The 258,912-nt window shown below is 39.6% G+C and overlaps 4 protein-coding genes across 12 annotated transcripts in view; 3 read left to right on the forward strand and 1 right to left on the reverse strand.

Annotated features, from left to right (window-relative positions):
• The first annotated feature begins 5,646 nt into the window (after nt 1–5,646).
• Nucleotides 5,647–11,224, forward strand: LOC142077882 (uncharacterized). The gene is made up of 3 exons (XM_075140170.1): nt 5,647–5,827; nt 8,601–8,663; nt 10,378–11,224. Exons 1-3 carry the CDS (start codon nt 5,662–5,664, stop codon nt 11,181–11,183), a joined length of 1,035 nt encoding a protein of 344 aa, XP_074996271.1. The 5' UTR covers nt 5,647–5,661; the 3' UTR covers nt 11,184–11,224.
• A 1,989-nt stretch (nt 11,225–13,213) lies between these two features.
• On the forward strand, nt 13,214–112,392 carry MIPEP (mitochondrial intermediate peptidase). Of its 8 annotated transcripts, none has more exons than XM_075139919.1 (19): nt 13,214–13,390; nt 16,136–16,309; nt 18,300–18,388; nt 20,391–20,477; nt 21,396–21,459; nt 23,240–23,422; nt 27,476–27,632; nt 28,083–28,131; nt 28,776–28,836; nt 29,506–29,558; nt 45,331–45,484; nt 46,444–46,521; nt 47,526–47,730; nt 51,295–51,404; nt 58,253–58,327; nt 64,048–64,167; nt 80,595–80,716; nt 81,499–81,572; nt 112,285–112,392. In XM_075139919.1, exons 1-19 carry the CDS (start codon nt 13,214–13,216, stop codon nt 112,332–112,334), a joined length of 2,082 nt encoding a protein of 693 aa, XP_074996020.1. In that variant the 3' UTR covers nt 112,335–112,392. The 8 variants fall into 8 exon arrangements, with proteins under 8 accessions (XP_074996020.1, XP_074996016.1, XP_074996018.1 ...); XM_075139915.1 differs by lacking the exon at nt 112,285–112,392 and adding an exon at nt 90,488–90,742; XM_075139917.1 differs by lacking the exon at nt 112,285–112,392 and adding an exon at nt 82,652–82,737.
• Nucleotides 112,393–113,523: 1,131 nt separating this feature from the next.
• TNFRSF19 (TNF receptor superfamily member 19) lies at nt 113,524–174,304 on the reverse strand. Of its 2 annotated transcripts, XM_075139925.1 has the most exons (10): nt 173,648–174,304; nt 166,391–166,479; nt 164,883–164,993; nt 151,828–152,006; nt 148,397–148,482; nt 123,458–123,622; nt 122,055–122,180; nt 121,407–121,509; nt 118,881–119,281; nt 113,524–116,410 (listed from the first exon to the last, which is right to left on the reverse strand). In XM_075139925.1, exons 2-9 carry the CDS (start codon nt 166,454–166,456, stop codon nt 118,888–118,890), a joined length of 1,230 nt encoding a protein of 409 aa, XP_074996026.1. In that variant the 5' UTR covers nt 166,457–166,479; nt 173,648–174,304; the 3' UTR covers nt 113,524–116,410; nt 118,881–118,887. The 2 variants fall into 2 exon arrangements, with proteins under 2 accessions (XP_074996026.1, XP_074996027.1); XM_075139926.1 differs by lacking the exon at nt 173,648–174,304 and having other exon boundaries at nt 166,391–166,596.
• A 63,828-nt stretch (nt 174,305–238,132) lies between these two features.
• Nucleotides 238,133–258,912, forward strand: part of SACS (sacsin molecular chaperone) — a 70,776-nt gene continuing 49,996 nt past the window's right edge. The window contains exons 1-2 of the mRNA XM_075139927.1: nt 238,133–238,348; nt 257,814–258,362. Of these exons, the coding sequence (XP_074996028.1) occupies nt 258,340–258,362 (23 nt within the window). The 5' untranslated portion in view covers nt 238,133–238,348; nt 257,814–258,339. The remainder of the gene's footprint in view (nt 238,349–257,813; nt 258,363–258,912) is intronic.

A 258,912-nucleotide genomic window follows, 5' to 3' on the forward strand; every position in this document is an offset into this window, starting at 1 on the left:
GCTTTGAGGTGAACCAAGAAATAAAGATAAGAGCTTGGACACTGGAAGGAGGGGGAAGATCGGTGCTTGGTAGCAGAGACAAGGATTCGGGCCTTTTTGTGTTACAGTACCAAAGGAGAAATGAAAAAGTCAGCAATGGAAAACTGTACATCATGTAGCCTGTAAGGAAAGCACACAAATATTTACTGTGTTTCTGAATATTTTTCAAAATTCAGTTATTCTAACTAGTTAGAGAACATGTAATTGTGAGAATATGTCAAAACTGTATAAACTGTCAGCACAATATGTTTTTTAGTCTTGGGTCTGTGTTAGGTTTAGTTCACTGCAGTCAGAACTGACTTCTGGTTGTCCAGGTGAGTACCTAGGGCTGAGAAGTCACATACTGCCACTGTTAGGTATTTGGCTCTGGTTTCAAAAAAAAGATATGTGTGTACGTGTGTGAGTGTGTGTGTGTGTTTGTACACATACATATTTACACACACCCACACAGCCACACACCCTTTATAGACTCCATATGGCATCCCCAGATAATGTCTCTGCTGGCACCTACAGCAGGTTGCACCAGACAAGCGATCCACGCCCGTCACAGCCCCCCTCTGTTTATGTTACATCTTACATTTCTGTTGTGCATCTTGGCGGGGGGGGGGGAGAAGGGGGGGATATGACAACACCTGGGCAAGGTTTTACCCAAGTCATTTTCATGTTTTAAGCATTCAGAGTGGGTCACCAGCAATGACGGACAAACCACTCCGCAGACAAGCAAAGGTTGGAAGGTGTCCACATCACTGGAGTCTGGTGTCAGCAAAGTTCAGAAGGGCAAATCTGAGAGGGCAGAGGTTGGCCGAGCAAGGAGTACCACTGCCCTTCAAGAGCTGAGTTTCACTCAAAAGAAAAACACAAGATGATGTAGGATTTATCGACTGCTTCTCCTAGTGATTTTTGGAAAGCTGAAACTGCTTCAGGGGGAAGGAAGAGCTCCAGGTGCTCCTGAGGGACTTTGCTGGCAGAACCAGGCACATGCCAAATTCCTCCTTGTTTCTGGCACATAGGAAATGAGGCAGAAGGCCCACACTGAAGTGAACTGTCTGTAGGCAGATTCGCTAGGCACAGTTAACCTTGGCCTCTACCTATGAGTATACCCCAGACTTTGGAGATGCCGACTCATGAAGGACTGAAAAAGTGTCTAGAAGGCTCTGCTAATAAGGTCGCGTATATCTTCTTTTATTAACCATCCATCTCATGATCATTACGGCCATATTCAGCTCCTAACAAAGGTAATTAGCACAGCAATCAATCTAAAAAACCCCTGCATCTCCTGCCATTCAGATGCAACGTTTTTTAATAGCAAATGATGAACTTTCACTACTGTGTAATTATTTCCAAGACATTATTCTGTGATGAGACAAGGCGGCACACGAGAAAGCAGCTGACGGTAATGTTTGTCTTTAAGGCCATTCCTACAGCAGTTTTCTTGGTTCTCTGCTAAAAAAGCATCAAACTGGACTAACTGCAGAGTCCATCAAGGTAGATGTAACTAATGAATTACATCATTCTCATCTCAGGATTGGGATAGACAGACTGTGACTGCTGTCATTGTAAAATTCACAGCCTCTTTTGGGTCAGTGTAAGGACCCTGCCTCGCGGGAGGCCCTGCCACTGCAGATGCCGTGTCCCCAGGAGCCCCCGGTGCTGTCCCCCCAGAGCCACCAGCTCTCTCAGCACCCTGCAGCCAGGAAGGTTCGTCAATAAATCCAGGTTTTCTGCACGGCAGGACAGATCACTGAGGGCACAGCACTAAGCTGGCAGGGTGGGCTATTTTTTAATGACTAAAACTTTTGAAGTGTGAGAGGAGGCCGAGGCTAAGCAACCTTAGAAAATTTCAGATGGTGCCTAACGGGTAAAAAGAAAAGGATTGTTTGTCATGGCTCTCATTTCTTCTTCTCAATTAGCACAGCAGCGAGGCTAATTTGGCTACAGAAGTTCAGTCAAGTAGAGCAGCTAATTGCTGCACATTGTCCTTCCTTTTCCTCAGAGCACGGTAGAGGCAATGTCCTAGATACAAACCAGGGCACCATAACGCTTGCAATATTTTCTTACTACCACAGGGTGGTGGTGAAGACCTCAGTGAAAACTATTCCTTGCTCAGCTGTGCTGAGGATCCGTTATTTGATACGCAGACCACACATCTCAGATGTTTGCAGAGTGGGAACCCCCTCAGTGTTTTCAGTCACCTGCACCAACAGGGGTGAACTAAGGCCACTTCCTATAACACATTAACTCCTGTTACTATTGGTTTTATCCTTCACTGTTCACGATCAGCATTTAAGGAGTTGACGATATGCTCAGTTGCTTTACTTCCACTAGTCCTTAGACAGCAGCAGTTTCAGTAGTTTCAAGAAGACATAGTTAAGTATCAAGTTATGGCTTCTTCAAATTTAGCTACCAATAATATATAATTTAGTAGCACAATAGCTTTGACTGATGCTTGAATGGCTAGATGGGGAACCTGTTAATTACAAATTAAAAGCTCTCTTTGTCATTCAATTTATTTACATTAATTCAATCTTGTTACTTTTTTTCCATAATCACCTGATTTTTGTAATGCCACACTCACAGCATTGTTATTTTTAATTTCTATAGCCTTTTTGTCCCTAATTCCATTGTAAATTGCTTGATAGAGAAACTAACTTTTTTACATGTTTTTGCAGCACAATAGTGGTATGAGACATGCCTTCCATCCTACAAACCAACCAAGCTGTCAAAGGCTAACATTTGTGTAATGTATTTGTATAATACAACAGGCAAATCAAAGCCTTATTAATCCATTCTAACGATTTTCTTTCACGTAACAGCGGTAAAAGCCAAAGTACAGAGCAGTTCAGCTTAATATTGGAATAAATAGGAAGATTCCAGTTTAAACCTCTGTTTTAATTATTGAACAGCTCTCAAAATTAAATCACTGACCTTTGAGAATTTAGTGACCAAACAAGTGCTTGTCCTCAAGGCACATATGTGAGGCGTGCATTCCTTTACACAAGGCTTTTATACTCTGGTTAAAGATGCCCAAGAACACTGCAAGTACAAAGTGAATGAGGTAAGACCAAAGATCCTATAGATGTGATGATGGTGGTGATGATGATGATGATATTGATGTTGTCAGCTTGTGGAGAGGAGTGCATGTATGGGGACCCAAATGCCTATTCCTTAGGCAAGAAACAGTCCCTTAGACAACTGGGAATGGGGTTTTCTGTCAGTGGACAAGGACTGTCAGACTTCACCATGGGGTGCATCATATCCTAACAGCATCATACCGAGCACTTCTTCCTTTTGCACTCCTCTGGAGTCCTTTGACTACGGCAGCAAATGTTTAATCTATTTTCAACTTTCTTTAGTGCCAAGCAGCAGCAGCAGAGAAAACAGGATTTTGCTGGTGGGTGATCAAACATCTCTCTGTAAACCACTGGCAAAGGCACCATAAATCACATTTCCAATAATTGTTGCAAAATAGGGAACTTTTCTGAAGACAGAGTAACAAGATTAAGGAACGTGTCCCAAAATTAAGATCTTCCTCTATAAATTAAGTTAAAAGAATATTTAGATCGAATGTTGCTAACAGGGTGTAATTATTCTTATTGAGAACATACTAGTCTCTCTCTGCATGGCATTTGTGTGCATTGTTTCTGACTGAGAAATGGTGGTGAAGAGATTAAACAGAAGTAATTTTTTTAGTCAAAGCTAGTTAATACTTCAAAAGGATTACTGATATTAGTATTAAGTTCTCACTAATGAAAGAACCAATTCAAAAGCCAATTATGTAAAATTTACTCATTCTGACTATCAATTTTACCTAAGTACTTAACCTACATAGCCAAAGCTTCTGTGCAATAGACATTTATGAATATTAATTACAAATAAAATGGGCATTCATTTTGTTGCTATTTGATTTTTTTTCCTCAGTCTAATCTCTTCCTATTAATTGCTCTTATGCTCACTTAAACCAGGTGTGTCCAGAATTAAGTATTAATGTATTTCAGTGGGCCTATATTAAAAGACATTATATAGGAGGGACACTCTAATGAAAGGGTAAATATAAAGCTGGACTTTAAGTAGCATAGTTACATGAAGGGGGAGAACCAGACTAAAGACTTGTTTTTGCCAAAAAACTTGATCCCTCACATCTTTGCCCTCATCTCACTCTGCTCTAGCTCTGACCCCCTCTGAGGTCATTCAACTTATTAACCCAGTAGACGACTAACTCCAACGAAAAAAAAGCAAGAGAAAAAGATGATTGCTTTGCGCTGAATTAGGGGGTTGAATCGCCCTAGCTCACCTGCTGTGGCACCAGAGCCACCTCCTGGGAGATGAGAAGTACAACTGTGCAGTCACAAGTAGGTGCATGGAGAAATGTGGGTGGAGAAGTGGGCGTTAAGACCTCTGCTTCTTCTTGGCTATGAGCTGTTTGACTGGCTCCATTATATTATTTTTCCCTTAAGAAGCTGTTAGATAGATACTGGGTTATTAATGGCCAACACTGATAAAAGGTTGGGGATCAGAGAGAAGAAGGGTTTCCTTACAGACTCCAAATGCATAAGGTGCCATTTGGTAGGAAGTCTTTGAAATAGGAAGCTGGAAGATGTTGACAGGCTTCTGCATGGCTCTGAAAGGCAGCAATGGCCATGAAATAGCTCCTCTTTGGGCACTGTTCTGGCTAGAGGAGTTTACAAAGAGATTTCTGAACACGGAGTATGCCTGTATGTTATGTAAGCAAAACTACACTCAGAGAAACAGACGTATGAATCCTTGTGTATGAATGCGGGATCACTGGTCCTACCTGAATCACCCCCCAGGACTTGAAATTTTGACTGTCATTTTGAGCTTAGGACAGCAACAACATTATTATTAGCACACTTGCTTGTAAGCTTGCCAGACATTGGGGTTTCGTGGGTTTGGTTGAAGTGAGACAGGTCACTGGAAGTTCTTTGGCATATAGCTGCTGTAACTGTATATTCCTTGCTGTAATTGCTGGGGTGGGGCGGGGGAGAGATCACTTTTGCCTGAGTTGCCTTTTTATTATGATCTTGAAATAAGTTCAGCCAAATCCATGAAATCTGGGCCTTCTCAATGCACTCATGGTTTAAATAGAACAGTGTGAAACTCTATGGGATACACTGAGCTGTTGTTTCCTTGTTTGCTGGCTAAATCCTGAGGACATCAAGGGTAGCTCTAAACCTCCTCAGAGCTTTTGTGCCTTTCAGCTGCTCACCATCCACCTGCATCAAAATTTCCCTTTGCAGTCGCTTATTTCCACAAGCCATACTGCATAAGAAAATATGAAACAGAACCTGATGCTCCAAATCACAGGGGATTAGGGAATATTTTAAATTGTGTACAGCTGAGTTAATGTTTCAAATGTATAATGACGCTATGGCTGGTATTCCCATTAAATAATTATTTGAAATAGCACTCAGTAGTCTCCAGGATGGTACTTAATGCTATATAGAGACCTATAAATAAAACAAAACAAAACAATAGACACGGTGAAAACCCATTTCCTTTTTTTCCTCCCTCCCTGACCCTGCATCCCCTTCTAAGGTAGACTTAGGCAGATGTACTTTTGCTTTCTTAAATCTTTCAGCCACAGTCATATAACCTATCTAAAGAATGAAAAGCTGGATTATACTGCTGGCTATTGTAGTCAGCACAGCAGAAACACAAAAACAAGACGTCTGTACCCAAGGGTATCCTGGCATCCCTGGCAATCCTGGGCACAATGGCATACCTGGTCGTGATGGACGTGACGGTTCAAAAGGCGACAAGGGAGATACAGGTACTATGTTCAGAATGAATCACTTCATGTATCAAATGCAATGCCATTAGTTCCTGAAGTTGTCTGTAGTCACTCTGCATTAACGGGATTATTCTGCCTAGCCTTCAGAAAACATTTCAGGCATTTGTCATTTACTTGTTTGAAGAAGGAAATATAAAGAAATAATACCTAATAATGAAAGCAAGATAGCTAATGTTATGGAGAGACCAGGTCCATGGGATAAAAACAAAAGAAGACACACTTTACCTTCTATTTTGGGAATATTTTCATGTCTATTTGAAAATTTTAAACCCTGTAAACCTACTCCTACATCTCTAAGATAGCAACTATATTTCTGTAAACACCTTCAAGCCCAGTAAAAAAAAAACCCAACAACTGATACCTTGTTTAGTGTAATAAGAAGTGTGCAGTGGTAAGAAGATTTTCTTATCTAAATTTTACATTTGTAGGACTTGCTTCTGAGTGTGCCTACTTGCTGTAACTCAAGAGCCACTAGAGGGAAGTTCAGGAATGGAGACTATTGAAAAACAGTGTAGGATTCATGTCTGCTCTAACAGGCTATAATAGAGATTTGTGTGTGATACTGAAGACAGAGGTAATCTTCTCAGCACCCTAAAGCTAATAATTCCCATCATAGTACTTTAAGCGTCAGGATAATGATGGGCCTTCCATCCATGCTGGAATATCAAGGCCAGGATTGCACAAGGTGATAAATCTGTGGGCATGTGACATATAACACTTCATGTGAAGTGTCACAACCCCAGAATGCAAAGCACAGGACAAGTGCAAATCTGCTGCTTCAAATTTGTTCACAAAATTTTGGGGGGGAACTTTTTCCCAACAGGCTTTATGTTAGGTCAGCTCTTGTGTGGCATCATGCAGGTAGCATTATGGCTTAATGCATAAACCTGTCACAAACACTGTTATAACTCAGCTGCACAAATCAATCCGGATCAAACTTGTACTTATCAGATAAACCCTTCTACCAAGTGCTGATCTTAAGGATTGTGAATCATAGCTCTTTTCAGTGGAGTATATAATCTAGTACATAAACCAAACTGAGGTCAACAGTCTAAAAGAAATTAACTTAAAATGTGCTAAAGTGTTTTACTACGTCTTTCAAGGTAGTGGAAATGTCTGCCTGTAACAGACCGGGTTGCTAAGCTAATGTATCACCTGCTCCACGAGAGAAGTATATGCTCCGCAGACAGTGTATGCTGCAGAATCAGTGTTGAAGGTGTAGTTTGATGTGCGGTTCTTTGACAGCTATGCTGGCATAGGCAGGTTCCTTTGCCAGATCCTTCTCCTACCACTTGACTCTTCTCTCTTACAGAAGACAACTGTTTGTGTGGCTACACAGTAAACTAGATCAGCTGAAAAATAACCAGCACTTATAATTTGTGCAATGAAGAGTTATTCACTGCTTATGGCCTGCCCTGGACCACTGAAAGACAAGTCTACCCACTTACGTATTTACCTCAGTGATTGCCAAAGAGTTATTTTGAACTCTCTTATTTAATAAAATGATTTAGAGTTCTCTGTCAAGCAACGGCTTACATGCTCCTTCTGCTTTCAGTGCCCTAGCCTGGCTAAAACCAAAACCTTTTAAAATCTAGAAACAAACAAACAAACAAAAATCCATTAGCTTCTTAATAGGCACATACAATTAACTGCCTTCTTTTTCTATATGCAGGGGTCCAGGAAAATCTGAAAAATGGAAAATCTACAGCTTGCTTATTTTCATTTATCTTACAAAGGTCCTCACTTTACTCCAGTGAGTTATCACATGATATCACTGGTTTCTGATAAAGTGCCCAACTTTTTTTCCTAAATTAAGTTACTATGATGACTGTACTGACTATCCTTTGTTTGAACAAATTGGGGTGACTGTACCATTCTTTATATTGTAACTTTATATTGTATATACATACACCTTTGCAGTTAAATACATGAGACTTAGTTTTGCTCCTTACCAAGTCAATGAAATTTCAGTAGATGATGGACTGTGCCCATTGTGCAGAAAACTGCTAAAGAACTGTTCTCCAGTCCATATGGCTGGAGAGCTACTCTTGGAATACGGTTACATCCAAACTTCCAAGTCTTTTTCTTCTGTTGCGTTCCGGATGCAAATCCAGATATTTGATCACACACCTCCTGGTCACCTGTGATGTAACTACAAAAATGACGTCTATAATTGCTCTCTTTAGAGCAGTGGAAAGTCCCTGTCATGCTAGATACAGGGATCGAGAGTGTGAATGCCTTCCTCAGATCTACAGGCAATATTATTCCACTGTAATGTTTCATTACCATTGGCCAAACCCCTGCAGATGTCTCTTCTTGAGAGGGGAGTTTACCATTGTTTCACTACTAGGCTTCCTGTCCCTGCAAAGCTTCTTGCCGAATGTGGCTTCCTCACTCCTTTTCCTGCTGGTATCTTCCATGGATGGAGGCAACAACAGGACAAGAGGTTTTCACATTGGTGGTCCTGACCAGGGTATAGCTCCTCTATGTATCTCAGTAACTCACCTCTTTATGCCAAGGATTCCCTCTGTCTCAAAAAAGCACCGTCCTCAAGCAGAGTTTCTGTGCTCTCTGTCAATCTCTCCGTAAGATAGAAGTACCAGCAGTGGCACCCGCTAAAATTCAGGAATAAGACTACTCTTTACATTACTGTTTAGCCGGGATTGAAGAGGAAGTGTTAGAGAAGGATTCATCCCAAGTTTTCTAGTAATTTAATTGTTTAATGAAAATCTGTTTTTCTCTTCTGTACTAGGCGAAGCAGGACTTCCTGGCAGGCCAGGAAAAGATGGTGCAAATGGAGAGAAAGGCGAACGAGGTCAGAGAACAAGTGTTTCAATTTATTATTTGTCTGTCAACTGCTTCCCTTGTGTTCGTGAGCACTGGATGTGCTATGCATTCCAGCTGTAGCGAAAGTACCATAAAGGTTAAAAAACCTTTTTCCAGAAGTAGTACAGTCTGCAAACATATGCTGACAATACAAGAGGAATTTGCCACCTCCAATTATCCCGCTGCCTCTGATGCCCTACAACTTGTTCACTCAGCCTGTTATCCCACCTTTCCCGTCTCTGATCCTTTCGTTAGCTGCTGAGGAAGACACCGCATCTGTAGCTAACTCAGGAAAGTGAGGCTCCTGTAGCTATGTATACTATTTCAGGGAAAGGGACTTTTAAAAGAAATTGTAGAAGACACAAGTTATCCACCTAAAAATACAGTAGATCCTGTATACTTCACCTATTTAGCCAGCCTATGCATAGGCAGCATGTCTCCTGCGTCAGATGGATGTGCATGTGCAGAGTGACTTGTGCATAAAAGCAGGGAGTCAGCCGTTGTGCAAGTAGCATCACATCATTCTGCACAAATTCAGTGACTCTGAGATGCTGGACTTGTGCATCGTCAGAGTAATTGTACACAGACAATGTATATATCCAAAAGCATGGAAGCCTGCCAAAGACAGGGTACAGGTTCTCCAAAATCCTGAAGTTGACCCTGAGAAACAACATATGGTATACGCATGGCATGGGAGTAATTACAAGCTGCTCTACACCGCTTAGACTTTTCTCCAGTCTATTAGAAATGACCACAGTCCTGGAAGGAGTGTGAGACATGAGGCCACAAATGTTGTTTAAAATTACCAAAGCTACCTTCTTTTCCCGTGTTCTCGTCCTGATGGACCCGCACTGCTTTTCCCAGAGGCTCACCATACAATCTCACCTGTTTTCGGTTCATTGCTGCTGTTAAATACTCTCAACTGTAAATTGTAAAACTGTAAATACAGCATTATTCCTAACATCAGAAGCCAGAGGCTCTTGTGCAGAAATTATCAGCTGCTTTTCCTGATTGATAGAGTACGTGATCATTATGGTATCTTTTGTCTATCAACTGCTAACATGCCCTTCACATCATGAGACCTTTACCTTCAAACCCTTGTGCAGCAATCAGAGGATTTTCAAAAGCTTTGAGCTTCAGTCCCAGAGTGGATGAAGGATAAATGGAGCATGTGGTAGCAAATAACAAGGACAAAAAGCCTTTAGTTGCACTGCAGTAGCAATCTAGGTAACCCAAGCAAAGTTCCATCACATAGAAATTACAGAAACACATGGCAAGCAAGTTCTGGGTGTTGTCCAAATAGAACCTTCCTCTGATTAAATTGTGAACCATCTCCCCCATTTTGTATACCAAAGGCTGAAAACAAGTGTCTGGACAGATGCTGCTTCTGCCTGAGATGATGTGAGCTGTCAGTGCTATCATCAGCCTGTAGACAATTCACACCTTCCTTTCTTTGAGCTTATTCTTGCTGCTCGCAGCCAGGGCACCTGCTTTCTAACACAATAGCAGGTTCTTCTGATGTTATGCTTATCCTGCACTTAGATGTATGAGAAAATGTATGTACAGTGAGCACAGTATGTACAGTGGTGACACATACCTACACAGATGTCTTCGTGCTGAAACTCATGTTGTGCCCCACTAACCCAGTGGAAGATCACAAGAAAGTGTCTTTTTTTTTTTTTTTTTTCCTTTTTTTCATTTAGGAGCCAATGGGACTGTTGAGGAGAAAGGGAACAAAGGAGATAAAGGAGAAAGAGGACGACCTGGGAAACTGGGACCAAAAGGAATTATAGGGTCAGTGGGTTACAAAGGTCAGAAGGGAGAGCTGGGACTGCAAGGACAGAAGGGGCTAAAAGGAGACATCGGGCCCATAGGTCCAAAAGGGACAAAGGGTGAAATTGGCCATCCTGGAAAAGTTGGTTTCCCAGGGCCGATTGGCCCGACTGGTAATCCAGGTCCTAAAGGTAATACTGGAGATCTGGGGCCACAGGGTAATCCAGGAGTTCAGGGGGAAAGAGGCTTGAAGGGAGACAGAGGAGATAAGGGGAACGTAGGTGCCCCAGCAGTCCTGCCAAGGAGTGCTTTCAGTGTTGGCCTTACAATCGCCACCAAATTTCCCACCCCGAATCGCCCGATCAAGTTTGACAAGGTGCTGTACAATAGTCTAAATGACTACAACTCAGTTACTGGCAAATTCACCTGCAAATACCCTGGTGTTTACTATTTCACCTACCACATCACTGTCTACTCAAGGAATGTCCGAGTAGCTTTAGTTAAAAACGGCATCAAGATGCTGCACACGGTGGACAGGTACCAGAGTGGAGAGGACCAGGCATCAGGAGCTGCCATCCTCGAGCTACAGGGAGGAGACGAGGTGTGGCTGCAGGCTCACCAAGGAGAGACTTTCAACGGGCTGTTTGCAGACGCTGATGATGACACCACCTTCTCTGGGTTCCTCCTCTTCAGCACCTCTGACCCGCTGGAGCCACTGCCGTCACCCGCCACGTAACTCCACGTTATCCGTGAATGCTGTATGTCTGTGTCCTTCAGCCCTCCCTAATAAAGTTGTTATCTGCTGGCCAATTTCTACTGGATTCAACAGAAAACAGAAATCATCCAGGGATGTTCGCCGAGGGCTGAAAGGGAGACGTAGGACTGCAGGGCAGGGTTGGGACCAGCTAGGCATCTCCCTAAAAGTTGAGTAAATTTTCTTTTTTTTTACTGAAGTCATCACAGTGGAAAGGTGTAGGTTCACACTACTTGTATCTGTAGGAAACCAGGCCTTGTTACGCACACAACGGCTCATGGCACAACGTACTGTGCTGAAGTTTTCATGACCAGCTGCTAAAACAGAGCTCAAGGCTTCAGAGCCATACTCAGAAGAGTTTGAATTAAATGCCTTCTTGTCCCAGTCACAAGATACCAGGTGTTTATTTATGAAACTGTCCTAATCTACTATTGTCAGCTTTGTTTTTTAAAACTCAAAATAAAAAAAATTCCTAATGTGCAATAAACCGTTTTTATGGCTGCAGTTGCAGGACGGTTGGTTTTGGGAATGGCTTCTGCACAGGAGAGGACAATTCTTAAGAATCTACAGTGCCGGGCCTGACACATCGCTGGTTTGGTGACTTATTGTAGTTATACAGAGGTGCGTACACCAGTTCTGAAGGACAAATGTTTTAAAAGAAAGTGGGACGAAATAAAAGATAGAATTTCAAGTTCTGGAATTACGACATGTGGGTCCCTGTATAAACATTAAGCAGCAGTTACTTCCAAGCCAGTTTATATCTTTCTAGGTGGCATGTGTAGATGGACTTGAAACTTGGTTAGTTTGCATCCAACCATTTCAAAATAATTTTTAAACTTGGAATTAGTGTTGTTTGATACCTGCACAGGGGCTGCTCGCTCTGTGGCACAAGCAAGTTTTGTTGCAGCTGAGCGGATTTTACAGCTTTTAAATATGGTTCTTTGCTCCCTGTGTAGCCGAAGGTCTGAAACAGAGTGAAATGGAGCGATAGAAGGAAGTGCCACGTGGATTCTCTGATGTGGGCAAATACCCAATGCTGGTGCAGAAATACAGCATAATGCTGCTGCACTTCAGAATTAGACGGTGCGAAACAAATTCTCCCAAGTGAAAGATAATCTTTAATCAACACTGAAGCAGACATACTGGAGAACTGATCAAGAGGTATTCCCTGTGCAATAAAACTTTAATTTCTGTGAATTTTCTCAGAATTTTTTTTTTTCTTTTTTCCCTTTTCCCCTGAAACTCAAAAATATAACAAAAGATGCTGGTAAGTCTCACTCCCTCCCCTTAAAAGAGAATAAAGCAGAGATGCCAACTGACACAGGTCAGCATTATGAAATTCAGCGCAAATGCAATGTAGGAGCACGAGGCCTGGCTTCCCGTCACCCCCAACGCTGCAGGGGAGGCAAGGAAACGTGGACACGTCCCCACAGCTGTTGAACCCCGAGTGTGGATCACAGACCCAAAACGAACCCGGCGAGGAAAAGCAGCTGCGCTTCTCGTGTCAGCTGAATTACAGTGGGGGAGGTACCAGGACACTGAGACAGAGGAAAGGGTTATGTGAATTTTCAGTAAGAGATTTTTCCCCGTAAGCCACAGGACGTAAGTTCGTGTCACAGAAGCATCTAAACCAAGAAACGCTTTAAAATGGACACGGGTTTAACTGGAAAACACGTAGGAGAAATTTCAGTCCCTCCCCTCACCGCGGCTCCGGCGCCCGCCAGGACCCCGCAGGTCTGCGGCAGAGCGCGGCCAGCCCGCCGGGTCCCTCCCTTCCCCGTAGCGCCGGGCCGGGCCGCGCCACCGCCGCTCGCAAGGGCGCCTCCGCCCCGGAACGGCCGGGGAGCCGCCAGAGGGCTGAGGGGAGGCGGGGGTCAGGGAGCTCCGCCTCCCTCCGCGCTGTACCCGCCGACGCTCCGCCTCCTCCTCCCCTCGGCCCGGACACGCGGAGGTCGCGGCCGAGCTGGGAGCGCCTGAGCCGCTTGCCGGGGCCCGCTCCGCGCCGCTCCGCCATGCTGGCCGGCTGCCGGCGGGCGCTGCCGGCGGCGCTGGGCCGGGCGCTGCGGGGCCGGGCGGCGGCGGGGCCGGGCCGCCGGGCCGTCAGCACCAGCTGGTGCCCGGTGGGCGCTGCCTTCGATGCGAAGCAGCAGCAGCAGCAGCTGCGCGGCAGCGCGGCGGGCAGGCAGACGGTGAGCGGCGGAAGGGGAAGGGCCTGCGGCGGGCAGGAGGCGGCCCTGGCTGCCGGCAGCCATGCGCTTTGCTTTTCTTGTGGGCAGTTTTTTATTTTAAAACGTTTAAGTAGCGGTGGCGGGAACAGCCGGGCAGTTACCAGAAGGTTGGGCGGTTACATCTTTGTAAGGGTTTGTTTCGGTTCTAATGAACCATTTGGTTCTAATGAACCAAAACATTCTGTGTTCTGGACACACAAGAGTTCGAAAATCAGGGCCTTGTTTATTGAAACATTTGCTTAGAGCCTCAGTAGAGACCATATGTGTATACATATGCATTACCCCTTCTGCTCCCAGCTCTTACCTGGCTGTGTCTTTTTTAATCTGTCAGTGTCATGGCAATGCACTTTGGCAGTGCTTCAAAATCAACGAGACCGCTGACATCCTCTTGCGTGGATATCATTCTTGACGTTCAGTTGCTTGTGCCAAAAAAGCATTGGTTTGCTGGGTTGGTGACACTTGGGCTTTTTCATTTATTTCTTTTTAGGGTGGGTCGGGTACGTTTGTTGATGAGAGTCCTGGGAATCGTAAACAAGTTCCTGGACAGCGCAAGATGTGTACTTTCAATGGCACAGTGCGCGCAGAATACTTAACCTGTAAAATCCAGGTGTTAGTCTGCTGACTTCGCTATTCCTGCCATGGTGCCCAGGCTGGTGAAGCCGTTGAGCTCTGGGACTAAGGGATTCAGTGAGGGCAAATCTGACCTCTGTTATAATCCACCACTGTTTGGGAAACTTTTCTTCTGGCTCTCCTGCCTCTGCAAGCACACTGGTGTAAGTCTTGCTCCAGGAAATAATCCAGTTAAATATTGTGCATTTGCCTGATCTAGGGAATGACTTCTGGATTCGCTTGGCCCATGGAGAGGATGTAGAGTTCTTTGGGAATAGAGATGCATATTTCAGGCTTGCAAAGAGGCTGTGACAGGTAGGGTGTAAATGCTGAGGCCAAGCAAAGAGAATAATGCTGCAGCTCTGCAGCCGTGCCATTAAAGAACATTGAGACCTGCACTAGGCTTCATTTTTTTGTAATTTTTTAATTTTTATGTCAAACTTGGTGTCATATGGAAGAGGAGCTCCATGGCTAATTTATCTTTAAGAGAAGATACGTCCTGTTCACAGAGGACTATCTGTGCAGGAGAGTGAATGGTGACGCAGGGCAGCAGGAAGGCCAGGAGCTCTCTGGGACATTGCAGGACACTGCATCAGCTGGCTGGGAATCTGAGTGAAGGGACAGTCTTGAGTCTGTTATACAGCAAGCATTATTGAAGGGTGGTGTCGTACATGTATCTTTACGTTTGTGTGCATGTATTTATATACACATGTATATATATAAAAATATCTTTTTCAATGTTCATTTCAGTCCAGTTCCTCTTCCCAAATAATAAATTAAAACATGGGAAGTGTGAGGAAAGGGTTTCTCTCTTAGGGTGGTCAGCTTATAGTAAGAGCATTAGGAAAAAAAAAAGGCAGTTTTAGCAACAGCGACAGAAAGAAAATAGGAAAAAGCAACTCTGAATGTCCCAAATACTTACTTTAGGGGATGCTTTTGCTTCAGAATATATACTTTTACAGACAAGCTGTCACATTACAACTTTTTATTTTATTTTAGATAAATACTTGTAAGCTACATGCAAACCTGCAACTGACAGCTATAAAACAAAGGGTTTGCAGAAGGTGCATTGTAAGTCACTGGCCTGCAGATTTTCAAATCCAGATTGCGATTTTTAGATGCTGAGGTTAAATTTGGGAAGGGATAGATGTTATTTGAAATCATGTACCTTGTACTGTTAGATGCTGTAGTTAGGAGGTAAGGAGACACTCATGTTGCAGTTGGGCAGTTGCAAAGGGAGTATATTGTTTGCGGAGATGCTGTTTTATCTTTAATGAAACTTTTTTACTGTTGTAGGTCTGTATCATGGAACTTCTCTAGCAGGTAGTGTTAGCAATTCTGTTTGATCTGCAGTAGGACCTCTTTAACTCTCCTACACAAATGCAGAACGTACCTGCTGTCTGTGTCTACCCTGCCCAAGCCAGTGTGTTCACCGTGCCCTGTTGGACAGGGCCAGGCTTGGTAAGAACTTCAGGAATAAAACTGTTCATACCATAACAGTTTTGGGTTTGAGATCTGGTTCCAGTATTTGGAGCTCATTTAATGAGCCTGAGACAACTGTCCTATTGCCTGCAATCCATTGATACCTAGGGCTGCTGGCCAACTCATTCAGTGTTTTGACACTCCTGCTTAGTCCTCACATTCCTTGGTAAGTCTCTTTTGCTTCAGAGGGATCGTTTTCCCTCATTTCAGAATGTAAATGGACTTCCTATGATTGGTCTGGTGCCCATGCTTTGGAAGCAAGATAAAAAATGCTTTGAGAAAAGGATGGTGTAGGAGGTTATGGGGTGGAAGAGGAGAGTTTGTGAGGATTTGATGTCGAACTCTTAACGTTTGGTGAGAACAATCCTGGCTAAAAGAACCTCAATGAGGTTTTGCTCTGGGAAATGCAGATGTTTTTGTGATACCAGTGTCTTTGATTTTGTGACTATTCTCTCTACAAAGACACTCATGTGGGAACGTTTTAGTGAAGTGCCACAATATGCTAGCTAGGGACATTTTGGTAAAATTTCGTGGTGATAATTCCATCCTAAAACAAAGGGGCAGAAATCGAGGAGGTTAATAAGTGATGTGTTTTCATTGAGTTCTGCATTGCAGGGTCTGTTTGGTGTTCCAGAACTGAGCTGTCCAGAAGGATTTCAACAAGCACAGGACAAAGCATTGCAAGAATCGGAACAGCTAGTCCAGAAGGCATGTTCAACGCCACCTGGCCCGGAGACCGTAATGATCTTTGATCAGCTTTCAGATGGCTTGTGCAGAGTAGCAGACTTAGTGAGTTACTTTTTTTATTATTACTTGAAGCAATTTCTTTTAAACTGACTGACTTAATAAGCTTACACCATGTTGTTCCATTTTATGATTTTCTGCACTGCAGTAAATAACAGATCAGCTCTGTGAAATTTTGTGTTAAGACAGAAAATAAAATTGATTGAAAGTTAATTACAAAGGCTTTTACTGAATGATAGGTAACTACAAATCCTTGTCAAACTGTCCAGTTAATTTTAAGACAGATGTAAAAATAGTATAAAGGCCACAAAAAAAAAACAAAACAGTGCAATCAGAATTGTATTTCTGCTGTAATGTTAATGCATAAGCTTTCCAGCATCATTTACGTTATGGAAATCGGGATTGCTCTCAAAGTTAAAGCTGGTGTTGCAATATACATGTTTTTAAGTTATGAAAGTTTATAGGTGAAGATCCATAAAGAACTTACAGACTAAAAGCAGCAGATGAAACTAAACAATATCACCTTTTATTAACACAAGAAAAAATGCAGGTATTTCCTAGATTACAGTTTCTGTCGTCCACGGAATTAGAGTACTTGGTCTGATATTCTGTATCGCAAAATGCTAAGTTTAACGGAGCACTTTGTATTGGTCTCTGGAAACTGTTTGCCTGAAGTATATCTTTTATCAAAGCATCACTCTTCTTTTGAAGGAAGCAGACCCAACCTTCATACTGAAATCAGTTCTTAATAAATAGGTCACTGAGTTTTTTTACTTTGGTTTTCACATTTGAATTTCTCTGTGTGTTTTCAGTTCTCAAATCTTATTTCTTATTCTTTTCTAGATTCAAGGCATCTTTTGTGCCAGGCACTTTTTCCTTCTGAAAGTACTTACATGCTCTGTCGAGTCACTAATTCTCCTTTTATCTCTTATATTTTATATAGACTATGCCTAATCCCTCTTAATCAATCAATATCTAACTAAAACACTAATGTCAGAATTCAATGGTCATAGTTTTGTATCAGTTTGCCAAGTTAAAATTACCTCCTATGTACAACTTTCAGGTTTATATGTTCAAAAATGCAGAGCTTGCAGAGCTCTGTCTAGAAGCAATTTGGTGATTGTTATCTGTTGGCAGGAATTTTGAGATCTGCCACTCAGCACGTATTCTGTCAATATTAAACAGGATTTTAAACAGGGATTCTAAGAAATAAAAATCTTAACTGTATAACACTTGTAAGGTTGCCTTTTCAATCAAACTGCAATCATACTGTTAAACGAAGTCAAGCTTGTTTCATGTACTTTCTGTAAAATCATGCTGAATGTCTTGGATGTATTCCTAATCCTCAATTAAATATATTTCTAGTCTTTAATGCTTTGTCATTTCAATGCCAGAACCTTCCTGAATTCATGTTGGCAGTCATGGAAGCACCTAGCTGCCCAGCCCCCTTTTAGCATCCTTCTAGTCTTCTGAACTCCTTTTGTTTATTTGGAGACTTACTAAAAATCAGTAAGTCAAATAAAAATCCTGTTCTGAATCCAAAAGAACTTCTGGGTTTTCTCTTTAAACATGTTTCTTCCTTCTAGGTAATGATGTCAAAGCATAACTTGGTGGTCTATACACAAGAGTAAAACGGGTTTGAAAACAAACCCTCTACACATATTTGGTGGTGTGCTTTCTTCTTAACTGTGAATTTTAGTTTTAAAAATCTTTTTTAATAACATTTAAATACATTGGAGTATCTCTATGTTGTAAGGGCTCTAAGATACACACCACTAAACTAAAAATGTTTTTAAGAAATGTATGGATTAAGGATATTTTTTGGAAAGATACATTCACGGTCTGGTTTAATAGTTGTCAGCACAGTTTTCCAATAAGCTTTATTTTTTAGAAAAAAAATGCAAATTCTGCAAATGGATTGCACAAAACTGTAGAAATAAATGTTAATGTAAATGGAACTACTTGAGTGCAACTTTGTTTATAATTCAAGATTTTTTTATTTGTCTTTTTGCCTCACTGTTTTCTTCTATGTCAGGCTGATTTTGTGAGAATTGCCCATCCTGACTTTGCATTCAGAGAGGCTGCTGAAGAAGCTTGCAGGAACATTGGTACCATGGTAGAGAAGTATGTTTTCTTCTCTCTTTTCTTTTCTTTTTTTTTTTTTTTTTTTGCTATTTTGATATGCATCTTTAAAAATTACTGTATGGTCATCTGTGAAAACAGCAATCAACAAAAAAATATGTAGGAAGGTTTTGCATGTGAGAACAAAGTGTCAGTCTTGCTGTTACAAATATTTAAGAATTTAGCTTTGTTACAGTATCTCTTGAAAGGTTATTCTATTTTAGTTTCAATTTATATTCTGAACAGTTTTTAAGTTACCAGCTGACTCCATGTCACTGAAACCCATCAAAGACTCAAAGCTACATTTTTCTAGGACTTGTGACGGTTAACTAGCTGTTGTAAAGCATATGTACAAAATGCTAATCTGTTTTTAAGATTTAAGCTGTTATATTTCACAACACTTTTTCTTATGGTTTGCTGACCCCTTGAATTCCAGCCAGTGAGTGGGATATGTGAAAGAGGAAAGGACAGTCTCCCGTTAAAATGAGTGTTTGAGGATGTGTCTGTCTAGGGCTGTGATACACGCCTGGTCTACCCTGGCATGCTTGTGCTTTATTTAAAACCCCATTTCATAGAACATGTTCTTAGACTTCTGTTCCTGAAGTTTGGCTCTTCTTCGGGTCCTTTTTTTTTTTTTTCTTTTTTTAAAAAAAAAATCTTAAAACCTAAATCCTGAAAGTTACCTCTGTGGTCCTTGACTACATTCAGGAGTAGCCTTCTTAAGTGAAAGCTTTACCAAGCACTACTGCGAAGGTGATCCAAAGTCTGCTGCTTTCCTCAGGATTCCTGGTAACAGTGGAGGCAGTGAAGCCTTTTGTACTCTGAGGAGGACAGCAGTGCATCAGTTTGTTTAGTAAGCCTTGTGACTAACATGGCTGGCTAAAAAGAGAATTCTGAGATTAAATTCACCAGAAACTGTTGCTTTGGTCTTGCTAGCGTTTTTGGGAAACCCTTCACTTGAAACTGGATTTTTCAAGACTTAGATTGAGCACACCACCTATAACAATATGACTTTAATATCTGAATACTACTTCAGAGTAAAATATGTAGAAAGAAGAACGTATTCACAAATTAACCTGAGAGGTTCATAAGCTATTGTAAATGCTCAAAACTAGCTATTGTTGAATGTTCGTTTTCATGGGCAAATGGTATCCCTCAGGAACTACTAACAATACATATCTGCTTTTAACCACTTTTTGACAGAGTGCTGGGCTTCTTATTTAGCACCTTTTGCACAGAGCCTTTTCTGAAGTACAGGCATGATGCAATGTCGTCTTCTTTCTCTGGATTGGGTCTTGGTAATTATTAAGTTCATTTTACAATTGGGGCTGCAGAAGCTTCCTGCACCTCAGCTGATTTAAGAAGTTAGCGCTCAAGACTGTCAGACTGGGGACTGCTGCCCACTGCAGCTATGCTGATGCTGATCTATATGCGTGTGTTTCATTCCCACTGTGATTTCCACCCAATAATCCAGGTCGACATACATGCTTGTAGTTAACATGCCAGCAAATCTGATGGACATAGTATTGTCTGGCCCAGGGACAGTGATGAAATGTTCTGGGGATAGTAAGCTCTTCGTCTATTTCAGTGGCAGCCAGCAGCACATTTATCTGATGGCAAACTTGAGCACAGATTTTCCTTCAATGGAGTCCTTTCAAAGTAAGGATTAGAAAACAGTTCTCCCACCTTTGTGCTCTTGCCGTGATTATCTTTGTGCATAAAACATAAGCTGTCAGCCTTAGACTTGCTCGTATTTGCCACAAAATGCCATCCAGAAGTATTTTCCTACTGGATGCACAAGACCTGTTTCCACGTATCCTTTGTGTACAAATTTTGTAGTTTTTAAGTGTGGTTGTGAACCAGAAAGCATTTTAAAAATGCAGTCCTTGGTTTTTAATGTTGTTTCAGTAAATATGAAGCTCTGCCTTTGAATGAGTAATACCAAGAGACTGAAATATTAGTATTTGTTGCTAATGCATGATTCTTTTATTCTGTATCTTCCCAGATTAAATACAGATGTTGAACTGTGTCAGAGTTTGAGACGTCTGCTAGCTGATGAAATTGTTATGAGTTCCCTAGATCCAGAAACCAGGTACTTATTAATGCTTATGGATTTAGATTTTTGGATAGTATATATCATTCCTTATTGTGCTTGTATTTTGTGTTTTGTTAAATTAATTAATACAACTGGAAAACATACCACATCTCTGTTACCTACTAAATTACCTGCACAGGAGTTAGGAAGTTTGTAGTTGTGTGGTCTTGGAGGATGTCTCTGTGACTGTAGAGCACAAGATATATTTAAGCTGAATAACTGAGATCTGCAAAAACAAAAAAATGAGAACTTAAGATTTTCTTCAATAACACCATTTTGATTAAAATGAGGTGCTGTACTGTGGTGTATATATCAGTGTTTTTAGCAATAGAAGTAGGGAACAGACTATATAACTTGATTTCAGTTTACAGAAGCTTATTTATATCTTTCAAAATCAGATTACCAGTATATTTATTTAACACTTACTTTATGATTACTGTAAAATGTTTTATTAGCTGCTTATTCAGTTATAGTTTTGAAATATTTCTTCACTGACATGGTTAGACAAGCTTAATGTTTGAGTAAGTTCCTTCTTCCTTCTTTCCCCACAATCAAGGATGTTAGATTTGAAGAGGACTTTTTCTGATTTGTTAGAATAAATGAAGTGTCAAATTAAAATGGTAATTTGCACAAATTGGTTAAACATCTAGATTAATGTAGTGGAATTATTTTGAAGGATATTTTCAATGCAGATGACTAAAATAACTACAAAGGAAAAATCCTGTTTCACTGAGTAAACTGTTAAGGACCTAAAACATAAGAAGTCTGTGTCCATAATAACAATACTTATGTAACTGTGGTGTTATTCTCTGTAAAAGACATGAAACCTAAATAACTACTAAAGGCAAAATCTGTTAAGAAATTATGCTTACTATCAAATGAGGCTGTTTTAACGGGGATTTACTGTATTTTTAGGCGAGTGGCAGAACTTTTTATGTTTGATTTTGAAATCAGTGGCATTCATTTGGATGAAGAAAAGGTAATTTTTGGCTACAATATATGAACAGAAATTTGCGTGACTACCAAAGACCAGATAATGGAACATGTGGGACATGAATCACGTGATTCTGGGCCAGTTTGTCCTCCAAGATTCCCATTGTCCTCTGTGGAATTTTGTCTTCTCAGAAGTGATTAATTTTATCTATCTTAAGTCACTTTTAAAGTGTGTTTTTTAATGTTGTTTTAGATATTAGTTGGCTGTTCTTCCCAGTATGGCCCTCATCATTCCTTTGTCTGTTCTGAAGAGTTATAAGCAAGACCTGGGATCCTGCTTTCTTTGGTTGGTGTCTGCATCAGATATTTAAAATAGCTGCTTAGCTGTCTGAACAACCTATTTACAGAGGGGGAAAAGCAGCACCCTGTGCACTGTGATGACAGGTTAATCAAGTAGAGTGTTTTAGAAGGGATCAGATGTGTGTCCAGGCTCTCCTTTGGTGCTCACTCAACCAGAAGTTGTAAATCTTGTTCAAAATTGAATGTCTAGGCATGGTCTGTTTACCTCTCTTGGAGCTTTTACTTGCTTTTGCAGTAGTTAGTGATGGTTTTGCCATCAGCTTTACCATGCTTTGTGGTATGGATGCTCTGTTTGATGTCTCTTCATAGCTCATGTCCCTGTATAAAGTTAATACCCTGGTTATTTGAGTCATCCCTCTTTTACCAGATTTATGTGGTAAAGTTACTCTGAAGATCATGGTTGTGATGGTGTTTTGTGACCTGGAAAATGCTTCTAGAATATGTTTTTACAATTACTTTGTACAAAGAACAACTCTGAAACTTGGACTTTGGGTTTTATTTCTGATTTGACGATTGGTTCTACGGTGCTTCATCCTCTTTCAGTTACAATTTCACTTGCCCCTTATTTTTGCATGTTTTCCTCTTCTTCCCCTGCCTGTTCCACTTTTCTTCTATTGCTTGCTGCTCAGTGTTTCTTTTCAATTCTCATTTCAGACTTTAGAAATCCTTCACTGTCGTAAGTTGAAATTTACTTCTGCTACAAAGAATTTCTTCTTTTTAAAATAAAACTCAAAAGATGTGTTTTAAAGGGTAAGGATGGAATGGGAGGACAGAGATCTGCAGGTTTTGTCATTCTTTGAACCTTACAAGTATGTTGTATCTCTCAACCTTTTCTTTTGAGCTATGAACCCACAGGAATAGAGAGCATACTCTACTAACATGAGCAAGTTCACTGAAGCAAATCTTACAGTAAGGTTAAATGTGTGAAATATGTAGTGATGGTGATAAAACTGTAAATCACAAACTCCTCAGGGAAAGGTTGAAATACCACAAATGCTTTACGGTCTTCAGAAAATAGTGCAATACAAACAGTAACAAGAGAACTGTAATTCTATATCTATTTCAGGATGCTAGTAGGATTTATCCATCTCAGTGATGCTTCTTTTTTTCCTCCTCTGTGTTTTACATAGCAATCATAGTAGGCATAGTTTTATAAATGCTTTCCAAGCAGCTAGCAAAGCTTATGTAAATTCTACTTGAACTCCACCGTACCTTTTCTTACTGCAGAAACATAGGCATTTTCTTTCAAATTTCAGTCCGGTATGAAATTAGAGGTCTGTATGAGCATCTGATCGTGTTGACTTCATCCCTACGTTAGGATTTTGTTGATGCTGTAGGTCTAATCCTAAATGTTGTATTTTCTGCTTCATTTCTGGAAAAGTCCTTTAAGGTTTTAGAAACTTTGAGTTCTGCCTGTACTATGTGTCTGAAGATATTATGTATTTTGTACTTTATTTTTCTTACAGCGTAAAAAGGCAGTCAACCTCAACATCAGAATATTGGATTTATGTAATGAATTTCTGACAGGAACTCACCTTCCCAACAAGATTGACAAACATGTTTTGCCAGAGCATATTCGGTATAATTTTACAGCTGAAGGCAACTACTTACAAGTTGCTGGTCTGCATGCTGATTGTCCTGATGATCTGGTATGTATTCCCCGAGTTTGCTTTGGCGTACTCTGTAACAAAAGAGCATATCAGTTATTTTACTTGTTATTGAGGCAAATGCATATGGTTTATGATTATGATGTTATGACTAACAAGGAAGAACTGTTTTAGAACATAATAATCAATGGCAGCCTTGGCTGTAGCAGTTATGAAATAATGGAGGTGAAGATCCTGAATGGATTGAGGAGAAGAGGGACAGAATACAGACCCTGGATTTAAGGCAAGCAGACTTCAGCTTATTCAGTAAACTGGGGGGTGGGATCCCATGGGGTGCAGCTAAAAAGGGTAAAGGAGCTCAAGAAAACTGGCGGTTCTTTAAAGGTATTATTCTCCAAGTGTGTGAGGATACAAAGATACTCGGTATCAGCGCATCCTGATCCTTAGAAAGCCAAGCAGATGTATCAGGAACCAGGCTTGGCCAGCAGGGAACTCATGACAAAGCTTCATCTCTGAAAGGTAGCAGGCATGAGGGGGAAGCAGGTACAAGATACAAGGGAGGAATTTAGAAATATTGCCTGTACATGTAGGGATGATGTCAGGAAGGCCAAAGCTCAACTGCAGTTAAGAGTTGCAAGGGACATCAAAGGCTACAAGAAAAGCAACTATTGCTGCATTAGTACTAAAAGGCTGGACAAGGAAAAGGTGGGCTCAGTGCCGAGTAAGGTGACTTAGTAGCAGCAGACGCAGATGAGGCTGAGATGCTGATTGCTTTCTTTGCCTCAGTGTTCACCAATGAGTTCTCCCAGCCCACTGTGCTTAGTGAAAGGGTTCAAAGAGAAGAACAACCAGCAGTAGATCAGGATCCAGTTTGGGATTACTTGAGAGAACTCAACCTGTACAAGTCCTTGGGACCAGATGGGCTGCATCCAAGGGTTCAAAGACAACTGGCTATTGTTCTTGAAAGGCTTGCTGTCTTTGGTAGGCTTGTGAAGATTAGGGAAGAACCCCAATGACTGGTGGAAATAATATGTTCCACTCACCTTCAGAAAGGCCGAAAAACCCCAAATTGGGGAACTACAGGCAACTTAGCTTCACTTTGATCTCTAGGAAGGTTATGGAGCAATCCAAGTTAGGAGATTACAGTCTGGATTGGTGGACAATGAGATAGGTAAAAAACGTCATTTCATGATCAGATTCAGAGAGTAGTGATTGAAGTGGTGTACTTGCTGGAAGGCTGGTAATGAAAGAAGTGTTGCAGGCATCTGTCCTGGGACCTCTCCTGTTAAACGTCTTTATCAATGACCTAGAGGAAGTGACAGAGTGCTTGCCTACCAGATTTGCAGGTGATAGCAAATTGGGAGGAACAATCGATACACTGAAGGGCAAGAGTGGCCTAGAAGCTGAGGGAATGGTCCAATGGGAATCTTATATAATTCCAGAAGGACAAATGTGAAGTCCTGCACCTGGAAAAGGAGAATTCCTGGCAATAGTACAGGCTGGGACTGCTTGGCTGGGTCTGGTTTGTGGAAAAGGCCCAGAGGGTTGGTGAGCAGCAAGCTGAGCATGAGCCAGCAGTGACCCTGGCAGCAAAGAAGGCCAACAGCATCCTGGACTGCATGAGCAGGGGCAGAGCCAGAGACTGAGGGAAGAGATTATAGCCCTTTACTTACCACTCTTTAGGAGTGACTTCAGTGGAGGCCACCAAGGTGACCAGGAACTTGGTCACTTGCACTGTGAGGACAGGCTGAGGGATCTGGGCTTGTCAACCTTGTAGCAGAGGTGGCAAGGTGAACTTGTAGCAGAGGTGGGGGGACCCTGACAACAGCCTGCCAGTACATATGAGGATATCGTGGAGAAGATAGAGCCAGGCTCTTCAGAGAGGTGCATGGCAGGAGGACAAGTGGCAACAGGCACAAGTGGAAGTGAGAAGTGCCAATTGGAGAAGTTTTTCCTGATGATGATACCCAAGCAGTGAAGCAGAGAGGTCATGCTGTCTCTCTCATCTGTGCAGGCTTTCAGGACCTGACTGGAAAAAGCTTTGCGCAACTTGGTCTCACCTCATAGCTGACCCTGCTTTGTGTAGGAGGTTGGATTAGAGACCTCTTGAGGTCCCATCCAACCTGAATTATCCTGAATAATCTTATTTTAGTTATTGCTAATGATGCTTTTCTAAAAAGAATTCATTTAGAGTTTGTTTATAAATTGAAAATTAATTTAGACTCTTTGAAATGTGACAGTGGTTCCTGAGTATTTTAGATATGACTCTAGGATCAGGAGTGTATTACAACACTCAAGTGTTCTGTTTTCACTTACTATATAGTTAAATAATCAAAGTGACTTTGAAATCTTGTTTGTCACGAAAACGAGAAAAGCTTACTGTGGTAGAACCCAAGCTGTAATGTTTATTTTCTGTAAGAAATTTAAAATGAACTATATTATGGCAGTGATAGGATGTAAATAAAGGAATAATACTCATTGCATGTTATCTATAAACTCTTGTCCTGAAAATAGTGTGATCTGTAGAATTGCTACTGAAGCTGTGGGTAATACATCAATTAAAGAATGCAGTTCTCCGAGTCAGATCTTTGGAGAAGCTCTTTGGAAATCATATAATTTCGGTTGGAAGGAACCTCTGGAGCTTGTCAGTTTGAGTCTGATCCTATTCAGAGCAGGATCAAGTAGATCAGGTTTCTCAGTGACATGTCCAGTTGAGTTTTGAACACTTTCCAAGGATGGAGATTCCATTACTTCTCTGGGCAGCCTGTTGGACCATCCTCACTGTTATTTTTTTTTTCCTGATATCAAATTGGAATTTTTCATCTTCCAGCTTGTGTCCATTACATCTCCTCCTCTTGCTCTGCACCTCCAAGAGCAGTCTGGCTGCATGTTCTCTACACCTTACTGCTAAGTAGATGAAGATTAAGACCTCCTTTAAGCTTTTTCTTCTTTAGGCTGGACAAACCCAGCTCTCTCAGCCTCCATTCTGTGTCATGTGCTCCAGCCTCCAAATGTCTTGTTGGCCCTACACTGGACCCACTCCAGTATGTCAGTGTCTTTCTTGTCCTGCGGAACCCAAATCTGGACATTGTACTCCAAATGTATCTGGGCAGTACCAAGTAGAGGGAAGCAATCACATCCGTGGACCAGGTGGTTGTACTCGTTCTGATAGAGCTCAGTATGCTGTTGGCCTTTGCTGCAAAGACACACTGCTGAACCATGTTCACGGAAGGGGAATCATCTCACTTTATTTGCCTTTTTAAAAATGAAAGCCTGGTGGCACAGAAGAGGTACGAAATGACTTGTGAATTATTATAGTAATATTTTTTATAAACCCAGGACCTGCATTCTTGTTGGATATATTATCCAAGAAAGAAGCTTATTTCAAATGAAGACAAGCATAAGTTGTTGCTGGATTTCTTAAGCCTTTTCCATATGTACAATATCTTCAATTGGTTTGTGAAACATAAAAAGCATTTTACCGAATTTTCTGAGGCTTGAGGTGATTTTTTTTTTTTGAGAGTTAGGAAAAAACCCAAACAAACCAGAAATAAGAGAAAGACTGATTGTCTGTGGGCAGATGGGCAGACTAATAGCTTGCTACTTCAAAAGAAATAAGGCTTTTCTCTTCCTCTTTTTTCTCTTCCCTGACCCTGTCTCTGGTTCTTATCAGATCCTTCTATAAGCCAGCTTAACAGACGTGCAGAGAACAATTTGGCTTTCTTTTGGGTTTATTTTCAGAAGTTTTAGTGAGTTAAGACAGCCCACAGAGTGGTCTGAGAAGCACAGATGTTGGCAGAAGGAGGGAGGCAATAAGCAGAGAGGGGACTGTTGACAGGAGTAGAGAACAGGACCCTTTTTGGCAGTCTTGATCTGTTAGGTTGTCTCATTGCATTTCCTCATTCCATCTTTAGTGGATAAGAGAGCTGCAATTGTCAGGCAGTCGTAATTACTATTACTAAAAGTCTTTAGGCCTTTTCCCAACAATATCAGTGAAATATATCTGTAATATCAGATCTTCAATTGCATCACTTGTTTCCCTTAAAAATTGCACTGTGGTAATGTGACCTGTTTTTTTTTTTTTTTTTTTATTAGGTGCGAGAAGCTGCTTACAAGATTTTTCTCTACCCAAATGCTGAACAGTTGAGCCGTTTAGAAGAATTGCTTGCTAGCCGAAACAGTCTGGCACAGTTGGTTGGGTACGACACCTTTGCCCACAGGGCTCTTCAGGGAACAATGGCCAAAAATCCAGGTATAAGGCACGTGTGGGAAGGACATGCTGAGAAATCAAATGCACTGTGTTAGGTATGAGGTCAAAAGTTGTTAGTTTCTTTTGCTAACTTTACACTACTTCTTCCAGTGAATTATCTTATTGCAGTTACATTTTGCCGTATGCAATACTCATGCTTTCTCTAAATGGCAATACTCACTGAGTAGGCACCAGTGTTTTTGTTCAGAATCAATGCTCACTCCTTAGATTATGAAGTTGCCATTATCCCAGCGTGTAACAAAGGATGGTACTAAATGTGGTACTGAATTCTCTTGAAATGATGGCACAGTGGTTAACGAAGTGGTTTGTTGTTCTAAAAAGAACTTTGTTGTTCTAAGGGAGCTTGTTTTATTTGGAATGTTTTGATGTAAACTTAACATGTTCTACGGGAAGAAATTACTTAATTTCTTTTTTCCCCCATTTTACTTCTAGAGACAGTAAGACAGTTTCTGGAGAAGCTTTCTGACCAGTTATCCAAAAGGTATGTCTTTTCCACTAAGTTATTTTTCTAACCATACTCTTTATTTTGAGAAGAGAGGGACTTGGGCACTAATAAGTCAATCAGTGCTGCTTATTATATGCTCTGATGAAACAAAAAGCAAGACTTTCTCAAGGTTTTGAGGGGAGCTATCGGCTTAGAATAAATTCTGTGTCTGTGATCAGAGAACACCCAGGGCTGAATGCAACAAGTGATATGCCAAGAAATGCAGGCAACAGCAAACAAGAAGACCAAGTTTAAGAGTTGAAGAAAACCCCTCCTGGTCTTCTCCCCATATGCACAACTATTTTACATCTGTAAGCAAATTCCCCTGTTTGTCCTTCTTGCCTCCCTTAGTTCCACACAGCACAAAACAGTTACATCACTATGTATAAACGGGCTGTATTGTAAGAAAGAAAATGCTTTGGGGGTGTACAACCAGAGTAAGAGGGACTTGATTTGAAGGTACCTGAATGACAGAAGAAGAATGGAAAAGTTCTTTTACCATAGTATGTGGGCCTGCCATTTCATAGAATACTATCAATCTCTGATGATGGGCATTTTCTTAGGATGGTGTGGTATTGTGTACTGTAATCCATTGCTCAAAAATCTTTCATTAACATTTTCATCTTAAAAATATTTTTCAGAACTCAAAAAGATTTTGAAATGATGACAAAGATGAAAATGAAGCTCAATCCTCAGAATTCAGTAAGTTAAATTTTCATGTGTCATTTCTTTTAAAAAATATAGTAGAAGCTAACCTTGTTCTATACAAAAAATAACTCTATTTTAGTGCACAACACGTAGTATAATTAGAAAGAGAATCTTTTTGTCTTCTGGCTTCAAATGCTTTTTGACTGCTTAGTTGCTATTTGTATTAAAACCAAGCATTGAGTGCGAGATAGCTCCTGGTTTATACAAAATGATACTGAGATAACCAAAACATAAAGTGGTGAAAGTGAATATTACTTTGTTTTGAATTAGTTAATAGACTCATTTGAAAAATAAAGGCTGTACTTCAGGTTAGATGCATGTCCGGTTTGCATGCTGTATTGTATGTATCCTAATTCTGTACATAACTAGGTTTATCTTTTTATTTGAATTGAGTATATTTCTTGAAATCTGATATGAAGTCCCATTATATATTTGAGTAAGAAGTACCATCTTCAAGCAAATGTTAAAGAAAAGGTTTAAAGTTATGATACATGATTCTATTTCTGCTATTTCTGATGATATTTTTAGCACTGAATGTTTCCCATTATGTTTTAAAGTTCTGTGACTTGTCGAAACTGCAAAAATATTCAAAGGAAATGAAACTTTTACTTTGGGTTCACTTGTTTTCCACTATTGTAATTATAAGCTGGAATTCTCTTTCAGAAGCTGATGCCATGGGATCACCCTTACTACAGTGGCGTCCTTCGTGCTGAGAGGTAAGCTTCTTATGCTCATGATTGTGATGTAAAAGAATGTCTTTATTTCATTCCTTGCAAGAAAGATAAAGAAAGTCCTCAATGTAAACAGGACTTCCTTCTTTGAAGGTGTACTTCAATATGAAAAAATAAAGAGTATCTGGTGGGGCAGTTGTTTGTAACATTTCTTAGTTACTGCTGGAATGCCTGTAGAAGTTTTTGACTTCTCTGTTGTTTTATGGGGAAGTATTGGCCCTCTTTGAAGATATAAGAGGATGAAATTATTTCAGAACAGCTAGAAAATCCTTATTCTTGTTTTGCTTTTAGGTCTTAGCTGAGCTGCAGTAATATTTAAAAAAAAATTTTGATCACTGAATACACAACTCCTCTTCATATTTTAACTGTATTGTACTTCTTACTGAACGTGCACCTATCATCCCCTTTCACAGACTTGAAATAGCAACTTCGTGAATAGATCTTCACTGTTTATGGATAGAATTCATTCTCATCTTTCCTGCAAAGACTGGGAAATAAATACTCTACGCAGACTTAAATAGTGCACAAGACCTTTGCACATAATGAGATGCCAGCTCTGAAAGATGTGAGCCCTGCATGTTGCCTTTATTAGATCAGCAACGGTGACCTTTTAGGTTTGTGTTGGCAAAAATAATTTAAAGTTGTGCTTCTCTCACAAGAGGGGGAGGAAAAATAGTCCTTCACTGCAGATTTGTAGGTTTTTGTTTTTTAAACAAACTTAGACTGGATGTATCTGATAAAAGTAGTAGTTTACTCTGGATCAGAAAGCTATGGCAGTATAGACATGGCATGGAAGGATGGCCAGCAGTTGGCCAGCTGTTCTGCTGCTTTCTTGTACTTTGTTACAGAGGCAGTAGTTTTATGAGCAGCAGCTCTAATACTGGCCTTGTCTTAAGCTACTGCATGCTCAGATGGGAACTGAGCTACGTTTGTGCAGCAACGTTCATGTCCTGGGTGCGCAGAACTTGCCACGCAGGGGAGGGAGAGGGATGTCCAGCTGCTGGGTCTGCTCCTGGTAGCTGATGCCAGAGCACACAGCACTCCACAGTGTATGCGTGGATTGCTTTTTTGTGGCACGGCCTGGGAGTGGCTGCTTTTGTTTTAAACTGGACAGGTAGCAGACACGCTTCTGTGAAAGTGGGAACGAAGTAGCGCTTATACTGGAGGAGAGTCAAGGTTCATCTAGCTCCAAATCCCATCTTAGCAGTCATCAGTAGCAGTCTGTGGAAGAGCACGGTCATACTTGTTCAAGATACTGTATTGTAGCTTGCAGATCTCATTTACCTTGCCTGTATAGTGTCTTCAAAACAGCAAGAATTACATTCTGATACATAGTGCTTAACATTACTGTCAAATGTTAATGAAATTTATTGTCTCCATATCCTATTTATTTTCTACATTTCCTATAGTGTCTGCTTTCCCTGTTCTCAGAATTAGTGTGTCCCATAAGGGTTTGAGCATTAGGTGTAGAAGGCTCTGTGTTTGTTTCTTTCTCCTCCTGGAGGAGTGTCTTCTGATACTGTCTTACTGTCCTTCTTAGATCATCTCATAAAGCTAACCGTATTGTAATTGAGTTGCTGATGATCACAAATAGATTATTCTGCTCATTTTGGCATTAGGAAGAAAAATATTTCCTTTCCTTGTGGGGCTTTGTAAAAGACCCAGTAAAGTTACTTTACTTTAATAATTGCATGGTAGCTTTATGAAGGGAGAGCTGCAGGTAAAACAGACTAAGACATTGGCACTGTATCTGTGCTATTTTTTATTTATTCAGGCACCAAGTCTGGCAGCTGGGTCGGTGTGAAGAATCTCCTGAACCTATGTAGGGCCCTCCTGATTACGATGCAGGATTGGGGCCCAACTTTTTTCTCCCTCCAGGTTGGGCAGGAGTGTCTTTTTCTGGCAAGTATACAAGCACCTACAAGACAGGAAAGGAAAAGTAGTTTTGCTCTCCATCGTGTGCAGCAGTGTTTCACTAAAAACCAAGGGCTTAGGTCTTTCACTGTCCTGTTTTCTATATAGTGGTCTGTCTTTGGGAAAAGTTTTTGATCTGGCAGTGACTTAACAATGCTTTACATTCATTCTGCCCATATTGTAGGTATTTAACAGGGTACCGGATACTGGGTAATCAGCCCTGAAAAGTAAAACTCGCTTCTCCACTGCATAGTATCAGTACTGTGCTTTATGACTGAAACTAGGCAGGAGTCAGAGAGTATTCATACAACAACCAGAGGACAGAAATATACCTTGTCATGTCTGTGCCCTAAACATGTTCTATTTGCCACTTATTATCTATGTACATGTGAATCCACTATCCTTTATCTTGTATTTGTACTTACCTCTGTTTGACCACATCCTTTCTTGAATGCCCCTTGGATGCTATGGTATGTTCAGTTCAACACTTTTGTAACTGGAAGATGAGAACCATATCTGTCACAAAGCTTCATACTGGCAGAAGTTTGACTTTTGGCTATTTGTTGTTACTCTTTTTCTAACTGAGCCAATTATCTTGTAGTATTAAATTACGTCTGTAAGGAAAAGTGATGTTCTCTTCCTTGGTTTGTTTGGTTTTTTTTTTTCCTGGGAAAATAATTTATACTTTCTGTTTGTTTTGTTTTTGTTTTTTTTTTGTTGTTTTTTTTGTTGTTTTTTTGTTTTTTAATTGTATTGTGTTTCATTTTATTTATTTATAAGAGAAATAAATTATTTAATTTTTACTTCTTGTATCCTATTTTATTTTGCATTTTTGCATCATAGAATGACAGAATATGTTTTCAAACAAGATATATTTACCTGTCATGCATTTCTTCCATTCCTAGTATTCTTTGTTTAGTAGATCAATTACTTTGTTCTTCAAGGGTTTCTCTTTTTTGGAGGAAATTTACTTTTAGCTTTATGTCTTTTACAGAAATGTCATGGTCATATCTGTAATAGTGCTGTGTGCAGAGCTTGGCTTACGTTTTTGTCTGTCGTGTTTTGGGACTCAGTAGTAGTTTGTCTGGTGGATTTCTGTATTGTTAGGAATTTCTGTTTTTTTTCTGCTTAGTAAAATGTTTTTGTTGAAAGGGAAGCAAATGTATGCTTTTTGGTATTTCTTTTGGACTACGATTGCCGTTGTGGCTCCAGCTGATGTACAGAACCATAGTTTCCTAGATATTGTCAGGTACATAAGATGCAGATTATCTTTACAAACCTAGGTATAAACAAGGAGACTACAGGGGTTTAGTTCTTGATTAAGTAACTTAGCACTACGTTCTATTATGTCCCACATGCACCACTAAGGAGTGCAAGAAATATTAGATGGGACAGTATCTGTGTCTGTTAAAAAAGGTTTACTGTTTCCTATTTTGGTCTGTATGACCATATTTGCAAACAGAAATGTTGTGAGCAAACATTAGACAATGTGATCCTGGTGTGATCTTTTACTTCCTCTTTAGTTCTCCAGGTTTTGACCAGCTACATCAATTTGTCTCAAATGACGGTAAAACTCATGGCATATTTTTAATGTGTCTGGTTTATATCTGTATGTTGTATATTTTAAATGTATTTATATATTTTATATTCTAAATATATGTTTATTCTATATTAGAACAGGTTTAAGGAAACAAATCCTTCATTAGATTCCTCATAATTAGTTTTAAGAGCTGGATATTTACTTCTGAAGAATGTAGGATATTCACATGTGTTTGGACTATTGAATTTTAATGACACCTGCTGTCATATCAGGTTGCCTTTATTTTTCACTCTTTGCTTCTACAGTTGTTACTGACCATTTCTGCTGTTTTGTAAGTTTTACAGCAGGAGGAGCTCCAGACTTAATTCACAGAGTACGTTTTTCTTTCTGTAAACTTAGCCATAGTAATTTTGTTTCTGTCAGCTTTCACCAAATCTTTTCCCTAGAAACTTGATCCTACTTCAAAAGTGTAAGTCTCCCATTGATGGTAACGGGATAGTTTACTTTTTTTTTTTTAAAAAAAATTATGCTAAATAGCCTCTCTGGCTTTAAACCCACACTTACAACAGTGTAGTGTTTTTGTAGCTATACTTTACATGGCAGAGAAAATAGATGTCAGTATAAATGTACATTTAAGAGAAACTGGAGACAAAAGTCTGAAATTCATGGTAGTAGTATCTTAAAAGAAGATAGAGTAATTAGGAGAACCTCAAGAATTTTGGCAGGCTAAGGGTAATAAAACAGTGAATGCTAGAACATGCTTCAGCCTATAACAAGTAAGAATATGTCTAATATGTATATTATAAAAATAATACTGTTGAGTTTTAGTGCAGGCAAGTACCATAGTATTAATTAAATCCCATTACTTCTCAGTAAGTGCAGCTGCAGTTATAAATAATTTCCAAGGCCCTGATCTTGTCAAGATGTAGTAGCCTTGCTGACTTCTTCCGGGTCATAGGAAAAAAAACAATGCTGGAAGACACCTTTTGAGGTCAACTATTTGCCTTGAAGGTGGGATTGACTGTGCTTAAGCCACTTCTGCTGGAGGCAACAGAACTGTTCTTGAGAACCGTCAGAGGTGAGCTTAGTGTATTTGGTGTTCACTCCTGTTCCCCTAACCTTTGGTGCTTACCAGGCTGGTCTGACTTCGCTGGCTATAATTCCCTGTTGGGATTTTTGCCAAAATGTCACAGATTTTATTCAACTTGCAACTGGGATGTGTTTGCAGGGTATTGCACTCTGTGCTGGTCTGTCTCTTTGGGACTGTAGAAATAAATAAGACTGGCCTTGGGAGTGAACAAATCAATGCCAAAATAAGCCAGTTTCCTGTTGTGTAGGAAAGAGAAGCCACCACAGCAACTGCAGGCGTTTTGGATCTTGGGGTGACCAGCTGAGCAGAAATTAGGAATAATCATCTCCTTTCTTGTTGGGACTATACATAGGCTGTTGGCTTCAGGGGAGAGTGGGCAGCACTGTTGTTTTTTCAGAGGGGTGGGTTCAATACCGAGGTACCTAAACATAACTGGATGTTTCTCAAGTTGCTAAAAGCTGCAACTAATGTTGAGGTTTGCAAGTTACTTGTAAACAAACTTGTTTATGGCTGCTTTTTGTTAAATTATTTTTAGTTTTAAGAAAGAGTGTTCTCTGTTGGGAACACCATGTGGAAAAATAGCCCAGACCCTTTGTGGAATATGTGAGAAAACTGTCACTCTGTTCAAATTGAAAGCTGAAGTGGAAAAATAATGCAGAATTTAAAAAGAACCAGAAAATCTTTCAACCAAAGTGCTCACAGAGAAGGAAAACTTTCTATAACTATCTGTTTATAAGCAAGGGAAGGCCTGCCTTCTACTAAATCAACTAATGTAGGTGCAAAAAGTCCATTTAACTTACCAGTCACTAAGCTAGTGGACTAAGCCTTTTGGAGGAAAACCTGAAAGTTATTGAAAAGGCTTGCTGTGAAGCAGAATTCAAGTTTCAAGAATTATTTCTTTATTCAAAGCATTGTGGAAGGACAAAGAAATTGTTGTTGATTTGAAAACAAAGTCAAATCTAAAAGTTGCATACAGTGTCGATACTAAACCAGTATTCTGAATTACCCCCTGACCTCCTCCAAAATATTCTATGAAGTACAGTTAACAAAGAAAAAAGGAATGTGAGATACAGGTGCTAGTTTATGATTGATGAGAGTACAAAGGCTTTCTATTATAATAATAATAATAATTATTATTATTAAGAAATCCAGAGTCTTCTATAAATCATGGTGAAGAGTCTCCCTTCAGGTAAAGAATTAAATTTCATAGTCTGGCATGTAATGAAAATTGGAAGGGGTTTTCCTTGTCTTGATCTCTTTAAGTTAACCTGAGGGGTTCATCTCACTTTTATCTTCCACTAACAAGATTTTTTCAAGTTTCTTTGAAAGTTTTGACAGAATCTGTTTTACTAGAGATAGTTAACTTAGTGTTCTATATTTTTGTGGACGTCAATACGATAATAATTTTTCTCAAAAAAAAAAGAAAGTCAGGATATATCAGGGACTACATTTAATAGCCACCAACAAGAATTCTTGCCAAGCAGCTAATTTGCAATTGTTAAGAGTCTGAATGCTCATGTTACGAAGAACAGTGATCCTTACTCAAATATCCCTAATGTCCAAGTTTATAAAAAACGTTCTTAACAGAATAGATGAAAGTCATGCTACACAAAACAGTCTTAGTTTCCTTCCAAATATACAGCTTAAATGAAAGAGATTTTAGAAGTCTGCATTTTATTTAGACTCAGTGAAGTCATACAAGCTTAGAAATAATTATTTATAATCACATACTACATCTTTGTTCTTCACAGGGACACAGCCTTTTTGTTTGAAGCCTGCTGTTCTTGAAGAATAACCAAACCTCATTGTGCCAGTTAACTTCTTTTTAAAATTGGTTTTTAAATTGGTTTGGCTACATTATTTCTTTTAAAAATAGTGCTGGGCTGCATACTGTAAAAGTAAGGTGTCTGGATTTTTTAACATAGTTTATCCTTTAATATAAAGCAGGAATTTACATCAAAGAAACTACTGTTTTCTTTGATATTTCTACTTTCTTTAGGAGGGTACTGAGATTTCTCTTTGTAAAGTTTCTGAGCTCACATTCTGACATAAAGTACATAAGAAAATTTTCATTCTTTCCTGGGCTTTGTTATAAATACAAATGCTTTGGCATTTGAAATCAGATGTTCAGAGTGAATTAGGTTATTGGAATATGTTTTTAAGACAAAATGAAAGCAGAACAAACTTCTTTTGTTCATTTTTTGTGCTTCTCAGTCTTTCACAATTTTGGACATTTAAGCATATGAGTTACGCAATTCTACAGGAACAACAAAGTAATTTAAGGTTCGTTATTACAATAAAAGGGACTACTTTTAATTCTTGATTTTTTTTTTTTAAGTCAAAGTAGCTAACTGAAAGTTGGACACAGAAAAATACTCTTTTCCACTGTAGATGAGTTCATGTATAAATTTGTTGATGCTGTTTCTGATTTGTTCAGAGCGAGATTTATATACTGGTGTCCTTTATTTTTTTACGTAAATGCAATATCATATTTCCTACATCTAAACTAAAAGCAATCTTTTTTTTTTTAATATCTAGTCATGTAAAAATGCCTTCTTGATTTCAGAAGTCATCTTTTAGATTAATAATTGTGTTTTCTGGTGTGTATGTCTGTAATGGATACAAATTTTGGTATTTCCTTTTCCTGCTCTTCCAGAAGTGCATTCAGATCCTTTAAGTTTCACAATAAGGGCTTAAGAAAATTTACGTGCTCAAGTTCGAGGGCAGTTGGGAAAACTTTCTGTAGCACTGCAAGTATCAAAAATCAATCCATACCTGTTTTTTTGACCTCAGATACCCTAGAAGAAAGGTTCTATGGTAAGAAATCTTTTTGACTGGAGTATGTAATTCTCTGCAAAGTTCTGTTGTGTTTCATTAGACCACCATTCTTCCATCTCCTTTGCCTGCATTTTCAAAGGCATCTTCCCATAGAAAAAGCTGCTCATGAGCTCATAGCTGAGCTGAGCTCAAGACTTCTGCTAGTTAGCTCTAGTTGGTATCTTGCTGAGCCTGAGTGGCATTATATTTGTGTGTGCCTTTCTCTGGTGACATAGGCATCCTAGGTGCCTATTTGAAGCACTCTGAATCAACTTGCTGGGGCCCAGAACTCACATTTTAATTGAAAGGGTATCCAGACAGGATGTTTGATTCTTGCCCTGGCTTGCTTAGCTGACCTGAATCCTTTTTCTTCCTTAGGAAGTGGTGTAACCGTGTTTCCATGTGTTTGCCAGCTTTGGAGACAGTTAGTACAATGTTAGTATGCCATGTGCATCATCCTCCCCATTGAATTCTGCCTGTCTGCCTCAGCGTGGGCAGCAAGCAAGCTGCAAATTAACAGCATACAAGAAAACCTGTCTTCAGGCACTGCTCTGCAGTTGTTGTCACCAAATGGAGCTCCAGTTGGTTTCCAACACAGATTTTAGCTGTCTGTCTCCAGAACATTAGCCTTTCTTGCTAGTAGCAGTAGCCCTTAGCAGAAATTTTACTGGTAGCAGAATGTCTGTTAGCGTAGTTCAGTATGGGTTGTAATAATTTCCTTTCTGATTTCTTTTCCCAAAAATACTTGAATGCATTTCCTGTTGGAGATAAAAATTGTAACTTGGCTGAATAAATGTAGAGGCAGCTTGCCAAAGAGTGACCAGAAAGAGTGTGCTCACATTAAAGCAGCTGCTTCTTGCAGTTTTATTTGAATTTTTTACTATTTGTTTTAAATAGAAGGAACAAAGCTAGACAACTATCCAAGCCCACAGTTGACAACAGCTTGAAAATCATGCATGAAGTGATTCTTAGAATGGCTGCTACTTTAACATGTAGTATAATAAAAATAGTTATATGCACAGTAGGGTCATCAACAGTTATTAACATGTAGTTTATGAAAATTGCTTTGCTCTGACCAGTGAGCAGTTCAGGGGCAGGCTAAGCTGTAGTACTTTGGAAACTCTGCTCCGTTTTATATAGAGTCAGTCACTATCAGTTAATTCATTAACTAAAGTTTTTGTCCTTTCGTTCTATCAACAGAGAAGTAATGTGCAGTGGAATGCCTTGTTTTGGTAGGGTTTTGTTGGGAGGCTTTTGTGTGCATTTTCAAATACACTTCATTTCACGTTTGAAAAAAACGATCAAAGAAACACCATACACCTGGGATAGAAGATGGTGAACTTTGAGTTTCCCCTTTAGCTTCAGGAGAAATTAATTTTACAGTCTTGGATCAGCCCTCAAAAAGGCTCTGCATCCTACACAGACAAGCTCTATCTTTGTTACAGGGCAGTTTAAAGTGCTAAAGGAGTGTATTGATAGAAGTCTTCACATTGGAGTTTTATGTGGTCTTTTAGATAAACTGGCCCAGGTCAGAGTGTGTTTTGAAGATACATCCCGAGACCCTTGAACAGCATTAGAAATCTCATTCAAAGGGCTGAGGGAAGAGAAGTTTGGCTTGCTGTCACAATCACAGTCCCCTTTGCTGCCAAGAAGTTGTGCTACAGTGTTTTAGATGAGCATGAATTTGAACACTGAAATACTGTGCCTGGGAAATGATGTATTCTTGCAGTTTCACTAAGGTGATGAAGCTGTGAATAACTGAGGTTGGGTAATCATTTGCTAGCAAACAGATGCTTTTTTCCTGTCATCTGGAAACAATGAAGTTGCTAATGGCTGCTACCGTTTGAGTGCCTGGAATCAAGCAAGAATCTTCAATAAGGGAGCATGTAGTTTGTCTGTAAACTCTTCCAAATATTTTTCCACCCACACCCTCCAGCCACACTTCAGTTTTACAGATCTAGTAGAGATTGTAGGATTTCCTGTTCTGCTCATTGAGTATTCTTTTTTTGGGAAAGATTCAAGTCTTTTAAATTAATTTCTTCCCTTTTCCCCATTGTCCTCTAATCTTATCTAGCATTACACCTTTCATTCTGCAGTGAGTAGCATTAAATCTTGAAGGTGGGGGCTCAGAAAAGAGTCAGTCATATGCTTGCTCTTGCTACTGAAAGGCAAGATCATCTATTAATAATAATTCCAGGAACTGAGTTTTTGGTTATAGGACATCAGCTTCAGATAGCTGAGGTTTTGGCTAATTTCTATTCCTAAATAAGCCCAAAGAGAATGTTTTCCTGGAATCAGTGCAAATTTGGGGTTAGGCTTTCTTCAATGATAGTTGGTCTTGATTTGTTAAAAGAGAGTTCATGTATGAGGTAGGACCAAATTCAAAACTTTTGAATTAAATCTGTGTTTTGGTGTCTGGAATGATCACTGCTTAGTGGGTATAGACTGGTATTAGAGAAAGATTTTTGAAGATGTACTATCCACTTCCTGGAGCAGTAGCTTTTTTTCAGTACCCAATACTCATTTTGAAGTGTGTTATTGATTAGTATCATCTGATTGTGAAAATTGCTTTATATTATCGTATTTTAACCACTTGCGTCATAACTCCTATGACATTGCAGTGGCTAGCAAACCAACCAATCAACTATGGATGCCAGATAACTTAAGGTATAATAATCACCACTGATTGCTATCAGGATTGTACAAAAGTAATTTAAATATCAGTCTTCTGTCATAAGACACTAGTGCTATTTGAGGATTTTTCAGTATCTTCGTCTTTGATCTTTGTTTGTACACTGGTGTAGTAGGTGAGGCAGACATGGAGAAATAAGTGAGATCAGAACTAGAAACATTTTTTTTTGGTGTTCTGTATAAAAAATGTTGTTTTTCAAAACATTTTTGTGATTTGTTGGCAAGAGGAATATTAACACTCATCTTTCATTAAATGTGGGAGAGGTTTGATCCTGACAATGTTCTACCAGAAGTGACTGACATTAACTTTGTGTAGTTATTATTAAAGTGGTTGTTTAATCAGGACCTCATTGTACTCAAAATGTCAAGGTTGTGACATCTTCAAACGTTAGCCAGGGTAGGGGACTAGTTCCCCTGGGAGTCTGCCTTAAGCCAGAGTATAGTCTATTACTGCTGTTTTCATGTGTGGGTGGATAAGTATCGTGCTTTTCCAAAAGGCAAAACTATTACAGACTGATTTTTTTCCCCCACTTTGAATAGTGACAGTGTATTACAAAATACCTATCAGAAAGCCTTCTCCCCATCATCCCCATCATTGGGTAAGTTCATGGGGACAATGCACATGTTCAAGGAGTGCTGAGAATGAGGAAGAAATAGGCACTTATCTTCTCCCTGTAATATATTCATGTTATCTCTTCTATCCATGAAGAAATATCACTGCTTTCTCCTGCTAGTATGTATCTGTGTTTTTGACAGAAATGAAATGAAACATAAAGTAGTTTCAGAGTTCTTCCCCTCCGCCCCCCCAGCAAACACGTTAATCCAGTATTTCAACTGAGTGTGGTAATCCTTTGCAGTTAGCATGAAACGTTGTCTTCCTCTGATAAAGCTGGAATCTATCTCATATTGCAGCTGTGTGATCTTAGTCATAGGCTCCATACGACGTCTCCGCAGAATCACAGAATAGTTGAGGTTGGAAGGGGACCTCTGGAGGTCATCTGGTCCAACCCCCTGCTCAAGCAGGGCCACCTAGAGCCAGTTGCCCAGGACCATGTCCAGATTGCTTTTGAGCATCTCCAAGGATGGAGACTCCACAGCCTCCCTGGGCAGCCTGTGCCAGTGCTCAGTCACCCTCACAGGGAAAAAGTGTTTCCTGATGTTCAGAGGGAACCTCCTGTGTTTCAGTCTGTGCCCATTGCCTCTGGTCCTGTCACTGGGCACCACTGACAAAAGCCTGGCTCCGTCTTCTTGGCACCCTTCTTCCAGGTATTTATAAGATTAATAGGATTAATCCAGGATTAATATGATCCCCCTGAGCCGTCTCTTCTCTAGGCTGAACAGTCCTAGCTCTCTCAGCCTTTCATCACAGGAGAGATGCTCCAGTCCCTCAATCATCTTGGTGGCCCTTTGTTGGATTCTCCCCAGTATGTCCATGTCTCTTTTGTACTGAGGAGCCCAGCACTGGACACAGCACTCCAGGTGTGTCCTCACCAGTGCTGAGTGGAGGGGAAGGATCACCTCCCTCAGCCTGCTGGCAATACTTTGCCTAATGCAGCCCAGGATGCCATTTGCCTTCTTTGCAGCAAGGGCCCACTGCTGGCTCATGTTCAACCTGGTGTCCACCAGGACCCCCAGGTCCTTTTCTGCAAAGCTGCTTTCTTGCTGGGTGGCCCCCAGCATATACTGGTGCCTGGGGTTGTTCCTCCCCAGATGCAGGACTTTGCACTTTTCATTGAACTTCATAAGGTTCCTGCCAGCCCATTTCTCCAGCCTGTCGAGGTCCCTCTGGATGGCAGCACCGCCCCTATCAGGTACTCCTCCCAGTTCGGTGTCATCTGCAAACTTGCTGAGGGTAGACTCTGCCCCATCATCCAGGTCATTAATGAAGATGTTAAACAGGACCGGACCCAGTATTGACTGCTGGAGTACTCTGCTTGTCACTGGCCTCCAAATAGACTTTGTGGCACTGATCACCTCCCGCTGGGCCCGGCCACTCAGCCAGTTTTCAATCCACCTCCCTGTCTGCTAATCCAGCCCCATACATCGACAGCTTCTCTGTGAGGATCTTACAGGAGACAATGTCAAAGGCGTTACTGAAGTCCAGGTAGGTGATGTGCACTGCTCTCCCCTCATCTACCAGGCCAGTTGTTCCATCATAGAAGTTTATCAAGTTGGTCAAGCATGACTTGCCCTTGGTGAATCCATGCTGACTACTTTTGATGACTTTCTTTTCTTTCATGTGCTTGGAAGTGGTTTCCAGGATTAGCTGGTCCATCAGAAAAAAATTTCTGCTCCTCAGAAGATTTTGAGCAGTCTGGTGTCTCTTGATATCACACTTCTTTTGATTTTTCTTGCTTCCTGTGTAAACGTGGCTTAATTTCATGAAGTGTCTCGAGGGTGCTGTTCTTGACTTTCTTACCATTTTCATATTCTTTTTTCCTGCAGCTGAACTCACTGGTAGGAGTTACATGTTTTAATTTCCTGCAGCTGTGAAAATCTGATGGTTTGCTATGACTGTGAGCTGTTGGTGGAGTTAAATTTTGATTTACTAAAGTGTGTCTTGGTAGTATTGTATCATATGGGTTCTTTCTCGAAATATCTTGTACAGTCAGCTCTCTTCTCCCAGTTGACAGGGAGGAAATGGCAGGGAAACCCTGGATGATATTGGATGTCTGGGGGGAGGAGTGTGTGAAGGTACTAGATGGGCTTTGCGCATGGTCAGCATAGGTTTGGCAGGGCTGATTGAAATGAGCTCTGCAAACAGCCCTGCAAAGAGCCCTCATGCAACCTCTGTATGAAACCACTTGAGCGTGTCTGTCTTACTCCCCTGGTTCTGAGATAGTGTTGTAGGTGGGCTTTGTGCTGCACCTGGATTAATAAACCTTTCTGGAACCTAAACCAAGGTAAATTGGAGTGGCTCTGCAGAAACCAGCGTGGGATGAGCAGGATTGGGGCAGAGCCAGAACTAATAAATGCTGCTCATCTGAATTGGCTCTGAGGAGATCTGGCTCTAGGTTACTACTCAACTCAAGGCTGAATTAGGACATGTATACGTGATGTATAACTTTGGTTTTTTCTTCATGTAATTTTTTAGCTATACAAAAAAAGTATCGTTACCTACTATTTCATCCTTAATTTATTTTAAAATAAATGTTATAATTTTAAAAATAAGGATAATCATCTTTCCCAGCTTGGAGGGGCGTATGTGCAGAAATCCTGCTTCACATTATAGTAAACTATTGAGACACTTTTATAGTGAGCTTTTCATTTATGGTCAGTCTTTAGTTAAAGCAGCAATTGTTTGAATTACAAATGGAAAACTCAGCTTAGTATTCATAGTAGTATGTAGGATGATGGTATAAGATTTTGAAGTGATGTGACAAAAAACAGTCCTAAACTATTATGGAGGTCATTATGACTCACTGCTAAAAGGTGTTATTTTTCCTTTTAATAAAAGGATCATTTTAACAGGTCTTGTAGTCTGTATGCAGGGAAAGCTTCAGAGCAGGATCAGGAGGACTGAAACACTTAGTGGTGGATTTAAGTTTTCAGGTAACAGTCTGAGCAGAAGGTGATCACAGGGTGATAATATACAAGTCTGGAGACATCTGAGATTCACCTACTACAGCTTTCCAAAAAGTGCCACTGTTGAAGGAGCTGCAGTTCTCAGGAATTACTGACATAAAAATCTCAGGTTATTCAACACATACATTGTAATTCTGTACTTCTGGGGGCTCCGGGTGTAAAGCAGGAGCTTTTTCATACTCAAATTTCTGTGGTTTATTACATGGAAATAAAGTCATCTTTTCTGCTTTATTTTAGAGACTTGCTTCCAGTCTTTTTATCTAACTTGATCTAAAGTGATTTATGTCATGCTTATTTTTGTTCTTTTGATCTAAAGACTCTTTGAGTAAAAAGGAAAATGTGTGTACTGCAGCATGCAGAGTGTGAATTTAAGAGTTGCTACACATCTGGAAGAAGTTGTGTCAGTATGGTAGAGGCAAAATCTGCTTTATTTTCTATGTTTTACTATAATTAAAAATAGAATGGAATACATTGGCTTTAGCTTCTTGCATTTGTAGTGTGAAAATAAGCAAAATCCTGTAACTGAGAATACCTCTATTTTTGACAGATGTTGCTATGGTAGTTGCGAAATGCTGCTAGAGTATGTGATAAGGGTAACACAGGATACTAGAAAAATAAAACAAAATACGGTGACATATTCAAGAACGAGTGCCGTGGTTTAGACAAGTAACAGCACCCTGCTGTGCATCACAGTGCAGTAAAGCTGGGTAGTGAATTGTAGCTGCAGTTGTAAGCAGCATATTGGCAAACGCAGTGTCCCCAGTGGACTTTGTTTTTTAGGTCTTTTCTTTTGTGTGTGGGAGTGGGAAGGAAGGAAGGGTAGGTAAGTGGATAGGGATTAGCTGACTCTTTCACAGCTGGTTTCTAACTAAGCCTTTTGATCATAGGCCTTAAAATAGCATGGTTCTCATCTTCGGTGTTCAGCTATTGTAGTCTAGCTGATGCATGTTTAAATTTCAGTGACTAGTTACCATTTCATTAAGACGCAAAAGCACAAGGGCATGAAAGAAAAAAGAAGATGGAAGGGACTGTGATTCTCTAGAGTTAACAGTCTTTACTCTGAGACCCCAGAAAATGCTATAAATAACTTAACACTTGGACTTTGTAGGTGAAATGAGGGAGCAAGAATATTTTTGCCATTTGGGGTGCACGCACAACTGCAAGGAAATTCCAGTTCTGATTTTGCTGTTGTCTCCAAAGAGTTGCGTGGCCCTGAGCAGCTTGTGGAAGGTGTAAGTTTGCAAAGGATTTGTTTGCTTGATACACTTGTAGTTTGTTTACTTTTTAGGGTCAGAGTCTCAGGAAGTTTGAGCCCAAGTATAGGTTGCATACATCTCTGAACTACTTTTATAATTGCTTTTTGTTCATTCTCAGTTTATGCGTGTGCAGATGCATGGTGTCTTCCTCCCCATGTGTGTCTTCTGTGCGACAGTGTTTTGAACATATTTAGTTGTTTGATATTAGGCTCAGGAAGCTTGGCCATGCTTGAACTCCACGTCACATACTAAAATCTTGATGTGGCTCAAAGCTATAGGATACTTTCTACATGGTTCAGAGAGTCCCCAGAGCTTGAGGTGTGATTCATGCATGGGAGGTGATTGTGTCTCCTTGGTGTTTCTGTTGCTCCAGCGAAAGACAAGACTGCAGAGTCAGCAGTGCTTACTGGTTGGTTTCCTGCCCTAGCTAAGGATTTGGCTTACACCACAGCCAAAGCCAGCTCCATTTTCTGATCAGTCACACGATGCAGCCTTGGCATGGGAATGGCACTTGAGTGCCGGTGGTCTCTTGTGGATCAAAAGCCACAGCCTGGCCACCCATGGTGTTGCCATGGTCTGTTTCAGCTCATGTTCACCACATCTCTGAAAATCATAGTCACCATCTGCTGAATTTGGTATCCAAATTTGAATTTGGTATCCAAGAAAGGTTAAGTTACTGTGAAACACTGTGCCATAACTAGTCTGTGACTTAGTTTCACTATTTGAAAAATAAAGCCAAACATGCTCAATAAGGGCCTTGAGGCTTATCTGGTGTATTTTGTCACATCCTGTGACTTGGAGGTAAAGACTGTAGTTTATGTAGCTCAACTAACTGACTGGTTTGGGATTTTTGTATTTCCTTAGGTACAACATTGATACTGGCTTATACTGTCCATTTTTCTCTCTTGGAGCGTGCATGGAAGGTTTGAATTCTTTGTTCAATCAGCTCCTTGGAATCTCACTTTATGCTGAACAGACACAGAGAGGAGAGGTTTGGTCTGAAGATGTTCGAAAGTTGGTAAGTATTTTTGTTCACAGCATCTGAAACAACAAAGGAAGTTAGACGAGATGGTCTGTTCCTCTGAGCCATGAATCAGATTTTGTTTTTAAATTACTTGGGTACCTATCAAAAGCACACACTAGTTGTCTAATTTTAGTTGAAGTTAGACCTCAAGGGCTTTATACTCTCTCTGAGTGCCTTTTGTATGCTTGATATTTTACGGCCTTTATAATATGTCTCTCTGTGATGGGTGCCTGAATCAGAAGCAGTTTCTCTGTTCGGAGATTATTGTTGTACCTTTCAATCCGTCCGTCTGAATGAGCCCTGCTAGTTTTTTTAGTTTCAATTTGTAGATGACTGTAGATGACTAGAATGCTGTAGGTGCATATTCTAGCAGTCATGTGTCTTTGCCTCATTTTTTTGTTCTGTACGTCATCTTTACCTTGAGATTGTTTTTTACGTCTCTATTTTTCTGCCCTGTTTTTAGGGGAGGGTGGAAATAAAAACTTGAGCAATAATTTACTCGTCAGGTTCCCAGGTTCTTCTGTTGTCTTCCCTCCATGTATTCACTGCCAGATCTTCTTCACTGCTCTTCCACCTCCAGCAAGAGCTGCTGTTCTTTATATCCTGTCGGTCAATTTATAATTACTCCTTACTCTTTCTGTTTTTATTTCCATGGTAAATCAGCTTCTGTTACTGTCTCAGAAGTCATTTAGGGGCTACAGACAGTGTTACTTTTAATAATCTGTGACTAATTAGTTTTGAGTGAAATCCAGAAATGGCTGTAGTTTGACGGACAAGTTGTGAATCTTGTATATATTTTTTTTCCGACTAAAATTGCCCACAGATTTTACATTAATTTTTGCCAGTTTATTTGTCATTTATTCATTATAAATCTTTGGATTAGAATACTATGTCTTCAGTTTACATGTCTTATCAGTGCTTTCACTATGGAAATGATACATTTTTTTCTTCAGGCTGTTGTTCATGAAACTGAAGGTTTGCTAGGATACATCTATTGTGACTTCTTTCAGCGACCTGATAAACCACATCAGGTAACATTTATGATCTGATTCCAGTGTGGGTTTTATTTGAGCAGGGATTGTAGTGTTAGGGCCATTTGCATTCAATATAAGTTTTACCGTAAATGTAAATGTTGAAACAGGGAAAGTCTATAACTTTGAATGTAGTTTTAGGTAAAATATTTTTGTGAGTAACCTTTCATTTAAAAAATGCCACCTGATAGGCTGAACTCGGACTCTTTGTTCTACAGAATGATAGGCACTATGAAATGTCGTAGAACTCTGTTCAGAGAAGTGGTAGATTTTTAAACACCTGTTTTCTGGCCTACTATTTAAAAGTAAAAACAATCTGAAATTTTAATACTCTGTAAAGGTGAAAGCTCATAACGACAACTAGTTTTTATTCAAAATTCTAATTAAAACTGTGGATGGTTCCAACTGCTGCGGATCACTCACTCATGCTGCCTAGTGCCAGTATATTAATTATAGGATGCAGTACAATAGACACTTCACTCTGTAGAAGCATCTGCAAATTACCACCTTTAGTGAGGTGGTAAGTGGTAAGACAAATCTACATTAGTTTAACGTATTACTCGTTTTGCTATTATTTCACAATATACTAGGAGGGCTGTGCAGTATATTTTATAAAGAAGTTAGTGCTGAAGAATGAGGACAGAACTTAATCTTTAAATTATGGATTTGGCACATCAGTAAATTTCTTTGAGCTAGTGATATTTTTTAGAAAAATTGAGAGGTTTTGATAATTCTAAAACAAAAAATTATTTTCTAAAAGCAACGCAGTCTTTTCTGTATGGAAAAGGTAGTTTCCTTATGAATATGAGCAAATAATAAAGGTGGAGAAACAGTGTGCTGCTATTGAACAACACTGTTATGATCATTGAATTCAACTTGTGTAACTGAGTATATGTTTAGGTTTGATTTAATAGTTTAAGTTTAATTTAATAATTTCATCATTGTTTTAAGATAATTGATATAATGACATTGGCTGTCCATATGTTTGCTTTTATCTTGAAAAGGATTGTCACTTCACAGTTCGTGGAGGCAGGCTAAGGGAAAATGGAGAGTACCAGCTGCCTGTAGTTGTTCTTATGCTTAGCCTGCCCCATTCAACAAGGGGCGCACCAACGCTACTAAGTCCTGGCATGATGGAGAATCTCTTCCATGAAATGGGACATGCTATGCATTCTATGCTGGGAAGAACTCGGTACCAACATGTCACTGGTAAGAAAGTTAGAATAGTGATTGTTTTGTTTTAGTTAAATGTTTAATTTCTAGAAAAAGGGAGTAGATTAAAAAAAAAAGGAAAGAAAAAAAAAAAACAAAACCAGAGAAAAAAGAGGATGAACCAGAAATGGTTGAATCATGTTGATACTTCTACATCTTTGATGACTTGAAAATACAATATCAGATCCCCAAATATTATCTAAAACCCAACCAAACAACACTTGAATATTCTTCTTCTCCTAAGAAGAATTAGGCATTTGTATCTCTTCCTTCTGTATTGCCAATCTTTGTTATAGTGATGGTATGCACTCTTGCAAGTTTGCCTTATGTGGAGTTTATAATAATGGAATAGTTGGAGGATTGAAAATAAATTGAGCTAAACTTTTACCTGGTGTAAAAGCACAATGAATCCTGGGTTGGAAATGATTTAGGAAATTGAATTAAGGAAAACTAGTATATTAGTTCTTGCAAAGAGCAATATGGAAAATCGGTAGAGCCAGGCCTTTTCTAGTTGATTCTGATGAAAGCAAAGTTGATAAATTAAAAAAAAGGTATTGTATTTGGAAGCATGATTAACTGGCAGGCCTTTTTATCATACGTAAATGAACATGAATGAATATGCAATCACAGCGTAGTGGATGCACAGAAAAGGAATATTGCCTTTTTTCATTTAGTCCCTCTTCTTGGCAATGGGTGTATTGGCTGACAGCTTGCAGGCTGCTGTGGCCTGCAGTTGTGGCAAATGGGCCAAAGACATGTTCTGGCTAAAGCTGCTTGGTACGCTACTTTTCTTATCTGCAGACAGCTTGGTATATCCTCTTCTATAATAGTGTGCTGGAAATCCCATTTGCAGTAGACATTTAATTATTAAAAAAAAAACACCACAACCAAATAGATGAAATTGTAGCTCCCATGTCTGAAGGATTTTTTTTATGTTTTACCATTTTTGTGTTATGCTAATGATACAAAGGGGAGTCCGTGGTAGAGTTATGTGCTATCAACAGATACTTTGCAACCAGTGACAAAATATTCTTTCTTAAGTCTTCCACTTAAATTTAAATACACTGAGCTGTTTGTAAGTGTGTCACTACTGCACATTGTTAAAACAATTGAGCACTGTATATGCTCTTTCAGTGTCATCTCTGTATACTCCTTGGGACGGCTCTTCTTGACCTCCAGGGGTATTTACATGCCCAAAGTAACTGCTTTGGTGGGGTTCTCCTGTTGTGGTGGTGAATTGTATTCGTCTACATGTCGGAAAGTCTTGAAGGGGCACGAAATAGCTAATTTTGAGGCTCAAACTTTCCATGAGCCCCTGTGTATGGTTTCAGCATTGCCTTAGCTCCAGGCAGTCCCGCATCCCAGGGGATTTCACTCCAGATCTAGTGTTGCAAAGGCAGAGTTGGAGGTCAGTCGTGTTGTTTCTGCAGAGAACCTTTTTTTTAGTGTTTGGAATGTGTGACAATCAAATGGCTCGTCCCAGGGATATCTGTTAGGGGCCATCTGCTCTCATGAGACACTAGGGTGCTAAAGTGCAGAAACAGGATGACTACAGGCTATTGTGAGAACAAAAAATTTGACATTCTAATTGAGATGCACGGAGTATTTGACATCTTTCCTACTCTTCCCCACCCCCTTTTCTGATTAACATTCCTAAATATTCAGGAAACCATTCTGCTGCTAATGGGCCCCAAACTTGGATAATACTGTATGTTTTTGACTTAAGATGTGCTTCATTTTAAGTTAATCTTCATTTTACTATATTACTATTGATTGTTTAATGCATATGTATGTGTATAAGATTTTTTTAAAACCTAGCTTGTATTCCATTTTAGTTTATCATGCAGTAGAGAATACCTAGATTTGTTTTACAGGAGGACTAACTTATTCCAGATAACTGCCCAACCTTTTACCTTCCTGACTTTCAGATAATGTAATTTATCAGAAGTCCCTTTAATGGATATTAAAAGAATTCTATCACTTTATTAAGGAGCACTGAGAAAGCATAAATGGCTAGGGGAACATCAGTGTAGTTCTGCAGGCATTTGTCTTGAGACCTGCCTTGTTTTAGGCTTTTTAAAAACGATTTTCAAACAACGACAAAAAAAAAAGACTCTACTGATGAAATGTGATGGCACAAAAGAAGGATTTGGGGTATTGCATAAGAACTGAATGACTGGATACTGCAGTGTTAGAAGTAAAATGCAATTGAGAACTACACAGTGCAGATCGTGCATTTAAAGAGTACAAAGAGAATTTATGCTGTCAACTGGATATTTCAACAGTGGTAGAAGAACAGAAGAACAGAGGTTTTATGTGTTAATGCATTAGCAAATAGCTAATATGTCTGAAAGGGGCAAATGTGATCTGAAACATTCGAGGTTTCGAATGCAGAGGTGTATCTAACAGCAATAAGTATTAGAATGATTAAGAAAGGTACTGCTGAAACCTCATGCAATGCTTGGGCATGGTTTTGTGTCTGGTCTGAAGGTGAATTCAAACTGAAACAGGTGCAGAGAAGAGCTAAAATGGGTAGTCTTTTAGACTTTATCTTGCCTTTGGATAACGATGGCTGAGAGAACATAGTTTCTCTCAATTTAGGAGGTAAAAAACAGTGTGATAAACGCTGTTTATACTAAAGAGCAGTATTGGTCTGAAAACATTAAGTATAAACAGATTATGAATTCAGATTAAAAATTACAGAAAGATTTGTAAAGATCAAAGGAGTGATTTTAAAAAATAGTCTTCAAGAAAGAATAGTAGAAGCAAAAACCGTACTTACATTTAAGACTAGTTTTGAATGTTGACATTGTCTTTAGCAGACAGGGATAGAGGTGATGACCCAGTGGGTCCGTCATTAAAGCAACAATTTTGTACATCTCTAATTTGAATATAGAGATTAGAAATGCAGTTTTGATTTGGTGATGTGTTACACTTCTTAGTAACTTCCATTGTGTAAGGTGCTGATAAAGATTAGAGTAAATAAGGTTTTTGGGAAAGTGCTTTTTGAAAGTACTACCTGCAAAGGTATTACCTCATTGCACTTACTTAGAACATTTCTTCAATCTGCAAGTGTTCCTTGGATGAATGACTTGGTATTATAAAGCGAGGTTAATATAAAGCGTAAGTAAGCTCAGCAAACAGATGGAAGCTAAAAATTGTAACTGTGAATGGGATTAAGGCAGAGTTTTATTTACATTGTAGTTTGATTTAGGTTTAGGACACTTAAATAGATTTGGTGTTTCATGTAGGGCCAGTTTGGCTGCAGCCTGGTTTAGTTTAAAAAGGGTGTGATCCAGAGCTTTATAAGGTGCCTCACCCAGCTGTTCAAATATTTTGTTTTACTTTGTGATTTATAGTAAAATGTGTAGGATTATAATGAAGCTTTTCTGGCAATATGTACAATAATGCTATGGAAATAAAATACTGACTTAATAAACGAAAGAACATTAAAGTTCAGCAAAAGTCCAAACTGAAAGTTGCAAAACCTTTTGGGAAGAGTTAACTATTTGTGTTAATGAAAATAGCAAATGCTAATGTGTACAATTATTCTACCTCTAGGAACCAGATGTCCTACTGATTTTGCTGAAGTTCCCTCAATTCTGATGGAGTACTTTGCAAATGACTATCGAGTGGTTAACCAGTTTGCAAGGCATTACAAAACGGGACAGGTAGGGAAAATAGTGTGTAAAATATTGAAAATAGGAATAAATATATTCAGGAAAAGAATCACATTTTCATATGTTATTTGTTAATAATGTTTAAAGTAGAAATAAACGATGGATAGAAATTATTTTAATATTATAATTTTAATTATTCAGAAAAAGTGTTAATATTCTCATTGCAGAAAAGAGAAATGTAATCTGTAAAAGAATACCAGATCCTTCTATCCAAGGTTCCAATTACATATTTAAAACTTTCAACCTTTTTTTCCTACAAGGATTGTGTAGTTTCTATACTACAAACTTAGTGTAGTAGGTGAACAACTTCTGTGTGAATCAAGTTATGTGGAATATTTAAATTTAATTACAGATGGGTTTTGGCAAAAATAGTCATTCATCATCGAACTGTCTAAAGTCTGTCTTAAAATAAAGCTCAGGTACCAAATCATGGAAATAAATGAAAATTATTTAGCACAGTGTAGGGTAGCGATTGAAATATTTTGTGATGAAAAGTGTACTGCTTTATTTAGAATTAGTTTAAGATTAGGATTAGTTAGATTCTGGCCGTCATAAATCTCTGCATTAAAACTCTGATCCTTTTTTACATAAAGTTGTTCTATGCCAGTCTAATGCAAGGATCTACTTTCTATGGGAAATTTAGAAACCAGTGCTCTTAGGAACAAGGTGACTTTCAGTGGTTGCTTTAATGCATGGCAGCATAACATGGTTTATATTTGTACAGCCATTTCAAAAATACAAACCAGTAAACAATAACCAAAGATCTTTTTCCAGTGCTTTTGATTGAGGCAAGTCTCAGTGTACTCTGATGTAATGGTTGAAGAATAGACTACCCATCAATGCAAAACCAAGAAAGCCTCTTAGATTGTGTAATGTTACACTTTATTGAAGGTTTTTATCCAATACTAAGCATTCTGTATATTTCAGTATTATGAAGGTGGAATTATGTTTGCCTCCACTGTAACAGTTAGAAAAATAGGTTGCCTAACTTCTAATTTAGTAGTTACTATCTGAGAAATTCGCTCTGTAAATCTGTTTGGTGTTTTGGTGTTTTTTTTGGTGTTTTTTTTGGTTTTTTTTGGTTTTGTTTTTTTTTTTACAATTCTGCAGAGCACTAAGAAGGTCTCCTTGAAACCTGGGAGTTAAAAGTACTCAGTTCACAAATGTTCATGATTTGTACATTTGAATCCACATACCGAAATACTGCTTTCTAGTGTCTCTATGAAGTTCATGTAGTGTTTAAACATTGTGGAGTTAATCTGATTGCGTATAAGTTCAGAGAATAAGCTTGACTAAAACATCTGAAAGAGATTTGTGGAACATTATTTATGGCTCTGTATTTTCAAAATGGCTTAACAAATCTAAACCATGCTTAGTTGCAGTGCAAAAGCTAAGAACCAGGGGCTGTGTCCCATTTGGCATTTCCAAAAACTTATTCTGTTTATTGGTGGTGAAATCTTGCCCTTTCAGAGAGCAATTGAGAGTGGCTTAATGTAGAAGTTCAGTCTGGAAGGGGACAAGAATGGATTATGCTGGAAGATGAGAAAAAGAGCCTGAAACTGTTGTGTGGCTCTTGAGGGTTTTAGACTGCTTCCTTTTAATTGCTTTTTTGAAAATGTAGAATGTATTTTTAAGCCAATATTCAACATATATAAATCTGCTTTTGCTTATTTTGGTTCATCTAAGCAAGTTTTAAGAATCTGATGTCAGATTTCTGTATCTGTCATTTAAATACAAATAGATTGAAGTAATCTTTTCTGTTCTTGAAATTCAGTGATTGTTTCAGGAATTACTTTTATCTCTTGTGTATATGTTACAAAGTACTTTGAATGGAAAATCCCAGCTCTCTTACATTTACAACTTCACAAAAATCCTTTTGGGGCTTACATTTTCTGTCTTTGTTCCCTGACTAATCTTTTGGTGTGCAAATGGAAATTTGAATCAACATTTTCTTCTCCAGTTTTTTAGTTATTTGAAAGAAAAATGAGTCTACTTTACCCCCTTTTCAAGGGGAGGTAAGGAAGGTAGATGAAACAGTTAAGATGTGAAAATTGTAAAACCATTTCATCCACATGTTGTTCCATAGGAGAACTTCCATTAAGTTTCTTTTTATAAATAAAGGCACTGAGCTTTTCTGTACAAGAAGAATCTTTCCTGCAACAACCACACTAACATAGCTCTGCTAGGTGTTGAGAGAAGGAGGGTTTTCTACTGACCTAGTTTGTTGAGGATGCAGTGCAGATAATTTGAAAAAGCATTTTTGCATTGCTGCATCTATGCTATAGTTTTTGCATGTAAGTATTAGGTGGCGTCTTTTAATACTCATCCTGAACATAACTATGTCAGAAAAACTTCGTAGTGTAGTCTGAGCTTCTGATTGCCTTTGCCATAAACGCCAGTTGTAGAAGGATTGGTCCTGAGCTGCAGTCCTCGCTGAGGATCAGTGCTTATGCTTATGGGAAGAGGAGGGGAAGGAGGTGGTGTTTTGATTATTAAAACATACAAACTGTTGAAAACTCTTTTTTAGTAGCACTGCAGAAAAAAGATTTTGTGGGCAGGCTTTCAAAGATGAGAATGCATTATGCATGTAGATGTGGATCATGAGGATCTGGTCCAAAGTATCTTGAAGGTTACAGAAAGCCTGTCGTTGCTTTCCGTGCATTTTGGATGGTTCTGCTGTTGAGTACTGAGGAGCAAAAATCTTGCAAGCTCTTCTGGCAAAAGAAGCAAGTCTTGTGAATTTAGTTCAAAAAGCTGGCCAGCACAAAAATATTTGTTCCAAGAAAGTAGCAAGCCTAGTTTTCCTTTCATCTTAAAGATAACTCAAAACAGAAAATCCTTGAGGAAAAATAAAGGAATAGAGAGGACTGTGTTAATTAGTTACTCAAGTTGAATTAGTCAGGTAAGCTCATGAATTCAGGCTGTACCAAAATGAGGTCGTAACAGTGCTTAAGCAGACAATCTGGTGCATACGTACCATTCTGTATCACTATGTGTGTTTGTTTAGTTTCATATGTTAAGTGCACAGATATGTGGTAGGTCTGTCAAGCTAAATAATTTTAAGCTTGTGTGTCTTTTGGAGGTTCTCTTGAACAAAAGCCAGTATTTCAGCTGTTCAAATTTGAACTGACTTCATTTTTCACAGAGATGGAATTACAAAGGCAGTATTGTATTAGCATGATTACAAGAATAAGCCCACAGATAGTAAACAGTCGTAATGTGTCGTTGTTACTACACAGCAGTAAGGAGTTAAGTGTGCTTTGGGACACAGGGTAGTCTGTTCTTTTAGCCACCATGGCAAACATGCTGAAAAATTCATGCCAAGATCTTAAAGTTACTTAATATAGAAGGATGGAAAAGTGGAATCCGAAGTAAAGCATGTAGTGTTTAAATTTAAAAAATGGAATGGTTATTCAATTAAAATAGTTTTAGCCAAAGATCTGTGCAGTTTTTCTTTTAGAATGAGGATGACAGTTTGATTCTGGTTTTACCAGAGAGCTCATCTTTCAGGATAAGTAAAATAATCCTGCTGATGCATTTTTTTAATTCACTCAGCTGCTTATTAAGGGGCTGTAAGTAATGGAGCAAGGAGAAATAGTTTCTATTCCCTGAAACAGTACATCTTCCTCAGTACATTCAAGACCTCAGCATGTCTGTATGCGTGACATTCACAGAAACAAACTTTGGAGAGGAGTGGTGATCTTTTAAAAACCCTCTGGAGTCTAATTTTAGTTCCCTGAAATGTTAAATTTTAAAATCCCAAAGGTGCTTTGGGAAAAATAAGTGATCTCCTTTTTATCATTCTTTCAATTTAATCTAATTTTGGCAATGTTTTTCTGGTGCCAAATTCACATGGCTTTTGAATTATGATCACAAAACAATCTTTGAGCCGGATCAGTAGCACTGATGGATTTAAACAAAAGAACATTTATGTCTTTCTCCTGTGCCTTTTTGTCAATAGGTATTGTCAAGGAGTGATTTGTAATTTCCTGTTGATTTTAATCTGCTCAAACAGTAAAGCTTGATTTTCAGAGCAGGGTAGATCTACATTGTTTGTTTGATATTCATACAAAAAGATAAGATTTTCTTGGAGGCTCTTGGTATTACCTACATTTTACTTGGTCTCTAGAAGGTGGTGCTAAGCAAGGGATTTTAGTACATTATTAATGATCATTCTGTGTCTCCCCTCAGGAGTTCGATTTAGAATAGGATAGATGCTTGTAGCAGAACGTAAGGAAGAAACGGGTGAATGCAGAGGCTGCCTTTTCAGTGGTCTTCTCCGGCTTGAGGTCAGCTATTTGCAGTACTGTCAAAAGAAGGCAAGACTGTCTTGGGTGGAGAGTCTGTAAGAAACGCTTAGCTCTGAACTGAGAATTAGACCTGCTTCAGTTGTTTCTTGAGCAGGGCTGGATGTGACCAACTCTCCCAGGGAGTGTACAAAGTCTGTCCACATCGCCAAACCTTGCTGCTCTGTGCCCCAGTGAACTGCAAACTTGGATTTCCCAATTCAGTTGAGGATCTGTGGGACTGTGGTTTACCAAAATACCAATTAGAAAAGTCTTAGTGCCTTTTGTTCTATTTATTTTGTGTACCAGCTGAAAGCCTGTGCACTTAACTTCCTCTTACCATCATTTAATATAGCTGAAATATAAAATTGAAAATCCATTATGTTGAAAGAGTTGGTTTGACCTTACTGGTAGGAGTGCTCTTGGCTTTAACACTCTTAAATTATAACTGTGTAAAATATACGTGTTTGCTGTTGCCACGCTTTTGAATGTTCAGCTTTTTTAACACTGACAAATTACAATTTAAGAATTCCCATCCAGTTTTCTCATACTTTACTGTATCCAAAATACAGGTGCCGCTAGAATAAATCAGTTTTGTTTAATTCCATATTGCACTACTTCACTAGGAAATGAAAGCCTCCAAAAAGCTGCCAAAACTTGCTGGCAGGTTTGGTGCTTAATAACAAAACCTGTTCAAAATTCTGTAGGTTTCCTTACACAAGGGTTTGTTGCATGACAACTGAAACCGTGTTATTGCAAATCCACATGTGCTTTAGTTCCAGGATGAAAAGTCAGTGAAGTGCATGCCTCAGTCTGTGTAAGAGGATGAGACAAGAGATGTTCATAGAACCAGGAGAAAAATTGTCCAACCAAAATACTTTTTACCATTTGTAATTTTTTTCTGCTTTGCTTCTTGCTTTAATAACTTTTCTACATAATTAAATAGTATTTTGAACAATACTAAATCCAGTATGGAACCTCAAGGTAGTCAGCCATCTTTATTACTATGGATAACTGCCCATTTACTCTTGCTCTAGTAGTCCAAAATCATCATGTAATTTGAAACAGAATTTTTGTATTTGGGAAGGATAAATACTGGCCTAACAAGGATGTACTGTAGGACAGACTTCATGTTCATTGGTTCATTTTTCTGTGTTGAAATTTAACAGCTGTGCACATTTATGACAGGGAAAATAGTGGGTGTTGTTCTATCCCATTCTTGACCCAGCTAACATTTGTCTTGGAGAAGAAGTTACAAGCCTTGGCAAGCTATTGCATAAAACAGATATGCAAGTTGAGGGTTTTTCTTATCTGCTTTAACTTCCAGATTCCACGGAGTTAATTGATAACATTTTCCTCACTTATGTGTAACTTCTCTGGAGTTGCGTTTTTATTCTGTGAACATTAACATTGTTTGAATTGAAGTCTTATCATTTGCACAGAATCTAAACATACGGCTCTGCCATCAGGATATGTAGACTCTCATGTATTATTTCTTAAACACTTCAACACACTGCAAAAGTGTAGGTATGCTTCTAGAGTTCAGTGTAATACCAAACATCTGTATTACATTGTACAACTTGTAGTAACTTTCTTAATATTTTAGCAAGAACCCAGTTATTTTACCCGTATTTAATATGTTTGGTTAATAAAACTGCTAGCAAAAAAAAAAAGAATATGCTTACTAGGAAAAACATCTATTGAAAAGCTTCAGGAAGCAGCAGCAGAAGTGTAAGGTCAAGCATTCATAATCAGATATTCTTAAAAATCTTTAAGCATTAAAAAGTCTTTCAATATATTTGTAGATGTCTGGATAGAAAGTCAAAAAGAGTTTGCTTAATGACTTGAAAAATGTCCCTGACTTTCAGCCTGTGGTGGCATGGATAAATTCATTGCCATAGATGTGGAATGAATTCAGCTTTGTTAAAAATTTCAAAGGGTAGCTATTTACTGTTCAGTATGACCAAATATTTTTATGTGGGTTAGGGCAGAAGGCCTGATGCTGTCCCAGTTGAAGTTACGAAAACCCTGCCATCACAATAGGACTTATGTGGGCCTCTGTGTAAATCGAAGTGAACTATGCTCAAAGACCAACAGGAGAATCTATTATAGTATCTGCTTTTGAAGATTAGTCAGGATGACCTGGGAGGACTTTAACTATCCCATCTGTTCTTTATCTCTAAAGATAGTCATAATATTTTTAATAAGCATTTAAGGGAACATAGGTTCAATTTATAGAAAAACAAACACTGAGACACAGTGATTTCTTGACTGCTCTGTAAATTATTGCCGATATCTTAGTAGCCCATTTAAGGCTTTGTTTAGCGAATGATATTTCCTTCCTCAATGCAAAGCACTTCAAATATGTTTTATTACCACCAGGAGTTTTTTTGGTTTTTTTTTTGGTTTTTTTTTTGTTTGGTTGGTTGGGGTTTTTTTTTATTTGTTTGGTTGGGGTTTTTTTTGCATCTTCAGCCTTTTCTAGTAGTAAGCATACCATTTACAAATACACAACAATTCTAAACATGTTCTGACTTTTTTATTTTATTCAAGCCACTACCAAAAAACATGGTGTCGAGATTATGTGAGTCCAAAAAGGTGTGTGCTGCAGCTGATATGCAACTGCAGGTATGTTCTTTGCATTCTAGTCTCTATTGTCTCTCCAGCACTTTCAGAACATACTTTAATTCTTAGAATTTTACCAGATTTTTATTTTAATGTAGACACATTATCTAACTATGCAAATTAGTGAAAATTAATTCCTTTTGATAATTAATTTTCATGTTTGTTTTTGTGAACGTCTTCTGTGCTGTCTGCTTAAAACTAAATGTCTGAATCTGTAGGGAAATACCGTGAAAACCACAACTTTTGAAAATGGTTGGATTGTCAGAATTCCCAAATGTGGTTTAAGATTGAGTTCTTAAATTAACGGAATCATTTAAGAAGAACTTGCAGTAGAGGAAGTATTGTGTACCTTTGGATCATTAAAGTGTAGCAGGACTGAGAGATACAGGCCACAATCAAACCAGCTTGTTTATTTACTAGAATGTGATTTGAACTCCTTGTCTTCTGCAGCTCCAGTATGAAAGTGGCAACTTGTGACTGCCATCAAAATTGCTGGCTGAGCTATAAGGCTGTAAGACTTCTCTCTCACAGTGTTAGGAGTAGTAATTAAATTCATAAACCTTTATTTTCTGTGGGTGGATATGATTGATCAGTCATTCCCATAAACGATCAGTTTTGCTTTTCTTCAAAGGAAGTAAAGGAAATTAGGGTTCTATTTAAAATGGGTATTTAGGTTTTTTCAGTCCTGCAGCAGCAGTTCTGAGATGTGAACAGTAGCATTAGCATCCAGCCAAGTTTTTTTACCATGAGAGTTTGGCTGCATTTAGTATGCTACAAGCTTCTGCTGTGTGATTTTTGTGATTTCTTATTCCTCTTTGTTTTGCCTTAAGCCAGAAGCATATAATTTTTCATTTTACAGTTGACCTAGTGTTTAGGTGAGATAACTCTGCTAGTACCTTGATAAAGAGTAGTCATTGTTTCTGAAATGTGGAAAGAAACAAATTTAAAGATCAGATCTTTGTAATTCTTCATTTTGAAAAGTGCCCAAATGATTGCGACCCTGGCTGCAAACATGAGTTGCGCTGGTTAACTGAAGTTGATTTAAAAGAAAAACTTAGTTAAATATTTACGGTTTGCTCTGTGCAATTATTTATAGTGATTTAAAACTAATCAGAATACTGGAGTGTGGACCTGTAAATGTATACGTGACAGTTACACTAATCAAAACCAGACTTAACACTGTTTTCACTGTATACGTATATTTTTCATTGGTTAAACTTAACAGATTTTTTGAATTATGCTTTCAGTGCAGCGCTGGCTGTCAGTCGCCAGTGTTGGCTGTGCAGGTGTGAACAAGGAAGGTGCTACCTGTGGCTATACCTCTGTGACATGAAAATAATTGTAGGTCTGATTTTGAAATACACACTCCTGGCTCTGAAAGGTTCTCATATAGAGATAGCTGAGAATCCAGAAAGAATGTGGGCAAGAATATAGGAGGTTTTTTGGGAAAAAAAAATTCTGGATTGAAATAAAATTTATACTGAGAATGCTTAGTGGTGGACCTCTATTCATGCAGTCCACCAACACAGAATAATTTGCCAATGTACAGACTAGTAACCACCAAAGCAATGATCAAGTGCTTTCACATGTACCCATTCTTTTCTGGTGTGTCCATAACAGCTATATATAGATCTGACAGATTTCCTTTCAACTTTTAATATATATTTGCTATAATCTTGTCAAGGTTTGAGACCAAATTGACAGTGTGGGGGCTAAATGAGCTTGGATACCAAGAACACTTTAAGTCACGGATATATTAACAAGTGACATGGCCTCCCTGTCCTGTGGCGGGGGAGATGGCATGCTCCAGAAGTGAGTCAAGGAGTGGTCATTGTATTGGTCCCATGGGGTGGGCTGTGCAATCCCCCCTGCTGCTGTTGGCCCTCAGCTGCTCCTGGGGTCTCTGTAGGGTCTGTCCGGGAGTGACTCCAGACCCCGTAGCTTTAGTACTGGGGGGAGAACACCCACTTCTGGTGGGCTCAAATTCCTGTGGCACCTAATGATTGACTGGAGCTGGCAATGATGCAGTGATTAAGCAGGCTGCTTGCCCTCAAATTACTCTTGTGTAACTAATGTTCAACCAGGCTCAACCCACATGATGCCACACTGAATAGTATTATTCATTTCCTACTTTCAGCACCATGTTTTTGGAGATTCCAAATGTAATAACCACAGAAGTATGCACTCATTTCAAAGAGACAGACTGGCAGAGCCATTTTGTTTATTAATTCAGAAAAAACGTCCCAGAGAAGTTGACTGCACGGCAAATATAAAGTTCATACATTCCTTTGTAGAAGTGTGTATTGTTACTCACGCAGATTTAAAAGTATAATAAGTCATTGAAGAAGAACATTTATTTCAATCTGCGGATGCCAAAGTATATATGTACTACTAATATATATACCTGAAAAAACTGTGAATGATGACTCTTAATACCTTCCCTTCAGACTTTGCAAAGAGTATATTCTATACTGACGACTAGATGCTATGTAAGCCATATTTGACCTTTAAAAGAAAGAAAAGTGCTTACAAATTTTCCAGCAGTGGGGAAAACGGCTAAAGGTTCTTTTGTGGTCTGTTCAGAAAATAAGTCTATTGGCATGTGAAAATAAGAAACGTTGCTGGTTTTTCATCATAACTATAATACCTCTGCATTTTCTTCCAGCTCATGTAATCAGTTATTCAAGAGGAAAGATAGGAGAATCCATGCATCTTCTCATAAGGTTTTTGCCATGCAGATTGAGTCCCAGGGTCTTTCAGTCAGTAGTAACTTCACTGGAAAATGCATAACTGTTTACCTATTAATGCTATTAAACAGACAAGGAGCTAGAAAGAACTGGAATCAAGTGAAACTGATAAATACCAATGTCAGTGCAAACAAAGAGGCAGTGATAGATAACTATTTGATGGCCTTTTTATATTTTTAGATTTTTATATTTTTAGATCTTTATATTTTTAGATCTTCTTAGAAATGTGTTTTAGTGAAATTAGAAATCATCTTCTAGCTACTGCTTAATATGAAGTGTTAGCATGCTCCTCAGCAGTATCACCTAAAATCCTGTGGTCCTGGGATGTGTCTCCTTTTCCCATTTCAAAGGCCTGTGTAAACACACAGAACTGTGGTTTGTAGATGGGAATGCTTGTGGCTATAAAGTTCATCCAAGTTTATTTTCAGGGATGGATTTTTTTTTTTTTAACTATGTTGTCCAGGTGGCCTGGCTCATCGCTTTCTTCCCACGCTTCACATGTGCCAGGATCGGGGGAAAGCTTGTAGCTGGCTTCAGTGACTCATTTCCCTATCACCATGTTGTTCTTCAGGCAGTCCATTTCACTGGCCTTCAGCTGACATTTCCTCACTGCGTAGCTGTGAGTTGAGCTTTTGATCCAGCTCCCTGACCACAAACTACTTGACTCCAAATTTTACTTTAGAGAAGGTCTACTGCAGTACAGTCTGCTCGATCTTGTGAGGAACACTGAAGAGCAACTACAAACAGGTCCTAACAAAGCTGGGAGATGGAAAAAAGAGAATCAAGGCTGGGCTGAAGCAGGATGCTAAAGTCTATTGTCAGATGCTGAAGCTCCTCATGTTTGGTTTGGGTTTTTTGGAGAGGAGAGGGAAGTCAGTGTGAAATGACTCCTGCAGAGTCACAAAGGCCTAGGGTGACAGGAGAAGGTGAGTTTTCTAGAACTGTTACATCAGGTAATTTTCAGATCTGTTCATGGTACTTACTGTTGGTCATATTCTCAGCCACCCTTGCTACTGTAAATGCTGTAGCTTTTGTTAAACTTTGTTAAAAAATGAACAAGGGTTCTAGAGACCAGCTCTGAGGATGAAAAGTACAAGCAAAGGCATTGCGAAGCCTCTTTCTCTTCTAAGATAAGAGTAAAAAATATTGTAGTTTTATAATCTAGTATAGGTTTTTCTTCAGATTTTTCATGTTTTTCATGTTATCAATATAATGATGGAAAATTTAAAATACCCCCTGCAAAGTTTGGTTTTAAAAAATAAAGTACTCATTATTGTTGCCATTTGGTGCAGTGTCTTCGTGGAATTATCCTCTCAACAGATATTTGCTGCCTGCTCTGGGTTTGTAGATGGGCGATGTTAAGTGCTTGCATCTCTTGTTCTATATTGCTATCTGGGACACAAAACTTGCAATGTCTGATTGTGCAAGTTTAGGTCTTATTGACCTCTTATCTCCTCATTAGCTGTATAGGAAGCAAGCTCAGGAGTAGCTCCTGCAAGTCATGGCTTTTTCACCCCTCTGTTAATAACCCTCAGTTTTTCTTGAAAAAAATCAATTTTCACATTTGTCATTTGTCAACAAACACTGTCAAAGGATTTATCAAGATTCTGTCTGTTAGAAGACAGCTTATTCAAACAGAAGGAATATGGTCCTTTAGAAACAGTCACAATTTTGGTGAAAGTACGTGTTGTATCTAGCCCAAATAAAATAAATGGTGAATTCTGATAAATTATTGAAGAGGTCAGAATGGTTTTGTACCCAAATTTCATAATAAAAAATATTTTCACAGATTGAGGGGGTTGTGTTATTCAGATTGCATAAAACATCCACTGTCTGTGGATGGAGAATGCCTCCAAACAGCCTTTTCTCCATAAAATATCTGCATTTCGTGGTTATAATTCCTAAACCAGTGTGTTTATCTCATTGGGAATGGTTTGCAGTGTCTCTGGGAGTGTGATTGGGCCTGAATCTCTAGCCAAATCATTTGCTTCGTTCCTTGCACAGAAGCTTTTTGAGGCTCCCTACCATCAATTTTCCTATGAAATGTGCCTACCACAGGATGGCCTGACCTGAACTCTTTGACTTAAATATCTGGATCCACCAAACTTCTTAAAAATATCTTGTGTTGCACAGCAGTGGGTGTCCTCTTCTTCTGTCTTTCCTGCACTTCCACAGAATATGAAATCTTTATATTAAAAAAAAAAAAATGCTGCAATGTTTTTTCAGTGATGGCACACACTGAGCCTTGGCACTGTCTTCTATCCATGCCTATTTCATGTTTGCTGTTAAAGTGCCGGATACTCTGCTTTGCTGTCTTTGCTTGAAAAGTCTTTTTATTGGTGCTGCTTTCCTGATTTCCACACACCTCAGTAATTTAGTCATGCAGCTGTGTTCTGCTGTAGTTCACATGCTTCTGCACAAAAATTGCCATGAACCAGCTCTTACCTCTGGCAAAGTACCCCCCTGGTGCAGTGTGATCTCAGGCTAAACTTACACTGCAGCAATTTATTGTTCTGATTGTGAGAGCTAAAATAAAGGAATCATCTGCCTTAGTACTACACTGTTCGAGTGCTCTAGCAGAAACTCAGGGGTATCAGCAGCTGCGTCCTCTCAAATAACTTTAAATCTCTTTATTAAATCTGTTTAAAAATACTCTTTTTGAAAAGGGGAATCGCTGGAGGGCTTTAGGGACAGGTCTTAATTTTATTTACAAATGCAGGCAATTTAATACTGCCAGTGTTCTCAGTGACCTAAACACGGATTTATGATAGGTCAATGATGGTGGTGGCTGGTGTACTCCAAAAACCTGTTTCTCTCCTTGTATGTTATACTAAAAATAGAAGATTTACAAAACCGTATATATTTAAACTCTTCCTTCTCCCTATTCTCCCTCTCCCATTCTTTTCTATTTGTCTTTTTTGATTGTCAAATACCAATGCCATGTGCCAAAGACAAACATGTATTTTATCTCTTCAGGTATTTTATGCTGCCTTGGACCAAATCTACCATGGGAAACATCCTCTAAAAAAGTCAACCACAGAAATTTTAAAGGAAACACAGGAGAAAGTTTATGGATTGCCATATGTACCTAATACAGTGAGTAGAAACATACTGACTGTATAAGCTACACCTTTTCTTTGATAGCATATGAATACCCCTACCTCTCCCTGCCCCTTGCCCTGCACTCTCACATGTTTACTGTTGTTTTGTTATATTGAGAGAGTTTTCTTTCTTTCAGCCACTTTATCCAGCAAGTAGGGTGTTGGAAATGTTCAGCTGAAAATCAAAATATAATTAATGTACTCGTTTTTGTACAGGTGTAGTCTTGTCATGCTGAACTTGATTACTTTTTCTTTTATTTTCTTATTAAGGAAGGCACTGGAAACAATTCATTGGAAAGAGGGTTTATTCTAGCTTTGCAAAAGACTGTTTGTAAAAGGCAACAAAATACTGTGCTGCATGTTGGTGTTTGTATACTGTCAGAGTCAGCCTGTGAGAGCAAGTCAGTGTGAAGTAGGACTTGGAAGTGAGTTTTTCTCACTGTACTGCTGTGACCTTTGGCATGTCACTTATCCTTTCATGTGGTATATGAAAGTATTAAAGCCTTGAGTTCCACTGAGCTGTGTAATTTTTATCTTCGTCATGACTAATTGTGCATTTGTTCTGTACTTCATGTGACATCCAAAGTTTGCATAGATGATAGTCACGGGATTTCCTGGGCTGTGTGGAGCTGAATTCCCAGCCAGACCGTGGCCCAAATCACTGTTTGACACTTTGGTCAGAATACCCAGATCCTTTCTCTGCTTTCTGCTTCTCAGGAAATGTACTTTTCTCCTTAGCAAAAATGTGACTTTCATTCTCTGAGAAGGGTGTTAGGAGATCCATGTTTCAGCCCTTTCCTCATCAAAACTGTGCTGCCTCTGCTGGCCTGGCAAAGCCAGAGAAGTGGAAGTCAAATGTCTTCAGAGTACGATGTCTGCCTTCTTAGCGTTTTTGTAAGTGTTGTTTTACACCATTCCTCTGCAGGTGTTAGTTATCCAGTGAACGGAACAGTTCCCTGCTTTGAAAGTTAGCCTGCATTTTTTGTTCCATTTAAAATATTTTTTATTTAGCTGTTACCTTCAAAAGAGCGTAACGTCTTGTAATGAGCATAGCCTCAATATGAAGAGGGACAGCAAGTTTTGGCCTGGAACTTTATCCCAGCAAAATATACTGTGAACTTTTGAATTGTCAGAAGGTCTATGTTGTTTACATTTATTGAATGTAGAATTAGTGTGTCTAATCAAGAACTGTAATACAATTTAAATTTCAGTAAAACTTAGTGAATAATTACATTAGAAGAACGTTAGCACTCTGTAGAGTAATTAATGTCTGTAATTTGGCTTGCTGTCCTTTGCTGCTCTTTCTTCTGAACTTAAGATATGTTTTCAGTTTAATTTGTAGTCCAGATAAAAAAATAAATGTTTTGAAAGTAAAAGCGTTTTTTTTTAAGTGAAGAGAGTCTATTCCTTCCTTTAATTTAATTTCAGAGCTAGACTTTGAAATATAGTAAGAGAGACCAGCTTTTATTTTCATCTGTCATTTGGCTAGGTACATATATGGCTGGCAGAGAAAACAAAGTATTTGGAGTATTTGAATTTTAGCTGCTCTGTATAGGTTTAGATTCAATTATGAATTTCTAAGTTAATGGTGTTGGGTAAAAGTAATTCTTCCTTAGTGCAGATCTTAACTGCATTAATGTGATTTTCTGTAGTAGCATTGTTTGCAGGGCTGCACAAGCATCCATTATTATCTCCTCCTGATAAACCTTAATTCCCTCTTACTGTTCTTGACAGACAAGTAAACTTAGTAAATATTCTCTGAATGTACTTGGGCTTCAATCTCATTTTCTGTGCAGACTCATTTTCTGAAGTAGAGCTGCAGTATGTATCCTCAGCAGATTAATTTCTGTCTTTCTGAGGCACAGCTCAGATAATAGGACAATTTGTATGCATCTTTTTGTTATAGTACTTTCAAAATGAGGCACATAAACTACACCTAATAAGTAAATGCTGCTGTACCTCTGTGGTGATACCTATTTTAAGGTAAACCAAAGCATCATCCTTAGCAAATGTCGTGTCTTATGTGCCAACAGTAGGAGGGATAGTGGGAAGAAAATCTGTCGAAGTCTGTATTTGCCATTCAAATAGGTTTTACAGGCATTGGTATTTACATTGGCTGTGTTGACACAGACGGTCGCAGAAGCTAGTGTCACATGCAAGGCAGAAAGGAAGAATGGAGCAGACTGTAGACAGACAGAAGCACAGAGAAACAGCACTCCACGAGACTCTGTTGTCCTGAAGAATGCAAATCTCAATTTCTGGCTGGCCATTGCCTATCTGTTCAAAAATTCACAGGGTTTGCTGCTGGCTCCTGGAGGATGAACTTCTACTGGGATTTCTTTATTACTGAATCCAGAAGCTGATGACTGCCAGGCAGGGGGCAAGGAAATGTATCTGCCTGTTTGTGTAGTGTCTGGCGGTTTTGTTGCCAGAGGAGATTTGTCTTACTGAGTTTGGAAAATTAATAGAAATTTTGCGCAGGCTGGATTCTTGAGTCCTTGTGATGCCTTTAAAAAGCAACTAGTCTTGCTTTTGACTCTTCTAAGAAAGCAAGATAAACCAAATAATAATGACCACACATTTTCCTGGCATTTCATCCTCAATGTACTTGGTGTCAAAATCTGTGCACTGTTGGGAATTCAGTACTCTACTTTTGCTCTAAACTTTTCTTCAAATCATAACTTATTTCTCATCTCTTGTGAAGCCAGTTTCCATTTACTATGGCCTGCCTTGCAATTGATAACACTGTCTGCTTTTAGAGTATCTCCCCTGGTCTCTTCTACCTTTGTCTCCAGGATGCCCAGAGAGACTTTTTAAAACGTATCAGGTGGCCCTTTGATCAGCCTGAGACACAATCAAAGTTTCTCCCCATGATCTGTTGCTTAGTCCCCTCCCTGTCCCCCACGTTCAAACTTGAAAACGACTTTCCTTTGAGACAGTCATCAAAACTTAACGATATGCCATAGTTAGTCCTGCGCCAAGCATAATAATTCCTATCTCCTGCTGTGGGTTTTGGTTCAGTATCGTAACAAAAAATGAGACACAGGGTAAACAGGCTCTGCAGTGATAGTGGAGATTGCAGCCTCCTGCAGTTACAGGAAAGAGCTCCCAATAATGAAGTGGTTTTACAGTAAAGACCAGCTGCCCAAATCATCATACCTGGATTTTCTTTGTGAAATATTGAATTAGTTTGAATTATTGATTCTTATTTTCAAAAAGTTATTACGGACTTACATATTAATTGTCTGTCCATCATAGTAACCTTTCTTCATTGTAGTCTGGAAGTGGTGGGAGATGCTGGTTTGACTTGTGACTGTGAGGAAAAATGGCACAGTGAATCTGAGTTCTTTTTCAGATCACTGCCAAATAGTCCCTTTTGCATTTTTTTAAAAATTATGTGGCCTTCTAGTAAGCTTTTCTTCCAGAAACAGAAGAATTTCTTGTGTGGTACTTGAATACAAAGTGCAATGTTGAAATTAACCCACACACATCATTATAATTACATTTGATAGGAGGGAACATGTTGGTATGTAAGGAGCCTTTTGATATTTTTTGGAACACTAAATAATTTGCTGTATACCTTTTTGCTCTAGCGTGTTAAGTACATATTAGTTCAGAAGGACCACCTCTACTGGTGGCCTAAAATTTACATCAGGTTACAGGTTTAATTATGCTTATATACTTTTTTCCAGAGTACAGGTTTCTTTGGCAGCATGAGAACTTCTTAATGGCCTATGGTTGCTAATGACTGGAGAGACCAAAACACCTGTGAGACCAAATATGTTAGCAGCCAAGTTTGCCAACAGAAGACAAGGCAGGTATTGTTATAGATACCCTAGAGGGAAGAAGTGTATGAAAAATGGTGTATCACCAATGTGGTTGTTAGTCTGTCTTCTTCCTGCAGCTGGGGGGACTCTGCCCAGACAGGGATCCAGACCTTGGAAGGCTCCACCTAGGTCCTTGTCTTAACTTGCTGGGATTGTGTCTGTCATGTTCCTGACAAAGGAAATCAATGGATGAGATGCAACCTAACATTTGGAGTGCTTGTTCAGGGAGGCTGTCAGGCACTAGAGGAAGACGTGGCTTGCCATGGGTGCTGAGAACACAAGGATTTCATACAAAGACGTATAAAGGCATCTGGCTGGTTGGTCAGCTGAAGAGGAGTTGGCGTCACTAGACAGAAAGAACTAGCTTCTCTGCAGAGACACATTGTCACCAGGTGCCCAAGCGCCCTTTTTATTTTGTTGAAGAACACCTGAGAGGAAAAGAGCAGCTGTATGCCTCTTTTTCCTTCTTTTCTTAGGAGTTTGAAGGTGACCTGACCTCATGCTTAGTTGTGTTAGGTAAGCCAGAGGCCAAAAATGGAGACAATGGGGTTTCTGAAATTCTGTATCACAGTCTTGTACCAGTCATGATCGCTGTCAGTAGTGGTGCCGCAGTGAAGAGGGGGCAGGCCTATTCCTCTGCCTGCTGAGGGCTGGCTGGCAGTTTGAGTGAAGTATCTCGTTATTGAATCTGCCATCTGTGGTGTTGTGGCATCTGTTGTCTTAGGATTTCTTGTTAGGTCTTTGGAGTGACTACTAACGTGTAATTATGACTCTGGTCCTGTATAACATTTCATGTGAATATCAGTAACACCATATAAAAAGAATAAATAGTCAAACTGGGCAAGCGATGAGGCAGCTGTCTTAAAATAAATAAGTGATAACCCTTAACCTCTGAAGGTAAAAGTGGTTTTGAATTCTGAAAACTTTACTCAAGTGGTGAACATAGATCTTGAAATTATTTGTAAGGAAGGCTAAGTGGCTGCCTATTGAATTTTAAACTGTGATTTCACTTCATATTTATTTTATTTAAAATCATCCCAAATTTGTCTTAGATTTATTAAGTTTAACGTAACCTTAGAACCTAAGCAAAACTGAAAGCTAGGTTAAAGGAAATGAAAAAGAACAGCAAAAAGGTAGAAATTGGTGCTGTTGGCAAAGAGCCAAATAACCAAATACTGAGTTGAGGATGAGGGAGTAAAATTTATGTTGCTAATCAATAAGGTGCTGAAAAGAACTGAGTGGGAGAAAAAGCCTGTACACTTGAATATCTGAGAAAAGAAGGTTATTAGAAAAGTAGAAGCCATATAAAAGTGTGAAAAACAGAAGACAGGATAAGCTCTTGAGCCAAAAGTAAAATTGTGGAAGTTTCAAGCAGCTTAAAAACCAAAAACATCAATAATGATTAAAAACAATGCATCAGAAAGAGGAAGGCTGCCAGATATTTGCTGGAACTGGAAAATAGCTAAGTATGATGATTCAAAAGACATTATGGTAGTTATCAGAGAGACTGAACCAAAGCCACTGAACCAAAGCCATGAACTATGCTGATGCAAAAAAGATTTGCTGAGAAGGGACCAAGCCCTTTAGAGACTTTATTCTATCATAAAAAATAGAAATCGTGATAGGACTAGAGATAATTACTAAAAGAATACAAGAATTCAGAACAAAAAAGGCTAGAAATGCTGATTGCAAAATGCAAGTAGTGAAGGTAATAAAGTTCCATAACTACTGAAGAAATAAGAGGAGAGTGGGGGAGAGAACGATAACAAATGTCAGAGAAAGCAGAAATATTCCATACCTCTGCCTCAGTGTTTTTTAAAGAATAAGTGAATTTTCATGAGGTAGGTAAAATGCATATAATTTTTGAGACGGATAGAAACACAACTGAAATTAAGAATGAAAGAGAGAGAATAATTGGATTAAATATAGTCAGGTTGTCAGAATATTTAAGTTTGTCAAAGCAGTCACTGACCTGGAGGAATTATCACTCACAAACTCATGAAAAAGTGGTAGTGCTATTATGATAGGAGGAGAACTTGGGAACTGTGGACTAATCATTCAGACTTTGTCACTCAGGAAGTAGTAGAACCAATTATTAAGCAGCTCATAAGTACCTTGAGAACAATCAAGTGAGCAAAATAACCAAGACTTTGTTAAGAACCTTCTGTGATGGAAGAATCCACTTTTCTTCTTAAGAAATTGATTGACTTTGGGAATAGGAAGGAAGTGGTTGATAGCATAACTCTAGACTTAGCAAGCTTTCTGACACTTGCACATTATAATTCTACAAGCAAACTGTGGAGTTATGGCTGAGGCAACATGTAGAAAACATGCTGACAGAGCAGGTGAAAGCTTAGTTTCAAACTGGGACATTTTAAGTGGAAGTCACCAGGGGTCTGTCCAGGAATTACTGCAGTTCTGTGTTTTTGTTAATTTGGATGAGAATTTATTCATAATATTTATAGAAACTCCTTCAGTTGACAAAGATTACAGAAATAACGAAAAGTAGAATTTAAATGATCCAGAGAATTTGGAGCCAAAGTAGTTGGATTACTGTGGCGTAAGTCAAGCAAGTGGGGTAGAAAACCAGCTTGTCTGAACAGGGAACTCCTCGTGGAGCTCGGGAGGAAAAAGAAACTGTATGATCTCTGGAAGCAAGGTCAGGCTTCGCAGGAAGAGTACAGAGCTGTTGCTCGTTTATGCAGGGAGAAGACACGAAAGGCCAAAGCTCAGTTAGAGTTGAAATTGGCCAGTGTTTTTTCAGATAACAGATGTTAATAGCAAGAGGAGGTCTAAAGAAAACATTGGACCAATACTTGTTGACGGTGGTCATCTGACTAATAGGGATGAAGAAAAAGCAGAGGCACTCAATGCGGTTTTTTGCCTCAGTCTTTAATAATACTGATAGACCTTGGGCTGCCCGGTCCCCTGAGTCAGAGGACCATGAGTGTGGGAACAGTGACTTTCCAGTTGTGGACACTGAAATTGTAAGGGACCAGCTGTATCAGCTGAATGTTCACAAGTCCATGGGGATTCATCCTGATGGGATTCATCCCAGAGTTCTGAAGGAGCTAGTGGATGTTATGGCAGGCCCTCTGTCTATCATCTGCCAAAGGTCTTGGGAGTCTGAGGAGGTCCCTGCTGACTGGGAGCTAGTCAATATTATTCCAATTTACAAGGAGGACGTAAGGGAAGACCCAGGAAACTACAGACCTGTTAGTGCAACCTCCGTTCCTGGAAAAATTACGGAGAAGATTATACTGGGTACTATTGAAGGGTATTTAAAGAATGATGCAATCATCAGGCACAGTCAACATGGGTTCACAGGAAGGGTGGGTTAAACATGGGTTAAACAGGAAGGTCCTGTTTAACTTATTTGATATTCCTCTATGATGAGGTCACCCACCTAGTGGGTGAAGGGAGGGCGGTGGATGTAGTTTTTCTGGATTTTAGTAAGGCTTTCGATACTGTCCCTCACAGCATCTTTCTGGAAAGTTGTCCAGCTGTGGGATGAGCAGGTTCACAGTGCACTGGGTGAAGAACTGGCTGAAGGGCGGGGCTCAGAGGGTTGTAGTGAATGGGGCTACATCAGGCTGGCGAGTGGTCACCAGCAGTGTTCCTCAGGGTTCAAATCTAGGGCCAGTCCTGTTCAATATATTTATCAACGATCTGGATGCACCATTGAATGCACATTAGCAAGTCGAAGCCTGTCAGTGTTTAAGAGGCATGTGGACAATGCCCTTAACAACATGCTTTAACTTTCAGTCAGCCCTGAAGCAGTCAGGCAGTTGGACTAGATGGTCGTTGTAGGTCCCTTCCAACTGAAATATTCTATTCTATTCTAGTTTGCATTAGGAAAGTAATTAAATACGTAAGTATTTAAAGAACAATAAATGCCAAAAGAGCGTGCTTTTATTCATGGGATGCTGTTAAAGAAAATCATATCTGTTGTAAATCACAGAGACATAAATTCATAGTAAAGGCAGAGAGCCTTCATAGAAGACTGCTTTTCCACTTTTTCTCTCTCTTCAGTTACTTGAAGAGGCACTGATGTTGCTCATATTCCACTTTTTGGAGTGTTTTGAAGAGAGATGAAGTCATATGTCATTACTCAACTTCTTGAAGTTTGTGTAACCCCTTCAAAGTAATTTTTTACCTTGCCATGTTGGAAACATGTTGTTTACACAAAGTGCAAATCCCTGGATTAGTTTTCATATGAGCCTTCTTAAAAGTATACTATAAAACCAAGTTGAAGAGTCTGGGTCTGAGGAAAAGATTAATAATAGAGTGCACAATGAACCCTGGGGAAGTGATAGTTCTATAAATAATTAATAGCTAAAAGCCATTTCAAAAAGATTGGTGCCCTGCTGAGGTCAGTATTAAAGTAGATGCTGGGACTTTCAAAAGCTCTTAAAGTCACCCTTCAAGGTTTGTTTAGGTTTCTGTCTTTCTGGAGTTGAGTTCATTTTATGATAAAGAAAATGCTGATAGCAAATACTGTGAAGATTTGTTTTCCGGTGATAATATGACACTATTCACTGGGCAACTATCTGCAGCAGTAGAGTGTTTACAGATAGCATAAGATATGAAGCACTTTTAAGGAAATTCTTTTTGCAAGTGTTAGCCCCGTGAAACTCAAACATACTTTAGCGATAGTATTTACCATGTAGTAGAGCATTTTAAGGAACAGTGCAGGAAGTAGTTGCATACATCTCTTGGTAACATTTTGAAATAGCTGTATGTGCTTTAGATGTATCTTATATATGTATATAAACACAGATTGCTTTGTTTAGCTTTATATAATTCTGTTCTCACAGCTCACATGTCTTTTCCCCCCGCCCAGGATTGCAGTACCGGAGCTATATAGATATAGACAGTGATAGATATAACTGAATATATCATTGCCATAAACACAGGCTAAAGGGCCTGAAATGAAATGCTCTTCAAATGTAGTGGGAGATTGTCCTTTCTATGAAAAACTTGCAGTCAAAACAGAAAAGAACAAGAGAGAGGAAATATTATCACCCTCGCTTAACAGGAGGTGGCAGTTAGTCTGAGAGGAGGAAAGAAGTAGTTTCTTCAAGTTCATACTGCGGTTTGTGGCAGATTCATGATTAGAATCATGACCCCCTGAATTCCTGTCTGGAGTGGCTCTGGCAAAAAATAGTAAATGAGCATTACTGTAAAATAGTAGCTGTTACATCTTCCAGTGTAGATACAGAAAATTTACATGATCAAGTTGTACTGGCAAATATATTTTGCAGTTACAACGTTGCTTAAGGTATTTCTTGTTTTTTGTAAGAGCTTATCTTAAGCAGCATTCATGATGTTTGTTTTAAAAGAATAGGTCAATACTTAAAATTAGGTTTAACTGGCAAAGTAGAATAAAAACCTTGGGCTTCAGTGTGAATCTGTACCTAAAAGAAACCGTGATGATCTGATTCTAGTTATCTCGGGCTTAGGAACCTTTAAAGCTTAGGCAGTAATAGAAATTACTAATTGGTAATAGGATGGTGTATGTGTGTTGCATGTGTATGCATATGTGTGTAGAGTTATGTGTTACAACATGAAGGACTTGTTTGGAAATTGTCTGATTGTGTATTTCTTATATTTTACTTAAAAAGACTAGTTATAATGTTTACAAGTAACACTGTCTCTCAACTTGCCCAAATAAGGTCAATCAAAGGACATAATATAGAATCAATTTTCATATCTCTGTGTCTTTTAATCTGAATTTTAAGGACTGTGGAGCAATGCAGATCATACATACAGCTTTCTGATGTTGGTATTTTTTATCATCTCCCATGTCCCCCTTCCCCCAGTCCCTTTGGGGACAGGAGAGAAGAGGGTGAAGAGTAAATAGTTTTAAATGATTTTGCTATAAGCAGCTTAAATGCATTAATAGTTTATAAACAAAAATAAAATATTTTTCTTTAATTTAAGCAATTCAAAGACCATATGGTACATATCTAGAATCACCTAAGTGGTTAATTGCATGTTAAATTCCTTTCCTCTTCCCTAGTGTAAACAACTGCAAAAATATTTACGTTCCCTGCCTTGCTAGATTTATTTATCATTTTATAATAAAAACACAGAAGTGTTATAAATTGAAATCTTAATCTTTTGCTTGACTCGCTTTCTAAAATGTCAGCGATGTCTCTGGGTTGGTTTACTTTGTGCGCTCTCCCACTCCTAATACAGAAATGCACGACACTGAAAAACTGAAGAGTATTGATGTTAAGCAAGTTAGGGGCGCAGCACAAGATGTGGTTTCTTGAAATTAGTTTTCTGTTATTCTAAACAAGATTAGAAACTGCAGCAAAGGAAGTGGCTTTAAAGCTCTTTATTGGATTTTTTTATTATTGTGAAATTCCAGAAAGATGATGATGTAATTCTATAAAACTTAGAGGGGCTCAGGCCAAAAAATATAGAAAGTAAGTTGACCGGTCGAGCAAGCCGCTGCATACCTATGGAGAGAGTTGTTTCTGCCAGTCAGTGAGTGCTCTAGCTTTTCCCCTGAGGTAGCTACTGGCACAACAGTTTGCAAACTCTGCACTCCAGAACTCATTAAACTGTTTCTTCAAGTGAGAATGAATTGAGGACGTCTTCAAAGCATGCTGTAAACTTATGTAACAAACTAATACAAGGAGGAAAAAAACTCTGTGATTTGTTTCAGAACAAAAGAGTGAATTTTTTAAGCTGCAAGGTGTATGTGAAAATCCTTTTCTCGTTTCGTAAAGTAAATGAGTAGTTTAAACAGAAAAGTGGGAGAATAAATTCTGCTCTGTGACAATTTGGCCTCCCCAAAATAAGCACATCCAGCGGCACATTCCATCTGTACATGATGACTGGATGTTGTTGTTGTTCTGTGCTGTGAAATCTCCTGAGTATCTTCCTTGAATTTTGAGAAAAGTGATCTTGAACTTCCATCTGGGACAGAATATGGGTGTGAAGAGCATGAAAATGCAAAGTGGAGTCAAAGGGAAAAAGTGAGACCAGATCTCCTGGTCATCTGATAATACAGTTTTTTCTTTTGCTAAAAGCACTTTTTCCCTCTGATATTTTAAAATGATGCCCTGTGCAGCTAGTACATCAGAATGGGAAACTTGCTAAGCTAAATGTAGAGCATCCCTCCCATCTGCACCGCACAGTAAATTTACCATTTTTCTGTGCTGAAAAGTGGCCTCATAGTTCTTGACCTGTAACTTGCAGCTCTTTACGTCGCACCTCCAGCCTCTGCTGTATAAGTGGCTGACACAGTGCCAAGAAAACATTGCCTGTGCTAACTTTCAGTGTGCTTGTTTGCATGCCACTGGAGTCCCACTAGCCCTGATAAACCTTGGTCTCAGCAGAGGGAAGTAGCCTGTACTGATTTCTATGCTAATCACTGATCTCTTCTGGCTCCCCAGTTACCAGAGCCTGGAGCTTCTTCCTGACTCTCGGGAGTTTTCCACCCGTGCTGATAGCTAAATTCAAGGGCATGAGGAGCAATAATATCAAGTTAGTGCCAGACCCAGGGGTTCTCCACCCAGTAGCCCCTGAAGGAGATAAGTTGGCTGCTCCTCTATTGGGTTTCCTGCCAGAGTAAGAATTTAATTAAGAAGGGGGAGGGGGAGGACACTAAATATCATCTTCATCAAATATTGTTCCTCATGGAAACTATTCAACAACTTGCTCATTGATGTAATTACTGTAGCACACATTTTGTAATTAAAAGACTTAAATGATGAAAATACTTCTCTTAATTTAGTGTTGGGTCTTTTCAGGTTCTCACTTGTGTTTTTTTGTCTTAAGATGCAAAGCAAAATGGACTTAAATATTCTTTGAAGTAACTGAAGTCACAGCAGAAACTGTTGGAAGACCGTTTTGAAAAGTCCAAGCACTAGTCAAGAATTTCTGTAGTTTTTTTTTCTTTCCAAAAGATGTAGTAGGATTTTGTAGCACTGACGCAATGTAATTAGTGACAAATTAATTAGCTCCATGGAACAATGATTACCCACACTCAAACAAAAGCTAGGTTAGTATATATTAAGCTACCTGTAGTTTTTTTCTTTCGATTTTATCTTTTTAGAATCACATCTAAATTTTTATATCAGATTATTTTTGTGATAATCATAACAGTTCTAAATTTAGAATTCAAATAATTGAATCCTAAATGAGTTCAGGTAGTCTTCAAAACAGTTTAATTGATCCTACCATATTGTTAAAATGAATGAAGTGGCTTAACTTTTAAATAGAAGATAGAAGTTGTAGTGAATTATTCAAATTTCTCCTACAGCAGTAGTCCTATCCTCTCCAAAGAAAACAGGATAAATACTTCTGTCCTCTGACTACAAAGGAAACCTATGTGACTAGTTTGGGCAAGACACCTAGTTTAAGGTAGCTAAAGTAAAATGAACTGAATCTTACCCTAAGAATGTATCCTACAAGGACTTTTTAAAAAATTCCTGATAAGGTGTGAGAATACAAAAGTATCAGTGAGGTATTTTTGTTTGTTACGGGATGGGATGGAAAACCATTGCACATGGAATTTTGGAAATATTTCAGACAGTTATAAGAGACGATTGATAATGTTGATGGAAAAAAGGCCCCTTTAATAACTGCAGTGGATCAGTCGCACACCTTTATTTCAGTCTGTTGTGTTGGATAAAAAGCAGGCATGAACATGACCTGTGGATGGCATATTATCATAACCCATGGGCTATGCTGTAAAATGCACTGTTTTATAAACTCCTGGAATGGGTTCATGGAACTTTTTGAAGTAGGTGATTACTCAGAGTCTTCATTAACTTTCTAGCTGCTTACCAAAAATACAACATTTAACAAGGTGAGTGCCCTAATTCTACATGTCTAGCCCTTACCCTTTCCAAAAGGGAAATTGATGTCTTTTTTTTTTTTTTTTAAATATAAAGAAAACATTTAGCATTGGAAATAACACAAGAAATCAAGTCTTTTTGCATCTATAGCTAATTTTATTAAAATGGAGTTTTATGTAAAAAGGCAAACCATTTAGTTTTAAATACATTTATAGTGATGTGTTTATTTTTTATTGGTCATAGAACTTTTTAAAGGAGTATTAGCCCATATATTCGTGAGCTTTTTGAATGTTTTATTGCCTAGATCGTAATCTCATCTGTATAAAGTAGGAAGAGTTTTTTTTAATGCAGGCAGGTAGCTCCTTGTGAATTAGGGTAGAGGATGTGTCTTAATGTTTAAATACAGGTAGCAAAGTCAGTTTTGGAAAGTTAATTGTTAGAACAGCATAGAATCAGGAAATGTACTTGTGTAATGTAAAAGGTACTAGATAATGGTGAAATATTGAAGATTGGGAGTTCCTGATCAGAAACTTTGGGTGAGGACTGAGAAAAAAGTGGTGACAGGGAACGATGACATGCTAGAGTTATTCATACTCTAGAGTGGGGAAAATCTGTACTGGTTAAAAAAAAAAAATTAAAATTGAATATAGGCTTCAAACTTCACTAGGGAATAGCAGTGTTTATAATCAGATTTCCTTGACTGCTGTTTGCAATATGAAAACAATCTTGGTTGCAGTATGCCTTTGAGGATGGTAGTCATCTTTTATAACTTGAACTATCTAAAAGTATGTTCCTTCTGTATTTCAATGAAGGAAGAGAGAGTCATCTATACCTTATCTGTCTTAGGCATCTACCTTAAGATGGATTGACTCATCCCCTATTTTTATTTCCTTTTTTGGAGACTGTTCTGTTGCCAGTGGCTTTTTGAATTCTCAACTTCATTGTATTTGAGAGCCTCCCCAAATGCAGGCAGTGAGATGAGCAGTGTCTTTCCTTGGTCTTTCTATATCCTTTCCTTTTCTTTTCTCTTTTGAAAGGAAGCAATGTGAAGTTTCTTGCTTAAGTATGTTAGCAAAGACAAGGTCAAACAAAACGTCTTGTATTTGAACAGAAGGTACTGAGGCCAGTTTTAGGTGCAGACTCTGAAACAAGCTTTTAGTCTTGGACAGGTTGCTGAGGAGATGTTCTTTTCTCCTTGCTTACTTGTGATAGAGAGTTTCAACAAACCTGATGAATGGAATAGTTGATCATCCTGGAAGTGCAGATGAGCTGGTTTAGGTGCAGACCATTAAATGCAAGAGCATTTGATGTGAACAATGTAATCTGAGCTGTTGAGGAAGACATACTGTCCTAGTTACAGCTTATATGATGCATTAAAATAATTCATTTCTGATGGGAGAGGTGGAAATATTCTTCCCTATGTCAAGCTCATAGAAATTATTTTTGTTTGTGGCAGAAAAAGCAACTTGGATTTTTCACTGAAATTATCTATTTGGAAATTATTTAGATTTCTGAGTATGTGAAACCAATTCACCAGTAAAGCTTTCCACATTCCTGAGAGTTGTACTTTCAACTTGAAACTTTTAATCCTAACTTTGAAAACTTACTGTGCAATAAAATAAAAACTGACATGTTTTCCTGCTTAGTCTTCTAAAAATGTAGGCTCTCTGATCTGTTTCAAAATGTGCTTTTAGTTTAGTCATTATGGTTATAATTAAGGGACTAGTTAGAAAAGCTGTAGCTATAAAGTATAAACACGGCAACCACAATGCTTTTCAGAGCAAACTGGAGAATCTGTATCCAAGCTGAATGTTTTTACATACTTCCATTACAGTGAGATACGGTACAGTTGGTGTTTGCATTACAATGAGATACAGTACAGTTGTTGTTTAATTTAAAGAAAGGAAAAAAAAGGTTAATCATTCTTAAGAATTTGCATCATGCATAAAGACTCGCAGGAAAACTGAAGACGGCAGACATTTTTTCATCTCCTCTAACTTTGCTGCTCCTGCTTTAAACTAGGTGTGTAAGCTACTGGTGGAGGCTAGATTGCTCACCCATGGCAAATTCCATCTGTTTTGGATGCCTGTCTTAGGGTGGAGATAACCGTCTTGTTAAAAGTAGCATGTAAATGGCTGAATTACAGCTAACTTTGAGAACTTTATTTGTAGGTGTTGCTCAGAAAAGTGAGCTAACAACTTTGTTTCTGATCAGCTTTTGCTACCTCTTTTAAGGTAAAAAGACTGATTAAAAGCCAAATACTTTCTTTTTCCACCCTCTCAGTTGGTCATTTTTTTTAACATACACATACATCTTTGACTTGGCTAATGGAGAATAAGATGATGATCAGCACTTTCTTGAATAAAGAAACATAGATTATTTCAGCTGTAAAAAAATCAGGAGATTGTTACTTACAGTGTGATAAAGAATCATGGTCAAAAATAAATAGTTCTGGAAAATTGCTAATGCCCCTTCACTTTTCTGTTTGGCTGCCTCAGAATTTCAGCCATTGACTCTAGGATAAGAGCAAGCATCTGACAGCCCATGGATTTAAATTTAAAACGTCTGTTATGCTACTTTATTGTTTATCTTCTAGTTCCTCTTTAAAACTCTGTTTTCTATAGTACCTACAAAAATCTTGACAACATCATATCACAGGAATGTTAAGAGCTTCGACTTTGGATAGGAGGACAAATAAGATATGGGACTTGTCTCCTCTTTGGTGTCCTCAGAGAGCCGAAAGTTTCTCATACATTCATCCATCTTCAGTTCACAAAATATGCTGGGAAACAATGTCTTTTCAGCATGGACCTGCTTGCCTTTCCACATTGTACCAGAAAGGTGATGAAATCTTCGTAATTCAAGAATGGAGATATGGAGACTTTAGACAGAGCCCTGAGAAATGTCATCAAAGTTGGCTCTGCTTTGAGCAAGGGTTGGACCAGATGACCTTTGGAGGTCTCTCCCAATTTAAATGACTCTGTTGCAGTCAGGGAAATAAAAAAAAAGTATTTTTATTTCTGTGAAAGTAAGGCTGATACTTCTGATTTTTGTCTGCTAAGAAAACAGAAGTAAACAGTCAACACCAAACAGCATTAAAAAAGGAATCCACCATCACTGGAATGAGTCATAAAGCCAAGTAACAATATGTAAATTAATAACAATATAATTACGGATGATAATCTGCTATATATATGCATTTAAAAATGTGCAAACAAATCTGTGAACAATGACATTGCATGTGGATGTAATTTGTCTACCTCTGAGATTTTTGGGATATGTGAAACTGTATTTTGTATAGTATTAAATGCAAGTCCCTATTATAATTTTGTTTGTGGAAAAAGTTTATAGATTGAACTTTTCCAAGTGTGACACTGCACTTATCCACATGGAAAATGATAAAATGTGGTGTTACTTGTGATAAGGTAATTGTCATTTTCTTTCAAGAGCAGTGGAACAACACAGCTATTATCAAATATGAATACATTTTTTTACTGCTTGGTTTTCTCTCCTTCTGACCCTAGTTATGTATAATTTCAATTATGATGATAAGAATATCGGATATACAGTATTTAGGTTGAAATGCTTCTTATAATAAAGGATGTGTTCATTCTAGGATTTCTGGTGGTAGTTGTTTTTTTTCTTTTTTCTTTTTTTTTTTTAACTGTTTGTCATTAATAGTATCAGCTTTCTTCCATCATACTTCAGAAAATGCCGAACAATTTAAAGGATTTAAAAGATGACTTCTGTTCTGTTTTTTGTTTGTTTTCTCCTTACAGGCCTGGCAGCTGCGATTTAGTCATCTTGTGGGCTACGGTGCCAAATATTACTCCTACCTCATGTCTAGGGCTGTTGCCTCCATGGTGTGGAAACAGTGTTTTGCTCAGGACCCGTTTGATAGGTAAAAACAGAGAAAATACTAAGTAGAATGAAGTGTCATGCTACTTGTGTGTGGAAAACATGAATCAAATGGGTCCACGTAGGTTGATGGGCTTTTTTAATGACAGTTAGTTTTTAGCCTTTTTCTTGATTTTTAGGAGGATTACAAAACAGGAAATAACCACAGGTATAAAGTGTACTTTAGGATATGTTCATTGGTGCAAAAAAAATTGTGTCGATGTTTTAAAATACAGGTGTGCTAGTTGGGAGGCACTGAAATCCATATTTAGATATAATTAGAGAGCTTGATTTTCACAGATGACTAATTACTTGTAATTTTCTATTGAAATCAAAGCAACTGCGGGTATTAAACAAGCTTCATGTCACCAACTTCAAAGCTAAGTATAGCTATCCTACTCATTCTGCTTTGTGAAATTAAAAAGTAAATTGTGAGATCACAAATTGTAAGTGTTCTTATACCTTATCTGGATGTTCAGAACATTGTAACAGAGCAACTTTTCCGCTTGGAGCAATGAAGGCTGAAAAGTTGTTCGCAAATTAGCTTCTATAAACACCAACACATATTCATATGTATAAAATTTGTCTTGTTCAGTTACTCATAGTATAATTTTAAATATAATTTGAATTTGAGGAGTCAACATGGAATCAAGGCAGTCATTGTTTCAGGGTGGAAGATTTCATTTGATCTGTGTCTCTGAATTCTGTAGAGGTCCTAGAAGCAAATCTGACTGAAAGCTGAACAGATTGTGTTTGCAGATGGCTCTAACATCTGTGTTTCTCCAGGGCAATGGGTGAGCGTTATCGTAGAGAGATGCTGGCACACGGCGGTGGAAAAGAGCCCATACTTATGGTTCAAGGTAGAAAAAAATTGGAACTGTTTTATTCCCTTGCTCAAGGAAGAAATAACTTGAGCATTGCATTTCCCAATTTGGTCTTTTTAGTCTAATTATGATTTTCATTGGGTTTATGAAAGAAAACTTGTTCATTTATTTAGTTAAGTGGACTGATTGTCGACTTTGTGTCATGGTCAGTAGAGCTCCTTGTGGTTCACAGAATGAAAACCACACATATAGTTGGGGTGAAGTGTTGGAAGGGGTTGTATTACAAGGCTGTCTAAAGAATTCAGAATAAGAGTATCACATACATGAAGGAAAATAGATGACACCATTTTTGGATACAAAAAATGAGTAACTTTTACATACATGGAATTCATAATAGATCTGTTTATTTTATATACGAGTATTTGAACTTGTTTTGCCACGTCATGTTAGCATCATCAAAATAGCTTTCGTTGTATTGGTACTTTGAGTATACATTCTCATGGAACGGAAGTCTGAAAACTGTAATAAAGAAACATGGTTCATTATTCCTTTCAATACCATATTTGCCTTTCGAACCTGGAAAATAACTTTTAAAAATCATTCATAGCAATAGCAAAAATACTGTACTTCATATATTAAAAAAAAATAATGTCAGGAGAATGAAACAAGTTTGAGAAACTGCTGACTTTATCTCAAATCTGTCAATGAGAACAGGATAAAGACTTTCCTCTGCAGAGTTGCAGAGGAACATTCAAACCAAACATTTTTGCGTTAGTGTCGCTGTTCCTGATATGAGGCAGTTGGTAAGTATTCATCTAATAGTGCATTTTTCAGTTCGCTCTGAAATTCTTAATAGTAAGGATGAATATTAATTCATTGGCCTCTGTTCACTCCAGTTTGGTAGACTGGAAGTTGCAGGGCTTTTTTCTACAGATAGGGAAAACAGTGATAATGCATCTGTATTTCATCATGAGATTGGCGCAGTTTCATAACACTTCAGTTCTTTGACCCATCTATTTATATTTGAGGCCATAACCTCTGCTCTCCTTAGACTCATCATATATTAAGCAACTATGTATTCTTAAGAACAGTTTATTTATATTTCTGATTTACAGGGTTACTTTTCATTCAGCATGACTTTGCAAACTTGCCTTTCTTTACTGTCTTGAAGAGTCTGTGTTCGTAACCTCAAAAAACCATAGCCCAAAATCGTGGATCAAGTAGTTGCAAGACAGGAACGTACATCTTTACAAGCAAATCCAATTGTTATGTTACAAGTTATATGGTAGAGAAAGAATGTTTTTAAACACCAGTTACACTTATCATCTTTTCTGTTTCTGGGATGTATTTTTAATTTTACTGAGCATAGAATCTTCCTGGAATGTTCTAGAGGCTATGTTGAAGTTGCTGGCAGTGCGCTCCCTAGAATCAAATATTATTTGAATGAAGTTTGCAAAATTCATCTATGGATGGACTTACATAAAATCTATGGAAGTACAACTGGCTTTCTCCCTTGCATGTGGGAGAACACAGTGGAACATGGTACAATCAGTTTGGGGTTGAGAGTATGCATCAGTTATTTTGGATAAAACTTGCTACTGAAATTAATCTGAAAAAGTGGCATTATAATCCAGGAAATTCCAAGTTTATTTTAAGTTTAAAGGAAATCCAAATGTGATGAAGTCTGGCAAGGTACAGTGAAAGCACACAAACAAGTTTAACTCTTGTAATGCAGTAATTAGATGTTTTAGGCATTTCAATATTCATAGTTCTCATGCTTGTTGTCCTCAATTCATTTAGTGCAGATAGTTCATCAGTAAGTCGTCAGGACCAATGGTGAATGATGAAGAGGCGATAGCTGTGCAGCCTGGGGTTTGAAGAGAGCAAGCTATATTTAAGGAACAGTTGTGCATGCTGCAGGGCAGTGAACTTAACGTTAATGGTAGAACAATGGGATCTTTTATGACGTGACCAAAAAATCTATGTATAAAAGATACACAGTTTGATTTTTAATTTTTTTCTTTAAATCAGTAAATCCATAAACCACTGAACAGAACTGTGTGTCACTTTAAGGTCAGTAACTGTAGTGCACCTGCTGGTGTGTTTGTTCATGTGTAATAGGAGAACCAGACAGCAATAACTCCTCTGTGTCAGCATTAGTATGAGTGATACTGGTGATAAGAGCACAGACTATGATTTACAAAAAATGGCAGAAGTTTTCAAGATGTTTTCACAGAATTACAGAATCATAGAATAGTTGAGGTTGGAAGGGACCTCTGGAGGTCATCTAGTCCAACCCCCTTGCTCAAGCAGGGCCACCTAGAGCCGGGTACCCAGGACCATGTCCAGACAGCTTTTGAATATTTCCAAGGAGTGAGACTCCACAGCCTTCCTGGGCAGCCTGTGCCAGTGCTCAGTCGCCCTCACAGGGAAAAAGTGTTTCCTGATGTTCAGAGGGAACCTCCTGTGTTTCAGTTTGTGCCCATTGCCCCTTGTCCTGTCACTGGGCACCAGTGAGAAGAGCCTGGCTCCGTCCTCTTTGCACCCTTCCTTTATTTATACACTTTGATGAGATCTCCCTGCGCCTTCTCTTCTCTAGGCTGAACAGTCCCAGCTCTCTCAGCCTTTCATCACAGGAGAGATGCTCCAGTCCCTCAATCATCTTGGTGGCCCTTTGTTGGATTCTCCCCAGTATGTCCGTGTCTCTTTTGTACTGAGGAGCCCAGCACTGGACACAGCACTCCAGGTGTGTCCTCACCAGTGCTGAGTGGAGGGGAAGGATCACCTCCCTCAGCCTGCTGGCAATACTTTGCCTAATGCAGCCCAGGATGCCATTTGCCTTCTTTGCAGCAAGGGCCCACTGCTGGCTCATGTTCAACCTGGTGTCCACCAGGACCCCCAGGTCCTTTTCTGCAAAGCTGCTTTCTTGCTGAGTGGCCCCCAGCATATACTGGTGCCTGGGGTTGTTCCTCCCCAGGTGCAGGACTTTGTACTTCTCTTTGTTGAACTCTGCCCCATCATCCAGATCATTAATGAAGATGTTAAACAGGACCGGACCCAGTATAGGCCCCTGGAGTATACCGCTAGTTGGCCTCCAACTAGACTTTGTGGCACTGATCACCTCCCTCTGAGCCCGGCCATTCAGCCTGTTTTTAATCCACCTCCCTTACTACTAATCCAGCCCCATACATCAAGAGCTTCTCTGCGAGGATCTTGTGGGAGACAATGTCAAAGGCCTTACTGAAGTCCAGGTAGACGATATGCACTGCTCTCCCCTCATCTACCAGGCCAGTTGTTTCATCATATGAAGTTATCAAGTTGGTTAAGCATAACTTGCCCTTGGTGAATCCATGCAGATTATTCCTGATGATTTTTTTTATTGTTCATGTGCCTGGAAATGGTTTCCAGGATTAGCTGCTCCACCACCTTCCTAGGGGTTGAGGTGAGACTAACCAACCTATAGTTCCCTGGGTTCTCCGTCTTGCCCTTCTTGAAGATAGGAGTGACATTTGCTTTTCTCCAGTCTTTTGGCACTTCTCCCAGTAGCCATGATTGATCTAAGATTATCGAGAGTCACCTTGCAATGAGATCGGCCAGCTGCCTCAGCAGTCAGCATCCCATCAGAGCCTGTGGGCTTATGTATGTCCAGATTGCTTAAATATTACCTGATCTGATCCTCTTTCACCAAGGGTACATCTTCCTTGCTTCAGGTTATTGCACTGGCTACTTTTATGTTCTGAATTTCACTTTTATACTCTGAATTTCTTTAATATTACTTTAAACAGAAATTTTAGAAGATATTCAAGATAATAAAAATAACCAGAATTCATCAGCAGATTCCTTGCCTGTGCATATTGCGATGTTCATCTGTAGACCATGTAAAACTTAAACAACCATGCTTGAATGACTCCCTGAAAAATGAAATTGAGGTTACTCAGGTCTTTTGACAAGTTAATAATTTGATTGCTTGTTTGGGATTACTTGAGGTTAAATCCTAGAACACACCTGATGGAAAAGCTTATTATATGTTTATACTTAATTGCTCAGTATTTATTACAAAAATTGAGAGTTTAAGGAGAAAAGTAAGAACAGTTACTTGTTCTTTAATTTGTTTAGGTTCAGTCAGCTTCTGACTCCTTTTGCTGCATTTTTTCCTTTCCATTATGGATATTCCAGAATACTTGATTTCCATCTTTTGTTGATTTTCATCAGTTGCAAAACTGCGGTCCCATAGCAGATGACCAAACAGATTCCTGATTAAAGACAGATTCCACCAAACTTAAAAGCTTGTTGATTTTACTCTTCTTCAGGGAAACAGTCCAGATTCTGTGCTCACTAGTGCCGTATTTCAAAAACCTTAAGTTCCGTAGGCTGTTATTTCAGGCATTTTTTTAATATAAAGAAATGCGCTTGTACAAGTCTTACTTCTGGATGCACATATGTAGCCTCACCGTGCTTCCGTATCTCATTGTGAAGTTAGCCATATTAATTGACTGTTTGATAACAGATAAATTCACAAGTGCATTTCATTTATACAGTTTCTTTGTTATTATTTTCTTCTCAGAAGCTATCTATTGTCTTTCTTTTGTGTTTGGATATGACCCTAGCTTTTCATCTTTCTCCCACATGATTCCATAGATGTACTGATTAGGGAAGGTAAAGGATCTGACCTGCCATCCAGTGGAGTTACTGACAAGATTCCTGTTTGGACTAGTCCTTAATTAGAAAACACAATATACTTTTTTTGTTTGGATTTGATTCTCTTGGCATTTGTTTCCATTAAAAAAAAAACCACAAAGAGTTTATGAAACCTTTTTTAACATTTTTCTGAAGTGACTCCTTTTACCCCTTTGATAATCTCCAAAATACAGAAATAGTCACAAATATGGACAGCAGGAGCAATTAAAAAATGAGTGAACAATGCTTTGTCCAAGAGGTTTGCTATTTTTTTTTCTCCTTAGAGAGGAATTACAGTTTGAGAAGAACTTGATTCCTCAGTCATTTTGGGTTGGCCACATGGCTCTGTTGGACCCTCTCCTTTCCAGGACTGCATGGCATTAGGGATTCCAAATTCCTTTGAATATACGTAAGCCAGGTGTCCCTTCCAGGTCCAGTTGTGTGCTGGTTACAGGTCTGAACAAGATTCAGGTGTGCACCATCCCTCCCTCTCTCCCTTGGCACTCCCTGACTGGAAAGAAACCCAGGTGCATAGGCAGAAAGTGAATTGCATGTGGAAAGTACTGGGTTGGATGATCTGGGAACTGAGAGCATGGAGCATACCCTGGAGTGCGCTTCTCCTGCAGTTTTGATGCAGTCGCATCGCCCTTTGGGTCTCTGAAGAAATCCTCATGCAAAATACATGTGAAGTTGTGTTCTTGATTTGTTAATGTTGTATTATATTGCAGACAGAAAGACTAAGTTGTGTGCATACATGGTAATCAAACCAACTGAATCTGTAAATAAACATGCATTTGCTCCAATGCAGTTTGAAAATTTGTTTTTCCATGCCTCAAACTGTGCTTTGTGGAATAATTATGACTTGAAGAGGCTGTAAAAATCTTCAGATAATGATTGTATGTCTTTGTGAAAGTATAAGGAATATGCATAAATCCTAAAAGGTGATGTGAATGGCAACATATGTTAATTCAAACTACACGGACCCAAAATAATTAGTGTTCCAAAGGAGCAGAGGCCAAATTTTGCCACAGGCTTTATTCTTCTCCCAGTTTTCAGTGATTGTAGGTTATAGCTAGCCATCTCTCAAAGGGTGTGGTTAACCACAGTGCTGTAATGTGAAAGAAAACTTCAAAGCAGAGAAGATAAGCTATGCAGTTGCCTTAGGCTTGGGAGAGACTGAGCTGAAATAGGAGTTGGGCTGAACGTATAAAATACACTCCTAGATTTTAAAACTGCAACCATCAGACCTTGTGGACATCTTACTAAATCATTTAGACTGAAGTGCTGAGTACTTACAATATATCAAAGCTGATCTTGCTTTGATATATTTTAATGGAGTTTAAAGGGAGACGTGACCATTCTTAACACATCTGTGTAGAGTAAGAGGTTAAAACACGGACATACCGTCAGTGTCTGTTTCTTTTGGAGTTGTCTAGTCTGAAATCTGTAGTTATTTATTTCATAAGGGCATGATCATTTTACTACAGTAGGAGTTCTTCAGCAATGACCTCAGTTACTCTTCGTCCTTCCCTTGCAAAAGCAAATTCTGCTAGTGTGTGCTTTTGATGTCAGTGATGGGAAAATAGCAATCAAGTAGACCACTAATGCCAGAAATCTGAAATCTGTTTGTATTATCAAGAGTTGGAACTACTGGGTAGGAGGTCGTTTGACATCACTATTGCCAGAACAATTTTGAATTCTCTTACATATTTAAAACAAACCATGTGGAGTCTAAATGAATGCAATTTGTAACAAGTTTTGAGTGAGATTTGGTAAGGCAGTATTCAGCTGCACTAAAATACATCCAAGTGTACTGTAGTTAATTATGGTTCTTTTATTCATTTTGTAATATCCAGGGTTGGAATGTTTTTGTTATGATTTGCCATTTTTATGTAAGAGGGAAATTAAGTCTACTTGAAGATAATCCCAGCATCAGTCTCTTCTGTTCCCCCTAATCATTATACTGTTAGCTTTTCTTCTTTTGCAACATACTGATAATCATAGTTTTAAGAATTGTCCACTGCAGAGTAAATTTTAGTGTGTCAAAAGAATTGGCTAAACATCATCTGGGCTGGCTGTTTTTAATAAAGTCAGTATTGGAAGGGGGTTTTTCTATTTTGGGGCTTGGGGCTTGGTGGTTATGTCTATTATGGCCATCTTTATATACCGTCTTTGCAGCATTACAGTCATCCCACCATACTGATATCTGATAGAAAAGGGCATATTGGCTATAGAAAAATGGTTCTTTCATAGAGCCACATCTTAAAAATTGGAAGGAAGGAATAATTTCACCAACTTGAGATTTTTGTACCTGAGCTAGTTATCCAGGTTTCCTTTCTGGGATACAGGGAAAAGTAGGTTCTTCATAGGCACAACTCATCTCATCATAAAGCAGTCCTCTGAAAAAGGTCAGATGAGTGGCACCCATGAAGGTCTTCCTACTGTTCAGTCTCTAGAAATAGAGCCCAGTTAGTTCAGATGTAAATGTCTGAGGCAAAATGAGGCCAAAAGAAGGCAAAATGAATTGCGTTGTTGGGACTACACTGCTCCAACTGAATTTAAGATGAAGCTCCAGTAGTCATGCATGACAGTACATGTTCCAGTGGGCTGCCATCCATGTCACCTTCTTAAGGCATTCTCTCCACTTCTGAGAAAACTGCAGGAAGATAATATGAGTTTAAACTGGAATTTTTCCAAGGTTGTTAGGGAGCAAATATGCATGTCCCCCAGCCAGCCCACTAAGGAGCCTGAAAGAGGGAGTCTGCAAGAGGCCATGGCTCGCTGGGGAGGTTAGATTAGTAGCTGGTATATCTGGACACATCTTTTTCTCAGCCCAGCATATAGCAAGCCATTTTTCATTGTGAACTAGAAGTAATTCCACAGCAATTTTACTAACATTGGAGTAGATGACAAGTTTACCAAGTATTTGGAAATATTAATTCTGTTCTCTTTCATTTCAAAAATAGCTTGATGCAAACTTCATTTAACAGCATTTCAGTCAACCTATATACAGTACGAGATTTGTTTTCCTTTTAGTACTCAGTATTAATCTACTGGGTTATGGCAGTTTGTGTTGACACTTGCAACATGTGTTTAAATCAGATTGAAATGGGATTCTGTGAGGTCTTAGCAAGAAAATTCTTTTTGGTTGCTCACACAAAATTACCTCGAGCTGGTCTGTTTCCTGGTGGGTTTTGAATCGTTGTGTTATAGTAAAAGATTCCAGTCTTTTAGCAGCATGCAATTATAATTTCCACTGAAAGCAAATATTGTTGAGGATGTGAAAGTATATAAAATTATGTTCAGTAGGTACACCGATCAGAAAGGGTAGAACAAGGTTATATTTACATTGGCAGTTGTCAGAAAGAACAGATTACTTCAAAGAAGTACGAAGATTAAATTTTACATTATTTGGCAGCTATACTGTTTTTCTTTCTGGTACAAGAAAATTTCCATATATAATCTTGAAAATGTTAATAACAGTGAAAAGACCAACATTAATGTAATGTTTAGTACAAAGAAACATCTGAAAATAATTTACAGGGTGTATTCTCATGCTTTCTAAAAACTGGGATTCTGGGGAGGAAGGTGTGAGATTTTTAGTTGGTCTGCTTATAGAATTACCTGACTTGAGCATGATTCTTCATTATGCCAATTTCCCTGTCTGTTATTCTGTAGCCATATGCTACAGCTAACATATGCACTAATTAAAATTCTTAATAAAAGGTAAGTCCTGATACTGTAAAAAAGCAAAACTAAAACTGCAGTGCACTGAAAATGCATTTGTTTGAATATGTTTCATGACTTGTGATATATTTTAGAGGTATTTGTACTTTAACTACTAAATTAAATGCTTTTAAGGTGTGTAACGCTGAGAAAATATGTTGCTTTTTCTCGCTCTGTCATACCCGAGACTCGGCAGATAAGGATTTAGATACCCACTCAATCACTGATTTAATCCAGTCATTTGGAAATGACTGAGTCTATGGTTACATTGCTTTAAAATGAATATAATTCCCTGCTTAAGCAAGATTGTAACGATAAAAATCAGTTCACAGTCTTGAAACTTGTAAATTCTGTGATAACGTGTAACAGGTAGCTTGAAGAAATTAATCCCTATACACTATAACTGCATTTATTTCTTGACAAAGAAACACAATAGCTGTTTCTGTCGTACTGTGACATTAAAAGTTAGTTAGCCATAAGCATTATTATTGACAAAGCTTTCAAAGTCATAGTATTCTTGCTTAGAGTCTGTTGTCTTGGTTTTATAGGTATGCTTCAGAAATCACCTTCAATTGAAGATTTTGTGGATGCCCTTGTTTCAGACTTAGACCAGGACTTTGAAACATTTATCACGGACTCATAAAAATGTTCAACAGAACTGAATTCTTTTATGGAAGATTGCATCCATCTTAATAATTGTGTATAAAATATTGTTGTGACTGGTTTTGCTTCTTGGTGGACACTTGTAACAAGTTTGAATATTCATGTTGGTGGAACAGTAATAAATAATTTCGTTGGTTTCATTTGTGAAGATGATGGCTTTCTGTTGCATAGGAGCTTAAGCATGGAATTTGAGAGAACAAATCCTCTAGCATGTACTGTTAGAAAATTTGATCTTGTAGGAACAGCTGGTTAAATGGGAATTGAACTCATCCTCAGGGTGGGTGGAGTGGTATGAATGGTGTTTTGGTATGTACATTGGATTCAGTATTAGGACATACCTATCAAGTGTCATGAGCCAGAACTGTTTGCATGGGTCTTTCTCACATGCTTATGGATATTCTTTAAACTTGTTTAACCCTATTCCTTACATTGGGGAAAAGCAAATTGTGTTTGCCACTGAGAGGGGAAATTGGAAGGAAAGATGAATTGGAAAACTAGGAACTGTATTTGAGATAGGGAACAAAAAGACAGATGGGAAAAGAAAAACTGTAGTCATACAAGTAGGTGATGGAAGATGTTAAGGTGTGGAGGAAAGAGATATCCTGCAACACAAAAAGAGACAAAGGAGTAAAATAGGTAGCCCACAAATGTTTCCTAGTGGAGGATAACATGGAAAGTAGTCATGCTCTTGTAGCTGTGATGATCCAGTGGGTATATGCTTGGCCACATTTGTAAGTGATAGTAGTATCTTTTGTTATACAAAGCCATTGAGCAGGTCTCCTTCAGATTTGGAACAGAAGTAGCAAACTTTAAAGCTAAATACAAAAGATGGACTGTTCATTGTATCAGGTGCATAAAATGGTTGGGAGGAGGAATGGAATTTACAAGGTGCCATAAAACTGGTATTGCTATTGAATTAGTAGTTTTTATCCAACAGTGTTAGAATTTTAGTTCCTAGGCTTATATTTTGGAGGTCTTTCACTGAGCTTCAGTACTCATGGGTCAGGAATAGAGCAGTTGTTTTCTGAGGAGTATTCTCCCATTAACGGGGCCCTTTTGTGCTTTTATCTGTTATCTGGATGTGTTTGGTTTATTGTGTAGCGGTGGTTTAGTTTTGCCCACGTTACTTTAAGGGCTTTACTGGATGAAGTATATCATGTTTCGGTGAATATGGATTTGCCGGCATTTTGATGATTCCATCACAGAGAACAATTATTGTGGAAATATGTTGACAAACCTTGCTGCTTAGGGACAGCCTGAATCTGTTCCCTGCATGTTTGTTCACATGGTTTCCTTTTAATGATGAGTGGATGAGTGTTGGAGAGCTGTTTAAAGTATAGGAGGGCGGGTTTGGGGGGACAAAAATCATTCAAAACGAAGATGTTTTTCCAGGATAAGCTGCAGCAGTTCAAGGTTGCTTGCATATTATACAGTAGGTGATAAACAAAGGAAACGTTATCAGTGGGTTTTATTTTTCTCTTGAAGTAAATTATGAAATGGTATTTGAGTGACTATTTAAAAAAAAAAAGAAAGTGATGAATTTTTCTCTGGAGTGATTGCCTTGTCTTTTAGAGGTCCTCTGTAGGTTGCTGCAAAAGGTATCATAAATGTCCTGCTCAGCGCAAGTGCAGTGAAAGAAGCAAGAGAAGAAGAGAACCAAGGCTGAGAGATGAGGGCAAATAGCTGGGAGAGAAGCACATGAAGAATAAAGATAAAAAAACTCAACCAGAAAAAGTGAATGTCTGGGAAGGGATAAATAAGAGTAAGAGCTGATTGGATGATTGGGCCTTGTTTTTTTAGCAGAATTTGTGCTATTGGGTATCATTTGGTATTTTACCCTATTTTTTCACTTTTTCTGTTTTTGTATGGTAGGAATTTGTCTTGTATGAATAGCACTGCCATTCTACTAGAACTGGGTTTAGACATTTTTAGATATGAAGTGTTTTGATTAAACAATAGCAGGCATATTTTCAGACATGTACGACAACCAGGCTTCCATGTTGTACGTCTGAATGGCTACATTCTGTATCTGCAGTTGGTCCCTACGAGGAAAGAATGAATGATTTTGCTTAACAAACTAGGTGGGTATTTTGCTGTAAGTTAAGTGATTAAAAAAACCACAAAAATGAAACTAATTTAAGTTTACGTGTGAGTAAAAACAAATTGTGAAGATGGGAAGTTCTCAAAAGGATGCAATAGCTCATGAACATAAATTTAACAACCCCTCCTGGAGTATTTAATGGAAGTATGTTTTAAAGGGAATTCAAGGGTGTTGCTAAGAGAGCCTTGTGTTGTTTGTTGCCTTTTTTTTGTACTGGAGCAAGCTACCAATAATGTTTATCTGGAGTTGGCACATGTTAAAAGATTCATTGTGACAAAAAGAACTTAGCAACAGGAAATCCTAGTGCTGACACGGCCCTGGGAGCACTACAGTAAAGAAAATAAAGCATCATAATTGGCGGAATAAGCAGAGCATTTAAAATCAAGAGATTGCCTCTTGATTTTAATTTGAAAGAAATTCAAGTGATGTTGATTCTAGAGTGTAGATACTTTAATAAAATATGTGTAGTAGTCACTGGTTTATGCCCATGGCTGCTATTACTTCCTTAATTCGCTGTCTCATTTGATCCTTCTGTAAACAACAATCTTTTCCAGTTTTTATCAGAGTGGTGTCAAACAACACCTTCCTAATACTAAAATCAGATATAGACAAAGAAAGGAAGAAAATCTTGTCTTTTGCCAGAGCATAGTGGACTTTAGCTTATTGTCACAGAGTCATAGCTCTTGGGATATTTGAAAAAGATGGGAGCTGGTAGAAAAATAAATAGAACGACAGCTTCAGGTTTTTTGTGAAGAAGCTCTCTTGACTCCACTAATTTTTGTTTTATGAAATAACCTTTGAGGATTGAACAGTAGACATGATTAAGCCTCTTGAGAATGTATTATATCACCACTACGATGCTTACTACAGAAAGGGAAATATTATTCTAAATGATTTTTTTCTCTTTTTGGTAGTTTCTAAAAATGCTTCCAGCTGTTCAAATGTCTGATGCTTTTCCCTTTCTTTTTTTCTTTTTGAGAGACTTTTATTTTCCAGCAAATATGTGTACTTTCAGTAATGTGAGACCTCTCTTGTGACCAGCAGTGTAACTCTTCTTAAATGTAAAAACCACTGTAATCCTTTTCCAGCATTCCATATTTTCCCACTGGGCCTGCTCAACCAGCTATCCAAAAGTTGGTTTTATAATATTGTAACTCAGCGTCATGCTTTTAATCTGAAATTGTACTGTTTTGGGTTTTAGCTGCTATAGAAAATAAGTAGTGAACATCTTCATTACATCCTTACGCAATCCTGAAATAATAACACATAATTAAGATATATCAGAAAAACACACGTGGGTTATGTTTGATAGTTTGAGGTGTCTGCTCTGCTTTTTTTTTCATGTTTGATGTGATTATTTTTCTGATTCACTTAAGACAGACTGAAATATTGCTTAATAATTGCTTCCTGATGACATAAACGCAGCTGGTGCTGCATGGAGTTCTCTAAAGGCCTTACCAACAGAGATAAGAGGACCAGAGGGCGGTAGTTAAGTGAAGAAGGCAGGGAAGAGAAGAAGCAAAATGACCTCTGAGTTAAAAACTTGGGGAGAGTAAAAGAGGGTTTTCTTTCCAAAGCAGTAAGTCTGAAATGGAAATTACAGCACTGTCAGTAACAGAAAAGGCAGAGGTGTTAAAAAATATTTCTGCTTTGTCTTCAGTGGAAAGCCAGATGGAAGAATTCATATCATATGTTGATAAAATACTTTCCTTTCTACAGGTGTTAAATAGCAGCTTGTACAGTGGGTCAGACTTAAATCAGCGTGCAAAAATTAAAATTTAATATATATCAAAGTAATGGAGCTTAGTGTCATAGATGATACTAAGATGGAAATGAAGAGACTAGATCATTGTAACACAGCAATATTGATGGCTCAGAAAACATGCATTTCAGTTTATCAGAAGATTATCTTAATTGTGAAACGGAAGCAGAAATTTGGAAGGTTGAACACTGGTCTGAAAACAAGTGTTTAACAAGAGCCGGTAGCTGAAAGTTTAAATTAGACAAACTTGCCCCTAATTTTTAGTTTATTTTTTTGACAGCAGGGACAACTGAGCACTGGAACACAGGTGAAGGACGGTGCTGGGGTTGACTGATCAGCACTAGAAACCTTCGTCAAAAGTGGACTATTTTCTCAAAAATATGCCCTAGTTCAGATTAATTCAGAGAAGCCCTGTAGCCTTAGTTACGCTAGGGGACAGCCATCTGTTCTGGTCTTATGAGCTATGAATGAAGAAAGTGTCTTTGGAAGGAGGTTTTGCCACGAGGGTAGCAAGTCCACGCTCGCTGGGTAACTGTCCTGCTGCTGGCTTCACGGCTAGGAGGAATTCATGAGTGGAGAGCTGGAAAAGCGGTGTGAGCCAAAGCACCTCCTCTGCTTGCTGGTAAGTGGGAGGCACTGTGCATCTGCTATTTCAGATTGCTTCTGGGCGAACCATTGGAGATTTTCTGTTCCCAGAGCCAGGGTTTTATTTACATGGTGTTGGGAATGAATTCAAGTGAGTGCTTTATCCTGGCAGATTTGCAGTGTACCAAAAGGGGAATATTACATTAAAATTAGAAGACTTAAAGAACTTGAGAACTGAAAATGCATGATTGCAGAAAGCAAGCACATGAATTTCCCTGGGAGAAGGACCGTGGGAGAACAGCTAGTGTGCTCGGGGAGGAGAGAGAAGGAGATAAAAGATAAGGAAGTATAAATCAGCACCAGCAGGACTGCCTGTCGGCCCTTCTGATCTTCCCCAGGCTGAGATTTGTTTACCTTTTAAGTCCGCTGCGGCTGCTCTTCAACAGCTGGCTCTTTAAACGGAGCGCCGCGGCACGCCGGAGCTGTGCAGTTGTAGGAAATCGTTATGGCTTGTTGTTCGGAGGAAGTATCCAAAAAATCTGTTAAAGACAAAATACTTAAACCAGAAGCAAAGTGCCGATAAAGATCTGACAGGATGACTAGTTGGTGCTCTGCTGGCGTGTAGTTTGAAAAATACAGAGGAAAGGGAGTGGGATGCCTCTTGCCAAGCAGTTGCCTATGAGCCTGTAGCCTCCAAGGCAACTTGTGAATGGCTGAAGTTTGCCACTCCGGCTGCCTTCGTGATTGATGAGAAGAAACAGGCGCCTTCAAAATGGGACATATCCTACCTGTCTTAGGATGGGATGAACCAGCTCTTGCACATGCTCCAGTAACTAGAGAGAGAGCACAGATGACTAGAATATAAGTGTCAGGAATCCTGTTTTAAATTCAGAACACCTCAAAGCACCAAACTTACTCTTTTTTCTTTTTTTTTTGACGTTACCGTTTTTCAGTCGTCAAATGCCACCATTGCTTGCTTTTCCTGCCTGTCATATATGACTGAGTTTATACATTAATGATGGTATCATGTAGTACAATATTAAAATAGTTGCAGAAGATGCTTTTAATTAATCTTCAGGACATCTTGGGTTTTATGAAGTGGCTGTTGGCAATTGTCCCTCCGACTCCTTACAGCCCCCTCACTACTCCTTAGACATCTCCAAATGGCTCCCTTCTCCCTCTGCTCTTACAGCTGCAGTGGGGCATGACCCAAGGGGGTAGGAGGAGGCGAGGGGTGATTTGGACTCGGACTCTGACCTGTTGGTTGTGATCAGAGGAAAATCAAAACGGCAGCATGGTAGGTTCTTCCCACCCTGCCCACAGCTGCTACTGGCACGTGCCCATATAGCCTGAAGTGCATCTCATGCTTGAACAGCATTTCTTGCCCGCTTTCCCTGCGCCGCAGGAGATGAGTGTTGGGAGAGCTGGGCCTTGGGGAAATGCTATGAACGTGACCCCCTGAGAAGGCGAAGCATTGCCAAGCCAGGGCAAGTCGGGATGGACGAGCCCCTTTAGGTTGCACGCCATGGGACAGCAGCTCCCAATACGCTACGGACAGCTGGACCTCATGAATAATAGTAATTCATCAGGCAGGTGTTTGAATATTGGCTTGTCCATTAAGCATGGTCAGAAGCCTATGTTTCGCTGATGTTTGGGTTGGGTTGGGCAATCTCATTGAGCTCCTCTAGCATACTCACAACAGGTTAGCAGGGCAGTTGTTAAAAATATAGTCTGTTCATTAATGGTACCCTTCAGAAGTAGTCACAAGGGCTCAGTCATAGCCTACTTTCAGTGTTCAAAATACACATGAAAGAAAAAACGCTTATAAAGTTGGGGTTGCTGGTGTCACGTAGTGCACACTCCTACCAACCCCGCTTTTCTTCCTCATGAAGGTGGAATCAAGTTAACTCACTTTGCAGCCCTCTGTATGGAGACAAATTCTCACCCAGGATAAATTTCCATAGCTCAAATGAAGTTATTAAAGACCTATGTTACTTATACCTGTTGAGCATTTTCCCCAAGGTCATTTGACAGGCATCCCAGCTCCTGGTAGCTGAGCCGCAGCATCTGCTCTCGGCAGCCGTGAGCTTGTGGTTGGCCTAGGAGGAAATTAGTATCTTCAGCTTTGAACAGCTGATAATGCTGGAGTCCAGAAGTGATCGCGTTTCTTCACATGGATTTTAGAAATGAAAAAGGCGGCAAAATTGCCTTGAATGTCTTGGCTTACAATGCTTCTCTTGACACACAGATGTGCTCAGTTGTCTACACTTTAGTTCCCAGAAGAATACAGTTGTAACAAAATCATTTTATAAGAGAGCCCTGGGGGAATACAAGTGATACAGCAACTTTTATAACATACTAGAACTTCTATAAAACTAATTATATGTGTTACCAAAATGATTCATGCTAGCCATAGTAAATCCCATTCATTACAAATGAGAGTTGAAATTACAGTTCACTGTCTCTTAACATTTGTGCAACTAGCATGCACTGTCGCGATGGAGTTGAAAAAGGAATTCCTTAAGAACTGGAGATGGAATCGCATGCTGCAAGAAAGAGGCAATGCTATTAGGGTCTGTAACCCAACTCAGCTGTCAGAGACCAGGTAAGTTCTGATCAGACCTGATTCCTCACCATCCTGGCAAATTTTCTTCTTATTTTCCTGTAAGTTTCATTTGTTGTCTTGCCCTGATGCCTGCCCAACAAACGCGTCCCTCATGCTCTAGAAGTGCCATGGGTCTGTAGGTATGGCTCGTGCTGAAACTGTTTAACATCGAAGGCCTTTTGCAAAACAGTGCTGAATTGCTGGTGGTGTTTTCCTGAAATAGGGATTTAGACTTGTTCTGCTTAATCAAATTAGTTATCTTTGATTCAATCTGGTGTTTAAGCCAAATTCCCAAGACAAGGTGGTTTTAGCGGTTTGTTCAGTTTGTAATCTCTGTTTTCCGAGAAAATCTGCTTTTATTTTTTTCTTTCTTTGGTTTCTGACGGTCTCAAATGTGCATGAAAAACTGATGTAGGCTGGCTGAGTACAGGGAAATAGCTAATTTGACATTCAATTTCTTACTTTGTGAGCAGTTCCACTTCTGGTCTGTCAGAAGTATCTGTTTAGCTGGTCTGTGCCTCGCTGCCTGTACTCCTGGGTGTTCCCCAGGGCTCAGTTGGGGCCAGTTCTGTTCAATATCTTTATCAATGATCTGGACGAGGGGATCGAGTGCTCCCTCAGTAAGTTTGCAGATGACACCAAGTTGGGCGGGAGTGTTGATCTGCTGGAGGGTAGGAAGGCTCTGCAGAGGGACCTGGACAGGCTGGATCGATGGGCTGAGGCCAACTGTATGAGGTTCAACAAGGCCAAGTGCCGGGTCCTGCACTTGGGTCACAACAACCCCAGGCAACGCTACAGGCTTGGGGAAGAGTGGCTGGAAAGCTGCCCGGAGGAAAAGGACCTGGGGGTGCTGGTTGACAGCCGGCTGAACATGAGCCGGCAGTGTGCCCAGGTGGCCAAGAAGGCCAACGGCATCCTGGCCTGCATCAGAAATAGTGTGGCCAGCAGGAGCAGGGAGGTGATCGTGCCCCTGTACTGTGTTCGCACCTCGAATACTGTGTTCAGTTTTGGGCCCCTCACTACAAGAAGGACATGGAGGTGCTGGAGCGTGTCCAGAGGAGGGCAACGAAGCTGGTCAAGGGCCTGGAGCACAAGTCTTATGAGGAGTGGCTGAGGGAATTGGGGTGGTTTAGTCTGGAGAAGAGGAGCCTCAAGGGGAGACCTCATCGCTCTGTACAACTACCTGGAAGGAGGTTGTAGCGAGGTCGGGGTCGGTCTCTTCTGCCAAGTAACAGCGATAGGACGAGAGGAAATGGCCTCAAGATGCACCAAGGGAGGTTTAGATTGGATATTAGGAAAAATCTCTTCACCGAAAGGGTTGTCAGGCATTGGAACAGGCTGCCCAGGGAAGTGGTTGAGTCACCATCCCTGGAGGTATTTAAGAGACGTGTGGATGTGGTGCTTAGGGACATGGTTTAGCGGTAGACTTGGCAGAGTTAGGTTAACGGTTGGACTTGAGTGTTGGTCTTAAGAGTGTTTTCCAACCGAAACAATTCTATGATTCTGTGATTGTATTCTATGTTTGTTTCTCATTCTGTCTTGCATCTCCAGCTTTATCTGTTTCATTTGGTAAAAAAGACATTTCACAAACTAAAATGGTCAGTAAAAGCTAAACTCTTCTTATAATTCATTCTCTGTGTGTTGGGACCCTTTGTGCCAACTGAAAACACTTCAAATCCTGGTCACCTACGTAACAGGTCACTTTGGTGTAACCTGTTTAGAAGTGCAGGACTTGTTTAAATAAACTGGACCCTGGAGCTTTCCTCTTACTTTTTCATTATTCACCTCAGTTTTTAGGCTGGAGAAGTGAGGCTGTGCGCCTTGTATCGATGTCGGGACTGGGGAAGCTGAGTGTCTGAGCTCACGTTATCCTCGGCCAGAGGCCCCTTTGGTGCTCCAGCTCTGGGTAGAAGATCCATCAGTGCTCTCAGTCAACCAAGGGACACATACGTGTATGTTTTATTAGCTTTGGTCCTCTGAAAAAGTGTTTAAGGACCAAAGTTAGCGTGGTGCTTTTGTGATTTCTTGAGTGGCTTTGTTAAAAGTGAGAGCCGCCCAGATAGCTTATTTATTTATCAAGACCTGAAACAACGGTCGCAGTATGTACGTGGAAATGGGACACATATGAAGTTAGAGCTGGTGGTTTGGCTGACATCCCAGAGTTTTAGTCTATCTCCCTCTAAATGTTGGGGCAAATGATAGGGTCAGTGAAAAATTTTGGTTTTCTGCATATTGGAGAAAAGTTCTCATTAGGCCAAATCATCTGAGCCAGCTTTGGGCCCTCCCTTTTACACTGCTGCTGCTTCTCACCACTCTCCTCTGACCTGACAGTTGTATTTTATTGATCTTTTAGGTTAGATTTGAATGTGTTTTCTTTGTTTTCTTTCAGAATCCATTCAGAGAATCTGAGTTTTACCCCAAGGGCAGGAAATCCCCTGGTTAAATTAACCCCATTTACACTGACTTACCCTACAGAGGAATCCCATCAGGATTCAGGGTGCTGCTCTCCAGCCCCACCACCCCATTGGCGAGCCTAAGCTGTGAGAGACAAACTCTGTCTCTGCAGACAACTCATTCTCCCACCTTTTATTTGCTTTTCTCTACTTACACCATAAATCCTGCACCCTCCTATGCATTGCTATTTATGCAAATACTAACACAAAGGTAAGCAAGTGTCCGATAGGGCTGACGTGCATCTGTCTGTAATCTCTCTCTTCGTTAGTACTGCCCTAATGCTGTAAATGCTATTAAAAATATCAAACAAGCAATGTACAGAATATCAAATACATTTTAACAGGTATTCGGACTTCCAGAAATGCTAGGGACATTCGGAAGTACTCCAGAAAACCAGGAGGTTGGTGTCTTAGGTATTGAAATGGGGCTTCAGAGAGCCCCAGCTTTGCACTTGAAAATGTTTGGATTTTAATAATGAGGATCTAGTATTGATATTTGATTGTGAGAATACTGTGGATGCTGTTACATGACAACTATTTGATGTGTATTAAGTTCAGTGCTCAATGAAGCAAGATACAGTCCTATTTTTATGAAAGCGTGTGGGACTATGTGCATTAAAATTTCACTTCAGTGGATGTATGGTTGCATTATCTTTGTGCGTGTATAGAAGCATTTGCAGCCAAAAACTGTGAGGATGGGTGAAATTCGCTGGAATTATTTCCATCTGGATAATGCAAAAGATACTGTAATATCAGTATTTGTACTTCTGTAAAATATGAGGTTTTCTTAAAATTAAATTTTTAATAACTATTTTTGTAAAAGTGATAGATCAGTTGATTCTTCTTTTTTTTTCCTTTTTTTCCCCCTGAAACATATCCTAACTCTTTGTTGGCACTTACCATTGTTTCCAAATTTTCTACTACAGCCAAAGCCCACCTGAAGCTACAGAAAGGGAAACTTAGTGGCATTACGGTGACTGAGCTGCGCCGTATCTACCTGTGCAGGGCTATAGACAGTGGGCTACACCTGCGGGTGGCCTGTTTATATAAGCAGACATTTCCGAGCCCCAGCGGAGAGGCGCGATGGACCAGGTGAAGGTGTGCTGCAAGCCAGACTCGCCCCGCAGGCTGTGCGGACGTCGGTGCGGCTGCCCCGAGCAGCGCCCTGCGGCCTCTTTGGAGCTGCTGCATCCCGCCTGCTGCATCGCTGTGGTGGTTTAACCCCGGCCGGCAGCGAGGCTGCCGCAGCGTTTCTCTAGCGCTCATTCCCGGCCCCGGGAGCTCACTCAAGCAGCTGCTGGAGAATGGGGATAACTGAGCCGCGGGATTTTAACTCACTTGAGGTTTCTTGTTCGTGGAGAGTCATTTATTTGAGCGTGCACCTCGAGAGTCCCTTCTTACCTTACGCTCAGCGTTGCTTGAGTAACTTGGGAGCCTAAAGAGCTGCTAATGCCCGAGTCACTTCTGCAGGTGGGAATTTGAAAACGTTACCCGAGGTGATGAGCTCGAGTATGTCTTTAGAAGTCAAAGTATATAACCACTTGCTCCTTGGGACAGAACCGTTGTAGATACAGCTGCCATCACACCCTCATTATTTTAGCTGCTCCCGTAGCACCTCCCTGTGACTTGTTGACAGTCCCAAGGGATTCCTGAACTCAAAACTTGTCTTGATATTTGCTTGCCCTTCCCACGCTTCGCCTGGCTGTTGTGTACATGTGAATCTCCTAAATATAGAAAAGAATGCAAAGGATAAGGAGTCGCAGACACGCTTTGCAGATGCGCCCTGGGTGAGCAGCTGGGCTGGCTGCAGTACGCTGCAGGATTCACATTAGACCATCCCAGAACAGACTGGGAGTAGGACACGTCCCATCTCTGTTAGACAATGCGCACAGCAGCTGAGTACGAATGTGTCTAGTAGGAGTATTTCTATAGTAGCAACATACTCAGGCAATGAAATGAGGTGGCTGATCCAAGTTTCTCCTTCCTGAATCCCCAAGAAGGCAGCATTCTGCTGCAGACCTACGTCGCTTGCCCACGGGCTGGCTGCCAGCACGCTGCCAACAGGTTGCCGGCACCTGCCAGCGGGATTGAGAAGATGCGGTTTCAGCTGCGGAGGCAGACGACAAATTACTGTCCATAGATGAATCTCTGAGCAATTGAAATGTGAATAACCCAGCTCGCAGTGGAAGGAGGCACTGGATCCGGCAGTGACCACTGTTTGGAAAAGAGTAGGTGTTAATATGCCCAGAGGTCATTTGGGGCAATTAGTAGTCCCGAAACATGCCTGGGCAGGGCATGGGGCAGCTAAACTGGTATTTTCTTCCTGTTCGGGAGTGCTGGAGTGTTTGGCAGCAGCTGTGGCCTCCATGTCTTGCTCCGCTTTCAGGGTCGTCACCAGTGGGGCTGCTGAAATGCCATCCCTCCTGCAGGGTCTGGAAGATGTTCATAAGAAGCTGGACATTGGCATCATGGAGGGGATGAAGACATCAGTAATTGGTGGCTTTTCTAGGAGACGGCTGTACCTGGCAGGTTGGCTTGGCTCGGCCCCTGCGCGGTGGAGGCTGGACCTGCTCTCACTGCTCAGCGGTGCAGCCGTAGCGTTAATGCCCCGAGTGCGTTTACGTCTTTCGTGGCTTTTCCTGTTGGCCTGAGTTTGGTCTGCCTCTTCTCTGTCTCCCAAAACCCACACACAGGTCCCACGGGAGGGATGCTCAGCGCAGGGCCCCCTGACCTGCTGTGTCCTGACCCGCGCCACTGGGTGGTCCCCAAAACAGCCCTTGCCCGATCCCATCTTCAGGGTGTGCACAGATGCTTTTGGTGGTCGCTTTGCTTGTCAATCCAACGTGACAGAAACCCAGGGGATGAAATGGGGAAAGTCAGGTGTGGAAAACCAGCTGCTGGGGAGCCGGAGGGAAAGCGGCTGAGCAGTGCCGAGCCGAAAGCCCTGGGCATGGTGGGGTGAGGGAAGAGGAGAATTAAAACACATGGATGTTTTAGGACCAAATGGGCTAAATTATGGTGAGGGGTTGGCTTTGCAGATGCCAAGTTCAAAAAGTTTCAAGCCGGGAGGCTGTGGATTGGAGTAAGGGCAGAAAAAGGAAAAGGGTGCATGAAATGCTTGTGTCATGACATGGCCTTGAAATGAGAGCTCACAGGTGGGGTGAGTGCTGGAAACAAAACTAAGTACTGAAGGCAGGAGATTTGCAGGAGTTCCCAGAATTAGTAAGGACTTTTGGAAATTACCCTCGCAGGAGGAGAAGAGAGTTACAGTCCTGCGCCACCGCCTCCGGCTGCTGGCAGGTCCCTATCTTTTTATGTTTTAATGTTGCATGTGAAATCAGGACAGTGTCTGACAAAATGTATCCATTTAAGGATAGCTTCTTTCTTCTGGATAAACCACAGTTTAGGTGGCTGAAGAGCCAAAGAACAACTGTCCAGGGTCAGGTAAGATCCATCTAGGAAAGTCCCCATCCCAGCTTTTTCTTTGAATGTGTCACATCACAGCTTCATTACCTTCAAGGTAAATCTGCAAAATGCTTCTGTGAAGCCCCATACAAAGTCCATGTGTATCTTTAATTTATATGGCCATGGCTGGCTGCTGGAAACCTGGGTTAATTCACTAAAAGAGGAGTGTGTCTTTGGGGGGCTTTCCTAGTCTTGAGCTGGTCAAAGGTATAGGGAAGGCATCCAAACATTTCTAGTAGGAGAGAGAATAAATGAAATTGATTTATAAATTTATTATAGGGTCAAATAAAAATGTATCTGGTTAGTACAAAAAAGCATAGTGAAAATGGTGCAAGATTCTGAAGTGAGCATCCTTCTTCAGGGTGACTATGACATACCAAATGATAAATGTTGTTGGCTTGCTCAGCTGGAAGTTTACAGTATTTAAATTATAATTACAGGTCTGAACTGTTTGCTACAGACCGGTGTAGTGGGATCAGCCAGCAAAGGAGTAGGTAATTAAAGGTCCGTTACAGCAAGCTAGTCCCGGTGGAGACGCAGTGGTCATGACGAACACGCTTGCTGTGGGCAGGCACTCCAGTGCCTTTCTGAATTCCGGGGTCGTGAAGTGTGTTCTTATGAGTTGGTTTGAACTAAAATGTGCATGGCACAGCTGTGTTCATTCAAAAAGGAAAAGTGTCTTAAGCTGTAAGGAAGGAATTAAACCTTGCTGAGGCCAGCCAAGAAAATGTTGAGATCTTTTATTTTGACTGGAAACACGTAAATCACCTGCATACCTGAGTCAGACTTACTTAAAAACTGCTTTCAGAAGTGTTTTTACAAAGAGAGCCCGCTGTCGCTCTCCCCACACATTCCTAGCTGGCATGATACACATTTTACTCTTTTCTAAGATCTGTTTACCTTCTTTAGCTGATGTTTGGGCAGTTTTGTACATTCTGCATTGCATCTTGTCCTCTCCTCCCCTTTGCCCTTGCTGACGCTGTTTCACCGTCCCATGGCTTCCACCCCTCGGTGCTGCGCTGAGTTGGCTGCCAGCTCCCAGGCGGCACCAGCCGGGCTTTCCCGGCTCTCTGCTCTGTTGGGAATCCCCACCCCTCGTTCAGATCTGCCTGAGACTTCGCTTTTGCGTAATTAAAGCAGAAGAGTAGCATTGGTGTAACACACTGGTGCCAAGGGACCAAGCCCCCTCCCCAGTATCTGCTTTTCTGCGGCCCTTGGGGGGCTATGCTGGTAGCCTCCCAAATGCAGAGCAGCATCTCCCGCCACAAGCTGCCGGGCTGAGCCGCGGTGCAACTCCCAGTGGGCTAATTCAGCCGGTGAACAAATGCCACGGAGCTGTGTGGGAAAAAGGGGATCAGTTTTGTGACAGCGGAAAGCAGCAGCTTAGCGCTGCGGGGGGCTTCACGGTCCCCCCCGCGCGCTGGTGGTCCCCGCGCCGCCAGCGGGGCTGTGGCACACGTGGTGGGTGGCTGCTGCCTGTTCCGCTGCCCACCCCGTGACGCCCACGTCTCTCTGCAGCCCCCATCAACTGCGGCATGAATCAGCGAGGGGCTGCGTTTTTCTCTAGAGGATGAAATTAAAAATACTGTCTTCCGTCTCCAGCAGTGGATGTACCCCGCGTGCTTCACACGCTGTGTGCCTCGCGAGGTCCGCCATGTACCCGGCAAGGCCATCAGCGCTGACATTGCTGGCAAGGGACGAACACAGAGCAGAGGAGTGTGATTTCCAAGCGGACGCGCTGTGCTAATGGTTGCTTTAAGCCTTTGGCCTTGGGTTTCATGTACAGCGATGCCGGCACACGGCTGCTGTGCCTGTGGGGTAGGAGGTGAGGCTGGATTTTGCACTCAGACCTGCGTGCAGGCAAAAAATGAAGAGAGGACTGAGGCACGTAGATCTGCAGGTCGCACCCAGCTCGCGTGTGAGGCTGCAGAATATTCCTTTCTGTGCAGGGGAGGTTAAAGGGCAGGTAGTACAGTTTCATTTCACAGTTCAGCATATTTTAATTGGCAAATGTGCTCTTCCTCAGCCTTTGATGGTGCCTTGGTTAGAAAAGTGTCCGCTATTCTGGCAATTAGCGCTCCCAGTGCTCACAACTATTAAAAAGGAAAAGGAAGATGACAGATCTCTAGTGCAGTTCCAGGACCGGTTTTAGCAAAAGCCAGACTAGGTTCTGTCCTGCTCTTCTTCCAGCCCTCGCAGGACAGGCGTGCTGTCCAGCACGGACCGCTTGCTGCAGCAGGGTACGGCAAACCTTTTTGTTCTATGGCTCTGCTGAAAGCAAGCAGGTGGCAAATTAGCCTCCAGGTGTTGCACCAAATTCAGGGGTGAGGCTAAGCTCCTATAATTTATATATTTTTCTGGGCTCCTTAAAGTTAAAATCATTCCAGTTATATGAATTTTTACCTACACTTGCTCTATCTGCAGCTTTGCCCGTCCTTTACTCATGTGGTGGGTTGACCCTGGCTGGACGCCAGGTGCCCACCAAGCCGCTCTCTCACTGTCCTCCTCAGCTGGACCGGGGAGAGAAAATATAACGAAAGGCTCGTGGGTCGCGATAAGGACAGGGAGAGATCACTCACCAGTTACCGTCACGGGCAAAACAGACTCGACTTGGGGAAAAATTAATTTAATTTATTACCAATCAAATCAAAGTAAAGTAATGAGAAATAAAAACTAAATCTTAAAAACCCCTTCCCCCATCCCTCCTTTCTTCCCAGGTTCAACTTCACTCCCGATTTTCTCTCCCTCCTGCCCCCGAGCGGCGCAGGGGGACGGGGAATGGGGGTCATGGTCAGTTCATCACACGTTGTCTCTGGCGCTCCTTCCTCCTCAGGGGGAGGACTCCTCACACTCTTCCCCTGCTCCAGCGTGGGATCCCTCCCACGGGACACAGTCCTCCATGAATTTCTCCAACATGAGTCCTTCCCATGGGCTGCAGTTCTTCACAAACTGCTCCAGTGTGGGTCCCTTCCACGGGGTGCAGTCCTTCAGGAACAGACTGCTCCAGCGTGGGTCCCCCATGGGGTCACAAGCCCTGCCAACAAACCTGCTCCAGCATGGGCTCCTCTCTCTGTGGGGCCACAGGTCCTGCCAGGAGCCTGCTCCAGTGTGGGCTTCCCACGGGGTCACAGCCTTCTTCAGGCATCCACCTGCTCCAGCATGGGGTCCTCCACGGGCTGCAGGTGGATATCTGCTCCAGCGTTAACCTCCATGGGCTGAAGGTGGATATCTGCTCCACCGTTAAGCTCCATGGGCTGCAGGGGGACAGCCTGCCTCACCATGGTCTTCACCAGGGATGGCAGGGGAATCTCTGCTCGGGTGCCTGGAGCTCCTCCTCCCCCTCCTTCTTCACTGACCTTGGTGTCTGCAGGGCTGTTTCTCTCACGTATTCTCACTCCTCTCTCCAGCTGCTGTTGCGCAGCAGTTTTTCCCCTTCTTAAATACGTTATCACAGAGGCTCTAACACCGTCACTGATGGGCTCAGCCTTGGCCAGCAGCGGGTCCGTCTTGGAGCCGTCTGGCATTGGCTCTGTCAGACATGGGGGAAGCTTCTAGCAGCTTCTCACAGAAGCCACCCCTGTAGCTCCCCTGCTATCAAAACCTGGCTGCGCAAACCCAATACAACTCATCGCCTCTGAATTTGGCCCTCTCAATCTAAAGGAGAAAATGTGATTTACAAGGCCAGTCCCAGCTTCATACATCATCTTCTCATCGTGGGTCTCCTCCTGGTGCACTCTGTGGCTTTTCCACTGGGCACTGTACTGGCAGGGACTTCTTTAGCCTGGCTTGAACTCAGGGCTCTGCACAGAGCCGTCTCGGCCAGCATCAGTGCCCGCTTCATGGATGTTACAAATCGTGATGGGTCTTCAGCTGGGATCTCCCAACAAAAAGCCATTAGAAGGAAATCCCCATCAAGAGCTTGCAGCACGGTGGTGGCAGCGTTTTCAGCCATTTCTGAATCTGGGTTTTCACAGACTGCAAACTGATGAATTAATTGCAGCCAGCAATATATCCTTCGGCTGCAGGAAGTCCACGAGTAGTGCTAAGAAAAAGGCTCACTCATTGAAACAAGTTTGCAGTTTCCCACTCCATCCCTTAATAAAGAGCCAGAGCCAAACAGACCAAGTGCAAATGCTTCTTTAGAGCCAAATTTCATAATAGAGCAGTACATTGTAACGCAGTTCCTTCCATTCACCCACTTGAAAACTTTGAGCAAGCACCAACAAAATACCTAGCAAAAAAACCCGGGGCCAGGCAGATGTCAATATAATACAATATTGCTTCAGCTGCAGGAACGGATGGAGGAGCCGCTGCGTGCAATGGCCGTGGCATCGCTTTTGCATTCGGCTGGAGGCAGGTGAGGAGCTCCGCGCTGCAGAGGGGCCGGATCGGCTGGAGCCCAGCCCTGATGAGCAGCTGTAGGGGCTCCTGAAAGCCCCTTGTAGGGCCCTATAGTTTTCACCCATAAGCAAATGTAAAGATTGTAACAGCATAATATAAAAAAAGAATTATATCATTTACAGCTGATCTGTTACCCAGCAATAGCTGGCGAGCTTCAAAAGGTGAGGATTTGAGATGGGAGCAGTGGTGCTGTCAGCAAGGCTGTGGGGAGCGGGTGGGTGTACCACCTCCCGGCACCCCCGCCCCGCGCCCGCGGGATCATTGCCTGTTTCAGACCAAATTATATGGGATTCTTCATTCCACCTGTTCTGTTTTGCTGTTCGTAAGTTTTAAAGTGTTTTAAAACATTAGTGTTAAAATTATTTTGACTCTAGTTTTCTGTTGAACCAAATATAAACAAATAACTTATGTGTGATTGGGGCTAATTTATAATTAGCTGTTCTAAGCAGGAGACTAAGTCTAATTGTGTCGTCCTTTCTGCAGTAACTCCTTTGCCACGTTGATGCTGTTTTCCACCAACCTACTCAGCACACAGCAGGGAATGCCCTCGTCTGTCTCCGCTCACAGGTCGGCCCAACCCGCTTTGACTCACCCATTCAGGAAATTAAGTCAAACACCAGGTCAGGAGTGTGTAAAGGAGATCTGATATGAGTGGTTGTTTATTTTGCTATAATATTTTGTGGTAAGATTATCTCAGGGAAGAGAAAATGACTGTTCCAGACAAAAAAAGAAGGCAGGTTTTTGTTTCCAGTCAGTTTAAACCATGATAATTGCCAACTGTCCTGCCTGTAATCTTTTCAATAGATAAATTTTTTGCAGCACTTTAGGGTAAGTCCCGTTATCAGCAATTTTTACATACTGTCGTGATAGTTCTGTCTCACTTGTGGCTGTGACCAGTTCCTTGTCTCTAGTTTTCTTGCGGAAAAATTCTGATCAGGGCATGTGCTTAAAAGTCACTGTTTTAAGCACTCAACCATTATGTTTAGAAGCAGTTGCCCACAGATAGGAGTCCAACCAAATAAATTCCTGGGTAGGCTGGCTTTGAATTTGAGCTCACTGCCTTTCTGAGAGTAAGCTGTACCCAGTGTCGCACAGGCCAGCATTTGCACGCTATGGTTGGGTACCTTTGTTTCCCTTTCCTTCATTTCCGTTGCTTGTATATAAGAAGAGAGCAAAGCCCTAAGGCTTTATATACGTTGTGTTACATCTTCCGGGCTCATGAAATTAAATCTACAATTCTGCTTCCATGTGGCAATGGGGGAGCAGACCAGCTAGTGGAGGCGGGAGAATGGGAAACACGGGCCTGGAAGAAAGAAGGCAAAGAAATACCTGAAAATTGCAGTAGTGATAAATAAGGCAGAACGGTGGGGAAGAGCCATAAAACAGGAGGAGAGGGGGTAGGAGATAGGGACATTCCTTTCCTGATTGGAAAGAGCCTTCAGTGCCAGCCGTGTGTTACTATTTCTGACGCGGGGCAGGGGATGGGGAGGGCAAACCCTTCTGCGTCAAGAACGAGGGGTAAGTGCTGCATGTCTACTTCCCAAAATCAAATTTTTTTGGAGACTAAGAAGATAAAATGCCTGGTATGCTCGAGGGGCAGGGTGATTGTAAAGATCAGAAGAGTTTTCCTTCCTCCTTGTCTTCCTGTGCAGCCCAAGGTTATTTAGCTAAGCTTTTAATACACAAAAGGGAATTTTGCTGAATGACTCTCCAGTATAATTCTTTATGCAGTTTTTTTTCTCCTGTCTCTGTCGTCTTTTTTTTTTTTTTCCCTTTTGTTTGAACTGCCCATAAGCTGTGATTCAGTAACAGATTTTTAAAGAATGCGTTGCTGGTGTGGGTTGGGGTTGCTCTGGTCAAAGAGGTGTTTTGATTTTTTCTGTCCTGCTTCCCGGGCTAGGGGGACAGAGCAGCAGGGAGACACTGCCAACAGCAGGAATCGGCACCCGATTCCTGGGCTGTCTTCTGGGTGGCATTAAGGTAACTGCATTTCTTTTCCATGAGCAAATGAAATCGGAGTCTTATTACGGGCAGCTTGTGAGTAATGCAACTTAAGCAAAATTTGAATGGAGAGAGTCTTTTTTTTTGTCAAAAAATTTAGGTAATTGGGAAAAGAACAGAGATTGTCAGGGATTTAAACCCTCCAGCTCTTGCAGCATGAAGTACAACAAGGCCAAACTGAAAGGAAACTTCGGCTCCCCAGGATGAGGTAAGAATTGCAGGAGCATCCTCAGAGCTGTAGCCCTTTAACTAGATGCAAAGTGTGCAAGCAAACATTAGAACGCAGATCCAAGAAGGCCTTGAGCCCAAAACTTTTAGGCATTTTTGGTTCCCCCCACTCAACTAACAGATTATATTAATTTCTTTTTACTTTTAGCTTTCAGCTACCGCACTTACAACACTGATACATCTGCAGAAGGTGCAATATTGCATCTTTGGGGATTTTTTAGGCTTCCAAGCACATTTACAGCTAACCTCTGCACAGCTGGGAGACTTGCAGAGGGAAATCAGCTGTAACAGGCTGTAGTGCGCGCTGGACGTATCCGCGCTGCACCCTGCTCTCCTCTGGCTTCTGCAGGCGTTGCTGCTTCACCCACCACCCCCAGTCCGCCTATTGCAGAAAGGCAATAAAAAGACTTCTTCTCTAGCAAAAGAAAGCATCTGGCTGTAAATGCAACAAGACCTCCTCGGCGACATGCTGTGTATGAGGAAACATCATCTGGCAGACAGATATTTTCAGGAATCCCTATTACAGCACTTGCCAACACCTTCAGTAAACTCCAGCGCTATCTATTTGTTGTTGAAAGCCACAGGAGATGTAATTTATGGCATTCTTGAGCTCTTCCCTGCAGATCCCATAACCTGTTCCAACTAATGAGAGAGAAGGCTGAACCCACAGGGCTTGCTTCTTTTAACCCATCAATAAAATAGGGATTTTATCATCTAAAGGATGTAGCGTTTCTTCTGCCTGAACCCATCTGTCCTGCTAGTTAAAAATTGAATTCCAATGGTTTAATTTTTTCCAAGCTTTAAATCAGTGTTCTCCCTTAAACTGTTGATTACAGACCAGATTTTGGTATGTTATCTCCTATACTTAGGAGAATTTTTGCATGCTGAATAGCATGTGAATTGTCCATCCACAAACTGAAACTGGGACCTGGGCAGAAGAAATGGAAAACTCCACAAAGACTGAGGTTCAGAGAAAGCACTTCCTAAAAGCTGCCTTCTTTATTGTGTGCTTTTCTACCAATGCTTTAGAAAGATGTCATTTATAACCTTTGGAACAAGCCAAATCTCCCTTTGTCAGGTCAATGAAAAAAAAACATTAAATCCAACTGTGATAAGGAAGGATTTAGAAAATCAAATGATGGGGGAAAAAAAAAATCTCAGTCTTAACTGACCCTGCTGTTGAAGCTGTGGCGCTTGCTAGAAGCCTTAGTGTGCCCTCAAGCAGCCACCCTCTCTGTCAGTACGCTATTAGAAAACATTTCCTCTAATGCCATCAGTCACTGCTGTTGTGGAAACCAGCAGGCTCACGAGCAAATCCACCCACTATTATTTTTATCCTATTGAAAGCCCTACCTTACCGGACTTCATCAAAATTGCTCATGTGCAAGGCGAAGAGCAAGTGGGTTTTACCAACACTCACGCCAAAACTAAATATGGATTAAATTGCACCCTGCCAGCACAATGTGTGCATTGTGTGGCTTTGCTCTGCAGTACCCAACCTCAGCTTGCTCCGTGCCTGATAAAACACTACATGCTCCCTTCAATACCCTTTTCTTAAAAGGGCAAAACAAAGCAGCAGTGTCTGCACTGGAATGTGCTGCAGGTAGCGATCTAAACCTCCATCACTGAAGTCAGCGAGAGGATTAATTTAATGCATGAAGGTCGTTGCTTGGAGGGACTTCAGAGGAATGCAAACCGAAGGCCCTCAAAGAGCCCACAACAAAGGGAAAAGCCATACGATCTCAAACTTATGGTAGGATGAGAAGCGTTGGATTAAGAGCTTGGTCTACCTTGTAGACAGGAAATACTGTTGTACTGAAAAGCAATGCAAGCAGGGAAAAGATTTTGGGGTGCCTTTTTTTTCTGTAGACCTCGTTTAGAAAGATAGTTAGATAGAAAATTGCAGCCTTGCTAATGACAGTTGTATTATATCCAATATGATCAAATGTCTATGCAAGTTTTATGATCACATACATAATTTGTTTTGAATTGTATTTTGTTTCCAGATAAAATAGAGTAAATAATACCTGTTTTTCAATTCCTGTTTTTTTTCTTGATTTTTTTTATTTTTGTTTTTGCAGGGGCATACTATTGCGATCCTAGCAGTGCTAAGACCTGTGACCTTTCTTGACACAAAAAGGGAACTACCAAACATGCCATGTGCTGCCTTGCAGACTTGCAAGCGTTGAAGTGAACTAGAAGGGTGTTTAGGTAGGTTGGGGATGTGGACTGCTGCCATTTTTGACAGCCTCAGCAGAAGACAAGTAGAAGACTACTCAGGAGTGCAGCACATAGGGAGAGGAGTCATACAAGGAGACCTTGCTATTCTGGGAAGGTGTTCCCCGGGTAAGCTCTGAATTAGGTATTTAAAGGACTGGAGGAATAACAGCAATACACAGACAAGAGCTAATGTGAAATTCACTAGAATAAAATAGCGACAGGGACAGAGCAGCTTTCAATTTCTCTTAAACTTTCCCATAAAAACCAATAGTGTTACAAATTCTCCACCACAAACAACCTGGCTTTATGTTACCTACCATCCTTATCTGGATTCAGTTTCCAGTCACTGCTTCTTATGTATTTACATAATATACATTCTTATGTATAAGAAGTCATGTAATTATATGCAATTATCAAATTACTCTTTCTTTGCAGTCCTCTACTCTAGTCATTCAAACCGTGCCATCCCTTTCTTAATCATTTAAATTGTACAGCATCCCATTTGAGTAACATTTTCCCAAATCTTTTTAACATATAAACCTTTTGGACAATGTTTGAAAAATGGTCTAAATGATCACGGGTAATTGGTCTTCTCTATTGGTATTCTCTAATTCCCTCTTTCTTCAACCAAGGTTTGAAACCACTCTTGGCTGCTGCAGTGCAACGTACGCGCAGGCTCTGTTGGTACTAATCAGGGACCATGATCAGGGCATCCTTTTCTGTTTCAAAAATACAGCTACTGTCATTATTTATGTATCATCTGTCTTGTGTGAAACCATCTACTGTGTGGAGTACTTGGTTTCTTTTCAAAGACATTATACAGACAGCTTTTTTCTTCCTTTCTTGAGAAGCAAAATTTTGAAAAGATTTTTAAGCACTACGATTTTAAGGATTGGTGTTAACTTACTGCTTCTTCAAGGTCTTCCAGCTTGAAGAATGATGCTACTGTTAAACAGCAAGCATCTCAAGACAAAGATGTACCAAGTTATACCATAATTTTAATACAATTAAAGAATTATGGAATTCTAAAAATAATAAAAGAATTGATCACTAACTTTGTAGAGAATGCTATTATTAATTTGAGATCAACAAACCAAGATGGGTTCATGTAACATTTTATTCACAAGTAGAAAAAGTATTACAAAACGATTTATACAAGATTTTAATTTACATTCCTTAAAGGTGTATTTAAAACAGCACTGTAAGTCGCTAGACATGATATGTGGGCAGTCTAAATGTGGTGGTAGTGTATGTTTTCTATTGGCATGTACAACATTGCTTGCCACAGGCAATATAAAAAGGACCAATTTGGTTAAATTAAGGAAAAAAGTATATACACAATATACACATATATTTAAAAAGCACCTCGAATACTGTGTTCAGTTTTGGGCCCCTCACTACAAGAAGGACATGGAGGTGCTGGAGCGTGTCCAGAGGAGGGCAACGAAGCTGGTGAAGGGCCTGGAGCACAAGTCTTATGAGGAGCGGCTGAGGGAACTGGGGTTGTTTAGCCTGGAGAAGAGGAGGCTGAGGGGAGACCTCATCACGCTCTACAACTACCTGAAAGGAGGTTGTAACGAGGTGGGTGTTGGTCTCTTCTGCCAAGTAACAAGCGATAGGACAAGAGGAAATGGCCTCAAGTTGCGCCAAGGGAGGTTTAGATTGGACATTAGGAGAAATTTCTTTACTGAAAGAGTGGTCAGGCCTTGGAACAGGCTGCCCAGGAAAGTGGTGGAGTCACCATCCCTGGAGGTATTTAAAAGACGTGTAGATGAGGCCCTTAGGGACATGGTGTAGAGGGCATGGTGGTGTTGGGTTGACGGTTGGACACGATGATCTTAGAGGTCTTTTCCAACCTGTATGATTCTATGATTCTATGATTCTTCATTTTTTCCTCCCAATTTGCTCCCAAGCTATCTGTCACTCATTTAAAGAGATGACTATTTTTCTCTAGAGTTGCCGGACAAAAACAATTATACAAAGTGTAAATTCCAACGGGAAAACATACTTACTGTGGCAGACGCTGGCAAAACTTTTGAACATAGCATTTTAAAGAACTGTTATTAGTGAAAAGTTAAATCTTCGTATGTTCTAAAAATATCTTGCCATATACTGAAATGCACATTGGATTTTTTCTATTTACAAAGTATATACAAAGAAGCACACATCTCTTCATGCACATGTAGTGAAAAATAACGTTTTGTCACTTCTTAAATGTATGAAAGTATCCAAAGAAATTATTCAAAACTACTCTTATTTGACTGTATACTCTAAAGTATTTAGCTGACCAGTTGTACTCCCTGTATAACTGCATATTATTCTGTCAGTGACCAAATGGTGGTATGTACTACTTTAAAAAAAAATCACTTACGTAATTTCTTCACTTACTTTGGTTTGAATTTCATAACTGTTATTCATGATTTCTGCACACATGAATAATCTCACTGGTTTTAGCTGAAGCATCTTACTGCCCTGGCTGCCTATACTGGCTTTAGCTATTCTTGTGCAGGTTCAACCTTCTACTGGGTGCTTCAAAGCAAAATTTTTCCATTATGGAATATGAATACTGTCTCAACATTTCCATTGCCACACAAACCATGTGTGGAAAGTTGAGTAATATTTATTGCAAATTTGCATTTGTTTTGCTGATTGCTTTGCTTTTGTCAAGGCACATCGGGTACTTTAAAGAATAATTGCTAGAGTTCATCACTGACAAGTTTGAGCCTGTTGAATGTAATGAATCAGTAGAGGTTACTGGGATTACTCAGAGAAGTGAAAACTGTTTTAGGGATAAAAATGGCTGCAGAACAAATGGTATTATGGGATGTGGTGCAACAAACTGCAGTTAAAAAAATCTTGAAGAACAGCAATGAGGGCAGAGAGTTGATAATTTACTAGGGGTGCACGCAACTTTGAGGATTCAATTCAGAGGTTTTTTTTTTAAAAAAAGTTATGAATTAATTTTTATATTTTGTGTGGAAAAATTTACACAATACTACAGTGAGAAGGACAGAGTGACATGAATGAAAAGAAAAGGCCTGCTAAATGAACCAATTGGGTCACCGTGAAGGTTGACCCTTAACAATAATGCATTACTAAAAAATATTAGTAATAGTCTCATTGTATGAATACTTTATGGCACACCTGCTATAGTTCGACATTTTGATGTGACAGTTGATTTCAACATTCCAAAATTACATGCTGTAACAACAAGTGCTGTATTCCAATACTGAGACTACCAATTAACACAACATGCCTATTTATACGGCTGACTTTCATTAAACTATATCTAATTTAAAGCTAATCTCCTGCTATATTTAACAAAACAATGCCCTCTTCCACAAATGTAATAATTGGATGGAGGGGACTTAAACCATACATATTGTAACATGCAAATTCTTTAACTCCCCAAACTAGCTTATTGACTATAATGTAATATATAATAAAAGCTTCAGTTTATCAATAGATGATCCTTGCATAAATAGAAATGTTTATTTTTTAAGTCCTTCAACAGCAGGAAACTGATTTAAAATTAGAACCAGCCAAAAAAATCCTAATGTATGCATAAATCTGCGAGCAGAATAACTGGCAATGTCTTGTCCCACGCCTTCTGCCATCTATAGCCATATTTAAGATACCCACCTAAACACACTGAAGTATTTATATTTCTTGCTGTATTTACATATACTTTTAAGCTCACTCATTAGACTTTTTGAGAATCTGAGGGAACAGAAGGTTCTTTTTTTAAAAGAGATGCAAAAGGTCATAAATCCACTTTCAGGGTTCTCCTAGGATGCTCCTCGAAGTTTCATTTTTCAGCTGTTATGGCTGAAATGCAACTGCTCGGAAGGTGTGAAATGATGCCATTTTTTTCCAGCTGATTTTGAAACCATGCAACATTGAAGACCAGACTAAGTTTGATGAAAATCAGCAGAGGAGCGTAAGGGAAGCATTCAGCTTTAGTGCTGAGAGAAACAGCTTGGCTTCCTAAAAGAAAGTGATAGAACAGTGGTTACATAAACTCATAAAAAACCTGTATGTACTTCTATACTTGACTAAACACTAAAAAAATACAGCTATACTTACTGCTTGCTGTAAAAATTCATTTAAATCTGAAGACTGAACCTGTATTAAAACACCCATTAAAAACCTTATATTTATATGCACATAAATAAAAATATGCTATCTTCTGATTTTATTGCATTATTATTTATTCTGCAATATAACAATGAAGTATGGCCCTATGCAAGACTGTAATACATCCTCATGTACTAAAAAGACCATCCTTCCCTCAAAATATTTCAAAAAGACAAGAAAGATGAAGGGCAAATGGAAAAAATGGGGTAGACTGAGATGAAATAATTTTTTGGAGTTGTACAGCTGGTCAGAGTTCAGCCTGAAAATTCATCTCAGGTAAGCCTAGTCCTGGTCCTGTCCCTCAAATGCTACTTAAATTTCTCCACCAAAGATGCATATATAATGATGCACTGTACAGTCTGAATATGGAGAAATTGTAAAAAATGAATCAGTAAAGTCTATTAAAGAAAAAAAACTAAGAAAAACCTAACCATCCCAAACCATCTTGCTTATTCAGAATTACATACAAATCTCAGTAGTGATACATGATAGTACAAAACCAACAAAGAATACAGGATTTTTAAATGTCAGGAAAAAAGTCTACATACACATAGGAATCAGTAAGAAAATTTACAATTTATGTATCACAATAAGTATGGTGAAATGTAAGTTAATTTTTATAGTGGTATTTTGAAATTCTGTGGTTCTTTTAATCTAGAAAAACTCTAAATAAGATTAATCACATACCTCTGAAGTTGATACATGGTTTAGTAGGAAAAAACACACACAGTTTTGATTTTTAAAATCTTGTTAATATGGAAATATATTCCCTTAAAACATCAAGGGAGCATTCAAGTTCCATTGATAACCACTGAAAAACTGGGAACTAGCAGCATCGAGATTTGCAGTCATAGCCATGTCACTGTCCCTTCCTATATACCTAGAACACGACGATCACCTAATGATATTTGGCATATACCAAAATGAAGCTATGACAATTGCTATCTGACACATGGGCAGTTAGTGCCAGACACTGTTACAGACAAAACTATATATTGTAAATAATATATTGAGAAAAATATGCGCGACCTAGATAAGGTTGTTATTTTCAGTGACAGCAGCAGATTTTCAGGGTGATATACGAGTTCCGTTGAAGTTAATGGCAAAAAAAAATTCTTGACTTAGCAGTCTGTTTACCTCCCTTTCCTCCTCTTGAAAACGTCACCTAAAGAATTAAGACTTGATTTACAAAGAATTAACTATTGCACTTACATGTTTTCAGAATATGCATTTTTTTTTTGTTAAATACTAATTACTTTTTACTTCTTATTTAAGAACAATATGAAAGTGGCATGCAAACCAAATGGCAGAGGATCAAAGGAAGGCAGTTTTATTTCTGCAGATGACCCAAAATTTTCATAATTACAGGTAGCGTAATTTTCTTAATTAAGGTTGGTGGATTATTAATATTAGTGGCAACTGCTTCTGTTCCTGCCTCTGTGTACATGCATAGGAGACCATTTCAGCTTTCCAGCCACAGCCTGCATAACCCTTGAGTAACAACCTGTACACATGCCATAATTTGGGATCCTTTCACAGATTAGCTACTTGTTGCTCCAAGTTACTTCTAGTAGTAGAAAATGCCATTTTAAAAATACAGAGCACAGCTAATATTCAAAACGATACAATGATGAAGCAGTAGCAGAGTGACTTTTTGTGATGGTTACATTGTTATGCGGTAGAGACCATCGTTTATCACCTCTTTTCATTTTGACCTCAGACCTGCATTTTTTCTGAGCTTTTATAGATTAAATTATATTTTATGGACAAATGTACGGAATGTTTTATCTGATCACATGGGAATACGAATGGCATTAAAAAGCGTTTGAGATTCTCTCTTCTGTTTCTGCTGCTGCTGTAGTAACTTCACAGAGAAGGCTTTGTAAATATTTTTGGATGAACACTTGCATGTCTTTTATGCTTTGTTTACAATAAGCAAAGACAAGTCCTCAGTTCTTCCCTCATAAACAAGGGCTAGCCTCACATAATAGTTTGGTCATAAGGCCATTAAACTGATTCTTTTTCCCCTGAAATTTAATGAAAAAAAAAACAAAACAAACTGATAAAAGCTGACTGGTATACAGACTTCCCCCTGTATTCTGGAACATATTATCTCAACATTACAGTTTGAGTAATTACACCTTTCAAATTCAGTCAATGATTTAAAAATGTGAAATTGTTGGATCTCTCGTAGAGTTTTAATTTATTTCAGCAATAGCAATGGAGAAACATAACCCTACAGCTTTTTACAATTCTATTTATATCTAGCTCTACGTGCCTTGAGTACTCATTCTCACTCCTTTGTAGTTAAGTTTTTTACCTCTTTATCAGTCTGTAGAGTCACTTGCTGTTCCATTACGCTTTGTCTTTGGCTGGGTTTCAGCAGCCGCTGAGTTCTGAAGTGATGAAACTTCTATGCATGTTTTATGTTTGGAGATTTCAAAGGACTTTGCAATGTTTCCATCAAGAGACTTAGCTGAAATAAGTACTTCACTTAGTTCCTGGTTATTATCCAACTCAACAGTGGCTGCATTTTCAGTCTCAGGGCTGCAGGATTTTGCAGATCCTCCAGCCAGTTCTGAATATGATTCACAGAAAGAAATGCTGTCACAACAAGCTGAGTTTTGCATGAGAGGCCAAGCATCTGAAATGTCTCCACAGGTAGAGTGTGAAAGAGAACCAAGGAAGGTAGGAATCATTTCTCCAACAGAATCAGAAGCCCTGCAAAAGGATAAAAGACACATGGTTTCAAAAGCATTCCAGAAAATATTATCAGTATTGTAATTACTGTCATTAGTAATTAGAGGTATTTCAGGAAGGTTTAACAGGGTTGTATTAAGTCAATACTCTAGAGGCATCTTGTACAAACAAATTCTTTTGAAAAGGAATACAGTTTGTTCCTCGTCTGGAAATGAAGAAAGCTCTGGAGAACACTACTAAAGGTAAAAAAGGATGCCTAGAGCCCTTTGTACTGTGAATTCAGGATTCTAGAAAACATGAACTACAGTTGGGGTTGTTTATAGTCTAAAGAACAGAAACATGATAAAAATTACTACAGTAGTGTTCAGACACAAAGACTTTTGCAAAGAGGAAGGAATTTATTTGTTCTCAATGCATGGGGGGGGTGTGTGTGTTAAGACAAGATATAACAGGCTTAAATTGCAGCAAGAAAGATGTTTGGGAAGACTCTGGAATCTCCAACATACAATCTTCAAAAAAAACCAGGCTAGACAAAAATCTAACGGAAGTAAAATAAGTAAAGTGGGTTCAGACTGGGAGAAGGGAATAGACAACAAGATTGCTTGAAACTATTTCTATGTGTGCGATTTCATACTGAACATGCATTCACTTTATATTTTTCAGTTTGTTCTGTCTAGCCTTCAAAATGTGAAAAGTTTTTTTTCTATTCTCTTTCATGTGGAAAGGACATAATATTAAAGAAGGGCAAGGATTTTTAATTCTCACAAGGATTATTTTTATTTTATGGAAAATGGAAGACAGTGGAAGTAGAAACTCAGTATTATCTATCTCAAGTGTATTTAAAGTGCATGATGATACTGACATGCCTGAGTACACTATACATGCCTATCTCTGTTGAAAGCCCAGTAATGTTTTTTAATATAGTATACCAAAATAAGTATTAACAAATCCCAAAAGTTATACTAATACATTTTATTTCCAAAAACCGTCTACAGATTTATAAAATGGTAAAGGCTGCATTAAGTGTGATATACAGCAATAATTTGCGTGACAAAACTCATCGCACATTAACATTGCCTGTAACAGACTTTAAGTAGCCTTACTCATTTCCAAAACATGATGCTTTAATAGCTTTGATATACACACAAAGCATTTTCATAGATGAGGCCAAAAGTCAGGACATTGCACCACAATTGAAGGAAATACATTATTTTGGCAAAGGAAATTGGAGCAAACTCCATTTCTACTGGAAGGAACCACAGGATCTTTGATGTCCATATAGCATGGATATAACATTTATTTTTAAAGCCTTAACCAAAAGATCCCTCACAAAGTACATAACTCACAATTTGTCAGCCATGGTGGTATAAAAGGATAACTCAAGCTTGCTGGTATTTAAACAAGTTGTTACAGAAAATTTAGGTATTTTGTATCTTGTACTTATGTCACTAAGTCACCTTGCATAAACAATACCTATGAAGAAGCTGCCTCTACATATTTAGTTACATTTGGCCATAAGAACAAAACAGCTGGATACCAATTTAAACCTTATATGGAAAAAGATTCTAGCTAAAAGAAATAAATACATCCTGTGTTAAAATCTGTAACCAGGAAACTCTGAATGACAGCTTAAATTTTATATATTTAGCTCATGGCACTCCTGTATTTATATTCAGCTGATCAGGAGAAAATAATGGTTACAATCTGGTAGAAATTAAAAAATACTAGATATTTCAAATCTCACAGTCATTAAGAGTTTCTAAAAGAAGAAAATCTTCATGACACTTCTAAACTGTACCTTAATCCCCCCAGATTCACAGGTTTATGCAGCACCTTGCTAACCCACAGCAGAACGGGGGTCACCAAAGCCTCTAAGGTACCATAGAGTAAGAGGAAGACTACCTGCTTGTGAGAGAATTAAGTCACTACTTCTTCAGAGAAACTGATATATCAAGTCAGCATTTATTAAGCAATACTTAAAATCGATTTTTCACCATAAACCTGTTTTTGCACAAAATGGGAGGATATGGCTATAGTTCATGAAAACCCCTCATTCCACTTCAAACAGCTATCGTATCTGTATAAATATTAATTTGACTGCGTAAAAATATTTAATGTTTAATAGACATTTACAAAACTAAGTTACCTTTCATTAAGCGTAGTCTGTGAGTGGAAAGCACAACTGTTACTGCTGTGCTCCATGCTACAGGTTTCATCGCAGCACAGTGATGGAATCAAGTGAACTGGTCCTAAGGAATGAAAATTAATATAGTAATGTTAAAAGTGTTAAAGCTCTGTATAAACTTAGTCTCTGTACTCTTTCAAACATATTAGGATGAGATTTTAAGCCTGCGCTCTTGTGTTAAATTATGTATTTGTTAACATCATAAATGCATCTGTTCTGATACAACTTCACAAAATCTCAATGATTTGAATTATTCAGGTTGTTAATGTCCTTTAGCATTCATATCACATTCTTAGATACTGTCTGGTAAATCCTTCACACTAATTTAAGTCTCAAAGCTAGATGCAGTGCTATTTTTATCAGAAAGAAATGAGATAGACATTTAAAGCTTTTTTTTTTTTTTAAGTGAAGGGTCATTGGAATGAAAACAGGAAAAAAAATCGTAACTAAATAGCTACTTAGCAATTCTATCTGCTTATTGAGAAATTAGCCTAGGACAAAGGGTAGTTTGACAATGTTAGCTCTGTAGTTAAAGTTAAATGTCACAACTCAAGTGTTAGATAAATGTTCATCATGCCATAAAGTCACCTTTTAGTAGACCTAACATACCACGTGTCTGTGATGTGCTTCGCTGGCACTGGCAACATGTTCTGTGATCGTATTCATTTAGCCGTGGTCTATCAAAACATGACAATTCAGAGCCATTGTAGTGAATGTCTTGTGATCTCAGAGACCCTTTGGACAAAATGAATAAAAATATATATTAGTAAATGATACCCTTTTTCCTGTTCAGAGCCTCCTATCTTCATAGAACGCTTAAATGTCATACTATACAGTATTTCCATACATTTTCCAACTGAAAGATCCACAATGATCATGTGGTTTCATATAACGCAAACCACAGATTTTGCAACAAACCCTAGAACAGCTGGTTCAACTACAGCCTCTTCTAGGAAGACATCTGCTCTTATTTTAATGATTTGAGAGTATATCTTATTCACTGTTACATTTTCTCAGTGTTTAATGATTCTCAGTGATTCCCATCTGAAATTTTCCACATTCAGCTTTCAGCCACTGGGATTTTGTTTATGTTATCTTAAAGAGCTTTATATTAACAGCAGACTTCCTTTAATCTGTATAATTGTAGGCCAAGGCAAACAAGTTACTAAATTCCACTAACTGAAGTTTGAATTCACTATGTCTGAATTTGGCAAAACTTACATTGTAAAGCATCTTCTCAGTTAGGAACAATTCTTACAATGCCTCTCTCAATCTTTTTATTTTTGCTTATGCTGTAAGCAGTGTTAACCTCAATTCTCCTATATATTATTCGTTTGACATCCAGGGTTCATTAGATGCTATAAACATATTTTAATAAAAGTTTTTTAAAATGATAACTGGGAACTAGAGTGCTTTTAACTTTTCACTTCCTTAATTTAAATTAAGGGGCAGAAAAAAGTTTATTATAAACAAACTGAATTACATTGATGAACTGTTATGGATTTTTTTTTTAAATTTACAAATCTAACTGGCTTAGGCATTTAATTCATCTTGAATATGCCCATAAAACCAAAATTATTAATGACAAATCTGCTATCTACACGGCCACATTCATTATCTGGATGAGCTAATCTGTGTTTCACAATAGCATGTGATGAACAGACCCTCCATGCTGGTATTTCCACATTGACATTGCAACTCCATAATGACGTCCCAGCTTGGATCCTGAATGGTCCAAATATATCTGTGCAGCATCTAACAGAGTATGGCACAGAGTTAATGCAATTGGACTATTTCTGGACATCTGCACAGCATTTTCTCAGTAGAAGCTGGAACACCCAAATTGAGCTGGCAAACTTGTATGGAGTCTTGGGCTTCTGCTAGCTTGTTCATCTCAACGCTAAACTTGCTTGAACGCTGTAGACGTTTCATTTATTTACCTACAGAGAGATCTGCCAAACTAATACCGGTATATAAATATTACAAAGAAACAGTAGTAATTGGAAACTCACAGCTTGGTTTCTTCTCCATAAACTGCCTCTTACAATAGATAACACAAAGAATAAGAAGAGCTAAGAGCACTGTCGTGAGTGCACTGCATATAACAGCTGCTAGAGCAGTGTCTCGAGGACTGGAAGCAGTTGAAGGGATCTTCACAAGATTGACTTTGGTGGTACCTGAAATATAATTAAATAATAATTAAGGCAAACTGTAAACATTTCAGGAATATAGTCACATAAATGAAAGTCTGGGAAATAGAAGAAGTTGTAGCACAGAAAAAAAAGGATGTTTCATCTGCTAATGTATAAACATTATTTGCATATATAAATAGATACGATTATCAGCAACCACATTACAAAAAAAATCTTTTAAAAAATATATTGCAAAATGAGTGGAGATGCACACAAACACATTCTGACTATCCATGAGAATGGAATCAGATCTTCACCATGAAAACAGAGACCTCTCAATTTTTAATGTCAGATGATTTTAATATGGAGAACATTTCCTAGTGTATAGTTGAGAAAGCTATCCACTAGAGGGAGTCACAAATACATGAACTTCCCTTAATAAGGAAACGTTCTGAGAACTGAGACACCCATAGAAGTTTAAATGCTGTCAAAAGTATCATTTTGCTTGGTTGCGTATGTCATGACACCATGGTCATTTCTAGGATCAAACCTAGGATTTCAACTGTGCTAACTTTTTTTATTCAGTGATAGTTTTATAATACACATAATACCTCTAGTAAAAATTCATCAGATTGACTTTATATCCATATTAGTAAAGACTTAAGCAATATTTCTAGCTTTGACAAACATTGTTACTTTTAGGTGGAAAGTGAAAAAGATTTTTGAAGTATCAAAACTTTAACTACAACTATTGAAACTATCTTAAATTACGAATGGTCTTTTAAAATTAAATTCTTTTTTAACAACTTATGAATTTTGATAGCTCATCCATTTCAATCAACTTTGAAGTCGACATCAATTCAATAATATTTTATGAGAAAAAGGAACAAAACATTGAGTATTTCTCTGACAGCAGATTTTTAAAAAACCACAAACCATATTTTATTAACTTATAAAAATAAGTTAAATGTGCCTATTTACCCCACAAAATCTTTGGTTAAAACCTAAAGACTATAATTTCCTAAGAAATGGTCCATGCAGTCATAAGTTTAAATTGGGAGATAAATGTCTGCCAGAGTATATTAAAATCACTAATCAAATTGTACATGCATAGAATTGTTTGGTATCTTAAATGCAATATAAAAATAGCAGAAGAGAACTACGTTACTAGCTTAGTTAGTGAAATCAATGGAATTGTATTACTCAGGAATAATTTTCTGAAATAATTATGGTATTTCCTCTACACACATCAAACGTGGGCACCAAAGCGTTTACAATACCATATTGCTTTGTTATAATGGCCAGATTGCCAAAAAGCTTGGTATTTTGAAAATCAACTTCATTCCATCCAATTCTAAGTCTTCATTTACCACCAAAGAAAATATTAACTTCTGGGAAATAAAGAATCCAAAATTAAAAAAAAGATACCCAACGTTAAATAAAAACAGTTTCTGTGGATTATAGTATCATGTAATTGCTGGTAAGTGGGGGAATATAAAAAAGTGGAGAGGTCAGATCATGTCTATTATTCAGAAGAAAGAATGTTTAGTTGTTAATTTCCTGATTTCACTGTGAAGAGAAACAAGTGTTACTGCATTTACATCCGCTCGAATATTTCTATTTACCTTCGATTTGTACTATTATGTTCCACTGTCACATCGAAAGTGCGAAGAGCAAATTTATAGCAGATCTTTTTTATATCCTTTTAACTTGCCAAATTGGACCTACTGGAGTGGACCTACTGGAGAGAGTCCAAAGAAGGGCCACAAAAATGACTGAGGAACTGGAGCCTCTCTCCTATGACGAAAGGTTGAGAGAACTGGGACTGCTCAGCCTGGAGAAGAGAAGGCTCAAGGGAATCTCATCAATGTGCATAAATCCTTGAAGGGAGGGTGCAAAGTGGACAGAGCCAGGCTCTTTTCAGTGGACCAGAGGCAATCAGCACAAACTGAAGCACAGAAGGTTCCCTTTGAACATCAGGAAACACTTTTTTAACTGTGAGGGTAACCGAGCACTGGCACAGATTGACCAGAGTGGTTGTGGAGTCTCCCTCCTTGGAGATGCTTAGAAGCCATATGGACATGGTCCTGGGCAACCAGCTCTAGGTGACCCTGCTTGAGCAGAGGGGTTGAACCAGATGATCTCCATAGATCCCTTCCTATCTCAATCATTCTGTGATTCTGAGTTATTGAAATACAACAGATCTCAAAACTCAAGTCAATAAAGAGGCTGAAGTCTCCTACATGCACTAGAAGTACATTTTGAAACTCTGTCCTTGTACTGAAATGTTATCATTTTCATAGCAGATGGTCTATCTATTATTTGTGTTCCAGATAACAGAACAAAATTCCAACTCAGGGTCTCAGGTATTTTTCCTCTTAAATAATTATTACCTGTCCTTCTCTTTATGTTCTTCTATAATTCCTATTACTAAGGAAGAGCTAAGTTCTATGAACTCTTTTCCAGATCTTCATTGTTATTTAAAAGAAAAAGCAACCAGTGTCATAATCTTTTTGTCATATCTTGAATGCTCTTGGCAGGAGCATTGCAATCTTCCACAGAGAAAAGTTTTCATTCAGTTTCTAGGATTCTTGCAGCTGTAGTTTTAAGTTTATAGTTTTAACAGACTGCAGAAATTTCTGCATGGTATGTAAAGTTCCAGGATATAATTCTGTGAGCAGCAGTAAAACTATATAAAAAAAAAGCTGCCCATACAGCAACGTGTGCTGGCTTTGGTGTGAATATCAGGGACTGCGCTTTGATATCAGGTTTTCAATTTTAGTCAACTACCTGATCTAGTCTTTAGAAGGTTAAAGACAGCCTGGACAAGTATTTAAAAGCAAGACAATAAAAAACTGATCAGGACGTCTTCAAATATTTTTCATATCAATATACCTACTTGTATCAATGTACCTACCTAAAAGCACTAAACAGTCTTTAGAAATTAGGCCTTCATGATTAGTAGAAAACAGAATTGTTGATTTTGAAAGCAAAAATAGAACAAGAACACTGGAGGTGGAGCTGCTATATTTTTCTCTCTCTTCATTTGCTCACAAAATATATCTATTTGCAAGTATAATTACATGTTACATATTCTGGGAAATTATAAATGATATATATTTCTTTAGTGCTCATCAGCAATATCCAAACTGGAAATACAGTGATTTTATTTTAAATAGGGATGGCAAAAGTTTAAATTTATTTTAGCCATCTAGTTATTTAAGATTTATTTTATTTGGTTGATTTTGTTTTTTTTTTTACTTGAGAAAGCAATTTTCTATTCCTGAGACTGCCTACCACTCATCTTCACCTTCAAAGAACTTCTTGGAATAGCTACTGTGAGCAGTCCATTGTAGTGTAGCTCTAATTATAACGATAGTGATCTTCCCTGCAGAGACCAACATTTCAGAAGTGGATTGCTATTGTAGAAGTGGCCCGTTGGGCATTGCTGAACTCTGCTTTCAGTGTTACTCAGATATGTATGCATTTTCATAAACTCTTTCTTTTTAGGCTCACAGACTTACTGGTCCCATTTCAGTAAAGCAAGGAGGTGCATTTTAAACTTTAAACTTGTGCTTACACGTATTAAATGATTACATGATTAAATTTAAATATGTAATTAAACACTGTGAATTGGACATGATACATTAAGAAAGGAGGGAGGAGGTGCACACTGTTTTATGATTCTGGAAAGCATGTGCGTATTATGCATCACATAAAAAACCCAAAAATATATTTTATTTAAGAAATAGGTTTCCTTTTCTAAGTCTTAGTTCCAACATATTCTGGAAATGTGCTAGCGCTAAAGAAGAATTATCCAAAATACCAAGCTGTCTCCTGCATAATTTTGAGCAGTAAGCCTAAATACATATTTTTCCCTTAATTAACCAATAGTACATCGTAATGTCAGTATATGCAAAGGTGTGGTTCTTAAAAGCAAGTAAATTTTCTGTTAATCCAAGAATGTTAAATAGCAGTAACTCAGCTAATACAGAACATATGAATCCCAGCTGTATCACTGTAACTTCTGCCAATAAACAGAATAGCTGAATTTTCGGCCTATTATACCAAAAAACCAGAGACAGGACAAAATGTAAAAAGACTTCCTTTATCACTTATTTTATGTTTATTTTCTCAGATTTTTTTTCAGAAATCATGATTAGTTATAGTCACTACTGGAATCAGAATGCCTAAAAGAAAGCTTTCTGTGGTAGATTAACAACGTGAAAATAGAACTTGCAACATTTTACGTTTCTTCCATAGATATAATAAATAATAATAATATAATAATATAATAATTACCAAAGTTGAGGAGGATAAAATGTGGAATATTATATTGGGGTTTTCTTTCTTACCATGTCAAGTCAATGCTAACCCAAAGAGGGTTTCCTCAATAAACCAAAGCTAATCAAAACTTCACTTAGATAGCAATAACATGGTAACATTGGACAGAGTGCCATCTTCTACAATCAGGATTTAAAATAAGATACAAAAGTAAATTAAAATGTTGTTAATTCCTGGAATATGGGTATTTCTGGTCAAGAGAGGAGAAAGAAGCATTTGCCTATTATAAAAAGTGTTTGCCCACTACCTTTATGGCCCAAGTCAGTGGTATCAACCTTAATTTGACAAGAATTAAGGGCTCAGACATGCCCTGAAGTTATGATAATTTAACAAGTTACTGCCTGTCAGCTGAATTGCAGTGGCTATCTGTATGTGTGCTCTTGATCCATGGAAAATGCAAGGCAATGTGACCTATCTTGAAACTGCTTCATTTTGAAAAAAGTTTAAGAGATGTTTATGTTCATTTAAAAGTAAAAAGGCAATACCTCTACCTATTCCCCAATAAGCAAAAGAATGTATTATATATAAACATGATGTGTGTATATATAGTTCAGATACTACATGTATTATATATGTGTGTATGTATATAATACATGTGTAATATATACTACTGAGCATTAACATCAATGGAAAGTAAGTTGTCCTGAGTATATTTCTGAGTCTTTACAAAGCAGCAGATTGCCTCCCTTCTCCTAATCTTTCAAGTAGGAGGTAAGAAACTTTATTAAACATTACTGTTGGAGACTGTGGTAAAGACTGGAGAGAGTCTCCCAACATCTGTAAAAGGACAGCCATTTGCGTGCATGGCCTATACCCAAAAGTTCATCATGTCAAACCACATTTTTCAAATGTACTCCAAGTGCTGACTTTAAAGCTTTTAGTTTCCAAGTTAGTGCCCTACAACTTTTTTTTTGTTATTTTTTAAATAAATGTACCAAAAAACCCTAGGGGAGAAAATTACTATTCAAGTATTTATCCATTGTTTGGAAATCCTGAGAAATGTGCTTATAAATTAAAATCTTTGGAATTTGATTTATTCATTTCCAAGACCATTTCTCTTGCACTACATATTTTCACAAACTCCAACTGCTGACAGCCTTTTATGTTTAAAACAGTAGAACAATTACACTGTGTATGTGAATTTAAAATATATATTCTACAGTACTGGATACACACCACTATGTCTGTAAGGCATAGTCAACCTCTGCAACATGTTCTTCTTTTAGTAATTAAGAGATTTAATTCTTGTTACTACCATGGTCATCTAAACTGAACTGATATATGGGCACAAAAGTAACATTGTTTCATACACAAAACTTTCACCTTTGAGAACTATCTAGCCATTTAAAATGCTACTACATGAGAATAAAGCCTTAAATCACTGGTACCCTCAAATAACCTGAAAAAAACCTGAGAGTAAGCAAAAAATCAGAGGAAGTGGGATAAAATCTACATATCCTCCCCCTGCAACATAATATAACTGGTTATTAATGTGAAAAAACAGTACGTCTCTCCTCCATAAATCGGAAATTCTTAGCATGATCTGGTGGCACAGAATATATATTGCTGTTAATGTGACTGTGGTGTTGTCAGCAATTACCTTACTGACTTTTGCTTCTAGCAGCTCGCTTTGCACCTCTGACAGTTGAGGGTGTCTAATATCTATTTTGCAGAAAATACAATTTCTTTCTCAGGTGTTTTCATGTGTTAAATCAGTATCACATAAAGTTTGTGTCAGAACATATGAGATTGCTAGGTACAGCAGAAAACCTATTTCCCTACTTTACTTCTAACCTGTACTTTAAACCAAATTCTTTTCCAGACATGTTTTAGGAACAAGAACACAATATTTTAGGATATTCTCTTGTTCAAATCCAACTATAGAATGCATCCATCCCACCCAGGCTATGATTTTCAACAGAAGGTGAAAGTAGAAAGTATCTGTTTTGTATTCTGTATGTGCAGTCCCATTTCATCTTTAGGACTACCCAGTTATAGAATAAAAACAATCTGGTCCAGTATTTGAGTCAATTAAGTCTGTTTATGACAATTACTGCTTGTATACACACTCTATCACTCTCAGTTCCAAAATGCTTATACAAGGCATTACCCACATAAGCAGAAGAGTTTGTATTGCCTAAATGCACACCATTTTCAAGTGGGTAACTACTGCCATTACCTGTTTTCTAAAAGAGGAGAGGAAGACCATATACTCTTTAGAATCTAATTATATATTCAGTAGTTAAATGACAACGGCATGTATGTAAATATAAGAATAAGCATGTCTGAAGGTTGTTTCTTTAGCCAACAGAGAGTAACCCACTTTCATTAATCAAAAGAGTAATTGAACATTGTGAATCCCCTGCATACAGATCTGTTCTAAAAGGTTCAAACAAGATCCCATAGTTGCTGTGTGATGAGCTTGTAGATTGGTGCATGGATTGGTTTTCAGTATGGATTGAAACATGACAGTGTGGAAAGCTCCATCCTGTAACCATGACCAGACAGGCAGGACTGAGGGCTGGCAGGGTAGCTATGACACTTTACGCCCTCACCTGGGCAGGGAACATACATGCTCTTCCAGCTACGCATTGCTGACACACTATACATATTTCAAATGCAATTGCCATGTACACCCACAATCACTGAAATTAATACAGTACTATATATATATATATTTGTATAAATCCCAGTAAAGCAAGAAGTGAATTGTAAGTCAGTCAGTCATAAAAGAGTTTTCGTCTTCCTCTGATTCAATTAGAAGTAATTTCTAACACTTCACTTTCTAACACAATTATTTCCCTCTTTGTCCTGGTTCAGCTGTGGTAAAAGCCAGGGAGTAGAGCAAAAGCTTGTATGATGAGTGCAAGCCTGTATCCTAAATTTGTTAACACAAACTTTGATAAACATCACTTATAGTCTATGCAGTACATTTTCAAGAGCTATGGTTTTTTCTTGCTTTAAAAATGTTTTGTAAACATTGAAGATAGTAACACTTCTGTCTGCTGACCGGATATGTGTTTTGTCATCAGAATCACAGGGTATGTTGTGATAATTTTCAGTCACAAAGTTTTTATAGCTTTAGACAATAGGGATTGTATACTCAAAGAAAAAATTTATATAAACGAGTTACACATTACAAGACCTAGTACATTTGAATATAAAATTATTCGCAGGATCATTTGCTTACTTTGCTTAAAAAGGAAGTTCTTGAATTGGCCAAATAATCTATCTAGTCCAGAGAGCTAGATGTTCCAGCAGTGATAAAAAAATTCAACAAAATTTTAGTACCCTTCCCTTGTTGCTTCCTGGGCTACAATTAAAATACGAAATAACTGGGTGAGGAAAATGAAATCCTTATGGTTAGAGACATTTCCACTCCTTAAAAATCTCTGTAATGTACTAACATTTTTTGTTACTGAATGTGAAAAAACATAAATGCTAAAGAAATTCTTCCAACTATTAGAAATTCCATGCAGAAAGAGCCTACTTCTAAAATGTGACTAATAAAAAATCAGTATTGGAAGAGATCTGGAAATACATATATGTGTGTGTGCATGTGCGTCTGACACTGGAAGAATTTATTACATTAAATTTTAAAAAGGTTACTTCTGAATTGAGAGAATATATGAGAAGTAAAATACAAAAGTCCCACAATTTTCAGATAAGCTTTTGAATAATCTAAAAATCAATGCACATGTAAAATTGATGCCCCTATATTTTGGTACTCGTTTTGAAGAGTGACAAAGGATTTGATCTTTTGGCACAGGTCTTAAGTATGTAGAAGTTAAGCCCTAAAATCTGTAATTTTTAAATCCAAGGTCTCTCTCCAGGCAACCAGAGGCCTGTATTAGATCACATACTTCCTATACAGTTCAAAGAAAAAGTTAAACATTGAACAGAATCTGAAATATCTGTCACACTGAGTAACACGGTGCCTAAAGTCACCATGCTCGGCCTATAGACATAGAATCCTGGAGAGGGATACCAAACTTTGTTCTTCCCATAAGTTACTCAGAGTGGCAGAGAGGGACTTCCATCTTCTCTTAAAACTCTCCTGAGAACAAAAATCTATGATCTTATTTTAAAATTAAATTGAGAGGGGAGAAATCATGAGCATGGCTTATAATGCCTTTCAGATGCAACTCTTGAAAGCGGTAATGATGGGGTTTCTCCCTTCTGTAAAAGCTTAAGAGCCTTTTGCCCAGAAGCACAAGATGGAGGTTCAATTGCCTCCTGTGCCACCTCCATGGAGACTATTTTAGCCACTAGGCTATAAGCTGAGCTGGGTAAAACCTTATTTCATCTCTCCAGTTGAATTTGCTGAGTTGTAAAGCTTCAGGAGAAGTAGTAAGGACCCCTCTTCGTGTAGCCAACAGAGACGTGAAATATATTTGTGGAATACAACAAAATTAAATAAACCATATTAAGGCTTGTCCACCACTTACTTTTTTCCTGTTTATAATTACGTTAAAATATCACTAACGTAGGTTAAAATCTCCAGGCAAGACAACTACTTCTGAATGTGGGGTGTGTGTTTGTTTTGTGGTGTTGTTGTTTGTTTGGTTGGTTTTTTTGGGGGGTGGGGGGGATGGGAGTAGGGTGGGGTTGTTTTTTTGTTTTTTTAAAAACATAACTGCTAGCCATTTCCATATATTGGGGGGAAAATATATTTATACTATGGAAAACAGAGTGTGTTTATGTAATTAAGACTGTTTCATAATACTTACAACTGGGCTGAATTATGATTCTGAATTAAGGTAGAAGTTAAGAGTTGCATAATCAACCCTACTTTCTAACTTTTTAATGTTCAACTTTGCAACCTCAGCATCTTTTAAAAACGCTTTTTTGGATAAGTACTCTGAAATACATGGGATTAAATATAAATTTTCATAATTTTATAACATATAGCTTTAACACTTTTAGAAGCTGGACATTTATCACCAGCTTACTGTAATACTGCAAATATCAAAGTAAATGTCATGATTTACTGCAAAGAAAGTTACCTACTGTGCAATAGTAAGTACGCACATGAAAACTATAGTACAGATGAGAAAGCTGTAGCTTTGAAGTCAGAAATAATAATAGCTTATAAAAAGCAGTTTTTAATGCACCACTTAAAGCTTTGGGGATAAAGTCAAATCATACAGAACAAAAGATGCTGCGTACAAGATCCTTGCTTTGTTATATTACCTAATCTGAAACAGAACATCTCTCCTCTTTAACAGAAGTCAATAGAAATTAGTCATAGAATACAGAAGACGCTCTGAAAGGTTATCTTTGAAAAGTCAAGCTCTGTTGGTGAGATTCATCTGAGAAACATCTGCTTCTGAGGGAGTCACCTGAACTTTCTCTACACAGCGGTGGTGGGGAGGAGAAAGGCTCTTTTAGGGTGCAATTAATCTGATTTGTTTTAAACAGCTCCCTTGATCGTTTCTCTCCACTGAATACAGACTGAGCCTAAGGTCACCAGCTTATAGATGTAGCCATTAGAGATATCCACAGTCAAGAAGGAGGCATCCTACTCTGGGTTTGTCAAGTAAGGACGCAGGGTTTTGGACGCCTTTGACTATTTTGACTTTCATTTCTCTGTTTCAGTTCATTAACTGTATAACAGACACTATACATTTTACATCACTTCTGTTGTAAAGATAGAAGTCAGTAACAAGTGCAAAATTTGTAACAACTGCTTTACAGTGTCAGAACCACAGAAAAACCCAGCAGTAATTAGTAACTCACATTCTGCATGGAATATAAAATAGTGCGTAGCAAATAAGGCCAGACATAGAATTATAGGTTTTGCCTATCCTGTGCTTTAAATGAACAAAGGCCCAGTGGGAAATAACACATGCAACAATGTAAATAAAACCTGTATCAGAGTGACTTTATACGAAGGAATCTAATTATGGTTGCAGGCCTCAATTCTGGCACATTCTAACTTTGGCAAGTTTTCCTAGAACGCGGGCTTTGGTTTGTACAAAACATTTCATCAAAGAATAAGAAAAGAATTTTTTAAATAATTTTTTTAATTTATGTTTTTATTTATTTAGCAGGAGTGAAAAAATAAAAATAATCTACACTCTAAAAACTCAAGTTTCCTCCTTAAAATTAATTAAAAACGTAAGAGGAAGATCAGGTTTTAGGAAGACAGATACAATCATTCAATGTTGAATTTGCAGTTTTCATCTAACCTGTTATTGGCATCTAAATGAAACTAACTTCAGAAGTCTGAAGGTCTAAAGACGAAGTCAGAGCTACTCACCTTAGGCTCTCTTTCTAAAACAGAGCCAGAAATAGAAATCTCCAGAGAAGTAATTAATCCAAAATGGCTTGAAAGACTGCTTAGTGTTAGTCATTGAAGCTTACCTTATCTGGCTTGCCTGAACTCTTGAGGTACCTAATTCTCTCCAGTGATTATCAGTGGGAGTTTGGGCTGACAACTTCAGTATTAAGCATTAACTTTTATATGCCTAAATTAGGGTGCATTAATTCCATCCTAAATTTCCACATGCAGATATGGTAACTATAAATTACATTCAGTAGCATGCACATACAATTATACCACTGGTCTTAAATGAAACTTTATTAAAACTGGTGGATACAACCCTTTATTTAAGAAAGCTGCAACAGAGCTAATCTTTTTAAGAAACAGTCACAGCCTATACCTCAAAGGCACATGTCACTGCGCAAAATAACACGTGAGATCACTCTATCATCTTTGTAAAAGAGGAGGTTGGCAGCACACTGCTTTAGCACAAGTGAACCAGTAAGAGTGAGAATGTGTGAGGCCTATCACCCAAAAAATTAAAGATGAGCAAAGTAGAGGACAACTGGAAGGATACAAGTGATCAGTAGGGACATTAGGTCTTTCTTTTATTAGGTTGTTTCCAGCTCATGAAGTGTTAGTTTATAATGAATCATTACTGCTAAGGCCCTTAGTGCACAACTCCTGTTTAAGGCTATCGCATCTTATCCTATTTCCAATACATTCCAGTCCTCCAGATAATTCCAGTCCTCTGGAGCGATACTTCAGTGTTCTTTTGCTTTACAATGTTCTTCTTAATAGAGAGTTGGCAATATGGAAAGTTTCAGCCCAGATGGATTCCCTGTCTTTTCTACTGTATTTTTTTTAAACAAGAAATTTAAGAGAAACACAGCCTAAGTATTTTGTAGCCAAGTAACATAGCCAATAGTATCTACCAGCACAAAGTAGAATAAAAAACCCCAACACACTGTTGTGCATTTGTTTAGCAGTATTTTATACTCGCAAGTCAGTCACAACTTGGACTCTCTGTACCCAAAAGCCATAGCAGTCAGCATATTTATACCGTAGGCACCAAAACTCAGTGCTGTTTAAGTGGTGCTAATGCAACCATTCCCAGAATTAGCTGGGTGATTATGAGAGAGAAATTTAAACTAATATTTTCAGTCTGAACATAGCTTAAAAGCATGTTATTAAATTCATATATTTAAAATAGTTTAATGCTTCTGTAATTAGAAAATGTCTAAAAAAAATCTAAAAAAAATTACTGAAAAGCTGTAACTACCACTTACATTTTTTCAGATTGCCCCTAACACAATAAAGTAAAAATTAACTGAAAAAGTGTTTTGCAGCTTTACTGCAATACTGGAATAATTTTGATCAACCTAATGGTCAAGTTAAATAAGAACCTTGCAAACCCACTCCATACAATGAACAGATAATTGCTTATAGCCACTGCAAGATTGGGCTAAAGGGCTAGCCACATTAGTAAGTACACATAAGAAAAAAAACATAGGAAATAGTACTTATTCAGTACAGGTCAACGATTAAGCCCCTTCTCTGTAACTCAGGAATTTCAAGTTCACTTTAATCTAGTGTAATTGAGCTAACCGGCTCTTACATTAAAAAGTAATGATTAAGTTAAATTTCTTGCAGACATTCTGTACCTAAAACAAACATGCAGTATGCCTCTGGCAAAGAAGGATACTAATTATAGGATTGACTCATAAGATGAAAGGTTGCACAAGTTACTACTAGAAACAAAAGTATGGTAAACTGGTTTGAAAAAACATATTGAAATTCTCATACTCCGCAGTTAAAATGAGAATTTCATTTTCTAACTGTACTTAACAGTGTCAAGAAACAAAACTAAACATGCTTGCAAACTGATGAACGAACTAGAAGTGAATGCTGCAATTACAAACTTCATCATTCTATACACTAAGGAATTTTTTAACCTAATAAAGAAGTGAGGTCTCTATAGTGAATTTTTACTACACAAAACCATGCAAAACTATGTATTTTGGTCACTCTCAGCTTTCTTTTGTTATATAAAACATGCTCTTAAAATGGATATTTAAGGATTCATTGCATTGTCTGGCAATGAACCCCTAACTTCACTCTTAATGCAACAATTAATTCCCTGATTTAAAAGGAATCATAAAAGAAACATATCACTAAGGCTCCAGACATCTGTGGGGAAGGATATGCAAATTCAAAAGTAGTTTTGTATTTCAAACTGAAGCTTTCGCTGGGATTAGCAGATAGGGTTGCCAGCTGTGAGTTAGAACAAAGATACGAGATCTGCCCTATACGTTACCGTGTACTGATTTGATATAACTAACCTTCTGAATGCCAGATGGGCACCACTTATGCAAACTCCTATTAACAGCTGCATGAGCTTCTGATGTGAATTCATGAAATAAATGAAATTTGATTCAATTTATTTTAAAATCACAAGTTGACATTTCAATTTTCATTTCAAGCTATACATTTTCCATCATATTGTAGCAAGCAATGAGGAATGTATTTTCGAAGAGATTTACATTGGAATACTGTGTTCTCTCCAAAATACATTAATACATGCTTTAGTCGGTAAAAACGGATTACACATAATTAGTGCAATTTTCATGCTGAAACTAGAAAGCCAATGCCTTTCAGTGCAATTCAGCTTGGTCAAATATCCCCTCAACTTCATACCATCTACTTAAAACTCTACTGGATTATGATCATACATATTTTATACATTAAATTTTCAGAGATTATAAACAAATAGTGTAGAAAAACATTTCTATTCTTAATTTATTCTATGATTTCCATTTGTATGATGGAAGCCATTCACATTACATCTGCTCACTCTGAAAATTATTTAATCTTTATATGGCTAACAGCTTTCTAAGTAGGGACTGCTAATACTAATCTTCTAGATTTTATATTAAAGTAGATGATTTTTTAAAGTTTCAAACTTCTAGTATTCAAATTTTCCTGTCTCTGCCCCATCATGGTCCAGAATTTACCATTTGTTTTACATTATTTTCCTTTCTGTAGGTCTTCTGCTGTTGATGAATGTGGTAGGAGCTTATGCTACAACCTTCTCAGTAAGTGCACTAATGCAGCTTCCTGTTCACTACTAGATCACTCGTTTCCGTAAAATCAGATCACTTGTTTCCATAAAATCAGAAAATTCCTTGTCTGAGGTCTCTGTTACTCTGTCAGCATGGACAGAAATTAGTCATCAGGGTCAAAAGGATTTAAAAGGAATAATAAATGACAACAGTATAGTATATACTGTGTTCACTTAGGAAACCAAACTGAAGAAGACACAATTCTAATCTTGCCATGTATCTTAAGAGGTTTGCAATAACACTTGAATTTACAATTCTGAAATTATTTTTAGCAGCCAAAAATGACAACTGCCACACCTATAGGCCACACTGGCAACATTCAGCATGCTTCAAATATGTAATAGTTAAAAACAATTAAAGACAAATTCTCTGTTCTCAGAAACCTGGCCTTTCCTAGCCTACCAAAGACGAAAAAGGACTTTCCCCCCAAAGAATGCTAAACTGCCAGGAAGGAAAATTCTTTCACAGATCCAGAGAGTGGTATGATATAGGCATTAAAGAAATGATCCGTGTGCTCAATGATAACCACCAAACACTCTGATAGGTGTTCAGTCAACAAACCCAATTCAGTTCAATCTAGATAAATCTAGAACTTAAATGATAGGGATGTAGAATGACAGGAAACATTTGACTGTCAGCAAGAAAGCACTTCCTATCGATAACCTCTTATAGCCTGAGGAAAGTCTCAGTGAGGGTAAATCAGCACAAAGGTGGGACACAAGCCCACCAATTCTGGAAGAGGAAACCTTATAGCAGCGTCCACCTGCGTTACATCACAAGCTTGCACAAAGTAGCAGCAAGAAAGAACTAGAAAGGGTTGTTTAGGTTTGGTATTTTTGTTCTTTTGGAAGAGCTACAGCGTACCTTCATTCGTCAGTTGCAACTGAAGTAGTGATCTTCATGAATCTCTACCATCAAAGAGACAGTAAACTGTGAATCCTTAAAAAGTACAAATGTCTTCATCGTCATGTTAAGATAAAATGAGTATTCTACCTCCTTATTTGTCACTTTCTAGCACCAACAGCATTTTGCATAAAATGTATATATATGACTGCCCTTGAATCAAAGGAAAGAGTATTATTTTCAGACCCACATAAAAACCTAACCTTACTTTTGCTAGGACAAAGTGAGATTACAATATTGTTTATTTACTGAAAGATGGATGGTTTTCACTGTAGGTGTATCAGTTTGGGCTTCCTTCTTCCTCAATCAGACAGATTTCACATACAAAAAGCTCTTCACTGTGGAACTTTCTATCTACATTTTGATCCAGAAAAAAGTTTCAAAATCCATCTCACACAGTCTTAATTATGGCAACATGTGTGATATCAATCTAACAAACCACGTTTTGCCAAAAGAAAAATCACATACTATAATTACCATATGTAATAAAAGGAAAGGTTTAACAATTTCCTTGAAAAATGACACAAAGAAAAGGGGGATTCAAAGTACATCCTTCTGTAGAGCCTCCAGAAAGAAATACTACCAAGAAATATGCATTAAAGCCAAACTTTGTTTGGCTTTGCACTGCTACTGCAAAGTCTATGTTAGTGAACCATTCCTTGATCTTGCATATGCCACGTAAATATTTATTTGTATCTCAAGGACATTTTGAGTTTTTACAGCTGCTCAGAAAATATTTTCATTACAGAAGTACAAATACAATTACAATCAAGGAAAGAAAAAAAGTCAGTATCTTTCTGAATGAAGAGGTATAAAACCTACACCAGTTAATACAGCAGAAATGTCTTTTAATGTTTCTTTTGTGCAGATTCATTCTCTGATGTAGAGGATTACTCATTACAGTGCATGAAGCAGTGCGTTAAACTTTTTCGGTTCAATAAATCATATGTTAGAATGTATTCCTGATGTTCCACTTGAATTTACAATTACCAAGTTTCACCCCATTACTCATAAATCAGTTTCTGGAAAACTGTGGCATGCTTTCTTTCCTCTTGATCATACTTTTTACTGGGGGGGGGGGGGGGGGGGGGGGCCACGGGGCAGGGAGAAAAAGAAAAAAAAAGATCAGAGGTAAACTTTTTGTCTGTTTATGTTTTTCTTCCTTTTTTTTGATACGCATTGATTTTTTCTAAACTTTTCAGAGCCTTCACAGAGCCATATTCAGCTTTTAAAATTTCCATTGGATGATATCAGCAGACCTCCTCTAGGATTTGCTTGTCAGTCTGAACGCATCTAGTAATACAAATATAGCGAGAAGCAAAAGAGAGGACTGCCCATTATTTGAGATTAAAGAGCAGAATAATTGAAATAGAAAGTTTGACCCAGTCACCTGTATTTCACACAGACACGTAAAGCAGGAAGTAGGGAGGAAAGTTTGGTTGATTAGTCAGATAATAATTTAAATGGAAATTCACTAATTTACAGCTTAAGCTTTACTTCAAAAATACAACTCAAATTCTTAACTATTTGAACAAATTTCTATTCAATAAAAGAATAGTCTTATTGGTATACTTTCATCAGCATATCCAAACAGCAAAGATAGGAGATATGCCTGTCCCCTCTTTCTGAAAAGCTATGAGTATTAAATTGGAATTTATTATTTAACCATCACTTGTGGTTGCAGTCAGAATGGGAGAATTATGAACAATGTCATTATCTTAAGAAGATATCTTAGAACAATTGAGCTGTATTCAGACTTATTAATTTGATAAGGCATGAAACTAGGATCACAAATAGGCACAGGCCTGGCAGTGCTAAGCACTCTACCATCTAGGCTGCATACACAATGCTGGGAACCTACGGGTGATGGGGAACCTATTTGCGATGGAAGAGTCAAAGAGTAAGGACAAGAAGCCAACACACAGGTAGTCAACATGACAAGGAAAGAATTCTGGACTCGAAGTTATCAAGAAAAGGACTCCCAGCCAATAACCCAACCTGCACTGCTGAGTTTGGCATCAAAAGACACCATAGAACAGATTGTCCAATGATGGGTGACAGACTGATTAGCTTGTAGATCATGATGGCTTCAGTGCCAGCTGGGCAAATAGCTGCTCAGTGTGGCAAAAGTTTTGGAATGACCACTGAAGAGTACAGAGAACTTCATAAGTGCCTCCTTAAATTCCAATTCCATTACCTCTTGGATCGACTGTGATAGAGAATGGGGTCTGTATTCTCCAATTAGGCACCTATTGAGAGCATCCTGCCCAGTCCATGCATATGTATTTCCTTCCATAGCAGCCAGGGGAAAACAGGTGAACCACAATCCTTTTGGCCTAATCTAAAGCTGCAATGTTTCCAAGCCACCTGGACCCAGAATCAGTGGAATACTCCTGGAGACCATAGTCTATGAAAGGTTGTAGGTCCCTTGGGCTTTTAAGTGTTTGCACAGTTAGGTAGCTGTCAAGCAGGACAGTTGGTGATGCAATTTTGGAGTCAGGAGCCTGGTCCTATTTGGATATTTAAGCCTTAAGTACTTCTAAATACTTGACAAGGCTAATGCTGCCTATATCAAGCATATTTCTAAAGCATTCACTACTAGCCCAGTTCTTTTAGTTTGTAGCTTGAACTGCAAAACTCAGTGAAATAAAATTTCACTGTGCAAAGAAATCTAAGTTAGATTTGAGGTAGCAGGCACAAAATAAGTGACACTGCTTACTGTCATTATAAGAGCTTCAATAAAGATCAGGAAATTTCAAACACATTAGAATTGCTGAAGTTGTTCAGGTTACTATCCTTTTACTATAGACTCAAACGATAAATCTTTCATAACAGAGCAGACATGCTATACTGACTACTTCTGTTCTACAGAAGTTACTAGTAAGTGAATCAATTCATTAGAACAGCCCTCACACCTACAGTTTTGCAGCACTAAGCTATATTACACGTGATTGGAAATCCTTCTGATAAAACAAGTTTTCCTCTGTAAAAAGTAAACTGCATGGAACAAAACATTTACGGATAGTGCAAGAAAGTGGACAAAAGTCGAACAGTTTAGACTGACTGGAACCCTGAGAGCTTTGGCTTCCAAATTTTGATTTCTTTGGTAAAGTGTCTGGCTGGCTACACAGAAATTCTGTTGGGAGCAGCACCTCCTTGCAACGTGATTTCAACATTTTAAAGCTACATTTTCAAGCTATATTTTCTTCTATGGAAAATAATTCTTTTTTTTAACCCACTATGTTTTGGCGCACTCCGCACCTTTTTTTTTTTTCTTCTTTTTTTGTGGAGGAGGAGGAGTAGTAAAGGGGATGGTGGATAGAAATGAGGGAAACACTGCTGACCAGTTCTGTCTACTAACTCTAATACATATTAGTGATAACAAGCTACATAATGAAGTGCTTCTATAGATACTATATATTCTATAGAATATATCTCTATATATCTATATATAGATACTATATATTCTATAGGCACAGAAATGAGAGGTACAGACGGAGTTAGCGAAAGTAAGTTAGGAAATGCGTATGTAAAAAAAGGCTGTTCTCCGAACTAGGCAAGGAGAAAGTTTTAGAACATGATTAAACTATGCAATGAATCTAAATTTCCTCTCCATTAAGTAACGTTTCAGAACTATAACAACTGATTTTAGTGGTAACATCTCTGTTATTAAAAGAAGGAAAAAATCTGCCCCCTCTTTGTTTGCAAGTTTTTGTTTTAGGAGAGCCCTGCATGTAAAGCAAATTCAGAACAGGAAGAGAAAGAGCTGTTTGACTCGAAGTCATACACGAATCTTTCCCCAATGGGTCAGAAGCATCACAATTATCAAGGACAAGGAATTGAAAACATTTAGGTTTTCTAGGTTAACTCTCTTTGATCTATGATGAATGAAAGAAATAAAATTGTAATAAAACTTTGTAAGACATGGATAGCAATTCTCATCTCTCTGAAACACCTAGTCAAATTTGTTTCAGACTTCCTGAAGATAAGTTACTCTACCATCAGGTCACATATGGAAAATATCAGACTGACTGACTACATTTTTACAAAAGTGTACATTTCAGTTACAAAATCATGGAAAGCTAATGTCTCTGTAATAAAACAGTACTGATATTTATAAGCTAGTGATGCTATTAGCTGTACTTAAATTAGCTGTCACTCCTTATGACTTTTGTGAAAGTTTTATACAACATTCCAGCTGCTTTCTATCACAGCGTCCAACATGACAAAGATGATTATGAGAGATGCTGTGAGGTAACCCCAAACCAGAAAAAATACTGAAATAAGATGGACATATATGTTGGAATAGAACCAAATAATTAAGAATGGTTTCGCTTGTTATATATTTTCAGCTGCCAGTTGCCTTATATGCACATAAGCAGCCTACCTTCAAAGGCTGCTTTGCATTACTAATACAAAGTTTACTGTATAAAGCAACCAAATAAAAATTACAGAAAAACTTCATAGCTAGAAAAACATTATCTGGAGTCTGACAGCTTTCAAATCACAAAATTCTGTAAACAGAAAAAAGAAAGCGATACGAGTAAATTAAAATTCCACTATGTTAACAGAGGAACTAATGTGGAATTGAATGTCATCCAAAAATTACTCTCAACTTAAAATGCTATATTTATGTTTAATGAAATAATGTAAAAAACTCCAGCAAAGCTGAGACAGTGGGAATTTTTCTCTTTTACCACTAGCAAAAGTATTTTACAGAATACAGATGTAGCCAGCAAGCCTCCAGCCTCCTCCTTACTTTTAATCATGTATTTTGTCACCCTACAATATCACCCTGCAGACTGTAATTTCTGGCTTTTTATCTTCTTTGTTCTGAAGTATAGTCCTTGTATACCCCACATACCCATTACACTCATATGAAAGTTTACAAAATCACAGATCCTAATCTTGCAAATGTAAATAAGTAGATTTATACCAAATCTAACTTTTCCTATACTAGCTACTTTTAACACCAGGAAGAAGGAAATACCACCACATTTTATCCCTTAAATAGCACCTTTCATTAGTGAAACAACATACCTTGTAGATTTAGAGAGTAAGACTCAGCTGCAGTTTAGGACACTTATATTTAATTCTCAGAAAAACAATTCTATAAACATACAGAAGCGAACTAATTAAAAAAATTCTACAGAAGAAAACTGTAAAGGGAGCTTTGCAATCAATCCTAGTGGAGGTATTCAAAGTGTTGTAGAAGTTCTTTAAAGAAACAAAGTTTAAAGCAGGTAAGATACAGACGCCTCACATGAAAATGTCATGTTTTCACTATGATCTGCTATATGTATTTTGTCTCAACAAGCCATAGTCTTTACTTTTATTCCTCATCTTAGTAAAAACTGTTTATTTTCTAGTTCGAGATATTCTTCATACTTGAAACCACTATCACTGAAATCCGTATCTCAAAGCATGGCTCACGGCAAAAAAAGTAGCAATTTTAGACCTGAGTGCAGGTTTATTTCAAATGCACATGATGTTACCATCAAACTGTAGGTATTTCCACTGCTGTAACTTACTCAACAAAACATTTCTGCTTCATTGAAGCAAAGAATGCGTTTATTTCCTGGAACATGTAGAGGCTAGTTTCCAAGCTCCACATGGAATGGTATCCTACCCCCGACCTGTCCCCCTCCAGCTTCCCATGCTCCTTGCTTTATCTCATGAAGACAATTAGAAGTAGTCCTGGAGAAGGAAGAATGAGTTTGGCTGGATATACTGGATATATTTTTTAAAGATAATATAATAGTGCAGATAATTACAAAAAAAAGGACAAGGCTGTTCCTTTGGTGGTGGTTTGGCTGTAAAATGCTCTTGGTGCCTAGGTGTTTATTTCCTCTCTTCCTTGACTCTCACAATTTATTCCAATTTAACTGTTTGTACAGCCAAATTCCAGACTGAATTTGCACATAACAGGGGAACACCACTGACTGTAGATTAGTCCAGAAAGGAACAGCAATGTGGAAGTGCTAGGAACTATTTTTTTAATACAGCTCAAAAAAGTTCAATGTGACAGGTTCTTCTGCTTAGCAGAAAGCCTGTCGAGAGGCTAAAGGATTCTGGTGACTGATGCTGCTCTGCATTTTGAATTGAACAATACAACAGGAACCTCTTGTAGGGATAGCTGATGTAGCCAAGCTGATAAAATAATCTTATTGCTTTAATTTTAATCTGCCATCTTCTTATGACCAAAAGAAGATAAGGAGTGTGGTTTCTAAGGTTTTTTGTTTATTTGCTAAGACAGACTAGCTGAAAACATAAAGCTTGCTCAAAGAAAGCAATGGGATCTTTGGAAAATCTTCTGCTCCTTACCCCAGGCTTTACCACACCTCTCCTTCACTTGTGCCACCACAAGTGTTCTGGGGTTAACAAACCCATTAGATTTAAAAATAACCTTAAGAAGAGAGTTACTTCAATTCTTTTTATATCATGGATAGATTCACAATCTAGCTTACTGAAGAGTTTCATTAGCAGTTTAAGCATAACCATTGGGGAAGCACAACACTGGCCTGAGCAGACAGGAGAGTGAACCCTGCAAGCCTAAATTGGTGCTGAGAAAAAAGAATCATTAAACCGTACCTACGTCACTGTTTCTCTGCTGAACAGATACCAGTTTGGGACAGTCTATGCTACCTTCCATTTCAGAAATTACATCTTTGATTGATTGGGTTTTCAGTCTAGTTCCCAGTTCAAAGGACTCCTTTTCTGTCATTAAGTTGAAAAAAAAATGTCTTCAGGTGAGAAAAACGTCTTCAGTTTACAAAATGAACATCAATAGTAATTTTAAAAACATGCTTTCATTTCTAATCTAATGTTTAGATGCTGACCCTATATATAGGATTGGTATTTACAGTTTATTTACCTGAACTAAGCAAATTAAAATATAACTATATCATTGTGTATTTAATTTTCTGACATCCTAAAAACACACATAAGTCATTGTGTCCCCTTTAAAGTTTACACAAAGGTGATAGCAGTTCTCCTGGCCTCTAATACTCTCTTTACTTGTTCATTACTGAATCCTTTCAACTTTGCCTCTAGCAATTCACAAACTCATTTTTTCATGAGTAAGTATTTAAACCAGATCTGTTTTAAAATGTCTACAGAAAGAAAGAAGATAAAAGCAAGTATTTAGATTTATAGCTAACCGGGTAATAATCAACTGCTACTAGTGCTGAAAGAACTTCATCCATGTCTCAGCTTTAACATGAACCTTTAGTCCAGGTAGGGGGCTGTGAGCCTTTGTGCCCTTATGGTAATGTTCTTAAGCAAACAAAAGATTGCCACACACCTCACAGGACAATTAATTCATTGAAACAGGACATTTAAACTTTTCCTTTTCACCTGTAATATAAATGAGTTAGCTGCACTAATATTTGACTTTCTGTTTCACAGTGGAAAGAAAGAAGGATAAGAAAGGCAGAGAATTAGAACTTAGTCCTCTGGACCATTGAGAACCTGCCCCATACACTTAATGGTCTGTCTCCATTTAACTTAAAGTAATGCCATCTTAAACATATTAAACATCTTAACTATCAAAATATACTCATTAGGTGGAAAAAGCTTGCTTTCACACACTGTTATTTGTACTTCCATGTAGAATCATGTTTTTGACTTGGTCTTAAAACTGAGATATTTCCACCTATTTGATGTTAAGAAAAACTTAAACAGATTTCAGTTCATTTACCTATTATTGTAGGAATAACTTCCTAGGCTGCTCTGAGGCAGGCATGTACACTCTTCTAAACTGAGACAGCTTATGTTAGAGATCTGAAGAACCAATATACAAATTCCAAACAAAAGCCTTCCGAAAACCACAGTGACATATGGTAATTGTACTTCATGGTAAGGTTTCCGTTCTTTAAGATTTTAATGGTTGGTTAGTATGTAAATAAAGAACATTTGAATGATTTCAAACTTTTTAGTATTGCTTCTGTAAAAGCTGGAAATACTTGCCAATTCTCACAACTTGCCACCAGAAATATGAAAAACAAGCAACTGTTAACAGCTCTGTTATTTAGTCAAAGGCTTTGTCACAGCCATGAGATTAGGGAACAAAGAAGTCTCTAATCTGGATTTACCATTGCAGTTTGTTCCAGAGAAAATGCTCTTCTCCATGAGGTTGTCTGTTGCTCACTTAAAATGAGTAGTAGCTTCCTAACTGTTCAATTTAGGATCCAAGCTTAGGCTCAATTACAAAAGCCAAATCACTGTAAACTAAACAATTTCAGAAGACTTGGTAATCATTCTTTTACCATCTTTCAAAAATCAAAATTTGTGATTTTGGAAGAGATGGAAATACGCATATGAGTCACAAACTACAGTCAAAGTGAAAAGATAAGGACGGTAATTTCTTCTTCTTCCCTCTCTTCGATTGCCCCAGAGAGCAGAATTCATGTTTGAATAGCATGCTTTCTTAGAAAAAGGGAACAAACAAGAAAAGAGGAAAAATTGCATAAAATGAATTCATGAGTGAGATATCCTAGATCAGAATAATACTGTTGCACTTCAGATTTCATTAACTTTCTTTTTTTGTTAAAGATAAAAAGAGAGTAAAAACAAATGAAGGGGAGAATACTTAATTTGATCAATTGGAGGATTAAAATAAATGTACATATGAAATTGCCTGTTTGGGTTCAAACTCTGTCTAGAAATACCTTCTGCAACTCATTGAATTTGAAGTGATTTGCTCCAGTAAGTCAAGATCAGCATTTCATTCTTGGCATCAAAGTCCGTAATGTTTGCTATGAAGAACATACTTTCTCTAAATACTTTTAAGATATTATGTTGTCTACACCATAAAAATAGTTGAAAATTTTTGAATTTACTTTCTAGGCTTACGTTAGACATGGGCAGGAGTTACTGTTGCAAACATTGTAACTTATTTGACTTATTCTTTTTCTAGAAATCTGATTTACTAGTTTTCAATGTTGCAATCTTTAATAAAAATTAAATTATTCTGATTCAGAGGTATATAATTAAATTCTCTCAAACCATAAGAGAAATGCACAGGAAACCACATCTATAGAGACTTTTACTATTAAAGATACTGTCTGAGAATCTGGTTTTGTAAGTTTATTCCCCAAAGGGCACTAAAACTAGAATGGAAACAAAACAAGGAAGTTTGGCTCATTTGAAAAACGACTATCTAAGCAATATATGAAATGCTGAAGAATCCTTATTTCATTAAATTTAATACAATATAAGACTATTTAAAAGTATGATTTTAATGCACAATAGCATATACTTGACTATAATTTAGGACAATTAAAAAAGAAAGAATGTTTATAAGAAACAGTGTGTCCTTATTAAAGTAGCATGAAGCATTTCAGAAATCTGACAATTCATTCTTTCTATAAATTGTTTCTGTTTGGAATAGGGGAAAAAAACTCCCAAAACATAACTTCACAGTTACAGAAATAAAAAAGTAAACCCAAGGTTTTCCACAAGATTATGTTGAATCAATTTTATTTTTCATATTATAAAGCAGACAATAAATGCAACAAGAATAATTCACTCCTTTACTTGAATTAAAAACTTGATGGGATGTAGACCATCAGTAGTCTTGGAAGAAGTAGTAAAAAGGCTTCTGTTGCAGAATAAAGAGGTTCTCTCCTTTTAAAGAGATTCTAATCCTCTCATTGGCCAAAAACAAATACAGAAACTAATTACTCATTTCCTTCTTAATGTATATAGTACTATAAAGTTATTTATTTATATTGTTCTCTCTCACTGTAACCTTAGCACGAAAGTTATTTTTAAAGTTATCAACAAATTACCCCTTTTGGGTGTCAGGAAAGAATTCATACTCACTGAGGCCTACCTGACAGTAGGCAGAGGGTCTAGGAAGGCTGCCTTTCTTTTGGCATTAACAGAAAACAGAAATGAAAATTAATATGACAACATCAGAAGTGGACTCAAGTCTCGCTAATCACGTGGTATGACAGGAATGTTTATCCTCATGTGACTAGTTATATGAGGGAACTTTGCAATAATAGTGCTGGACCTGCTTAAGTGTATTAACAAAACCATTTACTAACAAGAAAATGAGCCTTTAAAAGAATTCTTCATAACTGTAACTGTCTTTTTTTGCCAAGCTTTTAAGTTAAAACAGAAAACATTCTAAAGCAAAAAAATTTAATCCCACTCCAACAGGAGGAAAAGAACACTTACAGTGAGGCTCATAGGGAGGAGGAGGATCACCACAAGGAACACACTCCATGTCTTGAAAGCCTCCAAGCTTAGTCTTCCTATAAAATCTAGAAGTTAAAGGAATGAAAAGACAGTTAATTAAAATCAGTTATTTTTCCTCACAAAATTAATCAGGTGTTTTAACAAAATCCTCTATAACTGCAAACTTTTGTCAATCTGTGTCCCAATGCAAACTATCAGGAAATAGAAGCAAATAAAAGTAAACAAAAGTACATTAGATATTAATTAATAGTACACCAGTAGATGTAAAGTAAATTGAGGAAAAATTCTAAATCTGTTAGTCCAAATGCATAGTCGCTATAATCTTATATTCACATAAGAAATAAACAATTCTGGAGGCTTCACACAGAAATCAATATCCTGTTTTCCACATAGATCACAACATACAAGACAAGTATGATGAACTTACATTATGCAAGCTTATTTACACATTTAAAAAATAAAAGTGAACTGATTAATCTACATAACTATGCTAAAAGAAACAAGGTATTACAAGGTAATTATCACCACTGACAGTATATAATGGACTATACATCAATGCTTTCTAGTTAAAATCCCTAAGATATCCCCTAGCTCAGAGAAGCAAAAATCACTCATAAATTGGTTCGTTTATGGTACTTGTACAGAAGGGCATCCCCCCAAAAAAGTTTTAACATGCTGTGTGACAAAATCTTCAGAAAATAAAATTATTCTGACTGTTTTGTAGAACAGCAAAACAGTAAAAATGGCTTTTTGGAACTATATTTTAACAAACCAACAATCTCTCTCTGATTCTTTGTTCTCCTCCAGGAAGACCTTAAACCAAAATCACAATGTGCATGGACTGTGAATGCAAATTAACGAAGTGACCACATGAGTCCCAATTTACATTATCCAATTCTCCACTTTGTTTTCATATTCTCACTTAAACATATACTTTAAAAATTCTAGATAGCAAGCATTTGAAGGTATGAAAAAATGGGTATTGCAAACAGAAGTCTCAGTCAGATGGTTTAGATAAGTAATAGCAGTGGGAGGCCACAAGCAGTAACAGATGAACAATAAAATAAAAAACTCTAAAGCAAACTAACCAGCCAGCTACTCATTCCTAAAGAAATTAATGCAAAAACATTAAAAGAAAAAAAAAAAGGCTGTCATACCCAAGGAGACATTTTATTTTAAAGACCCTTCAAGAACTTTACTATTGAATTTATGTTTGAAGAACTAACTTACTATAGTGACAGGCAGAAGCCTACATTCCTAAACCAGCGAACAAGAGTAGTACCAAATGAAAAAACAGAACTTCAGTGTGTTATATTTCAAATTTGTATGAGAGTATGACATCCTCTAAAGAACTTATCTACAACAGCTCCCTAATCAAGTAGGTCTGTCTGTCTTTCAACCAGTTATTAGTCACTAAGCTAGAATCAATAGCTGTGTTCTGTTCAAGATGAGTACATGAATTGTTTTCTGTAGTGCTAGTGGCACATTAAATAAAAGGTATTAACTCTAATGATGTTAAATTACTAACACTGCAAATGCCATTAAAGTATGAAGACTGTACCAGCTAAAGCAAACAGCTTTTCAACTGCTCAAGAAACTCATGCTTTAACAATGTGAACAGAAACAGATTCATAGGCTGTAAGACTGAAGGGGCCACTGTGATCATTTACTCTGAAAGAAATGTGTTAATATTTGTTTTTAGCTGACATGCTCACTGTAGCGTTCTGAAGCTGAACAATAGGGAATGGCATGTTGGAAATGCATGCAAAACAGACATAAATATGATTGCCGAGAGGTAAAACATTAGCTAAACCATTTGGTTTGGCCAGCTATATCCTCCATTTGCTTAGGCAGCATCTAAACTGATGGACAGGTATGAGTGGTGGCGTGTTCTACAGTTCTGTTCCCCAAAACGTCCAGACCAGATGATCTGTGACTCCCCTACCCATGACTCCCTCCCTCCTCATGTTTCCAACTTTTCTGCCAGTAAAAGCAGGTTGTGGCAACAGTTCTCATTTTAACACATACTCAACACACGTATCTAGAATACATTCTAGATCAGAATACTAAGAAGCATTTCCAGGTCCCCCACTTTAGATTTACGTTTAATTCATGTTTTATTCTGGCTTGTTTTTTGTTCCTTTCTCATCTTCCAAAATTTATCTTATGTTGTTTATACCACAAGAAGAAAATTTTCTCCCTGCTGACAGCCAAATGAGCCCTACAATACATATATATTAATGTGCAATAAGAGCATAAATCAATCCACTGGCTGCAGGTAGTATCAAAAGTGGTTGTGAGTAACATCTAATGCCTGGGGCTGCACCTTCTTATACCGTGACTTAAACTAACATTAGTTACCAAAGCTTTACTAAGTGTTTTTAAATGAAAAGACCTTGCTTCTGGCTTGAGAAGAATAACTGTAGGAGCTTCAACAGTGTTCTGGTATTTGATAGCTGGTATCATAAAAAAAAGTATACAAAAATAAATAAAATTAAAATGGCTGAGAAATATATAGGAAACAAATGTATGAACTTTTAAGCATCTCTGAAATATATATACCCTGAAAATACAAAGGCTGTTACAACTGCAGATCAGTTCTCATAACCTACTCCTATCAATTAAACTACCAATCCATAATTCAAAATAGCATCAGAAACGCTTTTTAAAAAATTCATGGCAGGTCTTTACAATAGCGGAACTTGGCCACAATGTAAAGAATAGCCTTTTGGAGATCTTAACACTTAATACTACAACAGAGAAGATTAGCAACAGAGATCTGGGATGGCTGGACAACAAACTAAGCACAGCTCTTGATTTATAACAGCAGGTTCAGTAAGTCTCCACACTCTTACAATTTGTTCCAAAACAATTCTTTCAGATCCATTTATGATTCTCAGCCAGGATCATGCTCTATGAATCTACCAACATGATGAAGGAAATTCAGGAGCATAAACCACAACCACTACTTTTGACCTAAAAATACATGTGTATGAGAATTATTAGGCATTGACCTAAGAAGGGGAAAAAAAGCAAGCAAATAATGTGATCAGTCTTCAAGAAGGTTATTGTGTATGTTTCCAAATGTTCAATTCTTTGTAACAATGAAGTAAATTACCAGTAACACTCAATATTTTGAAGTATTTTGCTCAGGCGCTGTATAGACAATACTCTCATAGATCAGGTAGGTAATTATCAAACCATTTTTATAGAAGAGATAATTAAGACTGCAATTCTGAAATTTTGTGCTCAGATCATACAGTAAATTATTGGCAAGGCCAAGATTAGAACCTAGGACCTTCATACATACATAAAGGGTACAAACATTTATCCAGAAAATATGAACAAACAAATGTTAATGCAAATTAATTTTGCATTTGTTCAAGTCTCATCTTCAGAAATGGACTTACCCTGGTAAACAGTCTCCACATAGTGCATTGCTGGTGGCAGAACAGTTGGTCTTCTGAAACCGGTTAACTAATGCACAATCCAGACAAGGCTTGCACTTCTGAAAGCCCCAGTCTTCCTTGAATCTGTTTGGCCTGCATGTCATGCACTGTGCATCCTCCCCATAACCAAAGCCGCATTCCTGTAGGGATTAACAAGCAATAGCAAGCTATTCAGTCACTGAAAGCGTGAACAAGAAGAGAATGCTGGGATAAAATGAAGACCTAGTGTAATTATTACTGAGAGTAGGTCTTTCTAGAGACAAAAGCCATCCTTTCAGCAAGTTCAAATGTGTCTTCTACTGCTAATAATCTCCCTTACTTCTATAAGTAATACTTAGTCATCCACTTTATTCATGAAATCACTGTGTATTTGAATGATAAAGGGCTTCAAGGACTCCCACAGTTTCATTATTACTAGCTTATGGTAGAATTATTGAGCTGTCTGTTTTTTAATTAGGTCAGTCATGTGAAAGTGCAAAAACTGGGACAAGTGAAGTATAAAGGCACTTACTCAGTTACAAAACCAGCAAAGAAGCACTTTGATATTAAGGTTCATAGCTAAGGTGAATAAAGTTAATTGCCAAAGAGAGTGCACTGATCTTCAAAGGCTTAGAATTTCTGTTACCAAATAAAACAGAGCTGGTTAATGACCATCAGCTAGGCATGAAACATTGCTTAGCCACTAAGAATTTCAGAAACTCAATCCGCTCCAGTTCTAACAGTTCTTAAACTGTTGGAAAAGTTTAATAGCTCTGTGGATCACAGGGAGGCATGGTATTTTACTGTACAAGGAGTATCATTATGGTTGCTTATCTATCCCAAATTTAGCTGTTTAAAGAAATTATTTCCATTCATTTGCAAAAGGACACCTAATACAACTGACAGGCTGCAAAGAGAAACACTTCACCCAAAATATGTAATAGTTTAGGGACTGAATTCTATAAACTGATTATTGAGAACTATCAATCCATTTCATTTTTATGTCACTATTTCTCAGATTTATCAAGTTACTAAGAGTTGCTATTCCTTCTTCTCATCTGGATATCCTATTAATTTTTTTGCAGTACTTTGGAGTTAGATTTGATGCATTAGTGACACACCACAAAATGGCAAGAGGAATACAACAAATCGCTGGAAAGGACTTATTGAGAAGGGAGTAGGTGGGAAAGGCACAATGTGAGGACCTCTTTCTCCAGTATGTGGTCCCAGTGGAAGAACAGGGCATCTTCCCAGTGGGAAAACTGCAGGAAATCTTCAACTGGGGCAACTTAAGGGAAGGTTTCCACCAGTTTCCTCCACAACACATGCACGTTCAATGCATATAAGTAACTTTTTCCAAAGTCACCCACCTAAGCAAATGTGCTGCAGTAAAAAGCTTTGAACCTTACAAATGCACTCAGGATTCTTCAAAGTTTTGCACTGAGAAAGCATCTATGGAACAAGCTATGTGATGGAGTTGGCCAACACGCTATGTGATGGAGTTGGCCAATATTTGCAATGATAAAGTAACAACTTCAGATGCATTTTACTGGACATTCTAAGAATTTTCAATTTTCTTTTACGTTAAGAATATCTTTACTGTCCTCTGAAGAACAAGCACTCAAGTACACAGAAAATTAACAATTCTAAGAAAGCAACTACAAATAGACACTAAGAATAGTCTTCTTCCTCTGTCTCTAGACCCAGGAATTTAAAAAGTAATTTTTAATTTTTGTTTTGTTTTGGTTTTTAGCGGAAATGTAGTTTCTTAATATTGACTATTATTCAGATTAAGGAGCAGGCAGACAAATCATTGCAGTTAGTAACACAAAAAAAGCATACTACAGTTTCATACACTGTGCAGCACGCTCTTCCCGTGAGATACTGACACTAATAAAGCTGGTAGACAAAAGGGGATAAAAATATTTCAATTTTTTTTTTTTTAAATTTACTTCAACCATAGAACATTTTCTACCATTTTATTTCAAACCTACCAGTTTCTGCTAGGGATCGATGCCAAAACAATCGAGGTTCTAGGAGTTCTATTTTGTGTCACCTAGAAATATCTTACTGTGTTCAGTTTTACACTCAATTTCATTTATGCAATTGCATAAATGTAGCTTTTGTATACAAAGCTACATGATTACCACCAGGGACTGGAACCAGACTAACTTCTGTTAGGAGATTTTGCTCTTCCTAATTCTAAACAAACTTTTTCACTGAATCTCATTATTCCTTAACACATTCTTCCTAAATACCTATTCTTTACTCTTTCTATTTAGATCACCCAAATAGTAGTGTTATAGGATATATTATATAGCTCAGTCAAACCATGTATATTTGAATCTTTTGATAAATCACTTGGAATCAGTCCCTCCCAAGTCCTAGTAAACTTTCAAATATAAGGCTTAAATTAACTTAATTAGAAGTTTTCCTTTCCAGACTACCTTTGATGTTTCTGATCAAAACCAAGCAAACACCAGGAAATAAAGTTAGAATTAAACACCTTCAACTCACTGGCCCAAACTGCCAAAGCTTGAGTAAGTTGTTTCTAGCTCTATCAGATCTGCTTTGCTATAGTTGGATGTATGGACATATTTTAGTGGTCCCTTGTAACATAAAATGGTTTACTTTAAAACTATAAAAATGGTGGATGCAATATAAAGAAATCTTCTGCCCAAGAAATTTACAGTCTCCAGTCTTTTCAAAGATGGCTTCTAAGGCCTTGCCAGGAATTCTGCAGATATAATCCATAACAACTACAACTTTATGTATGTGCTTTTTATGTTCACGTAATATTTGAGGTAGTTAACTGCCTGGCAGGTGCAAATAAATATTTAAGCTTGTAAACCAGGCAGAACTTCAAACAGATCTGTACTCATAATTAACCACATTCCCAAAACTGAAGGATATGATTTACACAATGGATTCAAACCCTTTAAAATCTTGGACTTTATAATTTAGCAGTCCAGCAAAGATACAAACAATTGACTGTTCATGTTTTATCAGTACATGTGCAATACTGATGTGCACCAGTTTTCTTAGAGCTCTATTTATGAAGTTGTCAAGTTATAAGGCTGATGAGATCTGAATAGTTCCCAACTCCCCTCATCCCTTCTATCCTCCCACTCATATTTTTAAAAGAGGGCTCATCTCCTGTGGCAGTTTACTTCAGGACTGCAGAAAAGAGAAATAAAACTTGTAACCTCAATTTGCTAGATTTCAAAAAACCATTTTTATTTTTGTGCCAGAAAAAAACCCACGAGAGCAAGTAAATATACGCTATATTTATTTCTCCTATTGTAAAGTGTACTGTTAAGAACACTTAGCCCACTCTTCCCTTTCCACTTCCCCTTTTCAATGCTACCATCAATGGTACCAGGTAACATTAGTGAAGTATTTCTCTCTCAAATGATACACAATACAAGCCATGGAAACCCAAACACTAATTTAGAAAACTGCACTAACATTAATTTTTAAAAAAATCCTCAAGATTCAAATGCAATTCTATTTTCTGGATATTTATACAGTTTTCACTATCACAGTATTGTGACATGTCATTACCTTTAATGTATGTATCCCCAGAACAACTTTGTTCAGAAGTGGGTTTCACTAAGGTATCAAGTGAGATGACTGGTCAAGGCCACCTACGAATCTGTAGCAAACTAGTTAACTAAACTCATAACTTAGTTTCAAGCTAAAAATATTAGAATCATTAAGGTTGGAAAAGACCTCTAAGATCATCGAGTCTGATTAAAAGCATACAGTAATACAGACACCTCTTCAAGTACTACCTCGGCAGCGTTAAAATTTCTTTCAGTATATACTACCAAACACTGATTCAGACAGAGTGACCAAAAGTACAGCAGACTATAAAGGGTAATAGAGTTAAGTGGTATGGTTTTTCCCTAAAAGTTGAATGCAACGTAGAAAGTAGATGAACAGTAAATTAGATTTTAAACATTCTTTTAATTAAAATAACCTCTAATTTAATTTAAAAAAAGTGCTTTCGGGCATTATTAAGACCGTAATCTGCAAGTACCTTTTAGAATTTGTTTCTAGTTCCACTGATTATCCACAACCTACATAAGTCCCTAGACAGTACAGCACAGAGAAGTTCCACTTAGGCCATGATGATTACAAGAATATTTGAGTATTCTCAAGAAAAAGCCTTCTAGTCATTAAGACACTTTTAATTGTTGTCAGGTCATATAACAGGTTGCAGCACTACACTGGTGATGGGAAATGAAGTTTTTAGTAATCATAGAATGGTTTGGGTTGGAAGGGACCTTGAAAGGTCATCTAGTCCAACCCCCCTGCAACAAGCAGGGACACCTTCAACTAGATCAGGTTGCTCAGAGCCCCATCTAGCCTGACCTTGAACATTTCCAGGGATGGGGCATCTACCACCTATCTGGGCAACCTGTGCCAGTGTCTCACCACCCTTATCCTAAAAAATTTCTTCCTTATATCTAGTCTAAATCTACTCTCTTTTAGTTTAAAACCATTCCCCCTTGTCCTGTTGCTACAGGCCCTGCTAAAAAGTTTGTCCCCATCTTTCTAATAAGCCCCCTTTAAGTACTGAAAGGCTGCAATAAGGTGTCCCCGAAGCCTTCTCTTCTCCAGGCTGAACAACCCCAACTCTCTCAGCCTTTCTTCATAGGAGAGGCGTTCCATCCCCCTGATCATTTTCGTGGCCCTCCTCTGGACCATCTCCAACAGGTCCATGTCTTTCTTGTGCTGAGGGCTCCAGAGCTGGACGCAGGACTCCAGGTGGGGTCTCACCAGAGCAGAGTAGAGGGGCAGAATCACCTCCCTCGACCTGCTGGCCACCCTTCTTTTGATGCAGCCCAGGACACGGTTGGCCTTCTGGGCTGCGAGCACACATTGCTGGGTCATGTCCAGCTTTTCATCCACCAGTACCCCCAAGTCCTTCTCGGCAGGGCTGCTCTCAACCCCTTCATCCCTCAGCCTGTATTGATACCGGGGGTTGCCCCGACCCAGGTGCAGGACCTTGCACTTGACCTTGTTGAACCTCATGAGGTTCACACAGGCCCACTTCTCGAGCTTGTCCAGGTCCCTCTGGATGGCATCCTGTCCCTCAGGCATGTCAACTGCACCACTCAGCTTGGTGTCGTCTGCAAACTTGCTGAGGGTGCACTCGATCCCACTGTCTATGTCATTGATGAAGATATTAAACAGTACCGGTCCCAATACAGACCCCTGCGGGACACCACTCGTCACTGATCTCCATTGGGACATTGAAACGTTGACCACTACCCTCTGGATGTGTCCAGCCAACCTATTCCTCACCCATTGGACAGTCTAGCCACCAAATCCATACCTCTCCTGCTTAGAGAGAAGGATGTTGTGGGGGACTGTGTCAAAGGCCTTACAGAGGTTCAGACAGATGACGTGTGTAGCTCTTCCCTTGTCTATTGATGTAGTCACTCCATCATAGAAGGCCACTAGGTTGGTCAGGCAAGACCTGCGCTTGGTGAAGCCATCCTGGCTGTCTCGAATCACCTCCCTGTCTTTCATGTGCCCTAGCATAGCTTCCAGGAAGAAGTATACCTTTGAATATATGGCCTTGTTAAATAGCACACAGTTTTAGCTTCCAAAAGTACCTTAGGCTGTGGATCAGCCTCATCTAGAATCCAATAATCAGCCGTATCTATCAGCAGAAGTGTCTGAGCAGGACGGGCTGCAACAGTGTGCTGCAAACATGTCAGATTTAGCTGCTGTGGCAAAGTGCAAAGTTAGTGTCAGAAAAGTTTCATGGCCAGTAAGATTTGACATGCCTACATGCAGCTTCTCCAGCTTCCAGGACACTGACCCAGAAGCACACGTTAGCCTCTCCTGAGCTGAAACAAGTAGCTCTCTTGCTTTGAAAAGTTGCAGAGTGACTGCTAAACATGGTAGCAGCTGCTCTAAGTAACTCCACTAAGACAACATGTAAGACATAGCACACCACCTTTCACCTCTGTATGAGGACTGTTACATTCAGGAGTAGTTTCAAACAGCTTCAAACCTTCCTGTTTAATTCACAATTCCTTTTCTAAGCCAAGATGTAGGTCTCCTCTTCCTTCATCATACACCTGGTGCAAGGAAGCAACCTGTGATACGTAGCCCTGCCTTAGCAACCATCAAGCTGCCTCTGTCCCACAGGCTCTGTGTACAGCAGCAGTCTCTTGGCGACAGTATTTACCATCATGTATTTGGTGGCAATGCTGGCTTAAGGCACTCTCTCCCTTTCATCTCTGCTTTTTCTTCCTTGTCGTACATTGTCCTCAACTGTATTGATACAACTGATTATGAGGCTGAGCTGTAAATCTGACCACGGGACTGATCCAGGTTAAAAGTGATCAGTTCAGTGATCTGTTCCATAGCACACCCTAAAAATCCACTGTGCCAGCATAACTGCATTGTGGAAAGAACTTACTATGGCCAAAAATGTCATTTCAATATTTCTGAACTACAGCCTCAGATGTGATCTGTTGACAAAACAATCTAGAATTGCAGTTAAAGTTCTGAGTTGCAATATAAGCTTGATGACGCTGAGATATGGATTGCTTTTTCATATATAAATAAAAAAAATACATAGAAGCTATAGAGAGTTATGGTTTTTTTTTTTTTAAAATGCAAATTACGGTGACAGTACTGGAAGGACTCTCATTTCTGTACTGGAACATTGTCAGGAAAAGGCTGAAACCAAAACTATCCCAGGTTATTTTTTGTGCATTACCTGTGATTTATGTAAATTTGAATCATATATACGGTTTGATTTATACAAAAACACATTACTGCTAACATAGGACAAAAAAGGCTCTTGCTATCAAGCCACACCAGTGAGTATTCAGGCACTGGCAACCTGAAGCCACTTAAAGAATGAAAGATATTAAACCACTTGCTTAACTACATGATGCTTTGTTTCCTACTACATGAATGAAAAATGAAATAACGCTGAGCCACATGAAGCAAACATTTCCTCTGAATCGATACAATCATTTTAGTCTCCCACCCCAGAAGAAAGCACTGCTAAAAAAAAAAAAAAAACAAACCCAAAAAACCCCAACACAGACAAAAAACACCCCCAAACAAAAACCCCACACACTCAAAAGCAAGCTATTTGAGTGGTTCAAAGGCTTCACAAACATTACCAAGGACATGTTTATGAGAAGAAAAGGCTATATAGTTTGGTTTTTTTTTTAAATTAACAAATAGAAGCAAACAAACAGGAGAAGTTTTCACTCCCTTCCCCATCAACGCTAAATTGTTGATACAATAACAAAGCTGGCTTTCTTATGATGGCAATATGTTAAAAGTACTTTATAAAAAATATAATCAACGTAAGTGATCAATAGATTTTAGTTCTAAGTTAATGCAACATCTGCAGCGCTGCTGTTAGAACAGTTGATAGAGAACCAGAACAGAAAAGTTGAGGGTGGACTATTTTTTCTTATTTTAAGGAAGAAAGAATTACTTTAAAAACATTCTTGAAAAAGAGAGCCCCACTAAACTGCGACAGCAAAAGCTGAAAAGAATAGTCTAGATTTGGAACTAGTTACATGAAATAAGGGTGGGGTTTTTTGTTTTTTTTGTTTTTTTTTGTTTTGTTTCATGCTACAAAGGGTGTCTGAAGTTGCTTATCTATGCAGACAGGAAGCTGAACCCAATAGATTGAGCACTAGTTTGCAACTAAATTTAAACATTCATCATAGAATCATAAAGGTTGGAAAAGACCTCTAAGATCATCGAGTCCAACCGTCAATGCAACACCACCATACCCACTACACCACGTCCCTAAGTGCCTCATCTACACGTCTTTTAAATACTTCCAGGAATGGTGACTCAACCACTTCCCTGGGCAGCCTGTTCCAAGGCCTGACCACTCTTTCAGTAAAGAAATTTCTCCTAATGTCCAATCTAAACCTCCCTTGGCACAACTTGAGGCCATTTCCTCCCATCCTATCGCTAGTTACTTGGGAGAAGAGACCAACTCCTACCTCGCTACAACCTCCTTTCAGGTAGTTGTAGAGCACGATGAGGTCTCCCCTCAGGCCTCCTCTTCTCCAGGCTAAAGAACTCCAGTTCCCTCAGCCGCTCCTCATAAGACTTGTGCTCCAGGCCCTTCACCAGCTTCGTTGCCCTTCTCTGGACACGCTCCAGCACCTCCATGTCCTTCTTGTAGTGAGGGGCCCAAAACTGAACACAGTATTCAAGGTGCGGCCTCACCAGTGCCGAGTACAGGGGCACGATCACCTCCCTGCTCCTGCTGGCCACACTATTTCTGATAACAGCCAGGATGCCGTTGGCCTTCTTGGCCACCTGGGCACACTGCCGGCTCATGTTCAGCCGGCTGTCGACCAACATCCCCAGGTCCTTTTCCGCCAGGCAGCTTTCCAGCCACTCTTCCCCAAGCCTGTAGCATTGCATGAGGTTGTTGTGACCCAAGTGCAGGACCTCGCACTTGGCCTTGTTGAACCTCATACAATTGGCCTCAACCCATCGATCCAGCCTGTCCAGGTCCCTCTGCAGAGCCTTCCTACCCTCGAGCAGATCAACGCTCCTGCCCAACTGGGTGTCATCTGCAAACTTACTGAGGGAGCTCTCAATCCCCTCGTCCAGATCATTGATAAAGATATTGAACAGAACTGGCCCCAACATTGAGCCCTGGGGAACACCACTTGTGACCGGCCGCCAACTGGATTTAACTCCATTCACCACAACTCTTTGGGCCCAGCCATCCAGCCAGTTTTTTACCCAGCGAAGAGTGTACCTGTCTAAGTCATGAGCCGCCAGTTTCTCTAGGAGAATGCCATGGGAGACAGTGAATGATCTTCTCACTGTAAAATTTTTTTTTCTTATATAGAGATAAAACCTCTCTCCTGGTACAACTTGTACCCATTGCCACTTGTCTTGTCCATGTGGCACCTTGTGAAGGGAGAGCCTCCATCCTCTTGTGGACCACAGAGTGGTCTCTGTAGCCTCTGTCTACTCTATTCCACCAAAAACTTCCTGCATTACCATGGGCAAGTTGATTTCTGTGCTAATGTCTCATGTATAAATTAAGAAAAGGCAACAGTATTTCCTTAACCTAGAAAGGTATTACGAAATGCTCTCATAGTATAGCAACAAACGTCATATAAATAACTCAAGTTAATAGCTGTAAAAATAAGTATATACACACACACATATATATACACACACCCACTCTGTACAGGTGGTATTTTGCCCTGCACGTTTACCCATACTGTTAATGCAAGTCTGTGGTATACCTGAGTGTATCTGGCAACATGGGAACAGACTGGACTGTCACACAGGACCTGATTTAATTAGGCTTTAACCATACCTTAAGTCACATGTGCAGCCTGTGTTAAGATTCTTAAGTCTGATCTTCAAGTGTCACAGTGTCTTCCCTTAAGTGTAGGGACAACGAATGACTGTTGACTTAACTGGGTTTTATAACTCCACAATAGAAATCCCATTGAAGTTTAAAAAAACCCCAGATATCACAATTAGGTAACAACACCTTAGTTTTGATTTCTATAACATAATGTACTCAGTTTAACAAAGGCAAAAGGAAGAAAGTACATGCACAAGTGTACTTACACTCTAAACCAGTTGCCAATCAATTCAGTGACAATGTATTTAAATCATAGTACCCATCTGTAACATGGTATTTATCTTAATTTTTATCTTGAGAACTCCAGCTTTCCTTTCATAGTGTTTAGCCTATTAACTGTACTTGACTTTTGAAAGTAACACAGTTCCTATTTTTGTATAGCCAGTAATAACGAGAAAGAAATCTACAGATTTAGATTGTAGCTAAGATGAAGCAGTTTCTCATAAATAAGAATGAAGTGAGGTCTCTACAGTCCTTAACATTGGACTTGTCTGCTTCAGCTTACTCAGCATAGAAGTTCTACCTGAACTGAGTTTTGAGGGAAGGAAATAGGTATGTATGTTTACATCAACCGTTCACACAGTCCACTGCTGCATGACCCAATAGCTGGCCTTTTATATTTAACAATATGGGCTGAGGTTTTTTGTTACTAACATGAAAAAAAAAGAGACCTGTCAGTCAATTGCTTAAAACACTTTGGGGGAGGAACTGAACGAAAAAAATCCCTGGTAACATTGTATTTTACTATATACTTAGACATACTCATAGTCATGCTCACACATCCAGCAGTATATCTTAGTTTTATCCATGAGCACTAAGTATTTGATAGGAAAACAGACACATTATTTGTTATTATGAAACTGTTATTAAACTACAGCATAATTATATCATTGCTTTCTCACACATAAAAAAACCCAAGCAAACAAAACTCCTCCTGTGCTGCAAATTACTTCAAGTATATCATTAAATCCCTTTTCCCTTTGCATTCTGACCTTTGACTTAACACACTTTGTTGCTTCAAGCTCTAGTTCAGCATGACTACTTTCAACTGCATTTCAGTAACAGCCACAGCATCACATCCTTTGCTATGATTCACAGAAAATTGTACCTCTATTTATAAAGGAAATTATGCTTCCACTCACATTTAGGTTTGAGCAAAATCAGTTCAGTTATTTCAGTTCTAATGTAGCAGCAAAAGATAGTATTTGAAAGCCTATTCATGTCTGGGAGAAGTAATTGCTTACACATTGAAATTAATTAAGCATTCATATTTCCGGAAAAACTAATCCTAAGAATCAGGACTATCAGATTGTAAGCAAAAACAGTTAAAGTAAAAACATAACTTGAATAGTGTACTATTGCAAACAATGACCTTCCTATTTTAGTTTAGCATTTCTTTATTCAATTGAAAGCGTAATTACTGAGGGCATTCGTTTTTATGCTTTTGGTTTTTATTCGCCAACTAGGTAAGTATGCTACATCAATGCATATAATACTGTTTTAGTAGGACCACTGTTACAAAGTGCCATATTTACAAGGGCCTTTATAAATTAAAACACCCCCCAGAACCTTTCAGTCCTCAAATTTAAGGCCAATCTGAAAAAAACAAAACATCCAAACAAAACCACATCCATACAGTTAGTCATCTTCAAATCTCTACTTCAACAGCATTGTTTGTATGACTAAACCTTAAATAATACTGCCTAACATAGAAAGCAATCCTCTCTAAAGTGTGAAACTAAGTATTTCTATTAACGCATTGAACATTAGCTACAGAGGGTGGAGAGATAGGGAAAATGTGTCACTCAATTTCAGCAAATCTCTTCAAACCACTCACAAACCACAATACTTAATTTGTGCTTTTTTACAGAGCTGAATATAGTAAGAAATACAAACCCACAAACTGAAAGCTTCTTTTTCCTTGTTGTTTAAACACACATACACACCAGACTTAGTAATGTTTCATGTTAAATTTTTCAAAAATAACATTTCAAATTGCCCCTTGGATCTACATAATATACTTGCCTACAAAAGCAACCCTGAAAATTAAATTTCACTCCTCCAAAATAACACCCTAAATTCTACCTTTATCATCCTTTTTACACTATCAGTAAGAGTACAAAACAGAGTTTGCCCTTCTATATGCAAAGGCACTGGGCAGGGCAGCTACTTCTCTCTTGCTTTATGGCCCCACCTATCAGGTATCAATCAGACTGCACAGTTATGTCTGGGCCACAGTTTTACACTCTTAACAATGGGCAAGATGTAGGTATAGTAGCTGGACACTGAAGAAGGAGTCTTATGCTTATGCATGAGACTTGACAAGTCTGCTCACCCTTCATGATACCAGCTTGAACTCTCACTTTTTTGCCTGACCATCTTCACATGTCTAGCATGACACACCTGCTCCTCCAAAATATCCAGTCTCCTCATGATGCATAACTCATTCTATTATCTCTCTCTCCTCTGGTGATCGAGTTCGTGAATCCCACCATACCCCTCCCTTCCTCCTGTTTCAGCTATATCTTCCTTCATTGTTCTCTGTCCTTGCTTATACACAGCACCTACTTTCTCTGTGCTGAAAGCAACTAAGATACCCCTTATGACTTGCATTCAGACTTGGAATTTTGCTGGAAATTTTGCCAAGTTAACTTTCTAGTTCTACTGAATCCCAGTCCATAACCTCAGTCACCATTTATCTCCATTGATTCATTTCTGCATTCCTAAAAAACCTGCTAATCCCAAAACTTTTATGGGGATTTTCTTTTGGAAAAGATGCAGTTGTTTCAACAGAAAAAACATTTACATAAGACTCACAATAAGAATCTTTCGTTCTCCATGATATTAACAAGGACTTCTTATATGCTTTCTACATATTACCATGTATTTTTCTGGCCTCAACCCTCTCAATTACTTTACACAGCATAAAGATATGGATTATGTTTATAGCAATTTTAAGTTGTAAAACAAAGAAATTGAGCCTCACTTGAATCTAGCTTCCCAACACAAAGTGCTCCAACCACTGAGCTAGTGAAAACAGAACAATGACCTATCTCCCAGCTGTTCTAAGGAAATATCTCAGTTCTCACTTGAATCCTATTCTATATTTATGTGCTTATGCCCTTATTTTTATTATAGACCATTCTGTTAAGACAAGCTGTTGTATAGAAAATATTTAAACATTGTCTATCGTGGCAATTTCACCTAAAATCCAGAACTGAAAGTCGGCATTGTAAAAATCAAGTCCCCCCCATTTCAGTGGTCTGTACCAATCACTAGTTTGAAATTCATTTTTCATACTCTACTCTACACAATGAGGTTATTCAGTCTTAATTCCCTGTAGATTTTTCCCCCTTTGTAGCACTAACTCACCTTTAAAAAAAATCATTTTAATTTGAGAGCGCATGCCCAGATCCTCTAATGGTACTTTATTAATGGCATCATCATTTTCTGAACATTTTATATAGAGAGAACCAGAAAACATGGTACTTGAAAAACTGTAAAAGGTTCAAACACCAAAATCATAAACAAAAAATATTTCCACATAAGTACAGATATCTATTATTTTAACCACAGACATAAATGCACTTATTGGAAACAAAGTAAATTCAAGAAAGCATGATTTGCTTACCTTTGAGAGTTCCATTCCAGGTCCACACTGTTTGCAGAGGATACAATTTCCAGTGTGGTCCCTAAATTCTTGCTCTCTGCAATCTCCAGTCTCACAAATTACCCTACTTAGCTTAAAAAAAGAAAATAAACTCACCAAAATATAATTAATCTGTGATTAACATATAATTTATATAAACTCTAAATCTGAGAAATAAATTCATGATTCTACCTTAAAAATAACTTTCTGCATTACCAAAAACTTTAAATATGGCAATGAAAATTGATCATCTAACTCCAAATATGGATAAGTGGCCTGAATCTTAAAGTTTCTCAGTACTCAGTGACTTGCAATATTTTACAATTTTTAGAAGAGCTGCTTGATATTTGATACTTGTGGAGTGTTAAAACACTTAATTGTTTGAACATAAGTTTAAGTTCCTTACCTTATTCAACATTATGAAAAATACACATGACCATTTACTAAAGCTACAATTTTCATGACAGTAAGCTACATCACATCACATTATATTGCTGTGTTTCATTTATTTGTGGTTTTTTATTTTTCTAATGATGTTATTACAATTGAATAAATAAGCTAAAATCTATTCCTTTAAAAATAAATATTTAGAGATTTTGGAAACTGAAAAAAAAAAAAACCAAACCTGCATGAATATTATTTATTCTAAATTTTACTATCACTTTATGTTTAATGGGCCAAATGAGAGAGCATCCAATTTCTGCCTTCAAAGGCACTTAAGTACATTATCTGACCAAACCAGAAACTAAGATTATGAGAAATACCATAAGCAGTAATATCAGCCATGCAAAGTCTCAGTATAATCACTGGAATCCTACCCACGAACATTAGCAAACCCTGTGAGCTCCCTCAATAGAATTCTAAATTAAATGTCTAGATATAGGCTTCCATCACAGAAAGTGCTCTCCACAATTGCTACTAAATTCTTAGTTTGTGTATTAGTCTTTTCAGAAAGACCAAAGCCTTTCTGATAGCTATGAAGCATTAATTACCCTTAGTTCTAGAGCTTGTCTCTGCAAGCCAGAGTTGAAGCATGCTTAGTAGGCAATGTAATTGTGTGCTATGCTATGTTCTGTGGATAAATTGAATACTCCAAACTCCTAAACTATATATATATATATATATAGCATACTATACCAAGAAATGGCAACTGCAAATTGCCTAGAATTCCTGCCATCTCTCTGAAGTGAAGCGGTATCACCTTCAGAGCACTATATTCACCTATATTTTCTGTCCTAGTCCAGTCCTTCTTCCATGAAGAGGCTCACAAGGTAGAATTTTTAATTGCATGTGAGGAGTAGCAAGAAATTATACAAACCAGTTGACTAAGCTCACTTTAAAATTGATAAAATGCGTATGTAATTGCCTGTGTATATGTGTTTAAGACTTTTAGTGTTAGCAGTAACGTGTAAAACAAAAGACACTATTCCTGTGTCCCAATATAATTTTTCAACATTCATCCTGGGGAAAGAAAAAAAAATTTAATTTACCAAATAAGCTAGTAAAATTACAAGCATCTTCAGTTTATCTTCTCCTTGTAATCCTTTAGCATCCATTTCTTACAATTAAACCTTTCTCCCTATGAAAAAAAAAAAAGAAAAAAAGAAAAAAATCATTATATTTCACAATGTTGCTTAAATTGCAAAAGTCATATGTCCATAGTACTACTTCATGTCATTCAGCATGTCAAAGTATGTATCTGTGAACGCCATTAAAATATTTCAGATGGATTCCTTGAAGCTAAACAACAAACATATGCTTTAAAAATCATGTTCTTTTTTAGAAGACAAGGCAATATACACAAAGTTTCTATAGCCTTAATTCTCAAAAGAAGAAGAGACTGCTATCAGTCTAGATTACAGAACATCAACATTTGTAAATCTAACCACCCTAACTTATCTTTCTTGCTTGTTAGATGCCCAAAACTAAGTACATGATGAACAGACAAAAATCAGTTTCTTCAAATATGCCACATATCAGCCAAGACATAGCTGATCACGAGACTGTTCCTTCTGTGTTGCAATGTGGAGCAGAATGGGTTTGCCTAGTAGCTAAGACAACCTCTTCTACTTCATTCTGCAATGAACTGGAGGCATACACAGGACCTGTTTCTACCACTTCCCTAAGGGATATTAACTCCTTAGGATAGGTTAACATGATTGTTTATGATCTGGTAGGCAAAGACTATTATAGAAGACATTTCAAACAGCATAACCAAATCACATCCTACCTCAGACAATTTTTATCATAATCTCAGAAAAAGAGTCTATAAAGCCTTGCTTAATTATTTTTTAAGAAGTGGTAACAAACAAATGATAAAAAAAAAAATGAAGGGGAACTATTTGAAATGGTCACAGGAAGGAAGTTGTAATTTGGGATTAGGTTTTTTGAATTATTAAGTCAATGAACGGCACCCCAACAATCACCAAGAATATTGTGCCTGGCCAACAGAACATTTTTTCTCCTCTTACTTTCCCTTTGTTTATTTGAGTCTTTGTGTTAATTTCCGGTTTCTTACTTTTTGATTTTGTCAGTTACCTGGAAATGCAAGTCTAACTTTTAGTTCAGAAATCCAAACTATATAGCATCAATAACAAGAAAAGAATATATAAATCCAGCTTACATAACACGCTATTTGAATTTGATCCTAATTTGCATACCTTATATGACAGTAATATAAAGTCATTATTTTTCAGATCTAGCTGAAAGCAATGTTTAAAACATCTCTGGCCTACTTCAGAGCTTAAGGACTGATGTTTAATTACACTGTTTTGAAAGACAAAATAAGTAATTTTTATCATTTAAGAGTAGAAGAGACTGACACATGAAAGGATGGAACCCAAAACATAAGGAAAGTAGTATAGGAAAAGATTAAGAACAGCTGCAAAATGCTTTACAATATGGAATTATAACAAGCATGATACACTTCAAAAAATATACAACCAGAATGAGCATAAACTATAAGTAACACACAAATTCACATTTTACTGCATGAATACCCTAATTAACAAATTCTAATCAATAAGAAGAAAGTAGCAGTATTGATATAATAAGAAGAAAGTGGCACTATTGATATATTTTAAGATAAATTGTATTTTGAAGTGCAAAAAAGAGCTGAAGTCTGCTAGGAAGAACAGAACAGGCAAAGAGGTGTGTCAGGCAGCACTCTACAGGAAAGCCAAGATTACATTTTTATGGTTATTTCTTACTTAGTGATGGTAATGGTCTATGGGCCAATGACAATTATCAAATTATATGCATGTCAACATGGGTAAAAAAGAAGACATACCATCAAGTAATACAAATACAGACAGATACAGTAGGTTGCTTTTGTAAGTCTGAAGAAAAAAAAAAAGCAGAGAAACATGAAATGGGAAATCTCAGAAAGAATTCTGGATGACCCAAATACAAAAATTTGATGCAAAAAGCACTGTAGAACAAATGGAAAAATGGAAAACAAGAGTCAACAAATTTTAAAAGTTAAGTGTACAGGGTTGGCACGAGAAGCTGACAGCGCTAATGCTGCAAAAAAAATTAGGTATACAAGAACAAAAGTATATAAGAACAAAATAATTTCTAAGAATAGCAAAGACCAAACAGGGGACAGAGACAGTAAAAATACTGTTAAGGGAACTCAGAAGTTTCAAGAAACGTTTCTCATCTATGTTTGGAAAGAAACAAGATGGATAAAACCACACATCATATAATGTATCTTCCGGCTCAATAGTAACTGAAGATCTGCTAAGTAAAAACAAAAGACAAATTGTGAGACTTTGCACCTCAGTAACCTTGAAAAAAGTATCAAGAAAGACTTAAGCTTGCTGCTGTTCAATTTTTATACAGTTTGGAATGCTGCAGAAATTCAAGAATGGTAATGTTATTAAAAGATCAAAAAAGAACTAGGAATAGTAATACAATAAACATCTCTACACAATATTACAGAAAAGCAGTCCTGCAAAACAAACTTGACTTCACTTGATTCAGAGAAGACAAAACAATAAAGCTAAAAGTCTAAAAGCTAAATGGTATAAACTGATTAAATATTAATTCAAAGAATGATGCTGAAACGAAAGGGATTTTGGAGAAAAATCCCAATTGACTTCTTGATTTCATAGTATTCAGTGGAAAAAATTAAACACTTTATATGCTTTCTTAATTGCTGTAGGAGGCAAAACTTTACGTAAGGGTGCAAGTGAAATAAAACTGTAAATGTAACTGAGTTGCTTAGAGCTGAATGACAAGTGATTATTCCAAGTCGTATGAATTTATAGTCGTTATATTCCTTAATAATATTATTGTTAAAGAAATAAAACATAGCACAATTCTAATGTAATTATGACCATCTATATAATACTACCAAGATTTTAAAAATAGGGTTCTTTATAAGGTTAAAAGTATGTTTTATTTTAAATTTTAAGATTTACTTTTGCCAAATTTACTTTAGATGTGCCAAATCAAAAAACAAATTATATATTTTTATGTCAAGTTTCATGTAGAATTATCAATAAAAACAATATTGGTGAGCTGTACTAAGCCTAATGATCTAAAACATGCAGCTGTGACATAACCTAAACAGTATGTATTTTTTCTGAGCAGGTCACCTTAAGTATGGAAAAATAAAGAAAATTAATAACAGCCTGATTAACTGGGCAGCAGATTCAGTACTTGCCATATTATTGCAATAAAACTATATTAGCTTTATGTAATGAAGCCACCTACATCCTATATATTTTTTCCAATATGCAATAACCTGAAGATTTAATACTGTAAAAAAGTTAGCATATAAACTATTAAAACCAATATTGAAACAAAGCTAATGATGTATTTTTATGTTTGTAATATTCTGGAATCACAATTGGATTAAAAAACAAATGCCAGTTTTTAATAGAAGGTAGTACAGAATAACAAGCGGTACTAAAAATGTTGCTGATCATGCTGACAGCTCATATTTCAGTTTTGGAGTTGCCATATCTGTTATAAGATGATCCTCTTAGAGCATGTACCTCAAAGACTTTTAGAACATAGAAAGCACATGGAGAAGCATGCTGTACTAAAACACATTTTGTTGACTTAGGTGTGGAAATTTTATTGCACCTGTGAAATATTTTCTATTTAAAAGAGAATCTACTGCCTTTATAACACTCTTGCCAAATCCAACACCTTCAAACATCAGGACTTCCAAAACCCAGAGTAAATTTTCAAAATCAAGTGTTTTAGAACTATCATGGACTTCTCCAACTCATCTACACATTTTACTGAGCTTCAGATTTGTTGACTGATCATATGTGTACGATGGAATCTCATAACTTTAGATCTATGATATAATATGAGATATCTTCTAGATAATTTGTCTTTTATAAGCATCAAATCTTCCAAAATAAGCTTGCAGGTCTATGGGCCTTAAACTTCAGTGCACTTCAGTAGGTTCAGTAGCACCAAAACATGTTCAAATCATTTCAGTAGACGTGTATGAATACCTGTGGTATTGTATCATGCAATCATTGTGCTTATTGTCCCAGTTCCTACCAAAAAAAGTCCAAAGACTATACACTGGCTATAACATATGAGAAAGAAATTAATTGGTGTACAATAAAAAAAACATTGTTAAGAGTACAAAAAAAAATGTTTCTTTTCATGACAACAGTTTGATAAAAATAATGCAAATGGTCAAGGCACATTAATAACTCATGGTATTGAAAGCAAGTCCTGAAGGAGATATAACTGTGCCAGCTGTTTGTTTCCTGTTTCTGCCTCCAGTTTGGTTAAAAGCCCTGCTTAAAAAGCAGACACTGCAGCACTTAATAATAGATTGCCATTGGGCAAATTTGTTCTCTCTTGATATCAAGTGGCACTACACTGATGTCTGTTGGACACAAGCCATTCACCTCATATGCATTCAAGTAAGAAGCAACTGGAAGTTTTTGCCTCTAAAATATGTGCGACCAAATAGAAGTTCAATACATTTAAACATTATTTGTTCTTGTTCAGATACTGGTATTTACAATGTTGAGTTCAGTTATCCTCAATTTTATTAAATGAAAGAAAACAGTTTTCCGGACACAGTTTTTTGAGGTCAGTAAATCATTCCAAATGCATCTTTTTAGGTTAACAGTAATATGCTTGCCCAAAACACTTCGGGAAAAGCAATTATCATTGGTAATGTACTGAACTCAAGATACAGAGCTTCCATTAAGAAATGCAGTTGCATAGTTTTAAGGTTTTGTGGAGCTTACTATGCGTATGTATAAAGAGGGCAATATCAAACAATAAATTAGGAACATGTAATAAATGTATTGTGGAAGTAAGAACTTCCAACCTTCCAGGGTCCTAGAATCTACTGTCCTCCAAAACTTACTTCTACGTTTACTTGCTTGCCCGAGTCATCATTCTATTTCAAAGTCAATCTGTCAGAAAAATACTTCTTCCTCCTCTCCAAAAAAATAAAGTTTCACCATGAAAGACACATCACTTCAAGACTCGAGGCAGCATGATTAAATTATGGCCTACTAGCAGGTTTCTCATACATGTAAGCATCGAAACTTTGAAGTCAACATCATCCATCTTCTAAAGGAAATTTTAGAAGGGGTGAAGAGTCCCGACTTCAAATTCACTTAACTTTCCTAGATCTTATAAGTTTCCCATATTTGATTTGACATTCATACTTGACGACCACTTTTCATGCTCTCTGTAACACTGGCAAAGACTACTCTGAGAAGTTCCGGATAAAAAAAGAGGGAGGAAAATATAATCATCTTATCTTGCCAACAGAGGTCTCTGGTATCCAATGAATAGGATCTCAGCTCCCTTCTAACTACCCTGTTTCCCACCTGCAGCTGTCAACTGCATGCAATAAAATGACACGGAGTGGCAGATGGCTTTAGCAGAGTCAGTGCCCCAGGGGCAAGAAACAAGAGAAGGGAAAGTACTTATGCTGCTGCAATGATAAAGACAAAGGGAACAAGTTAGAGACAAGAACTTCCACTACAGAGCTACACATTGTTATTCTGTCTCATGCTTCTAGAACACCTTCCCTTTACACCCAGCCCACAACCCTTGTACTTTTCCCCTTTGTGAAGTAAACGATGTCTTGTCTGACCACATTTGCTCCAATTGCTCTGAGAAGGACCATGTGCAGGGGGGAGAAAAAAAGTACTGCCAGCTAGGTAGCATTCATCACGTTAAATATCATGTTGAATAAATCCGTATTTTTCAGAAGCTGCCATACATTAAATTGTACAAAATGAGGCAACTATAAATCTATTTCTAGCTTTGTAAAGACAGAGATAGCAGATTAAAGTTGGAACATGGCTGGTGATAGAAAACATTTATATCTATTTTAGGGGCTGAGAGACGAGAGAAAGGAGGTTTACACACAGCCAGGAAATATTTGTGCTCCTTCTGAGTACCATATGCTTTGAGTTATGTTAGCTGAAGTACCTGACTTTACAGGAATAATGGTGATAATAATTTAACACTCCAAAGAAGCATCTTTACACTGTCTTCACTATAATATACAGCATTTACAGAATGCATTATATCCCAGTGTCTCAAAAAGGGTATAATCAGCACAACTTGAGAATGAACTACATAATTCATCCCTGGTTTTGCTACTTACAAATGATGTTCCAAATACATGCTGGTAAAATTATGTAAAACAGTTTATCATCCATGTTCTTCAACATATCCAGACTATCATTAATTAGAAATTATAATAAAATATTGTAACAAAGGTGCAATGTGATGACATTTTTCCTACACTTAAAAAAAAGTTTTTTAGAGGATCAGAACCTGTGATTCACACAAGAACTCCTAATCCCACTGAAGTTGATGAGACTACTCATACAAATAATGATGTGCTTCAACATCAAAACTGTGGTAAAAAATGTTGCTCCTTCCATTTAACACATCTCACTCATCTCAACTTCTAGGAGACACTAGTTTGCCAGATGAAACCTCAGAGTAGAGCTGCATTTGTACATATTTGTACTTAGATATGTGAGTAATACAATGAAATGAGAATGCCAATATTATATTCATATTCCGTTTATACCAAAGTATACTAATAGTTATTTTTCAAAGTAATTTTTAAGAATCATAAATGATAAAGCATTTGGCTGGTTAATACAGTAACTATTGCAATGGTGCAATGCCAATGCGTTACATTTATCCAGCCACCCTTTAGCTGTTTTGGATAGCATGCAATGTCTTAAAAAACACAGACATGAGTTACTTTCATTCTCAGCATTCTCTTTTATTAGTATTGCAACTGCAAGTTGTGGAAACTGAGAAAAAGTAACTTACTGCCTCCTTAACTGACAATTTAAACATCTTATTACAGAACTAATAAAGAAGTTTACTTCTATTTCTAAAAAAAAAAATGCTTTGCTTATATGGTAAAAAGCTTCCAGTTAATACACCTAACTTGTTTTACATGTGATGGTGAAGGTGTGCTTGAAAGACATTAGTTAACAGTAGTTAACAAATCTACCTACAGGTTGAATCCACATTTGCCACTTTTGCTCGTATTAAATGCTACTGGACTCCTTTGTTAATTCCATAAAAGCATTCATTTAAAGTAGCTGTAAGTATAAAGGCGGTAAACAGGTATTGAGTATCAAGATTTTTCATGAATATCAGGGAAAGCTTTCAGTCCAAGGTCAGATTAATGGAGAGAGACATCAGGAAAGGAAGTCAAACAATCAAAGGCTTTTCAACAGAACCATAATTGTGGCTTTTCAACCTCTTACCAGCCGAGAGAAAAAGTTATTAGCTCCTGTTTCTTCAAATCCAGCTCCAAAATTGTTTGACGTGAACAGCAACTTATTTATGCAGTAGACACGAGAAGAGCTTATGAACAAGAAAGCCCGGCTTTCAGGGACTTTTTGTTCGCCGCAGTTCGGAGCCTGGAGGAGTTACTCTAGGGCTGTCGAGATCTGCAAAACCCAGCAACACCAGCTGCGATTCTCCTTCGCTGCGCGGTGCCCTTCATACCCTGGGACGCCCCTTCATACTGTGGGACGCCTCGGGGCAGAGGGGCCGCTTAGAGAGCGCAGAGCTGGAGCCATCTCGGGGAGGAAGAGATCCAGCGAAGCCCTCCCCTCCGCCTCCGCCTCCCCTCCCCTCCTCCCCCGCAGCCTGAGCCTTCCGCGGGGGGTCATTCCCATCATCTCCCCAGCCGACGCAGCGGGCCCTACGCGCAACGCGAAGGCAGAGCGGGCCGGTGCCAGGCGCACGGCGGAGCTGCGGGCGCCCAGCACTCTCGGGTCAGCGCCCAGCCAGGCCGGTGCCCTGGGGCGTGGAGGGGGGAAGCTGCGCGGAACCCCGGTAAGCGGGGACGCCGCTGCTTTCCCCCCGTGGCAGCCCCGCTCCGCGCACCCTGGCCTCAAAGTCTCCCTCCTGCCCGCAGGGGGCGAGGGACGCCCCTCTGAAGGAAGGGGAGGGGAGGGCCAGGCACGCTCCGAGGCTGACGGGATTGGGCCCGCCCGGATCTCCCACGCACCCACCTGCCACGCCGCGGCCTGCTGGCCACCCCGGGCGCTGCGGCGGGGTGCCGGCCGGCCGCCCGCCACCGAGGAGCGCTCGCCCCCGCCCGCTCCCTCCTTCGCCTCCTCTCGCTCCGGCTCGCCCCGTCACCCCGGCAACGCCGCGCCGCGCCGCTCCCCTCCCTCCTTCGCCGCAGGGGCTGGGCTCAGGTGACCGGAGGCAGCCAATCAGCAGCCCCCCGGCCCACGTGCCCCATGGCGAGGAGGCGCGCGCCCGCGGAGGCAGCCGCGGGAGGGAGGGGTCGCGCGGCCGAGGCGGCGGCGGCGGCGGTTGGGCATCGCGCGCGCCCCGCGGTGGGGAGAGGCCGTTAGCGCCCGCCGGCTGAGGGGGCGGGAGGGGCCTTGCTCCCGCCTCCTCTTCTGTGAGGGGCTGCTCGCTTCCCGCTTGGGTCTTTTGTGAGGGGCTGCCCGCTTCCCGCTTAGGTCTCCTCCCTGCCGGGAGATGCGTACGTGGTGGTCAGTGGTGGGGTGTGTCTTGTACTAGTGGTGCTAAGCCAGGGTGAACCACAAATGAGGCGCTAGGGTCCCTTTTATCTTACCAGGATGATAGTGGAGACTTGCTGTGCGCACCTAGGTGGTTCCTTGCGGGCCGCATTTGCCACCCTGTCTCCAGGAGCAGTCTGGGCTTTGGGGGCTGCAGCCTTGGTGTTGCTGATCTCCCTCAGTAGGAGCCCTGGTTTAGAAGTGTTTATGGCTGCCTGTCCCTGGACTGTTGGGCTGTTGTTAAGCGGACTGGGCACACCCCTTTCCCACCATTCAGAAGGTAAGCGTGGAAGGAGTCCTTGTAACTCACCAAAGTCCCTTTTGCCTATCCCACCCAAAGATCACGATGGAGGTCCTCTGACAACGCAAAATCCTCTCCTTTGTGAAGTACTTGAGTAGCTTTTTTTCTTGCTAGCTCAGAATCTGAAATAATTTTCCATTCTGCAGGTAATGTTACCCAGCTATGAGTGTAGTGTCAATACCAAATGTGAGTTCAGAAATCCAGCTCTTCACAGAGAAGAAATTGTTCACAGTCACTAGAAAGGGTGTACTTTACTGCTACTTACTGTGACGTAAATTAAGAGCCTTGCTGGAGTTAGTGATGCTCCAACTTTGGTGAAACCAATCTTGGAGACCTTGGAGAAAGAACTGCTACTGCAGGGATTTCACGTCATTGGTTTTACTTCTAATGAAAAGGTTATTGTTACCACTACAGCCTAGACAATTGTATGGATACACTGGGAACTGAGTTAGCTTCTGAAGAGAATGAACTAGTGGATATAAAGCATTTTCAAATAAACAGAATTTTGGGGGCCTTCTCACAGAGATAGAATTTTGCGGTTTGCCAGCCACGTGGACTTTTATAAAAACAAGTAGTGCTTATTGAAATACAGCAAGATGTCTGCAAAGAGATAAATGATTGCTGCAAAATGAGTTGTTTTCAATTTTAAAAAATTGAACTAATTCAGAATTTACGGGGGGTTTCCTTTAATTATCTTAAAAAGGGCCTGCAAAGAACAGTTTTGCTTCAGGACCCTTGCCAGAAGGAGCTTTGCAAGAGGCTGGAATTTCAGTGAGGAATGGCACGCTACGGCGCAACGGCGGCACATCTGTTGTGAATGGCAGCTGCTGCACAGCACTGAGCATGCTACATCCTCTCACTATTTACAGACAACTGTTTTGGATGTTATCTGTTTTGTGTAGGCACCAGTGAAATGTATTGTGTGAGTTTTTCTCAGTGGAGTCATCGTGTGTTTCGGATACTCATTTTAAAGTAGTATAGTTGGACAAGTATATTGAAACATCCCAGAGTTCTTAAACTGTTCACTAAATGCTGAGGATCACCATATAAAGAAACATTAAGACTTTCTCATCACACAGGGGGTTACTATGCCAATGAATTAAGAGCAACATTGAAACTTAAATGTTTAAGTCCCTGTTGTAGCATGTTAAATATTTCCTCTAAATGTAAAATAGATGAGTTAATTCTATTCATCATCGGAAGATGTTGAAAATTGCAGGGTTTCTTTTGTTTTAAATCATGATGTTTCTTCTAAGGAAACGGAAGAAGTGAACTGTTAGAGCAACTAGGATAGATGCAAGTATAGAGATTCTCACTACAGTAGAGAAGCAGAAAAGAAATATTTGGAAAGTAGTTTCAGCTGACCCCTTTGATAAGACTAAGTTGCGTGGCATATCTGATGTGGAAGCAGAAACTGTACAGCAATAGGAAGTTGTTATCTCCATATCTCAAATGCTAACACAGTTCCCCCAGTCAACTGTGAGATAGATCTACTCTTGTTATGACAGCTGTTGGAAACTGATGTCAGTATAACTGTGCAGTGTCTTTTGATAGTCTTAACTATTACAAACCTTAAAATATGTTTATGATGTTATCTAAGACACACTGTTTGGAAATGCCTCTATTTATAATCAGAAATTGCTCAAGCTATTTTAATAAATAAATGATATACTTGTGAGTTTCCTAGTCAGATTTGCTTGAAAAAGCATTGTGAACTTTTTCTTTCTGAAGACTTAAGCCTGAGGATTAATTAATGTTTATACAGCACTTTGTAAAAGCAAAGTCGCAAGTGCCAAGAATTATTATTATTCAATCTTGAAAAGTCAGATCAATGAAAGACTAAACTGTCAGAGAACTGCTATTTGAAATAACAAAAATGCTGAAAATCCTCTCCCCCCCATACTTAAATATGTCCAACCGTGCTTTCATTTCAGTCTCACGTACAGACAAAGATATTTTTTAGTGTAAATGGGTTAACGCCCATCTGTGTTTAAATATGTGGGAAGATTACCTAAAATCCTAGGGACTTTTTACAAAATGAAAAAAACCTTTTTTTGTGAAATGCATTTTTAGGGCCTAAATATTACAGATATTTATATATGTAAGTCCTACTCATCAGTGTAATCTATCTGATTAACCAGTGTTACTTCTGTGCGCAACTTTACCCACTTGTGTGATGGGTCAGATCCTTACAGCGATAGTTTAATTGTATTAGACTCACATAGCTGTTTTGACTTCTGAGGAAAAAGAATCCTTACATTATTTTTTTAATTTGCTTCTCTTTCTACTTTACAGCACACAGAGGTATGGTTTAGAAACAATTTTCGTCAGAAAATAAATGTACATGTTAGAAAACTTGCAACAAGCAAGAGAAGATTGGAAAGGTAGAGAAGCTCATCAGTGAAGTATAGAATTAATAAATAAAACCATATTTTAGGATTACAGAAACATGTTTTAGTACATCATTGTCATTTAAGGAAAAATACTAAATTTTGCTTTGGCTATGCGTTAAACAATATTCTTCCTTGACAGCTATACGCACATTATTCATGCAGTGCTAATTACTTTCCTTATAATGTAATTGACTTGTTAAGTCAGAATACGAATTAATTGGTGGTATAGAAAACTAAATGATACCAAGTCAGGCCTACTTAATCTGTGTCTGGCATATTATCTCTTGATATTCAGTAAATTTAAAATTTATATATACAAATATACTTTTAATTAGAAGAAACAAAGTTTGCAGACTGACTAATGAAAGCTGACTACATTTATCTGGAAGTGTTGATAGCAATCTTATTCAGATGCAAGCAGGCTGCTAGAATTTGGGTTTGCATGTTACTATAGTGCATGCTGAAATATGAACATCTTGAGGGTCCTATGGACTGATAAAGAATAGTTTTCAAACAATGCTTAACAGCATAACAGTTATGCTGATTTTTAGTTGCAATTTGTTAATAAACAGATGTATTTAACATTTATATACACTTAAATTTAGATTTAAGAATATACATCTGAAGTCAGTATTTCAGAAGAACTCACTATCCACCATTAAGACTAGATTTTCAAAGAGCTCAGTGTCTGGAATGTTGAACTTCTTTGCAAGTCTGGCCCCAATTATGGGTTCTAAGTTCTTCTGAAAATCTAAATTATATTTAAATACCTACAGAAGAAGCTTGAGTCTTATTTTAACAGACTGGCTGCAGCTGCAGGCACAGAACACTCATGGATTTGGCCCAAACTCACCCCAAAATCTGGCCCTTTAAAACTGCAAATGTATAGTGAATAATCCTAAATCTCCTAATGATTGTTCCTTTATAATGAATTTCTGGAGTAGATGTCTTAAATTTTCTTAAACACAGTACATGTTCATAAATATGAATTTGAGGAACAGAATACAAAATACTGTGAATGGAAATTGCTGCACTGAAATAGGAGCAAAACTTCCATGAAGTTCAGCAAAACCAGGTGTTTGCTCTAGATGAGCTTAAGATTTCTTCAATATCTTTATTAAAATGCCTTAAAGGAAACTTCTATCATCAGGTTAAAATGTTACTTTTATTATCAAGATTTCTTTTCATATTGTATAGTTGAACTATCATCTCTTCAATCTTGAAATAAAACCATTTCCCTTTTGTATATAAGGATGTTATGTTTATAAATTTAGTTCTAATAACTTGTGGAAGAGGAGACTTTTTTCATCTCAGGTATGGAACTATTAGGATTAAAAGCGTTGCTTGAAGAAGTCACAGTTTAATAAATGCTCTGAGAGCAAATAAAGTATACACAGTGTGTTGGAAATTTGGTTGGTCTTTTCTTAGGAAATATATATACTCCCCTAAGTCATGTAATACTTGTATTCGAATATAACTTTACAAAACTATAGAGAGTAGGAATGAGCAGTACATACCAAAATCTTGTATACCCCCAAAATACTGAAAAAAAATTAATTTTGCTTCGGTTTTCATTTGTCTATATATTCTAGATAGTCTATTCTCCATATAATTCTGCCTAAGAGTTGCAAATGAAATGCTGCATAAATTATATATAATCTTTCAAACTTCATACACACAATGATGTGTAGTATTACTGTTTATGTGAATTGTATAATTTCTTAAAATCTTGCAACACAAAACTGCAAAAAAATACAAAATCCAGTACCTGTTATCTGATGAAGTTTTCCAGTGCCCAGGCTTTCCGCAGCTTAATTTCACACTGCCAGAGCTTCTGTATTAAATGCTTTTACCTCCTTAAAAAAAAAAAAAAAAAGTATGTCAGCACAAGCCCAGACGAAACTCCAAATCCGGGAAAATAAAATTAACCATGCAGATCAAAGGCAGACGAGCACTGAGACCAAATGCCTGTAATCTGATCAGTGATCAGTTGCCATACATCAAAGGCAGTGCTTTGGAGAGGAAAAAAAGCTCCTTTTCCAGCAGGTAGTTGCACTCTTAAATTCTGCCTTTCAGTACTCTAGTTCTTTTGTTGAAAATCGATCACTAGCTTTTTTCCTCCCTGTTCCTTGCTTGTGCTGGGAGAATGCACACAATGCTGAAATGCTTAGAGTGGAGTGGCTGGATCTGTAGCTTTTGAGTTCCCAAGCTGTGTTGTGGATTGTGTGTTGGAAGCTTTCCCCAGTGCCAGCGGGTTCCGCTTTATCCCTTTCATCTCGCTGAGCTGCAGATCCCATGACATCATTCAATGCTGTGGGACTGGTTAGAGAGCTATAATACAGCCTGTGGGGGAATACAGCTAAAGAGCAACAAGAGTTTGCATGATTTCTCATCAGGTTAGTCCATTGTAACAAACCCAAGGCTCGCTTCAAAGTTTTCGTTACATTAGTTTCCTCCCAAGACAGGAGAATAGTGTAGCCATAAGGTTTTCTTAAAAAGATGCTTTTTAATTTTGTCCGCAACAGGAAGTTACAATTTTCCATAAAGTTCTGGAAGTCAGACATGCAGGTCAGTTTGCTAGGCAGCTGTAATACATGACAGAAAACTACTTTTGTTTGTCTCTTCACTGAGGTTTGGAGAGGAGGAAATGATGTATTTTGTGCACTGGAATTGGTTTTTTGCACTGGCAAAATCAAGTACAATAGAGCATGCTCTTAGTCCCTGATTCATGTCCTCCCTGCTACTTACTGTGTGGCCTTTTGCAAATAATTTTCTTTGAGCCTGATTCATCTGTGGTTCATGATTCCTTTACGTAAATGAGCTGTAAAGCTGCCATAAGCAACTCTCAGAAGCTTTTTAGTGTAAAGGCATTTTTTAGCTGGGGTAGATTCAAAGTGGTCGCCATTGCACTGTCAGTGGAGGGAGGCTTTCAGGGGAGTAAAAGTGTATTGACAGATATTCAACTTGCTGCAGCAGTTCATAGACCCAAGAATTGTTGGAGGGTCCTGCGCAGCCCTGGAGAGCAGGGGAGTTCTCAAGGCTGCTGTGGCTTGCACTGTTTCGGTACGGAGGAAATGCAGAGGAAACCTACAACTGAATTTCATTTTCTCTGCTCTGAGGCAAGGTTAGCTTTTGGCACAGAAATTAATTCAGCCCTCTGTACTTCAGCGGTTAATAAAACATACAAATATCAAGCAGGATGGCTTTTAGGATAATCAGCCATATTGAAGATATCACTGAAGTTCTCATAAACGTATACCCCATACTTTGGGTATACCACATGTGCAGATGAAAGCGATACAAGCATGTCAACTGGTACCCATTGGTAGACTCCTGCAAATATTTGCACACTGAGTAACCGAGAATTCATTTAAAAGGCAAAAGCAAAAAGAGGAAATATGCTAGTCATGGTTGCCTTGAGCATTAAAAACAAAAGTAAACAATCAGCAGATAATAGGTACTGGATAGTCGAGTGCGAGAGCGATAAAGTTAGTGTCTTGTGGAGATTCCTCATTCCGTGCCCCGTTTGCGGGCTGCAGTCTCCTCCCTCTCGCCGCGGGCCCCCTGCCAGCGACGGGCCCTGCTTGCCGACCCTTGCCTTTCGCCGCCGGGGAGCTGTCCGGCCCGCCCTGCGCAGCCGGCCCCGGTCCGCTGCCCACTGCCCTCAGCGCTCCCTCCGCCCCGGCCGCCCGGTGCCGGGCTGCTCGTGAGGTGCTCCTGCTGCTCTCGGTAGATTAGGGAGCCTTCTGCTGGTTGGATGATGCACTGTGGACAGCACCAGGCCAGTGATGAGCGCGGTGCTTCATAGTGGTGGTAATTAACACTTCCAGAAAGCTTTGAGATCCTTATAAGGGGTGCTATATAATGTAATTTTGTTGCTAGTTGGACATAGTTTAAATATTGTTTTGGATCATCTATCCAGGTAGGCCTTTGGGGGATGTTCTGGTAATTGAGATGGAGAGGTGTTGCAGGTACAAAGGAATATCATGCAGGTAACGAATCTGACTTTCAGGAGTACACTGCTGGAAAAATATGTAAACAAACCATAAATTTCTCTTTCTCTAATTTCCACTTCCATCTATTATAAATAAAAGAAAATTATCCAGGCTGCTTACTTCTATTTTAACGTTAATTTGCACTCTTCTGACATACAACTTCCCCCTACTCACTGGAAGATTTTTTGATAACAGTCCATTTGTTGCTTTCATGGTAGGAGTGGAAATGCTTATGCTGAAATAAAATTTACAGGTGAGCTGTACAAAACTGAAATAACCCTTTTCTGTTCATTTCAAAGGTGCCTTTCTTTAAGAACAATACTGTTCACAGAAAGCACCTTTTAGTTCTCTGGATTTTAAGCAAAAGCAAGTCCTGAAGGTGTATTAGAGAGGTCTTTGATCTTTCTTTTGTACATATGAAAAAGAGAAGTAAGGTTAATTATTACCAGTTTAACCTTCTGAAGCTTAAGCATTGCATTTTGCATTTATGATACTATTTTTCACTATGCAGCCTGAAAGCCTGAACAATCTGCTATTTCCTATTCTACAGCTTCCTCAAAATTTGATCAGAAATGTGTAATAATAACCACAGTTGTCTATATAATCCATTATTTTTCCAAAGGTTGATGATAATCTTTTCTCCTTATACAAAATGAGGGTAGTACACATATATTGTGTGTTGTATAAGGCACAGAACAGACTAGTACCAGAGCCAGAAATAGAACCTATGTAACATGACACTTCACTTACACCTTCTGTTCATCAGTTCATGCTTCCTCTTGTAGTCACTAATTTAGCAAAGCATTCAAGCACAAGTGGTCTGATTAAAATCCATTTGATTACTCACTAGATGTTTGATTCTAACCACTGAAATTACTGGGATAGGATCTGACCTGAAATTACTGGAATTGGGTATCCAGCTTATCTTCACTGTTTAGGTATCTAAAAAGCTTTTCTAGAAGTGCTTGTGTTTCCTGTGGGAAACCGGAGAGGGAGGTGTCTCTGAAGTCCTGCAGAGGGAGATGCTGTCTTCCTAATTCATTGCTTAGACTTTTCTGAACTTAGAAAGAATCTTCCTTAAGAAATATTTGGTGGGTTTACCATTCTCTTTTTTACTATGTGAAGACCTCAAGCTCTTAAGGAGGTTGCTTCATTTTTCTCCTAAAGGCTAGGCAAGAATTAGAGAAGGCTTGTAAGTTAGGCAGGTTAGATCCCATTTTAGGAATTTTTAGGGAAACAGAACAAAGCCCAGGGCTGCTCTTCATGCCCAAAGTGCTTCAAAGCCATAAAAGATAGTCAGCTGATAGAAATGAGAACTTTCTGGAGATGTCTCTTAGAAGAAACAATCAAACCTATCAAACAATTGACAGCGGTTATACAAATCCCTGCCCTGTGCTTAACAAGGATCTTCTAGTGTTCATGCTGTGCCTAACATACTTGTATCATATAGATCAAACAATTCACCATGTTGCTTTATAACATGCTATCTGCACCACCTTACTGTACCTCTTGTCACCTTTCCTCTACTTCAGTCCATAGGAGCTCCAAGAGAGGTTCAGAAAAGAAGTCAGGAATCATCATAGGAAATGCAGTGCCATCATTATAGCCCACTCACTGGCCATGCAACCATTGTTTGTGCCAACCACAGCCTTTCTAAGTGTGGCATAGATACTGGATATCCTATTAAAAATGTCACACCAGCAACATCAGTGCAGTTGCAAGTTTTCATCATGCACATCTACTGGGACAGCTGCGTCCTGGTGATCAGCGATGGGCTGCTGATTTATAGAGATGGAATACAATTTTCAGAGCCTTTTCAGCACTGCTCTGAAAGAGTAGCTGTCCGTCTAGGCCCCAGTTGTAGTCAGAAGTACTGATCATCACCCTTCTAAAGCATTAGGGGGATATCGTTCCATGAGACTGGTCAGTCCTATGGTCAGGAGAGATGCTTTAGAATACCCAAATCCATCCTCCTGCATGATCTGCATTGCCATCCCAATAAAAGCTAACACGCTGTTTCTGCCTTATCACATGGGTGTAGTTAGTCCAGGTATTGCTGATACCTACTCCCACTCTCTGCTACAGTGCTTACAATCTCCTTGATAGTCATAAGGTTCATAAGAACTTCAACTACAGCACCTTTAGGCAGAAAAATCAAGACCCTTTGGCATTTCCTGAAAGACTGGCTCACTGTTATCACAGAATATGTCATCAGATTTACCATAATCTGCAACATTCTGCACAGTCATCACAGAGCAACTTGCTCTAGTTAACACTAGCTTTGAGTGTAGCCCCAGCAGTTTTTGACTTTCAGGGAAAAAGCCCTGTCTGCCATTTATTTGTGCTGCAATGGCAGGTCTTTGACCTCATGACCTATGAGGAGAAAAGAGTTTTGGTTTGCTTCTCTTTGGTCCAGAATTTTTATTGCTGTTTGTCTGTGGTTTTTTCCCTGTGGCTCTTCATAGGACCCAGCCTTGACTGGTTCCCTTATAGGTACCCTAAGATCTAAGCAAAATGGAGATTTTTGGTTCTTGGCTCACCAGGTGAATCACTCTAAGGGGAGCCTCAAGGCCATTCCCGCATCTAGATAACGCGGAAGGTCGGGAATTTGGCTTTGAGGTTGTCCTCAAGGATAATGTAGATGCACCCTGTAGGAAGTATTAGTTAATTCACCTGTGATAGGGAGTCAGAAGTTGTGGTTTTATTCCTGGTTCTATCACATGGGTATGACTGGAGGCAAGTTACTTTTTCTCACCAGGTTAGATCCTCAGCTGTATAAGTTATAGCCAAAATGGACTAAAAGGAGCAATGGCAGTTTATGCCATATGGCCATCCGGTCCCCCCCAGTACGTTTTTGTACCTCTTTAAAAATAATGTAAAGATAATTATTTGTAGTACTGTACTTGAAATAATGCAAAACAATTCTGTATGAATTCCAAGCCAAAATAACCTGGTTCTGAAACTTCAAAAGTTTCTGTATTTAAAGTGTTTTTGAAGAATAATAAGAATAATAAGCATCCCTAGGGCACTAGTGCGCTTCTCACTTTACTGTTCACTGAAGTTTCACAGCCCTTAGCTGTCCTCACACACATCAGAGAAGTGAATCAACAGCATAAGAGTTCTGTCTTTGTAATTGTACTTTATTGTTTCATTAAATGAAAATACAAAGTTTCTTCCCTCTTTTACATCAAGTTTTTCACTTGTACTGAAATGGTCCACTGTGATTTTCTACCTGTTAGGGTGGCTGAAGCTCTGCACCAGCATGCAAACTTTAATAACGTAGCATTCTTTCCAGAGGTGCTGGTGGAGTTGTGTCAATGAACTGACTTCCCCCAAGGCTGTTGGAGCTTGATCAGCAATATTGTTCAGGTAGCTAGAACAGGAGATTCGATAGACCCCTGATTTTGTAATCTGTATTTCAGAAACGAATGGATGTTTTTGAGGCACTATATTTTCAGCCCACTTTTAAAAAATTTATGTACATAGTAGCATGCCCTTCTCTTCAGAACACTTTATTATCCAACCTTTACTCTTAACGCATGCTAAGGTCTCAACCAGGTTATACCATGTTTTGCAAAAAACAGTATAAAAAGCGCAACACTCCAAATCCAAATCTAACTGTTCTATAGAAGAGGCAAAAAAAGCAGGCTAAGTGGGAAGAAAGGGAATGGAGAAACAAATCTGATATGTGCAATTAACTGATCAGGAGTAGAGATCATAGCTGGCCACCTGCCTAGTTGTTATCAAAACACATGTTTAGAAGTATTCCCTTAAGGCAACTCCAGCAAAACAATTTCTAAAAGATCATGAAGTTAGTTTCAACTAAAAAGAATGTTCTTATTTTAGACAAAATGATGTTTATAAATACTTACATCTGATCATAGAGAGACTGCAATCACATGACCATACTTCTGTCTTCAAACATTTGCTCAGTTTTGCTCTTTATTTTCACTTTGTAGTTCAGAATTTTCCCCATTTAAATAAAACACCCTCAGTCTATCTCATAGATCTTATACCACCTCTCTCTTCCCCTTCCCTTTTTTCTGTCAATCTTAACCAGAATTGGTCCTCTTTCCCAATCTTTTTTCCCCTGCATGTAATCAAGAGCAAATTAAGAACAAGTTTACTTACTTTTTCTTACCAGTGCTTCATTTTAAATTCTTTTCTAAAATACTATTTTATGCCAGAGCTTTGATTCAGTGGCCTATTTAGTTAAGGTATAAAGTTGTAGAAATGTAGTAGTCAAGATCCTCAGCTAATACTTGTAGTTTCCTGCGAGTTATGTCAGTACAGACCTGCTAACAATACAATTCTGCTTTCCTTATTTGTCATTACTTTGGCATCTGGGAGCTCACTTCAATAGTTCAAATGTAAAATCCCATATTGCCTCTATCCCGTCCTGTACTCCAAAGCACACATACTGCAAACACAAATCCAGGTTTCTGTGCTGAGCAATTTCAGTTCCTTATGGAATGACTGCAAACTGTGGGTACTTATTCCCTCTGCAGTTAAGATCCTAAGAGCCTGACCTTAGTCACTCAAAAGTTGGTAATCATCTTGAAAAGTGCAAAAGGGGTAGAGAGTTGAGGTTTCTTTAACTCCACCCCTATGGCAAAGCGCTTGTATGTCCGTATCTTTAAGCAGGTGACAGTCAATAGGACTTAAGTATATGCATATTTCTGAACTGGGGCCTAGCCTGTGTGTTGTTTTTGGAGATTCAGGCATAAAGAGCCTTTCCTCGGACGATGATACAGTAACTGACTTGTAGAGCAGCATTAGTGTAATTTTTGGATGAGTTTTGCCTCCTAGAGAAAAGTAGGTTATTCGAAGAAATTAAAGACAAGAAGATGTACAGATTGTCACCACTCTTAAATAGGCAGCTTTGATAAATAGCACTATCATTAGGAACACATCTGAACAGAATCAATGTCTCAGAAGAAATAGTAACTAGATCTAATCCCTAAGCAACTGTCTGCATCCCCAGTTGCAATACATCATTTTTTCACATATTCTACTTCGAAAGAGTTGACAGATTTGATTATTTTTCTTTTTTTTTTTTCCCTGGTTATAGATTATAAACTATACTTTCCCTGTATGATGTGATAGCAGCTGCATCCTACTGTCTAGAAGAAATCTCCCATATTAGCTACAGCCATAAAAATGCCAAAAGAATAAAGAAAAAGATAAACAAAAGAGTATAAGTTATAAAAAGGATCAGGCTCAGCTGATACTTGCTGCCATCTTTTTTAAAGCAGATGTTCTTCTTCTGACATTCATCTGTTTTTAGTCTGGAGTTCTGTATCTAGTTTGACACACATTTCCTAGCTCATGATTTGTAAAGCTTTCATATATTTTCCCTAGATACATTGTTGCACTTTTTCTCACCTTAAAACTCTGTATGCTCTTGTAAAAAACAAAAAGCTATGAAAAAATAGTTTAAAACAACCTAAAAACAAGAGACTATAAAGACTAAGTGAAGATGACTCAGGAAAAGCAATCATGGGTTCTAATAATATCTTCAAAGTAATAATATAAGTGATGAGAGGACAGCTTTAAGATTTGGTTGGAAAGGGTTTATGAAGATATAACAGATTTTTTTGATCAGGAAAGTACTGTGACAGCAGTTTATCTTAGGAAAGGTAACAAAAAAAATCATAGTCAAGATTGGTGACTATCACCTAATGCACATTAATTCCTTACTGAAATTCCACAGAAAAATCACTTCTTAGAAACCTGTTTGTTCTGTGGAACATGACCTTGCATGACAAAGTGTTTTATTTCTTGATTTATTTTTGTGTGATGTGCTTGCTCTCTCTCAAAATGTTGAGCTATAGAAATGTGCCTCCATTATTTATATGATGTATTCCAGCTTCTGACCTATTCTATCTACTTTGGTGTTAAACACATACTTTTATCAAGGAATGAACTGAACTTTACAGAATGGCCAAAACCATCGGGAACATGATAATGCCCCTGTTGTTCTGCAACTTAACATCATGCTGTATGAAGCAATTCCTCCTTTTGTTTATTCTGGACCTAGTGACTTGTTTCATTTGATACACACAAGTTCTTGTAATAAAATAAAGAGGGAATATTTATTCCATAACAACATTTGGGATTTTATTTTAAGTTTTCAATAATCTTTGCTTTTGCACTGTAGAAAATACTGTTATGAAGCTACTGTCTCATTTGGCACTTAGTATTGATACCTAGCAATTGAAGGGCTCCATAATCTATGAGACATTGGATCCCTGGTATGTTCCACAAGATCACAGCAAATGCCTGGACTAAGCTTTATGCCCTGTTGGACTCCTGCCCAATTGCATGTTTGTGCAGCAATGTTGATCTGAAAGAAAATCATCTAGAAGCAACAGACATAGTTAAGTGTAAAAAAATGGAGGTATCAAAGGGATCAGATTCAGAGGGATCAGAGTCCTGTGTGGGGAGTGTCAGTAGGTCAAAGATAGCAGCCTGGCAGCCTGCTGCAAAGGCTGGAGATTTTGTAAGCAGGAACTGTGTGGAGATGCAGTCTACAAGAGGCTGCAGAATGGGAATGGATCTTTAGGGTAACGATGGGTTATATACTGAGATCATCATAATATTTCAGTAGCAAGTGTTTTCAGAAATTTTAGGTGCCACTGCTATGACAGTGTAACAGTTTGCAGCAACCACAATACAGATCTTGTGTTCAGCTCCTCCTCGCCCTGCAGCATCCGGCCTTACCTGCCACTGCCTTTCTCCTGCAACCCAGAACAGATGTTACTTGCACAGCCTCCCTTCTCCAGTTAGAAGAAGGAGCAGAAGCTAGAAGCTGTCTGTGTTCTCACGTCCTTTTCTCTGTCCTTTGAAACACCTGCTTCTTCTCAGAGCAGACTGGAGTATTCAGCAGGGAATCTGTATGTCCTAGAAGGGGAGAGGATGACAAAATGAGGTGCTGTTGAACAGGAGAGCCAAAGGAGGTGAACATAGAGGAGATCTTAGTGTTCCGAGAACCAGCCTGCTTTGCAGCATCCACTGTCAGAAGTTATTTTGAAGAAGAGGTCCTGGTTCCTCCATGAGACCAAAGTGACTGCTCTGGAACAGCACTGACCATTTGGGCAAAAGATTTAGTAAGACTGAAACACTTATCACTTCATGGTACTTATTTGGTACCGGTATCACTGAAAGATTCAAAAAGTATCACTCATCACTACACAGGAAAAATGTGTTTGAAGGGATCTCTGAGAATGGTTTGCTCTTATTTCCTACTGATCTTTGCCATATATATTTAAAGTGAAGAAAGCCTGTTATTTCTTCAGCTTCTATATGTCTGTCCCCAATATAGCGTTTGTTCAGATAAGGCAAACTCAATCAGTCAAACCAGCTAAAAGTACCTGCTCTGCACAGCTATGCCGAACTCACGTTCTGGTGAACTGCAGCTACACTGACTTCTGCAACCCCACTTAGGCACCAGGCTTCCTACAGCCATATCTTTTGGTCTGAAATGCCAAACAAATTTGTACCACTATTAAAATTTCTTCACAGAGTCTTATGGAAGAACCTGTTTGACCTTTCCTTTCACATGCTGGAAAGTGTTTGTAACGTGCCACCATCATAAGTTAAATAAAGTACGTAAGACTATGCCCAGTCTTACTTCACTCCATGACCTGAGTTACCACCAGTGCCGAAGAGCAGCACTTTCTTGCAGCGCCTCTTTCAGCAGGAGGCGGAAGGGCGAGAAACGATGGCGAGAGCTTTGGCTTCTCCTCTGGAGGATGCAGTGAGTGGCTGATGGGAGAACATGCAGATTGTGTATGAACTTGGCATTATATCGACACCAGGTGCTGATTTTAATAGCTATGTAATCTCGTCTGCTAAATAGTAATCGGAAGCAGGTTTGCTGATAGCGAGTTGTCAGACTGCATGCAGGCAGCCGTCAGTTCTGTCATGCAGAACAGGGCTGTCAAGCACTACCTGGAGATATTCTGGTTGGAGAAGGAAAATCTGTGTTGCTGGGCATTTGCGAGGCAATTATTCCTGTGATTTATCCAACCTGCTGATGAACAAGCGCCTGACTGGGAGAAGGGAACAGCTAGATCAATAATACATATGTGCTCTTTGTTTCCCTTCTTAGCTCTACAGGGTAAATATATATAAATAATTCAAAAACAAAGAATGGTTATTCTTTCATTTTATACCTCTTCATCAGCCACAGAAAAGAATGAACGAACACTGGTAAGGATGCAATGATAGGACAACTGATATCTCTGAGACTCACGTATCTAAGGGACAAGGGGGGATCTTACTATCTCCAGATGAATGTACAGGACAACTGTTCATTGGGAATTCGGAGAGCCCAACCTATTTTCTAGTGCCCTGCCTCACAATGCTGTATGCTGTACCTGGTGACAGATCTAATTACTCAAAGACTAGTTGCTTGATGGTATTAGAATTTTGGCTGACTGAAAACAAAAAGGTTTTGTTCTGTAAACCCGTCTGAATGGTGATGTGTCCAGTACTATTCACACTATTCACACTGTCGGGAAAGAGCTTTAGCCAGGAGTGGGTTCAAGATAGTACCTGATGACAGGTGTGGCTTCAGGAACCCTCAGGACACCACTGCTACCTGGAGGAGTGGAAGATGCTTTCTGTGAAGAAATAGAGGGGGAGATGGGATGGAGGTATCAAATACTAGTAATCTGAGGCATTTTTATATGATTTCAAATAAACTCTTATTTCCTAGACTCTTTATGTTGATGGGAGTGTGCAGACACAGGCCAAAGGCCATTACATGAGAGTTTAGTTTCATGAAAGCTATTTTTTCCTGATGATAGCCTAATATTATTTTAAGAACGAATGCCAGTGGAAGATGTTAAATCGCTGGAGAAGACCTCTAGCACAGAGGAAGTCAGTGGGCAGAATGGCAGGTGAACACAAATGAACATGTGTTGAAATGTGCAGAAAGATGATGATAACCTGCAATTAAGAGGTATACTGCGACATTTATGAAAACGCACAAAGGTTTACAGGTTAGTGCTACATTTTCATGCAAGATTTGCAGCAGAGCAACCTTGAAAAGTATCTACAAGACCTTGCACAGTGTTACAGTTATTCAAAGAGAGAATTACAAATAGTAAGTGCTGTAATAAAGACCCTGTCTTTTGCAACATAAAATTAAAGATTCTGATGTTTTAAGAGTCCCTCAGGATCCTTAGTGCTGTAAATAGCAGTGTATGTTATTGGTACTGTGATCGGTATTGCAACTTTTTCCACACTGTGTTAAAAGCTTATCGTTTAGGCAACTATGGAAAAGTGACTTAATTTTCAGCAGTTCTGCGCTGTACTAGCATGCCACATAGATTAGCTCTGCACATCTGCTGTTCCTTCAGCCCTGCTAGTCCAGCCCCAGTCAAAGCTCACTGTTGCCTGGCCAAGACCACAGCACGGTTTTGTGGGGGTGCCGGCTCCTTTGCTGGGGAACGGCTTGCCTGCATGTCGTGCTCGGCAGGAAGGTCTTCATCCTTCCATCCCAAGCACAACCTGAAGTCCTGCCCGGCCGTGCTGGTGTTGCCCCTAAGTCGTTGGGTCAGTGAGCGTTGGCTGTCTTTGGTTTGGGCTGTCTGATGGGGCAATGGCCCCCCCTGAGTCAAGGAGCAGGTGCTGCCTTGCATCCTGTAAAAAGGCAATATGCAGCATATTATGTGCTGCTTGGTTCTTTCTGCCTCACACATAGGGAGCAGCGTGTTACACCGCTTTGAATTGGACTGAATCAGTATAAATAATTGTACTATTTACTGAGTCTTTAATTCTTTGAAAATCATGTTGACACTGTAGATGTCTTGCTATTTTGATATTCACAGCTTTGATGTGCCTCTTGCTCAGCATACATGCTTTGAAAATAGAAATGCATGTTGGAATAAGACTGTATAGAAGAAGGAGTGTATAAGCTTAACATCTGGGGAACTGGTAATCTCTCCGGTTTAAAAGGCTTTGATAGCTACCTTTTAATTAAGGATCTGCAAACAGCAATTTTCATCCCTATTTCACAAGAAATATAATTCTGTTCAAAGCTGTCCTTTTATGGCATAATATGATTACCCCAACTACTCTTTACAGCTAGGCTCTTTCTCTTCTTGCTGAAACGATGCAGAACCTTATTTTGAAAGACGAGGTATTGTGGATGTGATTCACATTTACCGTCATTACGTCGTTATGTCTATTTCATCTTCATCTTTTGTGAATAGTATTTTGTACTTCCAATAAGTGATTTAACTTAACCACTGCCTTCCACAGAAGCTCAGAATTAAACACTAAATGTTATTTACTTCCCTTTAATTATAAAAATACATCAGGTTAGTTAATTAAAGATAATGATAATGTTGTTTGATACCTTGTAGGAAGAAGTTTAAATATTCCATGACCAAGGAGCTGTAGAAAGGAGGGTAGCAAAGATAGCGGACGTTTCTTTTTTCCTCTCTCTCCTGGAATGGAGAACAAAGATAATAAACCCCCGGCAAATTTGTAAACCAAACGCAGGAAGATGGTAGCAGCTGTAGATCCACTGTGTGCAAGAGAAGAGTGGGAGCACTGAAAAGCTGAGCTCACGCAGGTTTTGAGGCCCACCTTCAGGAGGTCACCGCTGCCACCTAACTGCTTGTGTCCTCCCAATGGAGTCAGCAGAAAAGGGGCATCAGGGGGTTCCGGCCAGATCTACCTCTTGATTTAAGCGGCACATAAAAATGGGTTTGAAGATGCCGGACTTGGCACAAAAGTGGCTGAGACTTTTTTGTAGTTCCCCTTCGAAGAACTCTTCTTTCAAAGAGGTGGAACAGACAGTTGGAGCTCCTAGTTTCATTAAGCCACCACAGCAATATACTGAAGAAGTGCTTTGTCAGCACTCTTAAGTGGAAAGGGGCACTGCTGAATGACATCTTTGTGTCCTCGTGAATGAAGTCAATATCTACTATGGACAAATCTGTATTTGTGAGGAGGATTGTTAATAAATTGGAGTTTTGTTAAGCTTGAATATCTCTTGAAGAGATTGTTTTATGTCTGATATTCAAGTATAATGAAATTTTCCTGTATCTTTGCTAATTATGTCTTTACAGAAGGGAAGGAATAAAGAGAATGAGGGCCACTATAGTGCTGCTCATTCACAACTAATTATCACTGTATTGAAAAGTCAATATATCCCCCTACCATGTAAGTGAAAAATGTACTTCGCACGTTCCTGTTGTCTCAAACCATAAATGCTCAGCAATGTAGCTAGCTTCTATGTACTTCAGGAGGTTTTAAATTCCAGCTCACAAAACACTGTGCATAGGGATGACTTTCCTTCCCTACCTAGTAAGAGGAGGATAAGCCTGAACTGGCATTTTGAAGTTTGCTGCTATTTCATCTCCTTCCTGCTTCATACGTGTTTGTATTAGTAATATTCTCATGCAGGAGTTAATCCATCTTGATGGAGTTCTTTTTACATTTGAAGTATGCTGACGTATGTAGGAGATAACACAAGAATGAGAGAAAAGAAGGTCTTACACAACTGTAAAGAATGAATGAAAATCAGTCTGTTCTGGCTGTGTGGGTTAAGTATGTCATTTGCTGGACCTGTGGGATATACTGAAGACTGGATAACTTCTGTTGAGTTTGAAAGACTCAATTATTTATTTTGTAAAAATATTGCTTTATGAGACATTGCAGATCTGTAAAAATTCTGTTACAGCACTGTTTTATCTACAGATGTTAGCTATTTTAGAAGGCAATAAAGTTTACAGCTGAGATCACATTTAAACTCATATTTGTAATATCCTCTGCCTTGCTTTTTAAACATTTTTGACAGAGATGTGGCTGGTCCTTTGTGAATGCTTTTAGGTAGGGGAAGTAGGGCCGTTAGTCATAATTACCTACATTCTTTATGTTCCCTGAATACAAGGAACAAAAAAAGTACAATCACACGCTGACTCTAGAGAGATTGGAGAGGGCAAAGGAACTCAAATAACACCTTATCTGAAAAGGTCAGAACCTCTCCCTTGATGTGGGTTTGCCCCAGCAGAATCAGCTAGAAATGCTTTTGGGCATTCCTGTGAGGCTACGCCATAGCTCTGCCATCCTCCATACAGGAAAACTGCACCGTAAGTAATAACAGCCCATGGACAGTCTCTTTACAAAACAAAAGGGTCTTTAGTAATATAACAAGTGAGGTTATGCGTATGTTGCCGTTGGGAGGTGTGATTGCAGTATGTGTGGGCATCCTGAGATAACTTTCATTTGGCTAACAGCAAACTCAGGTGGCCATATCAGTGAGTCTTTAGTGGCACTGGTTTTACACCAGGCTATATGAAGATACATGAGTACTTGGTTTTCTACATTTTGCTGAAGTCAGTGCACCCACACCTTTACTGACGTTGCTCCACAAACTGGAGAAATTAAAGCTATCCAGGCTCTGCTTATGTAGGCTATAATTGCATCTTGCTGCAGTGGAAGCATACCTAACACTGCAAAAAGTAGTGAATTGAAGTTTTAAAAAGGGGAGAAGTAAATAGTCTGCATTCTGTGTGTAGCATAGCCACAAAAACACTTTTTAATGTCTGTGTTGGCCTTAGACAATGCTATTATTCAATGTTATCTGGCAGAGGACTTAAGCACAGCCCCACCTCTTCTATTTCTGGCAACTGCAAAGAACCTTATGTGTATCTCAGTGAATTACTGTAATGGACAGAAATGCCCTGAGAAATGTACAGCCCACAAAGGCTTTCCATATATTTCCAGCTGAACCATTTCCGCTGATAGAGCGGAGACTGCTGCAGGCGTTGCAGAGACCCATTTCCTCTTTATGCCATGTCGAGGGTAGGACCAGCTTTAGTTGCCACAAGGTCTCCTGTGTAAAGTGCCAGTATTTGTATTTAATGCTTGTGGTGTGTCCTCCAAGTAATTACAAATCCCTTTGTAACTGTTAATCACATTTAATGTGTCAAATTGCTGCTGCTGCTGCAGTTTTATTTAACAATGACAGCTATAGTAACTGTAATGGGTTAAGTCTATTTGAAGCCAGTGGCTTGGACATTTCAAAGTATTACATTAACAGTTGAAACAGAATAATTTTCATTGTGCATGCTCCTAGATTATAGCATTGTGACATACCTTGACTTATATTATTTTGTTTTGTTGAAGTTTACATTTACAATGGGCATGAGCAGCTACCACAGCTTAGCTGAGACACAGCAGCTGCTCTCATCTCTCAGCCCCTAGTGTAATGAGATCCTTCTTTCAAATAAGCATAAGAGAAAAATAAACTTGTTTGGGTCAGCTGTCTGAAAGAATACAAAGCATCTTACAGATGTTCCTCGGTATGAAGAACACTGGGGATGTACGGGAGGGTGTACGTTTTGTTGACTGGTACAATAGAACGACCGAAGCAACTCTAAATAAGTAGCAGAAAGCCAGAACAGAATAAAGAACACTGCGGTACAACACTGCAGACAAAGATGTGGTAAAAAGCTTTTGGGCGAAGGGCTAACTGGTGCAGGATTTGCAACTATACTTCCCATTGCTTGAATGATGACACGTCAGGGAACTGAGACCTTGCCCATTTTTTGTATCAATAAAATAACCAGATTACTTAATAAATTCTTTACCTGAAAAAAGTGGGTGATGGTCAAAACTAGCTAGTAGGTACAGCAATATAGAAACATTGTATGTTGATAATAATATGACGTATATTCCTTTTTTGATATCTGGGAGTCATTTTCAGTACAATAGGGAGAAAGGGAACAAAGGAGTCTCCTCATATGATGATGATTTTGTTATTTTTACAAATAGCATAGAAGGTGGGGACATAGTGACTTATCTAAAGGATAATTAATTTAAAAAACTACTTCTTAAAGTTGCCTTACTGTCCTTTTTGTCCTTTTTACTTAAAAAAAAAAAAAAGATCTGATATTTGAAAACTCCATCTGCTTGCAAAAATAAATACAAGTTCTGCAAAGTCTGGACTTGTTTGATTTTGCTGAAGGACTTGTTTTTTCCACATTTCCCAGCAAGTTATACTGTGAACTCTCCCGCTGTACTCACAGTGATAGGACTACTGAGTTTTCTTTGAAGAGTTCCTTTCACTGACTTCTAACTATTCACTGAATGTAATAACTAAATGTGATAACTAAAACAATCCCTCACCCCAAATTCTTCCTTTCTCATTGAAGTGGTCTTCGTATGCCCTGATGAATACAGGGTCCTACTGAGGTGGCACAGCCCCCTGCCCCCTGCCTGACATTAGCTGGTGTCAGATGCTTCAAAAGAAAAGATGAAACGCTGTAACAGCTCACGGTGGGAAAAAACCCAGCACATACAAATCCTCACAAAAATTCCTGAAAGCCACAAGGTGACTTGTGCTTGACATCCTAAGAGTTTTATAATTCATAGATAAAACAGTGAATTCTGTCTAATGTAGAATCTGTAGATATTTTCATTGAATGCAAGGATTATGTCTGGGGGCTTCTTTTGCATAAATGCACTTGCTCAAACAAAAGATACAGTATGTTGTAAATTCTCATTTAATTTTGATCCCTCAGTTTAATTTTTCTTTTTTTCCCCCCACAAAATGTAATAAAAGTAGAAATTCTTAGTTGAATTAAACGCTTTTCTTCGTACATGAGAGCCAGTGAAGGACATAGGCTGAAAACAAAACAAAATGAAGATGCTTATGGTTATTACTCAGGTGACAAAATGTTAACACTGAACAAGTAACACAGATGTTGGAAAATAAAATACATATTATAAGTGTTTTAAATTTAATGACTTAAGACTTTTTAAAATATTTAAGATACAAAAGGTAGAAAACAAGGGATTTTTAATTTTCATTTTTTGTTGGCACATATGCTGGTTGAAGTAAATAGAACTATTCACTTTACTGGAAAGAAACTTTTTATTTACCTGCTTTAAATTGTAGATTTCCTAATGTAAATTTTAACTTCAGAGTATTATGTGCGCAGTGTACTGAAGCACGTTTTCACTTGTTTCCCAGTAAGTAACTGCTCCTCTCAGTAGGAGGGCAAGATAGCAGATACCGTGAGCAGAATTAGAGGACTCTTCAATTAGTATGAACAATCAGGCCCGTTCCCATATTTTAAGTCTTGTACTTCCTGATGGATTTCAAAGTCTATTTTGTTCTGCCCACCCATACTGTAACTTGAGCTCTTACTAGTTAGAATTTCTGAATATTACAATTGATTTGTGTGATTTATGTTCTCTAAGTGCTGCTGTCTGTTAGCTGTCATTTATCTGGCAGGAATCTGTAGCCACCTGTCATGGCGTAAATACAGTTTTCTACAGTATCTTATGATATGTAGCCTTATCTAAGCTGAAGATGTGTCATGGTTCCATGTTTTATCTTTATATTTTAATTTACTATTCCAAGTCTCGTGCCAAAATCATTTCCTGAAACTTGTGTCTATCTTGATGCAGACAATTGTAGTTCTCTCTTTTACATCTAGCCTCCCTCTTTTGCATGCATATATAATTTCGTAGAAGGTGGAAGTGCATATAATCTGATGTAGTTGTTCCACGCATACACCTACCTTTAAGAATATTTTATATGCACACACAGATGCCTTAAGCTCAGAAGTCTTAAGCAGGTTTTTCCGGGTTATCAAAATGCCCTAGGTTTCTCCTTCCCGTGGTAAAACTTACGTGAGATATTCTTGGTTAGGAAACGTGTGTGAAAATCTCTACAAAAGTCTGTGAAGATGAATAATACTTTGTTTGCCCTTCTGTTAGCTCAGAGACTCCCTCTCAAGCTGGGCAGATGTCCCATATCCTCCCTGGTCCATTGGGAGTCCCTACCATTTGTGTTTATTCCGGGGTCCAGCCGAGTGCCGACCCCTGCAGTAAGCGCAGAAGCGTGCCAGCTAGCTCAGGTACTGGAAACAGTCTGAACATGCAGCCTGGTGCAGGGAGCAGGACAAATTAGCCTGGACTGAGCACCGTGCTGTCATCCTATGTTGCTGTCAGGGTGCAAAGAAGTTATCTGCAAGCAAGACGGGTTATCTTTATTTTACACGACAGTCTGCAGCGCCAGCGTACCATATCCACTGAGACACAAGGGCATCCCGGCTCTGTGCAAGGGAGAATGACCTGCAGCTCTACCGCATCTTTTTGGGGATGCATCTTGGCTTGTGGAGAAAGCCCAGAGTGCTCCCTTAGTCCTGACTCTGGCTGTGTCAGCCCTGCCTTCTGCCACCTGCGACATGTTCTCCTGGGGGTGCCTGAGAGAGGGGTTAGTGGCAGAGATGCCCTCAGATGTCTCTTTTCCAGAGGAGGCAGCAGATGCTTTGGGTGTGGAGTGACGAGGGCCACATGTGAGGAGTTCCCTGAAGGCATTGAGGTGGGCCAATAGTTTAAGCATTGTAGGAGATCATATTCTTTTAATGAGATCTTGGCTAGTTTCATATTCATAGTGGTTTCATTTCTCTTGCCCTTTCCCACCCTACCAAGGAGTAGTGATTAAGAACTATTTTTTGGTTGATATTGCTTTTTAATTTTACTGCTTTAAGTGGTGAAACTGGATAAGATACATGAAATGCATTATACTGCTTGCACTTTATGGCTACTCAGCTCTCTAGAGTTGCACTAAAGCTAAAAGGATCAGGACCAAAAATGACATCTGCCCTTTGAAACCAGATTTGTTGAAACACTTCCATATATCTCGTAGCCTGGGGTGAGAAAGCTTGTAGCCTTTCAGCTGTGACTTGCAAGACATTCAGATGCAGTTCTCATGCCAGGACTGTAGCACACGGCTGTCAGCAGTGCTGTCCTGGCACGGGACAGCTGGATAATGTGGCCTCTGGCTGCAGGAGGAGGTGAACACGCAGGAGATGGGGAGACCCAACATCAGCAGGAAGCGTAACAGCAAGCTCTGTGCTCTGCGCTCCTGCAAATTACGGCAGGATAGATGAATTCTCATTGCGCTGTTATCACCTTCATCCTCTGAACTATCCCTGGAGCTTCCCCTGCTCTACAGATCTCAGGGTATGTAGTATATGTCATACGGCCTTTGATCCTGTGAAGATTTTAAATGCTTACAGGAAAAGGATAGCCACCCTGATGGCAAGTCCTTAAAATACTTTTACATCAAGGAATAAAAAGCTATCTCATCGTGTCTTCTTTAAATGCACTACCAACACTTTTTCCTTTTCATCATATTTTAATAACACCATGTTTCACTTTTTTCACTGCTCTAAGTCATCCCCTGTGTAAATGATTTTCATTTGGTCCAGTGGCTGACTGAAATATCAAGTCTGTTCAAAGGAAAATATTCTTGAGACATTCTGTGCCTGCACAGCTTCCTTGAAACTAGCATTTGTAACTCTGGGATGGTAAAATGTCAAAATTTTGCGTGCACAGACGTGCATGCTTGCAGACAAAAATATCATGTGGCAGAATATTACTATCATTTATTTCGCTGCATACTTGTCACATTGTTCTGCTTATATATGTTTATGCCAATTTCAGAAACAAAAAGTTTTGTCCGTTTTTTTTTTTTTTAATTAAACTGCTGAGGAGGCTTAGAAAAACATCAAGAATGAGAGCGGAAATTAATGTTGTGATAGGTGAGCACACTGGGTGTGGGATGCAACCAGTTAACAGAAGACAGCGAAACTATTTCCAAAGTAATAGAAGTGCTGAAAAGTAAAATAATTATTGTAAAACAAGAGCACACATCCCTATTGATATAAAAACAGCAAAGAGAGACAATTTGTTCTTACTGGCATGCAAACAGCAAATAGAACTTCCCAATTAAAAATAAGAGTAATCATTATAATAATGCTTCAAATTGGTGAACCTTTTTAGGTGAGGATTCTCAGATAGTTTTACAAAGGAATAGGTCAGTAGTATTATTGTAAGAACAACAAAGGAGGACAAAACCCCCTCATATCAGAAGTATCCATTCAAAATCTGTTGGCAGATACTAAAACCAAGACCAGATGTGTAAATGTAGAGGAATTGCTATATCCTTGTTGGGGTGGTAATTTATGGAGAGGATTTGTTGTGGAATTCACCCCTTGCTGCAGAATTGTTGCCTCCTTTCTGAGGGTGTGTCCACACTCGTGAAGCTACTGGAATTTATTGAAATAATTATTCCAGAATAATTTGGTAAATTTCCAGAGAAGCTCCCAGCCCTAGTTTTAAAATGTTTCTGGCCCTGATGTTTGAGAAAATATGTGGTTTTATTTGTATGGTTGTATGGAAATAGAGTTGTCTTCCTGAGGTCACAGAGAAAGCCAGAAATAATAATGTTGAGAGATGGGATCTGCCCTGTACCAGGCTTGTTCAAACTTAAAAGGGCAAGTCCACAGCGTAGTAAAGATGAAATGTAGACTGAAGGATGAAATAAAAACAATTCGCTATCAGATAGCACAGAAGCAGCATTAATGAATGTATACTTCATCTTCATATTAAAACAGTAACCTGAATTTTAAGGCTCCATGAAGTTGTAGATTTCTGGCAATTTACACTCATGTACTGTACAATTTGGGGTCCTTCCTGAAAAAAATAATACGCAGCTTTCTGCAGAGCACGTGAAGGCCCCAACAGAAGCAACACATGATGACTTGCATTTCTTGAGGGCTCAGTAGGAAGATTAACTTACTGGGTAGAACTACACATGCTTTCAAACCCAAACTGCTGTAGCTCTGTGTAAGAACCTTATACCCTAGAAACACTCACACGTGGGTAACTCTTGGTAAAGGTGACATACTCATGCAGGGTCAGTTAGGTATGTGGAGAAACATTGGCCAATTCAACAGAACGCCTCAGGGTGTAGAATTTATATTATATTGGCATCACATAGTCTCCAGAAATATTAATAATTTCTCTTCCACTTCAGTGAAGTAAACTGTTTGATTTTAAACATGTGCACATATGGGAAAATTTATAAAGAAAAGCTTAGTGTATTGAGGTGGGCAATAGTGATTTACTAGTAGAATCGATTCTGATCTGTGGGATGGGGAATCTACACTCTGTAAGAAGAATATCCATCTCATCTTTCTCACACCATGTTCTCTTTTATAAACTCTCTCATGTTCGCTCTACTTGCTTCTTTTTTTAAAAATATCAGTCTTAATTTTTATAACACGCTTGATTTGGAATTTTTAATGCTATCTCTAGGTTCATTCTTTTCTCCTTGACCTAAATGGTTTTTTAGGTGGATAAGTAAAATATAATCCATCCCTCAAATACTACGTGTACCATTGTTTTATCTAGTGGTATTTTATTTTATTTTTTAAAAATCAGTGCTGGAATCTCTTAGTGTGTTTGATTTCTTCTATATATCGCGTACATATTGATCTCAAATGTGTCTAACACTGTCATGAAAACCTTTTTGTGGGAAGTTGAAATTAAATTCACATCAAAATATATGAATATGCAAAAAGTGCTTTTTTTCCAAGGGACATTAGCTTGTACATACCTGCAGGAATGCCATTTGCTCTCCTATTGTCAATTGCCTACCTTCAAATAGCTCCTTCGGAACACTGGGGTAATCAGTTCTTGTTGGCAGGATTCATCTCACCTAACTTCAGCGATCCAGAAATTGGAGGCTAAAACAGTTATTTACACTTTCTTAGTAGCCTGAGGAGACAAATAAGGGCTTACAGGGAGGGTTTCATTCTGCCTTCAACAAGACGCCCAAGACAGGTGGGGTGACTCAGCCTCCAGTAGTACTGATCTTTGACCACTGCCTGCATGTGGGGTGTAGGGATGACCCGTGTAGACACCTAAGGCACCAAACTCTCAGATAGCTTTGATTAGGTGAAATGAATCTGTCCTGAGAGTCTACACCAGTCTAACAAGCATTGTGCCTGCAACACCCTCAACAGCATAGGTCTTGGTGCAGAACAGTGGGATCCTGCCTGTTGAAAATTATCTTTTTCATGTTTTCTTTTTTTTTTCCATTTGTTTTCTGCAAATGTATATTGTATGGTTCATGTGTATTTTTTTTTTTCATTTTAATGATGATACCTACCTCAGACACCTTTCACACCTTTGAAAGTACTGGTACTTGAACATAAGTCCTAGATAATCTCAAACCAATCCACTATAAATCAGAAATAGGGAGAAGGGAATCACAGGTCTGAAGGGTATCACCAGGAAAAATACTGACTCTGGAGTAAATTTTCCAAATACTGCTACTCTGCTTACACAGAACCTACCCATAAGCATACAGTACCTATTTAACTATTTAGCTGCTTTTAATAACCTCTTATGACAAATTTGAATGCTTCTGTTCTACTTGTTCTGTTCTAAAGAGCTCAATGAGATCATGGGCCACTATTTGTTTATTTACTTATTCATTTTCAGAGGAGTAGTTCTGATTTGGTTACCCCAATTTCATGAGAATTTAAAAATTCTTATGAAAGAAATACTATTTTTTAAATGACAGCTGCTAAGTAAACTTTTTGGCCTCTATTTGCCAAACTCAGATGTTCTGGTTTGGTGTTGTTTTTTTTTTTAAACCAACAACTTTTGATCATCAGGCAAAACAGCTAGTTTGTACAACAGTGAATTATTTTGTTCACTCATTTTAAATTATTTAAAAACCTGTGAATGAAACAATCCAGTCCTAGTTTTAAGGGACTGACTCAAAGACATTGAAGTCAGAGGTAGTCCTTTTACTGATTTCAGTAGACTTTGTTTGAGGATCTAAGTGATTAGTTTGTCTTAACTTGTCCCTGCCTAAAGTGTTTAAAATTCATGGAAGTAGCAAAAAGTTACTGCCGGGGATATTTATGTTCTTGTTTCTAAATTTAAAATTGCTTTGATGTACAGATATAAAAGAATATGATCTAAAATATTCTACAGAGTACGTTATGAACCAGTGATATTTTTCAGTTCAAAAACCCATCATACACTATTTAAAGACAGTTTTGATATATTTCAAATGTCAAAGTTTTTAGAAGCTCCAAGGAGTTGTAGACAAATGTGATTTTTTTTACACCCCTGATTATCTTAGTAGATGAAGATAAAAGGAGATTAAACACCTGTAATAGACTCAGAAATATCTAAAGCTCACTTCAACTTCTTTTGGAGGAAGGAAGAACATTTAAAGTAAAAAATTATCTTTAAATACTGAAACAATAGTATATTTTTCTATGCTGTTGTTAGGCATATTTGAATATTTAGCATCAAGATGGTCTGTGTGAAAGACAATGTAAAAATTATTCTCAGTGCTCTTATATGAAACTTTTTTCTAATATTGAGATGCCTGGGGAAGAAGTAAATTATGATAAGGGCAGATTGTGAATGCAGGATCGTCTGAATAATTTGGGAAGTTTAATAGAAAGAAATGTTTGGGCACACTGAAATGTCCATATGCTTAAAGGAGTATTCAGGCCATAATTACAGGCAAGGGGCCTGGGAAGGAGAGACTCTGGAGAATGCTTGAGCATCATGACGGGATGCCACGAACATCTCTCCTGGGTGAGTTTGTGTGGATGGGCTCTGTGGGGCCTCTGCGTGTGGATGCAGAAATATTGACCTGAAAACAGCAGGCTGAAGAAAAAAAATTACATGCTCAGAAGTAGCGTGTGAAAGTCTGTCAGGAGCTGACAAGCTCTGGAGACTCCTGGTCCTGGTGAATCCATAAGAACAGATAAACTCAGGCCACCAAGAGCCTGTGCAACGCTATCAGTGCATGCTGACACCTACAAAGGTTGTACAACTTGGACTGTATTGAGGAAGGCGGCGGTTGCTGCATGCAGCCTGACGAAGCACGGGACCACGAGGGACTTGCTGAGCACCCACCTGGAGCCCCCAGAGCCTCAGCACAACCCTCCACTTCTGAGCAAACCACCGGGACTGGCCTCCCACCAGCTGCTCCAGCTGGGCAGTGAGGAGTGATCGCGAACATGTGTCTGAATACTTGAAGGTACCATTATCTGCTATTAGTAATAACAGCTTGATGCTAGCAGTAACAGTTAAATTCATAAATGGTGTCCCGATAGATGTTGGATGTGACGTGTGTCTCCCTGTTTCGGTCCCCTCTGCAGGAAGTTTTCAAGAGGATTATAATCTGAAAACGATGCTTTGGTGAAAAAGACAATTACCATCTTTGGATGCTTGAATAGGGGAATCTAGACTAAAAGTTTAGACTGAAATATTGACTGTGGCTAGAGATGGTCGTGGAACTTAGGGGGAAAAAAAGTGCCAGGGTCTCATGTCTACATGTCAAGAAGGTGAAGGGCTGTAGGAATGACCAGAGTCCTCAAAAACTTGCCTCGGGGTGAGAGAGTCAACAAACGTGTAAGTACCTATATCAAAACCAGAAACTCGCTATGTAAAGGCTTTTTGAACTCTAAAACAAACTAGGCTTTAATAACATCCAGTTGGTGCAAGATGAAGCAGATAAATGTAAACTACAAATAAAGCACACATTTTTAATAGAGATGTTAATTAAACTCTGGAACAGTTTATCACGGGTTGTGGTAGATTTGCCATCACTGGAATAATTTAAATCAAGTTCATATGTGTTTCTAGAGGTCTCCTCCAGTTGAAAGGGGAGTTAATTCAAGGCAGTCCTGTGGCCATTATTATTCAGAGAGTTAGGCTAGATGATCTCAGTAGTTTCTGGCCTGGTTAAATATTAATCTAACAAAAACCACTTTGTCTCTGTAGAATGAGAAGAATTAGCTATAATCAGAAACAAATAATACATCACAAACTATTTCAAACAAAAGGTAGCCTCCGAGAGGGAGCAGGGGCTGGACAGGTGGCTGGGGATCTTGCAAGACAAACAGTTAAAGATGTAAAAGGAACCAGGGACGTAAAATAGCCAATTAAATAGCGTGAAAATGAAAAGCAGTAAAAACATTTATCTTCTGGAAAAAAACCATCATTTTTGACATGCTTATAAGGAACATTTGGAGGGAAGAGGATAAATGTACATACAAGACACACGAACATAGCATGGTCAGAGATTATTTATGATATGTGGCAATGGGGGAAAAATCAGCATATTAATCTCCAAAATTACACTCCCTCTGTCTGAATAAAGTGAAAATTAGTTGCACGAGTGTTGAAACACATAGAGGACAAAATGATAAATATTTCAGTGGCAATGATCTTTTGCTCAGCACAAGTCACTGATGTCTATAAACTACTGCAGATGGTATTTGCAGAAGACTAACTGGTAACAGTAACATGTTTTAAAAAGCTGATAAAATTCCTGAACAGTTCCTTAGCTGGTCAGCATATATAAGACTTTTTAGTGCATAGGTACTTGGTTAGATTGTAAGGTTATGCAACCCTTGAATTATCTTGTGTGCCATCTTTTTATTTTTAAAGATGCATTTTCCTAGGAATATATTTTAATACATTTTCTTGCATCCACCTATATTTATTAGGTGTAAATTGTAATGGCCTTATTCTAATTTAGCAGATTGCTTCCCAGTGATTGCCGTTAACATAACAGTTATCAGTCACAAGGATATACAGAGCTGGCATAGCAGTGAAATAAGGCAGCCTAATCTGTTTTTAAAGTGCTTGTAACCAAAAGGACTGCAAAAATACCCCAAAACAATACTGCAAAGTAGTGCAAAGGATCAAGTTTTCTATACAATTGGTTAATTGAGCTGCTTCAGACCCTGTGCTATATTTGACAGTCATGGAGAGGTGGGATTAGCCCATCTCGCTGGCACCAGGCTTGTGTGCAGGAATCCCTGGTAGTAGCCTGGTCATGGCTCCTTGTTGTCCATCTGACCCCACTTCTTCTGGTGGGGAGGATTCACTTGGGGAAAAAATTTTGAGTCTGTATCCTGGGACATACCTGGACATACCAAGGTAAAATGTGGAAGAGGATATCCTATATTGGAGGTTGCAAAGGGCTCCTCCTCCAACCCAAACTTCTGTGAAAGGAGGTCACAGCAACACAGCTGCGGAGCTTGGAAATTCTCTAAGATAATTGTTGGGTCTTCAAACTAATTTATAGGAAAGTTTTAAATGTAGCACCACTTAGCAACTCTTCAAAGTTGGATTTTAATCCAGCCTCTGGATCAGAGGCACTTCTGCTTTGCAAACGAGAGCAAATTATGTCTCTGCATGACGGGCAGACCGGTAGGTTGCACCCCGCTGTGGCAGGAAACGTAGCCCCAGGAGATGACCAGCCTGCCTGTTAACTGAGGATGAGTAGCTTTTTTTTTGCCATGAGAATCCCATGCAACAACAGGGACTCGAGCTCTGAGAGCGGTCTGCGGCTCCTGCAGCTGTGTCACCTCTGCGGGGAGGTGGCAGCGGGGAGGGTTGTGGCTGGTTGTCACTGCCACTTCCCTCTTTACACCCCAGCCGTGCTCTGCCTCGGGGCACATGCAGTTTCTTTCTCCTAAAGAAATCAGATGGGAGCGTAAGTGATGTAAACCCAAATTAGGGTTAATTCCTTCAGCCTTTGTGTGTTAGCAGGTAGCACGTGGTGCTCAAAAAAGAGCTACCTGGGGACCTCCGTAGCATGAAGAAGTGTGTGCCCCTTGGGGCAGGGTCCCAAGGACACGGGACAGCATGATTGGCACCTGTCCTTGAGGTTTTGCTCTAACTCTGTAAAGTTAGACTTGTTCATATGTGATACTGAGGGTTAATTTGGCCACCAAGAAGCCTGGGATAAAGGGACTGGAGAAGTGGCCGATACCCATTTTCTACACCCATGTCTCCTCTGTACCAAATGTGACTATTGTACAGCCTGCTTTTACAACACTTACACACACACTTGTCATCTCAAGATTGTACTTCAGCAAATGTTATGGACACAACCCACAAAGCCCTGGTTTTTTTATAGTGCCCAGTTGTGCCTGCAGGTAATACCCCAATAATTTATTTTCTCCCAAAGACTGCATTTTTGGACACAGGAGTGCCAGTGACTCCGTGGTCTTCTGGGACAACAGCATAACTAGCAGTGAAACACGTGCAAAATGAGAGCACAGAGCTTTCACTTCATGGCCAGCTGAGGAGAGGAGAATGTATTTGTCCCAAAAGCATAACCTGGGAGGCAAGTAGGGCAAGTGCACAAAAAATCTTGATTCCTTTTAAAAAAGTAGATGAAAATTGACATCTAAAGGGTTAAGTATCATACAACTGATTAACTATTTCACTATTGCAGCTGCTTGTGTAAAAGCTTGTCAGAGAAAATATATGTAATAAATGTTCATTTTAAAACCTGTTTTCTTTATCCTTTGCCTTTGTGCTAGTTTTCAGGGCATAATGAAGATATCCTTTAAAGTCTGAGGTTTTAAAATGAAGTAATTTTAAAAATTATAAACACAAAAAGTCAGGCACTTTAAAACATGTGAAACCAGATGACATTTTTATTTGCATCTCACTCAGTTTTATGGTTTTTCATCAGGTGGGGCTGGGAAAAAAATCCTTAAAGACCTTTTCTGCATTCTGGCAACAAACAAGAAAAAAAGGGACTGCATGGTGGTGGGTGCAGAGGAAAGGAGGGCTGAAAGAAAAAAAGAAAACTGAAAAGCTGGAAGAGGAAAACCTCATTTCAATGTGAACTTTGATTCTGCAAATGTTGACGCAGATGCCAAGTTTCTTATAATTCGGGGCTTCAGGATCGAGTCTTTTATAGATGCATTCCTAAGCTCTTAAGGAGGATTATTTTTTTCCTACCTGGTCTGCAGAGATGAAGTTAACATTCATTATATTTTTCATTATACCTTATATTTTTCTTATTACACTTCACAGAATACTTTATTAATTCCATCTTTCATTTTTTTACGAATTTTTATACATGGTGACAGGACTTGCATCTGCAGTAGTTCACTAAGACATACCACATCTACCTTCTTCAGTCACAGACATTATACAGATCTGATCACTGAATAGCATAATTTAGATAAGTTTTCCAACAGGAAGATGAAATAGTAGGAGAGCTTGATCTAAGAAGAGATAACATTAAGATATGTACAAAAATATAAACAAAATTGTGAGGGAATCTGGGAAATCCAGACTTCAAGTCTTTGTTCCACCATGGTCCAGATGTGGGACTCCTCTGGTGCATGGATGCTATGATATAGTTGCCATCACAGAAACATGGTGGGATGACTCGCACAACTGGAGTGCTGCAATGGATGGCTATAAACTCTTCAGAAGGGATAGGCAAGGAGGGAGAGGTGGTGGGGTAGCCCCGTACATTAGGGAATGTTTTGACTCTCTAGAGCTGAATGATGGTGACGATAGGGTTGAGTGTTTATGGGTAAGAATCAGGGGGAAGGCCAACAAGGGAGATATCATGGTGGGAGTCTGTTATAGACCACCCAACCAGGATGAAGAGGCAGATGAAATATTCTATAAGCAGCTGGGAGAAGTCTCACAATCACTAGCCCTTGTTCTCATGGGGGACTTCAACTTACCAGATGTCTGCTGGAAATACAACACAGCAGAGAGGAAACAGTCTAGGAGGTTCCTGGAGTGTGGGGAAGATAACTTCCTGACACAGCTGGTGAGCGAGCCAACTAGGGAAGGTGCCCCACTGGACCTGTTGTTTGTGAACAGAGAAGGACTTGTGGGTGAAGTGATGGTTGGAGGCTGTCTTGGGCATAGCGATCATGAAATGATAGAGTTTTCGATTCTTGGAGAAGTAAGGTGGGGGGTCAACAGAACTGCCACCTTGGACTTCTGGAGGGCAGCCTTTGGCCTGTTTAGGAGCCTGGTTGACAGAGTCCCTTGGGAGGCAGTCCTGAAGGGCAGAGGAGTCCAGGAAGGCTGGGCATTCTTCAAGAAGGGAAGCAGGCTGTGCCCAAGTGCCGCAAGATGAGCCAGTAGGGAAGACGACGGGCCTGGCTGAACAGAGAGCTTTGGCTGGAACTCAGGAAAAAAAGGAGAGTTTCTGACCTTTGGAAGAAGAGGCAGGCAACTCAGGAGGACTACAAGGATGTTGTGAGGTTATGCAGGGAGAAAATTAGACGGGCCAAAGCCCAACTAGAGCTTAATCTGGCTACTGCTGTAAAAGACAATAAAAAATGTTTCTATAAATACATTAGCAGGAAAAGGAGGGCTAAGAGGAATCTCCATCCTTTATTGGATGTGGGGGGAAACATAGTGACAAGGTATGAGGAAAAGGCTGAGGTACTTAATGCCTTCTTTGCCTCAGTCTTTAGTAAGAAGACCAGTTGTTCTCTGGGTACCCATCTCCCTGAGCTGGAAGACAGGGACGGGGAGTGGAATGAAGCCCCCATAATCCAAGGGGAAGTGGTTAGCGACCTGCTACACCACTGAGACACAGACAAGTCTATGGGGCGAGATGGGATCCAGCCAAGGGTACTGAGGGAGCTGGTGGAAGTGCTCCCCAAGCCGCTTTCCATCATTTATTTATCAGAAGTCCTGGCTAACCGGGGAGGTGCCACTTGACTGGAGGTCAGCAAATGTGATGCCCATCTACAAGAAGGGCTGGAAGGAGGATCTGAAGGCCTGTCAGTCTGACCTTGGTGCCGGGGAAAGGTATGGAGCAGATCATCTTGCGTGCCATCACGCGGCACGTACAGGACAACCACGTGATCAGGCCCAGTTAGCATGGGTTTATGAAAGGCAGGTCCTGCCTGACTAACCTGATCTCCTTCTATGACAAGGTGACCAGCTTAGTGGATGAGGGAAAGGCTGTGGATGTGGTCTACCTAGACTTTAGTAAAGCCTTTGACACTGTTTCCCACAGCATTCTCCTGGAGAAACTGGCTGCTCATGGCTTGGATGGGCGTACTCTTCACTGGGTAAAAAACTGGCTGGATGGCTGAGCCCAAAGAGTTGTGGTGAATGGAGTTAAATCCGGTTGGTGGCCGGTCACAAGTGGTGTTCCCCAGGGCTCAATGTTGGGGCCAGTTCTGTTCAATATCTTTATCAATGATCTGGACGAGGGGATCGAGTGCTCCCTCAGTAAGTTTGCAGATGACACCCAGTTGGGTGGGAGTGTTGATCTGCTCGAGGGTAGGACGGCTCTGCAGAGGGACCTGGACAGGCTGGATCGATGGGCTGAGGCCAATTGTATGAGGTTCAACACGGCCAAGTGCAGGGTCCTGCACTTGGGTCACAACAACCCCATGCAAGGCTGGAAAGCTGCCTGGCGGAAAAGGACCTGGGGGTGCTGGCTGACAGCTGGCTGAACATGAGCCGGCAGTGTGCCCGGGTGGCCAAGAGGGCCAACAGCATCCTGGCCTGGAGTAGGGAGGTGATCGTGCCCCTGTACTCGGCACTGGTAAGGCCGCACCTCGAATACTGTGTTCAGTTTTGGGCCCCTCACTACAAGAAGGACATTGAGGTGCTGGAGCGTGTCCAGAGAAGGGCAACGAAGCCGGTGAAGGGTCTAGAGCACAAGTCTTATGAGGAGTGGCTGAGGGAACTGGGGTTGTTTAGTTGGAGAAGAGGAGCCTCAGGGGAGACCTCATCGCTCTGTACAACTACCTGAAAGGAGGTTGTAGCGAGGTCGGGGTCGGTCTCTTCTCCCAAGTAACCAGCGATAGGATGAGGGGAAATGGCCTCAAGTTGTGCCAAGGGAGGTTTAGACTGGACATTAGGAAAAATTTCTTCACTGAAAAGGTTGTCAAGCCTTGGAACAGGCTGCCCGGGGAAGTGGTTGAGTCACCATCCCTGGAGGTATTTAAAAGACGTGTAGATGTGGTGCTTAGGGACATGGTTTAGTGGTGGACTTGGCAGTGCTAAGTTAATGGTTGGACTTAATAATCTTAAGGGTCTATTCCAACGTAAACAATTCTATGGTTCTATGATTCTATGGAGAAGCCACCTCAGTGGCGTTGTCCCTATGGCTGGAGCAGGTTTTTTCTGCTCCCTACAGAAAGCTCACTGTGAACCAAGAGGGAAGACGGGAGCATATAGAAATGGTCTGTGAAGCCTGGAGAATAGGCTTTGTCAACAAAAGGTGAAAACTGAGTGCTTTATGCACCACAGTCTGCTGCGGATGACCCACTTTCTACAAAAAGGACACTTTGAGGGTTATAAAAATCATAATTGGATTTCCCTTCAGAAACTAGGGAGCGCACGTTCCCTGGGATAAATCTGTGTCAAGACCACAGTAGTTTATTCTTCCCCAGCCTGAGTTTTCTCTAGCTCTCACTGAGTTTGTCTTACAATATTCTGTCTATTACAATAATAGCAGCTGTGAAATTATCAAGAAATCTGTGGCATATTTCTTGGTGCTGTCAATTGTCAGCCTAATTTTGGTTCAAATAATTTATGCATTAATTTTGCACCACCTTCTGGCAAATGAACTTGTTTCCAGATGTCAGAGAAGGTTATTTTGCCCCACTACTTAATGTGTCCCTAAAATGATCAAGATATTTGTCTTTATTGAAACATGTAGCTGCCATTCTGGGAAAATATTCAGCTCCCTGTCACCACCTTGTTAACAAGTTATAAATGGTTTTGAGTGATAGCAGTACATGACAGGTTGGAGAGTGTCATATAACATAGGGAAATAGCCATGTATCTGAGATGGAGATTGAATTCAGCTCTCAGGAATTTTTGCTGCAGTTTCTGTTCCAGTTCAAAAAAGTGAAATAAGAGGCTAAGGGCTAAAATTAGTCTTCATAGTGTTTGTGCTTAGTACTGTTTATATTCTGTGTCCTAAAGCCTGCGAGGTGCTTTGTAGTCAGAACTGCAATATCTCATGTTAGAGCGGTACCCAAGTCCTCAAATGCATAAACTGCAGCTTTATTTTTGTATCCTTTCATCCCACTCTTGACTGGCACCTGGTGGTGCAACCATAAAATGAGTAATATAGGAAAAAAAAAGTGGAGAAAACAAACAAACAAAAAAATGTTTCAGCATATTTTCTAGGTTTGGCTCCCATTGCTTCTTATGAAGCATGCATTGTCTCCATTTTCAATCAGTTTTAAAGCACAGTTTTAAGGTCTGCAACACGGAAATCTTGTGAAGAGATCTGAGCTAGCTTTTTGTAGACATTACATTCAGTTTATGTTTTTTCCTGCCCTAAAAGCAGAGAGACATCCTTTCCTCACTTCACCTCTGCTGACCCATGAGATCGAAATTAGACCTACTTGTGCCAGCATGGGCCAAGTGAGCCCTGGAGGGATTCACCTGAGTGCTCCTACTGCCTTCCCACCTTCGAAATTTCTGGATGAGTGGAGCAGCAGTATTTGATGAAAACTCCTTAACATCCCTCCACCAAATAAAGAGTGGGGAAAGGGCTAAGCCTCTTGCTTTCCAGCCACCCAGTTACGCCCTCGTCATAGCCAGCCCTGCCATTGTAGAGGATCTCACGAGAGATGGTTGTTCTCCAGCAAGGGCGAGCCAGTCTCCAGGCCTCCCTAAGCAGGCTAAATTTAGGCAGAGAATACCAGAGCTGTAACTGGTTCCCCCAAGTCTCCTGCTCTGCTTCACTGATGGTAGGCAAAGCAGCAAGCAAGTCTAGCCCATTCCAGCTTTTAATCCTTTTGCTCAAAAGATGGGATAATCTAATCCAACATTCTCATGAGATTCAAACTACTAATTTTTTTATAAAGGAGCATCCATACACATTTTTGGTACTGGTCACAGGAACACCTCATTTACCAGATGTGCAGTCTGGGGGTGAGGCTTTTCCTGTGAGATGAGTGTGTTCAAATGCCCTCGTATGGCGGAGACTTGGAAGAAGGGTCTCACACCTCTTAAGGAGTGCATCAGTAATTTTATTACATGATACAAAACTGTATGAAATGGACATAATACCAGTATTTACATAGGGCATAAACACATAAATAACACACGTAACAGCTTTGTTTTGCCAAAGTTGTGTATCATTACCTACGGGGTTTTTTTTTGCTGAAGTCATTACTCTGTGGGAGACATGGGTATGGTCTTCAGCAGAGGTGAACGCTTTACTCCAAAATCCTACACTGTTGTGAGATACGGCAATGGGGCGAGGGACATACTTAAATAATACCAGACAGAAAAAAGGAACCAAAAAGCTCTTGTACTTCCTGGAGGAGTGCTCTGGTGCCCTGTTATTGTGCAGAAGGCTTCATTTGGGGTATTTTTGGAGGTTTCACAGTTTTTTTGAGACAGCACATCAAGAGAGATTTAAGGCTGTGCTGGCTGGGTGTAAGTCGCAGCTGGCTGCGAGCAGATCCCGCACGGGGTGCTGCACCCTCAGGCCCCAAGGGAAGACACTGGGATGTTCCCTTCTCTCCGCATTTCCTGCTGATTCATTTGGCTACACAGTCAGTGCGCTGCCATATAAAGATGCCATTTGTATATGCTTCATACTCCACCAGGTAGTGTGGACACTTCAACATCTAGTTTTGGGTTATGAGTTTTGATTTGTGCCCCAGCACCTAAATGTTCGTGTGGCATTGCTCCCCAGCGGTGCACCAAGCATTTCACTCTTCTTCGATGTTTGACATTGATGGGTATTAAAATGACATAGACATGACAGAAGTGCTGAAGATCCTACTGAAGTGTATTATAAACAGTCCTGCATAGCTGACTTAACGTCTTTGCCAATATGACTTTTCAGTTAAGTCAATTATTAATATTGCCTCACGTTACGTTGGGCAAATGTTCTTCTCACAATTGTGGGCTCCTTTTACTTCAAGCGCAGGGGCTGTATATTAATCCCAGTAATAAAACCATAAACTGAGAAGCCTAATACTGTCATTAGAGATATCGTATTTGATTTTAGATTTTATTTTTCAAAGGAACTGTATTTAAAATTTTTAAAGCCTGGGGGCTGAATCACAATATAGACTATCTAGTTTCATACACCAGATAAGTGCTTAGAAAAGATTAAAATCAATTATGCTATTGTAAAGTTTTAAAGTTCAAAGAGTTTGAGATCTGTAAAAAATGTTTAGATGTAATCTTAAGGCAAAGAATTAGGCACTTATGGCTTCATTTGGAAACGTGCTCCACAATCACAAGTTATTTCATTCTCTCTATCAGTCTTAGCTTGGGACCCAGTACTGTAGTGTATTAGCAATGAGAAATTGCCTGACATTAGTGTGTGGGGTTGTCTAAAAGGGATTTGATAAACCTCCTTAGTGCTGAATTGCAGGAACCTCATGGCTGAAGTGGCATTGCAGCAAACACCATTTTTACTTCCATTTAGTAAGCTTAATCCATGTAGAGATTGACATATTATATCATAAAAGCCCCAGATAACTGGGGTTTTATCTTTCAAGCTTCCACTCCTGTGAGCGGTGTTACTGAAGTCCAAGGATCAGCGTGTCATTCCTGCAGTAATATTAGAGGTACAGCACAGACGGTTTAGGAGAGAGAGAAGCCTGCGGTTTAGCATTTGCAGACTTAGACCTTCATGTCTGCTGCTTCAGTCTGCCAGGCAAGCTGCGCAGCTGTGGGGATCCCTGGCTTCACAGAAACACGCACCCCAAAGGTCGTTGCTTTGGGCTGAGCACCGTGCAGCGAGCTAGGCAGTGGAGCTGAGACCTTTCTAGTAAGTCTGTGAGCTCTTTTGAACACCAGATCCTGCAGCCCCTCTTCCTGCAATCTTTTCATCTAGTACAGGATGATATATACAGCTATCTGTGCCAGAACCGAATTTCATCCATAAAGACTAGAGAAAGAAATAATGGTTTGCAGGTTTATATCCATATTCATCATGAGAGAATTTGTTTTAATGAAAAAGAAAAAGGCTAAGGCTTTATCTTAGAGCTAGCTATGTTAAATTCATTGGAAAAATCACTCTGAGAGACTGAGAAGGTATGTATCTACATATATATGGAGAATGGAAAAATACAGACCTTTATGCTGTGTCTATATGGGTAAGCGTGGGCACTTGCGTCTCTGAACTTGCAAGACAAGGGCCAGCTCAGGACTAACATGCATGCAAACATGTTAGTGTAATACAAGCTACTTAATACTGCTTCCCAGCAAAATTTATTACCGTAAACTCAGAGCTCTGTTAATACAGCTTCATGGTTTGCCAGGCGTGGGCAATGGGTACAGCAGATGTGCAACCGTCGGTACCAAAGTACGTAGACATGCTCACAAGCTTCTGTACAGCTGTAAGGAAGAGTGGTGGACTCAGCTTCCTTTTGATTTTTTCATGGCTACATTATTTTATTATTGTTATTTCATCCCTTTTATTATTATATCTCTATTCCTAGACCAGTGTGCATCTCAGAGGATGCTCCCAGCCTTGTGAGTGCCAGGAAGTGTGGTGTTGAGAGGCAGAGAGAGCCTCACGCAGCCAGGCAGCCAGGTCGCCTGGATGGTTTGAGAGAGCTCAGAGGAGAGGTGCCTATGGCTGAGCACAGCGTGTGCTGCAAAGCCCAGCACCCTTTTATCTTTCCTTCCCCAGAACCAGCTGGAGGGAAGCCATAAGGAATAGAGTTTATCCTGGGAATGAAGGCAAAACAACAAAAAAGTACAAATGAAACTTTGTTTTATAACCAATCTTAAAACCTGTTTGTTATAGCAGCCTTCCTCCCAATACTTTTAATGTCCACTCTTCTTTCCCACAGCAGTTGCCTGGTTTCTTATCTTGCTTGTATTCTCTGATTTGGGGCATAAGAAGAGCTCATGCTCTTTTCTTTCTGAGGCTTCCAGTATTAGATGGTAAACTTGTCGGGGCATACTCATACGTTGCTCATTTCATGTGAGTACGGTTTCCTTCTGTGTTTGCAAAGTAGCACTTAAGAGAGTTTATTATTAATAACAGTAAATTATTCTACATTTTCTTATCAGATAATATGAGATCAGGTAGCTGTCAAGACATGTTGTGCAGATATCTACAAAAACAATAATATCTAAAGATCCACAACAAAAAGGAAAAATTTGGAAGGTCTTCAGTCAGCTCTTAGCAGCTGCAAATTTTCCTTTGGATGAAATAATGAACCCATCTAGGGGTCTCTCTGAAAACAGTCTTGCCGAGCTATACTTGTCAGAAGTTGTATTTGGCTTCTCACTTTGATATATTCCCAAAAAAGGAATTGGAACAAGCACCTGGGTAAGTTAGCAAGACATCTAGGTAAGATTAGGGTGTGTAAATAAAAAAAAATAATGTCCTTATATGCAGCTGATTTGCAAAACTAAGGCACTTGAGATGCTGCTGAAGTTGCTTTGGTATTACTTACCTAAATCTCTTGCTCATTATTTATATTCCAATTTTACGCTACATAATATGATGTGCAAGATAAACCTCTAACCTAAAATCAGCCAATGCCCTTAAGGCCATGATACAAGTGCTTCTATTTGTATAGTATTTGATTAACTATTATATTCCTTTTGTTTCATGGTGTAGATTTCTGTAATGAAAATGAGTGGCTGCACTGGCAATTAACAGTACAGAAACTAGTGAGGAAAAAAAGGATTAGTGTAGTTGCAAACACAGTGAAACAGAGGCAAATTATTAGTACAGAATGTTTTATATTTGCCATTTGGATTCCTGTTCCTTTTTGTTTATTTAGGGATATTTTTGTGCATGAACACAATTAATGTTTTCTGCAGAAATGCAACTATTTAAGGAAATACCTATTTAATTGCATAAAGATGGATTTGCCTTTATTATTTTCATTTTTACTTTTGGAGACAATTGTGTCATCTTGTATGACAACGATTTTTTACTGGAAAGTTGTAACCCTTTGTTTAAAAAATCATTACACAGTGATGTAGCAATCATGATATTCTACTTCTCCACTGTTGTTTTAAGAATGTTATTATACATTTGGGCAAAACTGATATTAATTTGGAAGTATTTATATATGTATTTACTTATTTTTGCCAAACTTACTGGTTGAAGGCACATTCATCAGCCAAAAATTAGGGAGTTTAGCATAATGTAGATTCTGTATGGTAGCTGAAGGAAATAACTATGGGCTATTCATATAGTGAAAGATGAAAAATTGCCACACGCCTATGTGCATGTACATGTGTGTGTGCGTGTACATATGTGTGTGGTAACCTGGTACCCACTCTTTGCATCTTCTGTGATAACTATGATATATAGTTACCATAGATAGTATAGTATAACTATGAAATAGTAACTATGAAACTATGATGTAGTTGCCATCACGGAAACATGGTGGGATGACTCGCACAACTGGAGTGCTGCAAGGGAGCAGAATGTCCTGGCTAGGTGGTCTATAACAGACTCCCAGCAGGATATCTGCCTTGTTGGCCTTCCCCCTCATCCTTACCCACAAGCATTCGACCTCGTCATCACTACCATCGAGCTCTAGACAGTCGAAGCATTCCCTAACATACAGGGCTATCCCACCGCCTCTCCTTCCTCGCCTGTCCCTTCTGAAGAGCTTATAGCCATCCATTGCAGCACTCCAATCGTGAGACTCATCCCACCATGTTTCCGTGATGGCGACTAAGTCATAGCTACCCCGCTGCACAATGGCTTCCAGCTCCTCCTGTTTGCCGCCCATGCTGCGTGCATTGGTGTAGATGCGCTTGAGCTGGGCTGCCGATTTCTCCCCCGACATTGGCGTGCGGTCCCTAGGCTCTTCTCTAGTGAGCCAGGTTTTATCCCTTTCCCCCTTTGAACCTAGTTTAAAGCCCTCTCGATGAGCCCTGCCAGCTCATACGCGACAATCCTTTTCCCCCTGTGAGACATCTGAACTCTGTCCGTCGCCAGCAGGCCCGGTGCCGTGTAAACCTCCCCGTGGTCAAAGAAGCCAAAATTCTGCCGATGGCACCAGCCCCTGAGCCACGTGTTGATCCAATGAGTTTTCCTGTTCCCTCCAGTATTCCTCCCCGCCACTAAAGGGATCGAGGAAAACACTACCTGTGCTCCCGATCCTCCCACCAGTCACCCCAGCGCCCTGAAGTCCCTTTTGATCCCTTCGGGACTTCTCTCTGCAACCTCCTCACTGCTAGCCTGTATAACCAGTAGCGGGTAGTAATCGGAGGCCTGCACGAGACCAGGGAGCTTCCTAGTAATGTCCTTCACCCGGGCCCCAGGGAGGCAGCAGACTTCCCTGTGGGATGGGTCTGGAGAAGAGGAGGTTGAGGGGAGACCTCATCGCGCTCTACAACTACCTGAAAGGAGGTTGTAGCAAGGTGGGTGTTGGTCTCTTCTGCCAAGTAACTAGTGACAGGACAAGAGGAAATGGCCTCAAGTTGTGCCAAGGGAGGTTTAGATTGGACATTAGGAGAAATTTCTTTATTGAAAGAGTGGTCAGGCCTTGGAACAGGCTGCCCAGGGAAGTGGTGGAGTCACCATCCCTGGAAGTATTTAAAAGACGTGTAGATGAGGCACTTAGGGACATGGTGTAGTGGGCATGGTGTGTTGGGTTGACGGTTGGACACGATGATCTTAGAGGTCTTTTCCAACTTTAATGATTCTATGATTCTATGATTCTAATGGATGGCTATAAACTCTTCAGAAGGGATAGGCAAGGAGGGAGAGGTGGTGGGGTAGCCCTGTACATTAGGGAATGTTTTGACTCTCTAGAGCTGAATGATGGTGACGATAGGGTTGAGTGTTTATGGGTAAGAATCAGGGGGAAGGCCAACAAGGGAGATATCATGGTGGGAGTCTGTTATAGACCACCCAACCAGGATGAAGAGGCAGATGAAATATTCTATAAGCAGCTGGGAGAAGTCTCACAATCACTAGCCCTTGTTCTCGTGGGGGACTTCAACTTACCAGATGTCTGCTGGAAATACAACACAGCAGAGAGGAAACAGTCTAGGAGGTTCCTGGAGTGTGGGGAAGATAACTTCCTGACACAGCTGGTGAGCGAGCCAACTAGGGAAGGTGCCCCACTGGACCTGTTGTTTGTGAACAGAGAAGGACTTGTGGGTGAAGTGATGGTTGGAGGCTGTCTTGGGCATAGCGATCATGAAATGATAGAGTTTTCGATTCTTGGAGAAGTAAGGTGGGGGGTCAACAGAACTGCCACCTTGGACTTCTGGAGGGCAGCCTTTGGCCTGTTTAGGAGCCTGGTTGACAGAGTCCCTTGGGAGGCAGTCCTGAAGGGCAGAGGAGTCCAGGAAGGCTGGGCATTCTTCAAGAAGGGAAGCAGGCTGTGCCCAAGTGCCGCAAGATGAGCCAGTAGGGAAGACGACGGGCCTGGCTGAACAGAGAGCTTTGGCTGGAACTCAGGAAAAAAAGGAGAGTTTCTGACCTTTGGAAGAAGAGGCAGGCAACTCAGGAGGACTACAAGGATGTTGTGAGGTTATGCAGGGAGAAAATTAGACGGGCCAAAGCCCAACTAGAGCTTAATCTGGCTACTGCTGTAAAAGACAATAAAAAATGTTTCTATAAATACATTAGCAGGAAAAGGAGGGCTAAGAGGAATCTCCATCCTTTATTGGATGTGGGGGGAAACATAGTGACAAGGTATGAGGAAAAGGCTGAGGTACTTAATGCCTTCTTTGCCTCAGTCTTTAGTAAGAAGACCAGTTGTTCTCTGGGTACCCATCTCCCTGAGCTGGAAGACAGGGACGGGGAGTGGAATGAAGCCCCCATAATCCAAGGGGAAGTGGTTAGCGACCTGCTACACCACTGAGACACAGACAAGTCTATGGGGCGAGATGGGATCCAGCCAAGGGTACTGAGGGAGCTGGTGGAAGTGCTCCCCAAGCCGCTTTCCATCATTTATTTATCAGAAGTCCTGGCTAACCGGGGAGGTGCCACTTGACTGGAGGTCAGCAAATGTGATGCCCATCTACAAGAAGGGCTGGAAGGAGGATCTGGGGAACTACAAGGCCTGTCAGTCTGACCTTGGTGCCGGGGAAAGGTATGGAGCAGATCATCTTGCGTGCCATCACGCGGCACGTACAGGACAACCACGTGATCAGGCCCAGTTAGCATGGGTTTATGAAAGGCAGGTCCTGCCTGACTAACCTGATCTCCTTCTATGACAAGGTGACCAGCTTAGTGGATGAGGGAAAGGCTGTGGATGTGGTCTACCTAGACTTTAGTAAAGCCTTTGACACTGTTTCCCACAGCATTCTCCTGGAGAAACTGGCTGCTAATGGTTTGGTACAGGCGTACTCTTCGCTGGGTAAAAAACTGGCTGGATGGCTGAGCCCAAAGAGTTGTGGTGAATGGAGTTAAATCCAGTTGGCGGCCGGTCACAAGTGGTGTTCCCCAGGGCTCAATGTTGGGGCCAGTTCTGTTCAATATCTTTATCAATGATCTGGACGAGGGGATCGAGAGCTCCCTCAGTAAGTTTGCAGATGACACCCAGTTGGGCAGGAGTGTTGATCTGCTCGAGGGTAGGAAGGCTCTGCAGAGGGACCTGGACAGGCTGGATCGATAGGCTGAGGCCAATTGTATGAGGTTCAACAAGGCCAAGTGCGAGGTCCTGCACTTGGGTCACAACAACCTCATGAAATGCTACAGGCTTGGGGAAGAGTGGCTGGAAAGCTGCCTGGCGGAAAAGGACCTGGGGGTGTTGGTCGACAGCCGGCTGAACATGAGCCGGCAGTGTGCCCAGGTGGCCAAGAAGGCCAACGGCATCCTGGCTGTTATCAGAAATAGTGTGGCCAGCAGGACTAGGGAGGTGATCGTGCCCCTGTACTCGGCACTGGTGAGGCCGCACCTCAAATACTGTGTTCAGTTTTGAGCCCCTCACTACAAGAAGGACACTGAGGTGCTGGAGCGTGTCCAGAGAAGGGCAACAAAGCTGGTGAAGGGCCTGGAGCACAAGTCTTATGAGGAGTGGCTGAGGGAACTGGGGTTGTTTAGCCTGGAGAAGAGGAGCCTCAGGGGAGACCTCATCGCTCTGTACAACTACCTGGAAGGAGGTTGTAGCGAGGTCGGGGTCGGTCTCTTCTCCCAAGTAACAGCGATAGGACGAGGGGAAACGGCCTCAAGTTGTGTCAAGGGAGGCTTAGGTTGGACATTAGGAAAAATTTCTTCACTGAAAGGGTTGTCAAGCCTTGGAACAGGCTGCCCAGGGAAGTGGTGGAGTCACCATCCCTGGAGGTATTTAAAAGACATGTGGATGTGGTGCTTAGGGACATGGTTTATGGTGGCCTTGGCAGTGGTTGGACTTAATGATCTTAAAGGTCTTTTCCAACCTAAGCAATTCTATGATTCTATGATTTTTATACGTGCCTCATTGCTTCAGTTGTAATAAAGCCTTTCTGAATGCAGTGCCAAATGGGCTTTATTAGGGTAGCAGATAAGATGTTTCCCAAAGTTAAAGACTCTAATGCTGTATTTCCTATATATTCCAAATCTTCATTTATCATCATGAAAGGAGCTCATGCCCTCTATGCCCTTTACATATGGTAAGTGATCAAGGAGGTCTCATCTGGCCCTGGCCAGGACACAGTTCAGTTCTCATTTGCTTGCCAAGAAATCAAATGACATATGGAGTATATGCTACAAGAGCCACCAAGTCAGAGAATTCGTAGGTAGGAGAGACTTTATACTTTAGATGGCCACAGAGTCATGCTATTTACAGCATTAAAACCCACCGTGTTTTGTTCTTTTTCTTTCTGGCCCAGTAAGTATTAAGCTTTGAAAACTATATTCACATATTAACTGGGAGGCTACCACCAGTTCAAAGAGTCAGGGCTCCTGTATTCAAAAGGGTGCTGAGATGTGTTGTCTAAATGAATAAACATCAGTTCGCATTGTAGAATGGGTGGCAGGCCAAGTTAATCAATAATTTAATTATCAGTGACCCATTTTGCTTACTTCTAGTTGAAAGGGAACTTCTGCATTCTTGCATAAGTTATCATTTATTCATCTCACAAATGGATTCAGATGATGCTTGTCCTGCCTTGAGGATGAGATGGAATGAAAAACAGATGTCCAGATACACGTTCTTTTCCTCATAGCTTGCATTGTATTCATTTACCTAAAATAATTCCTAACTCCAAATTTGCTGCCAAAAGTTTAACTTACCTTCACTTAAGGTGAGTGTGGCCATGGATGCCATCGCTGCTGCAACAGAAAATTACTGTTAGCAACGTTTTTTTAAAGTTGCAAGCCCTTGTGAGAAGGCCAATATTCACATGTTGTAGTTATTATTATTATTCATTTTTATTGGGAAGGCAGCTGGCTGGAGCTCCAGAAATAGAACAGGTTTAAAGTGAAGCAGAAATTTTCATTTGTCTCTAAAAATAGGTCATCTTCCAGTACGGAATTTGAAACCGTCAGGTTTTATGCTTTTGAATTCCCAAAGTTATTCCTGTTGGATTTCTCTGCATACAATTTTAATATGAATCCTTTGAAATTGGATGCTGGCTGAAGTGTTTCTTTGGCTTGAAAGTCTGCATTTCACTTGCAGTTGTTTTAGTTAAAAAAAGAAAAGAAGCTGGATGAGAACAGGTGGTGCAACATACGTTTTTTTATAAGCATTCTGGATTTATGTGGTGTGTGGCACTGTAGTCATCACCACAGTCAGGTGTGTAGCAGAGAAGTATGCATTACATATCCTTGAGAGATTAAACTTCTATTTTATCTGCTCTTTTGATTTCTGACAGTATGATATGCTCTATATAGATGCCCTAACACTTTGCAACAAATTATTGTGCATGCATTAGTTATAACACTGGCTAGAGATCTAAACAGAAGTCAGGATGTTCATGTCTTAATTCTCAACAAGGAGGTCAGGAGACCGCTCTTACTCCAAACTGACAGCAAGCAACATGGACAGCACAATGGTAGCGTTAATACCTCCACTATGCAGATGAGAAACCTATGTGCAGGAAAACGTAAATTATTGTCCCAGAAGTACTAAGCCTATGTCTAGACACCATAACCTGGGAAACATCTGAGTTTCTGACTCAGGATGTGCACAAAGGCCATGTCTGGATCACATTTTGGGGTGAAATCCATGCGCATGCCAGCCATCCCTCCCCAGATCCTTGGCTTCCATAGGAAGGACACCTGGGCATGTGAGCCAGGCTAGAGCTACAGTGAACCCCAAGAGATGCCCAGCCTGGCCGGTCAGGGAGCCGGATGCAGACGATGGAGGACCTTGGCAGTTAGGTGTGCTTCAGGCAGAGCCACAAAAAATAAAAATAAAAAACTCCAACCTTTACAATGCTAACTTCAGTGCTTAGGTGCAAATCTGTCCTCTATGGGCCCAAACATTTAGCAGGATTAAAATGTTCAAATGGTTCTCAGTGCACGGGAACAGTTTTTAAATAGGGTGATGGGGAAATGGTTGGAATAGTTCCACTATTGTCCAGAGCCATTTGCTGGATCCTGGGAACAGCACTTCTGTGCAGCCCCCCTTTTCAATACGCAGAGGCACAGAGTAGATTCATTAGGCATTTTGGAATGTGCGATGTTTATTTTAAAAAATAAAATGTCAACTACATCATGGGTGGGTTACTGATGAACTGCTAAATGTTTTAAAACTTCTTGAGTGTATTAAAGAAGAAAATGAAGGGACTCTTCAAACTGAGAATCCTGCCTGTGAGCAGTGTCTTCCTTCAGTGCTACAATAGCAGTGACCATTTAAGGACATAAGCAAGATAAAGTTTATGAATAGAGGTAATATGGGCTATATTATCCAAATATGGTCTTTATTACCTCTCCCTACAAATACTGTCTTTATGTATTTATTTCTGATCTGTACTGCTTTTAGCATAATGGTCTGTAGCCGTTCCTAAAACTTTTTATGATAACGCTACTGCCTGATGTAGAATATTTTATGAAAAGTCTTGTGAGCATTTGAAGCCAAAGCTGTACTGTTATTTGCACCTCAGACTTCAATATAGCTGTAGGATTTATGCTTACTCAACTAATCACATCTTCAGTGAGCACATTACTTTAATTTAAAAACGCACCTTGAAATGTGTAAATTCACAGATGTTAATGATTACGCACATGTATTCCCTTATTGCTTCAAAGCCAGCAAAGGCCAAATTCTGCTGTAATTTGTACTGCAGTGATGAGATTTAGATTAATATCAATGAAATGAAAAACCACATTCAGGGATTTGTTGCTTTTTGCAGATAATGGGGCATTTCTGGACACGTCTGTTTTGGGGAAGGAAGTCCTACAGTTTAGGTGATAAGGCAGCAGGAAGGTCACTCCCAAATGTAAAGTCAAAGGTGTGCAGAAGGTGAAGAGAGAGGACAGAAGGCACCTTCTGTACCCCATGGCAGCACCTGGGTGTTGGCACCACTGTCTACAGGTTATGGAAGAGAAGGAAAAAAAGAGCAAATAAAGCCGTGGGTGAAAAACACATTGCACCACCAAATGCAGCAGCAGTGGTGATGTTTGCGTACTGCACACGTTCTGCTACTGAGACTTCAGCCATGCCCTCTGTATCTATTTACATCATTTCATGTGTTTCCATGCATGAATTTTTGCTGTTATATACATTCTAAACAATATAGTTTCTATAGTAATTCTATAGTTTCTATAGTAATTCTGGTACCAACCATTTAGGTTAAAATATGAAAAAGCCCCTCTACACAAATATGTGTGATCGTAAATAGTTTAATAACAAATAGAAATGTGTGCCCTATAAGAAAGTTTTCATGCTTTTCTTTCTTCGAAGCTGTTGTAAACATATGGGTTTATTCAAGTTCTTTCTACACGACTGCTAAGATTTTTAGAAAAGGCTAGGCTTCAAAACCCCAATTTGTGGTTGTATTTAAGCCCTCTGTTGCACTTTCCATTCACATTAGAAAGTCCTGCTAGACAGTAGCTATTTTCAAAACTTTAGATTAAATGTTTAAGTACAAAGCAGCCAGACTCAAGGCATCTGCTTCTGAGATTTTTGCTCTAATCTCTGCGATAGCCCTTTTTAAGGGTCAGTTTCTATTTTCTATAAGTGGAATTTAATGTGTGTAGGAATACCGATGCACACAAATATTTTTCCAGTCTCTTTGATATCAAAACAAAAAGCCAGTGCCATGGTTAAAGGCACTACTGCATGGCGTCAAGATGGCACTTCATACAGCTTATATCTTACTGCTGATATGTGACTGAGCTCCAATACAAGTCCATGCAATTGGCGTGCTAGTGCCTTTTGGGAAGGACACTCCTCACCCACTCCTCCGCGGTGACAGTTACGTGACGAACATGACTCCTGGCTCACCGCACGGTAGTTTTGCAGTGATGGCCACAGTCCAAATGCCTGATATACTTAGCATCAGAAAGTAATTCAAATTCTTTTAGTTCATGTCTTTGGTCTGGAAATTTATTCCCCTCTTCAGTCACTCTTTAATGACAGGATAACATTTTTCCCTTCTAATCAGCCACTTACAAGGTTACTTCATTTCCCCCCTAGGTCATCTAATGCTAAAGCATAAGTGGTTATGACTAGCTGCATGCAAATACATGCACTTTGCTTTGTGTATTGCAGTACATCGCTGAGGTATGTTACTGAGGCATCGTACATTCATATTCAGGCTAATTCAGCAGTTTTGCTTGGTAACAACGCTGTATACTTACAGAACATTTTCTATCTGGGAATTAAGCAAGATTTTTAAGCAGCTTAGAAAAAGTAACATTTAAGTCTACTGACTATATTTCGTACAGTGTCCTGATTAGAAGTCACTTACAGAATTTTGGAGGCTGTAAGTAAACAGAGTGTTTTGTCATGACAAGGCACTACGTAAGTTTTATGCACGCTGAAGCTGTTCCCCTGATGCAGCGATGATCTTGAATTACCAGGCTGAAGTTGTTTTGCCATAGTTTGAGACTCAGTTTGATGGGGGAAGAATGCAACAGGAGCCCGGATTCATCACTGCAATTGGTGCAAACAGGCTTTAAGAGGCTTGGGCTACAGAGACTCTCTATGGCTTTGACATCTGCCTAAGTGGACCTCACAGCAGAACTGGGCCCAAAATGACCTGCTTCTCATATTATACAGTATCACTGCAGGCAAAGGAAGCTGAGGAACCAGATTTTCAAACACTACAAAGAGCACACTTATTGTGTGAACACTCTGAGGGTATTGAAGGGGGAGGTCCAATCCTGTACGGCATTTTTACAGGTGCTTAATTTCAAACATGAGAATAACCATACTGATGTCAATGAATCGCTTATGAACTTAAAATTAAACACATGCTTTGTTGGATTAAGGCTAGGGCACAGTCTTTCCAAATTTAGCCCCTGGTTCTTTCTAACTGTACAACTAGGCCAACCTGTTCCTCGCCATTCCCTTCTGCAATGATTAATGTGCACCGAGTTGGTCTTTCACATGACTTTTAAAATTAAAAAAAAAAGATGTGTGACGACTGTTGAGATGCTGCATTGACCAAAACTAACAGAGAGGCTAATATGCTGCCACCTGCACCGTCCTTTCATGTTGATGAATATTGCACAGATATGTGTCGCTTTCACTACTGTGGATCATTACTCATATTAACAATTCAACTGGAGCACACCCATGCCTGAAGTCATCTGGATGTGAACCAAAATGCAGCTCAGAATATGCTTCAGTGAAAGCATATGGCAAGTGCTGCGTGAAAAGAAGGTATAATGCACGTCCGTTTGCTCAGAGCTCCCACTGGCACCTAGAAATTTGCACTTCCATTATAATTTTAAGAGTTGCTTTGGAGGGAAGTGACAGTAATTGGGTTTATTTGAGGCCTCATCAGAGACAGAATATTGTTCTGAATTATTCTAAATATTTGGTCAATGCCATTTTTTCTAGTTCTGGTTTTGTTTTTTTTTTTTTAACATACTCTCTATTAAAAGAACAACATGTATAACTTCAGTCTTTGAAACACAGGGACATATAACTGCAAACATGAGACAATAAAGTAGGAATTTGCAAATACCATTATTTTAAATATCTTCTCATGTAAAGGAACTCCAAACACAATTACACACTAGTGGACAAGCTATGAGGAGACTCCGCTTTCTGCTGGATGTTATCCTGCAGCCTGTTCTTATTCCCAATGGAATTCATTTGGGGAGCTGGAATCAAGTCTCATAGTTAAGTGCTTAATTTTAGACACCCAAGTTTGCCTAAGTGGCTTGCTCAAGATCACACACGTTGCTGTGACTGATGTCTTGCCAGACTCAAGCTGCAGCCCTGCCTCGCCGTGTGCGGTTGCACCGGGGGAAGCCGTGCCCCGGCCGCCGCGCTCCGGGACAGCGCGGCGGTACCCGACTACGGGGCTGGGGGGACCTCTCGTGGTGGAAATCGGGGGAGCAACCCTTGGTCCTGTTCTCCCCGACACGTATGGCAAAGCTCTGCCCACTGGTGAACCCAGTGAAGTGGAAGTGAAAAAGTGAACACAAGTGCGAATTAACAAGAAGAAATTACACAATGCTGTGACTATTAATTGATGTCAGTGCTCGTTTAAACTTGGGTACCCGGCTGTATTTTAATAACATATTGCATGAAAATTTATACTTTTCTGAGTAATTGGTGCCTATATCCATTGCATATATATCATTGTTAGTCCTTTCGGTGACACAGTCCCAACAGAAGAGATTTTCCATCCCAGTTTGAGGGACCTGCTCTTTCATCTTTCCTCAGGCAGTAATGCTGCAATTCTTCATCTCTTCCTGTAATACTAGTTTTGTGGAGTTAAAAAAAAATGTGATTTTATGCTTATATAATTTAATATTTCTTGGTTTCTTCACTGCATTCTGGATTTTTTTTTCCTTCAAAAATACCTAAAATATGAGTTTGAAGAACAACACTTGAAGTACTTAGAATAGGATAGTTCAGTTGGAAGGGACCTACAATGATCATGTAGTCCAACTGCCAACTACTTGACTCTAGTTTTTTAAAAGATTATGAGCAATGCATTTGGTCTGGAAATAAAACTCTTTAGCCATGACCAGAATTATCCTTGAGGCAAACTGAGAACAATATCACACACAAATGTACACTCACATACTACTCATAGAGTTTTTATTATCTTCTAGAATATCTTATGGAAATGTGGGTCTTCAAGGCAGATAGCCCAGACTCCCATTTGAGCTTCCCAACTGAGAGATAAAGGGGCCCTCAGCATTCTTTTTTGACCTGTTTGTTTATGTGAAGGTAAGATAAAGTTTGGGTTTCTTTGGTTTGTTGGGTTTTTTTTTAACCAAGAACTACTCATAAGGAGGGATGAAGAAGCTCCTCCTATCAGCTGCCACAGAAAGCTGTTTCAGCCATCGTGCCGAAGTGCAGCCGCAGTGCTGAGGTTGGCCCACAGGCAGGTACGAGGTACAGCGAGAGGGTGGCTCAGCATGCATGGTGGGAGGGAAGTGGAGCCATTGCTGTGATGTCTGCCCAGAATGTTAATGGACTGGAGGGAGACATTTTCAAGAGGAAGGACATGGAGGATCATGGGATCACAGGACTGCAGGGGGGAATGCAGGAGACCTCTGGTCCACCCTTCTCTCACAGCAGGGTCAGCTCTGAGGTCAGACCAGGCTGACCAGGGCTTCATCCAGTCAGGGAATGAAAACCTCCAAAGGCAGAAAGTGCATTACCTCTCTGGGCAACCTGTGCCTCTGCTTGGGTGTCCTCATGGGGAAAAAAACTTCTATTCGGTTGTTATGTTTAACCCTGACTGGCAACTAAGCACCACATGGTCGCTTGCTCACTCTCCCTCAGTGGAATAGGGGGAAGAATGAATGGTAAAAGTGAGAAAGAAACTTGTGGGTTGAGATAAAAACAGTTTAATAATTAAAAAGAAATTTTAAAAAAAAGTAAGGAAAAAATCCCACCAAAACAACAGAGAGAGGAAAATAAAACCCAAGAAAGGAAACAAGCCATGCAAATTAAAACAATTGCTCACCACCAAGCAACCGATGCCCAGCCAGTCCCTGAGCAGTGGCCCCCCCATCAACCATCCCCAGTTTTATTGCTGAGCATGATGTCATATGGTGTGGAATATCCCTTTGGTCATTTGGGGTCAGCTGTCCCAGCTGTGTCCCCTCCCAACTTCTTGTGCACCCCCAGCCTACTCGCGGGTGGGTGGTGTGAGAAGCAGAAAAGGCCTTGACTCTGTGTGAGCACTGCTCAGCAGTAACTAAAACATCCCTGTGTTATCAACACTGTTCTCAGCACAAATCCAAAACATAGCCCCATACCAGCTACTATGAAGAAAATTAACTCTATCCCAGCCCAAACCAGTACACCAGTATTAACCTCTCTTGTTTCAACTTATACCTGCTGTCTCTCATCTCTCCATCCTGCACTGCTGTGAAGAGCCTGGCTTCTTCTCCTCAATGACCTCCCTGTCAGCACTGGGAGCTGCTGTTAGGTCCCTTGAAGCTACCTCTGCCCAGGCTGAACAAGCCCACTCCTCCAGCCTCTCCTCACAGTGCTCCAGCCCCCACCACCTTGGTGGCCTCTGCTGAACTCGATCCAGTTAGTCAATGTTTCTCCTGTATTTGGGGACCCAAATTTGGATGCAGTAATCTAGACGTGGTCTAATGAGTGCTGAGTAGGAGGGGATAATCACTTCCCTTGGTCTCTGGCTCTGCCCCTGTTCACGCAGTCCAATATGCTGTTGGCCTTCGTTGCTGCCAGGGTCACTGCTGGCTCATACTCAGCTTGCTGCCCACCAGGGCCTTCTCCACACAGCTGTCCCCAGCCAGGCAGAATCAGCCTGTGCTGGTACAAGAGGCTCTTCCTTTCCAGGAGCTGGACTTTGCATTTGTCTTTGAATTTCATAAGGTTGGACCATTCCTCCGGCCTGTCTATGTCCCTCTGAATAGTCTGCTCTCAAGTGTATTCACTAATCCCCCCCAAATGGTGTCATCTGCAAAATTTAATTAGAAATAGATCCATGCATGTAGGCAATGGATACGACTACATGATTTTTTGCAGACCAATATGAGCTCACTCTTTCCCTGCTCCAAGTGTTTATGTGGCATCCAGCCTAAGCTAATATACTTTGCCTCTCAGCAGAGCTTAATAGCTTGGGATCAGGATTGTGCTAATCGCAGCTAAATAGCTTTTGGTTCAGAGCACAGGAAAATTGAGCTGTGTCTGCTCCAACGTCCCGTGTGAGTGTAATACGCAAGTCCACCAAAATGCATGTTCCATTAGCTCTGGTGGAGCTCCTGAATGAGGAGCTGGCAAGCCTCAAAGATGCAGTGTCGTGATAAAGTGGATCCAAACCTAGTGATGGCGAGAAAACTGAAAGCGAGTGTATTAATTAATCTGAAGTCACTTACAAGAATGCTGGAAAGAAATCATTATTTATCACCAGAACTGAGGACCTGTTATCCTAGTTGTCTGATAGAACAGCATCACTATTTGTAATTTCCAGCATGATTTCTGGCATATTGAATAGTATGCCTCCCAGCCACCCAGCAACAACTCCCCTAGCTTTTGGCAGGCTTTGGGTTGTGTGAGTGCTGATGTGCATCGGCAGAGCTATGCACGAAAGAGCTTCCAAGTGTGCTGGCACTGCAGCTGATGGCAGCCTTGCTTCAGGAAGGAATACGCCAAGGAAAGGCACATCAGGTTCCTGATACCAGCCTGCGATAACCTAAACAGATGTTGGAAGTGCAATGCTGGGAGTAGATGTTACTCAGGGCAGAGAGAATCTGAGGTTTACGTGCATTGATATTCCCTGAAGAGACGTCTGTTGGCTTCCAGAGGACTCCAGTTAGACCCAGAAAAGTAGGGTGGCTAACAAAATGCACAGACATGAAGGGAATCTGTATATTTATAGGGATGACCAGGTTAACAATATAACTTCTGCTCACCCTTACCTTGCAACCACGGCAGTTTATAATAAAGAGTGGGTATTATCAAAAAGTCAGTAGCTGATGTTGTAAACAGTCAAAAACCTAAAGCTTTAAAGTTTCATATTCTTATGGAGTAGCTAGAAATGCAGTGCAGTACTGCTAGAGGAGACCTAGAAACAACTCTGGTACAAAGCCATCAGGCAATCACTGCCTGAGAGACACAGGAGTGAGAAGTACCTTTGAAGGAAAGAAAATACCAGAGCACCTATTAGAGTGAATTAGAAGGGTCTGCTAGGCTCCCTTTGGGTCAAATCACAGGCTGTTAGGAAACATCATGAAGCAGCTGTAGAGTGCACCTGAGTACAATGCTACCACTGAGCCTGAGGGCTGTGACAGCATCAGAGGTAGGGGTGCTGCTATGTCATTATTTTATTTATTGCTTTATTTATTGTTTTATTTATTATTCTATTATTTATTTATTTTATTTGAGAATGCCATCTAACATCTAATTGCTTAAGAGAGTCTACACTTCCTGGTAAATAAAAATATTCCTTGACAATGAAAAGGAGACAGAAAGCATCACTATAAGATTATAATGGAAAATTGTTCACTAGTCCCAATCCTCCCATTACGTCTGTGCAAGTTTTGACATGCGTTGCAGCCAGTTCCTGCCCATTTGTGGATATGTGCCTGGGTGGCAGACTGAACGCGGTGTAGATGCAGAGGCACCTGGGGCAGCTCCGTTTTGGGAGCAGCAATACCATGGCCAGGCTGTGCTGGGCCCTGTGACCTCCTGGCAGAGGTCAGCATGACTTCAGGGCTCTCTGTGGCCCATGACCATTGTGTCCATTGACCGTTCCTTTCTGTTTTGCCTCCTATATGTTTGTGTAGCCAGATGATAGGTAGAAGAAGAGAAAAAGCAAGGCCAATTAGCAGCAAAATCCTAAGAGAAATCCTGCTTCGGGCTGAGACATTTCTGCAGATCATGGAGAAATCTGGTCTTCACCCCCTTGGGAATGACCTCCTGAAATGATTGCTTTGGACCCTCTAACCGATTTCAGGGGAAGGGAGAAGAGGAGATGGAGGAGGAAAGGTAGGAGAAGAGCTCCATTTATACTTAACTAGTATGAAACACTAGAGGTCAGAAATGAAAGGCCACTGACTTGTAGGTAGAGCCTAAACACAATAAAACATGAGAGAAGCTAAAAAATGACAGGGAGTAGCTCTTGAGCCAGACAAAAAGCAGATAAGGGAAGATGAACAAGATTTTCCCCATGAGTGAGTTGTCCGATAGCAAGACCAATACACTAGTGCATGACAGAGATGAAATGGGAGGTAAAAGGCAAAGCTGGTTATCAAGAAGGTTGTGAAAACTGATTTAGGAAGGTTGTTTGAGAAGGAAATACTTCTTAACATTATGCTCAAGGATCAATTTCTGCTAAAAAACGTGAAAATGAAATGTGGAATAGCCACATAAAAAAAGGAAAAAAGCATGAAAAAATGAACAGCATTTATGAATGAGAAATTAATACTGTCCAGTAGCTTAAAAATATCTTCTGCTTCCTGGATATCTATGGGTGATGATCAGTCATATTTTTTTTCACCTTTCTTTGATAAACAAATAAAGCAGGTTTAATCTCTTCTTTCAAGGTGAATGTTGTTTTTCTAACTGTATTGCTAAGGCTTCTCTGAATCTGTGCTCTGCATCTTCTCAGCATCCTGCTTAACCAGGATTAAATCAGAATCTCGTAGAATCTTGCAATTAGCTCTCACTCACTAATAATTTCCCATTTTCTGTCTCCTGTAGATCACACTTTCCTTCTTTGTGGCTGTACCACACCAGCAGATAATGGTTATCAACAATCTTTATGGTAATGACTATGATTATAAAATTATTTTATAGATTTTCAAAAGAAACTTATTTATAAATAAAATACATAGTTACATTCTATATATTTATATATAGAATATATACATAACATATAATATATGCATGTTTTATATATTATTTTATTATTATAATAATTAATAATCTTTTCTCTGACTGCAGGATGGAGGCAGGGTGCAGGCTTGTGGACACTGCAGTCTGACTCATGCTACCAGTCTGTCTTCAAAACCCAGTCCAACACCCCTCATTTCACACAGCTGGCTCTTCTGTTCTGTCATGATCCCCGGCGAGCAGGTACAAGAGAAAAAGATGAGAGATCCTGAAATGTTCTCCGTAGCTTTACTTATATCTGTTGAGGTGTCTGGAAATTGTTACATATGGGTCTTTTCATCTTTCTCTTCTGAGCGTATTTCTTCGGCATTTAAATCATGGCAAATAATGTGTTAAACAGTCTGCTCTGACTGTTGAACATAATGGTTAATGCTAGCTCATGCCTATCTTACACTCCGTGTGATATCATGTTTAAGAAGGTATTAGCTACCACTGCTTAGGTGAAACATCTTCTTATGTAGGAAAATATTCTTTCATAGATAAACCAAGACTGGAAGCTCTGAGCTGATTACTGAGGAACAACCTCCAAAAGCGCAAAACTAATTCTACATAGTTTTTCAAACACTTCCCATAAATCTCTTCCATGGTAAACAAAGAAAATAAGCCCATAACAGGAAAAGCTGAATCAGTTATTTGCATCTATGTTCACCACAACAGAGTGCAGGGAAAACTCCATGCTGGCATCCTTCCAGACAGAAACTACACAGAGTGGCTGCCTTGAAATGAAGTATATGTATAACAGTAGATAAAATGAAGAGTAACAAATTAACAGGGCCAGATGTTTCACCTAGACATTTTCAAAAAGAAGTTCATTTAAGAACTCGGGAATGAAATACCTGAACGACTGTCCATGCTTGTAATTTTTGCTTCAAACCCCTTTGGTTCCCACAGGGCTGGAAAGCGACCGATGAGACCATTTTTCAGAGAGGGTTCCAAGAAAGAGCTGAGGAACTACAGACTGGTATGTTCTATATCTGTATAGGACACTTTCACAAGATTTCTGATAAAGAATAAAATTAGAGGACACATGAATAACTATGACATTGGGCAAAAGTCAACATGAATTTTATAAGTGCAAATCATACCTCACATACCTACTTGAATCAGCATATAGGGGTATTGTAAATCCTGTCTACCTAGATTTCCAAAGGCATTTGAGTTCACTGCCAAAGGTTTTTAAGGAATTTTAAGTGGTCACAGGATAAGACCGCATGAATATCTGGATAGTTGGTTAAAAGACAAGAAATAAAAAGTAGCAGTAAATGGTCAATATGCATATATGAATATCTATATTGTACATAGTGTATATACGTATACATGTATATATATGAACGCTATACTATTCCTAAGAAGCAGTATAGATTCAACTCTGAGTTTTACTCTGATGGTCTGAGAGCTACAGCCCGACTACCTGCTGTGACATGGCTTCAGCCTCCTGTATCTGCTTCTACAAAGCTGGTTCTCCACGGTCCCACCTTGCTGGTGAGCCTGAGCTGAGGTCTCTGCCAGTGCATCTTCCACGGCCTTTTTGCCCTTGATGTAGAGCTTTGCCTCGCCGTCAATGTTGCCAGCATTAATCATAGAAAAAGCCCATCTCCTGAATTTGAAGACGGTGTCAAAACCAGCTCTTCACATCAGCTGTTCCCCACCTGCCTCAAGGAAGCAGAGAGGGCTGCAGTGCACTGCAGTAGTCAATACATCTACTGCCCTGGGCAAATGGGGTCAGTCAGGCCGCACAGCTCTGGCTGGGCTGCATGCCACGGACTGACAGAGCTGGCATTTACATTTTAGTTAGAGGGTGAATACATCTCATCATTGTTTTAATTCCCCTGCTTGGAATTCTTACTTGATAATCCAGTCTTTTCATGACTCCTCCTACCCAGACGATATGTTAAATTTTCCATTATCACGGTGGTACAAATGCACCCAAACATATTTTTCTTATGATTCCATGAATATTTGAAATATGCATTGAAATATTTCAATGATGAAAAGTATACTTAATGAAAAAGCAGCATGTCAAGCTAATCTGAGCTTAAATTAAATTCTCAAAGGACTATAAAATTCCACACCATTGGTGATGCTAACACTAATAGCCTGGGCTGGCAACATACTAATCACTCTGGCTGTAGAAGACCAGGCTGGTATTTTAATCACCCAAGCACTAATAGCCTGGCCTTGCTGGCATTATAATTGTTATGGCACTAATAGCCTGGGCAAGATGGTATTTTAATCATCCTGGATCACAGCCTAGAAATGTTAATTTTAACATTTCTGTCTTTTTATCAGGGTTAACAAGAGGTCTACCACAGATATGATCAATTACAAAATGCGGAAATCACTATTTTCACTTAAAAAAGAATCAAACTTGGGAGTCTTGGCACTCACAGTACTGGACACTTTTCAGTTAGATCATCTCTTTCCCATCTTTCTTCTTTTTTTTAAACAACTTTTCCCTGCAGTGCCTTTAAACCACATGTGAGTCACTTGGGACAGCTGGAGTGGGCTGTGCTGACGTGTTTGCTGTTCTAAGTATTACAATGATCTTACAATATCCAACTAATGCAGTCCCAGATATTTAACCTCATACGATAAAAACCCTCTCACTATTGTTGATATTTGAAGAAATTAATTCAGATTGTCAACAATTCGGCTTATCTTTAAATGTCACTAATTAGTTATTTGTTGAACATTCATTGATTTCAAAAAGCACACTTAATCTTTGCTGTTACATAGTGCAGGTCACTAACAGATGGATTTTGCAGGAAGGTTTTATGGCCAAGCTTCATTTTTATCCCCTTTAATTTGAGGTTGGGAATGCCGGGGGCTGGGGAGACGGATTAAACAGGAAATTGCCATTTTTCCTCCAACAGCTGAAGAGTGCGATCTTGCAATGCCTGGAAAAATGTAATCAAATTGTCAGGGAATTAGAGCTCTCTCTACGAAAATTAACTGTGGTTAAGATTTTGAATTTTGTTTTGTATTTCTCATAATGGCTGGGTCACCTCTCCTGAGATTTTCCACAAAGTCAAAGCAGTGAAAGCTCCCTTGTAACTTCTGAACTGGGTCCGTTACCTAAATGCAATACATTGCCATTTGAGGAAGATTTCAGCTCCCCTTATTTTGGTGATGGCTGTGGGCTGCATCTGGATGGTGAAACCATTTGCTCGGCCTGGAGCGCCGCAGTGGGACGGTGTGTGGCGGGGGTGAGTGACAGCACATTTTTGGCTGCCTCCAGCCCGGTGCTGCCCGGTGGGAGCCCAGCTCTCCCACGCTGCCACAGCCACTGCGCTGCATGGCGGCGAGCACCCGAGGGGCGGCAGGGGATGCGGTTTTGTGCCTCTCCCTCCGTGGGCATCGTGCAGAGGCTGCCGACACCAGGAGTGTCGTGTGAGAGGAGGCGTCCCATTTGGGGAGGAGAGAGGTGAAATAAAAGAGGCAGAGAATTAAGAAGAATGGTTCTGGCTGAGGAAGGAGGCAGGTGAACTTTATAAGCTTCAGCCTCATGGGCGACCCGTTTGAGTAGCTGGCTGCACTGTACCCATGTCAGCGCCAATAAAAGTCATACCAAACTCAGCAGCAGCAATTTGCCTTCTAATTTTACTTGATTTTCACAGCTGGGATGGTGAATTCATCAATCAAATACTTATTTTTGCCTTTGTTTTAAAATGTCCCTGGAGGGGAAATTTGCCCTTCACCTGCTTCCTATGCGAGAAGCCCAGCTGCTCTTTCAGGCTCAGTTTCCAGGCACAGGGCTGCCCTCAGCTGACATTCTTCCATAAGAAGATTGCTAATAACGCTAGCAGTTCCCAATCTATTTTTTCACTCTAGGAAGGGAATTTCAAAGGAGGACTCTTCATGCCTGCTGCTTAAAAAGGATTTGAGCACTTTGTGAGAGAATACTTCTAAAGCATTCTCTTTTCAATGTCCTGTCCCCCATTGCCTCCTATCCTTCCGATGCTTCCTGTGTCATTTGTGGCTTTAATCCCAGCCCCCTATATGGATTTTTTTCTGCTTTCAGGGTCTGACATTGATAAGCAGGGCTGATGCCACCCTACCGACCTCTGTGGCCAGCACGGCCCCGGGCGGTTGCAGCCGACACGCGTGCCCTGCTCGGGAAGTGAGGTGTCGTTCTCAGCGTGCCACCGCGTTGGAGCCAATGCTTTCGGCAGCTAAACTTAGGAGCACCACAACAGCTGTGTGAGATCATTGTGCTGCAGGAGCTTATCCAGCGGGGCAATGTTTTGGAGACTGGCACTGCGTGTTTTCCTGGCTAAACGGTCTGCTCTGCCTGGTTACAATGTCCTTTTGTTTACTTGAACTCAGAGAGGATTTCTTACTGTGACCGTGGTGAACTTTGATAAAGCTGAGATGTGATGACCAGAAAAATGTGTTTTCCCTGGTCTCTGTGCTACAAAAAGCAATATTGTAGGGCCAGTTTTGTTACTTAGTTATGCTCAGTATCTCTTGACCTTTCATGATCAGGACTCTAAATATAAGGGTATTGGCCTCCTCCAGTAAATTGCTTCTGATAACGCAAATAATTTCACTTACTATCAGATGTACTGTAACATGAAACAGGCTTCTTTTCCTTGGAAGATTAATATATACTTTTATACAACGCTGCAGATGCCTCTTAGTGTTTGCAGTGTTACTTTAACCTTCAACATGAGAAAAGTCAGCCTCAGCTCCTGGGCAGGAAAACAGTTTTTTTTTAACCAAAAGCAGCAGAGTCACAGTAAAGTCCAGGAGTTCTCTAAGGAGGAGTCCTCTGTCTGTATGAAGCTGCAATACCACTGTGTTTTCTTCCTGCCAGTATTTGTTTTCTCTGCCTCTGCAAGCATTACCCCGTAGACAAGTGCATCTTCCGTGCAGCCAAGGATGGCAGAGGGAAACGAGAACTCCAGGCTCCCTAGAAATCCCTAATCTCACACTTTCAGAAAGTCCTGAAGCTCTTGTGAAGTGCTATGTTAGTATAGCATTTTAAATGAAGACTGACGGGTTGGAAGGACGTGTTTCTGGCTGTGGGTTGCCGGGCCATGGGGAGGGACAGCACTCTGCACTGACACGTGGAAGTGAAAGTAGCAGGACTGGCAAGATTAGAAGAGCTCTCAAAGGAAAGGTTTCTTGGTTTTGCTTGGAGGACAACCTGACAGGTTAACATGGGTGACTAAGGTGAGAGAATGAAAAATCTTAGAAATGCCTTAAATGGTCCAATCTTAGTTTCTCTTAAAGGTTGTATCTGAGATCCCTGGTTCTCCTGAGGTCTGCTTTATGCAGAGTTGATCACATGAATAGGAATATGAATGTGAAGTACGTAAGGAGCTAAATTTTAAAATGTATAAATGCTAACAGCTACCTGTGCCAACTTGGAAAAGAGAAACCAAACTCAGGATGCTACTGGTAGCACACGGACTTCTGAGTCTTGATTGTAATCAGCACCGACAAAATTAGTCTAAGGCAGTCCTAAAGAACGTGAGCATAGCACACTTGGTAAAGGAGAGGCAGAAGTAGAACAGTAAGGGTATTTACTAAAGCTGCTATACAGACAGAAGTTTTCAGAGGGGACTTCTTCAAATCGTGAACATTTTAAATGTAAACATTCTTTGACATAGCAGGATAGTTCAAGCATGAAATAAATAGGTAGAAAATCTATTATTTCTATTGTACAAGCTGAAAGAAATGCAAAAAGTGAAGAAATAATGCAGCAAAATGTCAGGAAGTAAATTTGAATTAAACAGAACAAACCACCAAATTGGATCTGTTACAGGAAATACTTACTTCAAATACATGTTATGCCTTGAGTAGCATCTCTTCAAAATGTGTTATTTTGGCCTTCTGTCTCGGTATCCTTCTCCATCCGATGACTACCCGTGCCTGCAGTTTGTATTGTGCTCCTGAAAACTGAGGTTAGTCAGGACCATATCTCTTTAAAAAAAAACCACACACACAAAGAAAGAAAAAACCCATGCTGGGAAGGGGGAGCTAAAGCCTCTGCTGCATTGGGCTGTTTGGATACATCGGGCTGCAGCAGTGGTCACGCATCCCTCCGCAGCCTGCTGATTTTGCACAAGAGGGGGAACAGGATCGTTTTGCAGTCCAGATGCTGTCAAACACAAGCAACCAATGGAAGAAATGGCACAATGAGCAGACAAGCATGTGGAAGCAGTTTATGAAGAAATAGTTAAATACCGAGCTTTGTCCCAGCCGATGCTGTAAGTACGAGTTCAATAGCAGATCCCGTGGTCACTGCAGTTGTTCGTGGGAGATGTTTTATAGGTATGCCGATGCTTTTGGCACTCACAGGTGGAGAAAGCATTGACTGTGACACATTTAATAGTGTATTTAGGCAAATAACTGTATTGTCTGTGTCTCTACAGGATTTTTGGGTGACTCACGAGCTGCAGTGCGCTGGCAGGGTGGGTGAGGCGTAGGACTTTGCACATGAGCTTGTTCTCCTTTCCTGATGGCTGGTCTGGGCTCTGCTCTATAAATGTGCTAGCAGATTGCTGCAGTACCACCCTCCCTGTGCAAAGGCCTCTCTCTGAATTTCAGCACTGCCTTCAAGCATTGGGATACAAAATACATTTTTTCACGCTACAATGGCTGACTTAATTTTAAAAAATCCTCAAATTACTTGTTACACACGCTTACTTCATGCCAAGTTGCTCTATTATTAATTTTTCTTAAGTAAGCAGTTGTAGAAAGCCTATGAAATTCCAATAGCTTTGTGTGTTACCATTGGGAGACTGGTTCTTAACATAGCTCTCCCAAAGAGAATGCCAAGTATGATTTATTACCCAAAGGAATGAACATTTTCCTATCTTTGGTCTGTTTCTAGCTGAAGTAGATGTATGTATTTTTAAATGTAAACACTTGTTCTTGTGGAAATCCAATGTCTTGTTCTTTGGGAAATGACTTGATGCATTATTATTATTCTGCATATGCCCTAATGATCTAGTACAGCTTTAAAAACAAGCAAAAAAGCAGAGCTAAAGCAAGCTTACTGCACTGTGTTTCTCAGCAAATTTTTTTGGTAATGAGGCAAAATTTTTTATTGTAGCTAAAACTATGCATGTCAGCATAGTTTGTTATTTTACGAGAATATTGATTTTGCTTTCATCTGCCTAAGTATTGCATAAGGCCATGGTGATTTGCTCTGAACCATAGAATATCACCTATTTGATGGCCTCTGCGGTTGTACCTTGGTACTTACCCAGCTGCTGCAGAAACCGCTGGTTGATCTCGCCCCAGTAGCAGGGGAGGTAACAGCGGGGGAGTTGTGATGAGCAGCCTGTGCTGGCGTGTTCAGGAGGATGAGTAGTTGATGCAAGGAGGAGTCGTCTTTTGTGCATCTCTTTTGGGACCTGGCAGAACTGCAGCTCCTGATAGTAATGGCTGCAAGTAACTACACACTTCTGCCCCTATCGCGCTGATCACCTCAGTGGGGACGTAAGGCAGAGCCTCCCTTACACTGAGGAACCCACAGGGGAGTTTTCCCATCATTGTTTTTGGAGTTGCCCTCACCTCATATTCTCAGAGGTATTACAGCTCCGTCAGCTGTTTATTTGCAAAACAACAACTTATTGCTTGCTACCAGAAACTGAATTATACGAGGCCCAATTTAGCACTTAATGAGCTTATAACAAAATGCTGTTACCTAGGGAGTGCTCCAGCAGTGAATGTGAATGCTGAGGCTGTGGTATTGTCAGTGTTCATTCTTGTCCCTTCCTCTCCTGTGTCAGGCTTGTCACCCTCCCAACACCAAGCAGCATCTCTGGATACAAAAACTCAATCCCACATAAAGAATTTCTGTTCCCATACTGAAAATGTGCAGGACCATCACATAATTTAATTAGATAAAATTGTTTTATAGGCTGCTTACTGTTGTGTGAAGACAGTGGGAAAAGTTCAACTCCTGTGTACTTCCATTGTTTTCAGCAGAATTGCACTGGGGTGAATTTGGCATTTTCAGAGCCAACTGGAAAACCTTTTCTTTCTCCGACCCTCTTTCTTACTTGTTTTCCTGTTTCTCAGACATGATTTTTTTATGGCCTCCAGGGCAATAGGCCCAGATTCATAAAAAAATAATATGGAGGATCTAAGGTGCCCAAGTTAGGACCATGCTTGCCTGAGCCTCCCTGTAAAGTCAATGGAAACACAGGGGCACTTCCAGGAAAACTGATATACCACATACCTAAAATTAGCCAGTGGTCATTATGCTTCACAGTGTTTGGGGCTGCTTGGACCCTACTCTCAAAAGCACAGTTTCTAAAATACTGGATGAGTTTTTGTGTTAAAATATACAAAAGTGTAGGTTTTTATAAATCAAAAGAGCATTTTCTCGAAGAGTTTAAATGGTATCTAGCTGCCCAGTTTATATGAACCCTTGGAATAACATACGGAATTGAAAAAATGCACGTCAGATTTTGATATATTTGATCTTTTGGAAGATTTAATCTTTTTAGAAATAAGTGTTAATTCGTTCAGCAATATTTTTTGGTATACACACAATTATTCAGCAATTATTTCTGCCTCAGCTAAGAAATATAACAAGTCACACATTAATTTGGTACAGTAGGTTTTCTCTGTAGATCATATTCAGATTTTCCTTATAAGTGTGTATTTAATGGATATATTTGCATTTTAGCAGTCTTGAACTAAATCTTTCAATGGGGTGGTCTAGTTTATTAGCATTTTTCATCTTCTTTTTGATCAGCTCAATAGACGACGGTCACTGTTTGGAATTTTTAGCAAGCATATTGTTGGTTGTGATGGAGGTACACCAGAGCTGTGTGAGGAAGGAAGGTTTCACACTGCCTGTGAAGACCTACATGTGTTTACGCACAGAGAAATGTGCAGCCATGAAGGTCAAACTATAAATAAATGAGGCTTAGTTGTCTTCCCTAAACTTACCTGTAGAAATTTTCTCCACCCAGGTGAAACCAAAATAAGGCAGCATTTCTGATAGGAGATGATTACACTCAGGACAGAATGGGGCAAGTGTTTTGAGCTCCTCTGGTGACCTCTCAGGAGGGCATGAATGTGCCCCAGGCTCCTCTCAGTGGTAAGGTTTGGCTTCTTTTTTCTTACAGGAGAATGATACAGCTGGTTGTGTATCCCAATCACCACCTATTTGAGATAAGACAGCTGGTGGAAAATAGTAGAGGTCAGAGCTTTAATGCTCTGGTCTCCCATGAAGAAGGAAAGAACAATGTTAGTATTTAAATTACCAGTTTTAGCTAAAGCTTCAGCGAAGCAACAGGAACAGCTTGTACCTTGTTTTAAGACAGGCTAATTTACCTGGCTGTCTCTTCATTAGTTATATATGGTACACTGTGGAGCTCTGCAGCATTAACAGCAAAATTATTGTCAAGTTTTAACTAATGTAAGCTGAGATCCTGGAGAACATGATAGTAGCTTCAAAGTGGTCTGATGTGTTTTACAAGCAGGCACCAGCTGTCGCCGAGTCCTGTTCCATAAAATTATTTGTACTATGAAAGAAATTGCTAATATCAGGAGATGTCTGCAGACCCGTTGGGAGAGAAGGGGAATTGCAGTACTGTGCTCTCAATCCTTGCTTCTGCTGCCTGCACTTTCCCCGTAAACTGCCGCCTGTAAACCTTCCCCTTCCTTCTCAAGTTTCGCCCTCCATATTGTTCTTCTCTCCATCCCAGGCCAATTCCTACATGAATTACCACTTCTGATCAACTCTCATGAGGTTTTTTGTAACAGCAGTGTCCCTGGCCTGCCCCAATCCTCCAGCAGCATCTCACATTTCTCCTACTCCCCAAGGGTGAATTTGGAGGCCCTGGCCATATCTGTGCTGCTAACTAAGAGAGCTAGGGAAGAAAAATCTGCTCAGGTCCTTAGCTCTCTCCTTTGTGCTCAGAGGTGCAGCCAAGCTCATGCCTGCACGGGACCAGCACAAGCATCTGCTGAGCCAGGCTCCCCGTCTAGAGCAGTCAACGGATGAGAGATGGAGCAAGCTGTGCACCAGAGGGTGATTTTTGTAGGGTGGTGTGGAGTCTCTTTCCAGGCGCTAACAAGTAATTTTTACCTCATTACCTTCATATTGGACTGGCATTGGAAACATTCCCTGGCTCTTGGCATAGGCTCGTGTTACCCCAGCAGTCCTGTGCCATGCAGTATCTCAGCTTAACAGTGTTGATCCACCACAGCAAATTAGATTTAAGAACTTAAAGTGCGTTCTAGTTTGCTTTGGTTACTTCTGTTGATGCTAAACACATCCCTTTAAATGATAATGGTGTTTGATGTTTATACAATGTATGTATATGTACAAGGGACTTCACCCAAACAGCAGTAGTGATGTGGAAAGCTCATCACTTTGGGACATATACAATTATATACAATAAATTATTTGGTTGCATATGTTAGAGACCACTCCCCTACTGCAGAAAAATGGACCATTAGACCTGAAACATCTGTTTCAACTCTTCTGTGATGCCACAAAAACTGATTTATTTCAGTTTCTTATTAGCTGTGACAAGGATGATGTCAGACAAGTTGTGCATGCGCTGTCTTATAAATAATAAATGAGAAGGACCATGTCTTCTTTCTCTAATGGATCAATGTTATAGCTGGATGGAAGAGGCCCCAGCTTGCTGTACGGAACATAATGGAGTAACAAATTTGCTCAGACTCTGTTGAGTGTATTGATCCCAGGGGCTCCTGCTTGCCCCTTTATCTTGATCTCTGGCATCTCTCTCATCATGTTGTAAAATACTACTTTGATTAAGAGGAATAACAATAAGCTCTTAAAGTTTTATAAAAAACTAGAAATAATAGAACAAATTGCATGTTCTTTTTGGTCAACCTAAACTCTGTAATATAAAAATCTTCCAAATACCCTTTCAGTGCAGCTTCATTTATTAATTATTAATTTAGCAACTCCAATCTGAAATGTGCTTCTCATCTCTTTCTATTGCAGTGCTTGCAGAGAGAGCTTTGTTGTTATAAGCTTCTCATTAATCATAATTTTCACTAATAAGGTGCTGTTTAATCAAGTAATTCAAAACACTCGGCAAACCCTCATGAATGCAGCTTTATGATAAGCTGTTGCTTAATATGGCTGTTTGTGAATAATGTTATTTCAGTTTCATATGCTGAAATTCCATATTCAGTCCCTTGGTCATTTTCTTTCAGTGTTAGGCCACCTTTTTAGCATTTTTAATTAGGAAAAAAAGAGCACTGAAATACCTGTTTAGAAAGTAATACCTAGAATTGGGTATGTTGTGAAGCACTAGAAGAAAAGGAAGGCATGGGCACACCAAATCTTGGCAGAGTTCTTCTAAGAATATTTTTCAACGACAGTTGCTGTCGTGAATGGCACCTGCTAAATAAACAGGCTGCATTTCAGTGCTTTCACACTGGTTTGCAGCATCAGCAAAGGAGTAAAGTATTCTCAGCTTATAAAAGATTTTCTCCCCACTGTCTTGGCATGCTGTATCGAGTCAAATCTCTGTGTTAATCTTCTTGCTTCTGCAACATTTGGCATTCCTAGATGAAAATTTTCAGCATAGTGTGTCCCAATTTAAAGACAAGCCCTCCTACTTATGAAGAAGAAATTCATACAGATAAATTCCCTGCTTAAAAGCATACTAGTCATAGACAGAAAATGCCAAACCATTTGTGTCATTAATTTTGGCTAACAAATGGCATAGAGATGAAAATACTTCTGGTCATGTCTGTCAAACTCTACCCATACTTGTACAAGTATGTAGTGATCATAAGAGCCTCTTCCTGCTGCTTTTATAAAAAACTAGTCTTGGAGGAACAGAAGAGAAAAAGAAAATTTATTTATTTTTTATTAATATCAGTAACTGAAAATAAAATTTGGCCTTGCAACAAACACTTCAGAAGTATTTATCTGTTGGTCTGAACAACAGCCTTTGCCAGGTAGACGAACAGCACTCATCAGAGCTCCTCTCACTTTCGAGTCTGTTTCTGAAACAGCTCTCTATACTTTGCAGGAAAATTTGACTGGCTGCTATGTGGAATTGTTCTGGAGAAAGAAGAGAGCCTGCAAGGTATTCCCCACTTCTTGCTTATGGACCTGCCTCTCTCTTGACATGAGTTATGGAGGCATACAGCGTTAAGTCTGTGTTAGTGACTTCATGCTATAAAAGTACCATTTCTACACAACCTAACCATCATTATTTCAGGGCTTTTGACCTAAACCGAACCCTACTGTCTCCTCAAAACTCCCGCAGATCTGCCAAGACCACAGGGATGTCACATGGGGCACAGAGACCCGGGAACAGGGGTACGCACTGGGTGTGTGGCCCAGATCTAGCCGGGTTCTGACCTTGAGCACATGTGAGTTGGTATGTATCCGAAATGCCAGATTCTGCACCTAGGTCGGAGTAATGCCGGGCACAAGTATGAATTGGGAGAGGCGTGGCTGGAGAGCAGCCCTGCAGAAAGGGGTCTGGGGGTGCTGGTCGGCAGCAGGCTCACTATGAGCCAGCAGTGTGCCCTGGCAGCCGGGAGGGCAAACCGCACCCTGGGGTGCATCAAACACAGCATAACCAGCCGGTCAAAAGAGGTGATTATCCCGCTGTACTCAGTGTTGGTGCGGCCTCACCTGGAGTAGTGTGTGCGGTTCTGGGCCCCACAATTTAAGAAGGATGTGAAGGTCCTTGAATGTGTCCAGAGGAGGGCAACAAAGCTGGTGAAAGGGCTGGAAGGCATGTCCTGTGAGGAGCGGCTAAGGACTCTGGGCTTGTCTAGTTTGGAGAAAAGGAGGCTGAGGGGCGACCTCATTGCTCTCCACAGCTTCCTGAGGAGAGGAACTGGAGAGGGAGGTGCTGATCTCTTTTCCCTGGTATCCAGTGACAGGGTGTATGGAAACGGTTCAAAGCTGTGCCAGGGGAGGTTCAGGCTGGACATTAGGAAGTGTTTCTTTACCGAGAGGGTGGTCAAACACTGGAACAGGCTTCCTAGAGAGGTGATGGATGCCCCAAGCCTGTCAGTGTTTAAGAGGCATTTGGACAATGCCCTTAACAACATGCTTTAACTTTCCGTCAGCCCTGAACTGGTCGGGCAGTTGGACTAGATGGTCGTTGTAGGTCCTTCCAACTGAAATAGTCTGTTCTATTCTATTTAGACTGGGGACCAGTCTTTTAGGGCAGAGGGCTGTAGTAGTATAGACACAGTCTAAGCGCTGTATATGTTTCCAAGATGGAAAGACAGAGAGTGTTCAGCTGGTCTAAAGGCTATATACATTTCTGTAAATGTAAATAGTCTTTTATGGGCAAGATGGGAACTGTTCTTAACCCTTCTGCTTTGCCGTATGGCTGCCTCTGACTTTATCTTGTTACATAAAGTGAATTTTCTGTCTGTCCTGGATCTTAAATATTACAGCGTCCTCTTCTGTGCTTTTGTAGTTACAGTCTTGCCCTGCTGATACTGACCCAGATGCTGTTGTGCAAATGATTTTCCTGACTTGCCACTAGAGTAAGGCTGCCCTGCTCTATGCTTTTCTTGATTCCTCTCTTTTCCTAAGCATCAAGCATGAGCTGCCTGTCCTTACATTCAAAGCCTTTGTAGCTCTCATACATGCTCTTCTCCAGTACTGTGAAGCTGACCTCCTTTTTTGGTTGGCTAATAATGACAGTCTCTAATGTTCCCATGTTATTTTTTCAGCTGAACCTCTCAGTATTTTCTCCCACAAAAATTCAGAGGTTGCTACGTGCTGATCTGAATCAAGTGAAGTTGATGATGAGGCACTGTACAGCTTATGTCTGCAACCACATTGCATAACACGGCCGTATGTCCCTAACAGCTGGTGCTAATGGGAAGGAAGGAAACTGTAGTTGCCTTTATCTCCTCCCCACCTTTCATTACTGGTCCTCTTCCAAAAATACCTTAAAGAACTCTAGTTTGGTAATGAAATATTAAAAATGGACAATCTTTGAGCTGCTTCAGTGTTATGGCAACACCATGTCCTGCTAACAGGTACTGCAGGTTCTGTTTCTAGGACTATGATTCTGGGGTTGCTACTGGCGTGTTGCGACTGTTATTATTAGAGAATTGGGATCTGCTGTGAAGAGAGTTTTCTGAGACACCAGGCAAGTCTCCACACTTCAAGCAAGCCATTTTTTACTCAAGAACTTTAGCAACTGAACACCAAGTATTAATCACACATGCCAGTCAAGCCCTAGGTATAAGATACTGTAAATGTGATACTGCCTGGTTGACCCTGACAGCCACAGTCTTTAATGGTTTAGTCTCTGAGGCTGAGATGGCTGGGCTCGAGAGCTCTTCAAAGATGGAATCCAGAACTGAAGAGGGCTTCTGTCTTCCCCAATTGCCACTGTGTTTATATACACAGTGCTGGCGTTTATATACACTTTTCCATAGGTCAGGACCAGTCTCGTCCAAAGACATACTTCCTCTTCTCTCCTCTCCTCCCAGGTCTGGTCTCTTTGTTCAGGTGGCTGTTACATATCTGCAGGCTGGTTCCTGATTATGTGATTCCTTCTAATAGTTGCAGATTGAGTACCTTTATTCTAGATTTGATACTATTATGCAACTATACCAAACAAACAGCTATTACAAAATATTTTGCTCCCTGCCCTAAATCAGACTATCCTGTAGTATGTCTGGGTGCAACACAAAATGGATGTGTTTCACTCTTCTACCTTAAATTGGGCAGTCTTGTGGCATGCCTGGGTGCAAGCAAACAGAACAAAATCATCAACATAACACTGAAATTCCCTGCTGGCTGACTGAACAACAGAGTGAGCTTCTGTTTTAGGAGACTACACTAAAACAATTTTTGACTTAATGTATCCATTCATTTTTGGTTTAGACCCATACATTTAGCAAATCTGAGATGCATGAGTGAGCTTTCTTTAAAATAAAGCTTTGTGTCCACTATGTTGACAACACAAAAGTATTCCCAAACCATAAATACAAGATCATTTCATTCTATCCAGTACTGTTGGAGAAATTAGGAGTGAATACAGTGACCTGGTAACATGCCCCACAGGCCAATGAACTCAGTTGCTCTCAGGTAAGAGTGTAGATGTGAATTTCAGAGTTGAGACCTTCTCTCCACCTCTCCCCAGCTGCCATTTTGAAGATACACAAATTTAGACACTGTCAGCTTAGATATCCCAAGTGATTCCCAGGGCTTGGCTGTGCACAGAGGAGCTCTGTGGGGTTGGAAGGGATCTCCTGGAAGAGAGCAGTGCTCTGGTGTCATAGGCTGAGAGAGCCGTTTTTGGAAGAAAGCTGATCAGTCTCCGAAGCTGACACTTTTCTCTGCTTGCATCTCCTTTTGGAGGGCTGCCTGAGAACCTCATTGCTTTTATGATTCATTTTTCCCCACTCTAGACTCAATTTATTCTTGGGTAATTTAAACCTATATATTTTTGTGCCCATAGGATCTAATAAGTTAAGACTACTTCTTTTCCTGTGCTCATTCATCTAATAGATTTACAAAGAATAATCTCACCTTTTCTTTGCTATCTTTTCTTTCACTCTCCGTGGCTAAAGAGGCCAGTTTCTCTTAGTCTCTCCTTAGAGGACAGGCTGTTGATTCCCTTGGCTTCCCCTGTGGTTTCAAGTCATGTCTTTGGGGAACTCTCATTAGCTTCTTATTATCATCTGCCATAGTTTTGTATCTACCATTATTGTAATAATTTCCATCTTTTCCTGCTTAACTGATAGTTTTCAATGTAGTCAGTGTTTCTAAACTTCAGGAGATGAGATTTATGCCATTTCCTTTCTCTAGAAGATAATTTTTCAACGGAAGATATTAGGTTGACTGCATATTTTGTTGTATTTTAACTCATTTTGCATTTGCTTTCATGACTTTGATTAGTCTTTCCTTTCTAAAGCCTTGCACGCTATTGATGTTGCACAAAGGATCTGTAGTTGCCTGGATCACTTTTTTCCCAGTCATATAGTACTAACCTCTGTTTGATTTATTAAAAACATTTCCTACTAAAACTGCAATTTTGTGTTCCAGAGTTCTTGGACAGAGATAATCCAGTTTCTTCCAACTAGAGTGAGTTAACTTTAAATCCTACCTCAGTTATGGAATTTCAGTTTCTCCATCGTTTTTTCTACTAGCCATGTCATCTTGGTCCCCATACTGAATGCTAAAAATAAATGGGAATGCTACTTGCCTCTGTCACATTACCTCTGTTACAGGTTGTGTTATGAGGCTTTCTAAGTAAAAAGGCCATGTCTCAAATTGTGCCCAGAAATCACTTGGAAGCTGTGGCAGAGTAGGAGATGCATCATTCGGTGAAGTGGTACACTGCACACAATCTGCAGCCCAAAACTGCTGTGAAGGTCCCTGAGATGATAAATCAAAGCTCAGTTTCATCAGATGCAGTTATGTCGGCAATACACACTTGTCTCACCTGGAGATCCCTCAAACCAGGGCTGTCTGCATATCTCATATCTCCTGAAGGAGAGAATGACTTGGTAGGCTGATGATGTTATCAAGATTATCTCATCATAAGCTTTCCTGTAATTCAACATGAAAAAATGTTCTTTGCAATAGTAATTGAGGACAGGATAAGTATTAGGAGAAGGCTTGGCTTCTTGAATGCTCTTTTGAGAGCTGCTAATATCTTCCCCTCCATGAAAGTATTGGGAATATTCTGTCATTGTTACTTGAAATTTCCTCGTTGGGTTTTTGTCAGTCAAATGCAGATTTCTGAGTTGTAGGTCTGAGAATTTCAATCTACCTCAAACCTTAAAGAAGGAGATACTGCAAAACATATTCATACAATAAATAAATAAATCACATTTATGTATATCTGATACAGGTTAGTGTTTCGTGGCTATCAATCTTGCCTGAATCCAAATATCTGTAAACAAAAGGGGGAACCTCCATATAATAATAAATACTCATTTAATGAGAGACAAAAAATGAATTCGGTACTTGAAACAGCTTTGCTTCTCAGGACTTTCAAATTACTGTGATAAGCAATTCTTTCCAATCTTCATTGCAATCATAAGAATAATAATGAAAAAGACCCTGAACTGTCCTTAGAACACAGAAAGTCCAACTAAGAACACAACTGCTCCTAACAGCAGGCTAACATCCTTCTTTCCTGGCCATCTGTGTTGCTGTTGGCAGCATATGAAGGGGTTCAAGCTGCTTCGGAAGTGGTTGGTACTGAAGCACAGCTCCTCCTGGCACCCCGACTGCCGGTGCTGGGCTGGATGTTCAAAGGGAGGGTCCCCTCTACACATCATGCAACCGATGCTACGTGGAGTAAGTGGGTGGCACTGATCACACAACGGGCCCAAATAGGAAACCCCAGTCGCCCAGGAATCTTGGAGGTGATCACAAACTCGCCAGAAGGCAAAGACTTTGGAATATCCCCAGAGGAGGAGGTGACGCGTGCTGAAGAGGCCCCACTGTATAACAAACTGCCAGAAAATGAGAAGCAATATGCCCTGTTCACTGATGGGTCCTGTCGCCTTGTGGGAAAACATTGGAGGTGGAAAGCTCCTGTATGGAGTCCTATACGCCAAGTTGCTGAAGGAGAAGGTGAATCGAGCCAGTTTGCAGAGGTGAAAGCCATCCAGCTGGCCTTGGACATTGCTGAACGAGAAAAGTGGCCAGTGCTTTATCTCTATACTGACTCATGGATGGTGGCAAATGCCCTGTGGGGGTGGTTGCAGCAGTGGAAGCAGAACAACTGGCAGCGCAGAGGTAAACCCATCTGGGCTGCTGCGTTGTGGTAAGATATTGCTGCCCAGGTAGAGAACCTGGTTGTGAAAGTACATCACATAGATGCTCACATACCCAAGAGCTGGGCCACCAAAGAACATCAAAACAACCAGCAGGTGGATCAGGCACCCTCAGAGACACCTGGGCCAAAGAGCATGGCATAGAGTGGGTATATCACATCCCCTACAATGCAACAGCCTCCGGGAAAATTGAAAGATACAATGGACTGTTAAAAACTACCCTGAGAGCAATGGGACATTCAAACATTAGGATACCCGTTTAGCAAAAACCACCTGGTTAGTCAACACTAGGGAATCTGCCAATCGACTGGCCCTGCCCAACCAAAATTTTTATGTTCTGTAGAAGGGGATAAAGTCCCTGTCGTGCACATAAGAAATATGCTGAGGAAGACAGTCTGGGTTATTCCTGCCTCGGGCAAAGGCAAACCCATCCGCGGGATTGCTTTTGCTCAAGGACCTGGGTGCACTTGGTGGGTGATGTGGGAGCATAGGGAAGTCAAGTGTATCTCAAGGGGATTTGATTTTGGGTGAGAATAGCCAATGATTTGAATTGTATGATGTTAATTGCTATATAAAATTGTATGTCATCACTTCTATGGTTGCTATATGTCATATCAATGGTATTACAGTAAGAGTCCCTCAGATTAATGAAGAATGAACTTGAACTAGAACTTTTCCTTCCAGCCCTGTATCACTTACAGAGACTGACTTCAACAAAAACTACTGCTGGCATAATTATTCCGAAATTTTAGTATTTTCCATACAAGGGCTCAGTTCCTATCCTGTCCTTCATCTGGTTTCTTGTCAGGGACTCATGACACTGACATCCCACTGTTAGATAATTCATGAACTCTTGTATTGGCAAGTCTGCACAGAACTGTGTTGCTACGGTGGACGGTCCAGACTAGCTCAGATACTAGAAATTATATAGCTGCATTAGTGTTCAGCTTGGACTTATGGTACCCTGCTTTAGAGCGAGCAGAGCTTATCAATTAAGCTGGGTATCTCTAAACGGCATCGTATTGTGCAGTCAAGTCATAACCTATATTCCTGCTATTTTTTTCTCTGCTTGATAGCCCCATAGTTCATGTTTGTGACTGCAGAGCTCTTTAGGTTTCTGTATTATGGTTCACAGACAGTCTCAGTTTCCTGTTTCACTGGAAAACCCATTAAATAGTTCAGAACTAACTTTGAGCACAAATGGTTCTCCTTCTGCTTGTCCTTTTGTTTGGCACCCACTGCTTTCAGTTTCAGAGGAGAGGTCTTAAAACCTCCAGCAGTGAGGTTTTAACCACATGGCTCTTTCCCTCAGTTGTTGTTTTTTTTTTTTTAAGCCTTTTTCTCCAGCTGCTATGTATTGTTGAGAAATCACTTTGAGACATTTTCATTGGGTATCTAAGTTTACTTCATCAGAATTTGATGAAAGGATTCTTTATGCATAATTCAACCACACAGTCCCAGATGGTTACTGTAAGATCATTTGAATACCACAGAATCAAACTGTTAATTAGTCATATTATTACAAATCATTTTTAGAGTTTTCATATTGTCGCATGTAGTCATACTTCCTGAGTCACCTTTTCCATAAGTGAAGTATTGCAAATCTTGTGTTAAGCACAGTTACTTGTTGAGAATTGCGTTTCCTTTGTTCCTTTGAGAAAGAAACAGATTAAGTTGGCACAGGACCTATTTCTTGGTTTGAAATAACTTAGTCTTACTCTTAAGTATTGTACTTTTTTTTTGGCCCCTGAGACAAATTTCCCCTGCTCCATGGCTTAGGGTAGTGGTTGTCTCAGCTGGTGTATCCACGCAGCATTGAGCTGCGAGGAGATACTGGCTTCATCTTGAGAACCATAGGGCTGTCGGCTCTGCTTACTGTGGCGCTGGATCGTTACTGCTCCGCTGCTTCTGGTTTTGGAGCTAGCAGCTGCTCAGGTAACTCCTTTTCAGTATGTGCTACAGATGTATCCATACCAAATCTACTATTTACCGTTACGGCCTAACTTCACTGTCAGCTGCTGGAGGCTGTCATCTCTCTTTTAATAATAAACAAGTTTTCACAATTAATAAATTTCAGTGACTGTCAGATGGCCACCACACTGTGAGGCAAAGAGCAGGAGAGGGGGTTCACTCAGCCTGAGGGAACTACATAACCTTGCTGCAGGTAACAGATCTTAGCGTTGCTTTGAACTTGCCCTGGACTCTGGTGTGTGTTTTGATGAGCAATTTGTCTGCCCTCACCCACACTCTTGCCGGTGCAGCTTTTTTCTCTTCTAAGTCTTGTGGTTTGAGTAGGTGTTAAAATTGCCTAAATGTAAACCAGTTGCAACTAATTCCTAGAACACCTTCATAAATCAGACTTTTTTCAAATACCTGGTTGGGCACCTGGTTCATGCAGTCAAGGTGAAATACATTCCCAGATTTGTGATTAGCTTGGCAGTGTCTTCTGTGGTTTTTGCCCCCCTCACTCCTCATGTGGCATATAGTCATCAACTCAAGTTTAGCTGGGAATTTTCTTTGTTTATCAAACTTCCTGCTATTCTAGGAACCTATGGCAATTATGGAGTTGCTAGTCAGTGATTATACTACTCTATGGGATCTAAGAGGGACAATTGCTGCTCTTTCTATTGCTGGTGTGGCCTTGGAAGGGGTAGGCACAAACAACAATATTTGCTCCAAAAAACCCAATGACTACAAAATTTGCCCCATTTTTCATCTGTTAAATATTTTTATCCTTGTACATGTATTCGTCGTGTTTCATCAAAAAGGAATAATGCCTACTGTGCCAAATGCATTAAAATCATCACACACTAGAAAAAGAATCCCTTTGTACAGCTGTTATCAATCTGTCCTCTATATAAAAATCAACAAGAGTGCAGCATTTTTATACATTATAATATTAATAGCATTAGTAATATAGTATTAATAGTATTAATACTATCAATATTATTATCTATATCATAATATCTACTAATTATCTATCGATATTATCTAAATATCAATAAATTAATTATCAATATAATTAATTATTAGTATTATTAAATACTATCAATATACTATCAATAGTATTAAAGTGTTAGCATTTTTGAAAGCTTTTAGTTTACTGTTAATTTTAAAATTGTATGTGATAAAGCATGAAAGCTCATGTAATGCATAGCAGCATAAATGCAGAGCCATAAACTTTGCTGTTAGCACTGATTTATATTTGCTGATGGCCTGGACTACTCATTTCAGTTGAATTTGCTACACCAAAACTATCTAGACAATAAACATATTAAGGACATATCTATTTTACTTCCAGCATGTCTAGCTTGCTGGCACATTATTATATTACATTGTATCAGATCCATCTCAAATTTCTGCAGAACAGCTATCTCTGAGAAGCAACTCTGTACGTTTGTGTGGTACCTGCAGTTGTGTGATAGCCTTGAATTTAATTTAACCTTTGAAGAAATGCATTTTGAACCCAGCTAGTATACTTGTGAATTGACAGGAACAATTTGTACTTAAGAGGTGACTATCTTCTCAAAATTTTGATACCTGGATGGTCCTTTTTTCAAGGTTTATCTGCTTCCTCTGGACTGTGCACCAGTCCTTGTTATATTCATAGTGAGTATGGTGTAGGCTTATTCAGACCTACTGCTGTTATTGCATGGAGTGGGATTTTAATTATGAGAATTAAACCTGTCATATGCTCCTGCCTAATAAATCCAGGAGAAAACAGAATTTAGTGAAAGAGTGGAGCCATTCTGTATTTATAATGGTATACAGGAGACTACAAATTAGCTGTGAGATGACCCCATACTACTTGAGATCCAAGATTAGACCTCCGGCATATTTGGTTTCCAGATTGTTCTGCCTCTCTTGGTGCTCACTTGTCAGCCTTGAGTTTTGCCAGGTATTCTTGCTTTTTCCCTTTTAAAGGGATGTTTAAGTCATGCTAACAGGTTTAGAAGAATGCAAGTCTTTAGTTTGTGTCACAAGGCGCATCTCCCTGTATTTGCTGGTAAAACCATTATTGGTAAAACAAAAATGATGTCATATGCATGAGATACGAGTTGTACATTTTCATTCAATTTACAGTTTACTAAGAAAGCATTTTGGGGGGAGAGTGAAATGTCCTAAAACAAAGAAGTGCTTTTTCCCCATCTGGTTTACACATGGACTGTTTGTATCTGTGATACTGAAAGGAGCCATGATTAGTGTGAGGCGATTGTGCCATGGCCTTGAACCTTGAAGACAAATGCTAGGTACAACCAAGGTTATCCATGAATGCAGCAGATGGATGCGGTACCTTTGGCTGTGCACATCCCACTAGTGACGCAGCCATGCTGCAGCTCTGGTCAGCTCAGCTTGCTCTCGTGCTATGCTGCTCACAATTCCTCTCCTGCTTGAAGATATATACCTCTGTCGTGGTTTAACCTGGCAGGCAGCCAAATACCACGCAGCCGCTCACTCAGTCACTCCCCCCGCCCCCCCAGCGGGATGGGGAGAGAATTGGAAGGGTAGGAGTGAGAAAAACTCATGGGTTGAGATAAAGACAGTTTAATAGAACAGAAAAGGGAAAATAATAATAATAACAATAGAATATACAAAATGAGTGATGCACAATGCAATTGCTCACCACCCGCGCTGACCGATAACCAAGTAGCGATCGGTACTTCCTGGATCACGCCTACCATTCATATACTGCGCATGATATCACATGGTATGGAATACCCCATTAGCCAGCTGGGCTGGCTGTCCTGATTATGTTCCCTCCCATCTTGTGTACCTAGCTCAGTCAGTAGGCACGGGAGCTGTCCTTGGACTAGGAGGCCACTTAGCAACAACTGAAAACATCAGTGTGTTATCAACATTCTCCTCATACTAAATCCAAAACACAGCACTAGGAAGAAATTTAACTCTATCCCAGCCAAAACCAGGACAACCTCCTGTTGTTGTGGTCTTGTTTATTCCAACAGAAGTCAGCATAAGCAATAATGGTTTTGTGATAAAATTGTGCTTTTAAACTGTATAAAACATAAATTGAGGATTAGCTACTGCTGTGCTTTGTTCACAAATTTTCTCCTCTAAACTTTGGATTGTGTTCAGTAATTCTGATGGTTCTTGCATGCTTCCCATGCTGCTGGATGGAGTATTAACAGTTTTGATTTAGTTGTTACCGTTGAGGAAAGAAACTCAGTGTATGTGTAGTTTAACTGCATGTAGTAGAATGTGAAGTTCAGACTGATCCCAATATTAAAAGGATGGATGAGGAGTGAACAGATAGATAGTCAGATAATCACTAATGATTTTCACACCAGAAATTTCTGGAACGATATTAATATATATGTATCTACCTGATTTGCAGGCAAAATTAGGTATTTGCATAGCTATGCCTGTGGCTTCAAACCCACAACGAATCACAGGCATCCACAAAACTGAAGATTGTTTTTACAGGTTGATTACTAAACCTCCTCCACCAAAATTCAATCAAAGACAGACATAAAATCCTCCAGCAAAGGTGTTTCCTTTTAAAAACTAATAAATCCCACAGTAGAAAATTGGCATAGGCAATGGTTGTAACTGTTTTTTTTCCCAGGAGAGACTTACGGTTATGTCTATACTAATAAAATCAATGACAGAAGGTTCTCAGGTGCTGCAGCTCAATATCATAAAAAGCTATAAGGTAACCTGTATGACCACCTCAGGCACTGAACAAGTGTAAGGTCAGGAAGCTAGTGTGCCAGGGTCAGTCTGTATTTGGTATCTGACAGCCAAGTTGGCTCTCCTTCTTACCATGGGAGACAACATAGAGATGACCGTGCCAAAATCTTTCTGTGATTGTAATGTGATCTGGTAGCAAACTGACACCACCATTTGGTCACATCCATGCCGGCAAACCCAAGCTCCTTCGAGGACTATCAGAATGATTTGCCAGTGTAGAGATGTCAATTCATGCTGCGATATAACTTGCTCTCCTGCTAAGCAAACTATTTATTGAATTAATAATTTTTAGGCTGCTTTCAGGTACTTTGGACCTATCCATTTTCTGGACAAGGTGTCATTGTCAAAAATCCTAGGATATTTTTATTTTCCTGGGGTGTGTCAGCACCAACAGCAAGTAACATATTAATTCTTTTGAAAAAAGGGGCTTTTCAGTGTCCTGGGAGAAATACAGCAATTACTGACTTACTAAGATAATGGGTTTACCTAGAGTCTTGTCAGCATGCAAGTCATGTACAGTCTTATGTGCGAAATCATGCACAAAATTGCAATGAGTTAAAAAGCTTCCCCACAGCAACATAATGAAGGACAATCTTTGAAAGGCCAAACCTAGAAATAGAATGCAGTCTGAGAAAGTGTGTCACTCACTAATTCTGGAAAGGCTGTCTCTTAAAGTCATAATTAGCTTTCTATTATAAACCTATTTTTTCTTTTTCCTTCCCCAAGACAATTGAAGCTGCTCAAATAACTTTAAACATTTTTCACGTATGATTTTACTGATGATGTTTTAGGGGAAACAGTATAAGCTGGCCTGGTCTTCTAACAACAGCTGCACCACAGAGTGCCAGAACCCCTTGAGCCTGGCTTTCCACTGCAGCCAAAACGCCTTTCCTTGGTGCTCCCTTCCCAACCATAACCCATTACGCAGCAGGGCTGCAATGGTTTTACTCTCTATGGAATCATTCATACCTGGGCAAATGAGGCTGGATTTGCATGGCTGTTTGCTTAAGTCTGTATTACTTAAGTATGACTTAAGTGTGGAACTTTTCTTTGGATTACATGCTAGGTATACGTCTCAGCATCGGTAGAAAGAAAAATTTATATTGAAGCCACTTAGTAACACATTATGCTAAGTTAAATTCTCTGTGATGCTTTTCACAGTAGACATGCATTCAGAATTCACCTTCAGTCCATATACCTATTTACTAATTGAGTAAGTAAATTCCTAAGTATTAAAAAAAATAACATTCAAGCCACAAATTCTACCCTCTTTTCTTTCACACCATTTTTATTTCAATATCATACTTACATAGCAAACTAATTCACCTCTTGCAATTTAGCCACAGTTGTTTCCCTTTCTGGGTCAGGAAAGAATGTCTCTGCATTACTGTTTGAAGAGGGACATACGCAGCTGCACATTATGAAAAGACTTGCCAACACCGTCAGAAGCTCAGAGAAGGATTTACATTTGCACAGATGCAGAACAATAATGGAATACCATTGCCATCCTCCCAGCTCTCTCAAACGTATCTTCCTTGGGTAATAACTTAACATAAATATTGAATGAAATGTTTTCTGCTGCTTGACAGCACATGCCTTGCCTCACTTATACACTATTCTGGTGCTACAAAAATTCTGTGTGTCAGCTTGAAGGAAATAGTTTCTGAAGGTATGTGCAGCAGAGGGTAGATGTCGACCTATATAGCTGGGAGTGAGGATTAGCTGGGAAGACTTTGAAACCTCCCTATGGAAAGTCATTGCAAGCTAGTTAATCTCTTCCCCTAGCTGCAAGCCATTTGAATAGAAGGGCAAAATCCTTCTTCATAAATGTTCTGCCCAGCTTGTTATTTTCCTTTTGGCATAATTTTATGCCAAGGCTGTAATATATATCCTAGTGCCTTTTTTTTTAAGCAGATACTGATGCAAAGGAAGAAATTGAAAACTTGCCCATTTATTCAGCATACTTACAGCTACATGTGTTCATTATTGGACTGATTGTATGACATTGTACTGGAGGAGAAGCAGGAAACCTCACTGCTCTTTTTCAGTTCTCCATGTGCTTACAAGTACTGTAACGCACAAGGCAGTTTATAATTAGTATCATGACTCACTTAATACTAGTAACTGCAGCTATGCCCTCAGAGGAAATGACTTTTCCATACCCTTCAGTTCAATTCTGTTTTGTACTGACGGGCCACCCCTTTTCTCTTGTGTCTCTTCTTCCAGAACTCCTGAGCTGATGTTAAGAAGTGTCTTCTAGCACGTGTGAGGGAGAAGACAAGTCAGACTTTGGCCCTCACAAATACTCTTCCAACTGTGCCTGCTTCAGAAAAAAAGGAAGACAAAGCAGAAACAGCAGCTTCCAGAATTCCACTCCTTTTCCAGAAGATAAATATAAATCAATTACACAAGAACATAGCCTGAATTCAGTTAAAGAAACTAAACAAGACCTCCTTGCTTTCTGAGACCTGTCCTATTAAGTCTGTTCCTGATATAAGAGAATAAACTTCTGTCAACGATTAAGCAAGTGGCTTTAAAAGAAAACTGGAGAAGTAGCAGATGGTGAGGCACAACTCTGGGAGTTCAGGGATGGTGTGAACACTGAGTTGAGTTTCACACGCTTGGGCTTTCTAGTGTCCACTGAAGAGATGATGAGTCACCAAGCAAAGAAGATTGAAAACGAATTTGCTAATTTATAAATCCAATATCTGCTTCATGTTCCTATTGGGAAGATATCAAAGAAAAAGAGACAATGGAGATCGAGGATAAGAACAGGTAAAAAAAAAAAATTAACTCCTGAAAGAATTTTCTGTTAGGCTGACATGTTCTTGCTTAAACACCCATGGTCAGTAAGTTAAAGACTGAGTCTGAAACTTGCCTACTGTTTGTACAAAATTGCTACTTTTAAAGGTGAAATTAATTTATTAAGTTACAAAATCATACATAGGTGCCAGGTTCTGCTGCATTTACTTATGAATTTTCTCTGTGAAATTAATGAGAACTGCTTGAAAAAATTAATCACTCCTGTGAGTAATGGATTCATAGTCTAAATTTCAATTTACATGTACAGTCTACATTCACTATAGCATTTTTTGAAAACAAGTGAAAGAGAAAGTTTTCTTCCTGCACTTGCCTGACTTTGAATTCAACACATTGCTTTATGGGGAAGAATGTATAATCTTGCTAACAGCTAAAAAGCAAGTTCCTTGTGTGAACAGTGTCTAAACAAATCTTATGAGACAAATAGATAGTAAGTTGTAATTAGAAGTGTTCTTATTTGCTATCAATGGGCCTGCAGTAAGACGACAGCCTCCACCCTCAACCT

This window comes from Calonectris borealis, chromosome 1 (genome assembly GCF_964195595.1).
Source record: "Calonectris borealis chromosome 1, bCalBor7.hap1.2, whole genome shotgun sequence".
Classification (NCBI taxonomy): Eukaryota; Metazoa; Chordata; class Aves; order Procellariiformes; family Procellariidae; genus Calonectris; species Calonectris borealis.

Coding starts and splice junctions, on each gene's coding strand:
- LOC142077882 (XM_075140170.1), top strand. CDS start 5,662: ATGAAAAGCTGGATTATACTGCTGGCTATTGTAGTCAGCACAGCAGAA. Junction 5,828..8,600: donor AGGCGACAAGGGAGATACAG/GTACTATGTTCA, acceptor CTTCTGTACTAG/GCGAAGCAGGACTTCCTGGC. Junction 8,664..10,377: donor TGGAGAGAAAGGCGAACGAG/GTCAGAGAACAA, acceptor TTTTTCATTTAG/GAGCCAATGGGACTGTTGAG.
- MIPEP (XM_075139915.1), top strand. CDS start 13,214: ATGCTGGCCGGCTGCCGGCGGGCGCTGCCGGCGGCGCTGGGCCGGGCG. Junction 27,633..28,082: donor AACAATGGCCAAAAATCCAG/GTATAAGGCACG, acceptor TTTTACTTCTAG/AGACAGTAAGACAGTTTCTG. Junction 46,522..47,525: donor GACCTGATAAACCACATCAG/GTAACATTTATG, acceptor TATCTTGAAAAG/GATTGTCACTTCACAGTTCG.
- TNFRSF19 (XM_075139925.1), bottom strand. CDS start 166,456: ATGGATGCTAAAGGATTACAAGGAGAAGATAAACTGAAGATGCTTGTA. Junction 164,994..166,390: donor TAATTTTACTAGCTTATTTG/GTAAATTAAATT, acceptor TCTTTTTTTAAG/CTAAGTAGGGTAATTTGTGA. Junction 123,623..148,396: donor TCCTCCCTATGAGCCTCACT/GTAAGTGTTCTT, acceptor ATTATATTTCAG/GTACCACCAAAGTCAATCTT.